This window comes from Panthera pardus, unplaced genomic scaffold (assembly GCF_024362965.1).
Source record: "Panthera pardus isolate Hobbes unplaced genomic scaffold, ASM2436296v1 HiC_scaffold_17, whole genome shotgun sequence".
Lineage (NCBI taxonomy): Eukaryota > Metazoa > Chordata > Mammalia > Carnivora > Felidae > Panthera > Panthera pardus.
Window position 1 is genome coordinate 55,697,937 of NW_026526732.1, and position 288,358 is coordinate 55,986,294.

General features: G+C 39.6%; 2 protein-coding genes across 7 annotated transcripts; one reads left to right on the top strand and one right to left on the bottom strand.

The window, feature by feature from the left end:
- Positions 1–488: 488 nt before the first annotated feature.
- On the top strand, positions 489–128,675 carry ATG5 (autophagy related 5). Of its 3 annotated transcripts, XM_019442994.2 has the most exons (8): positions 507–751; positions 9,294–9,459; positions 21,223–21,350; positions 30,307–30,385; positions 51,804–51,966; positions 75,011–75,105; positions 109,417–109,534; positions 127,899–128,675. In XM_019442994.2, the coding sequence occupies exons 2-8, from the start codon at positions 9,352–9,354 to the stop codon at positions 128,033–128,035; spliced, it is 828 nt and encodes a 275-aa protein (XP_019298539.1). In that variant the 5' UTR covers positions 507–751; positions 9,294–9,351; the 3' UTR covers positions 128,036–128,675. The 3 variants fall into 3 exon arrangements, with proteins under 3 accessions (XP_053760587.1, XP_019298539.1, XP_019298541.1); XM_053904612.1 differs by lacking the exon at positions 127,899–128,675 and having other exon boundaries at positions 489–751; positions 75,015–75,105; positions 109,417–109,489; XM_019442996.2 differs by lacking the exons at positions 507–751; positions 21,223–21,350 and having other exon boundaries at positions 9,345–9,459.
- A 69,544-nt stretch (positions 128,676–198,219) lies between these two features.
- Positions 198,220–221,813, bottom strand: PRDM1 (PR/SET domain 1). 4 transcript variants are annotated; one of them, XM_019442990.2, is made up of 7 exons: positions 221,498–221,813; positions 219,612–219,851; positions 212,778–212,897; positions 208,695–208,947; positions 202,185–203,284; positions 201,588–201,716; positions 198,220–201,212 (listed from the first exon to the last, which is right to left on the bottom strand). In XM_019442990.2, the coding sequence occupies exons 1-7, from the start codon at positions 221,537–221,539 to the stop codon at positions 200,640–200,642; spliced, it is 2,457 nt and encodes an 818-aa protein (XP_019298535.2). In that variant the 5' UTR covers positions 221,540–221,813; the 3' UTR covers positions 198,220–200,639. The 4 variants fall into 4 exon arrangements, with proteins under 4 accessions (XP_019298535.2, XP_019298536.2, XP_019298537.2 ...); XM_019442991.2 differs by lacking the exon at positions 221,498–221,813 and adding an exon at positions 220,137–220,391; XM_019442992.2 differs by lacking the exons at positions 212,778–212,897; positions 219,612–219,851; positions 221,498–221,813 and adding an exon at positions 210,057–210,184.
- Positions 221,814–288,358: the final 66,545 nt, after the last annotated feature.

Sequence of the window (288,358 nt, forward strand, 5' to 3'; positions counted from 1 at the left end):
ACAAACAGAAAAAGTATAGATTTGGATAGAGGACTTCAGTACTCATGCGTTTTAGTCTTCCTCTGTTAACTACGGCTATTAATCCCTGTTGTGATTCCGCCGAAATTGAGAAGATCAAGAAGATCAAGTGAGAAAATAGATAAGAAAACACGTTGATAACCAACATTTTATTACTATTATTCTGCGAAGCCAGGAAAGGGGAATGCTGCGGTCAACCTCTATGAGGCAGGGTCTCAGTATTTTTGAAACTCTCTGTTTTTACAGTACTGTTACATTAGCCTCTCGAAATACCTAACCATGTAAAAGGCGTGAGCCTCCCCAAAAAGGGAGTTAGCTGTAAAGTTGCCAGAGGTTCGACCCCCAAGCCACACGCCCCGCTCCGTCTGCGCATGCTCTAGTGCAGCTCCCGCCTCCTCCCGGGGTTGGGCGTAACGCGGAAGGTGGGGCACAGGCCACGTGGGTTCGGTGACGTCATCTCTGGGCGCCGAGGGTGACTGGACTTGCTGTGGGCTTCCAAGGCCCCGCGGCGCTGCGGGTTGTATTGGCAGGATACCGGTGGGCGGAAGTGCAGCAGAGATCGGCACCGACCTCCACGCCGCTGCCTTCTGCGGCTGCGCGGGCTCTTGGGACTCCAGGCTCCCGCGCCTCTGCGGGACAGTGTATCAAGCAGCCAGCGCCGCCGCCCTGCCAGAGCCCAGGATCCGAGCGTCTTCATCGGTGCAGGAAGCGGGAGAAGGAGCTGGCATTTCTGGTGAGTGTGAGTGTGCGTGTGCGTGTGTGTGTCTGTCTGTCTCCGTCTCCCTAGGGTGGGGAAATGCCCGGAGGAGAAGAGTTGGGGAGGTGCCAGGTAGGTGTGGTAAGAAGGAGGGGCGAGTGGTAGGCGAGAGGAGCGCTCCCCCGGGCGGCGGTGGCTGGTGAAGGTGGTTCCTCCGGGGTAGGTGGGGTTGGCCAGATGCCGCCCCCCGGGGACCTTGGGCAGGCCGGAGGGTGTAGCCTGTGTGATCTCTCTCCGGGAATCTGTCAGTTTCTTACTAAAGTAGGAAGCCTAGGGTCTTGTCGCAGGCTCTAGAGTTTATTTAGTTCAAGACGTGCATTTTTCGTGGAATAGTTTTTTAAATCATAATTATTTCACAGGCACTTTGATTCTGTCCTAATTTGGTGGGTATTTTCTCCAGTTTATCTTCTCGATGGCATTCGTTAAATCTCATTTTAATAATAATATTTAGTGCTAACGAAGTCGTTTTCTGTTGGCAAAGAACTTTCACATCCTTTATACTTTGGATTATTTTGAAATCCTACCTGAAACTTGAGGAACGTAGGGAAACTGGATTGGTTCTAGTTTTTTCTGGTGAGACACAGCATGTCTTAAGCGACAGTCAGAACTCAAAGACTGTCAGACATCACTGAACTTCCAAGGCCTTCCAGAATCCACTTGATAAATCTCAAAGAGTCTTTTGGACTGGGTCCTTGGATTTGAACTTAATTGTTTGTGATTTGCATAGATGGATTTGTTGGCTGAATTTAGAATTTGAAAATAAAGATAGTGGGCTGAAGGTAGTAATTGAGGGGAATTTTATTTTATTTTTAGAGTTTTATGCTAGATTTGAGCATGTGCCATGATCTTCAAAGGTATGCTGGTTAAAATTGGGGGAAAATGAGCAGAATGCTACTATCTGGCTCCGACTGTTTAGAATAATGTCCATACCTCAAGTGTAGGTTTGTTTTATTAATTTAACAACTACTGAGTGCCTCTTATGTGCCAGGCACTGAACAAAAACTAAATAAAACAATAAACAGTGAATAAAATAATAAAACTCTTGCCATCATGAAGTTCACTTTGAGCATGTGAGGGGAAAGACATTAATATAAAAATTAATTTAAAAATATGTCAGGTGGTGAAAGTGCTAGAGAGAAAAAATAAAGTCATGAAGGAGAACAAGGACTGTTGATGGCCTGTGTAGGAAATTGCAGTGGTGGCTTTAGAAAACATGATATTTGAACAGAGACCTAAAAGTGATAAGGGTTTCATGTGGATGTAGTGAAATGAGGCATCAGACCTACTGCAAAGTCCCAAACGAACATACCAGCTAGTCTGGCTGGAACTGAGTGAGCAAAAAGGGAGAGGAGTAGATAATCAGGTCAGAATGGGTCCAGGTCATATACCACCTTGTAGGCCTTTGTAAGAACTTTAGTTTTTACTTTGGATGAGATGGTAGGGTTTGAGTAAAGGAGTAAATTGATCTGACTCATGTTTCGAGGGATCTTTCTGATTGCTATGTTGTCTGCAGCAAGGGCAAAAGTAGGCCATTTATCCAGGTGAAAGGTTAAGGTACCATGAATCAGTGTGGTAATAGTGCAGATGGTGAGAAATGGCCAGATTCTGGATTTGTGTCCCAGCTAGGGCAGTCAGGTATGAAGAAGGGTCAAGGATGACTCCAAGATTTATGGCCTTAGCAACTAAAGAATAGTTACCACTTAGTGATTTGGGGAAGACCACAGAGTAACAAGGGAGCTGAGGAAGGAAGGTCTGAAATCATTTTCTGTTTGGACATGCTAAATTTTCAAATGAAATGTCAATATTGTGTGGTATATATAAAACTAGAGTTCAGAAGAGAAGTCTGGGTTGAAGACATAAATGGGGGAGTTGTTATTGTAGAAATGATATTTAAAGCCATGGGAGATCTCCAAATATGTAGTTCAAGGACTGAGTCCAGGTGCACTTCAACATTTGGAAGAAGTTGGAGAGATTTAGGAACTATTCCCCCATGGAATTGGGCCATTCATTCAAACCCTTGATAACCACTGATCCTTAGTAACAGGATAGAAGGAAATAGAAAGCCAGTTCATTAGTTGCAAGAGAGTGAGGAAGGAGATATGAAAATTAGAGGAGAGAGGGGATATGAAATGGTGCTCTAGGATGTGGGAGAATAAATGGACTAGAGAAATGTAGGAACACTGGCCAGTACTCAGGGCCTACTTTTGAGGTTAGTGTTCATGAATTTAAAAGGAGACCAGCCAGCATAGATTATTTTTAGATGTTTTCAAATTTACTACTAATAGTTATTTGATATTTTAAGTAATTTCTAGGTAGTTGGGGATTTTTTCAGCAGAATAGCTCCAGGTAATAGGTTAGCCTTTCTTGGTTTGTGGTGTGAAAGAGACTAATAATTGTACATTATACCTGTATCATATTGTGCTGTTTGCTAAATGTTGTTGGCTGGGCACCTGCTTTGTTCCAGGCTTTGAATTAGTTGCAGAGAATGCAGCAGTCAGGAAGTAGCCCCTGTCCTCCAGAGCTTGCTTCTAGTAGACTGTGTGATGGGTTGTGATTTGTGTGCTTCCAAAACATTGCCTTCCAGTTGGATGCATGGTTGATGATAGTGTAGTGTATGTTTGAGAGGGGAAAATATTCTTGTAAAATAAGGAAGTTTGCTGAATTTAAAGTTTATTTATTTTGAGAGAGAGACACACACAGAATGGGCACGCATGCGGTGTGCGAGCGGGGAAGGGGCAGAAAGAGAGCAAGAGGGAGAGAATCCTAAGCAGGTTCCGCGCTGATGCAGGGCTCAGTCCCATGAACCTCGAGATCATGACCTAAGCAGAAATCCAGAGTCAGACGCCCAACCAACCGAGCCACCCAGGCACCCCTGCAATTTTCCAAATTTAAAGTGTGATTATACTGATTTGGAGAAGAGTTTAGCTGGAAAAGTTTCTTAAGTAGCTAGTATAACTTTCCAGTTTATGAATTTTCTATATTTTCCAATCGTTTAATAAAATTTCCAGATTCTGCTATGTGCTAGTTATGCCAGTATTGAGGATTCAAAGTAAATATGACTCCATTTCTGCTGTTGGTGAACTCACAGTTCAATGTGGGGAGGGGCAAGAGGTGGATAAGATAAACATAACTGCAATGCATGGTTGTAACATGCTATTATAGAAGTAATTAGATGGGAGATTGCTTAGTGGAAAGCTTCTCGAAAAGCTGATGTTAAGCTGACTCTTAAAAGAGGATTGAGGGGGCACCTGGGTGGCTCAGCTGGTTAAGCGTCGGACTTCGTCATGATCTCACAGTTAGTGAGTTCGAGCCCCGAATCGGGCTCTGTGCTGACAGCTCGGAGCTTGGACCCTGCTTTGGATTCTGTGTCTCCCTCTCTCTCTACACTTTGCCCACTCAAACTCTGTCTTTCTCTCTCTCTCTCTCAAAAATAAACATTAAAAAAAATTAAAAAAAAAAGAGGGTTGAGAATTGACCAAAGAGGAGCAAAGGAGTTTAAACTGTCTGGACAAGGACGCATGAAGAAACCATGTATTAAATGCATATGCCATTTATTGAGTGGTTACCAGGTACTAAACACCCAACAGCCCTGTGAAATTAAAATTATCTTCAATTTACAAATAGGTTCAAAGATGTCAGGTTTGTTATGCTAGGACACACAGCTTATAGCTGGAAGTCTGGGTGTAAACCCATGTCAGTCTGATTTCAAACCCCTTAACTATTTATCTGTATCGCTTGCTGTCAGCATTTAAATCTTCCCTGTCTTTGTTCTTTATCCCTCAGCCAGTTTTTCATCACCTTCTATTCATTCTTCCTTGGAAAGACTTCTTATCTGTCTCTTATCCGTCTACTACTACGAGTCTAGGCCAGGCACTCATTATTATATGCCTTAGTGCTGAAATTCCTTTCTGCCTACCCTCTCTCGGAGGTGGGATCTCCTTTTGTGTACTACTAGGTAATTGTTTTTATTTCACTATTATCAAACCTTACAGGCTTTGTGGGTTGGATGAAATTGAGAACCCACAGTCTTCTGTTTGGTATGCTTCATGATCTAGTCTTATTTTACATTTACAGATTTGACATTAAAGGTATAATAATTGCTTTTATTTCCCAGCACTTACTATGTGTCCAGTACCATGTCAAACACTTTGTAGATGTTTTCCCCCCTAGAACAACCTGGTGAATTTTATAGATAAGGAAATGTGACTTGCCTAGGATCACAGGTGATACTAAAACATGTCTCAGTGTCAGCTCTTTCATTATCTACTACTCAAAGTTTCCTAAAAAATTGGTACACATATCGCTTTTGCACATTTTCTGCCTCTGTTGATGTTCTTTTGCCCTACTTGTAATATTTGTCTTTATTCTGTATTCTGTCTATGGAATATTCTACCCGTTCTGTATATATTCATTCTTCTATATTCTGTCCATTCTTCAAGTTCCATATCTTTTCAGTTCTCTGAACACTATAAGATATATTAATATTTTTCTTCTCCCTTTCTACCTTCCTCCATTATGAAAGCTTTCATAAAATAGCACTTAATTATAACTATGGGCATTTGGAATTGGAAGGCATGTTGGCAACTGGTATGACATAAATGAAAGAATATGAGATTGGAAATCAGAGATAAAAAATTTTTTTAATGTTTTAATTATTTTTGAGAGAGCAAAAGTGGTGGGGGGGGGGGCAGAGAGAGGGGGACAGAAGATCCAGATAAGGCTCTGTGCTTTTTCCCTATGTGAGGCTTGCACCCGTGAACCACAAGATCGTGACCTGAGCTGAAGTTGGATGCTCAGCCAACTGAGCCACCCGGGCGCCCCAAAAATCTTTACTCTAAGCCTGTAAGTATTGTAGTAGAGGAAAAGTAAGAGTGCAGTGAGGAAAGAGAGGTTTTACCTGAGTTATTCATAAAGGGTTATTTTGAGTTGGGTCCTAAAGGATATTTAAGTCAGAAGATAAGGTAGGGAAGGCTACTTTAGGGTCAGGAACCACCAGCGTGAGGAAAGCCATGGAAAAGATATGAAAGTGCATGGTATGTTTAGTAAATTAGGAGACAGTATCTTCTGGACAATGCCTGAGGTTTTAAAAAGTTGTTGTAATTGTTATTATCACTACCATCATCATCTTATATGCTCTCAGCACCTGCCACAGAGCTGGGCATATCAAATGATCAAATATTTATTGAGTCTGTACTGAGTGTTAATAGCAGTGTTCAATTCTGAGACATGCTCTTGTTCTGTAAATTATGATAGACACTTCATAGTACTATATTAGAGGCATTATTCTAAGTGCTTTACGTGTATCAATTTAATTATCATATGTGTTTTATGGGGTAAGTGCTGTTATTCACATTTTACGGATGAGAAGATGGAGACACAGAGAAGTTGGACTAACTTGAGGTCACAGAGTAAGTGATAAAGTGAATCCAGGCAATCTGACTCCATATTCTACATTTTGAATGTACTACTACCACATTGTAGTGCCTCTCAAGAGTTAAATTTTGATTTTTCTGCCTCTATTTTAAAAAGGATGATTGAGGGAAACCTAGGTGGCTCAGTTGGTTAAGATTCCGACTTCAGCTCAAATCATGAACTTGTGGTTCATGAGTTCGAGTCCCGCATTGGGCTCTGTGCTGACAGCTTAGAGCCTGGAGCCTGCTTCGGATTCTGTGTCTCCCTCTCTCTCTCTGACCCTCCCCAAGTCTCTCTCTCACTCTCTCTCTCCAAAAGTAAATAAACGTTAAAAAAATTTTGTTTGAATAAAAAGATGATTGAATATTCGCATCCTTTAGTTTTATCCATGTTATCAGCTAGTTTTTTGGCACATTTTTTAGTTAAGTGTATTTGCATGCTTATATAATTCATCATAGATGAATGTTTATTAATATTGAAAGACTAACATTTTATGATTCTATAAATTTAGACCTATTCTGAGGCTGTTAGTTGCCTTATTTGAAGTTTTCAGTAAATCTGTTTAGAAGTTTCTATGGTTTGGAAAATTTGTATTGACTACCACATTATACTTCAGCTGCTTTGGCTCAGTTAGTTCTTCCCTTGAGGTCCTGCAAGGAATATATACATAAGAAACAATGGTATATGGGAAATAAGATGCTGATTGATCTTTGACCAGTTTTGTACCTAAAATCTTACCTCAGAACTTTGGTAAAGTCTTCTGTTTCAGCCCAGTTTACCAAAATTCTGCAGTTGAATTTTAGGTACAGAACCAGTAAAAGATAAGCCCATGCTTCTATCACTGTTGCGCAGAGTCTCCCAGAAACAAAGAGAAAAGAGAGACATTTGCCATTTCTTTCTGTTGTTCCTGACACATGAAGAAGCAGAAGAACATGACATGGGAAGAAATAGCAGCATGGTCAATGGCAGAGTAGAGGGGAGAGGAGGAAGCCATACCTAAATGCATGATATTTGTGCTTATGGTGACCCCTGCCTGTTAATAAACAAGGTTCAAATGGTGTCTTGGAATCTGACAAATCAGATTATTACTCGTTCTTGAGAGGACAGTGGCTGGAGAGAAGGGAAGTACTTGTAGAAATAGCCTTTCCTTAGGTGGCTGTACCCATTTTAATTTTTCATTTTCTTTTGAATTATACTGTCCACCTGTTTTTTCTGAGGCAGAAAAATTATCCAGTGTGACAATATTGGTAGTGACTTTCAACTTTGACATTGTATTTAAATGGTTTTAAAATCTTTTAGGAAAGTAGCTCTTTGCCTCATTTTTTTTGTAGGCAAGAGAGGAATTGAAGTTGTAGCTAATGGTTAATTGGGTGTATCATGGTTACAGAAACCACTGCTTATCACCTTGTATTAGATTCAACTTTAGATTTACTTATTTGCCATCACTTAGATCTCGTTATTTCCTGTCACCAGTAAATTTATTCACAAAGAATGAAGTATTAATATAGTCAGGCGGTAGTGAGATGTTTTCTGTTTTCAGTGAGCTAATTGTATGTGATTTGTAAACTTGGGAATTTTCTGCAGAGAAACTCAGTGTATTGTTTGAATTTGAAGCCTATCAGGGTAGAATTATATGAAGTGTGAATGCTTGTATCATTTGCTTAAAATGGTGACTTTTATGGATATATGTCAGTAAAAATTAAAACATTGTTATATGTTGGAAAGAGCACTAGACTCGTTCAATAACTGTGACCAGAGTTGTTCTCCTGGTTTCACTGTTACTTAGTGGTCTTGTAATGTTTATGCTGGTTTGACTGTTATTTAGTGCTCTTGTAAGGTTGGACAGAGTTTTTCACCTCTTTCAGTTTATTTACCTGTAGGTAACATTGCATCCATTTGACCTCCAAGGCACATCTAAGTATAGTGATACAAGATTCAGAACTCTACTTGAGGTTTTCTGTCTTTGACTAATAAATTATGGCAGTCTTGATGTACTTGGTGTTGGTCAGTGGATGAGAAAAGAGAGAAAAAGCTCCTTGAATAACAGTTCAGTGTTAGTAATTGGTATTTGGCTAAATTAATATGGTTATTTTAAATGTCTCCAAAGGATATGCCAACCTACGAAAGATAGGATATATATAAATAAATATATGAATACAAGGATATTGAGTCTCATTACTCAGGTACCAACAGGATCGATTCTGCATTTACTCATATGGCATATTGTATTGTTACCTAGTTGTGGAATATTAGTGCTGGAAGACACTTGGATATTACATAGGTCAAAAGCCATGTTCCTCTGTCATACCCAGACTATTTCAGTGTGTGGTTTTAGTGCTATATGTGTGGTATAGGGAATATTTTAAGTTCAGAGTAGAAGCATTTACTACTGATTGGGGCAGAGGATTGTGAGCTGGGTTTGCAGAGTGGGTAGGATTTGAACAGGTGAGAGATGAACATATTTGTCAGGGGGAATAGTAGAGAACAAGGTATTTAAGTTGCCAGTCTTGCTAGAGGGTTTGTAAAAAGAAATGTAATGAGTAAGACTGGAAATATTGGTGGAATCAAACCATGGACACGATGAAATTTAGAATAGAAATAGGTCTGTACAAACTTTTTTTTTTTTTTTTTTTTTCCAGGGTGAGAGAGACTTTTTTTTCCCCAGGAAGAGTGAACTATCTGGACAGAGTAGGAGAAGTTGAATATATTAGGTGGGGCAAGGATAATTGTGGGGGTAATAGTTTAGAGTTGGACTATAAGAGACCATAAGATAGGGGAAGACTTCACTTTAGATGAGCAATAGACTCTCCTGGGACTTGAGAGAATGATACAAGTATAGCTTCACTTTGGCTGTGGTTCATTAGTTGCATAAGTTAGCATACATAATTGTGAACTGCTCACTTCTCTGATCCTTTTAAATAAATAATAGCTCTGCATTTAGAATTCGGTGTACTGATTTTGCATTCATTCTTAAGAATGCTGATCGCACAAGTTTTTTGAAATGAAAAATCTTTATGGCATTCAGTTTTTTCCTAGAATCTTTGTTTTAGAGCAGGTTCATTTATCTTTGCAAGGATCTGACTAATGCTCTTCATTTTATTTTCAGTGTGGCTTTGGGTGAAAAAAGAATTTAGCCTATATGCACTGCTTTACCCACTGGAAGAATGACAGATGACAAAGATGTGCTTCGAGATGTATGGTTTGGGCGAATTCCAACTTGCTTCACCCTGTATCAGGATGAGATAACTGAACGGGAGGCAGAACCATATTATGTAAGTATGTTGATGGTAGAAAATGGGATATCTAACTTTGTCCATTTTTGTAAATAAACTCTAAGAACCTAACGGCTGTTATCCAACATTTTATATACAATTAGTACTTATTATGGAAAAAAATGAGAAAACACAGATCAACAAAGGGAAGGAAATAAAAAATTACCTCTAATCCTACTATCCAGAGGGAGGAAAAATCACTGTTGATGTGTTGCTCTGGGACCTTCCTGACATTCTTTTTTCATGAATATATATGTATATAATTTGTGCTAATGGAATCGTAAGTTATGTGCTATAGGAGTTATTTTGAAAATAATAGGTTCAGATTTGATTCTTCTGTATTTAAGTGGCTCCAAGCAACTATCAAATTCTTTTTTATAGCTCAGTGAATATATAATGTGTGTTTTTATCTGTTGATAAGCTAATATGTATTATATAAAACATATTATTTAATAACAGATTACTGTATGTAGACTTGTAGGTTTGAATTAGTGTCATTATCTGTTCTAAAAAAACAGTATCAAGTGTCTTCTGATTTTGGCCTGCTTTTTTTCCTTCTCTAAGCGCATGTATAATCCAAACATATGTATCTGTCAGTCAGAGATAATAATACTTTGCCTTTTTACAGAGTATTCAGGCCCTAAACAGCAAAGACGTTCTCAGTTGTCATTATTTTCGTTTTGTCGCAGATAGACAGAATATTGTGTACCTAGGGGGATCTGGAAAAGTGGAAATGTATTTGTGGTGTTGGACTTTCTTGTTTCACATGAGTAAAGCTTGCCCTTTGCTTTGTTTCTTGTCTGTGTGAGAGGTAGCACTGCTCCATAGCCTGCTCTAGCCATGGGAAGTCAGGCTGGTGGAGGAAGCCACTTAAGGAGCCAGCTCATTCACTATTTGGATACAGGAGCGGTGTCATTTGCCTTTGTGTCTCCTCAGCATCTGGCATAGGTCATGCAAGTAGTGGTCACTCAGTGCGTGAAAACCTCATGCATTTATGTTGGGATTTTGTTTTATATTTCTCTGTGGGTTTTCTCACTGAATATAATTTCAGAGAAATCAGGCAGCTTTTTGTTACTAGTACTCAGCTTATCATAACTGAATATATGCATTTAAGTCATTTTAACTTTGGAAATCTTAACAGTTTTCCTTTCTGCCTTTAGAAGAACTTCCATAGTAAAAAAACAAAATGTGGTCACAGTTTATTTTTGGAAGAATTTCACTTGTTAGATGTATTTTTTTTTTTTTTTGCTTCTTCTGTGATATGGGTTAGGATATCACTTATGTTTTATTTCCAAATTAGTTTCTGTTATTTTAATTCAAGCTCTTCACCTTAGGCAGCTTTCTAATAGTATCTAAACAAAGGAGTGTGTGTCTCATTGGTCAAAGTGGCAAAAATGAGAAATGTAATTTCAGTCTGTTTACTTTGAAATCAGAATATGATGGTTGACAGCATTCTGCAGTTAAAAAAATCTAAAGACTACAGTATTTCTCCTTCTTTGTATATGAATCTGTTAAAGATGAAAAGATTGTTGTGAGAGTAGAGTGTAAGTTGTTTTCCAACAGTTTCTAATTGAATTGAAAATGGCAGCAAGTATTGGGGATATCTGTAGGAGGAAGAAAATTGTTTTGTCTAATTGATAATTGTTCTTTTTTAATGTATTTTGCCCTAATTTTTCACCCAAAAGAAACTCATGTAGTAATTATGATTATGTTTTTGAAAAGTGTTGGTTGACAGGCATATATACATTTTAAACAAAAACTACAGTTGAAAATCATGTAGCATAATCTAGATTTTGCTCTTTAAATACATACATACTTAAGCATAAGTTAATACATATGGGAAGAAAATATACAAAAACATGGTTAGTCTTAGAATTATAGGTGAGAATGGCAGTGACAGTATGGTTTTAGTTCACGTGTTGTGGTTGTAAATTAAGCTTGAATATTTTTAATTGCTTTGGTTTATAATAATGATAACATTTTAAAGATCCTGGATAAAATGAGGTAAAAATACATAGCCTGAGGGCCAGTATACCTCTTTCCTAGACATTCTCAAAACTCAGGTGAGTGATATAACAGGATTGTTAGCATGGCCTGAAAAGTCCACTCATGTTGAAGTGGATGTGTGATAAGGATAGGTGAATGGGAATATACTTTGTTTTGTTTTGTTTTGTTTTATTATTTTTTTAAAGATTTTATTTTTAAGTAATCCCTATACCCAGTGTAGGTCTTGAACTACAACCCTGAGATCAAGAGTCGCATGCTCCATGGACTGAGCCAGCCAGGCATCCCTACACTTTTCTTTTTATAACATTCATTCCTTATTTCTTAGAAACTAGATTTTAAATTATCTATTTCTACCACATTTATAAACTAAATTATTATTCAAAGAGTCTTTGCCATTGGAAAAGAATATTAATGTTAAATATATTCCTGTTTATTTCTGCATTTTGATTTATTACCTCTGCATAAATCTCCTTTCAGCCTACATCCCATATCTATGTCAGAGAATTATATATTTTGCAGGGAATATAAGGAAGGAAATTTGTTGGAAACTAGGCAGTCTTTCATTCTGTTGTTGCTGTTGTATTCATTTAAACTGTTGCTTTTCGTTTAGATTAATATGAAAACATAATACTAATTTGCATTCATATTTCGTGACTTGTTACAAAAATCATGCAATTAGGCATATGGTCATAAATCTGAGTGGACTGTAAACATTACAGAGCAGTCCTTATATGTTTCCTTAGTAAGCTTTCTCTATTCTTCTCCTCTATTTCTCTGAGGCCTGACCTTATTTTTCACTCTTAAGAGGTGACCTCACTTCTTGATTTCTTAACCTTCTGTCACCAAATCTCCTAAACATATCTGCATTCACACATACTGACTTCTCCTTCTTGTTTTAATGGAAGAGGTGTTCTTCCTCCTAGGCAAGCCCTAGCCTTCTATCTGCTCTGGATCCCATCTGTAGTCTTCTCAGGAAGCTGGTGGTTTCTGATATTCTCCTACCTCTACCCCTGCCTTCTCTCTTTATTTTACTTTCAACTTCTACCTACTAGCTCCTTTTTTTGCAGCATTTATATTATGTTAAATCCTTCCTATCCTGAAACCACCTTCTGTTGACCCCATCTCTCTTTCAACCTTTTGCTTTCCCTTCACAGCCAGACTTAGGAAAAAGGTGGTCTGTACTCATTGTCTCCTTCCCACCTTCCACTTATCTTACTGTAATCACATTTTCGCACTACTACAACAGAATTGTTCTTGATAAAGTCACTGATGCCATCTTTTTTGTCAAACCTAGAGTCTGTTTTTGAATTTTCATTTGCTTGATCTCTCAGTGGTGTTTGCTATTGATTTGGATGTTTTCTCCACTTTGTGACATTGTTCTCTCTTGCTGTGCAGTGCCTCATAATCCTGGTTTTGCTTCTACTATTCTGGTTTGTTTTTGTTTTTTTTTTTTTGGTCTCCTTTGCCAGATCTTTCTCCTTTGCTTCTTCCTTAATGTTGGCATACCTTGGAACTTTTCTTTTTTTTTCCCCCTCCACTTCACTCTTTCCCCCCTGGAGCCACCATTTTAATCTCTTGTTGAGTATTTTCATCTTGACAACTCCCAAGATTTTTCTCCTCTGAGTTCTGTCCCTATATGTCTGTCTGCTGTATATCCTCACTGAGATGTCTTGAAGACACTCAAACTTTGAGTGTTTGAAACTGGACTCATCATCATTTCTTCCAGATAGCCTGGTCATCTGCCGTACTCCCTTCCTATTTGTGCAAGTAGATCTGTCACCCAGCTAATTAATTATTCTCACCAGTAATTAAGAAAGGACTCATCCTTTGTTGCTTCATTCTCTCATATCCCTGACATTCAGTTAGTAACTTAATCCTCTGATTTTACATCTCAAATATCTCTGAAATTTAGCCAGTTTCTTCCATACCCATTGCTACAGCCTAGTTGGGACTACAATTTATTTTTTTTTTCTTTTTTAAGTTTATTTAAATTCCAGTTAGTTAACATATAGTATAATATTAGCTTCAGTAGTAGAATTTTGTGATGCATCACTTAACATACTACACCCAGTACTCATCACAAGTGCCCTGCTTAATCCCCATCACCCAGTTAACCCATCCCCCCTGTCCACTCTCCCTCCAGCAACCCTCAGTTTGTTCTCTACAGTTAAGAGTCTGTTTTATGATTTGCCTCTCTCTTTTTTCCCCTCATGTTCATCTGTTTCATTTCTTAAATTCCACGTAATGAGTGAAATCATATGCTATTTGTCTTTTTCTGATGGACTTATTTCACTTAGCATAATACATTCAAGCTCAATTCACGTTGTTGCAGACAGCTAGTTTCATTCTTTTTTGTGGCCGAGTAATAGTCCATTGTGTATGTATACCACATCTTTTTTATCTAGTCATCAGTTGATAGACATTTGGATTCTTTACATACTTTGCTATTGTTGATAGCGCTGCTGTAGATATCAGGGTGCATGTGTCCCTTCGAATCAGTATTTTTGTAACTTTTGGGTAAATACCTGGTAGTGCAATTGCTGGGTTGCAGGGTAGTTCTATTTTTAACTTTTTGAGGACCCTCCATACTGTTTTCCAGAGTGGCTGTACCAGTTTGCATTTCCACCAACAGTGTAAGTGTATTCTCCTTTTTCTGCATTCTTGCCAACACTTGTTGTTTCCTGTGTTGTTAATTTTACCTATTCTGACAGATGTGAGGTGATCTCTTATTGTAGTTTTGATTTGTATTTCCCTGATGATGTGATGTTGAGCATCTTTTCGTGTGTCTGTTGGCCATCTGGATGTCTTCTTTGAAAAAATGTCTATTCATTTCTTCTGTACATTTTTTAAGTAGGTTATTTGTATTTTGGGTATTGAGTTTGATGAGTTCGTTATAGATTTTGGATACTAACCCTTTATCAGTTACGTCATTTGCAAATATCTTTTCGCATTCCAAAGGTTGCCTCTTAGTCTTGTTGTTTCCTTCACTGTACAGAAGCTTTTTATTTTGATGAATGAAGTTCCAAAAGTTTATTTTTGCTTTTGTTTCCCTTACCTCAGGAGACGTATCTAGTAAGAATTTGCTATGGCTGACATCAGAGAGGTTGCTGCCTGTGTTCTCTAGGATTTTGATGGTTTCTTGTCTCACGTTTAGGTCTTTCATTCATTTTGATAATGAGTTTTTAAAAAATGGTTATTTATTTATTTTTGAGAGAGAGAGTGCACAAGCAGGGGAGGGGCAGAGAGAGAGGGAGACACAGAATCCGAAGCAAGGCTCCAGGCTCTGAGCTGTCAGTGCAGAGCCCAACGCGGGGCTCGAACTCAAGAACCATGAATTCATGAGTCAAGCTGAAGTTGGACGCTTAACCTTAGACTGAGCCACCCAGGTGCCCCTTTCATTCATTTTGAATTTATTTTCATGTGTGGTGTAAGAAAGTGGTCCAGTTTCATCCTTCTGCATGTCACTACCCAGTTTTCTCTGCACCATTTGGTGAAGAGACAGTCTTTTTTTCCCATTGTATATTCTTTCCTGCTTCTAAAAGATTAGTTGACCCTATAGTTGTGGGTCCGTTTCTGGGTTTTCTATTCTGTTCCACTGATCTGTGAGTCTGTTTTGGTGCCAATGCTGTATCGTCTTGATCACTATTGCTTTGTAATATAAGTTGAAGTCTGGAATCATGATGCCTCTGGCTTTTATTTTCTTTTTCAAGATTGCTTTGGCTATTCTGGGTCTTTTGTGGTTCCATTTAAATTTTAGGATTGTTCTAGCTCTGTGAAAAATGTGGTGGTATTTTGATAGGGATTGCATTAAATGTGTAGATTGCTTTGGGTAGTATAGACATTTTAACAGTGTTCTTCCATTCCATGAGCTTGGGATGCTTTTCCATTTCTTTGTGTCTTCAATTTCTTTCACAAGTGTTCTATAGTTTTCACAGTACAGATCTTTTACCTCTGGTTAGATTTATTCCTAGGTGTCTTGTGGTTTTTGATGCAGTTGCAAATGGGATCGATTCCTTGATTTCTCTTTCTGCTGCTTCATTATTGGTGTATAGAAAAGCCACAGATTTCTGTACGTTGATTTTATATACTGCGACTTCACTGAATTCATGTATCAGTTCTAGCAATTTTTTGGTGGAGTCTTTCAGGTTTTTACATAGAGTGTCATGTTGTCTGCAAATAGTGAAAGTTTGATTTCTTCCTTAATGGTTTGGATGCCTTTTATTTCTTTTTGTTTTCTGATTGCTGAGGCTAAGACTTCAAGGACTGTGTTAAATAACAATTGTGAGAGTGGACATCCCTGTCTAGTTCCTGACCGTAGAGGAAAAGCTCTCAGTTTTTCTCCATTGAGGATGATATTAGCTGTGGGTTTTTCATATATGGCCTTTATGATGTTGAGATATGTTCCCTATATCTCTACTTTGTTGAGGATTTTTATTAAGAATGGTTGCTGTCCTTTGTCAGATGCTTTTTCTGCATCTAAGGAGAAGATCGTGTGGTTCTTACCCTTTCTTTTATTAATGTGGTGTATCACGATTGATTTGTGAATATCGAACCACCCTTGCAGCCCAGGAATAAATCCCATTCGATTATGGTGAGTGATTCTTTTAATGTACTGTTGGATTCGATTTGTTGAGAACAGACCACCATTTAAAAACTGATGGGATTTGATAATACTAATTTCCCTGTTTCATTCTTGCCCTCTTTCCATTTTTCAGTTTTTAGTTGGAATAAAACCTTTAGTAGCCTTTCCTCATCTTAAGATCCTTCCTGTAGTTTGTCTGGTCCCTTCCTTATTCAGTACTCTGCTGTCTCAACCCTCTCTATTCCTGTCATATTCAACTTCTTATGGTTCCTCCAGCGTGCCAATCTTTGTCTTCTCATATACACTTTATGGCTTCTTGTATTTCCTCTGTCTGGAATAAGCAGCAGTATCTCCTACTCCTACTCACAGCCAAACATTCACAGCACTCATGTTTGGTTCACTCCTGTTTACCTTCTGGCTGTTGCCTAAACATAGTTTCCTGTCATGGTTTCCCATAAGCCCCTAGATGAGGTTAAATTCCTTTGCTACTTTGTCTTGTAGCACTCTTTCCTTCCTCCTTGCATTCATCACATTAGTAATTTTGTTTTTGCTGACCATCTATCTAGCCTGTTAGTGCTGTGGGAGGAACTCTTGTCTCATTCAGTGCTCTCTCTTCATTGTCTGGTGTGATGCCTCATGCATTGAAATGGAACAGAATTCTAGTATATTTTAATTCTACTTTTGTTCTAGGTAAATAAGCCTCTAATTTTATAATTGAAAATTGTTGGACAAAATAGGATTTGGCACAAATAAATAATATTGCAACTACCTTTTTCAAAAACATAAGTAATCTGTACAGCTATTCCTGTACTCCTTGCAAGCTGTATAGAAAAAAAATGAATCACTTGTGTAATACTCACTGAGTACTTGATAGTGCTACTTGAGGAATAAGAGAATGGATTGATGCCATGTAGCTGACAGTTTCCCTAGAGAGGGATAATCCTTTTCATATTAAAAGAAGTGAACCTCAAAGACATTAATTAAAGTGAAATAAGCCAGACGTAAAAGGACAAATATTTTATGGTTCCACTTAGGCAAGGTACCTAGAATAGTCCAATTCAAAGAAACAAGTTAGAAAATTGATTCCCAAGGGCCCGGGGAAGAGAAGAATAGGGGAGTTACTGTTTCATTGGTACAGAATTTGAGTTTGGGCTGATGAAAAATTCTTAAGATGGAGAGTGGTGATGGTTGCACAACAGTGTGAATGTATTTAATGCCAATGAACTATACACTGAAAAATGGCTAAAATGGCAAATTTTATGCAAGATATATTTTACCACAATTAAAATAAAAGTAAACCAATGAAATACACCTAAGAAAATCCGTGAATAGTACAGTCTGGATATAGAAGACAGGATTATGTTATTTTACTGTGGTTTTTTTTTCTTCATTTTTTTAAATGTTTATTTTTGAAAAAGAGAGAGAGAGAGAGAGACACAGAGTACGAGTGCAGGAGGGGGAAAGAGAGAGGGAGACAGAGAACCTGAAGCAGGCTTCAGGTTTTGAGCTGTCAGCACAGAGCCCAACACGGGGCTCGAACCCGTGAACCGTGAGATCACGACCCGGGCCGAAGTTGGACGCTTAACCAACTAGTCACCCAGGCGCCCCTTTATTTTTACTTACTTAAATATTTACCAGATAAGTTGTATCTGTACTTACTCTAATATAGCCATTCTCAAATCTTAGTGTCATTTTTTAGTGCTGCTGTAGATATTTATACTAGTTACAGATTACTCCCACAGACCAATTTAGAAAAGAAGATTCCAAGTACATTTCGGTATAGATTCTGTCTTAAGAATGGGAATTCTTTATTAATTATCATTTTGGCTTTTTGTTACTTAACCTTTGGGATCTGTGTTTCATTCAGCAAATATATATAGTGTGCCTATTGTATAAAGCAGGCACTATTTTGGGCATTTGGAATGTAGCAGTGGACAGAACAAAAATCCCTGTATTATTGGAGCTTACATTCTAATACTCCTCATTCCTTATGTAAAGAAGTTTTCATTTCATGAAAATCATTTGTGAATTTTTCAGTAACTTTGAACCCTAGGCATGTGGTACGACACCCCAAAATCAGGAGATGATATCCGTGCTCATTAGTCCTGATGTGTTTTCTTTTCTTATAATATCCATAGGCTAATATTCTCTACAGAATAGATTATTATTTAATTACAACAGACATTTTAAATTAAAAGTTTCGGATTTACTAGTATAAAGCTTATTAGACTAATAGATTACAGTTGATTCTTACACAGGTTTGAACTGTGTGGGTCCACTTATATGCTGATCTGTTTTACAGTTCAGTGTTGTAAATGTATTTTCTTTTCCTTATGATTTTAATAACATTTTCTTAGCTTTCCTTATTTATTATAAGACTATATAATACATATAACATACAAAATATCTGTTATTGGTAAGGCTTCCAGTCAAGAGACCATTAGTAGTTTAAGTTTTTGAGGAGACAAAAGTTATACATGGATTTTGAACCATGTGGGGGTTGACACCCCTAACTCCCACGTTGTTCAAGGGTCAATTCTGTACTTATTTATTTAAAAAAATGGCTAATTTATTATGCTATTTTAATTTCTTAGAGATGCCCACATTACATTTGTATTTGATTCTGTGATTTCTGATTTTAATGAATCTTTTCTTTGCCATTTCTTTAATAGAATATGATTCTGCAAGTTGTTTAAACTGCATATAAAATAGACTTGATAATTTCCTGTAAAACAACTAGTGTTTTTTCTTACATACTGTATTCATTTCCTTTTTCTTTTCTTCCCTAATCCACATTCTAGTTGTTTCTTTATAAAAGAGGAACTTAACATTTTGTTGAATCCACATTGCTATCCAAAAGCTTAGTTCTAGTATCAACAAGTACCTTCCGTTCCGTCCTGGAGCATGCCAGCTACCTCCTACCCCCTGTACCCTGTTGTCCCTAGGACCACTGTCATATTCTCTTACCCAGTTGGGGCTTGTTATCTTGATTTTCTGTGATTAAATATTAGTTCCCTTAACCAGAGTATTTCTCTTTGTATGTATTCCCCAGCCCAGTAGTTCTACTTGATTTACTAACCAAAAGACAACTTTTTCACTTAATTAATTAATTAATTAATTAATTAATTTGTTTTCTTGAGAGAGAGTGTGTACATGTGCTCACAAGCAGGGGAGAGGCAGAGGAAGAGGAAGAGAGAGAATCTTAAGCAGGCTCCACATCTCCTGAGGTTGAGATCATGACCTTAGCCAAAATCGAGAGTCAGATGCTTAACTGACTGAGCCACCTGGGCACCCCCAAAAGACATAACTGAATAAACAGCATGAAAAATGCTGCAGAATTAGCCTGTCAAAAGCAGCTGAAAGAGAATAACAATACAATTTTACCAGCAAAAGACAGAAGCTTAGAAAGTAAGAAATGGGTAGAGTATCTACTACAAAGGAGGGAAAAACATAAATTTTTGCCACTTTACTCCTTTAGTAAATTTTTTTTTTTAACATTTATTCCTTTTTTGAGAGACAGAGTGTGAGTGGGGGAAGGACAGAGAGAGAGGGAGACACAAAATCCAAAGCAGGCTCCAGGCTCCAGGCTCCAAGCTGTCAGCATAGAGTAGGATGCAGGGCTCAAACTCACAAACCATGAGATCATGACCTGAGCTGAAGTTGGATGCTTAATGACTGAGCCACCCAGGCGCCCCAGCCACTTTCCTCCTTTTATCCACTTGTGTGTTCTTCTTTATAAAAATTCTAACCAATTTTCTTACATACTCTCATGTTTTCTTTCTGAGTATCTTTGGTGGGGGAAAAACAATCATGGCCATTATAACTATGCTGGTTGAAGGTTTACCTAGCCCAATATTCCCTCCCAGACTTTTCTTTCTCCAAAGTCCAAGTAGCCCCAGGCTCTGTGAAGACAGGATTGAAGGAGTTGATGGACAGTGGCAGGATCACCAGTCTACCGGCATTACATCTTAAGCTTGTGTCTTATTGCACTTCAAAGCTTTAGGGGTGCCTGGGTGGCTCAGTTGGTTAAGCATTGGACTTTGGCTCAGGTCATGATCCCATGGGTTCCTGGGTTCGTGCCCTGCATCGTGCTCTGTGCTGACAGCTCAGAACTTGGAGCCTGCTTCAGATTCTGTCTCCCCCTCTCTCTCTGCCCCTCCCCTGATTGCATGCTCTCTCTCTCTCTTTCTCTCTCTCTCTCTCTCTCTCTCTCTGTCTCTCAAAAATAAACATTAAAAAAAATTAAAGATTTAAATGTGTAGCTCAATAATCATCTTTAACTTATTTTTCTCCTTCAGTTTTTTGATTAGTAGTAACCAAAATCTGTCTGACTGATTTCCAGACCTTTCTCACTTTTCCATTCCTTCATGCCCATCTCCTCATGTGATGTTTCCTTAACAGATTTCCAGTCTATAATCTTACCTTCTTTAAGTCTTTTATGTACAAACTGCTAGAATATTCCTCAAATACTGTTTCTCATTGTGCCATCCTTTTATTCATGCTATCATAGTGGGCCCCTCTTGTTCATTAAATGACCTTCTATTTGACCTTTAAAGGCCTGTCTGTTGCTGCAACGAAGTATTTTTGTAAGTACTTCTTATGAATTTTTTTTTTTTTTGCCTTTATTTTAGCCTCATATAGAAGAGGACAGATTATATCTTTGTCTTGGTGTTCTTCATTGCGAGTAACCTAATACACAGTAGATTGTCAAAACATGATGGACAAATTGAGAAGTCCTGATTGATAAGTCAAGATATACATTAGGACTGAGTTGATTATCTTCTCAGAACAGTTTAATTAACTCAGGTGAATCATATTAATTTTTAAGTTAAATTTAATAGAAGTAAGAAGCATCCTAAATAGCATGACATCTGATTACATTGTATTTTTATTTGGAGAAAAGTATTACAGAAAGATTGTATGTAGATTGATTTGTGTTGTTTATTCTAGGTACTTATACTATAAGCTGTACTTTAAGTAATGACAAGAAATTTTAAAAGTTATTAACCGTTAGCCTATAAAGGGTTTGCTATAAAAAGCAGTTGACTTTGTGTGGAATATTCAAAATAATGCAAAGAACGTGGCTGTTTTTCCTTAAGATTCAAAAACCTATTTAGTATATACATTTTAAAAAAAATAGTAAATAAATACGGTTTTACAAATTTTCATTTCAGTTGCTTTTGCCAAGAGTAAGTTATTTGACGTTGGTAACTGACAAAGTGAAAAAGCACTTTCAGAAGGTTATGAGACAAGAAGACATTAGTGAGATATGGTTTGAATATGAAGGCACACCACTGAAATGGTGAGTGAATTTTTCTGCATTTTTAAGCATTGAGTATATGCTAGCTTTAAGAAGGTATAGTGCCCTCTAGCAATTTTAAAAAAGTTATATAAAGAAATAAATCACTAGCCTAGCTCATATAATACAGTGCATTTTATTCAAATATTTTACTGAAAATATTTCTTCCTTCTGTTGGATGCATGGGAGACTGGACACATTTGTATATATTTTCAATAGTAGATTTTTCTATAGCATAATAGTAGTGTATTTGGTTATGCGGTTGTTGGTTTTTTTTTTTTCCTTTCTTCAGATACATTTAAGACTCCCCTAAGAATGTCACTCTGTGACAGTATTCAATTTTGGTTCTATTTCCAAAGTTTTTATAATAGATCTTTATATGCACATGATTACCTAAAATGGCATCTTTCCAACCGATTGCCACATTTAGTTGATCACTGTGCCAATATGCACATTTTATCTAGCCTTGGTTTAGTATTTAAAATATATTGATTTTCTTTTTATGTGAAAAATAATTTTGATATTATATCATTCTGAAGAAACATATTGAAAATCCTAAATCTGGGCTTATCCATGTACAGATGATGTATTTTGTGCATCCTCTGTTACTGTAGGGAGTTTTGTAAATTGTGCTTCCAAAAATATTTAATGAAACTGGAGAAATTATAGAGAGAGGCATATAAAAAAAAAGGTTCAAGGTATGCTGGGATATAGGTGTTGAAATGCTGCCATATGAATGTAGTTGAATGAAAAGATAATAGACTGAGTCAAGACTCGAAGGAAATATGAAACGTATAAATAGGTTAAAAGTAGACTTGGATTCTGAATCTCAGAGTATTAAAATGAAGAGTTTAAAAAGAGTCTTATAAAAGAGGAAGCTAGTAGATGTTTAATAAGTGCAGTTGACTTAAATACAAGCATTACTTAGAAATAAGGAGTGAACTTTTGGAACTTACCTTGTGTTGATGAATTCCCACGAGTGAATAGATTTCTCATGATGGTTTAGAAACCTACAAGGTGACTTTGTATTGGGTTATGGGTCACGTCTCCAACTTTTTGAGGCAATTCTGGGAAAGGATGACACAGTTCTTTATAGCATTCATTTTTTAGTAAAAACCGTACTGATGAGCTTCATAGTCATATATCAGACTCATTATGACTCTTGACTAGTTCTAGATCTCAGACAGCACAGATAAGTCCATGTTTTCTGTTTCTTTTTATTTCTCAGAATTGGAGGTTTTGGAATGGGGAGGTGGCATAAAAGAAGTGTAAGAGGAGCAAGGATCAGGAGAGTAGAGGGAAAGGAAGGAGGGGGAAAGATTGTGGCTGAGTAGCAATAGGATATATCTATATTCTTGGCAGTTCTATCTGTATTATAGTTGGGTATTGAAGTTACATTGCTTTATGTGTATTAGTTGCATACACATTATTGTAAGAATCCATGTGACTGACACTAGGCTTTTCAATTTTATCATTGTAAAGTAGGGCTTCTCAACAACAGCCCTGTTGGCATTTTGACCCAGATAATTTTTTGTTGTGGAAGGGCTATCCTATACATTGTGGGATTTTTAGCAGCAGCCTTGACCTCTGCCTACCAGTGCTAGTAATATTCCCTCTAGTCATGATTATAAAAAATGTTGCCAAATGTCCCGGGGTGGAGGGGTACAAAACCACCCCTAAATGAGAAACTCTGAAAATGATGGGAAACCTCAATTTAACTTTTATAAGTAAATGAGTGCTTAGTCATCATCCTTCAGCTGCTTTTTAATCCATCCTGTATAGTGGTGGTTTTTGTATTTGATAGGATTTGTATTCTACACATTTGTATTCTGTATCAGTAAACAATGTTTGGACCCATTTCTCCCTGTTACTATGGAGTAATGATCTTGGCTTAAATATATCATGTCCTTACTTTGTCAGGATTTATCCCTTCTGAAAGTCTTTTATTAAAGAGTAAAATTAAAATTAGTTTTACTTTTAGAGAGCTTATATGAAAGTAACTGTGGTCACATATCTTCATTGTAGGTTTTGGGGTGATAACTTTTTATTATGCGTGATGTCACTCTCATAGATATATGTCTTGTTGTAAGCTCATTGTGTTTAATGGCTTTTGTTAAAACTCTGCCTTTAGTGAAGTAGTCCCCCTTTATCCTGCGGTTTTGCTTCCGTAGTTTCACTTACCCTCAGTCAGCCGTGGTCTGGAAGCAGGTGATCTCCTCTGACGTATTGTCGGAAGGTGGTCAGTAGTAGCCTTACGCTGTGCCATAATGCATATGTCATTCACCTCACTTCATCTCATCACGTAGGCATTTTATCATCTCACATCATCACAAGAAGAGTGGTGAGTACAGTACAGTAAGATATTTTGATGGACCACTTCATGTAACTTTTATTATAACTTATTGTAATTGTTCTATTATGTTATTGTTGTTAGTCCCTTACTGTGCCTAATTTATAAATGAAACTTTATCATAGGTACATATAGGAAAAAATGTAAAATGTGTTGAGTTTGGTACTATCTGTGGTTTCAGGCACCTGCTGGGGCAGTCTCGGAATATATCCCCTACAGATATTGGGGGACTAACTACCATATTGTTAGGTACTCCATGTATTTGAGGAAGCAATAGCTTCCAGAGGTGTGAATGTAACCTAGGACCTCTGGGCTAAGTCTTGACCTTTTTCTCTTTTTCCTCCTAACTATTGCAGTTTTCTTCCACATTAAAGGAGTTATCTTCCCTGTGTTAAAGGAGTCATAGGCTATCAATGTCTGGCATTTAAGCAGTGGGCTTCATATAGGATAATCATGTAGGGAAGCAGCTACCACTGAAGTTTTGTAGGACTTGGACTTTTGAGACCATGCAAGTGTCTTAAAGAGTAGAAGAACATGTATTTGAGTAGGATGATAACATCTTTCTTATACCTGATTCTTTGGAGTTTTAAATAAAGTCAAGTGAGAAAAAAATCAAACACAAGATAATTCATAAAAGAAGGAAGAAAGAGCATAAATTGATACTCTTTCTTACTCTAGAAGTCCTATTCATATTTATTGTTATGATTGTTTAAATATCTGCACGAGATACTTCATTATGGGCTTTGTACCTTAAGTAGCAGTACGTAAGAGGTGCTAAGTAAATGTTCACTGCATGAATGAATCTAAATTAAATTAGTCTCTTCTTTTTATTGAGAAAATGAGGCTCCAATCAATAAAATAACGTGCTCAAATGAGTGAGTGGAATCAGATTTTGAGTTCTCAGTTCAGGGCTCTTTCTACCACACCTGCTGATATTCTGTTTGCTAGTTTTGTTTTTTGTTTTTTTTTTTAATTCTGTATGTTCTCTCTGCATTGCTTATGTTAATTGTCCGTCTTAGAATAGAAAGATATTTAAGAGCAGTGGTATACACATAATGAATACTTAGGATATTGTTGATTTATAGAGAGAATCCGAGGGGTCTTTATTTGATTAGTGTTTTATCCTCTACAGTCCTTTGTTTTAAAAATTACATGGCAGGTGGAAAGTGCTGATCTAACTCAAATGTAAGGATCTTTTTTTTTTTTTTTTTAAGAGTGATTTGAGTTGATTAGTCAGCAGAGGGTGCTCTAACATTGCATTTTAAAAGGTGAAGTTTCTTTTTACCATAAATCAAGTGTCCAAAGTTTGTATTTGTTGCTTTTGTATTAGACTTATTTTAAGAGAACAGTTTCTGGTTCTTCAAAAGGATACTTTGTTTGTATACCCTAATATTGGTTAGATCTTAGGCCTTCAGTATAAGTTTTAGAAAAAGTTTTCCTTTCTTATTATCTTAGGTAAACTGACTTATTTTCGGGACTGATTGTTGAAAGTAAGAAGTTGAAACTACCTTTTGAATAAAAAAAAAAGCGGCACTGATTTTGATCTTAAACATAAACGGAATGACCCAGAATTTAATACTATATCTGTGTGGTTTCAGAAGTAAATTTTAACAAAATGACATCTTAATCATAAACACTGTGCAGGCTTTTCTCTCTTATGGATAGTCATTTTTCTAAGGTTTTGAACTTCTAAAATTTTATACATTATTTTGTAAACTTGAATTTTGAAATGTGGCTTACTTAGCATTTTAGACATTTAGTATCCCCTTGGTTATTTTTGTAATTTTTCATGCATAAGAATAGGTTTAGAAAGCTGTGAAACACAGTGCTAGTCTACAGTTGTTTGTTCCATAGATGAAGCAGGGCAAAATTTATTGTAATCATTAAATTACTTTGGTGTACATTTGAGTTGTGCCCTTTTTTATTCAATGAAATGTAATCCTGTTTCTAGTGAATCACTGTAACAGACTTATGAATAGGCTGCATTTATTTCAGTGACATGGAGTAGGATGACAGTTCTCTAGTATATGGGGAAGCTTTCTTTTGCTGCTGATGTTAGAAGACTGCTTTATTATCCCACTGCAGATGTTTAGACTACTGTGAGCACCCTTGGCTGACTTAGGAACATATCCGTTATTGCTATACATGTGGCCAGTATGTGTGTATGTATTTTAGCAGTAATGAAAGGGTGAAGAAGAAACAGCTTATGCAAAGAATAATGAAAATATTACTCATTTTGAGAAATTGAATTTAGAAAAGACTAGATCAGTTTAAGGAAGAGAAAGAAAATGAATAAAATGTGAAAAATAGACCTCACAGTAACTTCTGGCACAGTCAGTTGTTATGGGGCGGTAGATGGAACCTTTACTGTTGGCTCTCTTCTGGGATATATTCCAGGTTCATATCCTCACCGCTTCCTTTTCTGTTAAATTTAGGTTAGATTGGCAGGAGTAGCAACGTAACAGATAAATGGCTACATTATGATTTACTTATAGTTATGGCTTATGTGGTTTCTGTGTTGTGGGTTAGCAGCCTCCTGACAAAACTATGTAGAATATCTATTTAGAGGAGTTGTACAAATTAGTGCTTTTGAAACCCTTGATGTAAATCAGATTATAGTGTAAGAGAAATTCAGTACCTTTAATTTTTGCCAGTTCTGTTTTTGGTTATAGATTTTCTTGCATATTAGTAAACTCATCAGAAATAAGCAGTCTTGGAACCAGTTAATTCAGATAGTATATTTGTTTGGAGTTGGTATCCTTGCATCAAAATCATTCTGACATAAACACCTGCTTTGAGCCGTATATAAGCTGTAGATGTTGACCGGACAGTATAAGGAAGTAAATAGTTTTTTTGGTGCAGTTTTATTTTTAAGGAGTGTTACAGGGTAGTTATTAGCTATTACATTTAGAATGCTTTTATATTAATACTTTACATACATTTATATTTAAATATAAGTGTTAGGAACCATAATATTTAAATTTCATCCTAATATTTATCAGGATAAAGAGTCTTCATTTACCATCTGAGGAAGTGAACTTAGATACACAGACAGACATATGTTTAAGTCATTTTATAAATAACTTAGAGACGAATAAAGGAATAGTGAATGACAACTTTATTAGAGATTTTAAGAAGTATTTACAGCAAATTCAGATTTTCACTCTGTATTTTCCTGGTTTTGAAGGTACAGATACCTGAAATGGGCAGTGTCTTCTGAATGCAACTAACTACTCATTTGTTGTCATGTAAATAGACCTCTAAGAGGTTCTGGCTTATTGGTACTTTACAGCAATGCTTAAAGAAGTTTTTAAAACCTTTGACAGATCATGATTTTGTTGTAAAACTTGTGTTTACATTAGTAAATACCAATTCGAATGATCAATACTTTTTCATTTCTACGTCATATGATTCCTTCCTGTCATCTTTGGTACAAATCTGCCTTTAGCACTTACCTGCTTCCTATCAGGTAAATTGCAGTGCACAAATAGCATACAAGATGTAAAAATACTATCACACATCTTTTTAGCAAAATGATCCAGATTCTTGTCATAAAATATTGTATAATGGAATTATTGATGTTGAACGACTAAGTGGATAAGAATGCCATCTCTTTAGAAATATATTGTTCAAAAACAGTGAACATAGGGGAAGGGAAGGAAAAATAAAATAATATAAAAACAGAGAAGGAGGCAAACCAGAAGAGACTCTAAAATACAAAGAGCAAACTGAGGGTTGCTGGAGGGGAGGTAGGTGGAGGGATGGGCTAAATGAGTGATGGGTATTAAGGGGGCACTTGTTGGGATGAGTGTTATATGTAAGTCGCTGAATCACTAAATTCTCCTAAAACCAACACTACACCATATGTTAACTAACTTGAATTTTAAAAATATGTATCTATCTATATAAGTATATACATACATATATATATAACCAAAAAAAAATACATTGTTCATTAATTAGTTTTGAATTCTGTAAAATTCGCCTAGAATATCATCTAATGACTCATAATCTGAGATTTCACTTAAATGATCAGTTTTACGGTCTAAAGTCTAAAGTACTGCTGTCTTTTTGTAAAAATCATCTGATTTATCGGATAATTGCATAACATCTTCCCTTGTCAGTGTTTCCTCTCTTTCCCACTATGCATGGAAAACAAGACATTTTTTTGCTTTCAGCTGTGTTAATGATACCTAAAAGCAGATGGGGTCTGGATCCTTACTTTATGCTTTCTTGAAATATGATATTCTAGGTGAAACAGTGAGAAAATGGAAGGATGCATTATTGTATCATCCTTCTAGGCATGCCATTATTCTTCCAAATTGCTACTATTTTAGTCTTTTTTATCTTTAAAGCATAGATGGGAATAATTGATGAATAATGAAATAATTCCTAAAATGATGAAATAAGATTCCTAGAATAGAACTAACAGAGGTCTCTTTTGTAAAAATACAAGGCATTATATAGAGCTCATATAATTTAAGAAGTTCAGAGAGGGGGCGCCTGGGTGGCTCAGTCAGTTAAGCGGCCGACTTCAGCTCAGGTCACGATCTCGCGGTCCGTGAGTTCGAGCCCCGTGTCAGGCTCTGGGCTGATGGCTCAGAGCCTGGAGCCTGCTTCCGATTCTGTGTCTCCCTCTCTCTCTGCCCCTCCTCCGTTCATGCTCTGTCTCTCTCTGTCTCAAAAATAAATAAAAAAGTTAAAAAAAAATTAAAAAAAAAAAGTTCAGAGAGAAGGATGAGAATTGGATAGAATCTATAACTTTTCTATAAAGCAGCATTTTTATTTTGTTTTTTTAATTATTATTTTTATTTTAGTTTTTGGCAGGCTAGGGCTTTTTTTTTCCTTTTTTTCTTTTTTTCCCCTTCCATGGCTTCTGAAATGTTTCTGAAGGAAACGTTCTATTATTTAGGTAATCCAGAATTTCCTTCAATACTCATATTTGGTTATGAAAGATTTGTGTTAGATGCTAACTTTCAAATAGAGACGTTCGAGGGTGTTATTAAGAGATATAACACATATGTGACTAAAACTACCTACTGTTTTATTTTACTAGCAGGGCATTCTAAATTATTTCTAAATAAATACATGATCTCTAGTAATTGATGACTTTTTCACAATTATGTTGTGTAGATGTAAGCAAACATAACTAGTATTAGTTAATATTTGAATCTTGGTTAGGCAATGTATTGGGTCACCATTTTGAGAGGAATTAGATGTATTTCTAAATTTTTCAGCTTTTAAATCTAGGCATAACTCACTGACATTCAAAGGACAGAACCATATAGGATACCAGCTAGTCGTGTTTTTGCTTTTTTGGGGAGTATTGTTTAATTCTATTTCATTATTTAAGCCACTTTAGATTCTTTGAAAGGATGATTTTAAAAATAAGGTTTGTTGAAATCTGCAAGGTTTGTATTATTAACCTTGTATTTATTGCTAAATAATTTGCTTCACTGTGAATAAAGTTATATTAGGAAATGTTCTCTTATTTAGAAGTCCAGAATGTATTTTTTCTTATTAAAAAAATTTTTTTTAATGTTTATTTTTGAGAGAGAGAAAGAGACAGAACGTGAGCCGGGCAGAGTGAGAGGGAGACACAGAATCAGAAGCAGGCTCCAGGCTCTAAGCTGTCAGCACAGAGCCTGATGGCGGGGCTCAAACTCATGAGCCTTAGAGCTGAGAGATCATGACCTGAACTGAAGTCAGCCGCTTAACCGACTGAGACACCCAGGTGCCCCATAGAATTTATTTTAAAAAGGGGAACCTGGGTAGCTCAATCGGTTGAGCGTCTGACTTCGGCTGAGGTCATGATCTCACAGTTCGTGGGTTTGAGCCCTGCGTTGAGCTCTGTGCTGACAGCTCAGAGCCTGGAGCCTGTTTCAGATTCTCTCTCTCTGTCTCTCTCTCTCTCTCTCTCTCTCTCTGTGTGTGTGTGTGTGTGTGTCTCTGCCCCTCCCGTGCTCACGCTCTGTTTCTGTCTCAAAAATAAACAAACAAAAAAAACCCACTTTAGTTTGAGGGTGCAGAAAAATATTTAGTGACTTTGGAAAATGTTGACATGATGTTATATGAAAAAAGCAGGGTATAGTATTACATAAAGGATAAGCTTAATCTATATTTAGATATGTATGCATAAATAGAAGGCTGGAAATTTATATGCTGTAGTAATAACCAAAAATGGATGATTGTATGCTTTCTTAGGTGCTCTTCTTCTTAAAATTTTCTAAAATTTTAAGTTGTTTTAAAAATAAAAAAAATTTTAAAAAGCTTTAAAAAACTGGTTGTCCAATATGAACACTGGGATTGATAATCAGGTATTGCAGTACTGTGATATAATAGTGGTCATGACTGATAAACGATGTTTTAGCACAATCCCATTATGTATATTGAGGCTTCATTGGGGAATGAAATGGTTAGAAGAAGGACTAGTACCTGGCAACAATACCATATTAGCTTAGGCAAGTAACTGTGTAAAATGTTGTCTTCCTGTGATTTGTGGTTAAAGCCCCCTGATATTTGATGTTACAATATGTGCTGAAGTTTATTTTGTAGTTGTAGTTATAACTTTAAAATACTCTTTCTTAAAACGTACTCTTTTGTTTTTAGGCATTATCCGATTGGTTTGTTATTTGATCTTCTTGCATCAAGTTCAGCTCTTCCTTGGAACATCACAGTGCATTTTAAGGTATAGTTGAAGTAGCATTTCCCATTTATCCCACTTGTGGTATTTAGTAAGTAGACTTATGAGTAGAATTTTTGTTTTAAGCGAAGTTGTTTATTGCCTCTCCCATGATACTTTTTAATGCCTAAGCTGCCACTAGTGTTCATCCATATAGGTTTCGATTTATTCCTAACTCTTGGCAGATCCATTTAAACATTGTATGTATAAATGCCTATTTGTTGGAACTGAATGTACTACATTTAAAATCTGAAATATTTTGGAATATTTATATTCATTAAAAAAAATCTCAAATAGGAAGGACAAAGTCCTGAGTTTAGATGTAGGCATAGGAGTAGGGAGGGGTACAGCTTAACACTGTTGAGTAACTCTAAGGCTATTTTGATTGAATTGTGAGAAGGGTTAGGAGACAGAAGTCCAAAGACAAGATCTGAGTGTGTTTTGAGAAATTTTAATTCCTGTACTTTTTAAGACCAGTCCAGATTTATTTTAACTTAATTTCGTCCCAGTATTTTATAACATGGTCAGTCTTTCCCCTTAACCACCTTGATTTTTCAGCCCCTGCTCCCCAAGCAATTCACGAATACTATCGAAGGATTGAAAAACCTCTATTAGTTGATCACTAGGCAGTGATTCTCAGAGGGTTATGGATTGTGGGAGGGAGGTATGTTAAAAGATTGAAAAGTCGTTTTAAGTGTCTAATTTGCTTTCCTGTAAGCGGCATTCATTCAGAGTCACTGCCTAAAGGCTGCTCACCCATTCTTCCTAAGATGCTTTCCTTTCCATTTTACTAAAAGTGAGTGTGTGGGTCATTGGCGTTTATTTCCCTGTCATTTGCACTAATGTGCTTTGCACAGTACCATGTTACCACAGGTTTTATTACCACAGGACCATACAGAGTGAGGATATGGTTCTGATACATGTGACTTTCAGTTACTATGGTACCATGCAAATCTAAGTTTAGAATGGTCTGAAGATAAAACTACTCCAAGAATAATGAGGGTAAAGGTTCCATATTGCCTAACACGTTAGTCTTTCCCATTACGTTGAAAAATAATTCCCATAATTAGATTATTTGCATGGGTGAGAAGGATGCACTTTAAGACTTTGAAATCTAGGTTAAAATATATCACAGCTACACTTTTATTTATTTATTCAGCAAATACCAGAAACCTGCTGTGTGCCAGCCAAGCACTATTCTACAAACTTGAGGTACATGAGTGAATGACCCAGAGACGCTCAAAACACTCACACACTGTATGGTGCCCAGCTGGCACTACATACCAAGCCCTCTGTAATTACCCATTGAATGAATCAGTGGATTGTAATAATGATAGGAAAAGCTTCAAATTGTTATGATTGTTTTAGTGTAATGGTTCTCAAAGCAGTCTGTGGACCCATAGGGGTACCTGAAGCTCTTTGAAAAGATCCATGAGGGTAAATCTATTTCTGTAATAATAATAAGATGCTAGTTTCCCTTTCCTCTGTGTTTCCATTTGTACTCACCTGCAAAAGAGATGGTGGGTAAAACTGTTGGTGCCATAGCACAAAGCCGGGCAGTGCACGCACCACACTGTGCAAGTGGTTATTGTGTTCCTCACTGCCACAGTCGTTCACTTAAGACTATTCTGGATGAAGCAGTACAGGTTATTGATTATTATTAACTACATGCCTTTTCAATCTGCTTTGTGATGAAATGGAGAGTGTATATAAAGCACTTCTGCTGTATGTCAAAAATGATGGCTGTCTTAAGGAAAAGCACTTGTGCCCTTGTTTGAGGGCAGGCCAAACAAGTCACTTTGTTCGTGAAACACCATTTTTTTATTTGAAAGAGTGACTGACAGAGCGTGGTTATTCATATTTGGGCATTTGTAAGACAGTTTTTTAAAATAAATGAAGTGAATCTCTCATTGCAAGGACAGCAACTGACAATATTTGTTGCCAGTGATAACGTGAACTTTTAAGTGAAAATTGGAATTTTGGAAAACATATCTGCTACCATGAGCTCGACAGCTTTATTATTCTTAAAACAATTTTCTGATGAGATTGGTGGTCATTTTAACATCTGCTTTTTAAGAAATTTTATGTAAGAAATGTGTCAGCATTTGGAGATCTACATTAATTCAGTAAACAAATAATTCCCAAATGGTCAATGCATGATGTTACAAAATAATGATTGTGAAAAAGATCTGTTCAAAATACAAGGTCAGAATCAGGGATTTTAATGTCACAGATCAAAATGTTTATTGATATGTTTTCAGATTCCACATTAATGTTATAATAAACTGAAACTAATAAGATAATTTATCTGTTTTCTACTAAGCCACACATTAAAAATATTTGTAAAACCATAAAACAGTGCCAGTATTCTCCCTAAGTTTTTATTGTTGTTGTTCTGGAAAATAGTTATTTTTCACAAAAAAAATGATTTTTGTGTTACATCTAATGGTATATTCTTGGTATTTTTTTTATTATTTATTTATTTATTTATTTATTTTAACATTTATTTATTTTTGAGACAGAGAGAGACAGAGCATGAACGGGGGAGGGGCAGAGAGAGAGGGAGACACAGAATCTGGCCATCAGCCCAGAGCCCGACGCGGGGCTCGAACTCACGGACCGCGAGATCGTGACCTGAGCTGAAGTCGGACGCTTAACCGACTGAGCCACCCAGGCGCCCCTCTTGGTATTTTTAAATGAATTGCTTTTTGAGGTCTTTAGTAGGTCACACATTTTCTTCCCAGATGGGAAATTTATTAGAGAAATCCAAAAAAAAGCGGAATCTTAGAGCTAATAAGGAAATTATGGAGGATGTTTTAAATTTGCTCAAACTACCAGCGTGTTTCTCATAGCTGCCCTTTGTACACTTTCTGCCCCTGGCCTGTGTTGGAAGAAAATTATTGCCCAGATTTCTTTCTGTAAATTAAATTCCCTTTATTTAGGGTTATAAAACTTAGCTTTCCTCAAAAGTTGTCCCTGAGTGTTTAATTGATGTGGTCCATTTCTGTTGCATTACTTTATGGCTTTTGATTGATTACAATAAAATTGAGTAAGCATTACATTTGCAGGTAGCAAAGCAGTGCTTTTAGAATGAGGGAGCAGAGTTTTGTTTTGTTTTTAGTTTCTAGATAATAGTTTATCAACAGATTGAATTTATCAAATAATAACTTTGTCAGTTGATATGAATGTATTTTATCTCTTATGATACTGCATCGAGTATGCCAAATGGTGTCAGTATTTTAACCATACAGCTTACAATTTATTTCTTTTACAGTTGCTTTCAAAGATATTAATTGATTTTGATTAGGTTTTATGCAATAATAAGCTCTCCAAGAGACTCTGTCTGCATAAACACACACACACACACACACACACACACACACACACACACACACATTGGATCATTTTGTAGTTCAGACTGAATTCTTGGTGGGGGAAATCTTTTAAAAAGCTTTCAGGTATTTTCTTTTTAACTGACTTTGATGCTTGTCATTTGAATAGATATATAATGTTCATAGTAAATGAGTTTTAATGTCTAGAGCAGTGCTCTTCAAACTTGCGCATACAAATTACCTGTGTGTCTTGTTAAGGTGAGGATTTTGATTCTGATTCTGTAGGTTTGGGCTGAAGGCAGAGGTTCTGCTTTTTTATTTTTTAATTTATTTTTCTTTTTTTTCTGTTGGATTTTTAGACTTTATTGCATGAGTTCATCATAACTTCACAGTCAGCATAGATGTTGACACATGAACATATTTTATATCAGCTACCATAATGATTGCCATTCCTACAAGAAAACGTATTTAGTTGACAAACCACCCTCCATGGAGGAAATATTAAATGATCACCAGCTGTACAATGAGCCTTATGTTTTATTTTCTTATTTACAGTAGGAGGTCTAGCAGGACTTAACTCTAGCTAATTGATCCTTGGGCCCTGTTCTTCATGATACATATTATGTAGTAGCATAATTTCATTACATCTTATCAATAGAAGCATTATTTGTCATTATAGGAGGATTTGTTCACTGACTCCCATTATTTTCAGGCTATACATTTAACTCAACCTGAGCAAAAATTTGTTTCACAACTGTATTTGTAGGTGTTAACATAACTTTCTTCCCACTACACTTTCTTGACTTTTCAAGAATGCCACCAGCTCACTTTGATTATCCAGATGCATATACAATATGAAATACTACCTCATCCATAGGTTCATTCATTTCATTAACAGCAGTGATATTAATAATTTTCTTAATTTTAGAGGAATTTGCATATAAACAAATACCAATAGTAGAATTAATAGCTACTTATCTCAAATGACTACATGGATGCCCCCCTCCCCCATATCATACATTTGAAGAATCTTCTTACATAAATGTAAAATAAGAAAGGAAGGAATCAAACCTGCTCAAACTGGTGTCAAGTCAGTATCATAACTCCTATGTCTTTCTAAATGAGTGAGATATTAGTAAAAATTATATAACTTTGTCAAAGTGAAATTATAGGTTCAAACACTTTATATCTTGTTTTTATTTTAAGTTTATTTTGAGATAAAGTGTGCATGGGGGAGGGGCATAGAGAGAGGAAGAGAGAGAGGGACTCCCAAGCAGGCCCTATGCTATCAATGTGAGCCCTCTGTCAGCGTGAGCCCGATCTGGGGCTTGATCTCCGTGAGATCATGACCTGAGCCGCAATCAGGAGTCAGACACTTAATGGACTGAGCCACCCAGGTGCCCCTCAAACACCTCATATCTTGATGACATATCCATTCTGGCTTGGTTTCTAAGATGCAGCATCACCTATTGTACAACTTTTACACTTCATGATCATACATTATAATTGTTCTCCTGACTAGCTCCTTAGTGATTTACCTTATTTCATTGATGTTAACAGCTAACCTAACTCACATAAGTACAATAGACATGCAAGAAGTAGAAACAGCTTGAACTATTCTACCAGCCATTATCCTAATCTTAGTTGTCCTGCTATCACTATGAATAGATGAAGTTAATAATTCTTGCCTTACTGTAAAGACTGTGGGTCATCAATGATATTGAAGCTATGAATATATACATTTTTAATTATTTTTCTCATGATAAATGTACTCTTGAATCCCCATCCCCTATTTCCCCCATCCCCTTACCCACCTCCCCTCTGGTAACCATCAGTTTGTTCTCTATAGTTAAATCTGCTTTTTGGTTTCTCTCTCTCCCTCTCTCTCTTTTTACTTGTTTGTTTTGTTTCTTAAATTCCACATGTGAGTGAAATCAAATGATTTATCTCTTTCTCTGACTGACTTATTTCATTTAGCATTATACTCTAGCTCTATCCATGTTGTTGACAAGGGCGAGATAATCATTCTTTTTTACGGCTGAATAATAATCCCATTGTATATTTGTGTGTGTGTGTGTGTGTGTGTGTGTGCATGTGTATGCATGCATGCACCACTTCTTCTTTATCCTTTCATCTATTGATATGGACACTTGGGCTGCTTCCATAGTATGGCTGTTGAGGTTCTGTATTTTTAACAAATTCACAGGTAATGCAATACTGTTGGTCCAGCAGACCACATGTGGAATAACATGAGTTTGGAGAACAGTGCAGATCTAAAAGTTAATGATATTGTGTAAAGAACCAAAAGGTTATAAGGATGATTCAGAAAATTAAAATGTTTTTAGAAATTTTTACATTATTTTTGGAATTCTGAGAGAGAAATATTACATAATTGTAAAGCGTTAACTGCTTTAGAACGTAGATCTGGATATTTACTTTGTTTTCTTTCTCTGTTTATCAAGACAAGAATGAAAATGGTAACTTCTTCAGACTTTTATAATTAGCATCAAGGACATTTTTGATTCCTAAACTTCATTAGGTTATTGAGAAAATTATTTCTCTTCTTCACTTTTTTATTTAAAAAATTTAAATGTGTATTGGAAAAGTTGAGAGTTGTCAGGTGAACATCTACATATTTTTTTACCTGGATTTGCCAGTTGCTAACATTTTGCTACCTTTGCTTTATTTTTCTTTCTCTATGGTTTTTTTCATCTGAAATTTTCATTATTCCTATAGGCATACTGTTTGCAAGGCTGCATTATAATTAAAAAGTTGCTTACAGTGTGTGAAATTTTTAAAAAGAGAAATTTGTAGTGTGATTCAAAAATATAGTAACATCAGGCAAAGATAGTGGGCTCTTTAAAATGCCCAGTTCTATTGCATATCCTAAGTAAGAGTTTCATGAGTAAACAAAGTCAACAGTAACTTGGTGTTTTTCTTTCTGTCCTGATAACGTGGTACTAAATTGGTATAACTTGGTTCTGAGAAGAGCACAAATTTTAATTCTGAATTTTGACCGTGATTATTAGGCGTAATGGTTCAAATTTGCTAGGTAAAAGAGGGTCAGCATTAAGGTAAGTGCTTCTGTGCAAACACTACAGAATAATTGTGACTAGACAAAATTAGGTTTTTGGATCAAAGTATTCTCTATCTTTCCTACAATGCTTAAAAGGCACTACTATGGGTTTTGACTGTTCTTTAAATAATTTGTATGACTGCCCCACACCCTTTTTCTGACGAACAGATCCTTTCTTGCTAGGCCAAGAGCCCCTGTGTCTCCCTGGGGAAATTTACTATATCTCTGCTTCTTCACTATGTGTTGAAGACATAGGTCTGAGGTAGCTCTCCCTGTTCTTGAGTGCACATCACAGTCAGCTTCTGCTGCAGGTACTTGCCAGCTCTAAATATTGGTGGTTGTTTCGTAGTATCTGTCAGTACTGCATTATATTAGTTATTTGTTGCTGTGTAATAGATCACCACAAATGTAGCAGTTTAAAACAACACAAATTTATTATCTCACAGTTTCTGGGGATCTATCTTCTTCTTAGGGTCTCACTGTAACTGTGGTGTTGGCTGAGCTACATTCTTGCCTGGAGACTGAGAATCTTCTTCCAGGCTCATTCATGTTGCTGGCAGATTTCATTTATTTGTGTTTGTAGGACTGAGGGCTCTTTCTTACAGTAGAGGCTGCACTGAGTATCTAAAGGCTGCTTGAAGTTCCTTGCCATGTGGACTTTCCTGGTATGGCAGCTTATTTCACTGAGTCAACAAGAAGTCTCTAGAGCTAGAGACATTAAAATTTTTTTAATGTTTATTTATTTTTGAAAGAGAGAGAGAAACAGACATAGAGACAGAGCGTGTGGGGAAGGGGCAGAGAGAGAGGGAGACACAGAATCTGAAGCAGGCTCTAGGCTCTGAACTGTCAGCACAGAGCCTGATGCAGGGCTCAAACCCATGAACCATGAGATCATGACCTAAGCTGAAGTCGGACGCTCAACTGACTGAGCCATCCAGGCACCCTATGATTGGAGTTTTATATAGCATGACTTAATCGTAGGAGTAAGATCCCATAGCCTTTGCCATATTCTTTTGGTTAAATGCAAATAAAAGTCTTGTCTATAGTCTAGGGGAAGGGATTGCAGAATGGTGTGAAGGAGGTGGAGATCATGGAGGGTCATGTATACTTAAAACTTTATAAAATACGGTTTGTTTAGCCATTAATTTATTCATTGAATATTTATTGAGGTTAACATCTGCTTTTCAGCTATGACAGAGTAATTGGATTGGATTTTTCCTCCAGCCATAAACAGCTATAAAACTGGACAAAATATATGAAGTAGAGCTCTTTTCAGGCACTGGACATTAGAGAGAAAGAACAAACAAGGTGAGCACCATATTTAGCCCATCTCTGTGCTTCAGGGCAGTTTCCTGACTGTGTCATGGGGAATGAAACTCAAATAGAGCAGGCAAGTCCTGCTGAGTTAAGGATGCAGAAATTGGAGTTCTGAGCCACTGAAGCAGCTGGAATTTGCTAAGCAGGGTATCAAAGAAGAAAGTATCAGTGTGACTTTCCCAAGAGTCCTTTACTGAGAGTTGGGCTAAACATGCATAGGCAATATTCCTCAAGGCCAACTAGAGAATGCATGTTAGATTGGGATAGGTCCCATTATACCTGGAGAGGTTGGATTCCAGCTCATCTGGAGAGAGACCTAGTTAACATAACTAAACATTTATCTGAGACCAGAAAGACTATGCTATAGGAGTAAGAGTTATATCTCAGAGCAAGATTAGCAGATTATGATCTGTGCTAAATCTGGCCTACTGATTGTTTTGTGTGGTTTGTGATCTAAGGATGGTTTTTATATTTTTTAGTGGCTGAAAAAAATGATTACACAAGAATAGTATTTTGTGAAGCTTGAAAATTATGTGGAATATACATTCTAGTGACCGTAAATAAATTTGTTTTAAAATGCAGCCATCAATGCTAATTCATTTACATATTACTTTTGGGCTACATGGGCAAAGTTGAGCACTTGCTATAGACACTGTATGGCCCACGAGTCTAATACTTTTACTGTCTAGCCTTTTACAGAAAAAGGGTGGCCAACTCCCATTAAAGAGCAAGGATTGCTTTGGATCTGCTCTAATAAAGCCTAAAATTAGGCCTTCTTGGGATCATACAGAGAGGCACCAGGCAGAACAAAACTCACCAAGAAAGACAATACAATCTAGAAAACCCACACCATATTTACAGGGTTCAGCATACAACTAATTATTACTATACATGCAAATAAACAGGAAAATTTGAACCATATCAAGGGGAAAAATGCTATCGATAGAAACTGGTCCTGAGATAACCCACATTTGAAATTCGGAAAAATGAATTAAAGCAACTATTAACTTAATGACTTAAAATAAGATTACACAATTATAGAACTGAAAAGAATAATATCTGAAATGAAAAATTCACTGGATGGGCTTAACGGTGAATTGGAGATGACACAAGATGGGTTCTGTGAACTTATAGTCAGATCCATAGAAATTATCCAATATGAAGAATCAAAAGAAGAAAATCAGTGCTGGTGGTGGGGGAGACAGAGTCCCGATGACCTCTTGGATAATATCAAGCACTCTTACATATATGTACTTAGAGTCCTAGGAGGAGAGGAAAGAGGGAAGGATTCAGAAAAATGTTTTTAAGAAATAATGATTAGACTTCCATTTTTAGTTTTTTTTTTAATGTTTCCTTTATTTTTGAGAGAGAGAGAATGTGAACAGAGGAGGGGCAGAGAGAAAGGGAGACAGAACATCTGAATCGGGCGGTGTACTGATGGCAGAGAGCCCAGTGCAGGGCTTGAACTCATGAACTGTGAGATCATAACCTGAGGTGAAGTCTGATGCTTAACCAACTGAGACACCCAGGCTCCCCTGAACTGTTTTTTTAATGTTTATTTATTTTGAGAGAGAGAGCATGTGTACACGCGTTTGTGCAAGTGGGTGAAAGGCAGAGAGAGGGGGAGAGAGAGAATCCCAAAGCAGTCTCTGCACTGTGAGCACAGAGCCTGGCGTGTGGCTCGACTTCTCGAACCATGAGATCATGACCTGAGCCCAGATCCAGAGTCGGATGCTTGACTGACTTAGCTACCCAGGTGCCCCGATTAGACTCTCATTTCTTTATTTCAAAGCTACAGTAACCTAAACTCCATAGTAGTGGCCTAAGGACAGACATAAATCAGTGGAGTAGAAGTGAGAGTCAAGACTAAAACATAAATTTGTGGGCAGTTGATTTTCTATATGGGTGCCAAGGCAGTTCAGTGAGGGAAAGAATAGTTTTTCAACAGATTGTGCTGGCAAACTGGATACCCACATGTAAGAGAATGAAAGTGACTGTATATTAAAAAAAAAAATAATACGTTGGAATGGATCAGAGACCTAAATGTAAGAACTAAAATTATTAAACTTTTAGAAAAATAAATTTGTGACATTGGATTAGGCAGTGAATTATTGGGTATAACACTGAAACCAAAGCGGGGGGGGGGGGGCAGGTAAATTGGACTTGATCAAAATGAAAACCTTTGTGCTTCAAAGGATGTAAAAAGATAACCCATAAGAGAAAATATTTGCAAAATCATATTATCTAAGAAGGGTCTAGTGTCCAGAATATATAAAGAACTCCTAGAATTCAATACTAAAAAGGTAAAGAGCCCAATTAAAAATGAGCAAAGTAAAAATGAACAAACAAAAAAATGGGCAAAGTATTTGAGTAGACATTTCTCCAAAGAAGATATATAAATGGCCAACAAGCATGTGAAATGATGTTCAGAATAGTTCTTAAAGAAGGGCAAAGAAAGACACCATTGAGTTTTCTCTTCGACCCACTAAGATAACTATAATCAAATAGCTGGATAACAACAGGTGTTAGAGTGTGGATTAATTGGTACTCTCATATGTTACATGTTACTATTAGAAATGTAAAATGATGTGGCTGCTTTGGAGACCAGTCTGACAGTATCTCAAATGATTAAACATAGACTTGCCATATGACCCACCAATTCCAGTCATAGTTATTTACCCCAGGGAATTGAAAACATATGTCCACGTAAGAGCTTGCACATGGATGTTCATAGCAGCATTAGTCATAATAGCCAAATAATGGAAGCAACCCCAGTGCTTATCAACTGATGAATGAATAAACAAAATGCATAGCCATATAATAGAATAACATGGATCAACATGTTCAAATAACATGTTCAAATAACAATTTGAAACAACATGGATTTGAACTGCGTGGGTCCACTTACATACAGGTTTTTTTTTTTTTATATAAACATACTACAGTATTATAAATGTATTTTCTTTTCCTTTTTATTTTCTATTCTCTAGCTCACTTTATAGTAAAATACAGTATACAAAACATACATAAATAGGTGATTGACTGTTTATGTTATTGTAAGGCTTCCAATCAGGTTATTCATAATTAAATTTCTGGGCAGTCAAAAGTTACATGTAGATTTTCAACTGCATAGGGAGGGATGTGAGTTGGCACTTCTAACCACTTGTTCAAGGGTCAACTCTATAATTTAGTCATGGAAAGGAATGAAGTATTGATCCATGCTATGGCATAGATGAACTTTGAAATGTCATGCTAAGTGAAAGAAGGAAGACACAAAAGACTGCATATTGTATACACATTGGGATGCATTTATATGAAATGTCCAGAATGTGCAAAATCTAGAGACAGAAAGTAAATTAGTGTGACTGCTTATAAATATGGGGTTTTTCTGGAGTTACATAATTTGATAGTAGTGATTGTTGTACAACCTTGTGAATATACTTAAAACTACTGAAATGTACTTTTTTAAATGGTGAATTTTAAGCAAATATCATCTGAATTATATCTCAGTTTCTAAAAAAGAAATAATGGTTAATGATTTTTTGTATTTGGGGGAGAAAACAATCTGTGTATTGGAAGAAGCTCAGGAAATTCTAAGCAAGTAAATATGTAGCATACCTAGGCATATCATAATCAAAATTCTGAAACCCAGTAATATATAGAAAATCTTGAAAGCTGCTACAAAAAAAGAAACATGACCTAAAAGAGAACAGTAAATGATGGTGAATGATGGATGATGTCTTATGAGAAATCAAAATACAATACAGTGACATCTTAAGACACTCAAAGAAGCTATAGACAGGAGTGAAGAATACCAGAAATGGTTAATAAAATGGTAAATACAAAAGATTACCTCCTTTAACTGCTTTAAAAGGGATATGACTGTTTAAAATAAGAATGATAGAATTTTACAGAAGGGTTAATACTACCATTGAAATAAAATATATGACCACAGTTGTCTAAAGGATAGGGTCACTGAATCCTCAGTTAACTCTGGGTCAAAGAAGAAATCACAAGGGAAATTTAAAAATACTTCAAACTAAATGATAATGGAAACACAACATAATTAAAGTTTGTGAGCTTCATATAAAACCAAGCTTAGAGGAACTTACAAACTTTCTGTAGTAGAAAACATAATTTATACTGATATCAGGAATGAAAAATGGAATATTACTACAGATCCTATAGCTATTAAGAGGTTAGTGAGAAATAAAATGAACAACTTTATGCCAGCAAATTTGACAAATTGACATACTCAGTGAAAATACAATTTACTGAAACTGACACAATAAATAGCAGATACGAATAACCCCTAAATGTATATAGAAGTTGGATTTGTCATTAAAAAAACTTTCTTGTAAAGTGAAATTTGTAAAGTTTCATTGGTGAATTCTATCGAATATTTAAGGAATAAATAGTACCGATCTTTACAGACTTTTTTTTCAGAAAATAGAAAGGGAGGGAATATTTCCCAGTTTGCTCAACAGGCCAGAGTGATGCCAGAATGTGTAATGGGTATTAAAAGAAAACAAACAAACAAACAAAAAAACAACACAGACCAATATCCCTCATGAACATAAATGCAAAAACTCTCAAGAAAATACTAACAAACTGAATCTAGCAATATAGGAAAAGGACAATACACCACGACTGTGTTGAGGTTGTCCCAGAAATACAAGGGTGATTCAGCTTTCAAATATCAATGAATACATATAATTCAGCACATTTACAGACAAAGGTAGAAAAATCATACAGTCACATAGATCCTTGCTGAAAAAGGCTTTTGACAAAATTCAGTATCCATTTGTCCTCAAAACACTTAGCAAATTTAGGAATAGAAGGGAATTTCTTTGATTTGACACAGAGTAAGTATAAAAGCCTATAGCTAAAATCATGCTAAACGGTGGTTTACTGAATGTTTCACCCTAAGATCAGGAAAAAGGCAAGGATGTCTATTCCCACCACTTCTACGGGCAGTTTTACTCTACTGCAAAATATGTATTCCTAAAAAACAATATGCTGTTAAAAATCACAGGACTTGGGGGAAAATTCATTAAGGGCACAAAACTGAAAACTTTATTAGTGACAAAAAAATATAGGAACCTAATAAAAGCACAGTTTTACATATATTAAATCGTTAAGTACATAAATACTACAATAAATATGGCACTTTATATTGAAAAAGACTGGAAGTTTGGTTTGTAGAAATGAGCATTGGAAGAGTTTGCAGCCTGTCACTTATTGTGAAGTGGTGGAAGGAAAGTTGTCTCAAATCAGACAAAACCGTAACACCAGATGTGGATGAGTGTAGCTTGTAACGGGAATCGAGGAGGCAGGTGCATTGCCGAAGTGTGTGTGTTTTGTGTATTTTGTGGCTCAGTTTAGCTGGGTGCAGTTTCTTTATTCACCTAGTATTTCTGGTGGACAGTATTTACAAAAGTAAATATGAAGTTCACATTCCTCAAATTGTTCTCTAATACATCACTTGCTTTGGAACCAATCCAAAAAACTTGAATGGTGTATATACACAAATGTGTATATATGTACATATAAATTATTCATATGTATTCACATAATATGTGTATATATGAATAACCAATTAGCACATGAAAAGGCACTCAACACCTTTAGTCATCAGGGAAGTGCATATTAAAACCACAATGAATGCTTACTTTGGCAGTGTATAAATTGGAATTGGAATGAGAGGAGATAAGGATGACACACACAGTTGTGAAGCATTCCATATTTAAAACAAAAAAAAATGACTAAAATTAAAAAGACTGACCGCACCAAGTTTGAGGACATGGAATAACCAAGACTCTTATAAATTGGTGGTGGTTGTGTAAAATTGTGGTATCACCTTGGAAAACAATTTGGCAGTTTCTAAATAATGTTAACCATAAACTTATTCTGTGATCCATCATTTCTGTTTTAAGGTAAATACCCAAGAAAAATGAAAACATGTTCACAAAATATTTGTACACTAAAGTTCACAGCAGCTTTCTTAATAATAGCTACAATCTGGATACGATCTTAATGTAAGATTTTTGGATGAACAGACTGGTTTAACAATTCAGTGGTATACTACTCTGCAGCAAAAAGGAACTATTTATACGTGCAGTAACAGATGAATTTCAAAAGCATTGTGCTAAGTAAAAGATGCTGGATTATACAATACTACATTTTATGATTCTATTTGTATGTGATTGTATTCTAGGCAAAACTAATCTTGTGTTACAAATCAGACAAGCTGGGTCAAAATGAGGGGGAACTGATTGCAAAGGGCCCCAAAGAACTTTTTGGGTGTAGTGACGGTAATATTGTATATCTTATTTGGGCAGATTTAACTGTTTATCTGTATACTTAAAATTTTTGCGTTTCACTCTGTGTGAATCAGTAACACTGACTTGATTTAAAAAGTTTACTGAGAAAGGACAGGTGAGAACAGTCATGGTCTCTGCCTTGTGGAGGTTAAAAGTGGTGTGACATAAGAACGTAAGTGACATAGAGTTAAGCATATGAACTTTGTGAACTTAACCCAGACTTGGGATGTAAAAAATTTCCTGGAGGAGGTGATGTAAATCTGAACCTGAAGAAGGAGGAGGATATTTTTGTAGTTGTGTAAGTGGTCAAGTGATAGGCAAGGAGAAAGAGGGTTCTAGGCAGAGGAGATGTTTTGTGTAGAGGCACAGAAATGAGGGAGTAAGGCTGAGAGAATGAGTAGGTGATGGATAATCAAGATCATCGGAGCAGAGAGTATGTGTGTGGGAGAAGGGAAAGAGAATGGAGTATGTGAAGTGGGAGCAAGAGATTATGATGAAGAGGTTAGCAGAGATGTAAGTCTTTCAGAACCTCGAAGGCTTTGGGAGAAGTTTGATTTTTTTCCTGAAAGTAGAGCAGAGCAGCTGAGTGTGAGAAGATCTGATTTGTATTCTAGGAAAAGCACCGTGACTCCCAATGTGAAAATCGAATTAAAGGGCTTAGGACTTCGGGCATGAGACCCAGCTTCAAGGCTTCTCAGAAATATCAGATAGTTGACAGTTTGTACTAGGAAAGTGGCTCTGGGGATGTTGAAAGTGAATGGATTCAGATCTGTTTGGGATGTGGACTCAGTAGAACTTGACTGAATGTGGGAGGTGGGGAGGAGGAGTCAAGAGGACATTTCTTTTGGATTTGCTGAAGTCTCATATGCCTACTGATATATCTACTAGATTAATGAGCATATGCATCCTTGTCATGAGAAGGATCTTGGCTGGGACAGATATCAAGACTTATTAGTCCATAAATGATGTGGAAGTAGGAAAGCTTATGAGGGTGAGTATGGAATGAAAAAAGCAATGAGGTCCTAGGCTAGAAACTTGAAGAATACTGGCATTTAAGGAATGGCGCTGGAATAGGCTTTTTGCAAATGAGAATGAGAGAAGATCAGAGAAAAATGAGAAGTGTGGTATCACAGACTTGAGGATGACTGCTTCAAGGAGTATATTCAAAGATGCTAGATGTTTGGTGAGAGCTTAAAACAAGGGCTGAAAGGTACCATTGCTGACCTTCAAGAGAGCAGTTTGCAAGAGTGGTGAGGGTAGCAGACAGATTACATGGGTAATAAGAGCTGACTGCCAGCTTGGTCACCTTAAAGGTTGGCTCTGAAGGGAAGAAGAAAGAGGACTGTAACCAGAGGGAAGTTGGGTTTTTTTTTTTTTTTTTAAGTTTTATTTTATTATTTTAATTTTATTTTTTAATTTACATGTAAATAAGTTAGCATATAGTGTAACAATGATTTCAGGAGTAGATTCCTTAATGATTCCTACCCATTGAGCCCATCCCTCCTCCCACAACCCCTCCAGTAACCCTCTGTTTGTTCTCTATATTTAAGAGTCTGTTTTGTCCCCCTCCCTGTTTTTATACTATTTTTGCTTCCCTTCCCTTATGTTCATCTGTTTTCTTTTTTTTTTTTTTTTTAATTTTGCTTTGGGTGCATGTTTTATTTTTAGGAACAAATAATGGGAAACAGTGATTAGAGAGAAAATCGTTAAAAATGATTTATAGGAAGAGGGGAATAATTAATTGCATTGAGTTTCAAAGATTCAAAAAGATGGGATATAGCAAATACGATGGTAGATACTCCTTAGATTGTACCAGGAGGGAAGGAGATGATTGGTTGAAGGTAAGTTTGCAGATTGGATCTGGTAAAATTAGAAGCTTTAAGAAAATTGGGGTGCCTGGCTCTCTCATTTGGTAGAGTGTGCAACTCCTGATCTTGGGGTTGTGAGTTCAAGCCCCATGTTGGGTATAGAGATTACTTAAAAATAAGGTCTTTAAAAAGGTTTAAGAAAATCAAGAAAGTTTAACCAATTTTAGTGCTGATTTTAACATTGATTCCATTAACTTTCATGGCATATTCTTCTGTCATCCTGAAAATTATATTTTAAAAGATATATTTGAAAAATCCCCTCCCTTTCGATCCCCACACGCACACACACCAAAATGATCTTAGAAGGAAATTTGAAGATTTTATAAAAGGAAGTCTTTTAAACTCTGGCCTTATATTTTCCCTGTAAGAACGCGGAGCGTGCTATTAGAGGTGACTCAACAGTCAAATAAAACAACATTGCTATGTATGTTATTTTGCCATAACAAAATACCACAGACTGAATGGCTTAAAAAGAGAAATTTATTTTCTCACACACGGTTCAGGAGGCTGGAAAATCCAAGATCAAAGTCCAGCAGGATTCAGTTTCTGGTGAGGGCTGTTTTCCTGGTGTGCAGATGGTTGCTTTCTCTCTGTGTCTTTATATGGCCTTTCCTCCTTGTGTGTGGAGAGTGAGTGAGCTCTGTGCTGTCTTTCTTATAAGGACACTAGTCCTGTTGGATCAGGGTCCCACCCATATGATTTCATTTAACCTTAATTGATTCCTTAGGGGCCCGTCTCCAAATACAGCCACATTGAGGATTAGGGCTTCAGCATGAGAATATTAGGGGGACACAAACATTGAGTCTGTAACACTCTATTAGCAACTGCTGCATTTTTAAGGGGGTGTTTGATTCTTTTGGATCACATGGAGACTTTTTGTTTTCCTCTCTTGTCTTAATAGAGCTTACAGTATTTTTTAAAAATTGAGGTATAATTGACATATAGTATTATATTACTCTTGAGTGTGCAACATGATTCAGTATTTGTATAAGTTGCAAGAAGATCACTAGTTAACATCTGTCACCATACGTAGTTACAAATTTTTTCTTGTGATGAGAATTTTTAAAATTTACTCTCAGCAGCTTTCAAATATACAATACAGTATTTGTTTTGAGAAAGAGAGGGCGAGAGTGAGCAAGGGGCAGAGAGGGAGAGAGAGACAGAATCCCATGAGAGGCAGAGAAAGAGAATCCCATGAGGGGCGGAGAGAGAGAGGGAGAGAGCGTGAATCCCACGCAGGCTCCACACTGTCAGAGCAGAGCCCGAAGTGAGGCTTGAAGCGGGGCTTGAACTCACAAACTGTGAGATCATGACCTGAGCCAAAGTCAGGCGCTTAACCGACTGAGCCACACAGGCACCCCTACAATACACTATTAGTGACTGTAGTTATCGAGCTGTACATTACACCCCCATGTAATTATTACTTATTTCATAACTGGAAGTTTTTATCTTTTGATCCCCTTCACTCTTTTTGTGTAATCCTCAACCACTGCCTCTGGCAATTACTAGTTTATGCTCTGTATCTGTGAGCTTCACCGCCCCCCGCCCCTTTTAGATTCCACATATAAGTGAGATCATTATGGTATGTGTGTTTCTCTTTCTGACTTACTTCACTTAGATAATGCCTCAAGGTCCATCCATGTTACAGATGCAGAGACCTTGTTCTTTTTAATGGCTGAATGGTATTCTATTATGTGTGTATATGTATGTGTATATATACATATACACATACCACATCTTCTTTATCCATTCATCTGTCCAAGGACAGTTATGTTGTTTCTATGTCCTGGCTACCATAAATAATGCTGCAGTGAACATGGGAGTGCAGATATCTTTCTGAGATAGTGATTTCGTTTTTAAGTTTTGGAGAAACCTCCACATAGTATTTTCCATAGTGTCTGCACCAATTTATATTCCTGCTGTCAATACAAAAGGGTTCTTTTTCTCAACATCCTCATCAACATTTGTTATTTCTTGTCTTTTTGTTAATAGCCATTCTATTAGGAGTGCGGTGATATCACTGTGGTTTTGATTTGCATTTCTCTGATGATGAGTGATGTTGAGCATCTGTGTCTGTTTGTCGTATGTAGGTCTTCTTTGGAAAAATGTCTATTTTTTAATTGGATGTCTTTTTTTTGTTGATGAGTTGTATGATTTTTTAAAATATATTTTGGATATTATTCCTTTACTAGATATATGATTTGCAGTTATTTTCTCCTCTTCCCTAGATTGCCTTTTCATTTTGTTGATGGTTTTTGCTGTGCACAAGCTTTTTAGTTTGTTCTAGTCATACTTGTTTGTTTTTGCTTTTGTTGCCTTAGCTTTTGGTGTCAAGCTTGAAATATTAATAAGTTGAACCAATTTGACAATAAATTTCATATATTAAAAAAAAAGAAATATTAATAAGTTGAAAAGCCTTTTTTTTTTTCACTTGTGAGTAGTTTCAGTTTAGTGTTGTTTGGTTATCTAATGTTTATGTATCTATTTTAGACCATCTAAATTGGATTCATATTTTAATTAAAGGACACTGACGATAATATCTAAGTAAGTGGTATTTTCCAGATTAGACTGGGATGCCTGGGTGGCTCAGTTGGTTAAGCATCCGACTTCAGCTCAGGTCATAATCTCACGGTTTGTGGGTTCGAGTCCAGTGTTGGGCTCTGTGCTGACGGCTCGGAGCCTGGAGCCTGCTTCAGATTCTGTGTCTCCCTCTCTCTCTGTCCCTCCTCCACTTGCTCTCTGTCTCTGTCTGTCTGTCTTTGTCTCTTTCAAAAATAAATGAACATTAAAAAAAATTTTTTAAGTGAAATTAGATAAGTTTATCAGCCATTTTGACTTGAAAGATTAATGAAAGCAAGTAAACATGGTGTCAGACTCTACCTGTATTTGCAAGAATTTGTTTGGACTGAGAAGATAATGCACTTATACACAACTGCTAATGTATGTAAGAAGATATTAGAAATGTAATGAATCAAGAATCTGTCTGGAATTTTATTGTGAAGCTTTTAAAAAAAGATTTCCCACCCCACCACAACCTAATCATGGAAGGAAGAACATCTCATGAGCAGGAGCTGAGGGGGCTTTGACTGAAACATCTGTCACTTTATTCATTGCAATGATTGATTCAGTTGCTGTGACTGCCTGTGTAGATATTTCCTCTTTCTGTTACTGCTTTCATGTTTTCTTTGAGTTCATTTTATTAAATAGTTCACTTTCCTCCTAGAGATATAGAATATTCTCTCGAAGCGTACATATATAAAAACCTACAGTCTTGATAGACCCCTCATTTACAATAAAGACTAGTCATTTATGACTGTCAGCTATCAGTTATGGGTGTCTGCAAATTGGTTAAGTTTAGAAACATGCAGAACAATAGAAATCTGGGAAAAGCAAAGCTTCAGTATCTTTTCTGATTGCAGGAGCCGTTGAGGGGATTAGCCGCCTATGCTGAAGCAACACTAGAAAATGGGGGATTTTTCCCTTTGATTTCTCAAACCATTGTTTTTGAGAGATCCTAACTCCTTTTTTCATAATCAGATTGTACACAATTTTAAGAAATTCTAACAGTGTGTAAGCTTAAATAGGTCATAAATTCAAGCTACATGAAAGTAATATTTACTTTGGAGTATGAACTTTCTTATTTGGAGTATGAACTTTCTTATTTGCTGCCACTCATACATCACCAAAATGGACAGTTAGTGGCACAGAGAACTGTACAGTATCTGAAAAAGCCATTCTAAATTTAGAGACCAAATATAACAAAGTTAAAGTTTTCATAAATAGAAATAATTATTACAATGTTAATCCATTTGAATATCATAGCATTGATATGATGTACATTTATTGTTTATCCTGGTCAGGAAACCAGGACAACTCCCTTCAATCTAGCCTAAGCAGAACAAATACAGTGGATTGTAAAGCTGATTAAGGCAGGGACCCTCCCTCTGCCATCCATACCCTCTCCCATCTTGTAGTGTTGCCTTTCTCTCTCTCCTATTCTCCTTTTGCCTTTTCATTTTTACAGAATTTTATATTTTCTCATCATCTTTGCCTTTGTGTGCCTGTGTCTGAAAATCCCTGTCTTTGTTCTTCATGGATCTCTGGTTCAATAGCACCATGAATCTAAAAATCCCTTTGTACCTAGAGAGACAATTTGATTGTCTCAGCTGGTCTCTTCTCCAGGCAGCTGTGACCAGTGGGGAGTTAAATAATGCCTGACCTTTTTACTCAGCAGATCCGTGCAGTCCAATTCTTATTAGAACAGGAGGTATGACAGACTATTTGCATTAAAAAAAATATATTTTAGGAAATATCAGTGGGTAGTAAGGTGCCTTTTCTTTTGGTAGGAGGGCATGTATTGTAAATTTCCTTGTCATTCAGGAGCTTTCCATGATTGGGGTAGTTGAATGTTGCTGTTAATAGTATCCGAGTAGGCTATCGCTAAGTGCTTTTTTTCTGCCATTATTACTTGTCTCAGTTTTTACCAAAGGACTTATCAACGACTTTTGGTAAAATAATCTTTGAATATAATCATTACCTTAAGTATTCAGGTCTTATAGAGGAAGTGGTATTGCATAGTGGTTAAAAACTGGGACTCTTGAGTCAGACTACTCCTCGCTTGACCACTTGCAAGCTGTGCGACTCTCTCTACTCCCTGGTCTTTTTAATTAATTAGTTAATTAAAAATTTTTTAATCTGTAAAGTAGCAATAACAGTTTTTACTATAAGGGTGGTTATGAAGATTAAATTACATAGTCCATATGAAAAGTCTTGTACAATGTTTGTCACATAGTAAGTGTTCAATTAGTGTTGGCTCTTATTCTCTTTCTTTTTTCAGTGAAAAGAACTGTAGTCATCTAATTCACATAACTGCTTATCTGTCTAGTGATCTTTGCCTCACCTGCCTAAAAGATTCAGTGACATGTAGGATATAAATTTTGGTGTTGACCTTAAAAGCTGCATTTTAACCGCTTCATTAAGGTCTAATTGACATGCAGCAAACTGTACATATTAAAAATGTACACTTTGATAAGTTTATACTACAATTTATGTGTTCATTTACCTGTTGACATTTAGGATGTTTCCTGGATTTTGGCTGTTAGAAATGAGACAACTGTGAATATTCACATGCAAGTCTTTGTATGGAAAAATGTTTTTGTTTCTCTTAGGTAATTGCCTAGTTGTAGAATGACTGGATCAGATGGAAGGTGTATGTTTACCTTTTCTAAAAAATGACCAAACTGTTTTCCAAAGTCAGAGCCTTCTTTTATGTTGTTTTAAACATAATGTTACATAAGAATTATTAGAAAAAGTACAAAATACACCAGCTAGCTAAATATTTTTAACTTAATTTAAAGAGTATTTGGAATTGTACTGAAATCTCTTTATTGGGAAGTTAACAGATGGTTTGCTAAAAATATTGGATAATTGAGGGAGATACATTTCTTTACGAAGCTAATTTTGTAATATGTGTACCTGTTTTATATGTGTATTTTTTTCCTTCGATAGAGTTTTCCAGAAAAGGACCTTCTGCACTGTCCATCTAAGGATGCAATTGAAGCTCATTTTATGTCTTGTGTGAAAGAAGCTGATGCATTAAAGCATAAAAGTCAAGTAATCAATGAAATGCAGAAAAAAGATCATAAGCAGCTCTGGATGGGATTACAAAATGGTAAATATAACACCGTTTAATTTCAGAATACCACTTTTTAAAGTATGAAATAACTGTAACCCTGTGAGTAGCTGGTACGTTTTAGGATTGGTGGTACAAGTTTAAATTCCAGCCTCTACACACAAAATTTAGCTACAAAAGTAGCTGCCTTTACCCGTCCGTAACATCGTATTCTTCCAACATCCTTCTCTTCGTGGATTCGCTAGTATTGGGATGGTTGCTTTGCCCATAACACCAGCTCGTATTACAAACCTCTTGTGTTCAGCTTCTGGAGAAAGTGCCCTTGTTGCTAGTCATCTTCCTGGAATTGCAACTGGACACCCTGTGTGCATACCAAAGTGCCTCCCCCTGCTAGGGCACAAACTCCAGCCCTTGCTTTCTCAGAGCAGTATGACTCGCTTCGTGCTTGCATTCTCTCTCCCCTGGCTGGGATTTAGAAAATACACTCAAGGAAAAAGCTGAGAGGAATCTGCAGCTCACCTCTGTATTCTCCCATCTTCTTAATCTTGCCTGCATTGATTGCCCCCCAGTTGTCTTATTTACAGGCAGCCATTGTTTTGCATGGGTCCAGTAGTTCATATGCTTTAGTTAAATAGTACTAGGTCCTTAACAATCTGGTTCAAATTTCACTTACTTTCATAAAGTTACTGAAATTACATAAAGTACAAACTTTATTGCTAGCTCTTTAGTCCATGAATCATTTACTAGCATAGATGCATCATGATCAGAGACCAGTCACATCACTTCCTTCAGTGTCTGTCAGTGAATCATCGTTACTCACCTGTTACTTAGTTTACCCACAGACAGCAAAGCATGTAGTTGTGTTCCCTCCTTGTCTCCAGTGATAAGCCCATATAACATTTTGTAAAAGTGGATAATTGAAAGAGGGAATTGGCCAAGAAAGGTGAAAGTGCAGCAAATCCACAAAAAGTGGTAATGTTGGCCGTGGGATTTTACAGGAATAATGGAATCGTAAAAGAAACAGCGGGCTGTGAGCGTGTTGACACTACCATCTTTTGAGATGCTAGATATGCAGCCACAGGAACTTGGCGAAGGTGAACGTTTCTGCGTAAATGGGGAAAGTGATTGTGACAAAAAGGGTGAATTTATCCCTGTCAAAATGATGCTGGCAAAAAACTTAGCATTACAGGAACGCTTACGTTCCTGTAATGTTTCATGACATTGGAAGTGCAAATGATGAAATGCAAATGATGAAGTTGATCCGGACCCAGAAAGGCATGTGACAGTTTGCCAAGGTTTAGGAAAGATGCTCGCTTGTAAGCTCTATGTCAAGAAAGCAAGCACTATTCAAACTGTGCTTTAGTTTTTTACAGAATAATAAATAAGATGCTGGAATTCTCAGCGTTTCTCATGTTTTAAATTCCAGTATACTAAATAAATTAATTTTGTTTACTTCATTTTCTTACGCATTTATAACTAAGAAAGAGAGTTTTTAATGTTTTGACAATTTTTAAAGACCACACCATTGATTATTAAGATCACTTTGCACGGTTTCATGGTGACTTTTCCAGTCCTGCACTACTATGCAAAGCAAGGCTTGCCTGTATTTGTCCATATAGTTGTTTTTAGATAGGAAATTAGTCCAAAATAAGCTGGAATTTAATGGCAATAATGAGAATAAAATAGAAGACCCACTTTCTCCCCCAACTCCACCCTTGAAAACATAATTTTAGTAATTTTTAAAAACTGTGATCCATTTTTATCTTTGAGACTATACTATTACCATGGCAAAGAGGTGTTTGTTGTCATGTAGTATTTATTGAACTTTCATTATACAAACAGGGCATTATCTGAGACTTCAGTAGTGCAAAAGGTACATACTTGATGACAGTGTGTATTGTAAATTAAATTTTGTCATTTCTCTTAATTTCTTAGATTTGAGTTACAATGAGTTGCTCCTTAGTTTTATATTTGTATGTTTGGTATTTCTTAATTAGATTGTAAGTTTTGCAAAGGCAGCCTTTCCCCTCCTTTATCTTACTGAGTATACAAATTCCTATTAAATATTTAAGAGAGTTTACAATCCCTTAAGATATATTTCTTCCTTTTTCTTGCTGGCTATTTGAAGATGAAATTGTAGGAGACTTGTGAATAAGAAGATAACCTAAGTAGAAGAAGCCTGGAATCTTGTCAAGAGAGCAGGGATCTGAGAATAATTTGGCTTCAGAATTGAAGTAAATAATTTAAATGGGCATTCAAGTAGGTGTTCTTGAAATCTGTTGTGAAACTGGGTGAGCCTGCTGTAGAGAGAGCTCAAGGATTCAGCAGCGGATTCTAAAGATGATTAAAATGTTTCACTTGGGGCATTGGAGGCTTGAGTGTGAGGGGCTGGTTAGGAGTTGTTTAGTTTCAACTCTCCTAGCAGCTCCGTAGGGCAACTCATTCAATCCCTTTGAGCTTCAGTTTCTTTATATGTAAAACATGAGCATATCTGCTATGTTCTCTTATAGGTGTCTTTGGAGGGTTTAAAGAAACACTTACACAGTTTATGGGAAAGTGTGTGAAAGGAAGTAAAGCTGTCTTGAAAAGAATTACTGAGAAGTCACTTTGAGACCCTAGAACAGGGGGTTGGCAGACTATGGTCATGGGTCAGCCACCAGTTTTTATAAAAACAGTCTTTATAATAAAGACTTATTAGAACCCTGCCACACCCGTTATTTGTGTATTGTCTGTGACAGTTTTCATGCTACAATGGCTGAGTTAATAGTTGTGACAGAGACCATGTGGCCCACAGCCTAAAATATTTACTCGCTCTGCCCGCTTTAGAAAGCATTTGCCAGCTCACAGAAGGTTGACTAAACCAACAGCTCGTATTTATCATTGACCTAAAGCATGACTCAGAATGTCACATTCAGAGTTTGGTATAACTTAATGTATCAGACTTAGTCTAATAACTGCCTTCATTGCTATTTTTTGGCGTAAAATACCTCTTTTCCTATTTTTGTCTTAGCTCATATTCTTTCTTGGACATATGACTGTTTTAAAGTTAGCTTTATTAAGTTAAATTTTATTAAATTACTTTTCAAATTGAATTTCATTAAATCTGACTGGAAATGGTATGTGGTTAAAATGTACTTTCTTCCATTTTTATTTTTAGTTCTAAATTATTTTTTGTAGCAATTGTGTTTGGTCTGTCTTGCTTGTACTGGTAATGATTGAACTTACACTCAAAATCGTTCGTGTGGTATCCTGTGGGTACTGGAGACCTTGGTAGTTTATTTATTCTACTTTTTAAAATCTAAACTATTCATTTAGGAAATTTTTAGCTAAGTAAAGGCTGTTTGTAGGAAATCTATCTGGGGATAAAAGGCTGAATGTAAAGCCTTTTGAATGAATGCTACATTAAAGTAAATTGATGAAAGATGGGTTTAGTAGTTCCTTCTGCCTAGAATGCCCTTTCCTTCTCTTTTGTCTAATTCCTACTTGTGCTTTCGTGCTTATTTCTCTCATCACCTGCTATGTGAAGCCTTCTTTATTTTTTTAGCCAACAGATATTTAAAGAAGATCTAACATGTTCCTGACACTACTAGGAGTTAGTGACCATCCAGCAGTGATAAAACAAACATGGACCCTGTCTGCATGAAGCTTATAGCCACATGGAGGCAGAACTACCCATGTTTTCATGTTGTCAGGGCTTCTTGTCTGTCCATATGCATTTTTGCTCTCCTATTTTATCATGCTCTCATATAGTTATGATTTATGTAATTCTGCTAGAATATAAATTTCTCCTGGTTGGAGTGTATTATACATTTTGTAATCCCTGCCATCTAGTCCAGTCTTAGGCATGGAGCAGACAGAGTTAATATTGACTGAATGACTATTTATTCCTTTTTAATACTGTAAGGAAATAATATCAACAGCCTTTTATAAATAGTTTAATACTAGTGTAAAATGGAGGAAGTATTTTGTTTGAATTTATTTATGGAAATGGATTTTATGTTTAAGAACTTTTCCGTCCAAAAGAAGGTCCTATTAATTTGTGAAAACAAAGATATTTCACCTTTTGATTTGTATAATTGTAAATTGGTCAGAATTGAGACATAGCAGATGGTAAGTTTATTTCATTCAGAACTGCACCTGTAGATCCTAACAACTAAACAACGATTTAAACAGTTTTTGAATACTTTCAAATGCTAATTTTAATTTTTCAGATCTGTGTGAAAGAGAAATAAGAAAAACTTTTGAAACCAAGAAAACTCATTTAAGACATACTGTGCCTTTCAGTGTTTTTTATGGGTTTTCATTTTAGATATAAGAGTATTTAACCTCCCTGTGAAACCACGTTAATGACCACAAAAAAGAAAAGAAAGTAACATTTTTATTATATAGGAGGCTGTTGTCACTACATGTGCAGGCTATTTTCTATTAAATGTCAAGCTATTTTTCTTATAAGCTAGAGATTTGAAGAAATCTCCAAAATATATTTTTAACATATGACTTAGTTTTCAGCATTGGTTTTTTGAATACACTAAAAAAGAAAAGATAGCATTAGGTAAATTCCATAGTCCTTCAAATAAATCTAAGTTTTGACTGCTAAATCTGTTGAAAATATGCATTGTTTCTGAAGTGTGGTTAATCCTTTTGAGCTAAGTAATTTTTTAGAGTAATCCATTATTTGGTAGTGAGCCATTTTAACCTAAAACTGGTTTTTAAGAGGAAATAATGAATCCTGAAAGGTGATTTTTAAAACAAGTCATAACATTTTGGAAATACTTTTGTTTGGGGGCGCCTGGGTGGCTCAGTCAGTTAGGCGTCTGACTTCGCCTCAGGTCATGATCTCGTGGTCTGTGGGTTTGAGCCCTGCGTCGGGCTCTGTACTGATAGCTCAGAGCCTGAAGCCTGCTTCAGACTGTGTCTCCCTCTCTCTGCCCCTTCCTAGCTCATGCTCTGTCTGTCTCTCTCTCAAAAATAAATAAACATTAAAAAAATATTTAAAAAAAAGAAAATACTTTTGTTTGTTAGGTGATGTAAAAGATAAATGCAATGGTTTTAACTCTTTGGAGACTTGTATGATAGAGGCAGTTGGATTGTAATTGCATTGCTTTGTTTTTATCAGTTGCATGTAGTAGAATAAGTATTGGACTGAAGATCTGTTGGTCTGAGAAGGACCTGATCTTTATGTCTTATCAGCTGTGTGGTCTGGCAGATCACTTTCCTCTCTAAGCTGGAGTTCCTTATAAATGTGAATGCGGTAAGAGTTCACGAAACTCACATTCAAGGACTATAAAGTCGTAATCATATATACCTGAATTTTAATGATTAGATATTTTCAATTGATTCCAAAGGATTTCTTGGAAGAAGATTTACTATTGATGATCTCTCTCTCTTACCTCTCCCTCTTTCTTTCTTCCCCTTCCCTCCCCCTCTCTTTCTTCCCTTCCCCTCCCCCCCTCTTTCTTCCCTCCCCTCCCCCCCTCTTTCTTCCCTCCCCTCCCCCTCTCTTTCTTCCCCTCCCCTCCCCCTCTCTTTCTTCCCCTCTTTCCCTTTTCCCTTCTTCCCTCTCCCTCCCTGTCCCTTTGAAGCAAGACTTGAGTGGAAGGTAACTTTCCAGAAATAAGTGTGGTGTCATAGAAAGAGTACTAAAGCAGAGAGAGAAGAGATTTTAAGATTGAGCTCTGTATCTTGAAGCTTCAATTTCTATGTTGTTACAGTGTCAGATGCTGTTCTAGGTGTAGGTGGTATGGAAGGAGGTTCCTAATAGGAGGCATAAGTACTTCTCTTGCACCTTTTGTCTGAACGAGAGGTCGATATTTGGGTAAGCTTTCTGTTTGTCTTTAGCAAAATTCAGATTTTTACCACTTGTGAGAACACTGAGTTTACATTGTGTAAATAAGAGCAGAGTAAATAGTATAATGAGCCCCCACATACCTGTCACCCAGCCTCAGCAGTTATTAATATGTGGCCAATCTGTTTCCTCTATTACTTCTCGTCCCTCCCCCACGTTCAGTTTATAGGAATTTTTATCCTTTCATGCAGTGCCACAAATATTGTTTATAGATTTATATTCTTCATAGATTTTATACTCTGATATTTAATGAAGGCATGCAAACAACATTCATTATAGGAGAGTCATGCCCAGATCCTGGTAGTTTGGTTCAGCCAATTACAGGAACCTGTCATGTGCCTGGCACTGCACTAGGCATAGGGGCCCCTGGTGTGGATGTGACAGGCAGAGTCCTTTCTTCAGAGCTTACAGTCTGTTAGATGAGCCAGACATTAAGCAGATAGCCTTTAAATAATTATCACATTTATAACTTGAGTTGTGGAGGAAAGAGGAAGGGATAGAAAGCAGGGTGGTTTTGATGAAAGTGTTTCAGGCACAGGGAATGACCGGGTTGGGCAGAGAAGCAATAAAGAGCTTAATAAGTTCTGAGAGCTCAGGGAGGCCATTCTGATGAGAGCATGGTGATCAAGACCGAGAGTGGCTAGTAGGTAACAGTCCAAATTAGGCAGAGACCTGACAGTGCAAGTTAGCCGAGACCCTGTCTATTCAGGACCTTATAGGCTATTTTAATGATACGGAACTTAATCCCTAGAGAGTGAGGTGGGGTAGATAGGGGACCACTGAAAGATTTTAAGTAAGACTATAACAGATTTTCTTTTCAGAGGCATGTCTTTGAATGCAGTGTGGTTAACGAATTAATTCCTGCTATATAACTTGGTCCGTATTTTATGGGTATCATTTTCACGCTAATTCATTGAACAAGTAGTTAGTGAATCTATGTTGGTGATAAAACAGACTGAAATTCCTACCCTTATGCAGCCACAATTCTAGTGGGAGAGACCGACAAGAAGCATATATACATAAGTAAAATGCTTCATGTGTCATATGATGATAAGCGCTGTGGGAGAAAAATAAAACAGGGAAAGGTGAGAGAGAACTGTGTGGGGATAGGGCGTTGCTATTTTAAATAGAATGGTTGTGAAAGGTGTCACTGATTGGGTGACATTAAATAAAGATCCAAAGCAGCATTATGCTTTATCTTGGGGTTAATACCTCGCTAGGCAGAGGGAACATCGAGGGCAAAGGCCCTGAGGTGAGAGAATGCTGGGCAGTTTCAAAGAATATAATCCTGTTTGTAGCTTTTTGAAATTACAGATAATGTAAGGGTTTTTTTCTGGCATACCTCTTTTTCTCTAGCCTTCTTGTCTATTTTCCCTCTACCTTTATAGTCTCACTTTTGTTTTTTTCTGTGTAGCAAAAATGACCCTCTTTTGTATCTACTTGTTTTCATAAGTCTCTTGGGATACAAAACATCCTTTTGGCAGTTGATTTTACACTATTTGAAAGCAATAAACAAAGTGTAAGATTGGATACCGGGAGGGATTGGACCTATTTATATTAAGGTGGTTAGGGAAGACCACTTTTAGGAGATGATATTTAACCTGAAGTCTTAAGGATGAGGACAAATGAACTGCCACTTCAGGAATAGCGTGCTTCAAGGACAAGAGGCAACAAAGAGTTTGGTATGTTTTAAGGAACTGGAGGAAGGCCACTGTGTCGTGGATAATAGTGACCATGAGGGAAGGGTGACATGAGGTGGGGTTGGAGAGATGGGAAAGAGCTAGATGATGCAGGGCCTTGTATAGGCCAAGGAAAATAATTTAGATGTTACCTGCGATGGGAAGTCACTGGAGAATTTTTAAGCGGGAGAGTGATGAGATACAAAGAGGATGTAAGAACATTCTGGCTGCTGAATGGAGGATGGAAAAGAAGGAGCCAAGATTGGAAGTGGAGAGGCTGTAGTAGTAGGTCCAGGTATAAGATGAAATGGAGAAAAGCCGGTAAATTTGGCGTTTATCCTGGAGGTAGAATGGACAGAATCTGTTAGATTGGCTGTAATGTTGGGGTGAAAAAAAGGGAGAGAATCATTTCTGGATTCTGACTGGGACAGCTAGATGGATAGTGCTGCTTTATACTGTGATATGAAATAACTAGACGGGGAACAGGTTTGGGGCGGGGAACCAACCCTAACTGAGGAGGTCAGCTTTGAGGCTGAAAATCTGAGATGTCTCTGAGACATTCATGTGGAGCTGTGTTGCGTTAGCTATTGCTAGAGTTAGTTATTGCTACTGTGCGTGTGTGGCAGTGGATGGAGACGGCTTAATAAGTTTGCATTGAATGCCGCAGGTTGTCATTTCCTACTCGTTTACTTTTACAGGTGCCATCTTTATTATTTGTCCTTTAAGTCAGTGTCCCCAGTGATACATGGCCGCGAACTATGGAGCAATTGCATGTATTCCTGATGTTTGGCAGTTCTTTATACCCACTAACCATTGTGTGCTTTCCTTTTGGCATACAGCTGTCTTTGTCATTTCCAGTATTTTGTCCGCCATACAGTAAGGTGGGTAAGTTCAGCCTAAAGCTGTGTGTGTGGCATTCCAGAATCTACAACTTTGTGAGAAAGTTGCTTAAAGCAAATTTGTAACCTGCTTGAGCGTTCAATTAAGTCAGGCATTTTTTACTCTATTATGTTACATCTTTTAAATCAGTCTCTCAGTGTTCTACTTTCTGCAATTAAAAATAATGATGGAAATCTAAGAAGGTTTTGTATTTGCGTTTTAATATAAAGCTATACAGATACTTTGTTAGGCTTTTGGAGAAAGATTACTCAAGGAATTGCATGATTCCAATGAATAAATACATTTGGTAATAATTTGGATCATAGCCTCTTACAGTTCTTTGGGTAGTGTTGGCAGTGAACATCATGAATAATAAAACTTGGTGAAAACATTTAGACAGTTACTTCATAATATCCTACAGATAATCCTAACAAAAGTTTTTGGCAACAGTCCATTAATAACAGTGAATGGTCATCTGTCCCAGTGTTCGTTGGTGGTAGAGAATACATGAGATTCAGTTGATATATGATAAATCAATATGACTAGGTTAATTATCTAAACTCTGAATAATAATTGAAAATGTTTTAGTGAATTCCTAGCATTATAGGAACACAAAAATTTAGTTTTTAATGCGCTTTTAAGTATAATTTCAAATCATCTACAATGAAATGATTGCTCTATCATCTCTTTTGTTTATATTTCGTCCAGTTAAAAAACTTTCTAAAAATTTATACCTGCTAACACACTATCATTTTTTTCCTATAATGTAAGTGTGGAAAGGTTTAAGAAGCTTTTCCTCCACCATGTAGAGGAAATGCAAACAAACATCTGTCTCATAAATGATTTTCACTGTTGGAGCCATGACCTGTCATTACTATTTGAATTTACAGCATGGTTTCTCTTGGAAAAAATTTATACACACACAATATGTGCATATATAGTTCAACTTATTTTGTTTTTAAGTGAATGTTTTATTTTGAAACTTAAGATATTTCATGACTTAAGAGAACAGAAAACCCAGAGGTACTTACTTTCCTAACATTTTTTTGTTTTGTCCTTATCACTTTTCTTAAGAGTACTGTTTCTCAAAGTGTAGACACTTGGGTCCGAAGCATCAGCATTACCTAGGAACTAATTAGAAACGTACCCTAGACCAACTGAATCAGAAACTCTAAGTTCCAACAAAAGGTCCCAGCAGTCTATGGATCCACAAGCCCTCTAGGTGATGGTGATGCACTGAAGTTTGAGAACCACTGCACTGGAGTGGGACTCCTCAGCCTTAGCACTATAGATATTTTGGAGTGGATAATTCTTGGTGTTGGGGCAGCGGCAGGGAGGGAGCTGTCTTATGCATTTGTGAGCATTTGGCAGCATTCCTGGTCTTTCACCCCACTCGCTAGATGCCAGTAACACAGTACTCCCCACTCTCTATCATGACATTAAAAAATACCTCCAGACATTGCAAAATATTCCCTTGGGGGCAAAGTTGACCCATTTGAGAACTACTGCTCTAGAGAGAAGTGATGGATACCACTGCTTTTCCTTCAGAGTAGCAGTGACCACTTATGGAATACCCAGTTTCTGTGCTGGGTACTTTACATGAATTATCATTGTCATCAGAGCAGCCTTGCAGGATATGTTTGAAGGTTCATAGCCTGGGCCAACCCGTTGATGAAGTTTCTCATCTGTTTCACCAGCCCAACCCTTGAGAACTATTATGCTCAGTTGTTACAGGGACTCATTTAGGGTATATTTGGAACAAAAGGAATTTGGCATATAAGTGAATTAAAGATATTTTAACCAGTTAACTCTTCTTATCTATAAATTTAACCATGTGAACTTCTTATTGTAAGCTTAGCCCTACGTGTTTTTGGATGGCTCTCATTGTATTTTTGCTGTAGTGACTGTTAAGTGACAAATGAATCAATAGTATGCTGTCATTTCAGTAAGACTGAAGTGCTGACTTTTTTTAAATAACGTGTCTTCTATATTTTTCTTTTTCCCTCTTTTGCCTCCTTTCATCCCCCTCTCCACTGTGTAGCACTTGATCTAGTTCTGCATATCTTAGCCCTTTTTTCCTCTCTCTTCCCTCTCATTTAAATCGACCTAGTCTCTGATCCATTCCTTCATTATCTTTGTAGGGTCTGGATGGCCAGATTTACATTTTAGTTTAACAACTTGTAATTGCTACTGGCCAGTGTGTTACCTGTTTCCAGATACCTCTTTCATGCACTTTAAAAAAAAAAAAATTTTATGTTTATTCATTTTTGAAAGATAGAGACAGAGTATAAGCAGGGTTGGGGCGGAGAGAGAGGGGGACACAGAATCTGAAGCACACTCCAGTCTCTGAGCTGTCAGCTCAGACTCGACATGGGGCTCGAACTCACGAACCGCGAGATCATGACTAGAGCCGAAGTCGGACACTCAACTGACTGAGCCACCCAGGCGCCCCAAACTTTTTAACAAAGACCTAGACATTAACTTTATTGAAAATTTCAGAATTTCAAGCCCCTTCTCCCCCACTCTTCCACTCCCCACTCCCCTGACCTTCTGTTTACTCTGTGTCTGCCAATGCAGACCAGTTTTGGTTAGTGACTGTGGTAATGACTTCTGGATGTCAGAATTCTGTATATTAGAGATGTTCTTGTCTGAACCAGAGAAGTGACTATAGCTGTACAGCAGTGCTAATTTCTTATTATTCATGTCTCTTCTCTTTGATTGCTGTAGAAACTGTCAAAGATTCAGAAATTCTTTTATGTGAAAATCACATTTACAATTATTAAACCATGCCAGTATTTTAATTCGTATGCAGAGAGTTGCAAGATTTTAACCCCAAAACTAGAATAGAAATAGTTAATTTAAAAAGTGAGTGCAAAATAAACAAATTTTTTCATCTAAGATACAGTGTGTTCCCTCAAGTCCTGATTATTATCTTCAGAGTATCTTTCTGTATAATAAGCATTTCTTGCCACAGGGTCCCTTTAGAATTAAGGCTATCCTTGATACCTGGGCTTTTTTGACATATAGTTTATTTCTTTCCCACTAGACGGATATCAATAAAATACCCCAAACCGTATTTTTAATTGGAGTTGATTTCATAAAATATTTAACCAAAAATACTTCATTTTGAATAGCTTTAAGCCATAGTGAAAGCTAAACAAGAAAAAGAGCCACAAAAACATGGCTCTTTTTCTTAAACTAGCTTCTTGGTTTTGTTAATATACACCTCAGATTTTTCCCTACAGTATTGTGCTGTCAGCCAGCATTTTTTTTTCATTTATTTTAAGGTGAAAAATTTTTTTTAATGTTCATTTATTTTTGTGAAAGAGCAAGCAGAGGAGGGGCAAAGAGAGAGAGAGAATGAGAAAGAGAATCCCAAGCAGGCTCCACACTGTCAGCGCCAAGCCTGATGTGGGGCTTGAACTCACGAACCATGAAATCATGACTTGAGCTGAAATCAAGAGTTGGACCCTTAACCGACTGGGCCACCCAAGCACCCCAAGGTGAAATTATTTGTATGTAGGATTTAAAAACTCTGAGAAAACATCTTTTACATATTTTTTTACAAGATAAAAAGTATTGATATTTGTCCACTCAAAATGTAAGGAGAGGTTGGATGAGAGAGCAGTCAGTGCTCTCTAATCTCTAGGAAGTAGGAGGAGAAAGAAGACAATTCCATAACCTTATTGAGTTAAGGGGAAAAACTTTAAACTTAGAAGTTTTCTCACCCATATTTTTATAATTTATTTTCAGGTGTTACTACACTCAACAGAATACCATATGGCATTTAAATATTTGATTTATAGGGGCGCCTGGGTGGCTCAGTCGGTTAAGCGTCCGACTTCGGCTCAGGTCATGATCTCGTGGTCCGTGGGTTCAATCCCCACGTTGGGCTCTGTGCTGACAGCTCAGAGCCTGGAGCCTGTTTCAGATTCTGTGTCTCCCTCTTTCTCTGACCCTCCCCTGTTCATGCTCTTTCTCTGTCTCAAAAATAAATAAATGTTAAAAAAAAATTTTTTTTTTAAATATTTGATTTATAAATCAGTAAGTTTAGAAACACTGCTAGAATAATTTCACATTTAGTAACTATTCTCATTTTTACCCTTAGGATTCTTAGAAATCCTGATTAATTTGTTTGCCTTGTAGGGTACATTATATATATGACTTGTCACTAAAAGCTACTGAATACATTTAAAATAATAGTATTTAGTCCAAACTAAACTCATTATAGGACATAATAAAATGTATAAAATACTAGGTGCACCCTACTTTGTAAGGTATGTATATAATGTTAGGAATCAACTTTGTTTTGGCAATGAATGAGTTATAATTAATTTTGTATTAAATGCCACCTGAATAATCCTAGTAGCTAATAATTGAACTATGATTGAATTTTCCAGTTTCAGACATCATTGTCCTTGTCTTCTTTTAGGAGGTGGTTCCTAATTGAGTGACATTTTCCATTGGTTATCACAGTGCATATCTCCTTATTCTTTGAAAAAATTGTGCCTTCATGAACATGTTGAAGCAAATAGTATTTATTTCTGCACTGGCTGCTGCTAAGTGTTCAGTATTGTCATCTGTAACTGTGAAAGGAGACAAGATTTGTTAAACTATTATACCTGACACTTCTATGAGTTTTGAAGTCTTTCAAAACTCTGAAACTTTGAAGTCTATCAAAAACTCTGGAGTTTTTGATAACATAAACATTTCATTTGTTAATAATTTCCTGGATTCCTGTTAATTATAGGTCATTGAATATACTCAACTTGGAGTACCGAGCAAGCAGTGTTCTTATTTATAGAAATGTAACTCAAAGTTTTCTGTGATATGGTATTGTATCCCTGAGAGTCTACTGGCTGGATGATGTCAGGTAAATAATTTACTTGCTTTGAACCTCAGTTTCCTCCTGTGTAAAATGAGGTTAACTATTCAGTAAGTTGCTATGAACACCAGACAACATGAAACCCATATAGGGTTTTAATATTTTCTTAATGTTTTTAAAACCCTAGCTAAATTCTGTGCAAGTATGTTTTTACTAATAAAACCCATCTCTGAGGTCTTACTATAATTAGAACCCACAACTTTTCACTCTAGCTTTACTTCAGTGTGTTGTGTTGTTTAATACCGCTTCTTTTTTTTTTTTTTTTTTTAATTTTTTTTAACGTTTATTTATTTTTGAGACAGAGAGAGACAGAGCATGAACAGGGGAGGAGCAGAGAGAGAGGGAGACACAGAATCGGAAGCAGGCTCCAGGCTCTGGGCCATCAGCCCAGAGCCCGACGCGGGGCTCGAACTCACGGACCGTGAGATCATGACCTGAGCTGAAGTCGGACACTCAACCGACTGAGCCACCCAGGCGCCCCTAATACTGCTTCTTTACCAGCCTGCCTTTAGCATGCTTTTTACTTACGTGTCTGTCACGTGGTCATCTGCCTTTTAAAGACATGGGGTTGGGGTGGAGAGGACTTGGGCCCTTAAGCACTGCCAGTGCAAGATAAAGGACACATCAGACCTGTTAGAAGTTGTGATAATTTTACATGTGTCAGTTTGGCTTCTCCAACTACATATTAAGTGAAGGACAGAACCTATTGTGTACTTATTTTATTTTTTTTAAATTCTTTACAGCTTTCAGTACTTAATGAAGTACATAGATAGGAGCAGATAGTTTGATAGATTTAACTCTGTGCAGATGCTACAGAGTAAAAACTTGTTTGAGCACTGTGTCACCTTTTCTTTTCTCTTCCATGCCTAGAATTAAACTGGAGACTCGTAGAATGAACCATTTGCAAGTTAGGAACTTCTTGTAAAGGGATATTTTTCACGTTGAGAGGTTAGATGGCTTTCAAATAGAACAGAATTTACCTGGAATTATATTACATTTACCAAACTCTTGTGATGTCCTAGGTCTGGATACTTTTACATGTAGTATCTCAGTAATTCTTCACACGAATTAGGTAAACATTATCAACTTTGAAAAGAAGGAAATGAGCTCACGGAACTAGTAAGAGATGGGACAAGGATTTGAACCTAGACCTCTGATTCTAAAATGATTGTATTTTCCATTACATCTGGGGGTTATTAACTCTGGCTTCATATTAGAATCATCTGAAAGCTTCCAAAAATTAAAGTTGCCAGGGCATCTGAAATAAGTGGTCTGGAGTGAGTCCCTGACATTTGTAGTTTTGTAAACCCAGGTGATCGAAGTGAGCAGCTGAAGCTGAGGAATGTTGCATTGAACATGGTGTCCCCCACTACCCCCCCCCCCACCCTTTTTAAAGCTTTCGTTGTCAGTGAGTATTAATGGAATTTTTCTCATCAAAAGCACAAAGCATTTGCATTAGAATAAAGACAGAATATCCTGTGTAGTAAACATTGCACAGATATGGTGAACATAATGGATGTATGTTTTTCTCTGCCAGTCTTTCAAAAATTAAAATAGATTTTTGATTTTGTCTTAGGATTTTAGTGTGTTCTCTGAAGTGAAAATGAGCTTGCTGTATTTGTTTCTGGCCTTCTGACTTTAGGAAAGTGCTAAGTTTTAATTTAGCCTAAGAGGAAGAACATTTTCTCAATTTACAGTAGCTTTGAAAGCTAATAAATCAGATTATTGGTTATAAATCTACAGGTGATTTACACAGGGATACATTTAGTTAATTACTCTTGGCTTACCACTGTGCTACAGCTCTGTAAATCTCTGGCAAACAAGCTACTTTAAAGATTGTCTTTTAGATTAAATGAAGACTTAATTATAATTGAAGATCATTCTTTTTTTTATATTTAACATGAGCACATAGAATAAGTTTTTTTTAGCATCATGAAATTTTTGAGTTTTCAGTCCCTTTTATGTAATCATTGGCCCAATTTCAAAATAAATATGAAATAAACTTTCTTAATTGGCCAGAATACAGTTATTGAATTCTGTCTACTTAAGAATAAAGTCAATTACTGGGATTAACTGTTGGAATACATTAGAGATGTTATAACCTGCAGTTATAGTTTATTGTGATGTTGAAATTAAAATTTACAGTCTGCTTTTTCCAGTTCCTAGTAAGATTAGTTTTCTTTAATTTCCAGCATTATATTTTAAGCCATTTTTAAAGTAACTAGTTTTTTCTGTCTCTGTTTATAGACCTGTGCTGTAAAGTATAACAAATCTGAGCCTCTCATCCTCCCAGATTAACGAGAAACCTCATTTTCCCCCCACCATGCTTATCCCCTCTCTCATAATATTTTAAGACATGTTAGGAGAAGGAGGGATGAGGAGGAATTGTTATTAGATCTTACAGATAGTAGAGGTAGAACTCTGACTGACCTGCTAAGACTTGAGGACTTAGATGTTTACCTAGATGTTCTTGGACCACTGTTCCTGTCCCCACCACCATTTTATGATATGGCTGGAGATTAATGCACTTGAAATTGATGGAAGGTGAATGATGACTAAATTGTTCCGTAGAGTGAGAAGATAGGTCTTACATGGTAGCAGAAATGGTTGGAGGAAGCAAAAGGGGTCATGAGGAGAATTTGGTATTATAAAGTGTTACAGCTGGATTGTATTATGGCTTTTAATCCCCCACCCGGGTAGCAAAGGCCACTCAGTTGCGTAACTCCAGGAGGCAGCACTCACACAGAGTTGGATGTGAGTGGTGTGAACTTCCTGGTCCTGAGACAGACTGAGTGCTCCGGCAGTCTTGTGATGATGGGGTTTTGGCAGAACCATTTTCCCATACTGGGTTTGACACTTCACACACCTTGCTGCTGAATCTGGAAGCTCAGTGTCTTCTCTTGTTGACTCTGAAGCAGCCTAAGAGATCACTTAAATGTAGTACTTACTTTGTGCAGGATACTGTTGTATTTTGCATGTATTAACTAATTTATGTCTTGGAATGACTTTATGAATATGTACGGTTAATGCCTTCATTTTACAGGCAGTTCCATTCATAGGAAATGAGAAAACAAAGTTTGAACGTATCTTGCTCAAACTTCTGCAGCTATTAAATGACCAAGCTAGGGGGCAAACCCATGCAGTGTGGCTCAAGTGTCTGCTTTTCCCACCATGCTATGTTACATTAGAGATTCCTTCTTTTTATTGTTCCCCATTCCCCTAAATCAGTCAGTCAGATAGTTATTTAGTCACTTAAACATTGAGCATTTACTTTGTGCCAGGAACTTTCTGGAGCTGAAGACAAAAGGCCTTGCCCTCATGGAACCTATATTTTATTTGGGGGAGAGAGACAAGAAGTAATAGACATGTGAATTGGGTGGTTTTAAATAGTGAAAAGTGTTTAGATAGAAAATAGAACATTGCTTTAGTTCTAATTGAGGGGATCTTAGGCAGTGGTACTTCTGTTGTGACTTGAATGATGAGAAAGCAGCAGCTCATATGTGAAGGTTAGAAAGGTAAGGATTCCAGGCTATGAGATGGTACATGCTTGGTGTTTTCTAGGGACAGAAAAGAAAAATCTCATGACTTGGAGCTGAGTAAGTAAACAGATTGGTGGGCAGTGAGATCTCAGAAGACTTCAGGAGTAGCTGTGTTGCCAGGGGGTGAGAGGGAAAGATGTTACTGTTGCTCGCATGCAATTTGGGCAGGGAGCAGTCTGCCCCTGTTGCAGGCAATAAGGAGGTTCAGTGGAGTTTTAAGTAATGATTCTAGTACTTCACAAACCGTATTGTTAAAGTATGTCATAAAGCATTGTTCCTTGTGGCCCTTTAGAAACATGGTTGGAAAATTATTCGTGTGATTTGCTTTATGTTTTAAAAAACCACTGTGAATGCTATGTAGCAGGGATACAAGTGGAAGGACAGAGTCCAATTAGGCAGTCACAGTGGTTCAGTGAGAGATGACAGTGCTTATGAAAAGTTGTGGCAGTGAATACAGAGAAAAGAAATCATGCTGTCAATATATATGTATTGATTACCCTCCTTGTTGTCAGTTGCCTAGACAGTAGCACTTCTGTTGTAGAGCAGAGAACATGTCTCCTCACAGTTTATTCTAAGACAGTTGATAGTCCTGGTTGAAATTTTCCTGAGATCCAGGTTTTATTACTCTTTTGATTCACTCAAACAACAAATTCCCTAGGATACAGTCTTCCTGCCAAGATGGGTGTTTCAGTGTGGGATTAGGGATTAGCCTTCTCCAGGACCAGCACTCCTCTCAGCCTTAATGCAGCGCCAGCCATCTGGTCCTGTTGTCTGTCTTCATGATGGATTCTCAGGGACCGTGAAGGCCTTCCAAGGCTTCTTTGCTTTGGTTAGGGCCTCCTCACCAGATCTAGCTCAGGATCTTTAAACCTCAAGGAGAAAGGTTCACAGAAATTGTGTTGAGCAGCATCCAAGCACCAGTGGATGTGTTACTGTGGAGAGATGCTCCCTGCCATGGCTCAGCCAAACACCTGTTAACCCAGGATTCTTTTAATTTGACTTGACTTGGAAGACAAATGAGTTTCAAGATACTGGTCACCTATTTAATGCACATGTATTTGGCAACCTACCAAGTAATTATTAATTTTTTCCACTCTTGTTTTGCTTTACAAATGTGTTTCCATATTCCATATGAAGAAATTAATTCAAATAGGTTTATACTTGGATATACTGTCTGTTACATATTTTGAAAGCCTCTGGTCAAAACACTACATGTATTACAAGGCCATTTGTAGTACTGATTTGAATTATACTGTCGATAAGTGCATAATTTTGTGAAGCTGTGATTTTCCACTGTTTGATTTTCTCTTCAAGGAAAAGCTTAAAGTCTGTGTTTTATGTGCTGTGATGATCTGACACTTATTTGGGATGCTGTAAGTCTGTCCTTTTTGACATCACAGATGTTAAAAGACTAGGAAGTGGATAGTGTATGCAGGTGGAGGCCATTTCACTCGTTGCCGATAGTGTGAGGGTCCCAGCCAGCCATACCATATTGCTGAATCGAGGCTGAATAGCAATCCCTTAGATGCCCTCCACGTCTCTGGGGGGGCTTTAAGACACACACATTATTTGTGACATTAGAATGTTAAAACTTATTTTGCCTTGAGTTCTTAACTCTCATAAAGCTCAAGTGGAAGAACAGATACAACCTTTAAAACTGCCACTTTTTCTTATAGTTTTTCCCATGTGAGGAACAAAGAATACGAAACTTTATTTTTTAAGGTTCTCAGGGAGATACTTGATTTAAAAAATGTTTTTTTTCTTGGACACGTAGGTTGCCCAGTCGGTTAAGCCTGAGTTCGGCTCAGGTCATGATCTCATGGTTTGTGGGTTTGAGCCCCGTGTCAGGCTCTGTGCTGACAGCTCAGAGCCTGGAGCTTGTTTCGGATTCTGTGTCTCCCTCTCTCTCTGCCCCTTCCCCATTTGCGGTCTGTTTCTCAAAAATAAGTAAACATTAAAAAAATAATAAAATAAAAAATGTTTTTCCTGAACTTTTAAAAATTCCTAAGACCAGTGTAGAAGCTTAATTCAGTAAAAAGAAAGAAAAGTTGGTGGCCACCAGGATCTTGAGGAATTCTATTTTTAATGTCTTTATTTAGAAAATAGATTCACTTTCTGTAAGACAGTCCTTCAGTTATGTGATTCTTAATTTTGTAGCCCTCCTAAATGAGTAAGCTAAGTTTAAAAAAACAGAAACTGACTTACCATATTGCTAATAGCTCTGGCAAGAAGGATGTTATCTTCCCTTCTCCCATTCTTCGAATAGGCTAAGTGACTGCTAGTTTTAATTTTCAACTATGCAGTTGTTGGTTTTCTTTTACAATTAGAACTGAGTTAATTTGAAAGTTCTTGAAATTGATGCATGTTTACCTATAAGGGCCGTTTAAAAAACAAATAAAGACCATTATGCTTCTTTAACTTGTAGGTACTGTTTTCATGACTGATAAATAACTTTTATGACTTAATTATAATAACTAATGGCATAGTTATATTCAAAGTGTTGCTTGGTAACAGGTCAGTATGTTCTTGATTCATTATTATGTAGAAAGTTAGCAATGCATCCTAACTCCAGCTTTACTGTAGTTATTGACTAGGGGTTGGAAGAGATACTGATATTACAAAATTCAGTGTGAATGATGATTGGTTATATACTCAGTGTCAGGACTGATTTTCTTTTAATTCCTTCTATTTGTATCTTTCTTGTTAATAACTTTGGCTTATAAAAGATTATTCTCGGTTGGAATATTTTTAGTATTGTTGAGGAAATACCTGTTTTACATAAGAACATAACAGTTTTATAAGAAGATTAAAAGCTACTATTAATACAGATCTTTCATTATGTCTTTATTCCTTTTAAACATAGTTGTATCAGACTGAGTCCAGTCAGGAGATAGAAACCACACAGAGGGTTAAGCAGGGTAAGTTTCATATGAAGAATTATTAAACTCTGATAAAAGAGTGACTGTAAGATATAAGAAAACTGCATATGGTACTCTAGGGCTAAGGGAGGAAAGTCACACTTACATAGAGCCTCTTCCCCAAGGCTGGATTTAGAACTTGTTGGAAAGGGTGTAGATCAGTCCACTGGACTAGTAGAGAAGTTCACTCTTTTGCCCAGACTGGAGCTAGTCTGCAGTCACTGGGCAGTCAGGACAACCTGGAGCACAGTCCACTAGCAGCAAGTGGACTGGGCATGCAGACAGAGTGGCAGCTCTATGGGAAGCTGCAAGTAGGCCACCCATGTGGGCCTCCAGAGGAAACCAGGGGCTCACAGGGTCTGGAGGTCTTCAGTGTGCCTATGCAAACAGGAACCTCTTTCTCTGGCAGTGACCTTTTAGGACTCTACTGAGAAAGCTTAATGTAGCTGTCAGAGTGGAAATACTTCAATTGTGTCCATTATGGCAGGACATCCACGAAAGGGTGAGTTTGAAGCAGAGAGTCATTAAGTTGATAATGGGCACAATGATGTTCATTTTTTCCAGTTTCTTTTTTTTGCCATATAGGTATGTAAAAACTTTTTTACTAAATTACCTGTCTCTACTTTTTACTGTTTGTGTTTGCTTTCCTTCCTTTAGCCCTATTGACATTTTGGGTCAGATAATTCTCGGTTGGGGGGTGCTGTCCTGTGCATTGTGGTGTGTTTAGCGGCATCCCTGGCCTCTACTCAGTAAATGCTAGTATCACACGTAAACAGTTGTGACGACCAGAAATTTCTCCAGCAAAAATCTCTCCTGGTTAAGAACCACTGCTTTAAAAAACACTGTTAGAAACAGTCCAGTTCTGTCTCATAAAGTTTTGCTTGTGATTTTTAGCAAATTCTGTTTCAATAAAAGAAGGCATCTCAAATAATTATAAAATTTTGTTTTTGGAAGAGGTATCAGAAACTAAGTGAACCTCTTTATTTCATCTATAAATGAATTAGTCAATTTTCAATTGATTGTCTCTACTCGCCTAGCTATTTGGTTGTATACCTGGGATTGGAACCCAAAATGTTTTCAATAAAAGGCTATGCGTATAGTATTCTCTTGTTCATTCTTTGACCCAAGAGCATATGTTATGCCTGCACTTTCCCAGGTGCTAGAGACTTGATGATGAGGTTGTGCATAAAATTTCAGGTTTGCGTGAAGAATCATTTCATTTAACTATCACATTCTTTCTGGATACTTGATGATAGAAAGGTGTTTTTAAAAAAGCATTGAAAGAATAATTCATTTATATATGAAAGGACTGTGGTTAAAGGAGCTACTCCTAGCATTAATGCAGTTTTGTGGTTGCAACTGTTGAAATGGTTGTGGGCTTTGAATCAGAAGACTGAGCATCTGGTCTTGGTTCTTCATGAAACTCATAACCTGGGCTTCCGTTGTCATCTGTGAAATTATGCTGGACTAACTGGATTCCGAGTTACCTATCATACCTGTTCTGATAAGGTGTGAACTCCCAGGTCGGAGTTGAGGATGAGAGTAGAGAAGGCCTAGAGACTGTCACAGTCCTCTAGGACAGGGATACGAGAAGCATCTAAGCTTTATTCTCTTACGGAAGTCTGATGGCCTAAACAGTATTGACAGATTGGCAGTAAATTGGATTGAGATGAGTCTAGTAGTAGAGAATGTGCTTTAATACCAAGCTGATCCCAAATTCTTGTACTGTTCATGTGCTTTACAGAGATCTGATTCTGAGATAAATTTCTGAGTATAAAAAATAATTTTAAGGTAGGATTCTGGGTAAGTCAATAGGAGTTACTTAAAAAACAACACATAGAATGGGGAAAAAATATTTGTGTAGATTTATCAGCAAGGGACTTGTATCCAGAACACATTAAAAAAAAAAAAATTACAACTCAACAATAAAAAGACAACCCACTTAGGGGACAAAGGATTTGATAGACATTTCTCCACAATAAATATGTAAATGGCCAGTAAACAAAAGATGCTCAACATAGTCATTAGAGAATACAAGTCAAAACTATACGGGGATACCACTTCAGACCCACCAGTGTGACTCTAATAAAAAAGCCAGGCAATAACAGGTGTAGACATGGATATGGACAAATTGGAACCCTCATATATTGCTGGTGAGAATGTAAAATGCATCGTCTTTGGAAAACAGTTTGGCAGTTTCTGAAAATATTGTTATCATACAGCAGTTAAACACTTATCATAGAACTCAGCATGTCATAGAACTCAGTTTTCCAAGCAAATTGAAGATCCGCATCCAACACAAAAGCTTGTATGTGAATGTTCATAGCATAGTAGCATTATTCATAGTAACCAAAAAAAGGGAAACAACTCAAATGTCCATGAACTGATGAATGGGTAAACAAAACAAAACAAAAAATAGATCTCCATACAATGAAGTACTATTTGGCCATAAAAATGAATGAAATTTCATTTATGCTATAGCATAACTGAACCTCGGAAACAAGCTAAGAAAAAAAAAACAGATACAAAAGTCAACATATTGGATGATTCCATTTATATGAAATGTCTGGAATAAAGATTAATGATATCTAGGCGATAGGAAGAGAGGGAAAGGGGGTAACTATTAATGGGTATGGGTTTTTTTTTGGTAGGATGAAAATGTTCTGAAATTAGATACTGACAGTGGTTGTTCAACTCTGAATATACTAAAAGCCACTGAGTTGTACACTTTAAAATGGTGAATTTTATGGTATGTGAATTATATCTCAGTAAAGTGGTTTTTTTTTTAATTGAGCCTGAAAATTTTAAAAAGGAATTATTTAATCACTCTGAGATTAAGCTACAGTTGACAGTTATTTCTTAACTACCGGTTCCACATTTCTTTCAAACCCTTTCCTGTATTTTTGTCTTTTTGCTGTTTAATGTTTATTGTGTTTGGTGTTTTGGCTTTGTTTCTTTAAATAAGTTCTGGTTAAAATTTAGATCACTTGAAGTTGTCCTTTAACAGTTTAGACAGTAGGAATAGGACCAAGGGAATCTAGACATTCATCCCTATGTGATGTTATTTTGCCTTGATAACACAAGTAGTCATAACCTGTTCAGGGTTTCTTTTATGAGATAAAATGTCTATGCAAAAATCTAGGAGGAGGAAGCAATAATGTAGACAAAATTAATTTTATATTTTGCCTTATGTTTAGTTATGGAAAGATAAGTTTAAGAAATAATATGTAAATGAAACTTTTTCAGAAACGTCTAAGGATTTTTAATAACTCATTTCTTTATGTGAGGCTTTAAAGTTATAATGTTCATTTTTAATAATAAATAATTTATCATTACAGACAGATTTGATCAATTTTGGGCCATCAACCGGAAACTCATGGAATATCCTGCAGAAGAAAATGGATTTCGTTATATCCCTTTTAGAATATATCAGGTAGGAAGTAGTGTTTTTAATGATACCAGCTTGTGAATGCCTCAGACATCTTACTTCTTGAAGTGGTGTAATCCAAAACTCTTTAAATTGGCATAGTAACTGAAGAGTATTGATTAGTCGATCTTCCCAGATCTTTATCTTTTGGTGACAATCACAGCAGAAACCACGCTGATATTTGGTTCATATACAGTTGATCCTCATTATTTGCAATATTTGCTTGCTTTCTAAAATTTATCTGTGACCAGAGTCAGTACTCAGCAGTGCGCTCATAGACATGTGTGGAACTTCAAAAAATTTGGTTTGCCCAGCATGCACATTTTCAGCAATGCCATACCTTCTTATTTCTGTTCTTTTCCCAGTTTATGTTTTTCATACTTTTGTGCTTTTTTTGGTGATTTGTTTAAAATTGCTCCCAAGAGCAGTGCTAAAGTGTCATCTTTAAACAGAAACACACATAAAACAAGGTTATGTGTTGATCAGTTGAAGAACGTGTTGTGACCAGAGGCTCACAGTATCCCAACCCTGTATTTCCCCCAGGGACAGTGGTTCAAATATTTGCTGATTTAGCGTTTGCAGTGATTTTTATAAAATGTAGCTACCACAAATAAAGAGAATCGACCTATTTGTTTTAACAGTGAGGCTTTAGTGTTGTACAACAAAATAGATAGTAGGCTTTCCTTGTAGCACAATTTCTTAGGTAAAGAAACTCTTTTTCTGTAGAGTACTTTAAAACTTGTAAGTGCTTTACATATAGCAAATACTTTGTGAATATTTGTTGAGTGAATGGTATTCCAGAAAGTGAGTTACCTACTATCACAAAGAAGTCGTTGGGGATAGGAATTGGAACATAATATCATAGACATGGACTCTAATCTAGCAAGATTTCCATTCAAACTCAGAGAGATTATGTCATAACTTCCCCTTGGTAGCCATTTTCAGTATCCCACAGTCTTTACTCGTAGTTACTTCTGTAGTATTTTTTAAATATTTAAAGAGCCATCAATCACATAACCGTATTAAAGAGGAAAACAAATTATCTAATTGAAAGCAAGTAAAAGCCCACTACACTCAAAGAATGAAATAATTTAAATAAGGTTTCTTTTCATTGATTTCATTAACATAATGGCAGATAGGCTATTTTTAGATCATGGATTCGTAATATGTACAATAGAAATAAAATGGGAAAAATTCCTGTTGGAATAAGACCAGATGATCTAGTTAGCCACACATCTCTGCTTTCTTTTTTTAAATTCCACAAGTCTTTGTCAAGCACAGATATTATACAGTGGGTTTGGAAATACCATAGTTTATTTATTTATGCATAATCCAGAATTGTGAAGAATCTGAAGCAATTTATACAAATATATAATCAAAACAAAAAAGAATTTGAAGTCAGAGCCATGCATCATAAAAAAAAAAATCTGAGGGAATGTACAAGAATTTATAATCACAAAATAGAAAAGAATTTAAAATCAAAATCACTGAAAATAAAAAATAGAAACTCAGTGTGAGATTATATAAGCTTTGACTGAGTGAGATACTCAAGTTTATTAAAATTGACCTGCAGATTTGACTCTGAGTGTCCTTGTATCCAAAACAAGGGGAAAGAAATGTGATAACATTTTTTCCCCCATCATACATAAAATGAAAACTTACTAGGTCATTAGGGAAAGCTAAACTTTCTTGGGCATTATATAGGAAAAATTTCTCATGTGGCTTCATTTATAAGGAGTAGGGCAATGTTTTTTTTATAACTTCCCCACAGTAAAAATATAGTAGTTTTCATAAAGCTGCTTCCTAAAGTGTTATTCAGCAGTAGCTAAAGACAATGAATTATAAGTCACAGATCATCCACAGTATAATAAAGACTTGGATAAAGTAATGGGAAGGCTAGGACTGAAAAGATTTTTAGGTCTTTAGGCTGAAGAATGTTTTTATCAAATAAGAAGGAAAGTAAGTGTGGAACAAAGCATTTGGGGATTGGTATTCACAGTAAAGGTTAACCTGGCAGAGGAGAGGTTTACAGAGAACTGCAAAGGAAAAGAACGAGAAAAATTATTGCTGCTCACATGGGAAAGCCTCAGTCTTTTCTGTGTTGCAAGGAATAAAGCCTTGCAAATAAAGCCTGCTGAAAAGAGGGCTGGTAGCAGTTTTGGACACTGTTCTGTTTGACAGTGGGCAAGTAGAAGAGGTCCTATAGTTGCATAAAATGATGTGAGAAAGAAAGATGGCAGGAAGCCTAGCTATGTTGAGAGAAGAAATGTCTCACGTTAGATGACTCTGTACTGACCACCTAGGCATTCTATAAGAGAAACTTCTGCAGAGCTAGATTTAGGAGTGATATGCTTTAGCTCTTCCATAGAGAAAAGCCAAAATGGAGCCAGATTTTATGGACTCTAAGTATAATACTTTTAGTGAGTAGGATTCATGTAGTCCATAATCTCATAGAGGGAGTCTGCTTTACTTCTTCATGGATATTGGTGGTTAAAGTACATTTTAAAAACAGTAACAGAGTAATCCTTAAGTTTTCTGAGTGGATTTCAAAACTTAAAAAAAAAAGTTTAAGTAAGCCCTACACCCAATGTGGAGTTTGAACTCACGACCTTGAGATCAGGAGTCATATGCTCTGCTGACTGAGACAGCCAGGCCCCCCTCAAAAGTGGTTTTTAAGCAGCAGCCCACGTTAGGGCCAAGCTTGGGAGGGGACAAATGGGACTGGGTGAGGTGGCTTGACTCCTTTCCTCCTGGGACTTGACAGTCTGAAACTTGCCTTTCTATCTATGCCAAGACAGATTCAGGTGCTTTGCCCAAGTTAGATAGTTCTTGATCTAGCTAGCATTCTGGATACACTACTACCCTCAAAATGTTAGTGTTATCTTTGAAGGCAAGATTGGATAAAAAAAATCTGTGTAGTAGGATTTAGCACAGTCTCTCAGATACTGTGAGTGCTTCATAATTGCTTAATTTAAGGTGTTAAATTAATAGGGTGTTAAAAAGCACCAAAGATCATAGAATTTTAAAGCTGAAAAATAGACTTTTTAAAAAGTTAAATAATCCCAAACTGAAATAGCTAGCTGTTTTCTTTGGATTTAAATGTATAACAGTGGAAAAGAGCTAGAAGCTTTGGAAGGGTTAAAACAGCTGTGTACGATAGATCAAGATCACAGTTTTGCTTTATTCACTTAGTAGAGAATTATTTTGGCCTCTTTCTGCTTCGGTTTCATAGTCTGACAATTTGACTTACATGTAAACCTCACTGAGCTCAGAAGGTTCGAAAAGATTTGAGACATAAAGGCTAAACTAAGTACTTTTCTTTAAAAAATAAAGTTGTGTTTCCAGAAAGAGCACTGAACTAGAAGGCAGGGCCTCCAGGATTCTGGGAGGTCTGACACTGACCTTGGTGGGCCTTTGTTTCCTCATCCATAAAATGAAAGGGGCATGACTGAATGCATTTATATATCTGGTTAAAGTTTTTCTCCAAAGAAGCCATATTACAGGTTTATATAATTCTGTCAGTGACACTCTTATTTTTTAAAACATTTTAAACTCCTCACTTCAGAGCAAATTTATCATTTTTACAGCAAACATAGTCCTTTCCTTTATGGGATTGCTTTGACTGAAGTCCTTTATGGTACTGTATGACTTTTAATCACTTCTAAAAATGAAATTTATACTCTCTAAGTGGTTTATCTTTTTCATGAAGGCAGGGCAGTTGTTTTGTTCATGCTGTGTGCCCAGGGTCTTAGAAAAGTGCCTGGCATGTAGTAGGCATTTGTGAATATTTGTTCATTCATTAAATCATTCCATCTGTCGTTAGTAGTTGATTTCGGGCTATTCTGTTGTACCACGAGCTCCATAGTAACGTACCATAATGCATTCCCAGACCCTAGCAAATTATCTTACTTGTGGCATTTAGTTAAATAAAATATACCACAAACTCTAAAGGCATTCTCAAAAGAGGAGTTTCAAAACTATTTTGAGATTTATACCTTTTAGCAGTTACTTGGATAGGTAGGTTCTGGCTTGTATACTTTACTGTAGTTTCTATGCTGTGAGTAGTTGACGCTCTGATAGGGAAAGTATGTTATATAATCATTTATTGTGGGGTTATTACTGTTAGAATAATGGTGCAGATGTACAGAGCGGGAGGTGTGCCTTTCTGTGTGTATGTTATGTTCTGGGAAAAATTGTCAGATGTATTCATACCTTTTGTTGTGGTGTCACAACACAGAAGGATTTAGAGAAGGATTTAGAGAGAATGCGAGGAGGAGGGAAGAGAAAGAGAGAATGTGTGTGTGAAAGAGAAAATGGTTTTATAAAGTTCTATAATTAGATTGAAAGTGGGAAGCTCGAGAATTCTTGAAATTTGCTTGACGAAACGTGGTTGCCAGGTGGGGACTTTGTTAGGAAAGAGCTTGCTGCCTGATCTTTCCTGTGCCAACAAGTTGGCAGTTTCTCCTCAGATAGGAGGAGCTGACTTTCCTGTTGGTCTTACCCCTTTCCAGCTGGGTTCTTATTTGAATTTGAGTAAAATTTTAGGAGTAAGGTATGTAAGTGAATATAAAAATTTAAGAGTCTTAGTTTTTGCCCATTCTTAGTTTTGCAATTCCTCACTTTTCCCATTTCTTTATATGTTTGAATCCTCATTCATGCCTTGACCAAAGGAAGATGGGTTCTGCTTCCTGTTTTCCTAATTGAACAGTCTCAAGGGGAATACAGGTATCTGTTGCGGACTCCTTTACAGCTGATATTAGTTCATATGGGTAGGATATTCCATTAAGTGTAGCTTTTACTTATGCAGTGTTTTGATTAGTCTGAGTTTTTCATTTCTTTCATAGTAGATATAAATCTCTGTACTGAGAACTTAAATTAGTAATAAGTTTAAGCAGTATCTGAAACTCTAGGTTTATTAAGATAAATGAAAGACATCATTTTTACTAAAATATTTTCCTTTGCAGAAAATAATAAAATTCCTCTGTAGCAAGGGGTGTGAAAAGGAAGGGGCACTGAGCATGCTTAAATCATACTCACTTCATCTTTTGAAGCCTCAGAACCACCATATGATGTAGGTATCATCATCTGATTTTACATGAGGAAGCTGAAGCCCAGGGGTTTTCAGTCGCTTGCTCAGGGGTACACAAATGAAACACGGAAGAGCCAAAATCAGACCTAGGTGAGACTTAAAAAGTATAATTTTACGTATAAAATGAGGTTTACAGAATTTTCAGGATAGAATTATCACATAAAGTCCACCTCAACTAAATAAATTGATAGAAACCTAGAAGTCTTCTAACTGGTGATACTCTGTAAAGGCTGGCTTTTGTCCAGACTGTTAGGAAAACTCCGTTGTTTTTCATCTGTAGTTTGATTGTCATGGGCTCAAAATGACTACAATCTAGCGACAGACTTTTAGCGGTACAAGTAAAATAGGTACAAAAGTAGTCTAGAGAGCCATTATAGACCAACATGTGTCATTTCTGTCATTTACATAACAGTTTAGTTTGGTGTGTGAGTTTCAGGTCTGTGTTCCTGAAATCCAGGTGCTTTGTATTAGCTGGTATTCTAGAGATGAGGTTGAAGGCAGAAAGTGTTTCAGAAATGTAACCTAAATGTCATTTAGAATAGCACACGTAAACAGATGGTGATTAATGGGGATATCTGTTAAAAAGACTTGTAAAGTGACGGTGAAGTCCTTAGGCGTTGGTATTTAGGTTGTAGAGTGAAATTAGACATGTTTTGTTGTGTTTTTCAAGAAGCAATGGATTCATAAATGTTATCCTGCCAAAATACTTTGCATAAGAAAAGTTTATTTTATTCAGTTATTCGTTCATTCATTCAAGTTCATGGACTCACAGATATTTGCATGTCATGCCCTGTGCTACTCATGGGGGATACAAATGTTGGTTAATATCCTGCATCACCCTTCACAGAGCTTGTAGTTTAAAGGTGGAAGGTAATCAGGTAAGTATACAAACAAATGTAAAATCACCACTATCATTGGTGCTGGGAAGCAGAGGTAGGTATACAGCAAAAGCCTCAATCCTCTATGGAGAGTTTGATCTAGTTTGGGAGGGCAGAGAAGGCTTTGTTGATGCAGTGTTGTAGCTCTTGGAGAATCAACAGGTGGGTGGAATTAAGGAAGGCAAAGAGTGATGATAAGAGCTTTGTAGGCAGAGAGGACCTTTTAGGTGTTGAACACAGAGTTGGAAAATAAGGCTGCAAATTTAAGGGTTAGACTATATTATGGAATTTTCTTTTTATTTTCTGAAGAATTTTAGTAATATCCATATTATCTGAATATCCAAATTTATTCAATAAAGCTTACCTAATCACCTACTTTGTTCTTTATAGAAGTTATAAATAAACTTATTTATAGAAGTTATAAATAAATTCAGAGAATCCTCTTAGGAGCAACATAACTGTTATTTTTAGTTTTAAACAAAAACATGAAGCTGATAAACGATGCTTATTTTCTAATGAGGTTAATTAATGATTCTTAGTTGTTTTTTGGCAGTTGTTCATCAGTTAAATGATGTCAGAGTTTAACTTGGCAATTCCTGGACTGAAGAAGGAGTCAAAATTTTACATTCTATTTGCTTTCGGAAATGCTGATTTATGAATTTTGAAAAGTCAGAACAGCAGAAATGTGTGGCAAATTATGGTGGTGTTTATTAAGATTCCTTCTCTGGGGTTATGGCAGTTTGAGTGAGAAATTGCAATTCTGTTCTTTTGTTGTTTCCCATTTTAGTTGATACCTTGCAATAACATGCAGCAGAAAAGGCCAGAGAAAAAGAACAGGGACTTGCTATGTGGTAAAGTGAATAGTAATTTTGTTTTTCATTTCAAAAAGAAACACTGAGTAATTTGTAATACATTTTGAACTGTGTAAAGATATTTAATATCTTTAACAGGATAGAATGTATTCTCTGTTCTGCAGTTGAACATATGTTACTTAGTTTTTTTTTGAGAGTTATTTTCAGTACCTTTCCTTAAAATTAAAAACAAACAAACAAACAAACCTTTTGATTGTAGCAAAATACATGCAAAATTTACTGTCTTAACTATTTTTAAGTATATACTTCAGTAGTGTTAAATATGGTCTCTAAAACACTTTCATGTTGCAAAACTGAAACTCCATACCCATTAAACACCAACTATGAATTTGATTACTCTAGGTACCTCATATAAGTGAAGTCATAAAGTATTTTGTGTGTGTGTGACTTGCTTATATTACTTAGCATATTGTCCTCAATGTTCGTTCATGCTGTAGCCTGCATGTATACACCATGTTTTATGTATCCATTCATGGACACTAGAGTTGCCTCCACCTTTTGGCTGTTGTGAATAATACTGCTATGAATACGGGTATGTTAGGGTTTCCCAGAGAAACAGAACCAACTGGATGGGGGGAGAGAGAAAGAAATTTATTTTAAAGAATTGCTTCACATGACTGGCGAGGTTGGTGAACCCAAAATTTGATGGAATAGGGTGGCAAGGCAAGCTCGAGACTTAGGGAAAAGTACAGTTTGAGTCCAGTGGCAATCTTCTGGCAGAATTCCTTCTTGCTCAAAGGAGGTCAGTCTTTGTTTTATTAAGGCCTTCAACTGATTGGGTGACACTGACCCACATTTTGGGGGATACTCTGTTTTACTCAGAGTCCACCAATTTAAATGTTAATCTCCTCTAAAAAACACCTCCACAGAAATATCCAGAATAATATTTGACCAAATATCTGGGCATCACAGCCCAACCAAGTTGACACAGAAAATTTACCATCACAGTAGGTGTACGGATATCTTTTTGAGACTCTACTTTCTTTTCTTTTGGGTATATACCCAGAAGTAGAATTGCTGAATCATATTGTTAATTCTATTTTTAAATTTTTAAGGAGCTGCCATACTGTTTTCCGTAGTAGCTGCACCATTTTACATTCCTACCAGTAGTGCACAAAGGTTCCAATTTCTCTACATCTTCACCAGCACTTACTACTTTGTTTTTTGGTTTTTGTTTGTGTTTGATATTATGTTTAGATGAAATATAGCCAGAATATGTGTGTGTGTGTGTATACACACACACACACACACGTATGTATACATATATACACACATATACATACATATATGTATGTATACATATATGTACACACATATATGTGTGTATGTGTGTACATATATATGTATGTATGTATACACCTGCAGGTTATACATTGTTTTCTGACCTAGCTTTTCTTATAAGATAGATTTAGAGAAGTACAGCTTTCCCACCACCCTACTTCTAGCTGCTGACTTATTGATAAGATCATTTATTAAATAATGTTTGGTAAACTTCTTTCTTGAAGCCAGATAGTAAATATTTTTGGCTTTGCAGGCCAGATGGTCTCTGTTGCACCTGTATAACTCTGTAGCTAGAAAGTAGCCACAATTTACAGATGATGGACATGACTGTGTTCCAGTAAAACTTTATTTACAGAAACAGGTGAAGGGCACAATTTGACTTACAGGCAATAGTGATATAAACTATCCTTTTCTACTGGATAAAAATGCCACCTCTGCTTTATATTAAAGTATTTTGACTACTGGGATCTATTTTTGGGTTCCCTGTTTTGTTCCATTGGTATATTTGTCTATTCTTAAGCTGGTATTATTTTTATTTGATTTTATTTAGTTTTCTGATACCTACTGGGGAAATTCATCCCTTACCTTTTTTTTTTTTTTTTAAATACTTTCCATGTTTATTCTCTGTCATTACCTCTTTTTTTTTTTTTTTTAAGTTTATTTATTTATTTGAGACAGAGATAGCACAAGTCGGGGAGGGGCAGAGAGAGAGGGAGAGAAAAAGAATCCCAAGCAGGCCCTGTGCTGCCAGCCTGCATCCATTAAAGCCGTGAGATCCACCCACAAAGCCATGAGATCATGACCTGAGCTGAAACCAAGAGTCGGATGCTTAACCCACTGAGCCACTTAGGCGCCCTGTCATTAAGTTGTTTACATGCCTTTTATAATAATTTTATCAACTTCCCATAGCATCTTGTATGGTTGAAAGTGGAAATACATTAAATTTGTATTTTTAATTTTGGTAGGATTCACCTCTTCATGTTATTAGGTCTTCCCAGATAGGAACATAATACATCTCTCTTATTATTCAGATTTTATGTTCTCTGTAGATTTTAAAATTTTCTTCAAATAAGCCCTCCCTGTACCTTTCTTCTTCTTTTATTTTAGGTGTTTTATAGGTGTTATTTTTATTCCATTTCCATTTCTACATATTTTTACAGGTGTTTTGTAGGTATTGTTTTTCTTTATTTCATTTCCATTTCTACATATTTTTTACACTGGCTAAAAAAAAACAAAAACACCTTCCCACCAATTTTTTTATTGACCATTTCTTTTTCTTGCTTTATTGCATTGCTATTATTACATTGCCAAGATACTATTGAACAGTAATGATCCTAGCAGACATTTCTGTTTGGTTTCTGGTATTCATTGGTATGGTTTTAATATTTCATCATTTAGAATGATACATAGCCTTTATCAAATTAAACTAATTTCCTGCTGGATTTTAAAATTAGAAATGGATGCTAAATTATTGACTAATTAAGTTACTGCTTTTTTCCCTTTTTGTCCTTTTTAATTTGGTACTTCTGTTAATGTTGACCTTCTCTTTCCTGAAGATCATAATCATATTATTATAAGATCCTACCCATTTTCCTCACTGTGACACTCTCACTGCTTTTCCTTTCCATAAGATGAAACCTTTAGAATTTCTCTTCCCTGTATTCCTCCAGTCTTCTACTATACAGAGACCTTTATACCACTTTAACTTCTGGGTTTCTTAATGCCTGGCTTTTGCCAGAAGAGTTTAGTATCTTCACTTTTAGGCTGTTACTAGATTTTCCATTGCAGGTTCTGCCTGCCTTTTCAAGGATACTGTTTAACATTTATATTTCATATCCCAGATATTCTGTCAATATTCAAGGTATCAGTTTCTGATAGAGCTTTTGGTAGAAATCTCTGCCTGGTCATCTCTTTCTTTCCCTGCCTCAAGAGTAAAAAGGATCCAACCTTTTAATCAGCTTTTCCTTAGCTTTTGGAGTCTTTATGCTTACTGCTCCATAGTCTCTTGTCCACCCAGAGAGAACACTGCAGAGGTTTATAGTTCCCTCCATGTAGTCCCTGCCTGGCTACTCACCCCAGTAGCTGCTTTAGCCCAGGAGAGCTGTGGTATTGGGTGGGAGTCAGAGCTGGGAGTAGAGGCGAAAAGGGGAAGTACACTAAGCTTCCTCACTCCCAGAATACCCTTCATGTATAGTTGCTAATATGTTATTTTTCATATAAAGAATTATATAACAGTATTCCTTGGGGAAAGTGTCTAATACTTAATTCATATCCTAGCTGTGGCAGTAGCATGCTAAGATATATGTTGAAATATCTGTGCTTAAAAAATAGGATCTGTATGTTGTAGGTAAAGAAAGACAAAGTACAGAATGGATGCTCAGTTCTTAAAAGTAACTTTTGGGAGCACCTGAGTGGCTCAGTCTGTTGACTCTTGATTTTGGCTCAGGTCATGATCTCCCAGGGTTATGAGATCAAGCCCAGCATTGGGTTCCATGCTCACAGCATGGGGCCTACATGGTATTCTCTTCTCTCTCTCTCTCTCTCTCTCTCTCTCTCTCTCTCTCTCTCTCTGTGTGTGTGTGTGTCTTCCCCTCTCTCTCTTGCCCCTCCCCTGCTTGTGATCACTCCCTCACTCTCAAAATAAACATTAAAATAACTTCTGATCCAAGTGAAGATAACAGTTATAAAATAATAAATAACTTGGAAGTTGAAGACCTATCATTCATTTTCACAACCATCACCACTGTCTGTTTTCAGAATATTTTCATCACCTCAAAAAGAAACCCTATACCCATTAGCAATGCTATTATGGACATATAAGTAGAATCACTTAATGTGTTCTTTTTTCACAGGCTTAATACTTTCAGGGTCCAACCATCTTATAGTATGTACCTTATTCTTTTTTATGACTGAATAACATTTCACTGTAGTGGTATACCATATTTTGTTTATCCATTCAATCAGGTGATGAACATTTGGGTAGTTCCTACTTTTGGACTATTATGAATAATGTTCCCATGAACATTTGTGCATAGGTTTTTGGGTGGACATATTTGCAGTTAGTTCCTGAGTATATACTTAGGAGAGGAATAAGTGGTAACTCTGTTTAACCCTTTAAGGATTGCCAAACTGTTTTCCAAATTGGCTGTACCATTTTACATTTCTGTCAACATTGTGTGAGGTTTTCAACTTCTTCATGTCACTGCACCTCTTGTTATTGTTCATCTCTTTGATCACAGTCATCCCAAGTAGATATGAAGGGCTATTTCCTTACGATTTTTATTTGCGTTTCCCTAACGAGTAGTGTCTTATTGAGCATCTTTTCTTGTGCTTACTGGCCGTTTGTATATCTTCTTCAGAGAAATGTTTCTTTAAATCCTTGCCTCATTTTTAAATTAGATTGTCTTTTCATTGTTGATTTATAAGAGTCCTTTTTATATTCTCGATACTAGACCTTAACTAGATGCATGCTTTATAGATTTTTTCTTTTATTCTGTGGATGTCTTTTTACTTTCTTGGCAGTATCCCTGAAACACAGAAAGTTTTCGTTTTGATGAAGTCCAGTTCATTTTTTCTTTGGTTACTTATGCTTTTATGTTGTCGTATCTAAGAAACCATTGCCTAAATATAGGGTGATGAAGATTTCTTTCTCTGTTTTCTTCTAAACTGTTACAGTTTTGGTTCCTTCAGCTAGGTCTTTGATACATTTTGAATTAATTTGGGTGCGTAGTACAGGGTGGGAGGCTTACCTGCATTCTTTTGTACGTGGATGTTCCAGGTCTTCAGTGTGATTTGTTGAAAAGAATTATCTTCCTCTCACTGGATTGTCTTGGCACTCTTGTTGGAAATGAATTGTCCACAAATGTATGGTTTTTATATCTAGATTCTGTTCTGTTGCCCTGGTTATATGTCCAACCTCTACCACTACCACACTGTCTTGAACTCTGTAGTTTTGTAGTAAGTTTTGAAATTGAGAAATAGGAGTCCTCTATCTTTGTTCATTTTTTCAAGATTATTTTGGCTATACTGGATCTTTTACATTTCCATATGTATTCTAGGATCAGCTCATCATTTTCTGCAAAAAAAAAGGCATCTAGGATTTTGATAGGAATTGTATTGGATATGTAGATCAAATTGTGTAGTATTGCTATCTTAACAAACAATCTTAAGTCTTTCAGTCCTTAAACACAGGATCTCCTTCCGTTTATTTAGGTCTTCAGCTTGTCTCAACAAGGTTTGTAGTTGACGGTATACAAGTCTCCTACTTCTTTTGTTCAATTTGTTTATTCCTGTGTATTTTTTTGATTCAGTTGTTTTTATCATTTTTAGATTATTCATTGTTAATATATATAAAGAATATTGATTTTTGTTTATTGACTTTATTTTCTGCAGCCTCATTGAACTTGTTTATTACCTGTATTAGTTTTTTTCTGGTTCCTTAGAATTTTCTTCATAGAAAATCATGTCACTACAAAAAAAAGATAGTTTTACTTCTTCCTTTCCTATTTGAATGCTTTTATTTATTTTTCTTGCCTAATTTCCCTGGCTAGAATTCCCAATACAGTGTCAAAATAGAAATGACAAAAATGAAGGATTGGTGTTAAATCTTTAAATAATTGGTGAAATTCTCCTGTGAAGCCATATGGTCCTGGGTGTTCTTTGTGGGCATATTTTAAAATTACTAATTCCTTCTCTTATTTGTTATAGATCTGTTCTATAGATTTTTTTTTTTTACAGATTTTGCCAGTGTTCTTATTACTTTTATGGAGAAAACAGTATTTGAAATTCTTATTCCACCATTGAGGACATCACCATTTCATAATGATTCTTAACCTTCAAATTTAGATAGGTGGATTTTGTAGAAATTTGGAGAAAGAAAAGGCTGAAGAGTTTTCTGAGGTGTTTTTTTTTTGTTTTTTTTGTTTTTTGTTTTTTTTTTTAAGGAGATCTGTTCTTTGTAATTATTTCTAAATACAAAGATTTTTTTTTTTAATTTTTTAATGTTTGTTTATTTTTGAGACAGGGAGAGACAGCATGAATGGGGGAGGGTCAGAGAGAGAGGGAGACACAGAATCTGAAACAGGCTCCAGGTTCTGAGCTGTCAGCACAGAGCCTGACGCGGGGCTCGAACTCACAGACCGTGAGATCATGACCTGAGCCGAAGTCGGATGCCTAACTGACTGAGCCACCCAGGTGCCCCTCTAAATACAAAGATTTTAACCCAGTATATGGTTTGAGAGCATGAATATTGCTGTAAATTATTATGGAAGATTACTTTTTGTAAAGTTGTACATTCTTGATTTTTTTGGAAAGTTTTTCCCACATAGTTCTCTGATACATAACTTTGAAAAATTTGAAAGAATCAAATCTGTAGCATTCATTGATATAGCAAGTGGTTAAGATGGAAAAGTTTTCATTTAGGCAACTTTACTAAGTTTGTATGTGTGTGTGATTTGGGGCATTCATCTCACATCTCTGGACCTCAATTTTATCATCTGTAAAATAAGGATAATAATCTCTTATAAGCCGATGTGAATATTAAATGTAATATTTTAAATACAGTATTGTGCTTGATACATAATAAATAATTTACAGATTATTTGCTGTTATTAGTAGTAGATGTTATTGATATAGGTCATTAGTTCTGTTCTGAGTTATTTTATCAGCAACAGTGATGGTTTGCTATGCCTCCTATGTTCTCTTATTTTTATGATTGGTAGGACATATTGGACAAATAGCTCATTCCATTTATTAATGTATTTCTGGTCTTAGCATAGTCTTCTCTGTGAGGCTTTATCTGGCTCCCAAAATCTATTTCTCATCACTACCAAACACTCATATACCCTCTTTTTTTGTTTCAGTTCCCTATTTCTTTACCACTTTCATTCAAGTTCCTAGACCAATACCTTGGAATCACTTTTGATCCATTTCTTAGAACTGTACATTGTAATGTACTAGAAGCATTTGCGTTTATCCCCTTCTGACCATTTTCACTAACTTCTAGTTCGTGTTACTTTGATTTTCGTAAAACACAGCTAGACTCTAATCAAATAGTATCACATGTTCCTCAAAACATGCTTGATGTTTTATTTTCTTACACTGTTCACTTGTCCTGGGAATAGCCCTTACTCCCAGAATGCTTCTAAACTCAATTCAAATGTCATCTCCCCCAAGAAATCTTTCTTTATTTCTCCATATAGGCTTCAACCCTTCGTACCATATAAAAATTATTTCTTCTTTCTCTGAGTTTTATTTTAAAACATTTCCTTCTAAAAATGTTTTCCTTCTACCTCTTATTATGACAGATACAATTATAGAATATTAGAGCTGAAGGGAGCCTTAATTAAAACCTCTAATTTTAGAAACAACTTGCACAAAACTCTTCCCCAAAGTTCAACTGGATATTTGATGGCAGAGACAGGAGTAGAACTTGAGTATTTGATTTCCAACCTAGTTCTTTTTCTATACACAGCATTGTGATATAGCATAGATACTTCTTTTTTTTTTTTTAATTTTTTTAACGTTTATTTATTATTGAGAGACAGGGACAGAGCATGAGCATGGGAGGGGCAGAGAGAGGAGGACACACAGAATTCGAAGCACATTCCAGACTCTGAACTGTTAGCACAGCGCCCGACGCGGGGCTCGAAGTCACAAACCGCGAATCATGACCTGAGCCGAAGTCGGATGCTTAACCAACTGAGCCACCCAGGCGCCCCTAGCATAGATACTTCTTAAGCCATTTTGTAGTATTTCACTGTGGTTCTGTTGAAGTCTGTGTAGTTTAACTGCAAGCAGTAACCTACGAATTCTTGAAGGACAAGGAATTGTTTGGTTTTTCACCGTATCTTTATAGATGTTTCTCAGAGACTATTTCCTGCTAGAATGAATGAATGAGGACATAATACTTTGGTTAGTATTAATATTCTTTCTTTTATGTTTGTTTATTGGGGGGGTTGGGGAAAGAAAGAGACACACACACACACACACACACACACACACAGAATCTGAAACAGGATCCAGGCTCTGAGCTGTCAGCACAGAGCCCAACATGGGGCTCGAACCCACGAACCACGAGATCACTACCTGAGCCCCAACGACACTTAACCGACTGAGCCACCCAGGCGCCCCTGGTATTAATATTCTTAATGTTAAAACTCAGATGATATTCTTTACTTACACACCTTTTAAAAGAAATTGATGAATTGAGGCCTGTAGGGGGCATCCCAACACAGCAAGTTTTGATTGCCTTTGCTAAATCAGCTAGCTACTACTCTGAGATCGTTTTAGACTTAAATTGCTTCATCTGTGGATTTTTGAAAAATGAAAGCAACTATAAATTATAAGCTTATGTGGTAGGTGTATTTTAAAACAATTGTCATTTATAGGAATAGTAACTGATGCAGGTGATTTGCTGTTTTATTTTTAAAGCATTGGATGAGAGAGCAAATGATATTTATTAGAGTTTTTTAAAATTTTGCTTTATTAATTTCTAACAGATAATCTGATGGCAAATATGTCTTATTTTTTCATAGAGAAACTAAAATATGCGAAGTTGTTGTTATCCCAAACTCCTAAAGTTATTTTTAAATTAATAATTAAATTAAAGTCAACATTTTCTCAATATTATTTTGTTGCACTAAGCTAGGTCATTGTTTCATTTAATATTTTCAAGATTAAAAATACTGCTGGTAATTAAACTGTAGACAATATAACAATTAATAGCTGACATTTATTAAGTACTGTATACCAGATACTATTTTAAATATTTTACATTTTTAAATTTACTTAATTCTCTCTACAGTCCTCTAGGATATATGCACTGTCCTCGTTGTGTAGATGAGGTAACTGAGATAAAGATGGATCATTGAAACTTGCCTAACGTCAGTCACCTTAGTGAATGGAAGAGCTGGTAGCCCGGCTCCAGAGCCTGTACCTTTAATCACTGTTCCTTTTGATATATGTTAAGTTTATTTCTTTTATTTCCTTACTCTGTTCTAGTGTAACTTTCCATTTGAGACTGTTTTCCAGTTTTTACACATATCAGGCTTCTTATTACCCCACCCTTTTGGTTGTTTCCTGCCTACAGTCCTTTTTTTCTTCTACTAGAGAAAATGCATGGACAGAAAGTAAAAACATGACATCCTTTAGTGTGAAGAGATTGAAACAGCTAAAATTGTATGGTCTTCTTTCTCTTTTATTTATAGAATGTTCTTTTTCTAATTATCAATTAGGCAATTTTTAGTGATTACATTAAAACCTGCACTCTCAAATTTAGGAATAGAATGAACTTCACTCCCCATGCTTAAGCATGAGTAGTATGGGATAATTTTAAAAGCCAACGTATTCAATACCTCATTTTAAAAGAGAAATGGATTGTGTAAGGTGGTCTTAATTATTTCCCCAAAAATGATTTTTTAGCTTCCTCCACAAAGAAATTCTTGATTGTCATAAGATACATAGTGTTTTTATTGTAATATTCTAACATATGTAAAAATTAACCTTATTATCATCTAATTGGTATATAACCCATTCTCTGCTTTTGATCATTTCATCTCTCTTTAATACCTCTTTGAGAATGTGAATAGATACAGTAAAAATAAGTTTGTGTGGTGAGTTTGAAATTTGGCAAAAGCTTAGGTTAAATGTGAGATGGCTTAAAAAGTTATAACTATTGGCTAAGATGAAAATAGAGCTGTTTCATACCTAAGTTCAGTAGTGTTTATATCATAAAATATGGTCTTTGTATATAACTCTTTTAAGAAAATATTTTTATGTCAGCTTTACTCCTTGATTATTAGTATGCATTTATTAAGGCACCTCAGATGATAGTTAATGTTTGAGTTTCTTGAAGGAATTGTCAATCCTGGTAATAGATACCAGAAACAACCTATACTTTATGATGGTCAGCCAGAGTCTTCCTGCTGCTTTAGGGACTCACTTGTCTTCCCATCTTTCCCCAGTTTACTGCTGGCCTAAGAGTGTTGGCAGTTGCAAGCCTAAGCTTAGTCCCGAATAATGTTCCTTTAACCTATTATTTGAAAAGATCTCTGAGACCCAAATTAGTTTCTTTGTGTGACTACCACATTTTTCATTCTGTCCCTTTTCTTTCCATCTCAGAGAGTGCCAACATCCAGAAATGATGCCCTGTATGGTGGCCATTTAATCTGTTGATAATTTCACAGTGTAAGAAAATTTGCTTAATCATGTATCTATTCCAATAGTGAAAAATACCTTCTGATTTTTTTTTTTCTGTTCTTCTCATAAATGATTTTCATATAACATGCCAGAACACACAACACCTGTCTGTTAAGAACAGAATTACTAGGCTTTGATTCTTAGTAGTGGTTCCTTCTTTTGGGTAAATATGATAGTTGCTTTTGGTTTACTCATACTTTTAAAATAACGACTAATAATTTCAAGTAGGTAACAAATAGGATGATTATTTAGGAATACTAGAAGAAAAAACCAGGGGGAAAAAGTGCAAGACTAATATCCTGTTCTTTTTGTCTGCCCTGGGCCTGGCAAATTTTGTTTGACATTTCATTTCCTTGTATCATAGTCTAATGAGGTGTATATCTTAGTTGTTGGGTCATACTTATTTTTGTTTTTAATTTTCAAGGCTTTGTGGGAGATTATATAGTCTTTGTAATCCATGCAGATTGTTTATAGTAATAAGTTCTAGGGAGATAATATAAATTTAGAAAAACCTGTGTAGATATACTGATGTGTATATGATTAGATAGATAGAGATATTGATGTATACGTATTTGAAACTCCTCAGATCTTTAGGCAAGTTACTCCTTTAACAGAATTCATTGTGATGAATTAGAATGTTAATTCTCAGTTAAGAAATATGATCTAGTGTAAACATTCAGTTGTATGTATTATCTCAATTTGATGCTTTAAGAGCATTTTACACAATATATCTTGTCTTAAACAGGATGTATCATTCAAAAGTCTGCTTCTAAAAAGGCTAAAAATTTAAAGGGAAGTCAATGCTGGTTCAATGTGCCACTGTTTGTGTATTGCTTGAGACGGGTAGGTGGGAGGCGGGGGTCTCTATCAGTGGAACAATGTATCTGATCATGAGTTCAACAGAATTGGGGTACATTTGGAAACCGTATTTGAATAGACCATAGATGTACCTTGGATGTGATCTTTTCATTTAAAGTCATCTGTCCACATACATACATTGTGACACAATTTTATACCTAATGTAAATTTATAAAAATTGTACTAGCTGTGAAATGATAATGAATTAGTACTCTGAGGATTTCACTTGATTATTGAATTCACTAATGAGTGATTTGTGTATGAGATACGTGGCTAAGTTAATATGAATAAAACGTTGAAGAGTCAAACTGATGTGTGTTACTTACTAATGAGTTTAATTTAACCATGTTTTACACCATATTAAACTTGTCTTTAAAACATCGTTGTAAATGGAAATTACATTTGCACTGTAGACAATTAATGTATTTTAAGAAATAGCATGCTTTCAAAACTGGACTCAGCAATCCAGTGTAGTAAGATTCTTAACATTTTATTTGTCTAGATTTTTCAAAGCATAGGTAAGAGGAACATGAGTTATTTCATGTATATAAAAGGAAAGAATTTCTCCTGCTAGTTTCAAGTGAGAAATAATATATTTCATATAATATAATATAATATAATATAATATAATATAATATAATATAATATAATTAATATAATATAATATAACATAACATAACATATATAGGTCTTTCTGTCCTTTCACTCTTCCTGTCTCTTTTCTTTTCCTCCTTTTTCTTTTACTTCATCTCTATGTCCTGTCCTTACTTTTCCTCCTTTCAGAGTCCTTCCTTTCTCTGCCTCACTAAACTGAGAAGTGTTTTTACTATGTAGTAAAGCATTTCCTATTTTAATTAAAGTTTTGAAGTTTATTTTTAAAAGCAGAGCTTTGCTATAGGAAAAATACCTCTATTAGCTTACATTGAAAATCCTTTTCATCATGATGAGGGTAATTATCTGTTACTTCTTAGAAGTAAGCCATAGCTAATTTCTGACTCTGTATACATGTTTAAAGCAACTTAGAATCAGCTTGGGACATTTCTGACGTCTGCTTATGTAATGCAGCATCCATACTCTTCACTAGGTGTTCATTTTAGCTACAGATGCTTCATATAAAACAGGGTAGAGTAGCTTTCAAAAGGATATTCACATCAAAGTGTAACTTGAACTTGGTTTTTACGTTGCTTGAGGAATCCTTAATGAAGTAGAACTAACAAATTTGCCTTTCCCCCTAACACGTTATCATTATAAAATTTAAATAAATTTAGACTTCTGTGACTTCTTAAGCCGTATTATACATAAGTGAATAGTTTTATTATTTTGGAGTATTTTAACAATGCCCACATTAAATATTATTGAAATCCTATACTGTGCAATAAGGAAGGTTTCCTTTAATTAGAATTAATTCTGGGGACCAATGATGCTGCTTTTGGAAGAGTAAAAATATTACTTAAATTAAGCACTGTATTTTAAGTTGGGATCCACACTCTGACTCATTTTGTAGTTTGGCTGATACCTATTCATGAGGCCAACCAAGTTTATCATTTTTTAAGGCCTGGTTCCTAAGAGGGCTTCAGAGTAAGTACAGTGATTGTTGCTGTTAGCCACAGTGCATCCTGATGCTTTTGCTAGTGAATTCTTTGAAGCTGACTGCTTCTTGCCTCTCCTTACCTCCATTTCTCAGTTAGATAAACTCACCTGAATTATGCAGGAATTAATCTTTGATGTATATGATCCTCTTAGTCCCCTATTTAAAAATCACCATTTCAGTGTACTCAATAACAAAATGTTTATTCTGTTTTAAAACTTCCATTGTGGAAAAAAACCCCTGTAATTTGACTTGCTGAATTGGTGGTATTGGATTATTGCTAGCTTGAAATAAAATACTGTTGGGATACATACAGCCTTCTTTGGATTCTATAGACCATTCTCTATTCAGGTATTGTATTCCCCAAATTTCATATTTTTGGGAAGATAGGGGCTTGTATTATAAATAATAAAATTCTTAGGAAAGGCCGTGTAAATCATGAGACTGAACTAAGACACCAGTACTCTAGACCCTAACTTGTGTTTATGGTGGTGTTCCTTTACCATTCTGGATTCAAAGCCAAGAATCTGCAACAGGAAGAATCCCTCCTTGCTACGGAGTCCCTCCTCCCCAGTCAGGTGACAGTAATGTGGGTGGGAACCAGAGGTTCCAAGCTAGTAAGGGAGTAGGAAGGTGAGCAGCTCCTTTGCTACCCTGACTGGTAGAGAGGTTTGTGAGAAAGCTCAGAAACGGTAGACATAATGAGTCCACAGTCTCGGTAGCCGCTTATCAATAATGACATTTTTTATGATCTAGACACTGTATTTGGTGACAACTTCTATTTTATATAACCCCTTATTATTAAATTCTTTGTCTATTTTAGTAAGCCTACCCCTTTTAACAGCATTTTTAAATTTCAGAACCGTTTGGCTTTAAGTATCAGAGCATGAATTTGAAATGAGTTTTGGTGAACATTTAAGGTAAAGTTATTGAATTTTCTACAGACAGCTTTAAAATTGCCATTATGCTATACAACTTTCTAAAGAAAAACCTGTAATTTTTTAAAGTTTATTTATTGAGGGGGGTTGTGGAGAATGAGCAGGGGAGGGGCAGAGAGAGAGAGAGAGGGAGAGAGAGAATCCTAACAGTGCGGAGCCCAGTGTGGTACTTGAACCCACGAACCTGTGAGATCATGACCTAAGCCAAAATCAAGAGTTGGATGCTTAACTGACTGAGCCACCCAGGAGCCCCAGTGATTTTTTTTTTTTTTTTTTAATTAGAGCAGGAATCTAATACTTACTCTTTGGGGGCTTTTGACCTCCTTTAAAAAAAGTTTAGGGGTGTCTGGGTGGCTCAGTTGGTTGAGTCAATTTCAGCTCAGGTCATGCTCTCACATTTGTGGGTTCGAGCCCTGCATCAGGCTCTGTGCTGACAGCTCAGAGCCTGGAGCCTACTTTGGATTCTGTGTCTCCCTCTCTCTTTGCCCCTCCCCTGTTCATGCTCTGTCTCTCTCTGTCTCAAAAATAAATAAACGTTAAAAAAAATTTTTTTTTTAAATAAAAATGGCAGTATCTATTGGGTCATCCAAGTTTGCTGGTACAAAGATCTTTATAGTTTATGTAACTTTGTTCTTCTAATGGCCATCAACAGAAATTGAATGGCTGTTAGTATAAAAAATCCTTTTGAGAGTGCCTGGGTGGCTCAGTCGGTTAAGCATCCAACTTCAGCTCAAGTCATGATCTCAGGTTCATGAGTTCAAGCCCCACATCGGGCTCTGTGCTGACAGCTCAGAGCCTGGAGCCTGCTTCAGATTCTGTGTCTCCCTCTCTCTCTGCCCCTCCCCTGCTCATGCTCTGTTTCTCTGTCTCTCAAAAATAAATTTAAAAAGTTAAAAAATTTTAAAAATTTTTATTAGAATATTCTAAAAAATAAAAAAAAATATTTTTAGACTATTCAGAGAGTTGGTGCAACTGTCACTTCTATATAATTCCAGATCATTTTCACTCCAAAAAGCATCACTCCTCATTTTCCCTTTTCTCCAGCCCATGGTAACCACTAATCTACTTTCTGTCTGTTCTGAACATTTTCAGAATAGAATCTTATAACATGGCTTTTTGTGTCAGGCTTCTTTTACTTGCATTATGTTTCCATGTTTCATCAGTGTTGTAGAATACTTCAGTTCATTTGTTTATGGCCAACTAATGTTCCATTCCATGGAAATACTATATTTTGTTTATTCACCAATTGATGGACATTGATTGTTTCTACCTTTTAGCTATTATGAATAACTGCTGCTATGCACATTAACATACAAATTTTAGCGTGGACATATATTTTCATTTTTCTTGGGTAGATGCTTAGGAATAGAATTGCTGGGTTATGTGGTAATTCTGTGTTTAATCTTTTGAGGAACTGCTGGACTGCTTTCCAACGCATCTGTACCATTTTACATTCTCATCAGCAACGTTTGACGGTTCCCATTTGGCCACATCCTTGCCAATATTTGTTATTTTCTAACATTTTAATTATAGCTGCCTTAATGGGTATAAAGGGGGTATATATTTTTGGTTTTGATTCACACTTCCGTAATTACTAATGATGTTAAACATCTTTTCATGTGCTTAGTGGCCATGTGTATAGCATTTTAGGAGAAACATCTTCAATTTCTTTGCTCATTTTTAAATTTGGTTGTCTTTTTGTTGTTGATTATAAGAGTTCCTTTATATATTCTGGTTATGAATCCTTTATCAGATACATGATTTGCAAATATTTTCTACCGCACTGTGGGTTTTCTTTTCATTTTCTTGATGGTATCTTTGAAGTACAGCGGTTTTGAATTTTGATGAAGTCCAGCTTATTTTTTCTTTGGTTGTTTGTGCTATCGGGTTGTACATCTGAGAAGCCATTACCTAATTCAAGGCCATAAAGATTTCCTCCTGTGTTTTCTTCTACGAGTTTTATAGTTTTACTACATTGCCTTTTTTTTTTTTTCATTTATTCTTCAGAGTACTCAAGTGGTGGGTTTTTTAAATTTCTTAATCACCAGATTACTTCAGCAGTGAGATCAGTGAAATATTTGTCACTTGTTTTCATTTGCTGCTTCCAAAAAGAAAAATCACCAGAATTATGGAATCTGCTTTTTCTTTCTTTTTTTTTTTTAATTTTTTTTAACGTTTATTTATTTTTGAGACAGGAGAGACAGAGCATGAACGGGGGAGGATCAGAGAGAGAGGGAGACACAGAATCTGAAGTAGACTGCAGGCTCTGAGCTATCAGCACAGAGCCTGACGCGGGGCTCAAACTCACAGACCGCGAGATCATGACCTGAGCTGAAGTCAGACGCTTAAGCGACTGAGCCACCCAGGCGCCCCTCTTTTTTTTTTTTTTACAGAAAACCAGCATGGAGCTCAAACTCACAGCCCCCTCCCCCCCCCCCCCCATCAGGAGTCACATGCTTTACAGACTAAGCCAGCCAGGCACCCCTACGAAATCTACTTTTGATGATACTTCAGTGAGATGAATTTTTTAAATTGTGTCAGAAACCTAACATTACCCACATTCCTACATTATCCACTTTATTTAGCAGTCACTGTAAACCCACAGACCATGCTCACAGGGCTGAGGGTCTTTGTAGAGCTTCACTAGCTCCCGGCCCAGAGTGAGAAGCACTTTTCTAGTGGATGAGACACTTGACTGAGCATCAAGAGAACAGAATTTCAGTTCTGTGGTCAGTACAACCTCTTTGACTCAGATTTTTTTCTTGCTACTTTGATTTCTTTATACAAATTAAAAGCTGCACTTAATTATTTTACTGAAGTATCTCATAAAGAAGAAATAGTCTGCATACAAAAGTGCTCTTTTTTTCTTCAGTAGAAAAGTCTATTAATTGTGTCACTCTTGTACGCACCTTTTTAGTGTGGCTTTGGGTAAAATTCACAAAGATATTTTAAAACTCTTATAGATAATGAAATTTAAACCATGATTCCCTTGGTATGGTTTTGAAATCTTTTGGAAGAAATCTTAGAAGAAGTAAGATAATTATTACTAAAAACATCAATCCTAGCACTTTTGTAGGCAGCTTCTCATTAGGTCACTCTACTGATAATTTCATATAAAAAAATTAAAAGCCATAACTTGTTTTATAGATAGGCTCATAAGTAGCATTAAATTGATCTCAGTCTTGAGTAAGGGAGGTAGTGCTTCCCTTTAACACATTTTATTCAGTGAACGCATACGAGGAAGACACAAACTGTTGCTTGTATTTGAAGAAATTTCGCCTTAACCATTTATGTGACAAAGTATATTTGGCATTGTGTAGACAGAATTATAATAAATATAACAATTTAAATAACACAAAACACAGACTTCAAACCAGATGTGTGGATGTACTTCTGATGAGTGCTTTCATTTAATCATAGTCTCAATTAAGATACTACTGCTTTGAGGATGAAGTGTCCCTGACTATAATAATGACAGCTTTTCAAATGCTAATTATTATTTTTTAGTGTTGTTGGGAATATTAAAAGTGGACTTCAGACTCTGGTAGCATAACTACAGAAAGTGCTTATTTTCAAGTCTTCTATTTCCCCACATAAAGGATAAAAGTAGTCTGATTCAGTGGCACAGACTCCCTTCCTCCCCAACCCCCAGTAGCCGCCCTCCCTGTTCCCACCACCAAAAGGACTGTTTACTGTAAAGGTCCGAAAGCATTCATTTGAAAATAGTCCGTTCTTTCACTTAATGAGGTATTATAAATGTGTATATTCTTAAGCTAATTTTAATATGAGGCTTCTTTTGTAAAGCTTGTGATACAAAATTTGACATGCATGAATATATCTTGGGCCAAATATGCATGTCACAGTTTGAAGCACATATCATAATGTGTCATTGTTGGTAATATCTGGCAGCATATCCTGTGCAAACCCCTGTTTGCTTTTTCTTTCTGCCACATATTTATTCTAATAAGACTTCAAAGGGAACTGATGCTTGAATACCAATTATTTTTCATTCTCTCTCTTATTGATTCTGTGAAGACTAATGTTACCCTTTTTTTTTTTTTTTTGGTTCCACAGTTAACAGTGGTTTAAAAGAGAGGAATGAAAACCAACCCTTGTTAAGCACCTGCTGCAGTAGATGTTTTATGTATCTCATCTTATTTCATTATCACAGCAGTAATTCAAAGCTATATATTTGTTACCATTTTTCAAATTCAGAAACAGGCTCCTGAAGATTGATGTAATTTGCTCTAGGCACACAGTCAGTCATGTTGTGAGCTGGGATTCCACCAAGCCTTTGTTAATTTCACTACATTTGACATTTCCAGGCTCTGTATGCTAAGCTCTTACCCCACTTTTGTCTCCCCCCATTCACTCATTTCTCACAGGTATCATCATGCTGCAGCTGCACTCTGCACCCGTTAGTGAGCAGGGGACATAGGAAAGAAAAGATTGGTCCTGGACTCTGCCTGAAATGGCTTTATCTCTTTCTCTATTTAAAAAGCTACGTATTTCAAGTTGGAAGCTTCAAGATCTTCTCTATTCCCTCTGTTGTTTTCATCCTCTTTTGAAACTCTCCTGTTTTCATATATTACATTCTACCACATTTAGCATATTTTACTTTGTACCTACTGATGTATCTTCCAATCTTAGGAGATGAAATCATGTAACCACTTACAGCTTTTTTGGTTTTATTTTTGTTTTTGCTCTAGCTGCCCAAAAAGTGCAGAGTTAAATTTTGTGTTCATGCTTTTAAATTTTCTCTCCACAACACTTTGTACATATTTCTGTTATCGCTTACTTAACACCATGTTACTATTATTTATGTGTACTTTAAACATTTTGTTTCTACCAACAGCGATGCTGTAGTAAATGCTCAGTAAATGTTTAATGAGCCAAGATTTCTGGGGTAAATTACCCTGACCCTCTGGTTGTTAGTCAGAGGTCCTATATGTGGGTACTGCTATTGGAATAATTCTGTTCAAGCTGCACATTTATTAAGTAGTTTTTGTTGTCACCATACACATGCTTTTGTTATAAGCATTCTTCATTTTTTTTTTTTTTTTTTTTTTTTTTTAACATAAGCACGGAGTGCCTAGTTGGTTGGGCGTCCAACTTCAGCTCAGGTCATGATCCCACGGTTTGTGAGTTTGAGCCTGGAGCCTCCTTCAGTTCTATGTCTCCCTTTCTCTCTGTCCCTCCCCCACTCATGTTCTGTCTGTCTGTCTCTGTCTCTCAAAAGTAAATAAACATTAAGAAAACTAAAAGAAAAATAAACTTGGCAAGAATTAAGTACAGTATTCTTTGTTGCAATGTATTCATCTTTGTATCTTTGTAATGCCTGTCACTGCTGTTAATGGAGTATCAGTGACTACATGATTCTATAAAATTAATTATATTGTGGATTTGTTTTGTTTTGCTTTTTTACCTAAGGATCTGTAAAAAAAAAAAGTTGTATTGGTCTTCATCATTGTCACCATTTTGGTACAATGAAACTTTTGCTACTTGTTATGTAAAGCTCTTCAAAATATTAAATTTAGTTCATATTTTAAAATTGTCAAATGAAAGTTCACTGATTTTGTTGGTGAGGTTTTTGATATTGGAGGCACTTTGTGCATGCATGGCATATTTACAGTTAATTTGTGTTATATTAGAGTTGTAAATAGTAAAATCTAGTTTTTGTAATGCTTTTCAGTATAATTTATGCTGGTTAGTACATATATACAAATGAAAGTATATTACATAAGTAATTTTTGTATATAAATGAGAGCAATCTTTTTTACTTCTTGGTATTTGTTTAATTCATCCCTTTTCTAGATTCAGTTCTTCTAAAAGACAGTGCTACTTATACAGTTAATGAAACAAATCAAATTACATTCTTTATTAATCAACAAATTGCTAATTTCAGTTATAGTTCAGTATAGCCGATTTAAAAAAAATACCTACAAATCTAACAAAAGAAATCCTTTGCTATACTTATAGAACTCTTGTAAATCAAATAAATTGTACTTATACATGTAGTGAGTCATCCTATTTCAGATGATTTATAAGCAAAGTATACACACAAAGTTGATGATGATAATAGAAATTGTTGCTACACCTAGGAATATGCAACATATATATAGTATCAAGAAAATATTTGTTTCTTTAACCCAACCAGCCAAGGGGAATAGAATGCCCATCTAAGACTCAATATAGCAAATGATCAGTTGACAGTGATTCAAGTCAGTGGTTGGAGACCCTGAACATGGATACTACTACTTGGATGATTCTGTCCAAGCTTTTTTAACAACCAGGGCCCTTATCCTCATCAAGTTCTTCTGCTGGCTGTTTCAGTAGGAGACCCCCAATCCTACACTCCTCCCCTCCTTTCTGCCTTTTAATTAAGGCCATTTGTAAGGTTCACAACCTAGTGAATCATGCATCTGCTGGGCATTGTTGAGGTTGTATCCTTGCTGAATTTTTGTTTTTCTCTTTCATGATTTTTAATCTCACTTTGAGTGAATAGAATCTCCTTTTACTATATGATGGGATTTTCCCTCCTCTTTATGGTCATTGGTTGGCTCCATGGTTTGACTTGCCCTTCTAGCTGTAAATTGCCATTTTTGACAAAACCAACGCTTCTAATTCATATTATATGTTGATACAATATATATGACCAAAACAATAAAATCATCACTAATGCTATGTAGTGACAGGGTAACTATAAGATTAGTGTATCTTGTTATAATCCTGCATGTTTTGTATTATGACTCAATACAAAATACATATTCGTATTCAACAAATTTCTATGGAGTGTCAAGTCACATTTAATGAGAACATTAATGGCACTTACTGACCATTTACTATGTGTTAGGCATTGTTCTAAATGCTTTACATCAATTTCACATGTATAATTTTCATGTGCAGGTTTAAGAAATAATACTGAAAGATCTTTATACCCCTCACTCAGTTTCCTCCATTCTTGACATCTTGTATAACCATGGTATGATATCATATCCAGGAAATGGACATCAATACAACCCCCAGGCCTTACTCACATTTCTTAGTTTTGTTCCAACATAAGCATTTCTTGGGTTACCTACCCTCTTATAGCCACAGCCACCTACCTCGCTTCTTCTTCTCCCTAACCTCTGACAACCACTGATCTGTTCTCCATTTCTACAATTTTATCATTTTATTAATGTTATGTAAATGGAATCATACAGTATATATGATTGAGATTGGCTTTTTCTGTGTAACATAACTCCCTTGAGTTCCATACGAGTCGTTGCATATATTAATAGGGATGATGATGATGATGATGATGATGATTGCTGAGTAGAATTCTATGGTATAGATATACCACAGATAGTTTAACCATTCACCTGTTGAATGACACTGTGATTGTTTCTAGTTTGGGTATTACAAGTAAAGCTGCTGTGAAGATTTATGTACAAGCTTTTGGAGAATGTAAGTTTGCATTTCTCTGGGGATATTCAGGTGTAGAGCTGCTGGGTCATATGGTAGATACATGTTTAGTTTTGTAAGAAACTACCGTACTGTTGTTCAGAAGGGCCTTTGCCATTTTACATTTTCACCAACAGTGTATGAGTGATCTAGTTTCTTCACATGCTTGCCAACATTTTATTTTAGACATTCTGGTAGGTGTGTGGTAATACTGCATTGCGGATTGCAATTTGCATTTCCTTAATGGCTAATGACGTGTCAGACATTTCCATTTGTGGCGTGCTTGGGTGGCTCAAGTCAGTTAAGCGTCTGACTCTTGGTTTCAGCTCAGGTTATGATCTCGCAGTTTGTGAGTTCAAGCCCACATTGGGCTCTGTGCTGACAGTGCCGAGCCTGCTTGGGATTCTCTCTCTATCCCTTTCTCTCTGCTTCTCCTACTCTCTCTCAGAATGAATAAACATTTAAAAAAAAAAAGTAAGAAAAACTTAAAAAAGTTTTTCCGTGTGTGAGTGGTTTTTTTTTGTTGTTGTTTGTTTGTTTTTTTGTTTTTTTCCATCTGTATATCCTCCTTGGTTAAATGTCCTTTTAAAATATTTTAGCGTTCTCGGGGCACCTGTGTGGCTCAGTCGGTTGAGCCTCTGACTTTGGATCAGGTCATGATCTCACAACAGTTCAGAGCCTGCATGGGATTCTATGTCTCCCTCTCTCTCTGCCCCTCCCCCACTCGTGCTCTGTCTCTCTCTCTCTCTCAAAAAACAAATAAACATTTTAAAAATTTTAAATAAAATATTTTAGAGTTCTTCATATACCTAGATTAAGACCTTTATTGGATATGTGGTTACAGATAATCTCTCCCAGTCTGTGGTTTGTCAACATTTTCATATTCTTCATACTATCTTTTACTGAGCAAAAATTTTTTATGAGATCTCCTGTATCAATATTTCCTTTAAACTGAATTTCATGATTATGAATTTCATGACTTAGCATCCAGACAGGTGAATTTAAGAGAATATAAGATTGAATAAACTTTAAGTCTGCTAAATTGGGATTAAGCTTCAAGTGTTGATCATGGTGGCAGTGTATGTTTTAGGATGCGTGTTTAGGTGGTCCTATGTACTGTGACTGTGCTGTGCTTATATTTATTATTTCAAAAACTCTTCAGTGTAGATATTATCTCTGTTTATATGTGTGTGTGTGTGTGTGTGTGTGTGTGTGTGTGTGTGTGTGTGTGTGTAATTATTCCTGTTTTACAGTTGAGGAAACTGAGGGTCAAGAAAGTCAGGTAACCGTGCCCATGGACCTATAATAAATGACAGAACCTGGACTTAGAGCCAGTTCTTTCTGGCTGCAAAGCCTGTGCTCTTCAACAACTGCCTTGCATGTTTGCTGCAGTATGTACTTTATGTAAGCCATAACACTCAAAGTAACTTGGTCTTAGCGATATTATCTGTTGTGCCTCTTACTCCTAAGTCTATACATTGTCTGGTCATTCAGCCTCACATAATAAGTCACCATTTCTTGTTTTATCAACTTTAACGTTAACCTGTCTGGTTAACCTGTTTGGCTGTGTTGGAAATAAAGCTTTTCTCTATATCTTATTTCTTGGATGTAAATTTGATTCCTGTGCTTCTCTTCAGTATATCTCCACGGTAAATCAGCCGCATAACTTTTCCTGTACAGGAAAAGTTATTATTTCATTTATGAGTAGGGGAAAGATGGGGAGCAGCCAGCCAGTAGCAGCCCAATTTTATATTCTCTTTGGTGTATTTAAGAAATGAGTAACATACACATTTTTTGAAGGAATAAGGGAAGTTTCAAAGGTGACTTTATAAAGTCATATTATTTCTTACAAGAGAACAAACAATACTGCTTCTTGGAAGTCACTGAAGTAGTTTGCATATTTATAAATAAATGGCTAGATTAAGTAAGCATTGTATTATATTCCTGTTGTAGTGGCTTTCTTGTGAGGCTAAGATTCAGGTAATGTGGATATTGTTAGCATCATCCAGTTTTATGTATACTAAATCAAAGTTTGCAGAATTCATGTTTGTGGAGTTTTTTGTATTTTTAAAATTCTGTCTGTATTCAGAAGGAAGATAGCTTTTAAATACTCTAGCATAATTTAGTCTTCTCTGCTGAACTTCAACTTAGGTTTAATGAGATCTGCTAAGAAATTTGCATGAATCTGCCCTGCATGCTGATTGTCCTTCAGAACCTTTGTATTGTACTTGAATGCATGAGCTTTCTGTGAGGAGCTTTTGTTTTAAGGGACAGTAACTCCTGAAATCAAGTCGTTTTCATGATCTTTGTTGTAGTTTACTCACTTAACTGTTCTTTTTTAGAATACTAGATTTTAAAGAATAACAATATAAAGGCAGTCTAATGAATATTAAACAGAAGATATTTATTAGATTTTTTGATTGAGGTATTTTGGGGAATTGTTCTTTTAAAGTAAGGTTTTTGTTACGTGAGAAATATCACTTTACTTTGATGAGAGTTTTCTTAGTTGCTGTTCTACAGAATTTACTTAGAGTATGGTAATAGTACAAGGCCTTCCCCATCCCCCACCCCTCCACCAAGCAAAAAACACCATTATAAAGGTTGTTGAAGTCATACCTTTATTATAACTGCTCAGATTTGGGAGAGTAGGAAGAGGAGAGGTAAGAGAAAAGGTAAGAGAAGCCCATTTCCCTAGGAATAGGAGTAGAGAACACTTCCTGTTTTTTAATATCTCGCTAAGCCCCCTTGGGGCCTTTTAAAAAGTACATTGTTTTCAGGTTGTTATAATATGTATTATTATAGCTAACCACTTCACAATTAGGTCACCAAGTAGGGGGTGAATGAATCCTGAAAATGTTTTTTGACTTTGCTGAAAATCTTAGTATTTTCAGATCAGACTGTGGATGATACATTTTAACTTTATTTTTATTAATTGAGGGTATCGTCCTGACCCAGCCCCAGTTGTCATCACATAGGCTCGCGTTATTCAGACAGCCTCTCACCCCTCTTCCAAGTCACCGTACACAGTGCTGCTTTCCATTAGTCTTGAGAAAAAGCCTCTTTCGTCACGTCACTTCCTTTGCTAAAAAGTCTTAAAAGCCTCTCCATCGCCTGGAAGATAGAAAGCCCTAAGTGGGTAGTGGCTATTTTAAATTATTACTACAGCCCTCTATTCATCTATTTATTCTTTGAACTCCCCTAACCCTTATTATTTTCACATAGTTAATCCTTGATTTTACATGATATTGTTCTCAGTTTCATCTTGTGTGAAATGTATATGCTTCCTAAATTGAAGGATACCAGTCATACTTTTAGAAAAATCCAGAAAGAGTTCAATTAGTGAAGTGAATTGCATTATAGTCAGTGCATATTAATTATCAAGATTCTTACCAATTATCGAGGTTTTTTTTCATTGCCACAGATACTTAACTGTTATTGGAATATAATTTTTAACATTTATTATGTATCCACTAAATACACAGTATAAAGCTGGGAAAGGTAGCTCACATGCTATATACCATGTCTGTTTTTTCATACATTTTCATTTAATATCCACACTTAAAAACAGATGTTTTTTTAACCAAATTTATAATAGTTATGTTGAAGAAATTGAGATATACCTCTGTGATTAAAAAACAAGCAGGGGCACCTGGGTGGCTCAGTTGGTTAAGCGTCTGACTTCAGCTCAGGTCATGATCTCGCAGTCCGTGAGTTCGAGCCCCGCGTCGGGCTCTGGGCTGATGGCTCAGAGCCTGGAGCCTGCTTCCGATTCTGTGTCTCCCTCTCTCTCTGCCCCTCCCCCGTTCATGCTCTGTCTCTCTCTGTCTCAAAAATAAATAAACGTTAAAAAAATAAAATAAAATAAAATAAAAAAGCAAACTTGGTTTTTAATGGTTTAATGTCTTTAATGGTTAGGTATTTGAAGTAATTTTTTTAGAAAGCACTGTATGTAAATATGAGTATATTTACTTACAAAGTTATTCTCTTGTATGTTTTTATGATTTTTCACCCCTGGAAACTTAAAGTAAAAACTTACCATCTTAAAATGAAATAACAGTTAAGGGGAGAGGTATTTATTCTCTTTAACATTCATTCATTCATTCATTCATTCATTCATTCATTCTGTGTGTGTCTCAGTCTCTCTGTGTGCTTAGCTAATTCTTAACTCATTTCTATAACAAACTTAAGAGATATCAAATGTCTCAATGTTCCAAAGAAACCCAGGGGCAGAATCACTTAGCACATAAATGATAGTGCTATTCAGATGGGGTGATTCCAGGGCCTCTGCACTCTGTGTCATGATGAGGCTTTCCTCATCGTTGTTGTGCTCCTTATAGAGGCAGTGTAGAAAAATGAAACCACCCAGGCACCTTGGTGGCCCAGTTGGTTAAGCATCTGACTTCGCTCAGGTCATGATCTCGCATTTGTGGGTTCAAACCCCGCGTCGGGCTCTGTGCTGACAGCTCAAAGCCTAGAGCCTACTTCAGATGCTGTCTTCCCTCTCTCTTTCTGCCCCTCCCCCGCTCGCACAGGCTGTCTCTCAGAAATAAATAAAACATTAAAAAAAAAAAAAAGAGAAATGAAACTTAGTTTTAAAAGTGGGCAATACATTGAAATTATTAGCAGTAAATTATAACATAGTGGTAATAACAGTTGTCAGAGGATATTCTTTATCTGCTATTTTGAAATTTTTGGGGGTTCTGATTTATTAATTTTTTTTTTTTTTTTTACTAAGTGATTTTATTTTATTTTTGAGAGAGAGCGTAAGTGGAGGAGGGGCAGAGAGAGGGGGGACAGAGCCAAGCGGGCTCTGTGCTGACAGCAGAGAGCCTGATGCAGGGCTCAGACCCACAAACCATGAGATCATAACTGGAGCTGAAGTCAGACGCTCAACCGACTAAGCCACACTAGCACCCCTGTTTTTAATTTTTTTAATAGAAGTATATATAGTTGATACACAGTGTTACATTAATTTCAGGCATACAGCATAGCGATTAGACAAGTCTATACTTTATGCTGTGCTCACCACAGCCATAGCTACTGTCTGTCACTACACAATGCTGTTTCAGTTCCACTGACTATATTCCCTATGCCGTACCTTTCATCCCGGTGACTTATTCATTCCATAACTGGAAGCCTGTGTCTCCTGCTCCCCTTCACCCATTTTCCCCCCCATCCCTCTGGCTACCATCAGTTCTCTCTTTATGAGTGTGTTTCTTGAGAATTTTCAAACATACATAAAAATTAAAATACTATAACAACTAAGCCCATATACCCTCCACCTAGATTCACCAGTAGTTAACATTTTCCTACATTTGTGCATGCGCGCTCTCTCTCTCTCTCTCTCTCTCTCTCTCTCTCTCTCTCTCGTTCTCTCTCAACCAGTTGAATATATGTTTCAGACGGCTTGGCACCTTATCCCTGAATATGTGAGCATGAATTTCTTAAAGGATATTGTCCTTATAACCATGATCACATCTAAGAATTTGACATTAATTCAGTAATATTATCTGATGTTCATTCTGTATTTCCCCAGTTATTCCAAAAATGTCTTTTATAGCTGATTTTTCCCCTCCGATACAGTATTCACTCAAGATTTATTTTTTGTACTTAGTTTTATATCTTGCCAATCCTTTTTAATCTTTTCGTATTGATGTGTTTTGCCTTTGACTTATTTGAAGAGTTGAAGCCAGTTGTCCTTTTTTTAAAATTTTTTTTTAAACGTTTATTTATTATTGAGAGACAGAGAGAGACAGAGCATGAGCATGGGAGGGGCAGAGAGAGGAGGAAACACAGAATCTGAAGCAGGCTCCAGGCTCTGAGCTGTCAGCATGGAGCCCTACATGGGTCTGGAACTCACAAACCGCGAGATCATGACCTGAGCTGAAGTTGAACGCTCAGCAGACTGAGCCACCCAGGCGCCCCTTTGGCCCAGTATCTTTAGAATGTCAAACATTTTGGATTTGTCCGATTGCTTCCTCACGGTTAGATTTACTTGAGGTTGTGTTAAACATTTCTGGTGATATTACCACATTGGTGATGTCATATGCTTCTGATTACACTATATCAGAAGGCATCTGATGGCAGCTTGCAATTTCTGATCTATAAATTTGTAATTCACAGCAACAAAGATGTAAATGTTTGAATTCTGTTTTCATTTTTCAAATAGACAACGACTGAACGACCTTTCATTCAGAAGCTTTTTCGTCCTGTGGCTGCAGATGGACAATTGCACACACTAGGTGATCTCCTCAAAGACGTTTGTCCTTCTGCAGTGGCTCCTGAAGGTAACACAGTCAGCAGCACCAACACATTTCTTTCATGTCTCTTTATGACTGAGGTGTAACATAAGCATTCTGCATTTATAAACCACGTTTCCTGGTTCCTTCAGGAAAATGTTTTCATTATCTTGTAAGGGAACAGTCTTTTGAAACAGAATCACTTAATGTTTAATTTATTACTTTATGTATTTTTGACACTAACAAAGTAAGGAATTGACTATCTCTGCTTTTAAATTACTCTCTGACATCACACACTCTCTTACCGCATCTCTGGTGCCCTGGGTCTTTCATTTCTAGCTTCAGTTCTGGCAAATACTGTTTTAAATTTTACATTGTGTTTCTTCATTCTCTAGGAACAAGAGATGGTAAAAAAAATGTTCTTACCTTTGGTTGAGAATTTTAAAGTTCAAAATACTGAATAATGGATAAACATTTTATTTGAATTTTCTGCCACTTCCTAAAGTTTCACTCAGCATTGTTCTCTTTGACGTTGACATTTCACATGTGCGATTGAGAACTTGTCCTATTTCATAGTCCTCATTTTGTAACTTAGGTTAAAATTATTTTCCTGTAGGCAAAGGAAAAATAGCAAAATTGCTGAATTCTGTTTTCTTAATTGCAGTATAAGGAATGCAAAGAAAGTGCAGAAGTAAAAAAAATAATAAATGCTATCATCCCCCTACCCCTGGAGACCACAGTTGACACACACATGTGTATGGACACTAGAGTATTTGAGAGGGGTGTGCGTGTGTGTGCGTAAAATTGTATGTCCTGCTGTATCTTTCGCCTAACAGAACATGAGCATAGTTTCAGTCATTAAAAATTCTCTAAAGCTATTTTTTTAATGGCACTGTGGTCCTTCATATCAGTGTACCATAATTTGATCATCACCCTGTTAATGAATAATGACTTGCAACCAAGCAATTGGTTACCAAGCTAAAGGGGAAATTTCAGTGGACTATTATTACATTTGTTAATATGTTACACAGACTTATATTTATCATGTAAAAAAAATTTAAAGTTTGCTACTTTGTATCTCTTATGGAAAGAGGTAAGGCCTTTATAAGTATATTACTATTATTATAACAGTATAACTTCAGTGGATAATGGTATGTTTCTTATTAACATATTTATTCAAAGTTGGGATGATTATAGTATTACTTACATGACTAATAACTCTTACCACACAGTTCAAGAAGCAGGTAGTGTCTAAGGAAATAGTTTGCCTAACAACTAGAATTGGAAACAGAGTGGGACTAGGGAAATGTTGATATTTCAACCGAAATGACTAAACAACGAATATGGAACTCAGAATAAGTCATTTGGTGTGTGAATGCAACTATTTTCCTTAACCGAATGTGTTTGCCATCCCTGGCGTTCCTGTGTGTTATCAGTTCTTCTAAAATGCACGAATGCTGGAGCACCTGGGTGGCTCAATCAACGTTGGACTCTTATTTCAGCTCAGATCATGATCTCACACTTGGTGGGATTGAGCCCCACCTCAGGCTCCCTGCTGGGAGCCAAAGTCTGCTTGGGGTTCTCTCTCCCTCTTTTTCTGCCCCTCCCCCATGCACACGCTCTGTCTCTCAAAATAAATAAACTTAAAAATTAAAATGCACGAGTGGTCAACAGCAAGGGGGAAGAGGGGCATCTAAAATATCATCAGAACCAGTACCAGAAGGGATTGATGAGAAAGGTCATTGACTGGTACTCAAAATTGTCGAAGTTAAAAAAGTTTCATTGGTGTAAGAGGTTATAAATATTATTGTATAAGGTCATACTATATCATCCGTCATCACTGTGCTCTACTAGACTATGCAGTCCAGAACGTTTGATGGTGTCTTACACATCCTCGTATCTCTAGTGCCAAGGTAACAAAGTTTACTCGGTATTTCATGTACTGAATTGTTTCTTTGTGTCGTTACCTGAAACACTATTTAGGATCATTTAAATCATGGCATAATTAACATTAAGTTTATTATAATGCTGTTGCAGAATCATAACTATCTTTATTGGTGTATAATTTTAGTCTTCACTAAGAGTTTCAGTTAAATAGTTTTTTGGCGCTTCAATTTTTAGTTTTAATAAATTTGTAAGTTGAACAGCCGTCACCATAATCTAGTTTTAAAATATTTCTATCACTTCCAAAAATTCCTTTATGCTTCTTTGCAGCTGATCTCTTTTCCCACTGCCAGTTCTAGACAACTCCTGGTCTGTTTTCTGTCTCTGTAATTTACCTCTTCTGGATATTTGCATAAATGCAATCATACAAAATTGCAACTGGTTTTTTTCATTTAGTGTAGTGTTTTGGGGTTTCATCCATATTGTAGCATATATCAGTAGTTTTTCCTTTTTATATTGCTGAATAATATTTGATTGGGTATATATATATTTTGTTTATTCATTCACTGATTGATGGGCATCTGGATTGTTTCCAGCTTTTCACTCTTCTGAATAACGCTGCTGTGAACATTTGCATACGTGTCTTTGTGTGGACATACGTCTTTATTTTTCTTGGGTTGGATTCCTAGGAGTGGAATTGCTAGGTCATGCGGTAGGTCTGTGTTTAATTTTTTAAGAAACTGCTAAACATTGGCAAAGTGGCTGCATTATTTTACAGTATTACCTGCTTCACATCCTCGCCAGCATATATTTTTTTGTCTTATAGCCATCCTAGTGGTTGTGTAGAGGTATCTCTTGGTTTTATTTTTTATTTCCCTAATGACTACTGATGTTGAGTGTGTTTTCATGTGCTTATTATTATTTGTGGATGTATTTGGTGAAATGTTTATTCAGATTCCTTTCTCATTTTTTTCCTGGATTTTTCATCTTATTACTGAGTTTTGAGAGTTATTTATATATTTTGGATACAAAGCTTTATTTTTTTTTTAATTTTTTAAGTTTATTTATTTATTTTGAGAGAGAGAGAGCCCCTGGATACAAATCTTTATCACACATATGATTTGCAATTATTTTCTCCTAGTCTGTGACATGGCTTAATTTTCTTTTGAAAAATAAAAGTAGGGGCACCTAAGTGGCTCAGTCAATTAAGTGTCCAACTCTTGATTTCAGCTCAGGTCATATTCTCATGGTTGGTGAGTTCAAGCCCTGCATGGGGCTCTGCACTAGCAGTGTGGAACCTGCTTGGGATTCGTTCTCTGTCTCCCTGTGTCTCTGCCCCTTTCCTACTCATGCACTCTCTCTCAAAAGGAAGGAAGGAAGGAAGGAAGGAAGGAAAGAAGGAAGACATTTTAAAAGAGTATACTTACCTAAAAAAAAAAAAAAAGTAAAAGAAAAGGATTTAATTTTGATGGATCCCTATTAAAGTTTTTATGTATTACCTTCCGTTAAATAATTTTGTTTATTAAACTTATTCTTTTGAACTCAGGTTACAGAAATTTTCACTGAGAAATTCCCAGTAACTTTTATTGATTCAGGAATAACCTTACCATTCTGTTTCATTTTCTCCATGCTATAAGGATTGTTTTTTGTTTTTTGTTTTTTTTTAATCTGTTTACTGTCTGTTTTTCCACATTCTTGAAGATTTGGGAATATAGATTAGTTTTTCTATTTGATGTACAATTAAAATACTAATCATTTTTATTGCTGACAGAAATGGAATTCATATACCTCATACCTGCCCCCACTGCAAACATTGGCTTTCAGTTATTCATTTCTCTGTACTGTATTTTTCATTCTTTTTTAGTACTTTGTAGTGTTTTAAAGAACAGTGAAAAATGCTTGTATCAACTAAGAGCAATTGAAATTACTTTATATGGTGGCAGATGGTACCTAGACTTACGTAGTGATCATTTCATGATGTATGTAAATGTTGAATCACTGTGTTGTACACCTGAAACCCATATAATATTGTATGTCAACTCTTCTTCAGTTTTAAAAAAAAGAGCAGTTGAAATTTAAAATTTAATATTGAAATGTCTACCTTGCTGTTCTTTTCTTAGATACTTTTTGGCAGTCCACTTTGAAAAACATTATGTCATTTAGAATTTACTTCTTTATAAGATCCTTGACTTCTGAGTGAGAACATCACAAAGAAACTCAAAACCTTGGTAGAAGGCTGTTCTACTGCAGTATGTGCCCTAGCCAGCAGCACAATTAACAGAGACACAGAGTGATGAAAGCTTTTTCTAGAGAAAAGCAGGAAGAAGATTGGTTGGGTGTTAATTTTGTATTTGACATCTTTAAAGAATCTTCAATTATCAAACCTTAAAGTTAATGTAGTTCAGGCTCTTGACTTCTTTTCTTTTTTTAATGATTATTTATTTTGAGAGAGAGCTTGCGAGCCAGGGAGGGACAGACAGAGGGAGAGGGAGAATCCCAAGCAGGCTCCACACTCAGCGCTGAGCCCAATGTGGGGTTAAATCTCAAGAACTGTGAGACCATGACCTGTGCCAAAATCGAGAGCTGGACATTTAACCGACTGAGCCACCCAGGTGCCCCCAGGCTCTTGATTTCTTAGATGAGTAGCTGAGGGTCTCTTGGCTACTTAGTGGCAGAACTAGGTTTAGAACTCGAAGTCTCCTTCTCCTGGTTTACTAGTTTTTCTGCTTTACTCTGCTTCCATTTGTTTTCATTTTCACTTTTCCAACCTTTTAACTTTTTTATTTAGTTTAAAATAGCATTCTGAAATGTTTGCTTTTTCCCTCTTTATCCTATGATTTATGTTTTAATATCTCATCTTGCTTGCTTACAGCATATTTACTGGTAGGATCTTAGGAACCTGAGCTTCTGTTGTTATTTTGTCCAAGTTGTTATTTTAGTGCTCCTGTGTATAATTCCAGCCACTTTTCCTCTTAAACTTCTTAAAATGGTGGCCCTGACATTCAGGCAAGAAAATGAACAGCAGTCACGTGCTTTGAGCTGGTACACTCTGTCGAAATGCACCTCCGTGCTCTTTTGCCATTCCTACATCTGGATCACAACAACACGTACAAGATTAGCATGACCCAGCACAAATTTGTGAGGTTGTTTTATTCTTTTAAAGGCTCTTCATTCTCTCCTAAATTTGTGCCTGCCCAACCTGCACATCCATCCCTAGAGAGTACATGGTGTGATTCCCCTTACATTTTTTGAAGGGGCCAGTGAGGTAGCCACACTCACAACTCTAATCCACAGACTGCCTCTTAGGCAATTTCAGATGTTACAGGTGGATATCTTTGTGACAGGTTTCTTCCCAGCTGTCACGTGCTTACACCGATTGGAGTGCACACACACACACTATACACACACTTCATTGAAATGATATAAACAGCATCTGTACTTTTGAGGTACTTTTGATAGTACCTTTCACACCAGGGGAGGCCACGTTTCTAACACCAGTATCTTAGCTTTGGAAAAACTTTTATTTGCCTCTTCCTTTGGTAAGCTCATATTGGAAAATAACTGTCATTTCAGGATCTGTGGGGAGTATCCAAAACACCAAGTCACTGTTTCAGTAAAGAACTGTTTACTGTCTGGTTCAGTCCACCTGTGGTGTTGTCTGTCAAATGGGAAGCATTTTGAAACACCTGCCCTCGACTTAAGTTGAAAGCGAAAGACTCTAAGACTGGGTGTGTGTGGATAAGAACTGGCTGTCATCACATGACGAAAAGAGAAAGTGCTTCATAAATGTTATGTGGCACCATTGTCTACTGCTCCTTACAGCAAGTGATTCATGCATGAAGGAATTTTGCCTTATTTCATCATATGAAAGTAGAGTGTACTAATATTTGTGAGGATGTGCTTTAGGTCATTGTTCTCGTGGAGTAACTAATGATGAGCTGCTTTGTGTGTTTCTTTTTTTGTTTTGTTTTGTACGTGGCTACAAGAGTTAGCCAAATTAGAGGTAACAGGAAATAACCAAAGGTGAGCTCAGGTAAAAAATTTTTTGTGGTGTCAGCGGTAGTCAAAATGACTCAGGGCTAAGCTATGGTACCAGACCTGAAGTGAAATATTTCTTTCTTCATTCATTAAAGACAACTTACAAAAAAATAACAAAAATTTAAAAATATAGCTTTTATTCTTTTACTTTGGGGAATACAAAACACCTATAAGCTTTGTCCAATCATAGTTTATTTCCCAGTTTTCTAAGGTGAAATATAAGAACCTAGTCAGTTAGGCTTATGAGAATGAAAATGTCTATTTTCACTTTTATAAATTTAGTTCAGGGTTCCAGTTGATCAGTACTCTGTCACACTTGGGCTGGTTTAATCCTGAATTCATATGTGGTATTGTACAAGTGGAATGTATGTGTAGGTAAAGGCTTATTTACATTCTGTGGCAAATCAGTAGTTTCCCCACATCTCTCTTACCAACAAGGACGATCCCGTAGCCACTTACCTTTTTCCATTTCCATTTCTGCTGTTTCCCGGGTTTTTTTTTTAACTCTTTGAGACCCTTCCCAACTACCATTTAACTTTTGGTTTCCATTTGATGTTATGTATTTCATTCGTTATCAATCAGTTCCTTTGCATCATACTGTCTGCTGGCACTGGATATAGTAAGACGTATGAGACATAGTTCGTGCTTTCAGGAGACTTGACTACAGTTGGAGTGGGCAGAAAGATGCCCAGATGTGGTGTGTGCAGGAATGGAGACATGCAAAGAATATTAGGAAGCGCCTGGAATTGCTCTTCCGTATTCTGAGCTGAGTCTTAAAAGATGAGTAGAAATTAGATGGAAAGGAGTGACCAGGTCATACATACCACGTGGCCACCAAAGAAGTAGACTCCTTCACCAGCTACCCAGGGGCTGGTTACTAAGTGTAATATTTGGTCTAAAACACTCTTCTAAAATTTCCGTACTCTGTTTGCTGAGGGACTAGCCAATTTTTTTCTACTTCTCTCTCACAAATGTGCAGAAGATTTTCAGTGATGACAGAAATGTGGGAAAAGCATTGAGGAGCTAAGTGGTCTATTTGTTTCATTAGCATGTTGGAAGATAACAACTGAGACTAGAGGTAATTATAGACCCCATTTAGGTGGTCTAAGTTAAAGTTACAGTGCCCTAGGGGTGCCTGGGTGGCTCAGTCAGTTGATTTTGGTTCAGGTCATGATCTCAGGTTGTGGAATCAAGCCCAGGTTGGGCTTTGTGCTGAGCTTGGACCCTGCTTAAGATTCTCTCTCTCCCTCTCCACCTCTCGCACATGCTCGCTCACTCAAAAAAATTATATTGCTATTGATATATGCTTTACAAAAAACAATGGTTTTTACAAAAAGTAAAAAGAGATGGTGCATTCACCTTTTTTCTCCTTTGCTCTGTAAACGTTAGATTGTGTTTATATGGTGAATTAACTGTTGGATGTTATAATAATTTTTTTAGACATAAAGCAATTAGAGAAAAGAAACATTTAAATTTCATGTTATTCATATGAGTCAGATCCTTTGAGTGCTAGAATTGAAGCTGGTTGATTGATGTCTTGTGATTTGAGGTTTGAACCAACAACAGTCACTTTTGTCAGCATGATGACACCGACACATATTCATGCCACAGAAACATAAAACCTACAAACCCCCAGACTTCATCAGAACAAAGGTTTAGGAGTAAGAATAATGGGTTTTACAATTTTGGTAGCTTCTTTTCATTCATTTAGAATTCATTTTCATTGTAGTATCCCTTTGTACCTTCACACTGGGTTGGAAGATCATTTGGTTGGTTGTTTTCTTCTTTCTTTATTTTCTTTCTCTCTTTCTTTCTTTCTTTCTTTTCTTTCTTCTTTCTTTTCTTTCTCTTTTTCTTTCTTTTTCTTTTAATGCATCCAGGTTTCTTACTCTGAAATAAGGATGACTCCTGCTATCAGCCTCATAGAATGATTGTAGGGTTTAAGGAAACAAAGTATTTGTTTAAAAGTGACATTTCATGAGGTGCCTGAATGGCTCAGTCAGGTGTCCAACTCTTGCTTTCATCTCACAGTCAGGGAATGGAGCCTCTTGTCAGGCTCTGCACCAAGCCTGGAGCCTGCTTAAGATTCTCTCTCCCTCTCCCTCTGCGCCCCCCTTCCCCCATCGCATGTATGCACATCTGCACGTGCTCGCTCTCAAAAAAAAAAAAAAAAAAAAACCTCGGGCGTACCTACCTGGGTGACTAGGTCAGTTAAGTGTCTGACTCTTGGTTTCAGCTCAGGTCATGATCTCACAGTTCGTCAGTTTAAGCCCCATGTCAGGCTCTGTGCTCACAGGGCAGAGCCTGCTTGTGATCTTCTCTCTCTGTCTCTTCCTCTCTCTCCCTTCCTCCCTCCCTCCCACTCTGCCCCTCCCGTGCACGCTAAAGTAAACATAACTGCCAATAAATATTTGAAAAAAAGTGTTTAAGAAGGAACACTAAGAATTTGTAAAGACATGGGAAGATGTCCACAGAATATTAAATTTAAAAAATAAATAAAAGTGATGGGGCGCCTGGGTGGCTCAGTCGGTTAAGCATCCAACTTTGGCTCGGGTCATGAACTCATGGTTCATGAGTTCAAGCCCCACATCAGGCTCTGTGCTGAGAGCTTAGAGCCTGGAGCCTGCTTCGGATTATGTCTCCCTCTCTCTCTATCCCTCTCCTGCTTGCACTCTCTCTCTTTCTCAAGAATAAATTAACATTAAAAACATTTTTTTAAATAATAAATAAAGGTGAGATTTTATAATCGTGTTTTTCCAGGGTTTTGCAATTAACATTTTTTTCCTGCAGTTTTGTTAATTTTTTTTTTTTTACAAATTACTGTGTTTATAAGAAATTTACAAAATAGAGTTAAAAGGAAGCAGTTTTTTTCTTGTTGTTTGTTGATAATCCCACTCTGCAGAGACAGGTACTTGTTGATATTCGACATATGTACAGAAAGTATAAATTTATGATGAACTTTAAATGTAAATCAAAGGGCACCTGGGTGGCTCAGTCGGTTAAGCGTCTGACCAGCTCAGATCGTGTTCACGCAGTTCATGAGTTTGAGTACCGCATCAGGCTTTGTGCTGAGAGCACGGGGCCCGGAGCCTGCTTTGAGTTGTGTCTCCCTCTCTTTGCCCTTCCCCTCCCGCCCTCCCTCCCTCCCTCTCTCTGTCTCTGTCTCTGTCTCTCTCTGTCTCTCTCTGTCTCTCTGTCTCTCTCTCTCTCTCATATAATAAATGTAAACCAATATTGTAACTTTTTTTTTTAATGCTTATTTACTTTTGAGAGAGAGACAGAGTATGTGCTGGGGAGGTGCAGAGAGAGAGGGAAATACAGAATCTGAAGCGGGCTCCAGGCCCTGAGCTGTCAGCACAGAGTCCAAAGTGGGGCTCAAACAGAGGAGCTGTGAGATCATGACTTGAGCCAAAGTAGGAGACTTAACTGACTGAGCTACTCAGGTGCCCCTGTAACTTCTTATATATCAGATTATGGCAAGAGTTCTATGCCACTGATTTTTTCCTTTTTTAAAAAAAATTTTTTTAATGTTTATTTATTTTTGAGAGACAGAGACAGAGTATGAGCAGGCAAGGGGCAGAGAGACAGGGAGACACAGAATCTGAAGCAGGCTCTAGGCTCTGAGCTGTCCTTTTTTTTGGTAAGAAATTAACTTCTGGACATGATTAGAATATACCAGAACTCTGGCTCTGGCAAGAAAGAAATAAGCTTACTTCACTAGGGCATCTATTTAATCATTGCGGCCAGCTCAATTATCATACACTTGTTAAAATATATTTAATGTAAAAATCTTGAGGCAAGGGATCTGACAGTGTTGCTGTTAGTGAAAGCTTTTCACTGAAGACTCTAAGCAGTGGTTCACACATTTATTTGAAGTTTCAGCTATTCACAAGTAACCGTGGAAGGCCCATTCATAACTTTGCTGAGATACTGTGGGTCTGACATGTGGGACTGGGTCACTGGTCACTTGGCCTTTCAGCCTCATCCTGACACTCCCTGGTCTTCGTTGTTCTCTCTCCCTCACTGGATGCATGTGCATATTTTATATTAAAAGATGATGTAGTGTCATTCACAATGGGAATTCAAAAAGTTATTTAAATATAGTCCTCATGAGCAAAGATCTTCACTCCAGTTTGGACACAAGCAATTTGTTAGGCTCAGTTTAAACTTGGTAATTATAATAGAGTTTCTTTTCTTAAATTTATCATTTTGCCATCCAATTCTAAGTGAAAATGAGTGAAATTCTTTGCCTTGATTGTTTCATTTTCCCTCCATCTTTGTGCTTTGTCCCAGCACATGGACAGTATGGACTAATCTTGGTCATACAGAATCTGTTCATGACTTAATCCACTGGCATATGCCTTTCCTAAGGTCACTGAAATAATAAAGTGATAATTTTCCTCATTCTCCATGAGTGAGGATGATGACATTACTGTGCCTGTCAGAAGATGCTTCTGATTTCCTCTCAATTCTTGTTCTTTACCTAAATCTCAAGAAGTTAAATGAATTAACCAGACTCCTTAAAAAGTGGGTATAGACCCATCATCTTTAACACTAGAAAAAAAAATTCCCTTAACAAAATAACACATGCAGGTGATTAAAAGCTAGTCATCTCTTCATTAAAAACTCCTGTGAGACCTCACTCTGGCCATATATAAACAAGTGTAATTATTGCTTACATTTTAAATAAAACAGTGAACTATCCTGTAATTCATACTTGACAAATATTAATGTTCCCTATTACACCCAACTAGAATTACTGGGTCATTTTATGAAAGCAGATCAAAAACATTTGAACCTATATTTCCAAAGTTTTATTTTGTTTTTGGGTTTTTTTTTTTTTTAAATGAACAAGTTCTAATGTCTAACTTTTATCACATTTTAATCTAATTACCAGGAAGCTTTTAATCAGTTTATTAAAATGGTCTTTCAGTCTCTTAATTTAATATAATATCTTTTTATAGCTAATTGTGGGGTTTTTTTTGGTTTAAACTTTGGTTTATGTTCTCATTAAGAAATATAAAGATTATAAGCGAAAGTCAATGAAAGAATTAACATGGACATGTTTTGAAAATCTTGTTTAAAATGTTAAGGGTCTAGGCTCTGGGAATATTTGGGACAGATACAATCTTTAAAATACATAAAATATAAAAATTATGCATGGAAAGAGATATGTAGTATGTATTAATTGTGATATTATATGTTCATTAAGACCTGTACTACTAAGTGAGTATATATCAGGAAGAAGTTAATGTAAGTATTTTTAAATGGGTTTGTATTTCTCTGATAAACAGCACTCTCCTTCTGTTTGTGATCACAGGATAAAAGCTCTGTAAGCTTGTATATGTTCATTTTTACTGCTACATCATGTAGTGTGCTCTTAAGATTGAGATCTCATTCCCCAGGAAGCATTTCTGTCTAAGATTAATTGCCCTTTTAAAATCAGCGTTTGATGTATTCCTTTGGCTATATCCTGGCTTGGTTTAACCCTCTTTGACCTGACCTCACTGACTATTACCGCTGAGGCTGAGTCAAAATCCTTCAGCATGATGTATGCACTTCAGATTTCTGCCTGTGGTTTTTCATGTTGATGGATTCAATTAGTTGGCGTTTTACTAATGAACATATCAGAGGTTAAAGAATTTATCAGACAGAACCAAATTGTTCAGACTAGTGGTAATCCAAAAGCTCATCTCTTTTATTTGTTTAAAACTTTTTCAGAAGTATTAAGTATTTTTCAGAAGTTTTACTTTCAGCATCACGCATTCCAAGATAACAAATCAAGTCATTTTCTGCTGAATTATAAAATATAAATGTGAAACCACAAAGCTAAACACAATGGTTACAGCATTTGGTCTTAGATTTCTGCTATTCCATGTTCACAAGTATGAACTAAAAATAAAAGTTAAACTGAAATTTTCGGATTAAAGCATTTTCCTTTGAAGGAATACCATTCATTTCTCTAGCTTCCTTTAAATTCAAGGAGATTCACATATTTAGTATGCTTACTAATGGTAAAGATGAAATTCATGCATCTCTAGAATCTCAGCTAGCCTATTTTTAAAAACATTTAGGTCATATTCCTTATTGAAAATTGGCTAAAAAGTAAGGACTAAATGCAGATTGAGATGGGGAAGATTTGAGCCATTGCTAATAGAAATCTCTAAAAGGCAGATCTGTCACATACTGTCAGTTCTCAAATAATGACCTATTTTTAAATGTATAACAGAGATACTGGAAGGCTTTTTTCTCTACCTGAATGTTCTCATCTTTAAAAAAAAAACAAAAAAAATATTACCTAAAGTCTACTAAATAACATAACAATAGTACAGTCTAGTTCATTGTACTTGTCAGTGATATGCTTTACTAAGTATATTTGTTGAGAGTACAACTAACTTAATTCAGAGGGTTTATAGTCCGGAAGGAATTGTTTAAACTGTCATTCCTCTTGTTTGCATAATAATCAAGTCTTTGGGTTTTCGTTGTTGTCATCTTTCTTTCTTTCTTCTTTTCTTTTTTTTTTTTTTTTTAGCACGTACATGAAATTTGTGTGCCACACTGACACCGCATAATAATGAGACCGAGTAATTCAGAGTCTGTATTAACATTAAGCCAAATTCTCACAGCCCTTTGCATGCTAATTACATAGTCAAATCCATGGTTTTTATATATCTTTTGATATATCTGGTACTGAAAGAATTACCGCATTCCCGTAACTTTGTGTACAGGAAGTACAGGAAGAGAACTACAATGAGTGTTTACTTTTTGTTACTATACTATGATCTTTTAAAAACTAGTCTTCTGTCTTCACCTACTCTGTAATATTTTCAGCATTCTTGTGTTTTTAGGGAGTGAGCAGGAGAGAGGAGTGGGGAAGAGAGTCACTAATTTTACTGAGTACCTACTGGGTCTAAGCCCTGTGTAGGACTGTGTGCTGAGTGCTCTGCTTGGATATGCCACTTACTCTCCATGCAACCCGGGAAATTAGAATTCTTTATCCACACTATGAGAGGAGGAAATTGAGACTCGGAAGATTAAGTGAATTCCCTAATAATTTAAAACTAGCGAATTATGCTAATTTGAACTCTGAAAGAAATATTTTGCTGTTTAAGCATAAACAACTCATACTAAAATTGGAAGATATGTTAGGGATCCTCTGTTCTAGAACGTGGTTTACAGACTGACCCATGGAGTCCTATCAGGAATTCCCATGGGTCGTAAGTCAGCAAAGCAGCAGGACTTGGCAGATGCTCAGTCCCAAATCAACCAGAGCTGCCCCTCCTTCACCTGTATAATTCTATACCCTTATTGTCGTAAGATTTATTCAAGGGAACATTGAAAAACAGACTTTATCCCAGAGATTGATTTAGAAGGTCTGGAGAAGAGGCCAGTTTATACATATTTTTAAATCTCCCAATGATTCTAATCACCAGCCAGATTTGCAAACCATGGATCTACACAGACACCTTCATTTTATTTATAAGGAAACACCCTGAAAGAGATCTGAGGCCTGCTGAGTCCTTCATTACCAGAATTGGAATTCAACTTGCCTGCCTCCCAATTCATCTTTCAGTAGCACCTTGTTAACCAACGATTAACCATACTTGTTCCTTCATGTCTTGTTTATATTATTATGTCTATCATTATATTCATGGTGTGTATTTTATATATACACACATATATAATACATATATTACTACATACATAATTTATATATATGTACACACCGTTATATAGGCATTTTTATATATACACAAGAAGTTAATATTGAAAATTTATAGTTTTCATTAATGACTTGTGTGGCTAATGCAAATTTTTTTTGCTTCCATATCTAATTCTTACCATTTTAATCATACAACCAACATCTGTCTGAATGTGTTTTTCTTTTCTTTTTAATTTTTTTTTAATGTTTATTTATTTTTGAGAGAGACAGAGATAGAATGTGAGTGGGTGGGGCAGAGAGAGAAGGAGGCACAGAATCCAAAGCAGGCCCCAGGCTCTGAGCTGTCAGCACAGAGCCTGATGTGGGGCTCGAACTCACGAGCTGTGAGATCATGACCTGAGCCAAAGTTGGATGCTCAACTGACTGAGCCACCCAGGCACCCCTGTATTTTTCTTAAAATGTCACACAGCTCTAAAAATGCTCACTTTAAAGTAGATGCTAGTTAAGAATTGAGTTTATTTTTATTAGCCTATTGGTGATAATACAAAATTATATGATACATTTACATTTTTATCTTTTATAGTATTTATAAGTAAGATAAATATAAGAAATGAAATTTTATTGTGATATTCTTTGTGTGGATATAAGATCTCTTCGGATTTACTATCTGACTCTTAAAGTGAATTGAATTCCACCTTTATCTAATGAGTATACATATCTATGACATAACTTTCTGTCTTTTTCCTTAATTTACAAACCCAAAGTATTTATGAATGACTGTCCTTATACTTACAAGATGGATTAAAATAATTAGGTTTAAAATTGCTATGCAGACATTTTACAAAATAATGATGCACACTGTTCAAAATTGTCAAGGTTAAGAAATTGAAAGAAAGGCAAAAACTAAACAAATTAAAGAAGAGTATAGAACAGGAAAATTCAATACAATGTGTGATTCCTGGACTAGATTCTAGACAGGGGAAAGCAGTAATTGGGATAGTTGATAAAGTTTGAAATGATTACAGAATAGTATTATATCAGTGTTAATTTTTCAATTTTGATAGCTGTATTATGGTTATGTAAAAGAATATCTTTCTTAGCAAGTATACACTAACATTTAGGGGGAAGGGCATAGTATTTCTAATTTACTATCTAATTATTCAGAAAATAATTGTATACACACAGAATGATAAAGCAAATGGGGCAAGATGTAAGCAGTTGATGAATCTCGGTGAAGGGGAATCCTTGTACTACTCTAGAAACTTTTCCAGAAGTTTGAAATTCCATCAAAATCAAGGGGCGCCTGGGTGGCTCTGTCATTTAAGCTTTCGACTCTTGATTTTGGCTCGGGTCATGATCCCAAGGTTTGTGAGATTGAGCCCTGCATCAGACTCCTCACAGATAGCATGGAGCCTGCTTGGGATTCTCTCTCTCACTCTTTCTCTGCCCCTCCCACACTTGCACTTTCTTTCTTTCTTTCTTTCTTTCTCTCTCAAAATAAATAAACATTTAAAAATATCAAAGTTGCCCCCCCACCAAAGAGCCCTTTTCATATAGAACTAGTCCACTTGATTACTGTCTCAAATGTTTGCCTACTTTAAAGCATCGAACCACCTTAAAAAACATCTGAGTGGGTGAAGTATGGTATAACATTTTTCTCCTGAGTCATTTGCTTTGTAGTGATATATTTCTTATTTCCAAGTATTAAATTCTAGATTCCCATTTTGAAACACAAAGACATATTTACCAAAAACATTTACTTTAACAATATTATCAAGTGTTTCCTTTCTACTGTTAGGAAAACAAGAAACATCTGCTGAGTTTTCCCTGCTCCATTTTGTTCTGATATTACCAAAATGCCCAGTCATGCTCTGTAGTTATTTGTGGTGGCATGAGTTCAGGTGATAGCATATGTGCTGCTTGGCTTATCTGGAAACATTTAGACTTTTTAGTGTTTTAATAACCAAAACAGTTTTTATAGCTGGAGCTCTTCTCTCTTCTGCATAGTAGTGCCAGCCATCAGAAATTATTCTCTCAACTTTAATTTTGGCGGTGTCTTCTGGTGGTGTTTTCTACCAGCAACAAAATTATCCAAGTTCTGAAAACATTTATTGACCAATTACTAAGTGTCAGGCACCAAACTGGCACTGGGGATACAGTGATGAATAAGAGAAACTTTAATAATTCTGAGGGAACTGCTATTCCATTCTAAGAATTCCTCTGGTGGCAGTTGTGTCATTGGGGTAAGTCAGAAAACAAGAAAGATAAAAAATGTAGGTAGGGACAAAATATATATTTAAAAGCTTAAACTGTTGTGTTGGGGAATATGACAATTCCAGATGCATTTTTACAGTTGTCTTAGTTAGTGACACTTTTATGATACATATTAAAAGTGGCCCCAATTTAGGGCTGGGTGGCTCAGTTGGTTAAGTGTCTGACTTCCGCTCAGATCGTGATCTTGTGGTTCACAAGTTTGAGCCCTGCATCAGGCTCTGTGCTGACAGCTCAGAGCCTGGCACCTGCTTCAGATTCTGTGTCTCCCTCTCTTTCTGCCGTCCCCCACTCACACTCTGTCTCTCTCTCGCTCTCTCAAAAATAAATACACATTAAAAAAATTTTTTTTAATAAATAAAAGTGGCCCCAATTTAAACCAGAGAACCGGTCCTGCCTGTTCAGATCTTCCATAATGTGATTTATTAGGTTTGTTATACAAAGTATTTGAATAGTGCTTATGTTCTCCACCTTATATTGTACAACTCAGACTCCCTCCATCCTTTTTGTGTAACAGGGTTGGTCTTTAGCCTTTCAGACACACTTATGCATATAAGTGTGCCATATTGTATTTGTTCTCACATTTAAATACCGCTTTAGGTACAATGTTTTGGATTATTGAGCTGAGACTTGTTTCTTATATTCTGTTTCAGTGTATCCAAAGGTAGCTCCGGCTTAAGGAAAAACTTTACAGATAAGGAACTCTTACACCACTGTTCTTTCATTTTTTGACTCAGTGCTAAGTAGGAGGAAGATTCTGAGAATATTAAAGTATTTCAAAGAAATATACATAAGAATATGAAAAGAATGATACCGGAAATGTTTTCAAATATTCTAAGAAAGATTTAATGCAGTAAAAATTTGGCAATCTAGAACTTACAAAGAATGAATCATTCCAGATACCTGAGGGTTTGTCCATTTGAATACCAAGAGTTTAAAATCTTAGTACTAATACGATACTTTCTATGGTATTCTGTACATTGTTTAATCCTTTATTTATAGATGATTCCCATCATTTTGAAAATTAGTCATTGTATTAACAGTAGAGATCACAACTGTGTAAAAACACAATGCAACAAAGATTGTCAGAAAAATCAAAACAAAGCATTTTTTTAGGTGAGAAGTACTATGAGGGGATACCTTTTTCCAAAATTATTTTAAAGTATGGCAGTGATTCAAGGGTGTGTTTTGGAACTTCTACATGGTTATATTTGGGATTGATAGTGCATTTGTTAGTTTTTTCTCTTTGGCATCATTTTATCAATTCTGTGTAGTGTGTTTGTGTCTGCTCCTATTGTCAGTCTGTTGGCTGTCACCTCCCAGGACTCGTGCTGCCTCTAACAGGAAGTTTAAATACTACTTTAAAAAGGTCTCTTGTTTGAGGTGCCAGCCAAGCCATTATCACCATACATCATCAGCCCGTTTTGCCTGGACATTAGAGAACTAGGGATGAACAGAGCACAGAAGGAAAAGGAGGGAGGGTATTTCCCTCTCATATAGTTCCCTGAGTTCCCTGTTTTCCTTGTTGTCTTCTGTGTCGAGGAAGCTGAGAGCTTTAGACATTGTATTTTGGAGAGATTAAAAGAGACAAACCAAGAATTGTGCTGAAGGAGTGGCACAAAGTTTCTTGACGGTGGTTTTGTTTCACTCTCAAAAAAGGAATCTCAAAAAAAATCTCAAAAAAGGGTTTTGCTTTCTTTGTCTTCCTATTACTACCAAGGAAATGGTTCTGAGGGAATCATAAACTAACTAACAGTTTCAAGGAAACTGCTGTTTTCTTTACAGGTTGTCAATACAGCATATCAGAAGCATAAAAGATATAAAATTAACCCTAAATTTGTAATAAAATTTGAATTTGAAAGAAAAGTGTGAATTGCAGCTCTCTTTCAATTAGCCAATGGGTGTTAACAGAAATCAATCAGTTTTCATGACTCTAAAACAGGACTCCTGAGTCAGACTCTTCGTTCCTTGTCTTGAAAACTGTAACTCCGCGTCTCTAAAACTTTCTGATACATATTTGAAAAACTTGATTGAAAATGAACCTACAGCTCCCATCTGTTTCATTAAACATCTTCCCAAACACCAATCTTATTCTTGATGATTTCTAGTCATATTTCTGTCTTACATGTTTCAGATATATATATTGACCTATTTCATATATCTGTCATATTTAATAACCATTTAGTACAGTTTTTAATGTGTAACTAAAATAAATTTTGGTCAGTGGGTACATTGGGCTGTTTTCTCCACAATGGTTTCATTAACGTCAATCTTAGGTAAGCACAGTAATTAAGAAAGAATGAATACTTTCACATATAGCAACAGAATTTTTATCAGAATTCATTGCAACCCTCAGGTTTCTGTTTTGGGTGATACATATTGCAACATTTCAACTTTCTCCATGTCCACATTTCCTGCTCAGGAGACAGACCAGGTTTAACTGTTCAAGCTGTAAAATCCATTTAACTCACCCAGGACTTTCAAAAGGCAGCAGAATATTTTTTTTCTTCTGTTTTGGCCCTTCCTGATTACTGTTGGATTTCTTTCTTGGAATAGATGGGGAAAAAAAGAATCAAGTGATGATTCATGGAATTGAGCCAATGTTGGAAACACCTCTGCAGTGGCTGAGTGAACACCTGAGCTACCCAGATAATTTTCTTCATATTAGTATCATCCCGCAACCAACTGATTGAAGGATCAAGTCTATGCCTGAATGGAATTGCCCTTAAACAGGATTTACCAGAGCATGCCACCCTTCTGCTTCAGTCAGGTTTAGTGGAGGCAACCTGACCAGAAACACTGCTGCAAGCCAAACAGGAAGATGATTCCATGTCAGATAAGGGCACTCGGGCTGGTCTTACTTTGCATCACCACTGCTTTCCTCCACTGCCGTCATTAAACCTCAGCTGCGGCATGAAAGACTTCACAGGACCACTGCGAGTCTTCTGTTTTCTTGTAAAATATAATGAAGCCGAAACCTTTGGCCTAAGAAGAAAATGGAAATATGTGCCACTCGATTTGTATTTCTGATTAACAAATAAACAGGGGTATTTCCTAAGGTGACCATGATTGAACTTTAGCTCGAGGGAGTGGAAACATTGGTTTAATTTTCTAGAGAATTCGACTTAAGAAAGTAAAAGAGAAATTCTGTTATCAATAACTTGCAGTAATTTTTTGTAAAAGATCCAATTACAGTAAACCCATCTTTCCTTAATGAAAATTTCCTATGTTTACAGTGTCTATTGGTATGCAAACAATCTTGTAACTTTGATAATGAACAGTGAGAGATTTTTAAATAAAGCCTCTAAATATGTTTTGTCATTTAATAACATACGATTTTGTTGCTTTTCCAGTACTTTCTGACTCACACACAGTAGATCACTGTTTTTACTCTGTGTTACCATTCAGGCGGGTCGTCATTGGCAAGGAGTGGATGGAGGGCATAGGATAGATAACTTGTCTCAGGAGCTGTTATAGAATTTCTTGCTGCCGATTTTTAAATCTATGTGCTTTACATGCTAAAGGTATAAATGTTACCAGTTATCTTTGCTGTTTTATCACTGTAAACACTGTCAAATCATAGTATGCTAAGTATCTGTATAAGATAATTTTTCATTATTTGGAAAAAACCCAGTCCTTTCCAAGCAAGGGTTTTTCACTGGCTTCAAGTCTGATATTTCACTGTGGCCCCTGGCAGCCAGTCTTTGAAGTCTAAAGATTACCAATCTCTTGACTTAACTTTACCAAAAATATTCAGAGGTTCCTGGGGTTCTTTTTCAGCATAAGGAAGGTTTTGCTGCACTTTATTACCATGCTGCTGGGATTCTACCAGCTGAACGTACTTGTGCATTACAGTGTTTCTTGTGAGCTAGCTTGCTACCCATATTGAATGTCGACCCATTTGAATATGCTAAGAGACATAGTATCATACAATAATGATTTTAGATTCCATAATAAAAATGAATGTTCTTCTTATAAAAAATTGTGCGAATGTCAAAGTGAGATCCTGCTAGTGCTCACTGTTTCCTTTTTCCTTTTGTGATTTTCACTGATTAATAATAGCATATTTATTCACAGAGATGAAGTTAGTCAAAGAGCAGATATTCTGGAATGAAATGTATAAGGTTCAATCAAAAAGAAAAACATAGGGTACCAACGTGAGAAAATTTGACATAATTATCAATAAAATGAAAAGTGCCATTTTAGTAAAGGCAGAAAAAAATAATATTTGAGTTACTTAAGGACAAAAAACCCACTGACTTGTATTTTTTCAAAAGAGGTTGATCTGAATATGATTGTTCACATTAAAAGTGTTTATTCATCTATTCAGTTTGGGGGTTTTCCCCCTTGATGTTTTGACAGACTGAAGTGAGCTTCAGTGAACAAAAGGATCAAAATGCCAGGGAGTGCTAAGCTATGAAGAAGAAAGTGTGGTAAGAACGGTAAGCTGTAGTAGTTTTCCACAGACAAGACCAGTTTGAGGTTTCTGCAGTGGGCTCAAGTGAGCTACTGATCTTGACTTCCAGATTTGAAAGTAAATGTTATCAAGCCATTGCCCGTTGTTACTTGTTCATTAGTACACCAGCATCATAACATATTACTCTACTCTAGTCCCAGGTAAGTCAAGCCCCGGTCCCCAGAAGAAGAATACAAACAGAAATTAGTGCTGGCTTAAATATCTATTTTTGTTTCTTTTTATTTGAATATTTAAATTTTATGGTTTATTAAAAAATTAAATACAATTTTGTGTCTGTCATTATTTCCAGAAGTTGGAAATGAAATTTCTATAAAGCAAGTTACCTATTGGGGAAATTATTAAAATTTCCTTAGTCTTATGCTTGCCTGAAAGTCTCTCAAAGCAGTAAAAAATATGAGGAATAAAGGAGAACGTACGAAAGGGCCATAGATCTCTACGTGCTTGTTTCACTTACTCTTGGTAGTGACCCACCACCAAGAAAATGACAACATGTTTTTAAATTATTGGCATTATTAACTAGGAAGGTATAAATTCAGCCTAAATAAAGTAAATCATTGCTTGTCCGTCATAATGTTGTTTTTCATTTGGATGACCTAAGTTCTGACCACGGATAGAGTTGAATTGACAAGCACCTTCTATATCTAGAAACCCAAAGTAGCCTGCTCATAATTAAACAGAGTTGACCTCCCAGTCTAGAGCGTGGTGATGTATAGACCATATTCCATTCAGTTGAAGGTGAACCCATAAATGCATTAAGTCCTGTTATATTGACCCCCCCCCCATTCAACTGGAAACCAGGTAGGAATTGATCATTTTGCTAAGAAAACAATATACAAGATTTGATATTGAGTGATAGTAACTTAAAAAAAATTTTTTTTTAATGTTTATTTTATTGGAGACAGAGCATGAGCAGGGGCAGGGCAGAGAGAGAGGGAGACAGAATCTGAAGCAGGCTCCAGGCTCTGAGCTGTCAGCACAAAGCTGACGCGGGGCTCGAACCCATGAACCATGAGATGATGACCTGAGCCGAAGTTGGACGCTTAACCAACTGAGCCACCCAGGTGCCCCATTGAGTGATAGTAACTTTTAACTTTTAATGGTTATCTTCCCCAGAGTGTGTTTATTTTTGATAGGCTATATGAGATAACTTTTTCTTTCAATTTTCAAAAACTTGGTTTATGTGGGTCATGCCAAAGAATGACAGTCTCACTTTTTATTTATCATACTATTGATATTTAGGTCTGAGGTGAGTCGGGTTTCCTGTTAGATTATTGAAATAGAAGTGTAGAACCTTGAGGTATGATAGGAAAAAATCAAGTGTGATGATATTTGTAGTCAATCCCATTCATAGTCATTGAGATGGAATCAGTCAAAATACTTCTCTGTCTCCTTTGAGTTATATCCTCCCAAGTGTTTTCTAAATATATCCCTTTCCTGGTCTGAAAGTATTAAAAATTACCCATGGGGGTCTTGGAGAGGAGAGAAGCATGGCTCTTTTTTCAGATCATTGAGGTTAAATGATAGTTTGTAATGATAAAAGTTCATTTACCATATAGCTTTATTTGATACAAGAAGCCTTTAAAGTCTCTCTTGTGAATTACAAGTTTGATTCTTTATTAGCAAAAGTAATACTACTATGGAATCTAGGAAGCACAATATAGTATAACCATGGAGTGAAAAGGGGCTCAATTTTAGATCCTTTAAGTGTGTTCATTAAGTGTTTAGGTTTTTTAATATGTGACTATTTTTGTTAACTGAGAGTATGTTAGAATGATCCACAGTGAGATACAGACAAATCTGAAGATACAGGAGTATCAGTATGCTTTGACATACCAGTTGATTGTTTTGAAAATGTTAAGTTTGGCTTTCCCTCTGTAGCATCCTCCCCCCCCTCCCCACCCCCTCCCCACCCCCTCACTTCACAGAGATAAATAAAACACAACCAGGCTATTTCCTCTTTGTTTTCCTTGGTTCTTAGCAGTGTCTAGCACATAGTTGGTGTTTTGCAGATGTGTATGAAAAGAAGAACAAAATGAACTCAGGATTATTTAATGACACTTTAAAATCAGTGTTGTATTTTTCTGTTAAAAATACCCACTATAAAAATAGGAAGAACCGAGTCGTTTAGAAATCAACAAAGTACAGTTAGTTCGGGTTTGCATTACTGTGAAGACTTGCTTACTCAAATCAGCTACTTTCAGTAGGAACCACTGTGGATCAGATCCTTGCGTCAGTCCACATTCATTTTAGCTGCAGAGTAGACCGCAGTACATAGCTTCTGTTTCAACATCACTGTAATGGAAGCAGCCCCTAAAGCTGGAGCTATTCTCATCAAGCATCTGGGGGTATTTATTAATTTTGACCTTTTCATAAATGAGTGGTTTGCGTCTTGCTTTTGCCTCCAGTCTTTACTTCTGAAAATGTAATACATTTTTAGCAAGGAGAATGTGTTAGACCTGTGAGCAAGGTAAACAGAACACTGTTCATGAAAAGCTTTAAGAGAAATATATGAGTTTCAATCTTTTATACTGAGTGAAAGAAGATGTCTACCTACTTTATAGAGTGTTACTTAAAAAATGGTGATGTCTTTATATATATATATATATATATATAATATTTGCTGTGGTTTTTGATAAATACTTGTGTGGAATCTGTTTCTCACACTAAGCATATAAACTCCACAAGAGCAGAGATCCAGTCTGTTTGGTTCAGTATTGTATTCCCAAGACCCAGCACCGTACCTGAAACAATGGACTGCACTAAATACTTGTTGAATAAAAGGAAAAAGCTGTATGACATATCTCCCTTTTAGAGTCCAAAGCACATTGACATATTAAAGGCACTGAGAAGTTGTAAGGTCATGAGAGCTATTTGATCCCAGCATCTCCCAAACTATTTTCAGTATAGGATTTTTTTCCCCAGTACCACATCATATTGAAAAGTAGCTTGAAAATGCTATGTTGAATCATTAGGTCATAATGACCCAGAGTTTATAGCAGAACCCTTATTCCTGCTCTTCTGACAACTCTATTTGAAAGAAGTTCTCAAGCTTCTGACTCCAAACAAAATATCGCCATCCTGTTCATTCCTTGCTCCAGATATGCCCCACTTTGTCAGTCTTGCTCTTAAGACCTCAGCAAGTGTATAGTGAGCATCTAAAACATGCTAAGGGATGTGCAGAGGATGCAGTAGTTTAGAATTCGTAATGCCAGTCTCGAGTGGGTAGTGCACATGCTCATCAGTGCTGTAGTTTAACAGGGCACACAAAGCTAGATTCAGTAAAAGGGCTGGGAACCACAAGTCCTTTATACAAAATGTTTAAATATTGAAACTGAGGCAAATGATTAATGGAGTGGAGAAGGCTCACTTCTCAGTTCTTAGGTATGAGATAAAGAGGAATCAGATGTGAATAATTGCTCTCAGGGCACCACAATAAAGCTAGCCAAAAGAGCCATGGAGCTGAAATGTGGCATTCTAGGAAAATAATCACCAACGGCCCCAGTGGGGGTGCCGAAGGCCACACAGAGAAGGCCCGCTTCACGGGTAGGTGATACTGGTGAGTGTGTGTGGCAGGCACTTCTGATTTCTATGGGGGGTACTGTGCTTGTTTGGGATGGGATAGCCATCTTTTTGGGCTGTCTAGTGGACATTTCCCAGATAACAAGTTATGTTGCTGAAAGTTTACATCCATTAACTTAGACATTGATATTTTTGTTACTCAGAACTGTTGGTTTTTAGCTTTCTTTTCCAGAGAAAGCAACTCAGTGACCTATTAACTCTATCTGATCCACTTTGTGCCGGCCTAGGGAAAAATTTCATCCCCTGACTGCTGGCCTTTTTCTGGGTATGCCAACTCAACCACACCTCCCTTAAGAATTTGGTCATTCCTAGTGCCTATATTTCTGTAGCTCCTTCTGTCATGGTTTTGAAATGAATTACCATGTAATATAAAATACCAATTTATCCTGATACCCGATCTCCTGTGATGATGCTAGTATTCACATGTGACAGGGAAAGTTAATGGTGACTTCTGAGGGTATCAACTGGAGCCAACTTTAGATGAGGGATAACCATGTTGGGGGTGTGTGTGTGTGTGTGTGTGTGTGTGTGCGCACGCACATGGACACACATGTGCCGTGCACATGAATGTACATGTACATGCATAAAGATCATGGGCGAGTAAATCAGATAAAGGCTAAGTTACTTTTGAACTGCACCATGCTTGAAACAATAGAGTAAAACAATGGAAATGCCAGATAAATTGTGATTAGCAGTAGTCCAACTCAGATGTATGGTAGTCCTACTTCTTTCTAGGGAGAACAGAGCCCATACATTATTAAATGTTTAAGAAGAACGTTTAGGACATCTCGGTACAACCAGCTCTTAATTGCTAATTCTGTATTAAGTGTTGTAGTCTCCCAGATTTTATAGAACTCCGCATGATTCATTCATCTATTCAAACATTTTTCGAGCAGTTAGAGCTGTGGATATTCTGGGAGGAACAAGACACGGTCTCTGACCCTAAGGAAGCTCTGTGAGACGAGAGAAGAGAAAGATCATTACAGAGCATAATAGTTGGAAACTGCAGGAAGAAAAGTACAAGCACTGAGAAAATAGGGCTGAGAAAACGATTTACTTTGAGCTAACTAGATGGTATCTCACATGACCTCTCAGAAACATTTGGCAGTTATTGATCACACCTTCATTCTTGAAACCCTTTCTTCATTGGACACCACACCCTCCTGGTTTTCCTCCTTCCTCAGTCCCTTTCTCGGTTTTCTTTGATGATTCTTCTTGACCCCTAAATATTGAAATATCTTGGGCTTTGGTCCTCTTCTGTAGCCACATTCAATACATGAGCTCATCCCATGGCTTTTGACACCATCTAGATGTTATCTGCAATATTAACTTCTCCCATGAGCTCCATACCCATAACACCAAACCACCTGCTTGACACCCATCTTGCATGTCTAATATACAATTCAAATCTTATTCGGTCAAAGCAGAACTTCTGACTTTCCCCTCAAACCTGCACCTCTCCCACTCTTTCCCATCTCAATAAACACAACCCAAAAGCCTATATTTTTACTTCCTCCCTGCTCCTCACACACAGCTAGCTATCAGCAAGTCCTGATGCATCTACCTTAAAATATATACTGAATATTACTTCTTATCGCTTCCATCATTACCAGCTAAGTCTAAGTAAGCATTTTTTTCACTTGGACTACTGCAGTAGCCTTCCGTGTGGTCTCTCTGCTTCCGTTCTTGCTCTCTTCAAAATACAGTGACCTTCCGAAAACATGAGTGACATCATGGCTATTCCTTGATCAGAATGTTTCAGTGTCTTTCTGTGCCGCACAAAATAGATGTAAAATCCTTACCAAATTCTGCTTGACCTGGTCCCTGCTTCTGACCTCATCACTCTGCCTTTGCTACTTTATTATGTCCACACCGGCCTCCGTGCCCATCTTGTCCTTTGAATATGCCAAGATCATTCCTCTAGGCAGTCCACACTATACATGGCTATGTAGTTAACAGTTTTTGAATGTTTACAATGTCTCAGGGACTGTTTTTCAAGCATTAGCTCATTTAATTTCAAAGCTATATGAGATACTTACTGATAGTATCCCCATGGGGAAACTGAGGCATGGGACAGTTAAGTAACTTCACTAACATTATGAGGTGAGTGACAGAGCCAGGATTTAAACCCAGCAGAATGGGCTCAGGGTCCACTTCCTGCAGAAGCTTTGGCTTACTTTTGGTCTCACAACAGAATGTTGATCTTCGTAACTCTTAACAGTGCCTGACATCACAGGATCTTATTAAATATGAGTTGAATGCCTAAGTTTCTGTAGTAACCATCTGAGTGGTTTATGAAAAGCTTCATTGAAGAAGACTTTTTAGCTGGAGCTTGAATAAATTAAGGGGCACCTGGGTGGCTCGGTTAAGTGTCCAACTCGATTTTGGCTCAGGTCATGAATCTCCCGGATGGTGTTTGAGCCCCAAGCCAGGCTCCGTGCTGACAGGATGGAGCCTGCTTGGGAGTCTCTCTCTCCCCCATTCTCTCTGCCCCTCCCCCACTTGTGCTGTCTCTCTCTCTCTCTCTCTCTCTCTCTCTCTCTCTCTCTCTCTCTCTCACACACACACACACACACACACACACACACACACACACACACACAAGAAATATATAAAAATTGGGAAGAGAGGGAAGGAAAATGAGTGACAGTGAGCCAGGTGGAATAAAAGCTCAGAGAAAATGGCTAATTGGGCAGGAACCTGTCACTTGCAGGAAAAAGGGAAAGATAAAACAGGAAAGATATGTTCTGCTCTGACAAAATTAATTTCTTTACCGTTTATTTATTTTTGAGACAGAGCATGAACAGGGGAGGGTCAGAGAGAGAGGGAGACACAGAATCTGAAACAGGCTCCAAGCTGTCAGCATAGAGCCCAACGCAGGGCTCAAATTCACAGACCGCAAGATCATGACCTGAGCCAAAGTCAGGTGCTTAACTGACTGAGCCACCCAGGCGCCCCCCTGCTGTGACAAAATTAAAGAAAGCCTTGCATACCATGCAAAGGAGATGAGGCAGGGTCTTTTTGTTGCGTTTGTTTGTTTGTTTTGTTTTGGCGTGCAGTAAGAGCCACTGAATATTTTTAGGAGTTAGATCATACATTCAGAGCAACATTTTGAAGTTTTGGTGCTGGTGGAAGTGTGTAGGGATGTTTAGAACAGGCTGGGTCTGGGGACCAGTGAGAGAAAGCTGCTATGATCAAGTCACTAACATGTCTTGACTATCACAGTAGCCTCAGAAATGGAGTTCCTACATCTACTCTTGCCCCTTCAATTCCTTTCTTCATCTGGCAGCCAGAAAGATCATTCAAAACATTAGCTCTGGCCCTGTGATATTGTGATTTATAATAAGAAATATGTTTGGCCTTCCTCCTCATTCCTGGCACAGAGCTCCTAAAACCCTTGGAATTTCTCAAGTGATGAGAGCCATAAAGGTGTCTTTTGTTATATGAGGTGACCACACCTAAGGATGGGGGCTGGTTGCCAAGAGAACCAACCATGTGATTAGAGGATTGGAACTTTCAGCCCCACCTCCCTTAACTTCCAGGGTGGGAAGAGGGGCTGGAGATTCAATCAATTGCCAGTGGCTTAGTCAGTAATGGCTATGTAGTAAAGCCTCCATAAAAACCCAAAATGATGAGGTTCGGAGAGCTTCCACATTGGTAAATTAATGGAGATTGGGGGAGAGAGATGCCCCTTCCCACACACCTTGTCCCATGCATCTCTCATATTTGCCTATTCCTGAGTTATATTATTTCATAATAACTGGTAATGTAGTTAGTAAAATGTTTCCCTGAGTTCTGTGAGCTGCTTTAGCAAATTTATTGAACCCAATGAGGAGGGGGTCATGGGAACTTCCCATCTATAGCTGGTTGGTCAGAAAAACAGGTGACAACCTGGCCTTATGATTGGCATCTGAAGTCAGGGTATGGGGGCAGTCTTGTGGGAGTAAACCCTTAACCTGTGGAATATGATGCTATCTGACGCAGTGCGGATAGTCTCAGAATTAAGTTGACTTACAGGACATCCTGTTGGTGTCCAGAGAGTTGCTTCTTGGTGATGTGGATAAAAAACCCTCACCGAACACCACCACATTGGAATTGGTGCCAGAACCATTTCAGATTCATTTTCTCCTGTTTGAAATTCTTAAACGGTTTCCTATTGTCTTTAGGGTACTCCAAAAGCCTTACCATGAGGCAGGCTTTGCAAGATCTGACTTCTCCCCACTAGATTAATTCCCAATAATCTTCTTCTTCATGATCCAACCATACTATACCTCTTTCAGATCCTGAAAAGCATGAAACTCTTATTACACACTCTTGCCTCAACTATTTCCCCTTCCTCGAATGTCTCCCCTGTCCTATCACCATTTGCTTGCTAATTCCTACTCAACTTCTAAGGACTTTTCTTTCCAACTGACCAGAATTTTCCTAGTAGAGTTGCCAGACGTAGCAGATAAAAATACAAGATGCCTAGTTAAAATTGAATTTCAGATAAACAAATTATTTTTAGCATAAGTATATACCATGCAATATTTGGGGCATAGTTATAATAAAAAAAGAATTTGTTGTTTATCTGAAATTCAACTTTAACTCAATGTCCTGTATTTTATGTGGTAACCCTATTCTCTAAACTAGATATAGTTAGGGGCGCCTGGGTGGCTCAGTTGGTTTTGGGCATCCGACTCATGATCTCACGGTTCGTGAGTTCAAGCCCTGCATCAGGCTCTGTGCTGACAGCTCAGAGCCTGAAGCCTGCTTCGGATTCTATGTCTCCCTCTGCCCCTCCCCCACTAACCCTCTGTCTCTGTCTCTCAAAAACAAATAAATGTTTAAAAAATAAATAAACTAGATTTGATTATGTAGTATTCCCCCTTATCCATGGGGTATACGTTCCAAGAGCCCCAGTGGATGCCTGAAACTGTAGATAGTACCAAACCCTATATATACTGTTTTTCCTATACATACATACCTATGATAAAGCTTAATTTATAAAGTAGGCACAATAAGAGATTAGCAATAATTATAGTCAAATAGAACAATTTTAACAATATTCTGTAATAAAAAGTTATGTGAATATGGTCTTTCTCCATCTCTCAAAATATCTTAATATACTGTACCTACCCTTCTTGTGATGACAGGAAGATGATAAAATGTCTACATGGTGAGATGAAGTGAGGACAATGATACAGGCATTGTGATGTAGTGTTAGGCTACTATTGTCCTTCTGAAGATAGATCAAAAGGAGGATTGGGTGCCTGGGTGGCTCAGTCGTTAAGCATCTGACTTTGGCTCAGGTCATGATCTCATGGTTCATGGGTTCGAGTCCCATATAGAGTGAGCTTGAGTCATGCTTCAGGTGAACACAAGCCCTGCTTCAGGTGAACCCTGCTCCTTTCTCTCCCTTTCTCTCTCTCTCTCTCTCTCTCTCTCTCTCTCTCTCTCTCTCTCTCTCTCCTTGCCTCTTGCTCACTTGTGACCTCTCTCTCTCAACAACAACAACAACAAAATAAATAAATAAATAAGAGGGTTATCTGCTTCTGGACCACAGTTGACCACAGGTAACTGAAATCATGGAAAGGGAAACTGTGGATAAGGGATTGATTACTGTACCCTTTCCTGGCTCTTTGGTATTTCTCTCACTTGTATTACTTGCTCCATATCGATGTTACCTGGTGGACTGTAAGTGCCATGAGGTCAGGAATGTATCTGCTTTACTGCACAGTGCAATGGCATGTTATAGGCTCTCAATAAATGTTAAATGAATGAAAACAAGACTATTGGAGTGCTAAAGAGGTCAGTGCTGAAGACACTGTCTGGGAAGTTTGCTGCATGGAGATGAGCTTTGAAGCAGGAGGGAGTTGGGGGAAAGAACACACAGCAAAGGTATAGGGTTAGAAAGAGAAGAGATGCCCTTGGGCTAGGCTGAGAGAAATGCACCTGCTTGAGTGGCAAAAGGAGGATGGAGGACAGATGCTGGAGACAACGGTACTAAAGAAAGAATTCATACACTACAGAGGGATCCAGGGAGGTAACCAAGGCCAGGCCTATGGATTTGGCAGTTAAATATTCGGGGCCTTCGGGAGAACTGATTCAGGTCTGACTGCCCTCTGGTTGCAGACTGCTCTTGACAAATTTAGTGATGGGGAAGAAAAGATTGTAGCTGAGCTGTTAGCATGGTGAAAACGTGTGTGTATGTTTTATGCATAAGGGAGACCTCTGTGTCATCGGTGAAGGGGAAGGAAGCAATGGAAAAAGTGGTCATCCTGGCGGAAGGGGTAATAGATGGTCTAGGAAGACGTGAAGGACATGGATTCAGAAAAGAGGAAGGATGTTCTCACAAGTAGGAGGAAGGAGGGAACAATGACTATTACAGTCTTTTCTGATAAGTCTGACTCTCTGGTCTCAAAAGAGTAATTTGTCTTCACTGTTGAAGATTATATAGAGTGTTCACTACAGAATATAACCTGAATTTGGACATCATTAAGGTTTCTTCACCCAGAGCTTCTCAAACTTTAACAGGATCATGATCACCAGCTGGGACTCTTGTTTAAATGCAGATTGTAATGCATGTGAGACTCTGCATTTCCAGCAAACACCCAGGGGATGCTATTGCTGCTGTCCTCAGACCTTCCATCTTTGTTTCCTTGTTTCTGTGAAAGCTTTTTTTTTTTTTTAATGGTAGGTGAATGTAAGTGTTTTATATCTGGCTATTCCTGATATCTATCCCAGAGAAATTGAACATCCTTTCTCCTGAAGTTGGCTGAAATGTGATTGAAATACTTCTTCTCACGAATGTTTTCTCGTTTTAAATGATTTGCTGTGCTTATGTGTATCTCAAACATGAATTCCCTCAAAACTAAGAAAGGACTTATCTTTGGAATTTGAAACCATATTGCTTTGGAATGTGAGAAAACAGAAATTTGCTTAAAAGTACAAAGTGATGTTGGTGAAATACCTATCTATGGTAAATTATCGATCAATTATTTATTTGAGGGATCTATTATGTGTTGATTCAAAGGGAAGTGTTCTTCAGATGTTTTTAGGGTATTAGTTTGATCAGTGGTTGAGATGATTTAAATGCTTATGCTTAACAGAGTAATGCTTTTTAACAGAAAACCACAATATAATACAAGTGTGCTATTCACAAAGTAACTATAGGATTTTTTACTTTTATTTATTTTTTGAGAGAGAGTGTGTGAGCAGAGGTGGGGCAGAGAGAGAGAGAGAGAGAGAGAGAGAGAGAGAGAGAGAGAGAGAGAGAGAATTCCTCTGCCAGTGCAGAGCCCAATGAGGGGCTTGAATTCATGAACCATGAGATCATGCCCTGAGCCAAAACCGAGTCGGACACTTAACTGATTGAGCCACCCCGGCGCCCTGTAGGATTTATTTTTAAAATTAATTCCTAGTTTAAAATAAATTAACTATGAGGAACGCTGCCCTTTTTCAATCCATTCATGTACTACCACGTCATGTAAAGCTTCAGTGGAAGAGGATGTTAAAAGTGAGACCTTGTCAGGCAGAACAGCCTGCCTATCACCTGACATGTGATATGATAGATCCTGCAGAAAGCAAAAGGCTCAGAGATAATTCAAGCATATATCAGAAAAAGAGATTATTGTAACCTATAGCCAAAACTCAAAATTTCTTCCTCTGGAATCATTTTCTTTAAAGTTCTTTTTTAGTTTTGAATACATTGAACATGTACAAAATTCAGAAGGTTCCAAGAATGTCCAGTGAAAGTCTCTCCTCCCTCTTGTGTGTCCTTCACAGAACTCCCCTCTGTTCACCATTTTCTTGTGAGGCATTTATAACATCTGTGTGTGATACACATCTCCCACATACAGTAGAGTGACATACTACAGTCACTGTTCTGTAATTCCTTTTTTATGTATTTGGAGACTGTTTTATACAACTATACACAGTCTGCTCTATTATTAATAGGTGCATAATTGGGTATGCGTTTCCATAATGTTCCCCAAATTTGAGTCTTTTCATAAACAAGGTTATATGCAAGTTAATATATTGAGCATTTAGGACCACTAAGGAGGAGTGTCCAAAGATGCCTATGGGGACATCCAATATCCCTCTACACTATCTCCTCCCATTCCCCGAGTCCATATTGAAAGTTTGAAACCCCTGCTAACTCCAGCCATTCCCCACAGTGCTATGAGCCCCTGCCGGCTGCAACAAGATGCTAGACAGAGCAAGGAGAAGATGGCATTCACTCCTGCTTGTCCACAAACCTACCAGTTAATACCATCAAGACAGGCTTCAAGGAACTAAGCTTACACCCTAGCACTTAAATGTCTGTGGATGAACATTAGAACCATTCAAAACCAGTGCTAACATCCGCATGTTTGACAGAGGCCCTCTGCTGATGCAAACACAATCATCACCACGTACAAAAATGCAAATCTACTAGGCACCTGGGAGACCTCACTTGACAACAGTGGTTCTAGAGGGTTCACGTGGAGTTCTAGCAGGACCATCCTTGTCCATGTATCTAGTCACTCATCTATTCCCCACGACCCCAGGATCACGACATGAGCCAAAATCAAGAGTCAGACGCTCAACCGACTGAGCCACCCAGGCGTCCCGCTACAGGATTCTTTTTAACTGTTTAGACTGTATTTCTGTCTCTGTGCTTAGTCATATTGGCCAAAACTGGAAATAACAGAATTTTTCAAGAGAAACCAAGATTGAGTAGCATTGCAAAACCAGTTCCTATCACAGATTTTCAGACCCATGGGACTTTATAATCTTCGATGCCCAATCTCTGAACTTCTGTGAGAGTCAACCACTAGCAAATAAAGATCCTCAGAGGGGTGCCCAAATTCCTTGGGATTCATTCAGCATTTTGACATGGAGCTGGTGAGATGATCATGTATATAACTGTGTTCCAAAGAACCTTCCATTTGATTCTACATTCTATTAAAAATATGCTGTGGCAAAATCCAGTCTTGACACTACTTTTCTTTATGGTGCTCGTACCTAAGATCCGCAGCTGGCTGCCTACTCCCTTGCTGGTTTCCTCAGCAGAGCGCAGGCATCTCTTGTCACTTTGGAGGGTATTGGAAAGGATAGGCATAGATGGAGACAATATGGAGCAGGAAACTGAAAGAGCCACATCCTGGGAACATAAAAATGTGAGTCCCCTCTGGAGAGTGTGGCCCCAGAGCTGGGCATGCTCCAGAAATGCTGATTAATTTGAACCCATTTGGTTGAATGGGTTTTATGCTATTGACTGAGATGCCAAAGCAATAATCAGATGTTACTGGGAGTGATGCCAGTGGTATTTGCTTTGGTATAACAGGATAGCAAACTCACACTGGCTTAAGCAAACAAAGGATCGCATTGGCTCGTAGCGTGAAAACTCCAAAGTGCAATCTATGATTTACACCCTCCTCATGCTACCAGCTCCGTACTGTTTTGTTCATGGCAATGCCCCATCTGTGTGCTGGCTTCATCCCCAGGCCAGCACAAACAACTGAGGGAATTTGGGACTTTGTATTCTCTAATACGCCATCCAGGAAAAGAGGGTTTTTTTCCCTCTGGTTGTCCAATGGAAGACTGAGGAAGCTTTTCCCCAGAAGTGCTAGCAAACATTTCCTCAAAGCCCATTGGCCCAAATTTGGGCATATGTTCACCCCTGTGGCCAGGTGATGGGTGTACTGATTGGCTTAAGCACGTCAGGGTGCACACCTAGGAGCTGGATGTATGCACTTGTTGGGGAAAGGGGAGGAATTGAGGAAGGGGGGTTCCCTTAAGGCAAAATGTGGGTACTGTGTCAGAAGAAGGGGGAGATGGACACCGGGGAGGCAACCTATGTATTTTTACCACATCAACATCATTATTATTGTGATAAAGGCCAAATTGGAGACAATGCAGATATAGATAAGAAAACTTTTGTGCAGAACCCCAGTTTGCCTGCTTCTAGGTAAGTCACTTAACCTCTTCAAATCTCAATTTCTTTATCGGAAAAGATGTGGATGACAACACCTCAGGGAAGGTCAAATTCATATCTGAATATGACATATATATTCATATATATATATATATTTACACACACATATACATATATACATATACATATCAAAATATATAAGGTTACATATTTGAAAAAATAAAAATAAAATATGAGGTACTTTTCTTATTTCCTTAAAGTGCCAAATCTAGTCAGCCCTGTCAAGGCCAAGACTGAACTGACATTTTGCCTAGCAGAACAGCAGATGGAAGGGAGACTTCCCTGGCCACCATGAGTGCTGGGCAAGTCAGGGCCCATCTCATATCTTCAATGCAAGAAAGAAGTTTCACTGGTTCAGAACCAAACTCAAGCAGCAGGTGTTCAGGGCTGGGGTGTTGAAGTTTCAGCTTTGATTTTTCTATGAAATCGTTCAGGTTATTAAAATGTCGGCTGTATTCTCTTGTTTAAGAACTGGTTTCATTTCTAATGACACAGCACCATCATGCCATTCCTTGATTTAGTCACGAGAACCAAAACTAATGTGTGGCTAGTTTCATGTCGTTTTTATAGCAGTTAGTACAGAGAACAACAGGCTCCTGTGAAAACAGATGTATTTGCTATCTATTTCTCTATCTGCTACCTCTTAGACTCAAAACCCGATTTCTGAGTTGGCTTGGTCCCCTGGTTTGGCCTTTGTGGGAGAGGCTTCGGGGAGAACAAGAACCCGGCTATTCTTCTCAGTGGGGAAACTTTTTATAAGCATGCCATCCCCTAAACCTTATAAGAATTGTAAAGGGGTGTCAGAAAGAGACCTTTCTCCTCCTGACGGAAGATTCCCTTGGCATTATTGTCTGTTGTGAACACGGAGGTTCTTTATTTGATGAGCCTCTAAATTTCTTAAAGGCCTTGTGGTATTGCATGAGAAAGTGAGCATGTATTCATTATTGCTGGAAAAAGCATTGCCTTAATAATAATGCTAATACGCTCAAAATGCCAACACAGCCAGGCTCTTCACAAAGGCTTCATCATCTGCGGGGTGTCTGTGAACGGGTTAGATAACAAAGGTTTACAGATGAAGAAACAGAGACAGTGAATTTTCCATGCCTTCAGAGAGAGTGTTGTAGCATTTAATTGGAGTCCTGGGCTAACTTCCATTAGGTAATTGCTTGATCTCTCTGTGTCTGAGTTTCCTCACGTATAAAATGCAAATAACAATATAATAAATACCTCATGGGGTGGTAGTGAGGGTTGTGTAAACTAATGCATGTAAAGTGCTTAGAACAGCACCTGGCACACAGTCTGCACTCAATAAATGTTGTTGTAATTATCGTCACCTTCACTATCCATTTTTCTCAATTGCAAGTTGAATGCCCTTGCCTCTTTGAGTCACACGCATACAACCCACCTCCTCCCTACCTGGCCCCCCTCCAACCTCAGTTACTCATCTGATCTTTAATCTCAGGTTGTCTTCCAACATCTGTCTCAGACTAAGGCAAGTCTTACATCCATGCCAGCAGGCTGTCCCCCTGCAGGGTCCTGCTCAACAACGTTTCCCTGTTGCCTTTTAATGCCAAATATGACTCCTAGGGGTGCCAACTTAAAAAAAAAGAAAGAAGATGTTGAATATTGAATTGACCAGCATGTCTATGTAGATCCAGCTCACCTGGAAGATGGGACTTGACAATCAGGCTGCCTGTTCTCTGCTTGGATCTGGAGCCTGTGATAGGCTGTCCACGAGCCCGGGTAAGCTTCTTGGCCCAGTTTAACATTTTTCATGCAATTTAGTCAACATTGTTTAACTTAATTCCTGCTTTTTTTTTTTTTTTTTTTTTTAAATTTCCACAAGGGGACATTGTCAGGAAAGCCTTTCTGTATTTCATCTTATACGTTTGTTCTTTCTTTCAACCAGTATTCTCTTACTGTGTTCATCTGAGCAGTGCCAATAATATTGCTGCTATCTATTGCTTTGTGTATGTGCATCTTGTCCCTTCTCCTGGGCTGTGAATTTCTTGAGGCCAAAAGCCGGGCTTCTATTTCTTCTCATCACCCACAAGATGACAGGACGCGTGGGGATTAGCTCAGGGAAGGGCTGTGACTGCATATGCGGCTCTCCCTGACCTTTTTCCCTTGCTTACATCTTTCTTTTCTTCTAGGTGTCTCATGGGCCTTTTTTGCCTGAATGTAGTAATGCCTTGAACAAGCTGAGGCCCAGATTTCATTGTCAGGGGCTCATCTGTCCTGTATTTGAGGCTTTGAAGCTGTTGCACCCAGGAGTGTCCTTGGACCTGACCTCCCAGACACTCTATTGGTGCAGGTGTTGTCAGATTACCTGCCCTTTCTTCAGACAAATGAACATGTTCTCTCTTCGGGTCTCATTGTGCTTTCCTTGCTCTGATTTCTTTCCTCCCTGATTATCTTCCAGGCCCGTCCCGGACCTGGCCTCCGTTCATGCGTTGGCCGTTACTCGTGCTTGATCCTTCTCTGGCTCACTTTGGTTTCTGTTCCCCCTCTTCTTTTTCTTTCACTTTCCCCCACCCACCGGTCGTTTTTAACAGTGTCATCATGACTTTCAGTGTGGGAACATGGCACTCACCGTCTCCCACATCACACAACCGCCCTGGCCTTCATGTGACCAATGCTCCTTCCCTGAACCATCAGGCAGGATGGAAGCTTAGCCGCCGCCAGATGCCAGAGCGGAGCTCTCACAGCGGAGTCCTGCTTCCTGCCCAGCTCAGGAAGGAGGAGCAGGGCAGAAGAAGGAGGCCACAGAGAGGTCCCCCGGACCTCTTCTCACCTTCCGTTGGGCAGCGTGAGCTGGGTGTCACCCAAGACACCACTTAGAACAGCTTCACCCTGTGAAAGCGTGAAACAGGAGGGTTCTCTTAAAGGAATGGTATGGGCTGCGGGGAAGAGGTGGGGTAGCGCAAATGACTGAGACCTGGGAGGTTTCTAGTGCTGACATGACTTGGCCTCCTAATCCACAAAACTCAGCTGAAACACCCAAGCCAATGAATAACAGGGTCCCAGTCATAAGCAGAAAACACTCTTCCCTTTTTCTTCCCTTAACCTCACACATGCAGGCTTGTGCAATCTGTTCTTATGCAAAGGTTTGCAAAATTGTCCAAGCGGAGGACAGGTCTGGGGCTTCTTGGCCCCACGGTCCCTCCTGGAGGGTCAGCGGCCAGCCGTGACAGCTGGAATAGCCAGCACTGCCAGAGCTGGGGAGGGGGATGGAGGGGGGAAGGGTGTCAAGGCTGCTGGGAATGGGGCCTTCTAGGACTCTGTTTCAGAGATCGAGAAATGGTCTTATTTCAAACATGCAAACCGGATTTGGTCAAAATACTCTCCCTGTGAAGCAGCTGCCCTTTGAAGCTGTGGACCAGGGTGGAAGTAAAGCTCCTGTCTGAGAAAGGATAGGTTTCTTTCTTACCCTTCCTGCCGACCATTCTATTTCCTGCTGGTTTGCTGCACTGACCCTCTGCCGGCAGCACTGGGGGAGCCTGAGCCGCCAGAGCAAGCAGCAGCAGCAGCAGGGTGAAAGTGATTAACACCCTGAGCTCTGCAGGCGCACTTCTCCAGCACAGCACGACTCCCCCCAGCCAGCTTGCTGCTGCTGCTCTGTGAGCCAGGCGGAACAGGCTGGTGGGGGAAAGGAGTAAGCCAGGTCTCCTGGCAACCTTCTCGAGTCCCAGAAGGGAAATGCAGACGCAATCCCGGTGCTCTCTTTCTTTTTCTTCAGGTGCAAGTGGTTAAAGCCCACCCACGGGTGCAGCTCAGCCGTAACACAGGTGGGGAAGCAAATACCCTAAACTGAAGAAGGTCATTTGTATGTAGTCAGAGATCCGCCTACATTACCTAGCATGGTGCAGAGAATGCGTTCAATGCAACATTTAAGTATGGCCTGACCAAGGTAAAGGGAAAAGATAAAGGGAAACTTACCAAACAGGATCAAGGAATTCCATTTTTAGGAACTCTATTTTTTAAATTATTTATTTATTTTGAGAGAGAGAGAGGGAGAGGGAGAAGAGAGCAGGGGAGGGGCAGAGAGAGAGGGACAGGGAGAGAGCATCCCAAGCAGGCTCCACACCGTCAGCACAGAGCCTGACATGGGGCTTGAACCCATGAATCACGAGATCATGACGTGAGCCGAAACCAAGAGGCAGACTTTTAACCGACTGAGCCACCCAGGTGCCCCAGGAACTCTGTTTTTAAAGAACTATCCCTATAGAACAATGGCTTTAGTTGGTCTCAGCCAAAGTGTGGTCAGGCCCTATTTCTGACCGTCTTGTTTTAGAACTAAATGTAAAATGTTACCCATACCAAGTATCTTGGATATCTTTTTCGACTGATTTTGATAGTTCACAGAGTTGGACCCCTGAAGCCCTTTGCCCTGGGCCTGCAGTATACATGGAAAATCCAATGAGGTGCAAGAAGAAAATATTTTAATTTCTATTTATATCTGTGCTTTAAGGTAAAAGCAAAGAAAGAAATTAAGCTTTACCGTTAGTAATAAATATGACTAATATTTATTATACTTATCCACAAGTATATATGTATATAAAATTTGCAAATAAATATAAATATTGGGATGCAGTTTCTATTTTTTTTAACTGGATTGGGTTATCAAAAATGTTGGGTGGGACTTCTCCTTCTGACCCATATGGAATACTAGAGACCAAATTTACTCTCTGGTCTGGAAAAAAAAAAGCAGAAAAAAACACAGAATATAGGAAACAACAGTTTCTAAGATGCTGTGTGTCAGGCAATGGAGAGATCCCCAAGATTCAGAGAACTAATGAGGTGAGCCCTCCAGTTGTCTCGGCCTACAACACTGAGTTCACATTTTTAATAAATAGTTGTACATGTTAAAAAAATAAAGTTTGGTGACTTTTTTACTAGACTATAAACTCCTTGAGGACAGGGCACATATCTTGTTCACTGGACGTAGCACAGAAATTGTCACATAATGATTGCTGAATGAACATGTGTTGAATAACTGAAGGTCTCCAGGGAAACCCCAGAATGGTTAGATCATAGATGATGGGATGTTAGGGCCCAAATGCATCTTAGAGCTGATCTAGTCTGGTTTTTTCACTATCTTGATGAGGAAACTGAGGTCCAAAGCAATTCAGTGACTTTTCCAAAGTCATGCAGCCCCTTAGTAGTGGAGTTAATACAAATATCCTTTCCTATAAACAAACCCTTGAATTAAGCTTGAAAACCAGAGCCTCAAGCTGCAGAAGGGCCTTTTGTTAAAAGATGAATTCCTGCTACACACAGAGCTGGGGCTTAATAGAGTTCTAGATGTCAAAGGCAATGTGTTCAGAAACAAAAACAGGCACCAAGAATTATTGCAGGCAAAACCACTTGGAATGGAAGATATGGCCAGACACTGCTCAATTCTAGAACAATACTGAAAGAAACTCCAAGGTTGGGCAGAGAGGCCATAGGGGGATCATTTCTGACATATGCTCTGGCTGTCATCAGAGATTCCTTGAGAACCCACGGGAGGCCTTGGGCAACATTGGATCAGGACAGGCCTGTCTACCTGGAAACCACAGGAGATTCTGGACAGGATCCAAACCAATCAGTACTTCCTCAAATGGTCCTGTAGGCCGTGGGTCTATTCTGGGAGTGGGGGGAAGGTGGGCCCACAAAGAGCAGTCGCATGCTGGGACCCCAGTACCTCATTACTTGGCCTGACTGTGCTCTGGGACCTCACATGGAGAAGACCAGACCTGAGGAGATACTTGTCAGTCAGTGGGGCACCTTCAGGACACAAGATGTGTACTGTCACAGAAGGATCTTTCTGCTTAGGACTGAAGGAGCCCCTGACAGATGTAGCCTTCAGGTAGGAGCAGAATCCCATGGGTTGGTTTTGACTGCTCTCTGAGGTTCGGTGCAGTGTCAGGCAATCTCAGCTACATCCCTTCTCTGCCAGGGCTTGCCCTGGGTTCTTCTGGAAAGTGGCAGCTCTCACTGCACCCTTTCACTTTGGGTTTCTCCTCAGTTCCAATCACTGTCTGCTCTTCAAAGTCCTTGAAAAGGCAGCCCAGCTCTTTCTAAGCACTTAGTTGGGGGCCAGAAAATGCTAGGATGTGGCAATAACTTTTTGATATTGTCTTGAGAGTTTTAGGATTTGATCTGGGCCTCATGTAAAAATGGGCTTCTGACTGCCTATCAATTCCTACCAATACTGTACTGATGTCCAGAGTACGTCTATGGGACATACAGGATGGAAGCTGGTGCTTGGCTCTCATGTCAAAGACTCTACAGTAGCCTCACAGTTTGACACCGTTTTCAACAGTGACCTTTGGGCTTCACTTGACAAAATGAACGGCAGGGTTTGAAAGAGAATAGTGATGTAAATGTGACTTATGGAGACTTCTTCACCCTGGAAACCCCAGAAGAGTTCCTCTAGAAAGGAGTCTAACAGGAGATTATTATATGGCATAAAGGGAGGATCCTGAACAAGAATTACTATCTGATTTACACCAGATTTGGATGTGACTCTCCTTGGGCCCAGGGCCCCTTTTGTGAGGTCTCTGACCCATAGGTGGGCCATAGCAGGCTAAGCTGCACCTATGCTGTGTCCCTCCTCAGCCTTAAATCATTAACTCCCTGGCAGAAGCCACAGTGCAGAGTCCTGGGATGGGAAAAGGCATGTTCCCAACAGCCAGGGATGGCGAGGTGTTTCCTATGCACTAATTACACTGAGCAGCCAGCAGGGTTGTTTTTCATTTTCATTTTATAGATCAGGAAACAAAAGCATTGAAAAAATCCAGTAAGGCGCCCACTGTCACAGAGTGAGTCAGCCGTAAACTGGGCCCAAGGATGTAAACTTTGTGCCTCCTGGGCCAACATTCGGCTCTGCCTTAGACTCTGTGGTCTCAGAAAATAATTCCTGCTTTATCCATAGCAAGAGTCCTTTGTGACACTAGTTTTGTCAATCTTACCTTAATACTACCTGTTCTATGCAGGTTTGCTCAACAGCGAAAGGTCTTGCCTTCTTCAGTGCCCCTTCACACCACCCCTTGGCCATCTCATGGGCTGTGCGGCTCCAACTGACCTCTTGTAGACTCATCCCATTTGGACTCCCCACGTACTCCAGCATGTCCACCAAAGTAGTCCCCTTTGCCCTTAACCTCGGCCATGCCAGTAACTTCCCCAAACACAATAGCTCAGAATTACAGCTCTGACTGGGGCTCCAGGCAGGTTTCCTTCCTTATTGCTTCTGCTGTCTTCACTGGTCTCTCTGGTTCGGCAGCTACGTCGTTCACTCCTGCCCCCTTTCTCACGTCCTTTCTGTCTGGAAAGCCCTCTGCTTCTCAGACAACCAAAGCTCTTCAGGAATTCTAGGCCTCCCCCAACTTTTCCAGAATTCCTGTTTTCCCGTCTCTGTAATGTTTTTGTATACTCATTAAAGAAACGTGGTGGTCTCTCCAGCCACCATCTGCCCACAAAGTTGCTTTGGCCTCAACTCTTACCAAGGCCTCAAATTGATATTTAAGGTGATATGGTAGGCAGAATTCTAAAGTGGACCCTAGTTTTCCTGGGTCCACTTGTGTGGACATCCACTGAATATGAAGGATTTTACTCCCATGATTAGATTATGTTTTATGGCACAGTTGACCTTAAGAAAGGGAGATTTAGGGGCTCCTGGGTGGCTCAGTCGGTTTAGCATCCGACTTTGGCTCAGGTCATGATCTTACAGTTCGCGAGTTCGAGCCCTGCATCGGGCTCTGTGCTAACAGCTGGGAGACTGGAGCTTGCTTTGAATTCTGTGTCTCCCTCTCCCTCTGCCCTTCCCCCGCTCATGCTCTGCGTCTCTTTCTCTTTCTCTCAAAAAATAAAATAAAACATTTTAATAAAAAATTTAAAAAATGAAAAAAGAAAGGGAAATCTATCACAGTGGCCCTAACCTCATCATAGCAGAAACCTCAGTCCTATGACCGCAGGAAACTAGATTCTACCGACAAATAAGAAACCGTTAAAAATGGACTATTTTCCCATAGGCTCCAGGCAAGAACTCAGTAGGGCTAACAACACCTGGATTTCAACACTGTGTTATCCTGAGCAGAGAACCCAGGCATGCTGTGCCAGACTTCTGATTTATAGAATTGTGAACTAATAAATATGCATTGTTTTAAGTCAATAAGTTGTTGGTAATTTGTTATGCAACAGTAGAAAACTAATGTAGGTGAATATTCATTCAGTTGTGTCAGAGTTGTGGATTTTCCGTGTTCATCCGGACACCAGAGTCTTAGCTGAGGGGCTGCAGCCACACTTGTGTTGACTGTCAGCCATAGATTATAGGCTGCCAGTGGGAAGAGAGCCTGGCCACTTGGTTTCCTTCTGAATATAATTCAGCTGCAAGTGGGATTGCTTGGTTCCCAGCACTCTGTTGGCAACTGTGAGGCAAAGATGAACTTGTCCTTCCTGCCTGCAGGGGCTTCTAATCTAGTAATGAAATAAGTACATAGTCTAATACAAAGGGAGAAGACGGGGAGCAGAATAAAGATCAAGAGAATGGAAATCGTATCCAACAGGTGAAATAGAAAACTTCATGAAGGAAGTGGCATTTGTCCTGAGCCTTGAAGGTTGAGTGGAGTTTTACCTTAGGGATGGAACTAGGAAATCAAAAATGAATTTTTATAGAAACCGTGTTGGACATTTGACTCATCGGGGTGGGGGGTAGTTTGTTAGGATGGAAATAGTATTCTGGGTCCACAATGTGAAGGCTCTTGAATCATTGGGAGTAGTGTGTGGGAGTTATTTGATGATAAATGAGGGTCATGGAAAGCTTGGAGGCTAGAGTAGGATAGAGATAGAAACAAGGTAGACTGAGTGTGTAAGCTGGATGAAAGTAGAGGCAGGTAAGAGATGGGGATTATTTGTAGACCATGAGAGTAGAACAGGCCAAAATTAACCAAGAGCCTGCCTCACGGCTCTGGCAGCAGGGACAGAAGGAAGGAAGAGCTAACAGTCACTGGGAAAGGTAGAACTTCCACTGGCCAAGCCACAGAATGAATACAGCACCCAACACAGGTCCATCCACCCCTTCTTCCTGCCTCTATCCATTCCAATATTTAAGATGTGTCATATGTCTACGCTGGCCAAAAGTCTGTATGAGGTGCTGGCAAAAAGGCAAAACATCAGTACATCTGAGGAGATAAGAATGACTGCAGTACCAGGGATAAAGGGTAAGTCCTATAAGAGAAGTATGGCTGATGAACCACAGGCTCAGGAGGGAGAGAGATGGCACCCAGTTGCAGCCATGGCCACAGTCTTCAGGAAAGAATGACATGGAGTCATTATTTTGCTTGTAGGTGGAAAATTCAAAAGGAGAAGGGTCTGTGCATTTCTCCTCTAAACTACCAACAGAACCTCATCTCATCCCAATACACACACACACACACACACACACACACACTCAGAGGGAGCCTGCTGACTCATGCCTGTATGACTTTCACAATGACAAACAGAGCAACAGTTATTCCTGCAGATGCTTAGTTGAGTTGTTCTAGAAGACAAATTGGTAGCCATAAAATAGTCCTTTGAGCCGTTCCTTAGACACTGGTTTCCTTCGTCTCCCTCCCTGACTGCCCAAGCTATGGTTGTTATCGTGATTTTACAGGGTAAGAGACATACAACATGGTTTTTGTTCAACCACCACCAGACCAGTCAAGGGCAGACTAGGCCAACAGGGCTCTTCCTCCTTCCCCCTCGGTTCTGGGTAAGCACACATCTTCCACCCTTACTTTAAAGGCAGACAATTTGTTTTTATCATTTGCCAACACAGCTGAGGATGATTATTAATTAATCAAAAACACTGACTTTTAACTTCCCACGCTCTCTCCAGAGATGCTCCAGTGACAGCTTGCATCTGGACTTCAGAGCTGTTTAGATAGAAGTGGGCACCATGCAGCAAAGACTTGTTTTTTCTGGTTTATTCTTTTTAAAACACAACTCTAGCTTAATCCCATTTAGCCAGTAAACTTGATTTTAAGGTGGTCTCATTTTGTGGGGTTTCTGTTGGTCTTTTTACACGGCTCCCTTTGAAACCAGAAATGCTGTGTCAGGATTTCACCAAGAGGAAAAGAAGTTGGGAGCACATTTTCTGTTCATCCAAAGCTTAGACTGAAGCACACCAGCAGCATGTTTCCATGAATAATGAAACACCATTGTCTTCCTCTGCTTGCGATCTTATGTTCTGGCATCGCCCGCCAAATTCAAGGTCTCAGCAATGAGTACCTAACTGCTTCTCAGAGCAAGTTTGAAACATCACATTTGAAATATCACAACAAAGGATTATCTGATGCAGTTGGCTGAGGTTTTCCCTCGTTCTAAGATGGCGCTGCTGGGCAGCCATCCTCCCCTTTGTACCTCAGCTTTGTGGCTATACCGTGGTTTTCAGTGAAAAAAGAAAGGGGGGGCAGGAGATCGCTTGCCTCAAATTACACATCAAAGCCGAATGGCTACCTCTAAAGTGAGATGGGGGTACGGCGCTGGCTTTACCTCATGGTAGAGGCTAGAATAAAAACTCCAGTGCCTTTAGGGGCTGCACAGACTGATACAAGATTCCAGGCAGAACCAAATTTAGGAGGAAAGCGAGCTTCTCTTCCATTTAGTGAGAGCCTCACCTGAAGAATCTCAAATACCTGGAAGGAGTGTGTTGTCTTGTAAGTGCAGTGTTCCAAACTTGGGGAAAGTATTTTGTGAAACGTGGAGCAAGGCTCCCAAGGCAAGATCATACTCTGGGTTCCTGTCACTTCTCTTCCCCACCTTCAGTGATGGATGTTCCCAAAGCCCCCCCAGCTTCTTTAAGACAAGTCCTGAGAGCTGTCCGGCTAGTGCTCAAACCATCCGAGCTTTTGTTTCTTCTCTTTGCCCTCCTGCCACCTGTCTTGTTTTCCTTGTCATTGTTCATTAGCATCTCCACTGGAGGCGTGTGAGGGAAATAAAAGGAGATAAAAACTCAGCTTGTCACAGTCCATTTGCTTCTTGTCCACAGCTCTGGTAAAAGGCTGAAGAGGAAGCTATTGGTCAAGATAAGAGTTTAGATAAGACTTGGGGATTATCTGTAAAATTCATTTATTCCTGGTTACCTTCCAATCACCTGAGGATAATGGGGAGGGGAGGAATCTTTATCATCCATTTTTGGGGAACGTAAGAGCAAAATCCTTCAGTCGTTTCTAAGAGCTGGTCAAAATAACCAGATGAGGTAAAACTAGTATAGCAACTTTATACCTCGATGACATAAAACTAGCAGCTAAATATCCAGTTCATTTGTTTAACTCTCTGAAGGCAGCTGCCCATGGAAGTGGAGAATTTCCTATCCCTAGTTAGGCAGGGAAAGAATTTAACCCATTCTTTGGTTAATAGGGGCCCCTGGACAGCTCTGCAGTTCTTTTTTATGGCTGGGAAGAAGCAAATTGAATAGATAAGTTAGGGTTTTTGATTACAAGGAATAGAAAACAACTAAAACTAAGTTAAACCAGAAAGGTCAATTTATTATAGAACTTCAGCAGGGGCATCTCGTGGGACCCAATGGCCAGACCTCCTCAAAGGGCTGGGGCTAAGGCCTGGCTTAGCTTAGACAGGCTTTGGGACTCTTGGTCCACCACTCCACCTTAAAAAAAAATCCTATCCATCCTTTTCAGTCCTGTCATTGATACTCTAGCCCTTACTCCTGTCCTCCTCTTCCCCTCCATACACAGGGTAAGACTTCCAAATTTCAACTTTCACTGTGCCAACCACAAAGAAACAGAAATCACTCTCTTTTAATACTAGTTTAAAATTCTCTAGAGAGAGCATCTGATTGGCCTGGCTTCAGCTAAGTGTCCTCATCTGGCCCAATCAGCTTTGATGGGAGGCTGGGGTCATGAGTATAAATATGACTGCTGGGCCAGAGAGAGCTAGTGTTCAGAAAAATTATGTGGCTGATATAGTAGGACCACTCAGTATTTATTACTCCAGCCAAAGAAAGGAACTTGGTACCTGGCCTCCTCATGCTCACAATCTGGAGACAAAACCTGCACATGTAGAAGACAGACAATTAAAATCATTTAGTGCTCATTACTGTGAGGATAAAAAGCCTGATTAGAATTGAATGGCCCATCTTCAGTAGAATAAATACATTAAGAATGTGCATAGAATGGGACCCACAACACAGCAGTGAAAATTAACGAGCTACAGCTACATATTTCCGTATGGATGAATCGCAAAAGTATAATGGTGCGTGAAAAAAGCAAGTCACAGAAAAATACATACCAGATGATTTTACTTATGTGAGGTTCAAAAACATGCAAAATTGGACAATATATTCTGTAGAGTTGCAGATGTATATGGTGCACTCTAAAGAAAAGCAAGAGAGTGAGAGACTGAGCACAGTGGTTACCTGTGAGCTGGAGAATGAGAATGTTGCTCAGGAAGAGGGCAACAGAGAGCTTCAGACGGGTTGGTAACATTTGATTTCTTATGCCCGGGGGGAGGATTTGATGGCATTAATTTTATTATTATTCAATCTATGCTTATTTCCCTTTTTTATTTCTATGATATATTTTGGAATTGACTAAAATATAAGCAAACGCCATTTCTAAGGAAGACATTTCCCTGTCTTGGGTGATGGCCAACAGTATTGTGCTTGCGTGATCAGGGAAGGATAGTGAGTAATTCTGTTTGTCAAATGATTTTCTGGTTTCTGTCCATGTGACAACCACCCTGGCAAGGGAAGTGCCTGGGGTGGCCTGTCAGCACTGCAGGCTGAGAATGCTTGAGGTACAGCCATGCTTTTCGCAGGTCCTTTGGCCTGATGTCAAGCTGCAGCGATTATTCATGTCTCCTCCCAGCCCAGACCTCCTAACTGTCTCTGTCCAAGAGAGCTACCCAACTGCTGAGCATTGCCATCAAAACACAATACAAACTGATGGTTTCTCAAAAGGCTAGACGTAAGCTAGCGTATGGCCCAGCAATTCTACTCCTGGTATGTATCCAGAACTAAAGCAGGGACTTGAACAGATAATTGCACACCAATGCTCATAGCAGTATTATTCACAATAGTCGAAAGTGGAAACAACCCAAGTGTCCCTCAAAACATGGATGAATAAGCAAAAAATGGTATATCCACATAAAGGAATATTATTCTGCCATAAAAAGGAATGATGTTCCCGCCCATGCTACACATGGATGAACCCTTAAGACATTACACTTAGTGAAAAAAGCCAGACACAGAAGGGTAAATACTGTACGATCCCACTTATAGAAAATACCTAGAATAGGCAAGTTCATAAAGATAGAAAATAGAACGGTTGTTTCCAAAGGCTGGGAGAAGGGGGAAGAGGAAGTTATTGTTTAACAGGTACAGAGTTTTTGTTGGGGATGATGAAGAAGCTTTGGGTATAGATAACATGTGGTTACACGACTGTAAATACTGCAAATGTATTTAATACCATTGAGTTGTATACTTACAAATGGTTAAAATTATAAATATTATGTTATTAAATATTATATAAATACAGTATGTATTATATATTAAATATTATGTTATGTTATTACATTTGCCTATCTTACCACAATTAGAAAGAAACACAATTACAGAGCACTAGGGAGGACATACACCTCGAGGAAAATTATAGTGGGGAAAGGTAGAAAAGTGCATGGCATCCTGCTTCCTTTTTGAGGTTTCTTTCTAAATTATCTTTGCTAATTCCCTGCAGAGCATCTAATCGTCAGTTTATTTCCAATTTGGTCCTGTAGTCTGGGACCATCATTTCCAGCAATGTTTTCAATGCAACAAAATAAGAACATATGTGTGCCTTATGGAGCATGGTATCATGGGGTCTTGTCTGTGGTGGAAACAAGCCCATGGGGACAGAGCTAAGCAAGCCCCCAACCTTCCACCTGCCTGGGTGTTGGAGGTAGGCCGGGGAGGTGAGGTGAGAGTCCCAGAAGGTGTTAGGACAGTAGAGCCCACTTCGGAAGTATGGCAAGCACCTGTGGTCCCATATTCCCACCTACTGAATGTTGCATTTGGTGGCTGGTTGATGTTCAGTGTTTCAGAGGATGAGAAGAAGGAAAAATGTGTGTGGTCAAGTCCATCTTATATTTTCTTTTAGTTTGCTGAGAACGAGTGGTTGCCTCTGACATGGAGAATGTCCTGCTTTTTCAAAAAAAAGGCCAAGATCAAATAAACATTAAAAAATGTTTTTTAAAAAACAGGGCATGGCGCCTGGGTGGCTCAGTTGGTTAAGCATCTGACTTCAGCTCAGGTCATGATCTCAGAGCTTGTGGGTTTGAGCCTCCTGTCAGGCTCTGTGCTGACAGCTCAGAGCCTGGACCCTGCTTCAGATACTATGTCTCTTTCTCTCTTTGCCCCTCCCCTGCTCATGCTCTGTCTCTCTCTCTCAAAAATAAATAAACACTAAAAAAAAAAAAAAAAAAAATGCCAAGATCATCTCCAGATCCACAGAAGGATGATAGGTAGTTTAGGAGTTGGGTTATAAGTAACAGTGCACAGCTGCGGCCAGGCCTCAGGCAGAAAGGGATCCCCGAAGAGAGCCAGGGCGTGGATGCAGCTGGGCCTTACCACAGGCCAGGGCCACGTTATGACCTTTGAGGGCCTTGGGCACTGTTGCCTTTGTGGTCCCCTCCCACCATAATAATATGTATATAAAAATTATTTTTAATATAACTTTAAATACTGCAACATTTCTATCTCTTTTAGACAAAATTTAATTAATTTTTTTGTGTGTGTGTCCACCCAGATGTCCAATCTTGTGACCCAGTCCTATTCTATCCCCACACTGCCCGGACCGGGCACCAATGGATGCCTGGATGCTGAGTCACATGGCATGCACATGCTGGGTTCACTTCCTCTCCCCACGACTCCTGCCCCCAGCATCCAGGACCTCCAGGCCTATGTGAACGAATGCCCCAGCCCAGCAGGCCATCTTTCTGGAGACAGTGGTGTTCTGCTCTGCACTCCTAATGTGAAGCTGGGAATTTCATTTGAAGTAGATCAGTTACCAAAATTTTATGGATTTTTGTGAGTCCTAAAATTTTCTTTTTTTTCTGATATGAGAACAAAATTAAAACAGTTTCATAGGCCTCTACAAGTATGCGCTGGGCCTATTGTGCATAACCTGAGATGGACTGGGACACACCGTCTTATATTTCTTCCTCTGCGGCTCATTCTCCTGGAGTAGGAAGGGATTTTCTGGCCATTTTGTGCCACCTCCCATGCAGGTAGGAATCCCACTAAGGCAGCCTTGAGGTGGGATCACGAAGTCTCTGCCTCTAGGCATGGGATCCAAGCAGCCCCTCTATGAACACACAAGTTCTTGATACTGAACTCGAGCAAAAACCTGCATCCTTGCAACTTTTTCACCAACTGCTCCAATTTCTGCCCAACGGGACCAACACAGAAAAAGTTTTAAGTCCAATTTTTAAAAAATGTTTATTTATATGTTTTGAGAGTGTGTGTTCGTGCACACATGCGAGCAGGGGAGGGGCAGAGAGAGAGAGAGGGAGAGAGAGAGAATCCCAAGAAGGCTCCGTGCTATCAGCACAGAGGTCCGAGTTGGGGTTTGATCTCATGACTGTGAGATCATGACCTGAGCCAAAATCAGACACTTAACCGACTGAGTCACCCAGGCACTCCAAGTCTAATTTTAAATATTCGAAGACAGGGGCGCCTGGGTGGCTCAGTCAGTTAGGCGTCCGACTTCGGCTCGGGTTATGATCTCACGGTCCGTGAGTTCGAGCCCCACGTCGGGCTCTGTGCTGACAGCTCAGAGCCTGGAGCCTGTTTCAGATTCTGTGTCTCCCTCTCTCTCTGCCCCTCCCCTGTTCATGCTCTGTCTCTCTCTGTCTCAAAAATAAATAAACATTAAAAAAAATTTTTTTTTTAAATAAATATTCAAAGACAACTCCTATGCGTCACTGCCTCACCTCAGCTCAAGTTCTCTGCCCCAGATTAAGCACCCACGATCTTGTGTGATAGGATTTATACTTCCCCTGTTTACTAAATGCCCTCCTCTGGACAAGGGCCAATGGCCAGTGGATGGGGTCTGATCTGACTACACTTACTCCCTCTGCTGCAACAACATCGTCCTACCAAGATCACTTATTAGGAGATAGATCCCACAGCTGGCATGCACTAATCTTGATCAGTTAAACCCAACAGTTCTTTGTTCCCCTGCCAAAATGAAGTTAAGCCCGTCTCTCCCAATCTCTACCTGAGCCACTGATGATCTTGTCAGCATGGAGACATAGTGTGTCCTCTCTGGCTTAGTTCATGATGATTAGGTCAAGATTTTTATTCTGTCATTCAGGACAGAGGTTGTCCTTTCCATGCTTGGCTATCTACAGATTTGGCAGGCACACTTTTTTTGTCTTCACCTTGATGTGACGGGGACCAAAAATTCTATTTTCAAATTTCCCAGTGGTCTTCCCCATTACTGAAAGTTGAGTCTGGCCTCAGACATGGTTGAAACCAAAAAATTTCCATTTTGGATTTGTGAGTGATTTTTACATTCTAGGGGAGAAGGGAATTAGTCCTCGCACTTAATTTGTCCTTTTGTCTGGAAGGAACTCTCTCTCTCTCTTTTTTTAAAGTTTATTTATTTAGAGAGAGCAAGTGTGGGGGGAAGCAGAGGAGGGGGAGGGGTACAGAGAGAGAGGGAGAGAGAGAGAGAGAGAGAGAGAGAGAGAGAGAGAGAATCCCAAGCAGGCTCTGCACTGTCAGCCCACCACAGGACTTAAGCTCATAAACTGGGAGATCGTGACCTGAGCCGAAATCAAGAGTCAGACCCTTAACCGACTGAGCCATCCAGGCGCCCCTGGAAAGGACTCTCTTAAAGGGTTTTCTTTCTAAAAACAAGTCTTCAGATATACAGCCACCTGTTACTGGACAACCATCTTTCCTGGCCACTTGGTGGTGGACCAGTGCTTCAGTGAGAAGTAGCTAAGAAAAGACGGTGGCAATGAGGAAGACCAGTGGCTCAGGGCAGCGATGGACTTTCAGACAGGTTACTCGGGAAAGGTGCCCTGCAAAGGCTGGAAAAACATGGGACACCCAGGATACACGAGACATCCCTGACAGTGAGCAGGTGGGGGCTGAGGAGCTTGCCACAAGAGGACAGCTTTCAGATGCTATCAAGGTAACATCTAACGTTTAACAGGAGCATTTGAGTAACATGCTTTGGGTGTGGATTCGCACCTGCGTTTTTCAGCCCAGCGTTCCTCTAGCTACATCGTTATCATCCTACTCCACGACACCTTTATTTTCTGTGGATTTTTTTGGTTTCTTTTGAATTGCAGAAATACTCCGTGCTCCTCATGAAACCCTAAATGATGCAGATGTATATTGGAAAACACTTTGCCAAATGTTATGTTAAAATCAAGATGCACCTAGCCTGTGGCATTTGCCAGATCTCTTAGACACTGAGACACTTTTTGGCTTTACATGCTGTGTGCCCTCTTCTTGTCTGCCCTCTTGTCTGCCTCTCCAAGCTTTAGAGTGTGGTCCTGAGGTCCATGACCATGAGCATCCAGAGTAGCTGGGGATACATTTGCTTTTAAGTTCCTCAAGACAGTTGTCACTTAGCAATAGTATTTGAGGGCCAAGCTAGTATTTCATGAGGGAGATGGAAATACCATTTAGAAGAATATGTTATTAGTATACATGGTAAAATGTTGGCTTTGAAATTTCTACATGTAAGGCAGTAGAGATCTGTTTCTTTCACCTGCCTTACTTCCTTTTCCTCTTCTTCTGTAAGCAGTGCCCCAGTTTTCTTTTGGGGAACCACTCCCCCATACTTGACCCCAATGTTTTATGAGGGGCTACCCCCATGTCCTGGCTCCGTGAGCAATCATGTGGCCTGTCTAGGCCTAGATAACCAGAGTGACATATCCACCTGTCACAGTGACCTCAGAGAGGGCCTGGAGTCCAGTGGGCCAGCCGTGGTCAATCGCAGGACTTTCTGCCTGTGCTATCAGTAAAGAAGGCTCTCTGTCGATAGGAATACCCCACTGGAGGAAGTCAGCCCAACGCAAGTGGCTGCCTTTGCCTCCAAGCAGGACAATCGATGTCAGGCCGAGAGAGGGAGAGATGTAGTTTTCTTATAAGAAATACCTGAAGCTGTCCCTGGAATTCTTTAAGCCATTTTGAATGGTGTTCCTGTCACCGACAACTAAGAGGCCAGAATAAGGTTATCCTTTTAACAAGTGCACTAAAAATTATCTTCCTTGGAAAACATAACTGGTTGGTATCTTTATTTTATGTATTCTGTGTCGACTTGATCAATTAGTAGATGTATGAACATGTGAGTGACATAGTTCAAAGGAGTCTTTTCTGAATTATTGTACAAGCAGTATTTGAGGTTTTTAAGTTGAAGCAAGGTTTGTAATGCTCAAGCAACAATTGGGCAAAGTAAGCACAAGGAAAGGTGATTTCCATGTGGTGTCTAGATCATCAGGAAAACATCTCCAGTTGCTTAGTGTATAGTAAGTAAAGGCAACTAACAGCTCTATCAACTCCTTAGACCAACTACACAATGAAGGAGGCAAAGAAGGCAAGTATAACATACTGGTGATATTTACATGAAATTGCAGTTGTCAGGAGCACCTGGGTGGCTCAGTCAGTTGAGCATCCAACTTCAGCTCAGGTCATGATCTCACGGTTTCTGGGGTTCCAGCCCCATTTCGGGCTCTGGGCTGACAGCTCAGAGCCTGGAGCCTGCTTCGGATTCTGTGTCTCCCTCTCTCTCTGTCCCTCCCCTGCTTGCACTCTGTCTCTCTCTCTCTCTCTTTTTAATGTTTATTTATTTTTGAGAGAGACAAAGAGACAGAGTGTGAGCTGGGGAGGGGCAGAGAGAGAGGGAGACACAGAATCTGAAGCAGGCTCCAGGCTCCGAGCTGTCAGCACAGAGCCTGATGCAGGGCTCAAACCCACGAACGGTGAGATCATGACCTGAGCCAAAGTCGGATGCTTAACCAACTGAGCCACCCAGGCACCCCTCTCTCTCTCTTAAAAATAAATAAACATTTAAAAAAATCGCAGTTGTCAGGAATACAGCCTTTCCTTACAGGGTGGACATAGTGCTGCCAGTTTTTGTCTCTGGTTTAGAGGCTGTCCACTAACGGCAGGTGATTGGCTTGATCTAGACTAGAAGGCCAGTGCTACACTCACCTATCATTTATTCCCCCTAAACTCCCCTCCAGGAGCCTTTCTAGTAGTGTAAGTTTGATGTTGTTCTCAAGTCTTTGTTGACACAGAGGTGTGATCCAAGCCTCAGAGCAGGAGACAACAGAGCCCAAATTTTAATTTCAGGTATGATACTGAGTCTCTGTGTGGCCTTGAAAAAGCCACTTAACCTCCTGGCCTCAGTTTCCCTGTCTGCAAAATAAGGCTCATAATCCAAACTTAGATGTCTCGCTGGACTGCTGTGTGCATTAATTATTGTTTATGGTGCAAGTGGAAATTGAGCTGTGTTAATTATTATTATCATTTCTGGGTCCTCCAGCCCAGTTGAAGCCAAGCCCTTGCCTTCCTTTTAGTTTCTGAGATCTGACAAGGTACAGCCCAAGGCCCCGAGGAGGGCCATAAATCAAGGCTAATCAGTAGATTAGGCCTATCTCACTGCAAGGGACTGGCCACAGAAGGCTCTGTCAGCCACAGGCCTTTGGTCCTGGGGTTCTGGGGCAACCCGGAGATCCACGGGCTTTAAGAACCTCCTTTAACAGAGCAAGAGCGTGAAGCTGCTGCCACACTCCTGTCCCTTACCTCTTTGTGTACCTGCCATTTAATTTACTAAGAAGTCTGAAGATCAATAAGGGGAGCTCACCCTGTCATTAGACAAGGCCCCAAATTGCAAGTTACAGGTGGAGAAGCTTCGGGAGTATTGCGATCACTCATGAAGAAAGATGACTAACTGCTTTCTTCTGGTCACTCGTTTGGCTTATGGCTTTGGTTTCTACTCTCTAAGTATAATAGTTATCAGATTTCCATGTAAGCAGGTGGCTGACAATTGGCCCTCCAGCTCTACTGAATACACTTGTGGCTTCTGCCACTTCCCTCCCATCCACGGTTCTGCATTTTCGCCCCAGCTTCATTTGAAGCCCGGGAGACAGATGACGGGGAGAAAGCTTACCTTCATCTCTATGTATCCAGGGCAAGTTGGATGAACAGTTCCAGCGGGTTTGGATCTCGGCTGCACACAGAACCCCGGACCTGAGAACGACAGCTCCCCAATTCACTAACGTTCTGAGGAGCGAGGGAATCTGTGTTCTGTGGAAGGATTGACACTGACTGTCCAGGGCCCGGGTGCCACCTATTTCCTGTACCGGCTCACTCGACAGGGGCAGGAGCGATCTGCTTTTAGGGAGATCCTCAGCCCCCTGTGAGGCCCCATCCGTACCCACCCAGGACCGAAGCCAGTTGTTCAAGGGCAGATCCTGTCCCTGCCTTTGTGCCTGGCATACTTATCAAGGAGTATACCCACATCTACTTGCACTGATGCTTCCCATCTCCTTCCAGATTTAGTCTTTGATGTTCATACCCCTCCACCCCCACTCTTCACCTCGCATGCCCCGGCCCTCACTTTCCCCAGCTCTGCCGTCCCCTGGTAAACTGGCAGGTCCTGCCAGCCTCTTTTGTCTGCTCAGCACAGCGGCAGACAGTGGAGTGGTAGTGAGTGCTAGTTAACTAATTAATGATTGTAAAGCACTTTGAAAACATAAAGAACTAGATAAATGCCAAGTATTATTGTTATTAATGATGAGGAGGCTGTTTAGTCATCCTTTGCCGTGAACTCAGCTCACTGCCCCCACTGTGGCCGCAGGCTGATCTGTGAACTAGGATGAGAAGTCTCCTCCTCCCTGCAGGCGCTGTTTCACACTGAGTCAGTGACCAAGGTGAAGGGCAGGGGCCAGGAAACCTCTCCTCATCTCCCACCTGCTCTCGAAGCACTGCCTGCTTTGCGGCTGTAATGCTAGCATTTACCGAAAGCCAGGGTCTGAAACTGCCTCTCTATTTCCCATTCACCTGTTTAGTAAGTTCGCTGATGTTTGAGTTCTTGATTGTGGTGATTAGGCTGTCCCTATCTGAGCACAGGATGGAACCCAGAGTGGAGCCCCACTTTCCATTTAGCGGACGGACTCACTCACACACCTGATCGTATCTCTTTCACATGTTTTTAGGGCTGTATTTTTTTTTTTCTCCTAAATGCTTTTGTGCACAACTGCTGATTTGGTAGAGTAACTCTCTTGGCTAGGGAAGGAAGACGTTATCATCCCCATTTTACAGATGAGAAATCTGAGGCTCAGGGATGTTAAAGGCCTTGCATAAAGGCCCCCGGGCATCTGGAATCTGGGGACAGGGCCAAAGTTCACCCCAGCTCCCCAGAGCCCCAGGCTGAGTGATGCCCTCCGACACATGAGGTGATTGTGCCAGACTTCAGACACCTGACAGGATGTGCAAGGAAATGTTAACGAGGCCACTATGTTCAAGTGAAGCAAACACTCTCAGAAGCACCTGGTTTCTGCACAGTTGTCTGACCTAAAGGCCCAGCCACTGGCTAACATGGAGGAGTTCTCCATTCCCTACCTGAGGTCTGCAATCCTAGAATCTGACATCTTGTAAAATGTGAAGACCAGAAAGACCTCAGCATCCCTCCCTCCCTTCACACATGATGCAACTATGGTCCAAAGAAGTCCAATTACTCGTCCAAGGTGGCGTAGCCAGTTCAGGAGAGAGGACTGAGGTATACTTTCCCACATACCACAATCATCCAGCACTCATCCTCTAAGGCTGGGCGGTGAAGCTTCAGGTGGCTTCATGCTCTTTGTACTTTTCCAAAATTTCATTTTGAAACAAATGATAAAAGTAATCAGAAAACAAAAGATGTGTCATACGTGTACAAATGTGAGTATGGATGCAAGCGTGGAGTACTGCATTCTTCTTCCCCAAACACGTACTTCTTCCTTGTATTGACAGATATTCTCTCCACAGAGGCTCATGTGAGAGTCCCTACGTTGCTGGTTGTCTTAACAGTTCCAGCAGCTGTAACAAAACAGCCTGGTGTGGGTGGCTTCTAACCAACAGAAATAACGCAGTGCTGGGGTCTGGAAGTCCAAGGGCAGGGTGCCAGCATGGTCAAGGGCGGGCCCTCTTGCAATCTGCAGACTTGTCATTTCCTATTGTGGCAAGGGAGGGGCAAGGGAGACCTGTGGGGTCCCTTTTATAAGAGCATTAATCCCATCCAAGTAGGGCTCCGCTCGTGACCTAAGCATCTCCCAGGACCATCCTAACGGGAACATGTTGGGCATTAGGATTTCCACAAATGAATATCTGGGCACACAGGCATTCAAACCATCACACTGGTTATCTTCTCTCATTTTAGTTCCTCAAAAGCAGGCATTTCAACAGATGTCCAGCTTGGCTCTAGCTCTAAGCCATCAAAGACACGGCTGTGGGGTCTGGGGGTGGCAGGGGTGGCTAATGTGAGCTACAACCTGGGCGAGCAGCCTCTCCTGGCAGGAACCCTTCTGCTGTGATCACAGCTGCCTCAGAAATCATTTCAAAGGCTCCTCCATGACCATGGGATCCAGCTAACCCCGTACGCGGTACAGGCTTCCGACCAAGACCTGTGGCCTAGCGCTGTGGCCGAAGGTGCTGTGGGATTTCTTTTTTTAAGTACTGAGCTTAGTATGTAGCTAAGTTTTAAAAAACTGCAGCTTCAAAACACACCAAAGTTCAAATGTGCATCAAGAGCGCAGCACTGGCCTGGATTGGAGCTCGAAAGCAGAGCAGCCCTGTGCCAAGCCGCCCTTGCCCCCTCCTCAGTTTACAGCTGCTGCCACTGGGGCCACGGCCTTGTTCACAGGGATGGGTGAGTGACGTGGGTGCTGCCAGCAGAGTTGATTCTCTTCACTGGCTTTTGAGCAGGTCCTTTACCCTGAAGAGTTCTGAAGTGTCTGTCTGAAAGGGGAGAAACACCACTGACCAGCGAGGCTGACCCAGTCCGTACGAGGCAGCAGACGCACTGGTCACGTGGAAGTAAGGCAAGCGTGTCCCAGACAAACCAACACCCCCTTTGGCATTTTCTGGCATAAGCCTAGCACAACTCACATGGCAAGTGTTAAAAAAGGAAATTAGCTTGGGCGCCTGGGGGGGTTCAGTCGGTTAAGCAGCCGACTTCTGCTCAGGTCACGATCTCGTGGTTTGTGAGTTCAAGCCTCTCATCGGGCTCTGTGCTGACAGCTCAGGGCCTGGTTTGGATCGGATCCTGTCTCCTTTTCTCTCTGCCCCTCCCCCACTCACATGCACAAGTGCGTGCTCTCTCTCTCAAAAATAAACATTAAAAAAAAAAGAAGAAAATTAGCTTCTCAAAGCTAGAATCATAGCCATTCCACCCTTTCTTTCTCTGCAGGGCTAACAGGGATTGAGCACTTACAACGGGCCAGGCACCATTACGCAGAGTGTCTCATAACCCTTGTAGCTCAGTTTCACAGAGGGGGAAGAGTAAGGCACAGAGGTCAGGGGCTTGTCCAGGGACACAAGCCAGTGTGGAAAGCTGTGCTTTCGAGTTGCGTCCTCCTATCTCCAAAGCCCACACTCTTCATCTTTTTGGTATTTAGACACCGTAATCCCGTCAGAAGCTCTGTAATTACAGAAGCCCTCTCAGTCTAAGGGTTGATTGAATGCGAAAATATTCCAAGATCTCTCATAATCCTGCAAGAATGGCCCCAGAGAGGTTAGCAAACAGGCTGGTTGTTGGGTCACCTGATAGGGGCTTTCTTGCCAGGGACCGTGCTCTTGGTGAAAGAAGGAAGTACATCCAGGGACTCTGCTGCTAGAAGAGCAGGATCCAGGTGGGTGTCTGTGTATCTGTGTGGAACCCCCACATGTGGGACAGAGAAAGCCAGGCTTTTCCAGCAAGTCGAAAGACTAGTTGAGAACAGCTTCAGCTGCCCGTGATTTGAAAACCTCGGTATGATTTCCATTCCCATCAAAATCCACTTATGGACACAGCTTTAATCAGCCTAACTGTACAAGAAGAAAGGCATATAAAGATCCTGGGAAAAAGGGATTTCTGCAACGATACCCCCACATTTGAAAGGCTTTATGCAGGCTGTGGTGCTCCTGTTTGACTTTACCTGGCTGTGCCTCCACCAGCTGACTCCCACCCAACGACTCAGTTACCATGCACATTCTATCAGTGGAAAAGGCTGCACAAGTGCATTAAGAATTTTGGACCCTGCCCTGAATATTGGTCTTATTTCACATCTACCTCATCAACGCGATAACACCTCCTTTCCCCTGGAGAGTGACTTTGGTGGATGTCACTAGCTGGGAAGCTGAGAGCCGAAAAGAAGAACCATGCTCATTACAAGGCTTACCTTCTGAGGCCTTTCATCTGACCATCTCAAAGCCCTCATGGGCAGTAATTACTCCTCACAACACCTGCACTCGGAGGGTAAGTGTGATTATCTCGTTTTTATAGATTGGGGTGTGGAGGCACACGGTGCTGATAAATGACTTTTTTTTTCGGGGGGCACCTCCCCGAAGAGCCGGGACTAGATCATGGGGCAGTTCTGCCTCTGAAGTGGGGTGGTAACAGAGTAATGCCAGGCCCAGTGAGTGGCAGTCAGGCCCTTGTCACCTGGCTACCTTTCCCTCCTGGTTGGTTACACATGTTCCCCTGTGCATACTAAATGTGGCTACTAGCTGGGAGGGGGGGTTTTAAGAAGAGTCTCAAAGACTCAAGAAACCAAAGGAGGTGTGTGTGTGGCGAGGAGCAGAAGAGAAAGAGAATGACAAGCAATAAATAGCACAGAAGGAGGTTAGAGGTTCTCTCTGACTTCCTGTAAGTACGATCCTACCGGCCACATGTGAGGGAAACCAAATGTCATGTAAAGCAGTGAAATTGTCACCCTCAGGAGGTGGGCCTTGTAGGCAAAAGGTCAGAATAATCCCTTCTCTAGCAAAGCAGAAGTCCCAATGCTATTTTTAGAAACTCCTAGAATTTGCCACCTATTTTTAGAAGCTCCTAGAATTTGCCACCTCAACAAGATATGAGGACATGAGAAGCACCAAAGAATTATAGTTCATCACCCCGGAGTGCACTGTCACACTTCTCTCCACCTGGGCTGATGGGCTTCTGAGAAGTGTATGTAGAACAGATGTTAGTAAAGGGAATCGCACCTTGAACACACTGGAACTTGTAACGGTTAAGGACTTGCATAGAAAATCAAGGCAAACAGCCATCACCCCACCTATGAAGCTCACACTTGGCCTAGTGGTCAGGAGTGTACGCTTTGAAGTCCTGCAGGGCCGAGCTCCAGTCTGGCCCCACTTCTCACCTGTGTCACCTGGGCTTGACCTCCTTGAGCCTCAGTATCCTCATTTGTTAATTAGAGCTAGTTGCTCCCTTCCTTCTTTCTGGGGTGTCTGGCTGGCTCGGTCAGTAGAGCATGTGACTCTTGATCACAGGGTTGTGAGTTCAAGCCCCATGTTGGGTGTAGAGATTACTTAAAAATAAAATCTTTTGGTTTTTAATGTTTATTTATTTTTGAGAGACAGAGAGACAGAGCACAAGCGGGAGGGGGCAGAGAGAGAGAGACCCAGAATCCAAAGCAGGCTCCAAGCTCTGAGCTGTCAGCACAGAGCCCAGTGCGGGCCTTGAACCCATGAACTGTGAGATCATGACCTGAGCCAAAGTTGGTGCTCAACCAGCTGAGTCCCACAGGCACCCCTAAAAATAAAATCTTTAAAAACAAGTAAGAGTTATGTGTGATAACACTAGTTCCTAATAAGCATTCAATGAACAGCATCTATTATCATGTGGCTAAATCTTGCATATTGGTTTTTCCTTACTAAAAGGATACTCTTCTGAATGAATGGAGTGATGACTGGAACAATGTGTTTCTTTCCTTAGAGTTCTAAAACACACCATTCCTGCAATCTGGTTTAGCATGCCCTCCAAGTTTATTACACATGACTGATTTGGCTTGGTCTAGAAGGTCCCCTCCCCCCTCCCTTTTTAAAATTTTTTCGTAGGATAAGCACAGATTGAGATGCCAGCCAGTGTGGTCTTAGGGCTGAGCCATCTAGTCTCTGATTCTATCCCTTGGATTTTCAAGAGGATCAGCATTATTTGTCTTTTAATAGAGGGTCTGAAGCAAGACTGGCCCTTTTTCACTGCTCCCTTAAGAATTTGATAAGTCATAGTTCCCTCCCTATCACATGTACACAAAGTTTATACAGTCAATTCTCATTTTTTTGGTGGTGGTTATGTTTTATAAAGTTGCCAAGGGCACTGAATGTGAGAATAGTGAGCCATTGCGCCTACAGAAAATACAGAGTTATGTTCCTGCAAGCCTCTGGTTACAACATTTTCATCATCTGGTCAATATGCAACGGTTTTATGTGTGTTTCTATTTAGAGACACCTTATTTAATATATATTGTTAATTCATTAACATGGAACTCACAGCCAAAAGCAACTCTAATTCATGCCTGATGGAAGCTTATCTAACACACATATTTTCTCTCTAAGGCATCACAGCCTTCTCAGGAATACTAGACAGTAAGCACTTCAGCACTACTCTTGGCTCCATTTTAAACAAAGAAATCACAAACAAAAAACACAAAGAGGCAAATAACATGGCATTAAGCAGATTGTGGAAAGTCGGTTGTTTATAGTATGAGGGCTGGACCAAGAACGCAGAGCGTTGCTTCATTCAACCTCAGCTGGGAATGCACATATCAGGTGACTCAAAGTTTTCGTTGTTCTGCAAGAGTCCATGCCCGCAAATGACTGCAAAAGTGCCGTGAATATTGACTTGGGGGTTACAAATACATTTTAGCAAGTAGACAAATTTGTAAATACAGAATCTGCAAAAAGTGAGGATTGACTGTATATAGTTTCTGGGCATTTAAAGCCCATGGAACCCAATCCAATGGGAATTGGGGCAGAATGGAGTGTTTTATCTTTTGCAACCCACAGGAACTTGTCTACAATAGGAACAAGTAAAATATCTTTCTATAATGTATGGGTATCCTTTACCCAGGTACTTCCATTCTTATCTTCCTTGATATTGTATACCACTGGACTTTGTTCAAGGCCCAGCAATTTAAAACCTAGGCATTTGGGGAAAATGAGCATATTATTGTAAAAACTAAGAATATATATTTGATGTTTTCTTACATCCATTGTTATTGGCCTTAGCAGTAAAATGTTTATCTTTCTCAAACAAGTCTGATTATAACTATGTGAAAAAATATGCATAGGCAGGAAGATTGGAAAGAAACATGAAAAAATGAAAACAGTTGTTGGGGTGGCAGAGTATAAAAACATTTTTTCCTTCATAATGTGCTCTTCAATGTTGATGTTATGTGGTCTCAGACATAAATAAACTTAAGAAAAACCTTCAATTAAGACAATATGTCTGTGAGTAGAAAATGACCAATGAAAATATATTTAAACACAAGGGACTTAATAATCTTTCATCATTTCTCTCTTGGAAGTTTGCCCACATTAGCAAGAAAAGACTCCATCTTACCCATCATTTCTGTTCTTCAGGATTCTCTGAGGGCTATGCTATTCCTCTACAAGATGGATTGTAACATTCTAAGCCCTTTATATGCTTTCATTCCTGCAGACGCATAGTGTTAAGACAGAGAGTGGAAAACCCTATAACCCTAACAGAGAGTAGTAAACAGCACAAGTAACCAGCTCATCATCAGTGTCTCCGGGAAACAGGAAACTCAGCAATGTGTGATTTGGTGAAAACTCTCAAGGAGAAGGCCAACAGGGGCACAAAGTGGCCTATAATGAGGCAGATTGGCTGGAGGTGACCCCAAAGCCTTTGAGCACCAAATCTGATGCATTCCATGCGCCCAAATGCCTTAGTACGATTCCTCTTGAAGGTCATAGCAATCAGCCAATCCAGGTTTTAATGAGCCCACTTTATATGCCAGGCTGGACTATATGTGGCGGGTACCTGAAAAATCAGACCCCATCCTTGGCCTGGTGCCCAAGTCCCCTTGGGAAGATAGGATTCAGTCATCAGAGAAGCCTTGTTCTCAATGGGTGCACAACGCTGAGCCCCTTCTGGTGCCAGACCATAGTCTAGGCTCTGGAGACACACTGGTGAATAAGAGACAGTCCCCCTGTCTTCAGGTGATCATCTTCTTGGGGGAGAGATGCCAACAAACATGAAAACAAATACATAAATGGGACCACTCTAGACAGAGATGAAGTGCTATGAAGAAAACAGACAGCAATGTGATGAAGAGTGTGTGGTCTCTTTGGGGACCTAGCACTTGAGCACTGGATGATGGCAGGTAAGCCAGCTGCAGCATATTTAGGGGCAAACCATCTATGGTATGTGTGGCAGATCAGGAGACCAGTCCAGAGGAAGAGAAAGACACCTGTGAGGAGGGAGACCTATGGAGGTAGGAGGCATGAAGTAATGCTGGACTTTATTCTGTAGGTCAGAGATGCTGCTACTCTACTTCTGCTCCCATAACAGACATTGCTAATCGAACCCAGCACTCCTCTACCAGGCCCAGGGGCAACCTCTCAAACCGATACTGATCAGTTGGAGTTGATATGCCATTCATACTATTTGCCACTCATACAATAAAAAATGAGAAGCCGTTTTAAGGTTTTGAGCAAGAAACGATTAAGATAAGTGTTTTAAGAAAGATTAACCTAATCTATTAATTGTGGACATTTATTGAGCACCTACTATGTTCTAGTACTTTACAACCTTATACATTTTCATCAACATCAAAGGTATTATATTATTACATAATATTATATATTATTATATATATTATATGTTATATTATCTCCTTTAAGCAAATAAAGAAACTGAGGTGCAAAGAAGGGAAGTCATTGGCCCAAGTGAAGAAACCAAGATTTGAACCTAAGTGATTCAGATACAAAGCCCTTGCTCATTTCACTATGTAACGCTGATATTCTAAGTGTAAGACAATAGAAATTTGGGTGGAAAGATGGACAGATGTGAGAAACATAAAGGAAAAATTAGTCAGAGTTCATGACTTATAGATATTAGAAGGAAGGCAAAGTTAGGGTCAAAGATAACCACAACAAAAGAAACTAGGTCTTGGTTGCACAGAGAAAAGTCTAGAATGATACTAAACTATTAACAGTGTTACTTCTGAGGGGTGGGATGGAGAATTGGGGAAGGCACATTTTTACTTATTACTTTACAAGCTTCTGTACATTTCTTTTTTATAATGAGCAAATAATTTTTTAATTAAAAATTTTAAATTATTTTAAAATAATTCTAAGTGTTTTTCTCCTTTCTCCTGACAAAATTCAGTAGTAGATGCTGTTTTGGTTCAGAAGCAAAAATCCATTCAATTTGGGCAGGCTGAGTGAGGCGCTCCAGGAGAGCCATACCACAGAGGCCTATAGTGTTTTAGTTGCAACTGAGTTCCAACCACATTCGTGGTTCTGGGCTCTGCCTCTTCATTTTGGGAGGGAGCCCATCCAGGCCATCTTGTGTGCCACTAGATGGTCCCCACCAGGCAGGTCCCTCAAACCAAGAGCACGGGAGACTGAGTGCATGGGCCCAGGGCTGCAGCTGGAACGAGGGCACCCACACAGCTCTGGGCATACTGTGCTGCTTCGTTTGCTCATGTTCCCAAGACTGGTCCCAGCAAGGTGGGTATGGGGAAGAGGAGAATGCCTGTGGCATCGGTGGCCCCTGGCGAAATCATCGTGCTCTAGTCTAGATGAGCTCTTGCCAGGAGAGAACTTTCTGGGGTGCTTGACCTCTCTGTGCCCTGCTTGGGCATCACCCCGTATCTGTTTACCTCAAAGCGATGGGGTTGTGAGCAATAGCTAATAAAAAGCACTATTTGACAACTAGCAGTTTATATAATCACAACCATAACAAGAACAATAATAATAATATGTCCAGGAAAAACAATAGTGCACTGAAAATTTGAGAGTAGATTCCTGAGGCGGGAATAAGGTGCCCCCATAATCATCTTACTCAAGATGCCTTTTAATAGAAGGTAATAACCAGAAATGAAACCATCAACATAATGCATGCCGTGTCATAAAAAATAATTGTCGGGTCAGCCAGGCTCCATGGAGCAAACCTTCTTCTGCCCTGCTTCTTGGTTGCCAGCTCCCTTAGGAGTGACCGGCCCTCAGCGCGCAGGCGTTCAGATTCAGAGCAGAGAGAGCCCATTAAGCTGATACATATTGTCCCAGCTTCCGAGCAGTCTGGTAGCTTTGAACTCCAGGAGTGGGCCATTTCCTCTGTGGGAGAGGAACGAGGGGCAGAGCCAGGATGAACACATTTCCCTCCTGTTTGTTTCCCATATGTGTGGCTTCCGAGAAATCTGGCCTGGAATGGATGCATCGCTAACACGGCCCGGGTGGGCCTCTGTGTGAGACCCCCAGCACTGCGAGACGGGAGAGTCTCCTTTGGGCTCTCAGGAAGTCGGTCACGTGGACATTTGCCAACCCCCAGGGCCCAGAAATGTGACATCTCTTCAGAAAATGACCTGAAAACAGCTACGTGAATGTCCCTCCCGTCCGAAAGTACCGGTGCCCCCGCTGGCACTGGGGGAGCCAAATGAGTCACGTCCTCCCTGCCAGGCCCGCACCATGTGTCCGCTCCCCAGTTTATGGGCTAACATTTGACCTGAAGTCTCTCTGTCCCCATGGTCAAAGCTTTGTGACCCTGGAACTCTACTTTCATTTTAACAGGCACACTTCTAAAGCACTGCTCCACATTTGTGGCCTTTGACAGGGAAGTTCCACCCAAGCAGCAGAAGGCAAATCTTGTGGTTGCAGGGCACGGTGTGGCTCTCTTACCTGTGCGGAGGTCCTCGGGGTGAGCCCGTGAAATTTGGGAAGGATCCCTGTTCACTGAGGGAAACGGCGGCCCACGTGTGGGGGCCCTGCCCTGCGTTACTCAGAGTCTCAGAGCTGATTCACTCCGGTGACACAGAGAATGGGAGAATCAGGCAGCCACTCTCTGTTACACACCTCTTTGTCACATTTAATCACTTACAATCATCTGACATTATTTGGATTGTTTTACAATGCATTATTTTCAAATGTTATTTATGAAAGCTGCAGGGGAGACCAGACCTGACGCCACGGCCTCGACCTGACAGGGCACTGGGAGCTTTGGCCACTGGTCAGCTGGCTTCACCTGCTCCCCCGAGTCAGCCCTTTCCCTCGGGTTGTTCAGTGGCATTCTGGCATTCTTCTCAGCCCTCAGATGAGTGTCTCTCCGGTGCAGTTGGTGGCTTCTTCCTTCCTTGTCATGCTTTGTGAGCCCCAGGGGGCAGGCTCATCTCTAAGGACGCCCTGAAGTCAGTAATGCCTCCCTACCGCTTTCGGGTGTAGCAAATCCCCTGTCGCCTGCCTCATTTCCTCTTCCTCTCTTGGTTCTGCCTGGGCCTGTCATCCTCCTCCCTGACTGCCCAGAGTCCTAACAGCATGACTTAGATTTGCAAAATCTCAGGATCTCTGAACCGGTAAAGGGCGCTCACTCCTTTTCTGTCCTCTCTCTGCCCCAACACTTCTTCCATTGGTGACCCTTCTGTACTGGAAGAGCATTCATTCTGCTCAGCTGGCACCAGCACGGACAAGCACTGGACCTTTTTTCCCTACTTTGCTTCCCAGTACTAAACTCCTGTGGTTGGTACCGGAAAGGGGCCTCCTCAAGTAGCTGGTCCACGATGTTCCCGGCTGAGTGACACAGCAGCATCTTCCTGGAGGGGCTCGGACGGCACCGTCCACTCCAGCAGCTGTAGCCACACTTGCAAAGTGGCCGGTTCAAGGAGAAAGGTGCTATAAGTATAAAATATGTAGCAGATTTCCATGACTTAGAACCACCACAGCCGAAGAATCCCAAATGTCTCATCGATCAATTTTATGTTGCTTATATGTTGAGATGATATTTTGGACATATCAGGTTAAATAAAATATTAGGATCACTTCACCTGTTTCTTTTTACTTATTTAAATGTGGCTACTAGAAAATTGACAATTACATGTGTGGTTTGTATTATATTTCTTTTGGACAGTACTGATCTAGGGTGAGACTTCGCAGGGCTCCTGGGACCACAATGCCACACCCTAGCCCTTTTGAAATAGTTCCAGAACAGGGCCTTAAGGTTAAGTCTTCAAGTGGTGATTTCCACCCACACAGTGAAGATTGGATTAAGGGGGAAAGTTTTTTTAAAAAAAAATCCTTCCTAACTGCCTGATTAGCTTATGTTATGGGTCCCTGGGGACTATGTTTTCTTAAGCTTTAATTCTATCAGTGTGGTGGCCCCCAAGAAACATGTTAATTACCGTGGATATTATTAGACCCAATATTAATAATAGTGATAATAATCATCTGTTGATCCGGAGTGAGTAAAATATTCCATGAGAGTGAGATGTGCACCCATTAACTCAGGGCACTGGAGTGTGTGTGTGGAACATTAGGGCTTCTAGGAACCAAATGATACCTTGAAGTTGGAAAGAGTCCATGTGGAAGGAGTGTACCGCCAGCAATGTTATCCTTAACTCCAGGTGGATGTGCATAGGCACACATGCGTGGATGTTAAAATTGCTATAAATGTGTCTACGCAACCCATTTATTTGTTGTATCAAAAGTAGCTCCAGTACGGGCACCTGGGTGGCTCAGTCGGTTGAGCATCCGACTTCGGCTCAGGTCATGATCTCATGGTTCGTGAGTTCGAGCCCCACGTGGGGCTCTACCCTGACACCTCAGAGCCTGGAGCCTGCTTTGGATTCTGTCTCCCTCTCTCTCTGCCCTTCCCTGACTTGTGCTCACTCACCATCTCTCTCTCAAAAAATAAACATTAAAAAAAATTTTTTTTTTTAAGTAGCTCCAGTAGTAACATCCCTTCTAATGCAGAAGTGGCTGAAAACCTGCCTCTGTGGCTCACAACTCTACCACAGGTCCTGGGGAGGTTGGGCAGGAGTTCCTCTTGAGGCTTTCCTCCTGGAGTAGCCCCCCCACCCCACACACACACACACCCACTGTTGCAAGTCTGCAGACCCTCCTTTCTTCCATCTCTCAGCCTCATTGCACGTTCACCTTCCTGAACAGCAGAAGGCCCCGCGTGGCTCCCTTGCTAAGAAACTTTCAATGAGTTTTTGCTGTCCAAAGGATAAATCCCAAACTCCATAGGACTCAAGGACCTCATGACTCTGATCCCCAGATCCTTCTCTCACTTTTTTTTTTTTTCCAACCGCTCCACACACAGTCGAACCCAGTTGGAGGGGTCATTCATTCAATTCCACAGACATGGCTTGAAGGCTGAGGAGGTGTCTTGCACCTTACCAGACTTTGGAGACACAAACAGATCCCATTCCTACCCACTGGAGTCTACTGTCTAGTGAGGACATAATTATACAAATAATTGTTTTCTTGGAAGCTGCTGTGAGGAAGAAGAACAGGGGCTAGAGAAGCATAACTTTGCTCTCCTTAAACCCTTGTCCTCCACCTCGGGTGGACACTCCTTGATGAGAGTCACGTCTTTACCTCCCCAAGAGGACCTATCACGTTGCTCAGCATGTGGTAGGTGCTCGGTGAATTGCAGGCAGAGATTATTGGTGACTAAACATCGGAAGCGGGTGGGCTCTTCCAAGTCACCTAGTCACTGGTTTTGCATGTCTATACTCAGTAGTTCAGGACTCAGAAGTGACCCTCAGAGCAGCAGCACAGAGTCAGGGTGCGGGATGTGGCACACCCAGGCAGGCTTTGTGCAAGGCATTCCATGGCAGTAGCTTTCCTAAGAATTCCACCCAGTACTGGAGAGACGAGTATACTCAGTAGAGTTCTTTGAGAGCAACATATTTAAAAACATGTTTTTTTGTGTGTGTGTGTTTATTTATTATTTGAGAGAGAGAGAGAGAGAGAGAGAGAGAACACGTGGGGGGCGGGGGAGGGGCAGAGAGAGACAGAGACATAGAATCCCAAGCAGTCTCCAGGCTTCCTTCTGTCAGGGCAGAGCCTGATGCGGGTCTCGAACTGACAAACTGTGAGATCATGACCTGAGCTGAAGTCGGATGCTTAGCCCACTGGGTCACCGAAGCGCCCCTACAAACCTGTGTTAGATCTTCTAGCAAGACCCTCCTTCCAGAGGGAGGGCCCTGAAAGGGAAATGATGGCTCCTCTCCTTTGAGGGACTCAGACACCACCCAGAAGGTGTCCTGACGGTGAGCATATCACCAGGGGAGTATGGCGGGTGATACCTGTCAAAGTCACGGTGTCCCGCCCTGGGTTGTCAACCCCGGAGCATGTGGAGCAGGAACCAACGTGACACCATCGCCCGTCGAGACACAGCATTACGTCATGCAAATCCACGAGGAGTTTCTGTGTAACCAGAAGAAGGGGTGAGTTTCCTGCTAGCTGCTGTGAGGCGTTTCATGGGTTAAAGTGAACACGAGCTTATGAAATCATAACTTGCGTTTTCTTCTTCCTACTGTACTCACCGGGCTGTGCAGCAGGTTTTAAAGAGAGGCCCTCAGGCTACTTTCAGGCCAGAATCATCTGGGGATTCCTGTGCCTCACCCCAAATCTTCCAAACTAGGTCTGGGGTGAAACCCAAAACCTGCACGCTGCCTACGCGCCCCAGGGCACTCACGCAAACTCAGCCAGGGTTCAGAACCGCTGCTGAGCATGCGCAGCCCCGACTTGCCTGGGATTCCTCCCTCTCCTTCCGGGGCTGTCAGCCCTGCCTCCTGATCTGCCCTGGAGATGGGGTTTTGCTTTGCTTGTTAGCCAGAGCTTATGGTCTGCTAACAAAACTGCCCACCCTGTTGTCACCCGGAACTTTCAAGAGTCGTTAGAGTTGCTTGTTGGTGGGGAGTGCCCACTCTAGTGGGGGCTGGGCTCTGCTATGGCCTTGGAGAGGGAGGGTACAGGTGCCATGATGGGAGAGGTGGGTTCCACTGTAATAGAATGCTTCGGTTAAAAACACAAAAATCCTGTTGTCCTTGTATTTCCTGAATAGAAAACAATGCATTTGTATTGTAGAAAAGGTGAATTTAAAAGGCCCAAAAAAGAATAAGGAAGAAAACAAAAACCTCCCACAAGCTCACGCTATAGATGTAATAATTAACATATGGAGAAACACCCAGAATCTTTTTTTTTCTTTTTCATGTATTTGTGACCGTTATGTTCTGTCTTACCAGTTCAAACTACAAAATAATCACAGCTCTTTTAACATTAAAATTAACCAGATTTGGGCCCCATCCTGCCTACACGTCTGTTGCTTCCTATGATCATTTTAAGAACCAAGACACTTAGTGCTATTGTTCTGGTCTTTTTCCTTGATGCCAAGCTGTTGGGAGGTATTGTTGCTGCCTGCAGTCCCCTTGGTTTAAAAAAAAATTTTTTTAATGTTTATTTATTTTTTTTATTTTTTTATTTTTTAACATTTATTTATTTTTGAGACAGAGAGAGACAGAGCATGAACGGGGGAGGGGCAGAGAGAGAGGGAGACACAGAATTGGAAGCAGGCTCCAGGCTCTGAGCCATCAGCCCAGAGCCTGATGCGGGGCTCGAACTCACGGACTGTGAGATCGTGACCTGAGCCGAAGTCGGACACTCAACCGACTGAGCCACCCAGGCGCCCCTAATGTTTATTTATTTTTGAGAGAGAGACAGAGCACCAGCGTGGGAGGAGCAGAGAGAGAAGGAGACACAGAATCTGAAGCAGGCTCCAGGCTCTGAGCTGTCAGCGCAGAGCCCCACGCGGGGCTTGAACTCGCAAACCATGAGATCATGACCTGAGCCGAAGCCAGACGCTCGACCGACTGAGCCACCCAGGCACCCCGTGTCCCCTCGGTTTTAAAAGGTGGCCTCTATTTCCCTGCTGGAACTGGAGCTGAGACATGCACTCTGAGGCTGGAGGATTCTGTAACACCCCTAGGAAACCAGTCAGACCTACATTAGTCCATCAGAGATGTTCTTACAATATTGGACCTGAAAGAATAACATCCAATAACTGAATCTCTTTCTTCTTTGGCAGTTCTGATGATGCTTCCACTCCCTGCTACAGGAATGTCCTAAAACGTATGGAGAGGGGCCCCCTCCATTCAAATGCCCTACTAACCCCTTCTTATGGAACATAAGTGAGTGGAAAGGACCCTTGAAATGATTCTTCCTAAGGTGACCGACCCGTTGACAGCTGGTCAAGATAGAGGGCTGGACACTTTTGAATGTCATATTACCTTGGAATGTATTTAAAATGATGTGGATTTATGGGGCGCCTGGGTGGCTCAGTCGGTTAAGCGGCCGCCTTCGGCTCAGGTCACGATCTCGCGGTCCGTGAGTTCGAGCCCCGCGTCGGGCTCTGTGCTGACAGCTCAGAGCCTGGAGCCTGTTTCAGATTCTGTGTCTCCCTCTCTCTCTGCCCCTCCCCTGTTCATGCTCTGTCTCTCTCTGTCTCAAAAATAAATAAACGTTAAAAAAAAAAAATTAAAATGATGTGGATTTAAACATTTTTTTTAGTGATAAAAGGACTTTCAACTTTATCCTTTTTACCATTCCCAAATACTGATTGTTGATAATAAAGAAGTTTGCGTTATAATTTTTCTTTTTCCAAGGCAGCCTCTTAAAGGAAATACTACCAGGGCTAATCTGTAAATCTGGTTGTCTTACCTGACATTATTTTATTTCCCTTCTCTGTTTTAGGGCCTGTCTATCCCCTAGACTATAGGGATGGTAGACTGTCTCTGCCAAGTCTTCTGTTCTAGAAAATACAATTTCATAAAAACCAGCTTACTCTAACAAAACCAACCACTAAAAGATTTTGGGACTTTCCCGGCAGAAGGGCATTTTTAAAGAGAATGAGAGGGAGAGACAGAGACAGAGACCAAGACAGAGGGTTGGAGAGAGACAGAGAGACAGAGAGAGTATAATGGTTAGCATCAAGAATGAATCACTAATGATGGCATTCATCATCTGTGGGGTGAAGAGCCTTTGACATCCTTTCAATCACACTTTGTGGTTGTTTGGACGCCTGGTTGCTCTGCTTTGCTGGAGGCTAAGCCCCAGATATTTCTGCCTACTGGAAAATTGAAACAGAGGGAGTTGTATGTAGGCACGCTGATGCAGACTGTTCAAGACTGACAAAGTATTGATAACAGTCGAAGCTGGATGATGAGTACATGGAGGTTCATTACACTGTTGTCTCTACTTTTGTGGATGCTTGAAAATTTCCATAATAGAAAGTTTTTAAAATGTTCTTTAACCCAAAACTAGCTTGGTGGTTATGTTGGGCTTTTGACTGTGTGCAGTTTGGAAGAGTGAACAGAAAGATTTGAAAAAAGAGTGAAATATATCATTTCATTTAGTTAGTTCATAACTGACAAACTCACTTTGAACCTGAGGAATTAAGTTAAATCATTGCACACAGGTATGCCACCAATCCAGTTCCTGTCTCTTTAGTAAAATAATATGTATACAGTCCAGGAAGTAAAGTACCATTATGCAAAGAGGGAGGGATCTATACACGCAGTACAGGCCCTCCAAAAAAATTACCAGACTTTTCACGTATGAAAAATCACCACAGTTCCAGGCTGACTCCAACTCTTGTCACAGTCATTTATGAAACCTGGACTAGCAGAAATGCAGGATCTTCTGAAATAATCATTTATCCTTTAGAGACTCATGAAGTTAAGGCTAATTATTGTTTCATAATCTGAGAACTTGTCACTGGATGATATAAAATTATGGTCATCAGAAACTAGTTTAATAGTGACAGTGCGGCTTATCTCTGGGATAACTTGCATTATAGATATACAAAGTAAAACTTGATTATCCTGAAATCTTGGGGAATGAGTCATTTTTGCTATTTTGGTGAGGCTGATATCCTTCCGGTAAAGAGAAAAGTTTAACCATTATGTATAGGAATTCCTTGGGAAAGTTGTGAACCTCTTCATCATGTTATGGTTGATCATGGTCTGTCCTTGTGCTGGTAACTTAGGGATGTGGTAATGAACACTGTTACTGCATTTCTCAATGTCAAGGAGGCTGTGGATGGGCTATCGTGTCCTACCTGCACTAAATGATCTTACATTTACGCCTTTGTAGAGCTCTTCTGTCTGTTCAGGTATCAGCTCCCTCTTCTACCCATTCTAGGATCTTTCTCTCTGGGCTCTGCCTTTTCATTTGTTGTTTCTGGCCTTCTATGGACCAGAAAGAAGATCCCCAGCCCTTTTAGAATGTCAACTTACTGAAGGGAATTAATAACCATGGATCCAAATCACATCAAATAAATTATTTTTTAAATTTAAGGGTGTGTGTGTGTGTGTGTGTGTTTTAATTGCCCAAGAGGTGATGAGGCAGCGCCTAGGTAGTTGGGTGCCATGTGAGTTGGTATTTGTAAAGCATTTGGTGAACATTAACTCTTTTTTTCAGGCAGGGAACAGAATGAACCAAGACTGAAGACTGATTCTAGATCAGAACAAGAGTAAATTTGCCCCCTTCATCCTGCTACAGGGAAGGAGAAAAGAGAGAAAAGAGAAAAAAAGAGGATAGTGAAAATGGAGACGAAGGTAAGAAACCATGGAGGCACTTTGTGACTCTTCGTGTCTGTGAAGTGACCGTTGCCTGAACAGAAATATAATGGAAATGCTGACTCACTGGTCCACCAATATCTGGCAAATAACCTGTAGAAATGACAAAGGTAGAGTGAGAAGACCGTGAAAATAGAGCAACAGAAGCAAGGGGGCAAATACCCCACAGGACCCGTGTAGCAGTGAGAGCTCCCGACTTCTTCTGGGATCCTTTCCTAGTGTCTGGAGGGAAGTCAGAGAGAAAAGGAGTCAGACATGAAAGTAATCAGGGTCAGGCCAGGGACAGGGGCTGGGGAGCCGTGAGCTTGGCAGACTTTTTCTTTAATTTTATGATCTCACGAAATGCAAACTCATCTGCAAGGAAGTGCCGTCTTGAGTTGTTAATTAAACACCGATTCAGTTTCCTTTAGAAAAGCACAAAGCCTAAAGATGTGGCATAATTAATTTAGTGGTGCACTTTTCCCCCCATCTGGTAGTTGAGTCATTTCCAAAGATAGACAGCAAAACCCTTGAGCTGTGGCTGGAAATGAAGAATGATTAGCTTAGGTACGGATGCTTTTTTATTCAGCAAAACCTGGGACACTAGACATAGGGTAGAACTTTCAAAGCTTTCAATGAAATAAAATAATAATAGTCAAGGAAAGTCAAGAAATAAGAAGACCGCTGCCTTCTAGACACAAATGGAGGCCCTCTCCCTGCTTCTCAGTTTCCAGGCTGTCATAACATGCAAAAACAAGATGGTTGGTGTTTTTCATTGTAAACATTCAGTTCCAAACAAACACCTCAGTTCGTTAAGCAGTCAGATGAGGAGGATGACCCATTTTGACTCATGCTGCCTTGGTGGCAGAAGTCCCACGGCAAACAGCAGAGGAATTAGACGAGACTAAACTAACTCAGGTGTCTGTGGAAATGGGTGGGAAAGGGCAGTGACTCATGGCCAGGATGAAGATAAGCTGCTTCTTTTCCTTATAAACTCCAAGTCCAGAGTCCATTTTCTGAAGTCATTATAAAAGAGGATATTTATTTTAGCCAATAGAAAGTAAAAGGCGTCAGAGCCCCATGGGTGAGACTGTCAGTAGGGTTTGAGGTGATGAGCCCCGGCGTGATATGCATTCACACCCCACCCAGTGAACTCTGATGCCCGGATTCCCGATCCCACAAATTATGGGCACAGGAATAGCAAACAGAGAAATGGTATCAAACTGAGGAGGACATTTGGCCCTTATTACATTGTTTAAAGTTAGTTCAATTATTGAGGTTTTATTTCTTTCTTTATTTTTCTGCAGAAAAAGGGAACACAAGTTGTCTATTTTCCTTAGAGCTTTGGTCCTGCAGTATATGATTTCCAGGTCTGAGACTGTAGGAGATTTTATATAACCCATCACTGATAAAAATCAAAATAGTATCCATTTTGGGGTGGAGATTTTTGATGCTGGAAACTTCTAGGTTGGACTTGATTCACTGTGGGAGGATTTGGGTATCCCGAAGCGTACATGTCCTGGCTGTGTGCTGGGAGGTCTGTGTGATTACTCGCCTTCTCTCTGGCAAGAAGAGGGAACCTCCTGGTCTCCCCACTCCTACCCCCAAAAGTTGTCTCAGCAGCCTGGACTTAGGGAATCCCTGAGCCTGACTTATTGAGTTTGCCTTCAGTTTTTGATCAGTTTGGGCGGAATAGCTGTCATGGCCTTAGCATTGCCCCAGCTGAAAACCCAAGAGGACTGAGACCATATGAAGGCTCATAAAAAGAGCACTGGACTCAGAGTGAGAAGACCGAGGGTATCGTTCCAGCTTTGCACCCGATGCCTGATGTGTGCATGGGTGGGTCACTCTTCTTCATGGACTGACTGTAAGATGAGGGAGTTGGGGATAATTTCCACAGTCCTTCCCCTCTCTCAGGTGCTCCTAGTCTATGCGGTGCCATCATCGATGGTGGCAAGGGTCTGACAAGCTGCCGTACCCTCTGGGAATGTGCTAGGAAGAGCTTAGAACCAAAAAAAAAAAAAAAAAAAAAATGAACCCCGCCCCCCACACAACAGGAGCTAGGGCTGCCAGTCCCTTTTGTGAGCACATGTGTCCAGGTGACGGAGGACACCCACGAGTGTGACAGAGCCAGCAGAAGTTTTCAGGGAAGGAACTGCTCACAGCACTTGCAGCTTGCTCTCCTGTGTTCCCCAAATCTCCTCCCTTCCACGTCTTTCTGAATAATCATGTTGAAACGATGACCTATAACTCCAAGTTTCATGTACTGTTAGGATGTACAAACCCTATTCTTCTGTTCTATTCCATGTGTCAGAAACAACAGATTGGAACTGATTTGAAAGGGATGGCGCTGTAGAACTTCCAGTAGAACTCTTTCAATACTCCTTGCAGAGAATTTACTTCATTTTCAGACCTCTATGAAAAAAGATCTCTATTTGTCCCTCATTTAATGTTTACCAGCCCTCACTGTAGAGATAAAGGCACATTTAAAAAAAAAATTTTTAATGTTTATTCCTTTTTGAGAGAGACAGAGAGACAGAGTATGAGTGGGGGATGGGCAGAGAGAGAGGGAGACACAGAATCCGAAGCAGGCTCCAGGCTCTGAGCTGTCAGCACAAAGTCCGACACTGAGCTCAAACCCATGAACCCTGAGATCATGACCTGACCTGAAGTCGGATGCTTAACCGACGGAGCCACCCCGGTGCCCCAGTAAAGGCACATCTTAAATATTATTATTTTTTATTTAAAAATTTGGTAATACGTGTATCTGGTGCAAAATTCAAAAGAGACAAGAAGATATTCCACCAAGTCTTCCTCCTACCCCATTCCTTGGCCTTCCATATCTTCTCTAGAGGCAATTACTTTTTCCAGATTCTTATGTATATGCTCAAAGGTATTCAACACATGTGTTGGACTTTGCAGACATATTCCTGTGTTTTCTTTTCACTAAGGATACAGAACACATTCACACACTTTCTTTTTTCCCTTAAAGCTATAGTTTAGAGCTCTTCCATTTCAGTACCTGTAGAGCCACCTCATTCTTTTTTAGTAGCTGCATAATATTCCATTGTATGGATGATCATAATTTGTTTAACTAGTTTTCTATTCCTGGATATTTAGACATTTTCCAAAATATTGTTATAACAAACAATGATGTGGTGAATATTCTTGTACACACACGGTCTCGTTGGGCATTATCACATATTGCCTTGTGCTGTTACTTTTCTTTTCACGTGTAAATGTGAGCACATTTCGATTAGATGGTAAGTTCCTACAGAAGAGGAGCAGGCATTGGGCTATCCTGCAACTCCAAAAACACCAAGTGCAGCATCATTGCACATAGTTTGGTTTCATAAATATTGGATGAATGAATTAAAGCTCCTCAGTTGTGCCAATGATACTTCAGGAAAGAAGTAAATGGTAATAATTCAGAGCTTAAATGACTTGCCTAAAATCACAGAGACCATCAGAGGAAACACCAGTAAAATAAAATAAAATAAAATAAAATAAAATAAAATAAAACAAAATAAAATAGATGGAAATAATATTTTAGATATTTAGAATATATTCCAAAATTTAATATTGTTCTAAATTTAGATGCACACCTGGAAGAGATAACTCCATTGGCTACCTCTGCAAGGTGAATAAATAACTCCTCTGGAAAACCTGGTCATCTTGAGAGGCAGGCATCTCCAACTAGTAGAATTCTGCTTGGTAAATGTTGACTCCAGTTCATCAAATGGTGTCCCAGTGACCTGGAAAAGTTCAGCATCACCCAAAGTGCCTGACTGGTCAGTAGGGAGACATTTCCTTACATGAGGAAATCTAGCTCAGCCCGGAGGAAGATTTAAAAAAAAAAAAAAAAAAAAAGGAGAAGGAAGAAAAGAAGGGGAAAAAAAAATCAGGGGGAGGAAAATTGTTCTCTGACCATATGACAGCTCTGGAAAAAAATCAGGAAAAAGGAGAGAATGAGTAGATGACTTTAATTGTGCAGCACCAGCTGTCATCAGTGATACATGAAGAGAATGCCCCTTTGTTAGCAAACAAGGAGGGCGTGTTTATCATGATGTTTAATGAACACTCATTATAAGCTGGTAGTACAAAATGTGTGGTCTGATTGGTTATCTCAAAACAATTATGTCGACATCTCATAACTTAAAGATTATACAGCTTTGTAGTTTCACAACTTATTACCCCCTAAAAACAAAAAGTTTTCCATGCAGGTGAGCGTTATATTACTCTTTATGAAACTTTCCCAGGATTTCTAAGACCCCCAACTACCTAGAGCAACTCTAGTGTTGACATCAGTGCTTTGAGGTAGGAAGTTTTCTTTGCCATCAAAATGGGAAGAGTGCTGGAGTGCTTATTTTCTTTGCCCTTTCTCTCTTTCTATCTTTAGTGACCTGAAAGAACAAACTCGTTGGGTCTAGGAAGAATATCCAAATTCGCCCTCATTCCCACCCCCAACCGATAAAAGCCTTGTCATCGGGTTTATGGGTTGGATGACAACAAGCAAACTACACAACACCAGGGGATAAGAAGGATGGATGTCACATGGCACTGAGATGCCAGAATCATTTGAGGAGCATCAATTATCCAAGGTGGCACTTTGGTGAAGGCATGGAAGTTGACACTCCTAAGCTTGAGTAAAGTGTCCTGGAATCTGAGTGGTTATGAATGGTCTACATTTCAAGTTCCTGCCTCACCCCAAAGTGCTGGCAGCTCGCTCATAACAAGGCCCACTTGGGCACCTGGAGCCCTGACCCACAGGCAGACAGCCACGTGCCGAGTCATCAATAAATATTTCCCAAAGCTCTGGGCCAAGAGCTGCAGGGCAACACCACCCTGTTTTCCTTGGCCACCCTGACCAAAACACTGTGCTGGGCAGAGTGGCTAGAAGGTTTCAAGAAAACCCTTAATGTTAATACAGCTTTATTAAAATAAGCAACACACTTTTATATTCGTTGATTTGTAGAAATGGATTTAGAGGGCATCTGGCTTAACCACTGTGTTTTACAGATGTGGAAACAGACCTAGAGAGGTTGCACCTCTTGCTAAAGTCACCCAGCTGGCCAAACCAGGAATAAACCCAGGTCTCTCAATGACCTGTCCCCTGTCTACCTGCTTCTGGTAGAGTACTCTTGCCATTTCATGACACCAACAACCCTCCCCACCCCCATATTGTTATTGTTCTAGGAGTAAATTCTTCTGAAATAATGTTCTGATATGATTTTGTGAATCCTTTTAAGATGCTTGGGTGGTTGAAGAAAATACCCAGGGCATGTCAGCATAGAGTGCTTTATATAATTTCTTTTTTAACCCATGACTTAGAGTTCTTCTTGTTTATGATTTTATCCAGAAACTCACATTTCTGAAGACCCATATTGAAATGATACTGTAGTCTTATTTCAAGGATCTGACCACCAAGTAATAAATTATTACCAATTTACAATAAAAATTTAGGGGCACCTGGCTGGCTCAGTTGGTTGAGCATCTGACTCTTGATTTCGGTTCAGGTCATGATCTCACAGTTTGTGAAATCGAGCCCCACATTGGACACTGTGCTGACAGCTTGGAGACTGCTTAGAATTCTCTCTCTCCCTCTCTCTCTCTTGCTGCCCCTCCCTGCTTAAGCTCGCTCTCCCCAAATAAATAAACTTAAAAAAAAAAATTATTATTATTTTTTAAATTTCCTTGCAGGCATAGCCAAACTTAGCAATGCGTTTTGTTGATATTGCATTTTATCATTGCCCCCTGGGGGGCAATTCCATGGAATTGGCAATTCCAATTTTAGAATTTTCTATTGGACATCTAAACCCAAAGATAGTCAGAATTGTACACTGTTCTTACTTAAAATAATCTTTTTGAGCCAAAGGTGCATTAAATGCAGAAGATACCTAAAATACCTATAAAATTAAATGCTACAAAATGAAAACTAGGAATGATTGTTTCTAATTCAATTTGATCCCTCTTAGTAGATAATAATAGAAGTAATTTATTTAAAAGAGGTCAGTAACAGCAATCAAATTGTACATGGCTCTCGCTCTCTCTCTGGAGGCAAGTAACTTTTTAACACAGCTTCTTGGTCTTATTTATACCTGAACATCACCCTCAGCTTGGCCCAATATTTGAGATACAGAAGGTAGGCAATACATGTTCTAAGAATGAATAAATGAGTGAATGCATGAGTAAAAAGGCTGGATTTATCTCTTATTGTTAGGATAAAAACCCCACAATTTGAGACAAGCTCAGGATTTGTCTATGGGATCACCTGATGAATGGATTTAAAAACAAGAGGAACAGTAGGGAGGATTTTCTAAGCATTGTTTCTTGGAGGAAAATGGGTCGCAAATACACGAGACTGTATGAATTACATCTAGTGAGTCTTTGGCAAGCCCCTAATTCTGTAGCTAGTAGATGACAAAGTGCAGTTTCCAGATCATGTTGAAAACTGTATCTCTTGTATCTTGTGGACTAAGGCTACTTATGCTGAGGTGCAGAGAGAAGTTATCAGCAGTGGTTTAAGAAGGTTCAGGTCATAGTTACTAGTTGAGTGACGTTAAGCAAGTTAGTTACGAATAGTAGCTATTTGGGAAGACTTTCTGTGTGCAGTGGGTGAAAGTATTTTCCTGCAGCATCTAGTTTATTTGATCTCCCTGGGTCTCTTCTTCCTTGTATGTAAAACAGAGATAGTGGACCTACCTCAAAGGGTATTTGTGAGGACAAAATGAGTAAATGACCCCAGCAGAGCATCATAACCTATACAGTATAGATCAAATGCAAGTCATTATTTTCATAATTATGGTTGTGTTACAGAAGCACCTAAGTTAGTATTTAGGGTGTATTTTTACTTTCTGTTTCTTCTGCTGGAACAATGCCATTAAAATGAGTACTGTAGAAAAAAATAGACATGACTCATGAATCATATGTTCTTTGGAACCTTAATCTGTTGCTTTCTTCATTTATCTCATGAAGGAAATGAACCAAAGAAGGAAAAAGTCAAGGTAAGAGTGAGAGGAGACAAAAAGATACTCTAAGAAGTGACCAGCTAATTTCTAGAAAGCTTCTTATCAGCAAATGGCGTGGTCAAATTGTTCAGTGCGTTTTAAAGCATCTGCGTATCAGGGTATGATTTGTAATCCTCCCCTGTATTGTCTTCCCCTGAATTTCTATGCTCTCAGGAGTCTCAGAGTAAGAAGTACATCGTAAAAGCCTGGAAGCTTTGTTCTGGGCGGGAGAAAATGGTCTATTGAAAAACAAGCCAACCTCATTCTGGGCCTTGAAGCTTGACAGTGTCATTTATGGAGTGACACAGTCACGCTGTAAATGACCAGAGACATTCCAGAGTTCATGACTGTTGTGTAACACAACACTTCAAGGGTGGCTGCAGGCAAAGAGGCACAGCAAGCAGGGCCCTCCCAGTGCAGTGAATGCAGAGGAACCACTCCCCCTGGAATGTGGCCTTGCTCCCCATCCCCACCACCAGGCTCTGGGGGCAGGAACTGGACAGACTGGAGGGACAACTCTATTTTCAGGGAATGACAAATCGATTGTGCCGATTGGGTGAGAGTTCTTACCAGCCTCCTGCTCCAGCTCCAAGGACAGCTCATAGGGAGGATTTGTTTAGAAGTAACTTGTATGAGGAAGTGTCTCAGCAATGAGAACCCAAACACCCTGCTACCAAAGATGACTGCAACCCAGGCTCCATTAGAAGATGGGAGGTGAGAGGCCTTCTCCTCATGTTCCTACAGCCATCACGTTGCTAGAGAGGACATTCCATTCCACTGAGAGAGAGAGAGAAGGAGACAAGATGGCGGCTCTAAATTACATGTGCAATAGCCCAGGAGGCTTGTAAACATTTAAGGAGTTGATTGTTATTTTCATTCCCGACTGGTTTGGTGATGCAAATAACAGCTCCATAAACTGCTGAAGCCCCGCAGGAGTGCTGAGGACATGCATTTGTGAATGTGATCCATGGCCAGTGATGAATATTCATGGCAGAGTGAATCTGAACTGCTCCCCAAACAAGTTGGCTGGTGTGTGGACTCGAGACAGGTCTTGGTATGGAAATCAAGGTTACAGATTTAACCAAAGAAAAGCACTCATGATTGTAACACGATCAAGAAATGTCACTACTCAGGGGCTGAGGGGGAACACGAAAAGGGGAGTTGTTCAGCGGGTATCGTTTCAATTTTGTAAGATGAAAAAGCTCTAGGTATTGGCTGTACAACAAAGTGCATATAGTTAATACTACTGAACTGCACACTTAAAAATGGCTAAGATGATAAATTTTATGTTATTTTTTTTACCACAATTAAAAAGGAAAAGAAATGTCACCACAGAGACTGCCCTAAAACAGCTCAAACCAAATATAGAGCTCACCTCTCACCTCACCTCTCCCCTTACCCTTCCAGTCCATCGGGACAAGTACTAAGGAGACAGGTACAAGCTAGTCTCAGACTACACAGAGGTCACTGTGGCCACTCTTCGGGCATCCTAAACCACGGAGCTCTTAAAGTGAATACTCTTTCCTGAGTCTAATGATCTCTTCCCTCATCACCCAAGATGATCAGTGGCATTAAAGACATGCTTTGCTGCTCTGAGGATTGGAGAGCCCAGCCAGGGTGGGTACCCTGTCTAGGCCAGAAAGGAAACATTAATGATCTCTCCTCTTCTCCCCTCTCCCCACCAACCCCCCCCCCCCCCCCCGCCTGGCCCCCAACACCTTCTACCCCCACATGCACCAATGAAAGGGACTTTCCCTCTCTAACCACCAGGGTCTCCAGTGGTGAGCAAAGAAGATGACAAAAGACGTGATGTGGTTTCTACTCAGTTAGAAGCACAGGAAAAACTTTCAAACACCCCTCTAAAGGGAGAAAAACCCAAGTACGGAAGGAAGTCTGTGCACCTTCAACACAGGCTTTACCCTTCTTCCCCTCCTCCTTCCTCTTCTCCTTCCTCTTCTTCTTCTTCTCCTTCTTCTCCCTCTCCCTCCCTCTCCTCTTCCCTCTTCCTCTCCTCCTCCTCCTTCTTCTTCTTCCTCTCCTTTTTCTTCCCCTCCCTATCCTCCTCCTCCTCCTTCTTCTCCTCCTCCTTCTCCTTCTCCTTCTTTTTTCTTCTTCTTCCTCTTCTTCTGTCGTTCAGAAATATATGCCTCTCTTTTGGAGCAGCCTACCACATGCCCAATGACCCTCAGCAGGACTCCCAGAGAGCTAGGGCTGGAGGTCTCTCCCAGAAAATGCCCATCTCCACTCTCTCCACTTCAAACCCTCATTTCTCTGATGTGAAAAAGATTTGGACCTGGACTCGAGAGATGCTTCTCTCATTTGTAAGTTATATAGCTAGTTTTAAAAGATTCCTTCCTTCCTTTTCTCTCTTATTTTTTTTTCTCAGCCAATCCTCTTAAGAGCATATAATTCTTCAGGCTATAGATGAACCATAATATATTATGTTCTTACACTGAAGTTGGAGGGAGGGTTGAAACAGCTGTAATCTATCTAAAATGGGCTGAATGGTTTGCTTCAGATAATGCAGTTTTCAGTCTGGAATCCACGTGTAGGTCAAAACGAGAGAAGACAAAAACTACCAATTTGGAGCAGTGTGACTATAAATCTTGTAGGGTTTCTGTTGGTTGCAAAAGCTGTCCAACAGGTGGGCATACTGTAACTCTTCAGAGAGTTCCTAGAGGAATCGGGCCTTTGGGGATTACATTGCCTGGGAACAGAGAGGTGGTGCAGGCTGCTCTCTCTCAACTTTCATCTCCGCCTTCAGGAACGTTGGTTAACAATGTACTGGTGATATTTAAAACAGAGAACATACCTCTGTAAACTCAGAAGCAACACACTTCTCATGTGCACTTGAAGCAGAAAATATGTTCATTTGTAGGTTTCCTTTCTTGTAGAAAACACATTCTCTGTATTTTGAAGTGGGATGAACTTAAAGCCACTTTATCCCAAACAACATCTGAATTTTTGCAACTGCCCAATACCTTCTATCTGAGGATCACTGTGCCCTTCAGCTGCAGTTGCCAGGTCTCTCTGAGGCATGCTGTGATGAGTGGGATCAGCTCTGTGCCTCAGTTTCCTCTTTGGAACACTGTTAGCCTGAGGCTGACACAGAACTGCTGAAGTCTGACACCCACCGTTTTGATAACACACAAGGAAATGTCAACTCAATCTGGCCCTATGCAGGGAAAATGGCCACCCCCAGAGTGATGGGAACCATTCAGTGAGGGGGCATCTAGAAGAAGCTTGCCTTCGGAGACTGAATGGTCTTGTGGAGTTTGAAGTGGGATGGGTGCAGAATAACATCGGGCCATTTGTAGGCATGGTTCTCCCAAACTCCCTATCCCCTCCTTTCTTTCCTGAAATGTCTGCAGAACTCGTTAAGAGTCAAGCTCCTGACAAGGCAGAAGACAGTAATTTAATGCTATAAAGCTCTGTTGTTTTGGCAGGCCTGCCCTAAGTTTAAGCGACATCAGTGACTCCTGTGGGCCCTGCCCAACTCGGCAGTAGCAGCACTGACTAATCTGCTAACGTAGGAAGCAGAGTCAGGAAGCTGGGATTTGGTTTCCAGAGCCAGCAGGAACTTGTCAGGCAGCTTGGGTGTCGACCTCCCATGCTTTGATATTCTCATTTCTAGGATGGAGATACTCAAAGGCCAACCCTACCTACCTCCTTCATGAACACACTCAAAGAGGAAAGAAGGTTGCCTTAAACTTTCCACTGGCACAAGACCAGGTCCCTTTTGCAGTAACAGCAAGAGTGAATACCAAGATCTGTGTGGGGCTTTGAGGAAAACCTCAGTCCCATTGGCCAGATGTACAGAACTACAGTCTTACCCTGGTTATTAAGAATGAAACAGATTCATTAAAATTGGACCTCATTCTTTGATTGTGCAGGCGGCTGTGCGCATGGGCTAACTGCTCCATGGGTCTCTTGGGTCAAATGTCCTTCTGGACCGCCTTACCTCAGCCCCCCGAACACTGCCAGGCGACCTGCCTCCCCGGAGTCTGCCAGAGATGAGGGTGTGCTCAGACGGGGTGAGTGTCGCCCGATGTAGCAAGGCCACACAGATTTTCTTGGAATTTGTGACCCCCCCCCCATTTTCCACTTCCTTTCTGATGGAACAGATAATCAAAAGTTGGCTGCGTGCAGGTGGCTCTGATATAGAAACGTGTTCTACACTTGGAATGAGCAGGAGGGGCGGCCCTGCAGCTTTGGAAATGGCTCGTTCCATTTATACCAGCTGTTCCTCATGATGCCTGATCTACCTTCTGGTGGTGCCCCATCACTTCCCTTCTTCCCCTCTTCCTGGAGGATCTGAGGACACGGTCACACTGGGAGAACTGGTTCACTTCCTGAGGCTCCTGGCGCTTCCTCAGGGGTCCAGGGGGAGGGGGCAGTCCTGTCATGATTGGCATTTCATATGTTAGCCTTGAGCCCAGATGTGCTCCTGAGAAGGGTATTCTGTTGGCTCTTGCCCCAGAAGACATTTGTGGGAGGACCACCGTGTCCCTGTGGGAACATACCACCAGGAATGGCAAGGAGCACAGAGTAGGAAATCACGTTCTGATTGTCAGCAAAGGGCAGAGGCAGGCGGAAGCTGCAGGCCTCCAGGAACATCCTGGCTTCTCCTTCCCTCAGATTTGCTCACCTTCCACAGGCCCCCCTCCATGGCTTGCCTGTGTCCTATATGTCCTCTGGAGGATATCACCTGCCTCGTAGCATCAGCAGGTTGGAGAGATGACCAAGTTGAGTTTTCTGTGTTCAGGGCGGTAAAATGGCCCACATGTGTCTATGCGGGAGGGTAATCACAACGAAACTGACACTCAAGTAGAAAACGGTGTCCGCCCACAGGAACTGCCCTGCACCAACTGCTGTGTGTAGGCTAGCCTCCCAGTCACTGCTCAGGTCAGCCTCTGGCTTCCACGAGCTCGTGATTCAGTAATAACTGGAAGCACAATTGCTTTTTCACTCACTATTTTTTAACGGTTTATTCATAAAGCAATTTTTCACTTTTCACTTATTTTCAGCCCCTTTCACATCTATCTACTCACAGTTTCTGTCTTGGTTTAACCTTTCCCTCTCTCCTCCTCCTTCTTTCTGCTTCATTTTGCTTTATTCCCTTTTTTAAACCTTGAACCGTTAAAACAGTATTGAGGCCTCGATCGCCCTGCTAACCAAAATGTTTCCTTTTCAACGTCTTCCTGGGTTCTCTTTATTAGGTTCTCATCTTCTTTTTTAGCTACCAGTATTTTTGTCCTTCTTTCCTTCTAGCGGCAATGAACTTAAATCTTTCCCAGTCTTCTTACACGTATGCCTTTGGTTTAAAAAAAAAAAAAAAAAAAAAAAGGATGAAAACAAACAAAAACCCACGAAACTAAACATCCTAGAATTCCTGGTACTTTAGCAGAGGTTTGATTTAAGCACAGACCATTATTTCCATTAAAAGAATCTTGATTCCTTTCAGATGAGCATATTAATTCCTGGGGAAAGTTCATGGTTCTCACAAATTAGCAGGACCTTTGCGAGCCCAATCTTTTTGCCAAAAGAAGCCACAACAGTTGTTTCCATACAAGCCTTCACCTCATTTCCATTTTCTCTGACATCTGCTCTCTAAATTACAAATATCTGCCTATAGCAACAATCAGAGTTCCAAGGAAAACAAACCAAAAGGAAATAGGAGAAAACGATGGAGTTTTAGCATACAAAGAGATACAATATTTCTGAAAGAGGGCAGAGACAACCTAGGACTCACCCCTTCATTGTGTGGGTCAGGAAACTGAGGCCCAGAGAAGCTCCAGGACTCTGTTGAGAGCACATGGTTAATTAGGGGCTGAACCTGGGCTAAAATACAGCGTCTCTGGGCCCTGGTTCACTGCTCTGTCCACCAGAGTAGGCACTCATAATCTCAGTTTGGGTATATTTTTAAATTCTGGCCTAGGGAACCACGGAAGGAGGAGTCAAATCACCCCATTAATCATCCTTGGTTGGTCTCACAGCAAGTCACTACCAGGTTACTTGTACTAACTTGGGGGTCAAGAAAGAGTTAAATGGAAGGGTGTGCCCCACCTCCTTTGCCGCACCTGGGTGAAAAATGGTAATCAAGGGAAGCCAACTGACCAGAGGAGTGGGGAAGGAATAACTGCACTGCAGTTGCTTTGCAGAGTGCCAGGTGAGAGTGGCACTATGTTTTGTCTTCCCTCCCCTTTCAGAATCCCTGAGAAGAACTCAAGGGTGGAATGTATTTTCAAGTAGTTACAAAATATTCAGAAGACTTCGTTTCATGGTATCATGGATTCTTCCTCAGAATTGGGCAAGCTCTCCAGATCTGCCTTCCATTTATATATATAGAAACTTAAGTTCTCTACTAAAGCCTTCTATCTATCTTGTCCCCAGCCCTTCGATCGTTCTGAAGGTCAATAGAAATCTTTGAATTATAGACGTAGGAAGGGTTTGCCAGAGTATCTCATACATCTTGCACTTTCAAACAAGTTGATTTCTAAGTCCTCCCAGGAAGGAGATCTTACTCCCTCTTCCCCCCATTGGAAAGGAACCTTTGTGATACCAGCCCTAAAGATAAGTGTTAGTCCCTGTGATTTAAACCCAAGTCCTCCTCTGCTATGGTTTAATTTCATCGCCTTTGCTCTGCTCCTCGCTTGCAGTGGAGAAGAGCTGATTGCTTTCATGTACAGGTGAGTTCTTCAGATCCCTAAAGATGGGGAGTTTTGCCACAATTCCATGCAAACAACCACCTTTTGTTAATACACTGAAGAATTTCTTATCAAAATTACCCATTGGCACTTACCTGTCGCTTCCTGTTTCCTAATGGAGGCAGAAGATGATCAGGTGACTATGTTTATACTAAATAAAAGCTTTTATCTTAAATCCAGAGAGAGGGAAATCTACATGTGGCCAACTGGTTCACTACTTGTCAAACCTGGAAAGAGGAGCAAACTAGGAGAGGGTTTGTTAGTTTACAGTATTTTGTGAAACTGGGCATGGAGAGTATTTGCATAAATCAGGTTAAAAATAACTTTTTGGAATCTTGCTGTGTTTTTTTTCTTTTTCTGCCTAAATGCCTAAATTACATAATTAAGGCTGTATTGAGATTAAAATCACTTCTCATTTAAGCAGCAGCTGTCAGCAGCGTTTTGAGCAAATGGACTGGGGGGTTCTGAGGACTTGAAGTTTGGAAAAGAAAGTGATGGGAGAATTATCTGTGAGTCCTGAAACATTTCTTGCAGCTGCCGTACACCCAGAAGTGGACTCCAGAGAGGTAGCCAGTGCTCAGAACGATCTGATTTCTTCTGGCCAGAAGTTGACAATGAAATGGACATGTTATGGACAAAGTCCTCATGATCTCCTAAAGGAAATGAAGTGTCTTCCGGTTTGGTGCAAGGATCACATTCTATGTAACCTCTCTCCTATTCATTAATTTTGTAAGCTACTGCTCTCTGTGGTACACCCTTCCTTTCTAGACCAGATTATCGTTGAGGCCTGGTTTTACATTAGAAGTCTTCCACCATGTGCCTCTGATTACTTTCATTTCTCTACTCTGGGCTTTTCTCATTATCTCCTTTGAAAGAAGACTTCACACACAAACACACACACACACACGGAGGAATGAGCTCACTTGTACAAGTTTATGGGTCCTAAATAGATTGCCTGTCCCTCGAGGGAAAAAATAATCTAGAAATGTGCCCATAAACTCCCATGGAACCATACATTCTGTATATTCCCTCATGGTGGGGAATTGAATCTATCATTTCTGAACAGAGCTTTTATTTTAAGGAAAGACTCAGAAAAAGATGACTTCTTCACTCTTGCCCTGAAAACAGCTGCATGAAGCCTTGATCCAACTGTGTGGATGTCAGCTGGGTGGACTTGAGCTCCTAGTGAATATTATCTTTTCATGTAATGTTTCATTAAACAGCTAAGTCCACAAGAGTTCCCAAGACATATAACTCTCAAGAAAAAAAAAAAAAAAAGGTATGCTTTGCCAAGTAAAGAACTATGATTTATGGCAGTAACTGTTACACTCTGAATCTTATTGGGCTTTGTTTTGAAAAATTATTAACACAATGGTTCTGTAGAATTTAGTAGTGCAACCAGCACCATTTGGCACGTTTATGACAATAGGGTTCTGGTTTTCTTAACTCCACAGTTACATGTTGGCAGCATTTCAAATTCTTGGCACAGATGTTTAAGTGAATATAAAGAAGAAACATAAAAAAGAACATTGGGCAGTTTTGAGTATCCAAATGTAAGGAGCATTATACCTAACATGCGGTTAGCATGGACATGGGACCATGAACTTGGTAATAGATGACATGGCAAGCATGAGCACTATTTGCAAAAGACTTTTAGGTTTTTTTCACTGAGGACACTAACAGTTGTCTCAAAGCACCTCCTATTCATATCTGCCAAATAAAACTCAAATTTATTTGTGCCTGGAGACAAGTTAGTTTTTAGAACATCGATGGACAAGCAAATAGACCCATTCCCACCACATGACCACTGGGACTGCATGGCCAAATCACCATGTCCCTGGGTTTCATCCGAACAATGGCCAGATTCTGGTAAAACAGCTTTCTTGAAATTTGTTTTCAATGAACAAGTGGCAGATCTACTTTCTGGGCTAAATGTGAAAGGACAAAAAAATACCACGGGATGTAGGGCAGGAAGACTATGCAGAAGCACAAAAGAACTTATTCCCTGTGGCATGCTCAGTGCTCGCTACTGAAGCAAAAACGTGACTGGGCAAAGTGTTATTCCTCAACCTGGTTTCCAGGGCTTCCCTAAGGGCCCCTTACCCGTGAGTGGGTTGGGTTCACACACACACACGCGCACACACACACACACACACACACATTGGCATGAGGCTAGGAAGGCATTTCCGGAATTGATCTAAGCCTTCCTTACCTCCCCACCACCCCATCCCCATCAAGAAAGTAAAACAGACAAAACCCAACAAAAGCAAATAAATCTTCCCCCATTTACTGGCTAATGTTTGAAATGCTTTCCTTGGAGAACACTTTCATAGCTCATAATTGAAAAATCTTACACTTATGAGAGAAGACAGATCAACACTGCAATCACTCACAAGTGTGGTCTCAGATGGAGGTGGGAGATGAAGGAATCATTTGCTGGCAGGGAGGGTGGACAGGGCAGGAGAGAGGCAAACCGTGTCATGTTCAAATGTGTTCCCTTACAGTACGGTCAAGATGTCGCTTCACTGGCCCTTCACTGAAGACACTACACAAGTATCAGTAAAACATGAACATTTATATTTAATTTACATTTTGACAATTTGCACATAAATAACAATGTAAACCAGTACGTAAACATAAGATAGTTGGTTGTTCTAGCAAAGTAAAAAGCCAATAACTTTGGTCAGTTTTAACTTTGATTAGAGGAAAAAAAATAAAACCACTGTTGATTGTGGGCTCAACATTCACATGTAAGAGGCCTACGAGGGGAAGTCAAATGGTAAAGAGAATCAAGAAGTCGCAAGCCACACAGGTCTTGGTAAAAATTCCCACAAATAAGAAAGCACAAAAGGGAAAAGAACAAAGGAGCAGAATAGGAAGTATTTGGTGTCAATGTCAGAGTGTGATGCTTTGGTTTACCTACAGTTAAGGACTGTGTTTGTCAAACCCTGATCCATAAAGAAATTGTCAGTTTTGCTACTTACAGGAACAGATCAGTAAGGCTCTTAGGTTTCCCTGGATTATCCTAAATTTGTTGTTCTTTTCTGCAGGTTGTCATTAGTTGCCATCAATAAAAGGCTGAATATATAAACCAGGTTGATTAGTGATGCATCAGTTATTTAGGAAGGAAGGAAATGAAGAGAGAAAAGTTAACAGTGGTAAAGGGAGTAATGGGACTATTTCTGTGACTTGGGTGTGACCGGACTCATAACGTGGCCAAACAAAAATAAAGCCATCTTAGATTGTCCTTATTGGTGAAAAATGAGGACTCTCTCTCCTTGGTTGTTATGCAGTCCCCCGCCTTTGCACCAAGGTTTTCAGGTCTCTTCCAATGGCGAGGGGGTGCCCAAGCTCACCAATGTGATTGTGAGGTCATGTGTGAAGCAAAATCTTAGAAAGGATTGTTTTGTGTTTTTTTTTTTTCTTTTTTGCCCTTAGGAAGCGTAGGTTCTTTTACATGGTTTGGCTCACAATTTAAGTGGTTATAAATATATTATATATACACATGGTATAGTGGTATAAATAGATTTATAAATATACATCATTCTTTGCTACACCTTGAATGCTGACATGTAATCTTTGGGCTTAGCAGAGTAAAAGACAGAATGGCACACATTCTATCTTTCTGGAGCACACTTAGTTTCTCCTCTAGAGTAGCAAATCATTAGATAAGACATCCTTTCCTGCACTACTGGACACACTCAATGAGGTAATTGTTGTGAACAACTTTGCAATGCCCTTTCATCTTAAATTAACCATAAAATGTAAAAAGACAAATACTGAGGAAAATCTGAGTTTTACAGAAAAAAAAATACAATTGATGTGTTAGGACTAGGAACATGCATTGCCTGCTTTTACCCTAAGACAACAAGAATACCCGTTTTTCGGTTTTTGTTTTTTAAGTGTGGCCTGAGCCTATCTACCTCAAATCCTTCCTGGTAGAGCACCATGTTTGTGCAATTTTGACATAACAACAACAACAAAAAACCCAGTAACAACACCCAGACTCAAGCCCCCAAACCTCAAACATACGAAACCACCTGTGCTTTGGGAACATTTTGCAGTGGTTTGAAACATGGCATTTTGTCTTCTTCACATTTTCAGATAATACACTGGGATGCAGAAGTCATGTGACCACTCTGAATGGTCACATGACTTTGGGGTGGGGTGTCCCTGCATTTTGGAGAGGGAGACGGGTCGGCAAAGCCTTGTCTCCTTTCTGGTAAATCCCTGGCTAGGGAAGAAAAAAAAAATCTGAACTACCTACGGAAGCACACAAGATTCCCTTTCTTGTTTCTTCTAAGTTATTGTTGGGTAATTCTGCACACGTTCCCCCCAAGGTATACAATGCTGTTCAAATGACAGATCTTATGAATTAACACATCAACTGTCTAACTTTGGCAATACCAAACCTCGTTTTCAAACTGTTATCACAAAGGGAGGTCAACTGAAATAATGTATTTCTTTACCAAATCTTAAGTACTTAGACGGATGTGCAGAAATTATCTACAAAGAATGGCCACAAGACAAAACTCTAACATTTATAACTCAAATTACAAGGAATTTTTCCAGTCATTGTAAACTTTTTTAATTATTGCTTTTTGAACGATAAACTGTATAATAAATTATGAAGGATTATCATTGAAAAAATAATTATGGCTAGGCAATAGTCTTAGCAATGGGAAGGCTATGCAAACATATCCACACAAATAGTCAAAATACACAGGTTCAAATATATAGATGGGGTGTAAATAAGTATATATAATATGTATATATATATTGTCTTTGCCTCATTTATGCCCTGAGATTTCCATAACTTTGGAGTTCCTTCTTTTATTCCAGAGAGGTGAGGGGAAACCATCTGCTGTCAGGAGAGCTTTGCAGCACTGGAATTATGTACAAGCATCTGCTACAGGCACCCTGACTTGCCAAGTCATAAGTTACGAAACAAAACAAAACACTTGTTGTTTTCTGAAAATCTTAAGGATCCATTGGTTCTACTGTTTCCTGTTTGACCTTTACAGGCCCCAGAGGTAGTGGGTTGCTGTGAGCCAACTTCATGAGGGACGGGTCTGATGACTCATAAAGGCTACACCCTGAGAGGAGTCCACTCCCCATGTTTCTTTGCAAAGACACTTTCAGGCCAGTCTCTTCTTTCTCTTTCCTGACCATGGCCAGAATTTCTTTCTCCACCACAGAGGTCACATCGATGTTGTCCTCCACGTCCTCGAGCCGGTCGGCGTTGTCACTGATGTCAAACTTCTCGATTTCTTCGTTGATCCGGGTCAGGTCCTCCAAAGGAATCCCCGTGGCCGGGGCCACAGGACAGTTCCCCTTCAGGTGGACCTTGAGGCTGCAGAGATGGATGTAGCTCTTGTGGCAGTGGGCACACTTGTGGGGCCGCTCCCGGGTGTGTAGGCGCTTGTGGAGTTTCAGGTGCACAAACTGGGTGAACTTGGCAGGGCACACCTTGCACTGGTACGGCTTCTCTCCAGAGTGGAGTCGCAGGTGGGTCTTGAGATTGCTGGTGCTGCTAAATCGCTTGTGGCAAACCTACAGTGTGGGGAAGAGGGCAGAGACGGGAAGACCAGAAGATTAAGAGCTGCCAATGGGAAGGGCAAGCTCACATACCAACGCCCAGCAACCTGTGAGGCGAGAAGCCTCCCTGTGGCACCTACGGTGTGGCATTAAGCAAACAGGGAGATGTGGGCACACTGCACACCAGGAGGCGTTGACTCCCCTGCCATTTTCCACCCACTGGAAGCTGGCTGTGTCACCATCTCGGCTCATCAGCAGATGCAAGGCTGTAGGCCGGTGGCAAGGCAGAATTCTCGTGTTGCTTTAAACTGCAGGCTATATGACAAAGGGTGGGCACGCCTCAGACACCTCCTACAGAGCTTAATGCTTCTACCAAGAGACACTGCCCACCTGGCATTCGTGTGGCTTCTCTCCCGTGTGTACCAGGTAGTGTTTCTGCAGGTGGGCCAGCTGAGTAAAGCCCTTGTTGCAAGTCTGGCATTTGAAAGGCCGTTCTCCGCTGTGCACTCTGAGGTGGACCTGGAAAGAAGCCACGTGGGTTAGCCGTGCTCTGCGTTGGCCAGAAGACCTCACATGTCTGCTCAAGGACTCGGGCATTTATAATGCAAACATCTTAAGAAAACCATCAGGATAAAGCTTAAGCCCAACAAGCAGAGCCCCGAGGTTTTCTGAACGCTCTGTTTTGTTTGAACGAAAGGAACAAAAGTCACGGGCCAGCAGGACTCTATAAACTGATCTTCCAGCCCAAACCCCACGGTCTCATTATTCTGAGGAAAGTCAGCCGAAGAGATGTAACCAGGTCAAAGCCACACAGCCAGCGATGGCAAAAGCAAACTAAACCACCCCCCGCCCCACGGGCTATTCCCGGCCCGGGTCTCCAACTGTTGAAAACGCAAAGCGAGCAAAGCACAGGGGCGCGGGGGCGCAGGCGGGCGCACCTGGACGGCGCAGGCGCACTAGCGGGCAGCCCGACGCCGCAAGGCCTACCTTCAGGTTGGAGAGCTGGCCGAACGTCTTGGCGCAAACGTTGCATTCATATTTAATCTTGCCGTTCTGCTTTTTAAGGGGGTAGGGCAGCGTCTTGTAGCCCGTCATATTTCTTTTGTTTTTAATGAGATTCATGGCTTCGTCACTGCCGGGGGCCGCCAGCGCCGCTGAGGTAGCTTTGGGCTGCACCACGTGCTCCGCCGAGGCGGCCGTGCCCGCCGTGGGCGACCCGCTGGTGGGGCTGCTCGCCCTGTCCTTCATGCTGGCGGCCGCCCCGGGGAGGGAGAAGGCACTGTGCGGCGCCGGGACGAGCACCTCGCGCGCGTGGTCGGGCTGCAGCGGCCTGCGGGCTCCGTCCGAGGGCAGCGAGCTGGGCAGGGAGGCCGGGCTGAGCAGGGGGTGCGGCAGGCTGCCGCCGCCCAGGAGGCTGCTGTAGACGGGGTAGAGCCGGGGGAAGAGGCCCAGGTTGCCCACGCCGCCCATGTTGCCCATGGCGCCCAGGCCGTTGCAATTCACGCCGTAGGGGGGCAGAAGGTACTTGGAGTAGTGGGCGTTGTAGGAGGGGATGAAGGCCGGGGGCAGGTGCGGGGCCGGCGCGTACCCCGGGTAGGAGCCCAAGCCTTCCGGGCCGTAGGGGGCGTTCAAGTAGGCGTACGAGTCCCGGTGTTCCGGAGGGCAGGGCGCCAGGGGCGACACCGTGTTCCCCGGGCTGCTGTGCGGGCTGCAGCTTTTGAGGCTTTGGTCGGGGCTGCTTCTCGCCGAGGGGCTCGGGGTCGTGGAGGACGGGATGGGGGAGTGAGTGATGTAGGTCGGCCTCTCCATCCCATAGGCTTTCAAAAAGTTCTCCGGCAGAGGGGCCCGGAGCGGGTAAACGACCCGAGGGTAGAAGGGCATTTCGGGGCTCCCGTTTTTTCGGAAGTCGTCCGCGTCCTTTTCTGGGGCGAGGGGGGAAATGTTGGAGCGGTAGCAGTCCTTTCCTTTGGAGGGGTTCGAGTCCAGTTTCAGGATCTCCTTCACGCTGTACTCTCTCTTTGGGACATTCTTGGGGCACAGTTCATTTTTCTCGGTGCTCGGCTGCTTTGGATGGCTCTGTGTTTGTGCTGAAATAAAGAACCGACGGTTACTCAGAAGGTTAGAACTGAAGTGAATTTCCAAAGCTGCGCTCTCCCTGGAGAAAACCTGAGTGCCAGCTGGCCACAAGCGAGAGACACCTGGCTTCTCAACGCCCTTTCATTCTAGAGGGCCCGGGGCCACTTGCTTACACACACCACTCGGTTTCCTTCTCGGCAGAGTGGGGACAGTGGCAGCATCTCAAATGAAGAGCACCGTCTGGATTTTTCTGTTTCTACTAGTAAAAACCGTATGATGGCAAAGTGCTGTTCAAGCTAGAATAGGAGAGCTTCCATTAAAATGGGGGTGGAAAAATCCTGGGGTGGGGGTGTCAGAGGCTAATAAAAGTCATTCTGATGTTCACAGTATACGGAAAGGAAATCAGCACACCCTGCGAACTAGATGTGAAAGATTAAGACTCATTTCAAGTAACAAGCAGTCATCAGTTTTCGCCTCGATTCTTGTTTAATACGAATTTGATAAAACCCTGTTCAAACTGCCTGTGCCAAATAGATTAGCAATGTGGATGCCACCCTTTCCCCTCCGATTTGCTGACCGCACAGGAACTGCACCAAGGTTCTGTCTGGTCTAACCAGGCTCCCAGCAGTGCTGTCCCCTGGAATCACAAGGCGTGACCTACTCTTCTCTGCCAAACCACAACAGGCACTTCCCGAGCCAGTTCAATTACTTAGAGCACCAAAGAAAACAGGCAGCTAAGATGAAAGCATTTATTCTATATTATTACTCGGTAAATACACTACTTAGGAACAGCAGCAATGAGGACAGTTCCAGACTCTTCGGGCCATCGCCAGCCCTGCCCCTCCGAATACACTGAACAAACGATGCCTTTGGGAAAACACCAGTGAGAGCAGGGAACACCAAAAACAACCCGTTCAGCCTTCCCTGGAAATCAAAAGTAAAACTTAACGCTCCTTCGCTGGAACTCTGGTTATCAGAGGGGCGATCATTCCAACCGAATAGCTGCCCCATGAGTAGGAGTAGGTTGAAGGCATGAACCCTCCCATGTGTGAGGATGCTCTGGGAGGCAGGAGAGCTCTTGGCCTCTGCATCCTAAGAGGACAGGTTTGGGGGACCATGCGGAAGCCTCTGTAAAAGTATCATTCGTCGTCGCCTTAAAAAAAAAAAAAGTTTCCGTTTGATTTCACTGAGAAAGCACTCCAGGCCTGATATCTGATAGGTCTAGAAATGAACTCTGTGGAAGTCCAGACTCTGAACTTTTCAAATCCATTCTCTGGGCTGACAGACTTGAGGGATTCGATTCCAGTGTGAGAGGCCCTCGGAGAATGTTATCTCCTGCTAGCTGTTATCAGTTACTCCAGGGTGAGCCAGCAGCCCCAGAATAAACACAGCCAGGACACTATCAGGGAAGATGCTGATGGGGGCAGTGATGGAGAGCTTGTTGAGGGAGAGGGATTTCTGAAGCCACTAAACCAAAATAAATAACCCCTTATCGGGCCAATATCAGTCTTTCAGTGAGGCCCAGCAGGCAGGAAGTTCAAATTGTCACTTTTGTTTTTTAAAGCTGAAATGGTAAAGGAAGAGAGACAACGAAGTTGGAAAACTGATAGGCGAGGCATCTCACAGCCACAGGAAGGAATTTTATGGAGGTGAAAAAGAACAATTTGAAGGCACCCACGTAGGACCACATTTAAAAAAAGATGTCACCCTACTAAAATGAACATACAGAAACGTCACCGTCCTGTTTCTGCCATTTTTATGTGGCACATTACACCTGAGTCTCATAATGTTTCCGGTGGCTTCAATACTCTCTTGGTTCTAAAATTCAACAAATTAAAACCATAAGCAAGAAGCGGGAGTCCATCAGTAGCACTGTCCTCATATATTTAGTCAGGTGTTCTCACTAGCCACCCCGATAATTCAGTTATTAAACTGAAAACAGAGGGGCGCCTGGGTGGCTCAGTCGGTTGAGCGTCCGACTTCAGCTCGGGTCATTATCTCACAGTCCGTGAGTTCGAGCCCCGTGTCGGGCTCTGTGCTGACAGCTCAGAGCCTGGCGCCTGTTTCAGATTCTGTGTCTCCCTCTCTCTCTGACCCTCCCCTGTTCATGCTCTGTCTCTCTCTGTCTCAAAAATAAATAAACATTAAAAAAATTTTTTTTTAATAAATAAATAAATAAATAAACTGAAAACAGAGCTAATGATTAGGCCGAATGATAGGAAAATCAGAATTTATCATTTTCTATGCAAAATACTTATTAGCACAGGGCCTGGCCTAGAGTAAAATCACAGTAGATGTCTGCCTTTATAGAAATCAATTTGTATCTTCTTCCAAAACAATATCCAGAGGGAAATGTTAGTCCCCTAAGATGTTCTAAGGTGGAAGTCATGGAGCATATCTCTGTGAAGGTACATTTTAAAAAATCATCCTTCAGCAGCTGAGTAATCAGTAGAGCTGGTGTCATTTCTGACTCTCCCACTCAGCAGCAGCTTGAGTTAACATGAAGAAGAAAATCAAGATCTGTTTTTGTTCTTAAATCTTAAATGGCTGTAGGCGGACGGAGTCATTTCAAGAGTGAACTGCTTCTGAAGGCTCTGAATGGCTTAATTATGCCGACTCACATTTTCGATCTATAATAAGAACCCCCAAGACTACAAGAAAGAACCTAGAAGTTCTGCAGTAGGCAAAACAAAGTCTGTTTTCAACTGAAACTGAGAAAGCAGATTAACATTTAGAAGTCTATAATTTGGTCAACTGTTTTCTAGATGGGTTGGTTAGATACATAGGAAAAAAATACCAAAAAACTTGGGAGGGGTTAAGAGTTAAATTTAATAGTTTCTACTCTTTTAGTTTTAAAAAACGCCAATTTGTGATTTCTGGCTACTTATTATTTTTTTTTACCTCCGTTTAATTAGAATCTCTTCTCAAAATTCTCCCATTGGAACCATCACTGCCATTTAAAGTCCTCACGGAGATTGTGGCACAGACCTCTTATTGTGCTTGAAGCATGGAAACCCAACACAACTCACTTGAAGACACAATCTACCTATTAGGCCTGATGAAATAGTGGAAATTTTCCTGATCAGAGGCTCAATCATCAGCTACACCACACCTAGGACAACTGGTTTCACAATCTGCAGCAGGAGTCTTGGCTTAATGTGACTGGTTATTGTTCACTCTCATTCTTGACTAAGAATCCTGGACAAGGAAAGGGTATCTGAAAATGTTAAACCTCCATTTAGAAAAATTTCTGCACAGACGAAAAGGGACATTTGTGGGAATGAAAGTGTCATTTCGCGGTATACACACAAGTTGCTCTGTACACAAAGAGTTAAGCACTTGAATTTTAGATACTGTGAAAAGCCTTTCATCAGGGAATAAAAATGCAGGGCCTTTGCAACCACACAGGGTGAAGGATGTATGTGAGAAAGCTTCTTCATGGTTGGGGCAAAGTCACTGGGGTGGGTCACTTCAAACAGAGTTACTGTTTAAGAAAAAGAAGAAGAAGAAGAAAAAAAAAAAACCACCAAGGTCTTTCTCTGAATCCATGAATGATTAAGATCAAGGAGTATAAGGAGACCATCAAGAAGTGACTTGCCATGCTGAGAAAGTCAAGAGTAAGCAGCACACCTTCCTCACATCTTCTCTAGTGAGAGAAGCTGCTAGAATAGAAGTTGTCTTTTACCACCAGGCCGTGGGGAGTGGCCCAAACAGCTGAATGGCTCCTGGGGTGCTCAGCACATGTGACAGACTCTTGGGAGCTCTGAAGAGACATGAGGGAAAAGAACGGACACCTTTCATCAGGACCTGATTCCCCCCTCATGCTCAGGTTGGAAGCCGTCTTGTTTCCAATGAGTCCAAGACCTTTTCCTGAAGCTCAAGGGTGCAATGATTGTGTGTGTGTGTGTGTATGGGGGAGGGGGGGGGCGGTTTGGGACCACGAATGCAAACCTAAAAGGTGATCCTATGAGGGAGGTTGGTAAGTTTTTACAGCCCCACCTTTTCAGAAAGCGACAAACACAGTATTGAGATCCTAGGGAGATCAAGTAAACTAGACAGTGTGGGATGAGCACCAAATAGCTATAGAATTGGCTTGCACCTGACTAGGATAGGTAATTGGTTTGTTAACAGGTCCCAAAATTAAAGTCAAAATTCAAAATTCTAATTTATGTTAAAATTAACATTCATTCCAAATGTTTCAAAGGTGAAAACGTGAACTAAAGTAATTCAGCCTTCAGATAAAGCAACTGAGACCTCATTATCAATAGTTGGTCTATCTGGGGAATGCTTTGTACTATTCTTGTAACTCTCCTGTAAGTTTGAAATAATATCAAATCAAATAGTTACAAAAATTTCAGAATTTAGATGCCAAAACTTTAATCCAGAAGGATTTAATGTTAAAAACTTCCTTAAAACTTAGCAGTCTGACTGAGAACATACAACCATAATTACAACAGATTGGAGTTTTATGGCAATTCTTAAATTGTTCCTAGAGATCACTTGAGAATGACTAAAATGAGGTAGCCCTTTCCAGAGAGGTTAGGACATTAACTATAGTCAAATAAAAAAGTAAAAGCTTATAAACCTAAGGAACTGAGAATTTGTTAAAATAAAGTGATAGGGGTGCCTGGGTGGCATAGTCAGCTGAATGTCCGGCTCAGGTCATGATCTCATAATTTGTGGGTTTGAGCCCCGAGTCAGGCTCTGTACTGACAGTGTGGAGCCTGCTTGGGGTTCTCTCCCTGCCCCTCCCCTATTTGTGCCTTTTCTCTCTCTTTCAAAGTAAATAAGTAAACTTTAAAATAAATTTAAAAGGTTTTAAAAAAATTAAAAATAAAGTGATAGGTGGCTACTGTAATACGGATCAGGAGATTAGATAATTAGGATTAGGTTTCTGCCATAAGGAAGGAAGGTATGATATAAAATATTTAGAGTTATCCATTTAGAAGAATATTTTTAAAATTGTTTTTCCAGAGACAATCCTGGATGTTCTACATCAGACCGTGAGTTGATAACCAAATGTACATCTCTATAATATTTCAACACACATTTTAGGCACCAACAAATCACCACAAACAAGGGCTATCCCTTAAAGACTAGGCATGTCAGGACCAATCCCTTTTATACTACTACCTGCCCCCTTTTGGAAGGATTAGAATTGGATATATATTTCTTCCTCCAATTTTCTGAATTAAACACTCAAAATAGCTTTTAATAGTTTACATGGTCAAGTTTCATAATGGAGAATAGGGACTCAAAAAAAATTGTTTTCCCTTTTCCTAGTCCCTTGTTTAAGCCACCTACTTGGCCCAACAAATGAAGCCATATAATTAAACAACATGTTATTAGCTCATAGGGGCAGAACTGACATTACCGGCATTTTTTATTTTACTTTATTTTTTTGTTCTATAATCCACTTACTGAGATTCATCATTGTCAGCTCTCCGGGATAAGGGTAGTGAAGCCTTTCTGCAAAGTCCCGACAATACCACACAAGAAGCTCCTGGTTGGCAGGGATGGGCTTAATGGTGTAGAAATAGATGTTCATCCCGTTCTGACACGCAGCCAGATTTTGCTCCCGGGCAGAGTGCGCCGGATTCACATAGCGCATCCAGTTGCTTTTCTCCTCATTGAAGCCATCGATGAAGTGGTGAAGCTCCCCTCTGGAATAGATCTGTCCAAATGAAAAGACAGACGTGTGAAAGAAAGTCAGCCCCAAAGCAATGGAAAGCTTCCCCGGCACCCTGAAGAACAAACACAGCAAGTACGGAGTGTGCTTTCTCGTTCCCTGTGGCCCAGTTAGAAAAAAGAATGAAATCGGTTTAGCCAGAGTAGTCTTGAATCAGCATAAGTAAGGGCAGAAACCGGTAAGGCACACTTTGTCAGTTACCTTTTCCATTTCAGTTTTATCGTCTTTTCATGTTTGGGGAAAAACAACAGAAGAATGAAACACAACATTTCATTTAAGGAGCCGCCTCAGGCGGACCAAACCGCCAGAGAGTATTACTTTTGCTACAGCCGTGAATGGCAAATGGGCGATGCTACTAACTTTAGTTCCGATTATGCTGACTTTTAATGCTTTGAGTCACTGGGTAGAAGACCAAGTCAACTGAATACGTCAAACTGAGTCTCTCAGCTTTTTCTATGGCCTCTGTACTTGCCGTTTCCTACACCCCCGCCCAAGGCTTAAACTATGCAAACATCCTCCACCCCCAAGCCTCCAAGTCCAGAAGTAACACTTGTTCATATGAATACTTGGAACCTTGCCTTTTTGTGGAAACACTGGGTGGGGCAAAGGTGAACTTCACCTGCCATAACAAAGTGAGCACCGGGACAGAAGCCAGAATTTGACAGTCTACTGAGAAGTCACTTTTCCTCTTGATAAACATGTTCGGCCTTGCGCTTGTCTCTCAAGCCAAAGGAGAGGAGAGGGAACCCTCTTATCTGAAGGGTGGTTGGCTAAAACACCACCCACAGGGCCACAGGCACGCGTTTTTCAAAAAAGAACAGGAATAAGCTATGTTGTTCTTGAAAGGCAACGCATAACGAAGAATTCAAAGTTTGCCCCATAGTACCACTCCTTTCTGGTTAACACACGCACTCAGGCTCCTCAGTGAAAAGGCAGAGGTAAGAAGAGGAAAAATTAAAACCTACAGTCTTGCTGAAACTACTTTATAAACAAACTCCTTCCCCTTCCACAGAAAGCTTTTCTCTCCCTCTTTTCAAGATGGACCATTTTTTCTTCAGTCTTAAGAAATTTCCTTATACATCTATAATCAATACCTGGTTATCTGCAACTTGTAGTCCTCGCGTAGTAGGGCACTGTTCATAGCAGAAATTTTGCTCTAACCGGACAGCAGGTTATTGCTTTGTTCCTAGTCACATACTGACTATGATAGTCTATAAATCGTTTCTGTATTTCACTCAAACGTTATCAGAAACAAAAAGGAACTCTGTCCCTTTAACACAGGCAGTAAACACCAGAATCACTTTCTTTTAAGAGTAACTTCCTGTAAATTGTGAAGGGGGAAATACATGTGGCTTCATCAAAGCAGCTTGTGAGAGCTTTTGCGGTGTGTTTTGTTAAGAGAAAATGGAACAAGGCTGGGTGAATTCTGCTATCAAGAGGGGTTTTCAAGTTTGTTTACTCTGATGTGCAAACTTCCAGGAACATGGGGTTCCATCGCTCTGCACTCTTCGCTGGGCGGAGACTGCTTTCTAAAGCTACGGGTATGAGATTCCAGTCAGCCATCCATGGACTACAATTTACTGTTATCCTCATTTAAAAGACAGAAATGTCAATGCCATGAAGTCATGCACACACACACTCGAAAATAAAATAATGCATACGTCAAATGAACACTGCTCTCTCTTACCTCACTACATTGCCATATATTATCAGGAAGATTAAAAATGTGCTGACTCATAGTACAGTTACAAGAAATGTCACTCACTGGTTTCTCAACTTGAACATCCCTACTCTTCTTTGCCTGTGTAATCTGGATGGAAGTTTTTCTTTCCTTACAACAGATGTTCATATTCCTGCCAGCAAAATCAGGATGCTTTTAACAACATGTGGGGAGTTTTCTCCTACAATATCCTTTGTATGTGAAAGACTGATTCAAATAAATCCTCCCAAGGAAAGCATTTCAGTTACTTATAGTGAGCCTTTAATGAACCAGAGAATTGGGACAGAGACAGGAGGTTCTTAGGTATTTCTTGCCTTTTTAAAAAAATGACCACACATCATTAAGTCTTATGCTGGCATGTGTTAATTCAGACCTTTGACTCCAAGAATTACACACTTCTGTGGCTCATTTCTGAGAAAATTTTATCGGCAAGAAAGGCAAAAATGCACTCACTGACATTTTGCCCATTAGAAGTCACGAAGTAAATATATTTGAAGCATGTGTAATTATTTTTTTAAAGATTTTTTTTAAGTTTATTTGAGAGACAGACAGACAGACAGACACAATGAGAGCTCACGCTTGTGAATGAGTGGGGGAGGGGCAGAAAGAGAAGGAGAGCGAGAATCCCAAGCAGGCTCTGCACTGTCAGTGCAGAGCCCGATGTGGGGTTCAATCTCTCGAACTGTGAGATCGTGACCTAAGCTGAAATCAAAAGTCAGTCCCTCTAATGACTGAGCCACCCAGGTGCCCCAAGCATGTGTAAATATTAAATAAAAATTGTGAGCACACAATTCTTTTTTTTTTTTTTAAATCCATACGTGACTAACTTTATTTTTATTTATTTTTTTAATACATGAAATTTACTGTCAAATTGGTTTCCATACAACACCCAGTGCTCATCCCAAAAGGTGCCCTCCTCAATACCCATCACCCAGCCTGCCCTCCCTCCCACCCCCATCAACCCTCAGTTTGTTCTGTTTTTAACAGTCTCTTATGTGAGCACACAATTCTTAGCATTTTCTCACGTTTGGAAAATAGCAAAATAAATTTCTAAAAACACAAAACTTCCCGAATTAAAAAAAAAAAAAAAAATCCTGTTTCTATGGAACAGCTTCTGACTGATCCCCAAATGGAAGCCTTTTATAAAGACACTTGTCCAAAAGATATAGGCATCCTCGGTAAATACTGGCCAAAATAAGTATAATCCAGTTTTTGTTGTTATCATGCAGCTGTTTCATAAAAGAATTCAAACCATGGTTCCCCAGTAGTCAGGATCATTTTATGCAAGTATGTATAAAAAAAATTACTTTTAAATTTAATAAGCATATTCTCATTTTCTAATTGAGAAAACTGAATATCCTAGAAATCTACGGGAGGATGGAAAGCAGTCCAATTTTTTTCTCTGTTCCCTTCTAATTCAGAGCCTTTTACTCAAAAATCCATCTAATTAGTTTATCTTTGAAGTCCTTTCTAATCTTGATATTCCAAAGGAAATTGTATGGGCCAGACCTTTATGCTCTCCCATGATTGTAAGCATTTCCCTTATGTTATGGGAGCAATGTGCATACAGTCACATCCAACAGTTTTACGTGTAGATGCATGACTAGTCCTAGTCATCTCCATTCCCCTAGTGGCATCTTCCACGCATCCTTCCTTCCTTAACTGCGTGTATTTTCAAGCTAATTCATTTACGATTACTCTTCCATTCAATTAAAGTTAACTCAGCAAGAAATCAAGAAGGGGTGAAATCTAAGGCTTGGTGACTCATTACTACTTCCTTGCAGAGAAATGCAAATGAACCTACCCTTGAAGCAAGCAGCAAACTGTTTCCTTTCATCACAAAGCTCTAATGAATTGCAAAAATTAAGATTCACATACAGTCCATATCTCCATCCCTAATCACCTACAGGCTGCTTTTCTAGAGCCACATATTTAACCAGTTTCAATCACATTTGCTTACAATGCCCTGCGTCCACAGGGGCCCCAATGTTGTGGTGAGCCCTAGTATAGGCTGAAAAAGGAAGTGACCCAGCAATTCTAGCTCCATTTTTTTCCCTTAATTCTTAAAGAGTCTGAAACAATTTTCTCTACTTACCCGCCAAAAATATTTCCTGTTGGCGTTCTTAGGAACAGTATCATTGGTGTAGATTTCGCCTATTAGAGGTCCAAAACGTGTTCCCTTTGGTATGTATTCTTTACTCACTACTCCAATAACCTATAGGGGGTAAAATATGAGATAATTACTTCAACTGTAAAATATTAACTAACTTTTTCATTGAATTGTCAAGTGGTAGTACAATGAACAATGACAAAATTATGATATGGAGAGCAGATATTAATGGTGCCTACATAATTTTAATAACAAGCTTCATCTTAGGGGGAGGCCATCCTTCAAACTCCCAGATCGTAAGCAAATACCCAACGAAGTGTGAAAATCATGTAAAGGATTATTCTCTGGTGACTGAAGGTCCTTTATTTTTATTATTACTTTTCATGCTAGAAAAACAGAGAAGATAACCATTGTTTTACCTGATTTTAGAATCAGATATTGCAGAATTAGACTGTCAAGAGTAAACTACTTCAGCCTGCTCCTAGTTTCTTATTTCTCCTTCTCCCTCAAACTATAAACATAGCATGCTTGAGGGGAATAAAATAGTTTTAACCTCAGAAACCAAAATAATGCCCTTTGGTTGTTCCACAAAGACCTAAGGAACCAGAAGCAAAACACATTATATGTTTTTTCATTCCAGATGAGGTTTTTCTTTTTTTTCATAGCTTGTAAGTTCTCCTTAATAGAAGAAAGATCGTCCAGTAACTTTGTTCTCCTCTAGCATCTTCTACTCAACAGTGGTCAAAAGTCATCCTTTGAAATGGAATTTATACCGAGGAAAGCTGTGGGTTCTAAGATCCGAGGAAATGACCTTCTCAGACTGGATGTATCACACCAGAGCCTTGCTAAAGAAACATGTTAACTATGCCAGTTCCTCCTTGATCGTAAATTTCTTTAAGGGAGTGAAAAAAAATCACCAACCACGAATCAGGAAGCAATTCATCACTATTCAAAAGAATTCTGTAAGTGGTCCTCTGCAACATTTTGCAGTTACAGTTTTGTTTTGGTTTTTATTCAGTCACTTTCCCATTTTTATTTTTTTCTTGTCCAAAACTGAATACTTTTTACTTACTGAATACCTTACTGACATGGACCAAGAGGGGAGGTAAAAGAGAATATTTATTTCCAGGTTTTATGAAGCCCGGTGGCTCCTGTGTAATTGTGTACCCGCAATGGTAGGTCCCAATATATATGTATCAGTGAATGTTCACAGGGGATTCTCAGATTTTGGTTGTGATGTACGTGGATACCTCAATAAATCTCCATCAAGAATTTAAATCTGTTTAAATGGATATGGAATAAGCACATCTACATGGTTGTAAAGTCCAATCTTTCTCATGTACATTTCTCATCAGTCAATGATTTTTTTTTTTTTTAACAATTTGGTATTCAATATACAAGCCTCAATGGAGCGTACCCAGACTGAAAAGACAGGAAAAAGAAAGATAGAAAGAAAATTTCCTACACCTAACACAAGTTGAAACAAGGTTGTGAGCTAAAGTGTTATTTTTGGTACTTTATGAATTTCTGGCAGAGAGCTGAAAAAAGCAGATGTTCATTTCATCCTCCTCCTCTGCCTTCATTTACATCTATGTGCCCTTTCAATACAGTTCATCGTTATTGGTATTTGTTGGCAGTAAAATGACTGGGGACAGGAGTGCCTCAGAACAGTCTTGAGATAAAAATTTGTACTAAAGCTGAAGAAGACTTACTTATTCAGAGGCTCATTATTTACATTATTGCACCTAATTAATTTGAAAAATTCATGGAATTGACTTCTATGACACGCAAATCATTTGGCATTCACATTTGAGTGATTATTCCATAATATTAAAATGACAAACAGGAAAAACAAATAATGTCATTTGTTGGTGAGCCAATAATTAGTAGTTGATATTTTCAACATATCCACTTTAAAGCAGTAATTTAAAGAAAGGTACTCAACTGGTTCATCAACTTTGTTTTAAATTATAGTCTCTTGAAGACAGTGTCTTGGGAGTCAGAGCTTGATTACCAACAAGTAGCATTATATTGAGGTCAGGTTTTTTCTTCTGAATTGCTCTTTTTTTAACCAATGAGGTCTCTTGCTTCTCATCTATCAATCTTATACTAAGAAAACACACACAGTTTTCTTATTGCCAAAAAACTCGACAGAATCATGTTCCCACAAAACAATTTTCAGAAGACATAGCCACCCAGCACTTACTTGAGTACAAGTATAAGAAAGTCAAGAGGAGGGGCGCCTGGGTGGCTCAGTCGGTTAAGTGTCCGACTTCGGCTCAGGTCATGATCTCATGGTTTGTGAGTTCGAGCCCCGCGTCAGGCTCTGTGCTGACAGCTCGGAGCCTGGAGCCTGCTTCAGATTCTGTGTCTCCCTCTCTCTCTGACCCTCCCCCGTTCATGCTCTGTCTCTCTCTGTCTCAAAAATAAATAAACATTTAAAAAAAAAAAAATTAAAAAAAATAAATAAATAAAAAAAAAAAAAAAAAAAAAAAAAAGAAAGTCAAGAGGACACTATAAGACAGTATTTGCCATTTATAACTTTACAAATGCAATTAAGCAGGAGAGGAGAGAGGAGAACAATTAAAAAGAGGAGGGTCTGTGGAAGAAGAGAGGTCTATGAAAGTTTTCTGATTTAAAAAAGAGCCAAAGAGCCTTCAATATTGGATTATCTTTACAAGTGAGACAGAACCGTATTATTTTAAGTTCCTATTATACAAGAGCTATAGGAAATATATAAACACAAAAGTGGATAAACAGAGACACAAAATCATAGAATTTCAAAGGTTGGAAAGAATTGTATGGCTTATATGCCATCTATATCCATTCCCAGTCCAGCATTTTCATACGGGATAAATATCTTCATCTGAAATCTGTGTCTGAGACATTATTCAAAGAGGACATACAAGCTGCAATTTTAAGATTACAGTACTCGGCTAGGTAACTGTGGAGGGGCAACAGAAACCAAGGTCATTTTTAATGGGAAGTGGAAGACCTAGTCATATTCTCCCTCTGGCCCTAGAAAGATCCAGCTGTGAACCTGAGCCAACAACATTCTATCCTTGGAGCAAGCACGTGATACAGAGGAACCTGGTGTGTGCCTTGGATTTCACAGTGCTAAAAAGACTAATTAAGAATGTGTTCACCTATCTCAAGAAGGAAACTTCACAGGAACTGACCAGGGTCCTAAAGAATTACTACTAGGGGCAGGCTGCTGTGTGCCTCCCATTAACCTATCAGGGACAAGACCCTGGCCTCTACATGTCCTTGCCCCTCTCTTGCCTCCAGCCAAGCTCTTCCATACCATGCATTATGTTGGGGTCCAATCCTTCCACCATTTGGGCAGATCTGTCTCTGTCAGTGGCCTCGGTTACAGGACACACCCTGATGTCTGAGGCTTCCAGACCAAAAAAAAAAAAGGGCTTGTTTTTCATCATACAAAATGAAGATTTCACAACTTAAGATGGGGGTTGCTAAATCAAAGTCTGATATCAAGGAGAATATAAACTTGGTGTTTTTTTTGTTTTTTTAAGCAATTCCTCCTTTAAGGAATATACAGATACACACTCATAGCAGCGGGCTTTAAGCAGAAACCTTATTCAAGTTTAAATGTGGTATGAGCATCATCACCCCAAATTACATTAAGATTATTTAAATTACTAGCTATCTCTCCCCCTCCCCAGATTTGCCCCTATAAAAATGATTTCTTTGATTACAATTCTATTTTGAAGACAAGGATATTCGCATTGAGATAACTAGAACTCTGTAGTGGACTAGGACTTCAGCTTGCAATTCACTTCATTTTTTTAAAAAGGGGGTGGAATGGATGGGAGATGTTTTTGGAAGGTTTCCTCCATAATTATCTTTGTATTAAAGGAAACATGGTACATTGTCTCACAAATAAAAGGCACTATGAAGAAGAGGGAATTGCATGTTATGGAGAGATACTTTTTACAGATGGCTTGAGTTAATAATGGACTTCAATCAAAACAGACATTCAGCGAGTCCCCATCATGGCCTGATGTTTATCACCACATGACTCTGGGAGGTCAGACTCAGAGCCACTGTGCCTCTTGAATACAAGCAAACTCAACACAGGCTACCGCTTCTAAAATATAAATGCTTAAATTGATCTTGCTGTATTCAAGTATTCACAAAAGATTATTTCAGGAGGACAAGGGGAAAATCCCCCTAAAAGAATAACCCATCAGTTAAAAAAAGTTCTAAAAGTTTTGAATAGTAGGTCTATATTTGGCTTCAGTTCTGGAAATAGGAAGTAAGAACAGCCTCATTAAAGGTGCAGAATGATTCTAAACCAAATCTAAAAATGAGGGTCAAGATCAGAAATATGGTTTGTATGTTTTGTTTTTAAACCCAAAGAAAAAAAAAGGTGCTGACACATAGCACAAATTCATAATGAAAAATGGTCTTGTTAAAAAAAAATCCCCCAGTATGTCAGCACAACAGTACATAATGTAACATCTTCTGCTATTTAAATGAAAACATGTAAAGAAGGGCAAGATAAATCAGTGAGATAAAAACCCCACGTAGAAAGCTTTTTTTTTTTTTCCTCTTTCCATGGCTGGTGGGACTGAAAGAACTAACTGAATAATGATAATGTAAACATTTCATCAATCCTGAAGGTTTCTGTTCTAGAACTGTCTGCAGGTATCACACCCTCAATGGCTCAATTCCCCAGGCTTCTTTCACCACCTTAAGGAAACTGTCCTCTCCCAAAAGGGCAAAAAGGAAGAAAGAAACAGAAAAACAGGTACAAATTCCAGAGTGAGTGTAAGACAGTATTACATTTAAGTTGGCTTCCTGGTTGCTTTTATGATTAGGAACGGATGTGGGAAAATAGAATAGAAGGCCCTGATCTCTCATTAGGTTAGTTTTGAAAAGACCCTCTTTAGGGATACAGATACTGCATGAACATACTGAAATAGGAAGTTATACGTTCAGACCAAAAAAAAAAAAAAAAAAAGAACACCAAAGAAGCTTAATAAAGGATTGGGCTGAAAGATGTAAAGGCGATAAATAAAACCACAGTGACACCAAGAGGGGCCAGTGTAGCATAATCAAGAAGCAGTGGCTGGGGAAGTCAAGAGAACTTTGCTCCTAGTCCTGGCTCACGCTTCTCACAATACATCTTAGGTAAGTGACTATCGTTCTGAACCTTGGACTAATAATCTGAGGGCATTCCTTTATTGAGCTATGATTTTAAGCAGAATGATGGAAATTGAAAAACAAGCTAAGAGCTGAACTGACGATAAGAACATTATAGAATTAAAAGCCAAAGATGAACCACAGAATAGAGGTCTTTATTTCAAAACAATGGGCAGGACAGGGCAACACAGCACAAAAATGAGCCCTGAGAACGGACCAATATTTGGTCAAATGTGATATGGGAAAAAACACACTACACCTTTTAAAACCACAGTCAAACCTTAGGTAGCCAAACAAATCCTACATTGATTCCACGGGCCACATCTTATGAGACTTTCAATGAGAAGAGGGTTGCTTTCAGAAAGAGGTATAATTAAGGCTGACCTCTGGGGGTTAAATTTTTGGTAACATTCATGTACAACTACAATTTAAATTTTGCTTTAAAAAAAAATCTGCCTCCATTCTTCCAGCAGGGGGAAAAAAAAAAGGTTAAGCTTTAATGAAACTCAAAGCAGAGTTGCTCTATTTAATTTTAGACAGCTGTGTCTCCCCCTCACCGAAAACACTGAACTCAGACACAAACAGGAAAGAGACAAAGTATTTCCCAAACAGGCTCCCCGACTCCTTCAAATACTGTTCCTTGGGGAAGGAGGAAAGTGATCTGACATGGCTCTAATGAATTGTCCCAGTATCAAATTATGGATTCCTACAGCAAGGAATCACTTCTTTCTGAAGACAGTGACGGAAGTGACAGTAACCTATGGGAGTAGTGGTGGTGGGAAGTCTGTTGGGGGGCTGATTCCCTCAAGCCAGCTCAGCTTATGGACTAGTAAGAACAACTAACTGCAGTAGCTGAATTCTCAAAACCAGAGGTGGTTCTGCAAGTTATTTCACAGCTAAACATCACGCCTCACTATAATCGTTATATAAAAGGGTAAACACAAATCCTTTGCTCATTCCAAGTTTGGGTTTCCAGCCCCTTTGAAACAACAAAGGGTGTACCCACTTCAGAGGCCAGTAAGGAATCGGCCTGCCAGCCCAGCCAGAGCAAAGGAGTTGCCGCAGATAAACACAGTGGTTAGCTCTGAAGTCATCCGGACAGAGGACACTTTTACACGAACCTCTTCTTGGTCTACACCATCACTTCAGTTCATAAACACGTCAAGGTTTTGAGAATAATTTTAGAAACCCAGCTAATAAAGCTGGCTCATTAAAAAGAATAAAGCCATCTCATGACCAAAAGGAGACAAAAGAAACATGAAAAACTTTTTTTTTTCCCCCCTAAGAAAAAGTTTTCTCCCTCAGAAGCTACCGTACAATTGGAGGACCAGGGGTCAGGGAGTCCGGGGGTGGACAGTGGCTTTCTCCAAGGTCACTGTCAATTTCGCCCACCTCCTTCTGCAATGCAGCTTTCCCAAGATGTGTCAACTCACCAAAAGACTGAACTGTTTACTAATTAGTAGGGAGCAGCTGAGAGCTGCAGGAAATGAGGAGGACAGACTTGGGGAAAGAGAAAGCAATGAAAGAAGGGAATTAAGGGATCGATTAAGTATTGATACTTACAGATTCTCACGGATATACGAGGCCACAAGGGCAAGTAGGGAGATTTGGCGTCAGGTGCCAATCTTCTCCAGCAACAAACCAGAGGCTTACCTCTTTGCTGTTCGTGGCATATTTGAAAAGCAGATTCCTTGGTAGAGACGCCTCTGCCTGAACTGAGGTCCCTCCGTCGGCCCCACAGTCCCAGGGGTGGTCGTTCACAATGTATGTACACTTCTCTTCAAAGTCAGCCTCTGTCCACAGAGTCATGTCTGCGTCCTCCATGTCCATTTTCATGGTCCCGGCGGTCACCCCTCGAAACCTCACAGCACTGGAGCTACACTTCGGGGCAGCCTGGAAGAGAAGGGAAAGGCCTTTAATCCCCATTGTCCTGTGGCTCCCTGTGAGAGGCTATGACTAATACAGTAGTCTGAAGACTTTAAAAGCAGATGCAAGAGTGCTTGGTACAGTTGAGTAAGAGCCAAAAAGCCGTATAAAGAAGACTGCCTTGAAGAAGCGAGGTTTTAAAATGCCACTCTTACTTAGTTTTTTAAAAAAAGAAAGACAGACTGTGGCAACCTCATTGGGGAGGGGGGTGGAAAAAAGAAAAGAAACACCTCCAAACAATCCCTGCTTTACCTCTCACAGCAGAAAAATGCTGTGGGCGCTGGGTCCTATGTCCCAGAACGCCTGGGGTCATGGCCGCCAGACCCTCCGCGCTGTGGAAAAGCTGCCTCAGAAAAGTGTCACAAACAAGGAGAGGAAGAGGAAGGAGCTCTGTCTGCCTCTGAATGAAGCTAAAAATGGAAAGCGCGTGTGGGGCAGGAGCGGAACCCAGCCGGCCTTTTCCAAATGGGGAAGACTGAACTTTCCCACCAGCTCCCAACGCAAAACAACTTTCAAAACAACTCGCCGCCCCCCCTCCTCTGCTGCAGCGCTCCCTTTCATCCTCTCACACGGGAGACTGGAAGGGTTGCATCCTGCCAGCATCCCTGAGCTGCAGCTTTTCAGAAATGATTTGGAGCACAGGAAAAAGAGGAGGAGAAATGGGCGAAAGGGGAAAACTCCTGGCAGTTTCCTCTGACTGGTGGGCATCTCACGCCAAATTTTGAAAAAGCAAAACAACAAAGCATAAAAACTCTTCAATAGCATTCCCTGGAGAGAATTCCTTCAGGAGCCCTCAGCTACAAATAGCACTTTCCATTTAAATCTGAAAGTGTACGAATTCCCAGAAGTCACTGATGTGCTTCAGTTTACTGTAACTAAAGTTATAACAAATATAGAAGGCTCCGAGGACAGGCACTGCTTCCATTTGTAAACTGATAAGGATATTCCCGCAAATCCCCCCTTGCACTCAGGAAAAGTGCTTTCCAGAGAGAGAGAGAGGAAAAAAGGTAAACAACTTCTGGAATGTTTTCCCATATAGACAAGGCTTGATTAAAAAAAAAAAAAAAAGTAGGAAAGCGGGTATCATTTCCATGTAAGAACGTGTCCTCCTTAGAATGTAAACACAGCGCTCGGCGGAAGTCCTTCAAGGTGGCTTTCTTTTACATTCTTCTATTTCTTCCCTAAACATGATGCTCTTTTAAAAAGAAGTCAGATGCAAAGTTGTCTTTCCCCTGTTACGACTTAAGCAAACTTGCTTGTTTTCATTTAGTTCCCACATGGACAGTCATGATGGTAAATAAATGTTAAAATCTAGCGAAGTTTAAAAATAAAGCCAACCCGAAGGAGTTATTTGACGGGGGTGGGCAGGAGCCACTACCGAAGTTTCAATGAATTGACAATTATGCCTAGAACTGAAGGGGTTAATGATTCATAAGGAAAAAGTCTTATAAATGTTTGACAGTTCTAAGCGCCCTAAAGCAGAAGCAGTTCTGGTTTCTACTGCGACTACGCCAACAGCAACAGCAACAGCAGCAACAACAACAACAACAACAACAACAACAACAACAATTTCTGATCAATTTCAGGATGAAAAACAAGATCAAGTTCCTTACCAAGGTCGTACCCACACGTTTTTCCAAGCAAATATCCAACATCGGAGATAAGTGTCGCTCATCTCTACACAGTCCACATTTCCTCCGCGTCCCCTGGCGGGCTGAGGACTGACGCGCACCTCGGCGATCCCTCCTTTTGTACGGCCGCCCCGGCGCCCGCGTCCCGGCTCTCTCGGCCGCGGACAGGTGCCGCGCGCTGCTCTGCCTCTCCGCAGCACTGGAGGGCTGAGTGTCACTGCAGCACTTTCAGTCTGTGTTAACCAGACCGGAGGCTCCTTTCCCCTCCCTGCAGCAGATTTCCCATTCGTCTGATTCACTCCCACCAGCTGCTGAAGGGGGGCGTGGCCATACCTGAACTCGCCGGAGCCGCGCAGAGCTCGGCCCAGGGCTTTCCCCCCGGATCGCCAGCCGCCCCGAGCTTCCTCTCTTCGCATGTGAATTTCAACATTTACTTGGAATCTTCTCACTTCCCTTTGAAAGCACTTAACCTCAACGTTCGCTCGGGCTGTATTGTATTCTAAATACTCAGCCCGCCCTCCTTCCTGCCGAGACTTTCTAAGGGGGCGCACATTCCTTAAATTAGGGAAACCTAAAAATTACCTAAAAATTTTGTAGTTCCTCGGCTCGAATCCACACTTTAACGAACGTACACCATTTACCTGAAAAGAGCATGCGAAATTATTTTTCCATGTGATGTAATAAAATGAAGCTGACTAGTCCTCCGGCTCTGGCCCGTGAAATGCACATTTCCCCTCCAAAACTCGTCAGCTTCCATTTCTCCTGCTAACTGAAATACATCCACATTCGGCAGAACTAACTTCCCTCTTTCAACTCTTTAGTAAATAGGGAAATAGGGAAAATTTATAATCCTACAGATGAAAATTTCTTTGCCTTTGCACTCCTCCCCAAACCCACAACCAAACTCTGAGGGGCGCGTGTAAGCAAAGTGTAGAGCATTAATCTTTTCACAGTTCAAGAGAATGTTGAACTGATCACTGCAAGTGGAGGGCAGACGGAGGCAGTAATTAGTGGGGCTCGTTCTACTCCCTGTCCGGCTTTTCCTCCAGCCCCAGTCAGTCCTCTGTTGAAGGAAGGACATCCTGTGATGATGGCATACAATGTCCTGTTTGTTTATTATTAAGAGCGTGGACCTTGCATTCCTGCTTCTCATTACAAAACAAACCAGATGCTTTACTTCCTTCAATGGTCTTGTGCCTTCAGCAAGGAATCCTCTAATTCAGAGAAACAATGATGCAAAGGGTCCATTTATAGCAAGCACCCCATTACAATTACTGTTTAGATCACTGAAACACAAGTCTCCCACTTTTCCTGCTTGCCTCATATAGGTGGTTGTTTCTGAAATCATCTCTCCTTCAACCTTAGGCTGCAATGTCTTTTCTAACATTTTAAATACACGTGTGCATACACACCCACGTCCCAACACACACACACCCACATATACACACCCAGTCCCAACTTAATGATACCAACTTAGTCACACAATGAAGTGGACATTTGAGTATTTGTTTACGGGAAGAAACAAAGCAAAACAAAAGCCCAACTCAATCATCAAAATATGTCTTTATCTTTAACATTTCTTTTCTCTCTTTCAGGAAACTTTTCTAGAATTTCTTTTGGGGGGGGGTGGTGGGTAGGTGGGTAGGTGGGAGGTAAAGATTATTTGCCAGGAAATGCTTTTTGTGTCTAAAGTCCTTGTACAATCTCTGTAGTACAGAACAATTACATTCCCACTAGGGGACATAAGTAACACACACTCCCTGCTTGACTGCCCGGGGACTGTTATTGCATGTTACGCCAGAGGGGACGCTAGCACCAAGAGGAAACAGGGCTTTTAATCGGCAGATGTGCTAAGGGTATAAAACTGAATGAACAATTCCTAAGAGTTCTCAGAAAGCTCTAAGATGATAATTAAACAAGAGAAATCCAGCCTTCTCGAGAGGGTTTATTAACTGATGCTGAGTCAGCGCCACAATGGACAGAAAAACAATGTAGTCATACTGAAGGCTGGCCTGCTGTTCAAGCAGTCTCGCCTGCAGATGTTAAAGAGTATTTCACTTCCCTTTTAGAGTCCAACTCTGTTCTTGGGCCACATACACCATGCAAGTGCTGGTGAGTCAACCACGGTGGAGTAAGGGAACAGGCAAAAAGTTGGATGTTTGAGGTGGGAAGAGGCGATTTGAAGCCAAATATTTACTTTAATGACTGGAAGATGCCAGTGAATCAACTCACTGTTAATTAATATCAGCCTGCACTCACCTTCAGAGGTGGTGAAATGGGCTTGAGTCTAGGGGAGGACTCAAACTTCAAATACCAGTGTGCTGCTTAGCCAGGCAACCCTAAAATTGGTTCCAGGTGCTCCAGCCGGACTGGAGAAGACCACGAGTGGAACTTGAAGGAAAGTACATTTTGAAACACAGTGTTGGGCTAGAAAATCCTTCAACTGTTTGTGTCTGGTCTCAAATAGTACCCCACCCTCCACCCCCATCAAACCATTTTTATTGCGATGATAGCCGTCAGGGAGAGGCAAAAATATAATTTAAAATCAAAGATGCAAAAAAGAAAGAAGGAATAAAGGAAGCATGCCCCATAAGAACAAGCATTTCATATAGTCATATTTAGGTATGGTCCAGCACAAAGATGTTACAGTGGGGGGTGGGGAGGAAGAGGGGTGAATTTCTGAGCTCCACTCACCCCTTGTAGAAGGCCCAAGTATCACATTTGGAATACTGACTAAAACAGGGAGATGGTAGAGAGCTGAGCACAGACAGCTATATCTAAGGCTGCCACTGTCTAGAATTTTAAGTCTCGAATGTTTGTTTCTAAATAGCAACTTGATGCATTTTTAGTCACTGTATTATTTCTCTCTCTGTTAGAACGCCAAAAACAAAAACAAACAAACCTCAGTTACCTTTATTTGTCAGCATTTGCCAGGCAGAATTCCCTCGTTAAGAGTGCTCACAATGGCGGCCAATTATAAATGATCCAGATAGCTCTGCTCTCGGAAACCCCCCTCTATTCCCTTTGATGGTCTCATCACAACCGCTCAACAAGCCCGCGTCTTCCAGTCTGAGCTACTGGGCCAGGCCTAGTCCCTGAGGAGTTAGGAATTGCAATGTAGGTGGCCAGATGACTGTCTGGGGAGGAAGGTGTGATAGAATGAAGGGAAACTGAGTACCAAATCTGGAGACCTGACTCCACTTGGGGGAAAAAAAAAAGATTTTTTTCCTAAAGAAAGTAAAAAACGGGATGAAATGTGCCCAAGATGAAACATGTTTTCATTTTCTAATTCAACTCCTGCTATACCCAAACAAGGTCAATGACAGACTAACCACATCAAGAGAACACCCCCCACCCTCTTCTCCCCACTCCCTACCCACCCACCCACCCTCACCCCCCACACCCATTTCCCGCTTCCTGTAAGTTAGGCATCTTCATGCTGGTAAACATTTGGGGACCAACTGCAAGCCTGAGCTCTAAAAGAGGGGCGCCACGGCTTTGAAGCCCTCCCACATGTCTCGAAGCCAGGCTAAGAACTAGAGGGACACTTGGCTTTTAAACTTTAACAGCCTTTTCAAACTCAACTCACTGGGCTCAGCTTTCTGGCTGCCTTCCTTTTTTAAAGCCGGACAAGAAGAGCAAGTATGTGTATGAGTGAGAGAGAATGTATGTATGACACATGCTATGTTACAATGCGGCCTGTGTGTCATTGGTATGATATGTGTATGATATGTTTCAATGATGTGTTGCATCAGTTTAAAAATAGCACAAGCCTTCCTTCTTATGACACGGCTCACCGCCCCAGCACTTTGGACAAACATACTCAGGGCCTAAACCTTGGGATGGTGATCCTAGGAGGCCGTGGATGTTTTGAAATGAGGTCAGTGTTTTGACTTCCTAAATAAAGGAAACAAAAATTAAGTAAACTGAAAAACCAGAGTCGAGCTCCCTGCCCTCACTAGGAATAAAAATCTGGTAAGCGCTACCCAGAGGACCTTATAAAACCCGCACGGTGTCTGAGGTCTCAGTATTCACAAAACCACCTATGGATCATTCCACCTAAGCGTCTCTTCAGCACTCCTTTCAGGCAGACAGTTGTGTTCTTATCGAAACATTCATCTATTTTTAAGTTACCCATTGAGTTTGACATCCACCAACTTAATAAATAAGCAGTTATCTTTTCCATATGATGCATGGAATCCAATGTAGCTTTCCAATATTAGTTTTTATTCCTAATTATGTTTTTATTTTAGTGAATATTCAGACAAGAAAGGGACTTAAATTTCTGAAAAGGCTAGGAGGAAGGAAACTGAAAAGATCCTCTCTGAACCCAGAAAACGTTTCGGAATCTTGCATTTTGGTGGGGAAAAGGAATAGAATGAAACTAACAGAAGGCAAAATATAACTGTAAAATTAGGGAGAGAACAACAGGGAAGGTGTACAGTCTGAAACTCGGGTTTTTCTGACCCTTCTCTTCACTTAGGTTAAAGGAAGAGTAGTTTTCACACAAGAGAAGGAAGACCACAGGCAAAAGTTTGCTTCTCTGCCCTCATAGTGGCTGGAAAAGGGAGGGCCCCTGGTGAAAATAAAAGGAAAGGTTGTAGATAGGAATGGTTTTCTAGAGGAAGAGGGAGGAGGAGGGAGTGAGGTGAAGGAACCGCAATGCCAGCCAGGCAGGGCAGTCCCCACGGAACAGGAAAAGTGCCCCCATGGCTGGGTCTGCCACTGTGTGCTTCTCCAAAGCCACGCAAAGTTAAGCAAAGGGTCGAGGAAGAAGGACTTCTTATTAAAAATGGGACTGACAATTTCTTCTCATCCTTTCTAAGGAAAGATTCAAGACTGGAGAGGCTTGATTTTTATGTTCCAGGGTGAGTTATAAGAGAAGAGAGAAACTTATAAAGGTTAGTAGTGAAATCATTTGAACTCCCAACCAAAGAGAAAAAAGAATAAAGAAAAAGAAAGGTAGGACCTTTGTAATTTGTTTAAAGATAGAAAGATGCGGGGCGCCTGGGTGGCTCAGTCAGTTGAGCGGCTGGCTTCGGCTCAGGTCATGATCTCGCGGTCTGTGAGTTCGAGTCCCGCGTCGGGCTCTGTGCTGGCAGCTCAGAGCCTGGAGCCTGTTTCGGATTCTGTGTCTCCCTCTCTCTGTCCCTCCCCCATTCATGCTCTGTCTCTCTCTGTCTCAAAAATAAATAAACGTTAAAAAAAAAAAAATTAAAAAAAAAAAAAGATAGAAAGATGCCCCCCACGCTCTAGTTCAGCTCCAAAGGGAATTCAGTAGGTGGCTGGACTTGAGGACCACAGATCCAGCCAACACCTCATTTCCTGCTGAGGAAACTGAGGGCCAGAGGTCAGGAAGCAGAAAGGTCACCTCTCCTAGCCCTCCTTTTGCTACTTGGATTTTACGTTCAACTGGGAACCTGGTAGATGCCAGCCCATAGACACGCTCTGCTCAGGCAGAGGGCAAAACCAGACTTGGCTCTCGGGGCTTCCAGCCAGGAGGCCAGAGGTCTATCGTGACTCCTCAAATATTAGTAAGGACCTACTGGGCGTAAAGGTACAGTCGGCCAAGAAAGTGGGGGTGGGCGTGGGAGGAAGGGATGCACCTGTTGTAGAATCTTTTAAATGCTAAACTGGTGGGGCGTTAATAAAATTAAACCAACCTAACTCAGTGCATGGGTTCGGAGGATGGTGACTCAGTCTCATAAATGCTCTTTTTCTCCATCTGAGGAGCTGAGAGGCAATGGAAGAAAGAGAAGGCACCGGTAATACAATGACAGACCTCATTTAATAGGCACTTTATCTTTTCAAAACCTCTCTAATGTTGACTTGGAAGAAGCCAGGAAACGTCTTATAACCAGAAGATAGTCTGGAGATTCTGAAGCCACCAGCCCTGGCTTATCTGGGCTCCATCTACGGCCTATTGTTTCCTGCAGGCCCACAGGAAGCTGGAGTAGAAAGGTTTAATGTTCAATAGGTATCTTTCCCCTGAAGGTGTGCCCCTGGGGACAGAAGGGCAACACTGCATTACCCTAGAATAGGACCAATCACAGAGAAAGCACCGGCTCAGGGGTTGTTCGGGCTGGCTTTCCTACAGTTCCTTTTAAAAGAACAGGCACTGTCTTTAGGAGAGATAATCCTACAATGGAGATCCATTAAAAGTATTAGGATGTAGACTGCCACCATGATCCTCTGGGGAGAGCTCTGTCCTGACAATAGACAATTAAAGCTGATAAATGCAAGCTACTTGTTGCTGTTCTAATTCCTCCTAATTGTATGCTACTTGTCCCTGGCTCCTGCATTCAGGGATGAAGCACGCTACTCTAATCTCCAAAATACCTGACCTACTTCCTACAGGATCTTTTCAGCACTCTTTTCTTCCCATCTGGACCCCCTTTCCTCTTCTACTTTTCCCTTCTTCCTTACAGCACGAGGGGAGGAGCAGGAAGTGTGTTGGTGTGGAGGGGGAGGTGGGTTTGGAACAGAAGGCTGCATCTGAGGTATTAACTCTGGGGCCTCAGACAGTTTACTAATTGGGAACAGCTAATCGTGCTCACGGGCACGCCCGTGACTCACCTGCACCTTGCATTAGGCTCCACAAGTGGCAAGGGGCACACGTGGATCCAACTGTCATATCAGTGCTAGCTGCCAAATCTGCATGTGCTTATGCGCGCGCGGAGTATATGCCTCAGTGATTCTATTTGAAGCTGTCTCACTAATTATGCTGCCACCACCAGCTACTCAGAGCAAAGCATTCATTCTCCCAAAGCATATAATTCTATCTAAACAACAGAGCTCTAAATGACAGTTTGGTGCCTGCCTGCATGTGTGTGCTCTCCTTGCAGAATCTCTTTCCAGAATCTACAAAAGGAGCAAAATTATCTTTGCAAGTCAATTTTTGCCTCTAGAGAATACTTAAAAAAAAATTTTTTTTTTAGTGTTTATTTATTTTTGAGAGAAAGAGAGAGAGAGAGCGTGCGAACAGGGTAGGGGCAGAGAGAGGGAGACACAGAATCCGAAGCAGGCTCCAGGGTCTGAGCTGTCAGCACAGAGCCCAACGCGGGGCTCGAACTCAAGAACCATGAAATCATGACCTCAGCCGAAGTCTGAAGCTTAACAGACTGAGCCACCCAGGCGCCCCTAGGGTATACTTTTTAATGTTGAAAAATCTTTATAAAGCCACCTCTCCAAACCCTTCCCCACTCAGTAGCCTAAAGGGTATATAGTAAACTATCCTTAAAAGCAGTACAGCTTTGGAATTAACGGTAATTTCAACAATCAACAATAATGTGTTGTTGGTAGCTTTTAAAAGAAATCCCTACATTTCAAATATACATACTGAAATATTTACGGGTGAAATTATACACTTTCTGGGATTTACTTCAAAATCATGCGGAGGGAAGTTGGGGTAGAGATGAAAACCCAGTTCTTTAGTTGATAATTGTTGAAGTGGGTCATAAAGGTGCATTATACCATTGCCCTTAGTATTAAAAACATTTTCTAATAAAAAGGTTAAAAAATACAACATTAAGTTCTGCCTGACCCACTCAAGCTTCTCATGCTGCGAAACTCAAACTTACCACTTTTCATTAGTGTGAATAAATGTTAAATTGAGAAGCATTGGTATATAATGAAGATGGCACCTGCCTCCGGTCCTGCCTCGTCAAAAGAAGCAATCTCTGGGATCACACTCATTTTAGGGGACATGTTTTTTCAGTAGCATAAGTGGCATGACAATGGGCACCAAATAGGTTTAATTTTGCCAGTTTCATAAAATTGAAAATTGTGTCTCATTTGATAAAATTTTACAGTGACTATACCAGGAAATGACTAGGAGTCCGTCTTGGGTGGAAAACATATGTGTTGCAGGAGGTAAAACTCCTTACAGACATCTGAACTGGTCCCTGAGCAAAACATCCTCCTCTAGATGGAGGGAGTATGATCAAAATATTGCAGATAACTCCCTTTTCCTCTGCAGTAGTCCAAGCAAGCAGCTGGCGGCACCCAGCAGGGCTGCTTAACTGATAAACTGTGTCAAACTCCAACCATTTGTCAGCTCCAAAGAGAGGAGAACAAGCTGAAAGCTGGACTCAGGAAGGAGATTGATCTGGTACAACACATTAACCGGTATAAATACCAGTGGAAAAAAGTAAACACATTTACCCAGCAAGAAAGGACTAATCACAGGTACCTCACTGCTTAACTCGATGTTCAAAACCCAATGCTCTTCACTCATCAGACAAGTGACATCAATTCATCTTGATGCTCTACCCAGAATATATTTAAACAAATCAAAGTTTTATTTCCCTACAGACTTCTATTTCATTAACAACTAGTTTACATTAACATGAAAAGATTCTGTGCGATTGAAGGAAAGTTTTTCTCAAAAGATACTGTTCTTCTATTTCTTAAGAGAGAATGTTTTCCAAAATCCTATTGTGAACGAAACCACAGTGTGAGAAATTATGCCTTAGAGGGTCATACATATTAAGTGTACACATTCATTCACACGATTTGGAGCCTTCTTTGAGACATTCTTAATTTCAGAAGTCCGACCAGCAAAGACCAGCATGATGGTCAATATACAACATCGGGTTATTGAAGTACATGCTTTGCTAGATGCTGGAAGACGGTCACTGTGGTAGGCATGGCCACAGACACCTGGCTTGCAGTCCGGGATGGATCTCTGGGCTCTATTTGCTGGTTTGTATCCCTTTTTCCTCAAGCTCTGCTAATGAACCCATGCACCCAATGAGGACCTGTCTCTGTGGTCTGCTAGTGGCCTGTGAACAATTCCAGGCAACTTTGAAAACCCAGCACTCAGTGCAGTGCCTGGCTTGCATTGGATGGTTGATTAATGTGCGGTGAATGAACAGATTAGAAATGGTTCTTAGGTCCCACCTGTGAATGAGGCATCACATAGGCTCTGGAGATAACTTTCTTTTTTTCTAGAGAAAGTGTATACTGCTGCTCAACACTTGCTCAAGGAATTAAAAAAAAAAAACAACAACAACAGAAAACTGTTCCCAGGTAGAAGTCACAGTCATAAAAATGTACATATTTTTGTGGGAAAGGAGGAACCTACCTCTGACAGTAGCACTTGAAAAGAAGTGCGCCCACTGAAAAGAAACATAACAGTTTTCCAAGCATAAGTGATTGACATTGTTCTTGTGGGGTCCGCCTGTGCCCACTCTCATACATATGCACGTCCCAGTACTGGACGTCTTCCTAAAATTTTCCCTGCCCATCTTTGGGCCAATCTTTGGGCCTTCCTCCCCTACACAGACACTCCACCCCATAGTAATTAAATTTAACAAGAGCAATTAACAAAACAAACGCCATGCTGCTTCGTGGGCTGATAATTCTGATTGCAAAATTGTTTTAGGATGTGCAAAGCAGTTGAAAACAAAGATAAATACGTTATGCAACCATTTGCATATAATCCATTTGTGTCTGGGAAACACAGTTTCATGTCTTAAATAATGCAGTCTAAAATTACCATTACATTTCAGCTACATTTCGCTAAGCATAATACCTTCTTCATATACTATTTTTTTAAAAAAGTTATTTATTTTGAGAGTGAGAGAGAGAACAGGGGTGGGGGGGGGAGAGAGAGAGAGAGAGAGAGAGAGAGAGAGAGAGAGAGAGAGAGAGAATCCCAAGCAGGCTCTGCACTGTCAGTGTGGAGGCGGACACAAGGCTCGATCTCATGAACCATGAGATCATGACCTGAGCTGAAATCAAGAGTCAGATGCTTAACTGACTGGGCCACTCAGCACCCTTCATATACTATTAATTTAGATCTAATGAATCAAATTTGGATTGTTTTTCCAGTGTTAAGACTTTTAAATGATTCAGAGAGAAGTGCTTCATTTTTCTACTAATAAGTAAATATCTCTTCAGTGTTTTTTAAATGGAAGATTGTTGTAAAACATAATCAATACCACCTGATTTCCTGAATGCCTTCTAGAAAAATATTGTGATTTCAAGTCTAATTTGTACATAGTCACTATCACTGTAAATTATATTTTCTGTACACCCCAAAAATGTAGCACAATTCCAATGTTTTGCTAATTATTTAAAACTACTGCCACATAAAATTTCTAGCATATATTTGGCTTTTTATATACTTTGGTTTACCTGTAGTGATTTTTATGATGGTCTTATACCAACTCCCTTGACTTGTGGAATAAGAACATGGTAATGAAGGAAAAACAAGTTTCCTCCAACTACACCTGAAAAGGGAAAGCCTACATTCAATCTAAAATGTACGATCTCCTTTCCACTTCTATAAATTCTAATCTGCATCTGACAGTAATAAGATTCTCAGTGTTCTTAAAACTGGGATAATCCACAGGAAAACAAACACAATAGTTCCTGAGGGTCAGAGAAAAGGCTCATCAGATCCAGGGACAGGTAATGGTTAATAGAATAAGGCTGTATTAAGCTTGTCACTGTTGCTTAGTATTATGTCTTTATTCTCAATGACAGAGTTCACTGGAAATAAAAATCCAATTGTCTCAAAATATAGAAAGCTGGTGAAAAACCAGAGTGAAAACCATGGCTAGAGTATTACTTTAATTTCTAGAAATCTAATCTAGTATAGGAAATGAGTGGTATTGAAAATTGTTTGCTTTAAAAATGAAGCCACTGAAGGATTCCTTTAAATAACAAACTGTCTTTGCTTTAAAAATTTTTTTTAAATAGCTCAATTTATAAAAATTTGGTTTTGGAGAAAATTTCTATGTTGATACATTAAGAAATTTTAATGATACAAACCAAGTTCTGTTATGATCAAAATTAGCTTGTTAAGGTCAAAATTACCCCCCCCCCCCATTTGGTCAATAATCAATACAGATGGTGCTTTCTTATTCAATGCAATTGAAACCAAATTTTTAAAATTATACAAACAGAGGGCACCTGGGTGGCTCAGTCAGTTGAGCGTCCCAACTCTTGATTTCAGTTCAGGTCATGATCCAGGATCAAGCCCCTGGTTGGGCTCTACACTGGAGCATGGAGACTGCTTGAGAGTCTCTTTCTCTCTCTCTCCTTCTGCCCCTTTCCCCTGCTTGCTCACTCTCCAAAATAAAAATAAATAAATAAAAAATAAAAATTATACGGTTAAATAAGACTCATGAAAATGGTAAATACTAATCTTAAACATTGTATTTGAAATTAACAATATATCAGTGCATGTCCATTTCTCTGTCTTTAATGCAGGGCCAGGGGCTCTGAGAATGAACCTCTTCCTTCTTCAATCTCCAGTGTCTTTTCTGCATAATCCTTCCCATAATGTATTGCCTTTCAGTCCAAGTAACCTGGGTGCAAAATTCTCCTAGATTTATATCTCACCCCTCTGAAATTTTATCATTGTTTCACCCACATTTATTTCAATTATAGAATTCTTCAAATAGTATTTTTAATGGAGTCAACTCTTAATACTTATATTTCATTGGTTTATACAATATCTAATTAGATTACATAATTACAACTAAGCATCATCAAGTTTGGGAACAAATACAAACAACTCTTGCTAAGTATACAAGTCAGAAAATACAAAGCATAAATATTCAGAAATATTAGAGAGATGCCAGCTAAAGAAACATGGGGTTAAAAAGTCCGTGGTTATACAGAGGGCAGGGAGCATGTAAAAACATACAGCAAGTTGGCTTAGTGAGGTTAGCTAAGAGCATTTCTAGGTGATCAGCCAATAACTGAATTCTTCTTAATCACCCCACTTGGGTTAGTAAATTGCTTTGAAGAAGTTGATAATGTAAGAACCAAAAAGGAGCTGTGATTTTAAAATATTACTCAGTTTGCCTTTTTATCCACAGTTCTTCTGAACTATGAAAAATGATTTTTAATAACTAGTAAACTTGAAAGATAGAATCCATAAAATAAACATTCTGACCTAAAAGGTGAAAGGATATAAAATAAAACTATAAAATCTATATTAAGAGGGCATCATACAAAAATATGTATTTTCATATGTAGAGTTATCTGAGACGTGTTTCTTAAGTTTAACAACAAATAGTTACTAGAAGAGCTCAAATCAGAAGCAAGATGTCTCTTAAGGTTCTACCTAGAAATGAATCAATAGTGATGCCAATAAAGGAAATATTCAGCTAGCAGTTAGCTCTAAAAAACCCACATTTAAAAATAAATTAGTGTTTTATTTTAATTCATGAGCAATCAGTGTTCATGGTAAAATTTCCATAAATAAAGAAGAAATGAATATTTCTTTTTTAAAGTTTATTTATTTATTTATTTGGAGAGAGCTGGGGAGGGGCAGAGAGAGAGAGAGTGAGGGAGAGAGAGAGAGAGAGAGAGAGAGGGAAAATCCCAAGCAGTCTCCACACTATCAGTGCAGAGCCCAATGTGGGGCTCAAACTCACAAACTGTTGAGATCATGACCTGAGCCGAAGCTAAGAGTCGGGCACTTAACCAAGGAGCCACCCAGGTGCCCCAAGAAATGAATATTTCATAAAATACCACAGCAACTTTATTGCATTTGCTTTTAGATCCCCATGGGATTATCTGATATGCCTTGTTCGTAAATATTCAACAGAAGGCTTTCTACCTGAGACGGTTTAAGTTACTCCTTCCTACCAAGTGAACCCCAAGAAAACAATCATTGTTAACCTTTTAGGGTAGATTCCTAAGTATCATTTTCTAGATGGAATCATATTATAAAGTATCTTATAACCCACTGTTTTTACTTACTACTGCAAACATCTTCCTATGTCGGCATCGTTTTTAATTGCTATAGAGTATTCCAAAGTGCATACATCATAACCATGTTTTATTTAATCAATGATCAAATACACCCTATTACTGTATTTTAAAACTATCATACAGAATGTTGTGAGTAACCGGCAATTCGAGTCTGAAATTCAGGGGCATCAGTCTGTGGAAGGTAACAATCCCTAGAAATCTTATCCAACATATATATATAAAGTTTATTTATTTATTTATTTATTTTTATTTTATTTTTTTTTTTTTAATGTTTTATTTATTTTTGAGACAGGGAGAGACAGAGCATGAACAGGGGAGGGTCAGAGAGAGGGAGACAGAATCCGAAACAGGCTCCAGGCTCTGAGCTGTCAGCACAGAGCCCGACGCGGGGCTTGAACTCACGGACTGAGAGATCATGACCTGAGCTGAAGTTGGCCACTTAACCGACTGAGCCACCCAGGCGCCCCTAAAGTTTATTTATTTTTGACAGAGAGAGAGAGAGAGAGAGAGAGAGACAGAGCATGAGTGGGGGAGGGGCAGAGAGAGAGGGAGACACAGAATCCAAAGCAGGCTCCAGGTTCTGAGCTGTCAGCACAGAGCCCAACATGGGGCTCGAACTCACAGACCATGAGATCATGACCTGAGCCGAAGTCGGATGCTCAACTGACTGAGCCACCCAGGTGCCCCCTTATCGAACTTCTTAATCTCATAAGGGAAGAAACTGACTCCCAGACAGAAAAAGTATTTTTCTTTTGGTCACCTAGTTACTAGTACAGGCCCATGATATCTTATTTGTAATCTCCAAATCCAAAAAGCTCTGGAAAGTAAAAGTTGCTTCACTTTTTATTCCCAGTACGATGCATTCACTCTTATCACTAAGATACTACAATGGTGTTCTAATTACTTTCTCCAATTCCAGTTTCACTCCTTTGCAATTTTCATCAACACCCCTGCCACCAGAATTATAACTCTAGGTCACTCCTGAGGGTTGATGGGGGGTGGGAGGGAGGGAAGGGTGGGTGATGGGTATTGAGGAGGGCACCTTTTGGGATGAGCACTGGGTGTTGTATGGAAACCAATCTGACAATAAATTTCATATATTGAAAAAAAAAATAAATAACTCTAGGTCACGGCCTTCCCACAGTCCTTCCTTCCCCAAAAACCTTGCATGGCTCTCATCGCTGCCCACCAGAGACTGTCTGTCGTCCTTGCCTCAATTAGTTTGACTCTGTGTTGTTTTCTGGGGCAGAAGCAGTAACGTTTCACTAAGAACACCTCGCTGAGTGTATTTGCATCAATATTACTTCTTTAAAATCTGAAAATTTCTGAATTCCTAATCACATCACATCGGGCCCCGAAGGATGTAGACAAGCAAGTGGGATGTGCATTGGGGACAATTCTAGAGCAAGGTCCCCTTCATCAGATGGTCACTGGGCCTGCAATGCCATGTCCATGACTGATTGTGGCCCAAACAAACATATCCATTGAAGTCAGTTACTAAGTTTTAATATTTTCTCTTCTTACATAAATTTGACAATAACAAGTTTTAAACAATAATAAGATACTAAGCCACCTGTTATCTCGGCAAAACAACAAGTGAAAATCATAGTTCCTTAACACTGTTCAGCTGACCAAAAGACAAGGACAGTAAAACAGCTCAATCACTGTTTAAATCGAAGAAATATCATGATATGCTATTATATCATATGGCCCTTAACGTACGCAGTCAAAAGAAAATGGAGAGACACAGTGGGTTGAGAACGATACACATACACACAGGCACACACATTCATTTGTCACTGAGAGTCTAGATGTCTGCTCCTCCTGGTTGCTGCTTGGTGAGGAGGAGAGCCCGCAGACAGTTCTCATCCTCTCTACCACGCCCTTTAGCATTGCACTTCCCCCTCCCCGGCCCACCAGTCAAATCTACACACGAAAAAAACAGGGCACGTCTTCCGGGGAAGCTCAAAGGCCTGCTGGCATAAGGTTCCCTTCAAAGCATCCCCTGGAAGTCTGTGTGGGTTGAGGAGTATTGAAACCATCCCTTTTCCAGGGAAGAGCTAAACCCACCCCACCGTGTTTCTGTTCTCATTTACCCAGGGCTCACGAAATAAATGGTTAGAAGGTTGTCCTGCAGCTCCCCCACACAGACAGCACCACAGACACAGGAGAAGCCACACACACACACATCTGGACAAAGGCTCCCAAATGGAACACCCTGAAATCTCGTTATCTGGTCTTGACTTTTAGGAGAGTGGGGTTACAGAGAAAAGAGTAGCTGCGTGACTAGTTGAGGGAAAGAAGAGGACATTGATTTCTCTCTTCCTCTCCTCTCTCTTTCTCTCTTTTTCTTTTCCTCTTCCCTTCCTCCCTGCACTGAACCAATACTCAAATTCTATACAAAGGAGAGAAGAGTTGTATTTGGGGAATGTGAAATACCTTAATTGCAGGTTAGACACACCCAATTGTGTGTTGTGCTTTAGTGCAGAGAGGACCAAGAAGTTCTATCTCATTTATAATCTGAAATCCCATATATTACTCCCCAAATATTCCTGCAGAATAATTTCCAGGTTAAATTAGGTGTAGCTACCTTTTAGAATGTGAATTTACTCCTCCCTTGTCTCCTCTCTTCCTGCCCCCAAAGAAATAGCTAGAAATAGGAAGGAGAGCCTCCCCTCACAGGAGGTAAAGATCAATGTCTAGGCCTTGGTGTGCACATAAATGTAAAAGCCCAGGCAAGGGCAGTGGCAAATGGAACACACTGATAGTACGTCATTAAGACAATATGCTCCACAAAAGCCTTCAGTGGTCCCCAAACATTTCTGTATACTAGAATGGCTGGGGGAACTTTAAAATATTTTGATGCCCAAGGGTGCTTGGGTGGCTCAGTCGGTTAAGCGTGTGACTCTTGGTTTTGCCTCAGGATCTCAGGTCATGATCTCATGATTCACGAGATCAGACCCTTGTCAGGCTCTGTGCTGACAGCATGGAGCTGCTTGGGATTCTCACTCTGCTTCTGCCACTCATCCACTTGCGTTGTCTCTGTCTCTTTCAAAATAAATAAATAAACATTTTACAATGAAGTGGAATAAAATAAAATAAAATAAAATAAAATAAAATAAAATAAAATAAAATATTTTGATGCCCAGGTAGGACCTAACCCCAATTAAAGCAGAATGCTGGTGTGGGAGCTGGAAGTGTTAATTTAAAAAAAAATTTTTTTTAACGTTTATTTATTACTGAGAGACAGAGCATGAACATGGGAGGTGCAGAGAGAGGAGGAGACACAGAATCCAAAGCAGGCTCCAGGCTCTGAGTTGTCAGCACAGAGCCCAATGTGGGGCTCGAACTCACAAACACCGACATCATGACCTGAGCTCAAGTCAGATGCTCAGCTGACTGAGCCACCCAGGCGCCCATGGCAGTGCTAATTTTTAAAGATCCTTGGGTGATTCCAATTGTGCTGCCAAGTTTGGAACCAATTGCTTTACCTAATCAGATGCCCATATTTTAGATTATATATACACTTATAATACCACCTTCCCCAATCCTTCCCTGGCAAAGAAAATGTACTGTGGTCATGGAACATTCACAGGAACATCACCTGAATGTATGACTTTGGTTGATCACTGGGTAACAGACAATCTTCCTCTGAAATTAGCAAAGAACTGGGGCAATGAGGCCAAGGACATGAGTTCTGTACTCACAGGGGTAACTTAGGCTAGCTTGGGTCTATGGCTACAAATTATGTCCCTAATTCCAGTTATGGATGAATATCGTGGCCAGGAAAAGAAACTACCACCAAGAGTGTAGATGGGTAAACAACAAAGTAATACTCGATACTAGAGAATCAATGCACAATTCTACATTCTACTGAAAGTGGGTCAGTACGGTCATCTACGTGTATTAGTTTTTTGTCAGCCTTTATATTATTGCTCTTATCAGACTGGATTCTGATCATTCTCTGAATTACAACATGCATGGATGGTCATATCAAGATGCAGATCAAATGTAGACAGATCTTAATGTAGACAGATCAAACCTACCAGTATAAATCGTGATTCTTTAAAGAAATGGTCTGCAAGATTGTTTGAGGAATAAATATTTGAAAATAGCAAAAGCTACTCTTTGGGGTATCGCATGGTGCTTAGCACATAAGCCAGGGCCCAAATATATTCATGAAATGAACAAATGATAGAAGCACTATGCCTTGAGGCAATTTTTCAAATATTAGTGATGCCACCAATATTTACATAGGGAAAAATATTAAAATATGTAAGGTCTGAAATTGTAAGTTAAATCAAAATGGCCAGTATTTAAAAACTATACTGCATTGGCATAACTTTTCTGCAAAGAAATTTAGCAATATATACCAAGAGACTTAAAGATTCATAACCTTTGATCGGATTATTATACTTATGGGACTATACTGACAAGAAAATAATTTGAGCAATGTTACATACACATATGAATTGCAATATTATGTACAATCATGGCAAAATAAAAGCAGTCTGAATATTCATATTGACAGAAGTTGCTAAACAGATTATTATACGGCCACATGATATATGATATGAGTATTACGGGGCCATTATAAGTTTTTAAATAAGTGTGATATGAGAGAATGCCTGTGATAAAGCACTGGATGAAAATGGCAGGATGCAAAACGGTACTATGACATGATTCCATTTGTGTTCTTTTTACAACTACTAAAAATGTCCTGTCTTTTATGTGAGAGAAAAACTCCAAACAACTAGAAGGGAATATCTGAATGTTGATTCCCAATTCTATTCCTCTAATTAGTCTTAATGAAGTCAACAGTGTTGTCATAAATTACAATTAACTATAATCCTCATCTGACACACACCCGCTGGTCCATATGTTGGGCCTCTTTAGTCAACCAAATGTGACAGCCTTTGAAAACTGATTTAGCTAAAAAACATGCAACAGACACAAAATGACAGCCACCTAGGAAATCTGAAAAGATAATCATGAAAAACAAATTGAGGGGGGAGGAGGGGGGAGAGGAGACGGAAGAATTGCATTAAATCTGTTTTCCCATTTTTCTCCTTCCTTCAAGCAGAAGTTAATCCAATCACAGCTCATAAATAGCTTAGAGAAAAGTTTAAGGTGAAAAAACACACACGGGGCTCTGGAAGCCAATTCCTGATTCCCCATTCTCCTCACTGAGGCAAGCCCTTCCACTGAAGTCAGGCAACCAGTTAAGAGGGCAGCGCACAAGAGTGCATTTTTTTTTATCCAGCAGAAATATTTAGCTTGGCTGTCTGCCAGGGAATGCTGGAAGAACGGACTGAATTAGGGGATTTACCTTCCTCATGTTTGGCACGCGTCATTTGGAGTATCTGAGAAGCTCGTCTCTCTTTCTCCAGGGTACCCGAGCAGTGGAGAGGGCTGCCCGACTGAGGGAGAGTAATGTCACTGTGTCCGTGGTTAAGATAGACAGGAACTGCATTTACAAATTGGGCATTTTACTCAGGTTCCAGTTTGCTTTCTTTTCATGACCGATACAGTTATAAAAGGACATTCTAGCTATCTATCACTATCAGAAGAAAAACCCTATGAAATCTTCCCTACATGCTAAAGATACTTCCAGTTTTCCCCCTCTCCACACCACTCTGGAGTTGCTTAAGTCTATAAACAATCTTGGATAACCTTGACTGAAAAACAAAGCTCTGCGTCATAAGGCAGTGTCAGCCTCTTCATTTATGCCCTACAAGGAGCCGTTATTTTATTTTAAACAAACACTATTGAAAGTTCTATTTATAACCAAGTCCCTGAATTTGTTTATGTTTTAAGTGTTTTCATGGGTTGGACCTACGCTAAGCCACTAAACTCCTAGTAGACTACAGGTGCTGGAGGAGACCCCACAGATCATCTTCTCCTTCATTTTCTGAGAGAGGCTGAGTAACACACCAAAAGTGGCAGCTGGTAGAGGCAGAACTGGTGCCAGATTTGAAGTCTTTACCCCGTGTGCCCGTGTGATCTCTGCAGCCCCAGCTGCCAACCCATCAGGCACAAAGAACAGCGAGTGACCGGAAGTCACTTGCTGTTGAGGAAGACCCCGTCTATGCCGACATAACAATGGCCGAAGGTGGGGACATACCACAGCCTCCAAATAGAGAAAGTTCACCAAGAACAAATACCTAAAGAAACTGCCTATTTTCATTAGAAAACAAACTAGAGAGGACAATGCGAATTTCTTCATGCAGGAAAAGAAAATGCCTGTCTGTCTTCTCTTCGCAGGAGGTGACATGAGGCTATCGTCCTATCTAGAGTTGGAAAGGTTACCCCAAGACTGCACTGTGTTTCCAGGCCAGGATACCCATCTCTTGGCCCCAACCCCCCAGCTAAGTACAGCCTGTTAGATAACAGCATTGAATTCTATGACCATGAATGGGAGAGAAAACATTCAGTCGTGGTTTAAAGAAGCACATGATGGGGTGCCGAGGTGGCTCATTCGGTTGAGTGGCCGTCCGACTTCGGCTCAGGTCATGATCTTGCGGTCTGTGAGTTCGAGCCCCGCGTCGAGCCACGCGTCGGGCTCTGTGCTGACAGCTTGGAGCCTGGAGCCTGCTTCAGGTTCTGTCTCCCTCTCTCTCTGCCCCTCCCCCGCTCATGCTCTGTGTCTTTCTCTCGCTGTCAAAAATAAATAAACATTAAAAAGAAAGAAAGAAGTGCATGAGTTGAAGTGGGAGAGGTTTTTATAAATTTAAATGAACTTGTATCTAAACTTAAATGAATTACAAGACTTATGTGAAAAGGAAGGTGAATATACACATCGCACACATATGTACATATGGAAAGCCATCCAGCTACAGCTGAAAACAGGTGTCACCTCAGAAAAAGAACTGGGTCCTGGGGGTGTGTGTTGGGTTTTCATGGTACACCTTTTGGCAACTTTCAGATTTTGAGCAATGTGAATATATTTACCTGTGCAAAAGCAATTAGTTACAACTTAGATGAACTATACATAAATTCCTTTAAATTTTAAAAAATAATGTTGCTAAAGATGTGCTAAACCATTTATTTATTTATTTATATTTATATTTATATTTATATTTATATTTATATTTATATTTATATTTTAGAGAGAGAACATGGGAGTTGGGGAAAGGGGCAGAGGGAGAGAGAGAATCTTCAGCAAGGCTCTGCGGCACAGAGCCCCACAAGGGTTTCGATCCAACAACCCTGGGATCATGACCCTAGCTGAAATCAAGAGTCAGACACTCAACCAACTGAGCCATCCACGTGCCCCAAGATACGCTAACTGTTGATTCAGGGCAACCTGACAAACTTATCACGCTTTTGTGTTGTGCTAAAATATATAGAACATAAAATTTACCATTTTATTTTTACCTTTTCAAGTTTTTATTTAAATTACAGTTAGTTAACATACAGTGTAATATGAGTTTCAGGTGTAGAAGTGACTCAACACTTCCATACAACACCTGGTGCTTGTCACAACTATACTCCTTAATCCTCATCACCTATTCAACCCATCCCCTGCCCACCTCCCCTCTGAGAACCATCAGTTTTCTGTCTGTAGCTAAAAGAAATCTGCCATTTTAATCATTTTTAAATATACAGTTCAGTGGCATTGATTGCATTCACACAGTTGTAAAGCCATCACCAGTATCTATTTCCAAAACATTTTCATCACTTGAAACAGAAATTCTGTACCTTTTAAACAATAACTTCCCATTGCCCTTCACCTCCCTACCCCAGCTTCTAATAGCCTCTATTCTAAATTCTGCCTTCCCATTCTAGGTTCCTAAAAGAATGGATAATACAGAATTTGTCCTTCTGTGTCTGGCTTATTTCACTTACTGTAATGTTTTCAGGGCTCATTCACATGCAGCATGTGTCAGAACTTCATTCTTTCCATGGCTAATATTCCATTGTACAGACAGACCACATTTGGTTTATCTGTCTGCCATATCCATCTATCCATATACCATTTGTATATACCAATTTGTTTGTTCATCTGTTGATGGACACTTGAGTTGGCTGTTGTGAATAATGCTTTGAACACTGGCATACAAGGATCCTTTTGAGTCCCTGTTTGCAATTCTTGTGAGTATCTATCCAGGAGTAGAATTGCTGGGTTACATGGTAATTCTCCGTCAGGCTTTTTGAGGAAGAAAACTCACATACACTATAACAGAAATTACACTTGTAGGAATTTAGTCTAGGGAAGTAATTGTGGATGCCCCCAGGGAACTATTTACTAGGTTATTGATTATAAGCACTGCTTCAAATATTGAAAAATTAGAAACAAACCAAATGATTAATGATATAGAATAGATTAAATGTATTATTTATACAAACAAATTGGACGAGGTTGTTTGAGTTAGTGGTTAAGAGACTTGGCTCCAAGGTCATCCTGTCTCTACTATTTATGTGGTGTCTGACTTTAGGCAAGTTAATTACCTTCTCTACTTCTTAAAGTCCTCACCAGCAAAATGGAGATAATAATTGCAGTAAATTCATTGGGAGATTATCAGACTAAATCAGTTAATACATCCAAAAAACAAAGGGCCTGGCATATAGAATGCATGTCTGCACACAGGGTTAGAATACTTTACAGTAAGCATGTCCTCATTTTATACTAAGGAACAGTGTTGCAGAAGATATGTGAAAACAGAGAAAATACTTGTATTTACAGCTGACATTATTATAATGATTTTTGGTAAAAATGTGTGTATGTGTATATGTATGTATATATGTGTGTTTATATACATATATATGTATATACATATATGTATATCCAGAAAAACATTAGAAATATATGTACAAAATATTAATAATCAATTATAACGAGGCTGTAGAAATACTATTCATTTTTTTCTTTTCTGCATTTTTTCAAATATTTAAGAATGAGCATTACTTTTATAATCAGAAAAGAAGTTAAAAATTAGGAGAGGAAGGGTGCCTGGGTGGCTCAGTCAGTTAAGCATCCGACTTCAGCTCAGGTCATGATTTCGTAGTTTGTGAGTTTGAGCCCCGCGTCGGGCTCTGTGCTGACAGCTCAGAGCCTGGAGCCTGCTTCAGATTCTGTGTCTCCCTTCTCTCTACTCCCCCCCCCCGCTCATGCTCTCTCTCTCTCTTTTTCAAAAATAAATAAATGTTAAATTTTTTAAAAAATTAGGAGAGGAGCAGAAGAATGCTATTTTTTAAAACACCTATCACATTTTAATTTGGATTCCTAAAATTAGAGAGGTTTTGTTATTCTATCATCAGAAATGCTAGATTCTAAAATGTAACATGCTTTGAGGGAGAATCATGTAGCAGGAAATTCTCCTTTACAAAACTGTCTACTTGATTAAAGTTTTACTTAAAAATCTTTATTAGTTGCACCTAGGTAGCTCAGTCGGTTAAGCATCTGACTCTTGATTTCAGCTCAGATCATGATCTTACAGTTTGTGGAAAGGAATCCCAAGTTGAGCTCTGTGCTGACAGCATGGAGCCTGATTGGGATTCTCCTTCTCCCTCTCTCTCTATCCCTCCCCCCACTCACTCTCTCTCTCTCAAAACACAGATAAACATTTTAAAAAAAGATTTGCTTCTTAAAAAAATCTTTATTAAAATCCGGTAATCATCTCTGATGGTAAAGTTCTAAGACTGACTTAACTAAGCCCTCCTCCTGGCTCCCTCCCGCCTTTGACTTGATCAGCTAGCTCCTGTCCAGCAGTGTGATGAATTAAATGTATGACAGATATGACAGGTGAGGAGTGCATGGAGGGGCTTAACCAGCAGGGATAAGATAAAGCCCCCATTTAAGAACAAAGCCCCCTCCAAAGCTTGCCCATTAATGACCATGAACAGAATCTCTTCACTTGTCCCATTTGGAAGTAGCAAGTGGAAACTACAGACAATGTGTGGTTACGTGGGACGGCTGTTTCTCCAAGGGCCTCTCAACTAACTAATTGAAAATCCTTGATTTTCTGCTAAACACATCTGAAAGACAGGCTCAGCTTTCCACGGCCGTGAGTGAGGCTGCTTTTCAATGTTATAGTAATACAATAGACTTAAATTTACCGCGGGACTAAGTGGAATTACTGTATATAAACCATAATATCTATCTGCAGGGATCCAGCTAAGCCCTACAGAGACAAGTCCAGCAGGGCAAATCCAAGGAATTTTGGAAGTCAATCCATTAGGATTACCAAGCAGCCCCTGATTTTGGAAGTCATAGGCTCGATCTATGGAAGCAATGAAGTCTCAATCTTCTTTTATCCTAACCTCTTATCTGCAGGCCTATTGACCCAGTTTTTATTGAAAATAAACTGATAAACTGCAGATGACACTGTAATTATATTCTGCAATGTTGACATGTCATTACTGGGAAGGCAGCCTAGGCACATATGAACTTTTGTGCAGTCATCAAAAACATACTTTGGATAGCGATTTGCATACAAAAGTGTAGCCCTCTTAATACATGTTCACAGTAACCTGAACACTGCTGATGATACATGATGCTAACAATGCACAGAAGGAAAACTGAATTGCTGGTTATGATCTCCTCCCTCAAGACTTTCAGTCACGTTTCATTGCAGCTCAACAACACGAGGCTTTGTACAAGGGGCATGATTACAGGATGCTCTCGGAAAATGTACCGTCATCTAGGGTCTAGTTCTTATAGACTGATTTGTGTGGGAGCACAAATTATTTTTGAATAAATAAGTTCAACTAGGAGCACCTGGGTGGCTCAGTTGGTTAAGTGTCCGACTTCGGCTCAGGTCATGATCTCACAGTTCATGGGTTCCAGCCCTGCATCGGTCTCTGTGCTGACAGATCGGAGCCTGGAGATCGGAGCCTGGAGCCTGCTTCGGATTCTGTCCCCCTCTCTCTCTGCCCCTCCCCCCCCCCCCCTCTCTCTCTCTCTCTCTCTCTCTCCCTCAAGAATAAATAAACATTAAAAGAAATAAAAAATAAATAAGTTCAACCAAAAGACTTCAAAGCTGTAGACATCCTGCCAATTCTCTGGAGATAAGATTACATTTGATGGGAGTTCTTGATCATTCCTGTGGTCTGTGCAAGGTTAGTCACATTAACAGCAGCTCTGGCTGGCAGAGGTCCTGCTGAAGACAAGCTAAAAACATAGCAGGGAGCATCATCTCTCTTCTACAGGTGAGGATACAGCAACTCAAGTAAGCAATTGCTCCAAGCTCAAAGAACAATTCAGTGATTGGGGTGAGAACCTACCCAGACCTGTGCGACACCAAAAGCCTTTCCCCCTGCTGTTCCTCTCACCCCACCCCAGTGGAAATATCCTGATCCACACAAGCTTGTATTTCTGCATCTGTGAGAACTCTGGCTAAGTGAGCATTCTTTCCTTCTCACAAAGGAGAACCAGCTATGGGAACGTCTGGAACAGCAGGACCCAACTTATGCCTGCACTGCCAGGAAAACTGGACAGAGGGTTTTCCTGCACAGAGGCCAGCATACCCCCGGCACCGCCTGCCCGTGCTCAGACAACGCGCACTCGTTCTCGCACTTTCTTCCTCCAGTCTCACACAGGAGTACGATTACTCAGATATTCCCCAAGACATCAGATGCAAGCCGTGTGGCAAGTACTCTTCAAGTCTCTGTACCTGGACCCATTGCAAAACCTTCCACCTGCATTTCAACAGCTCAAGCCCTTCCCTACTAGTGGAGTGTTTCACTGACAACCTGTGAGAGTGATCGCCATTGCAGCCCTGCAAACAGGCCTGGATTTTGTCTGTCTCCAGCTCAACACCCAGAGAGGACACAGTGTACTACAGCCACATAGACATTCAGGCAAACCTCCCTCGGGCCTTATCTGCGTGACAAGACTTAACTTTCACCACCGGGGCTGGCCTCTCAAAAGGAATAGTCACAACTGAATTACCGTCTCTTTCTCCTAGACAACTACTGTTTAATCCTGCCTCCAGCTGATATTCATTGGTGGAAACACAATGCTATTTTTAGACAGGACCGTGATTTCTCCCTTTCATCTATGAGAGATGTACTTCCTCTTCGTCAGGTCCATCCCAGATGCTGGCATTGGGGTAAGATTTTAGTAGAAGGGCATTACTGCTCTTTGTAAAGTGAGTTCCCTGAGAGAGTTTCAAATTCAAAGCTCGCTCTGTTAAAATGTAGAAGTAAACGGAGTATAGGCTAAATCCCCACCAGCCATACTCTTGCCACAATGACAGAAGATAATTCGCTTTAAATTGGACTAGCGCACAAGAGGGAAATTAACGAAAATGACGAAAAAGCTTTTTGACGCATTTCTGCTTCCTGCTCTCCATTTCTCAGTTTATCCTCACTCCATTCTTTTGAATCTCAGACCAACAAATGCTTTGATCAAGAACTTGATTCAGCATGTAGAAAACTTAAAATGGAATTTCTAGAATTGACCAATAAATATTTTTTGGTTGATCATAATGCCTATCTTTTGTATTTTTCTAATTTTTAGAAATTATTTTTCAAGGAACCAGGAATTGCTACATTGATTCGTTATCTTTATACAGGAAATCGTGCCTTAGAGGAAAAAAAAATGTATCACCCAGAGCTGGCAATCGCACCTGATTCTTAAATACCTGGAAATGTGGAGAAAACTCATGCCTGATGTATTAGTAATTCGTGTCCTTGTTTTTAAATGTGTCTGTTCATTTATTGAGTGTGGAGTGGGAGACAGTTAGAGGCAGAGTACAGATTAAGATCAGAAAAACTCTACCAACTTTAGATATAGTAGTTGGTGCCAAGACTGCCTGTTCTGTAGCCAAGATGTGAAAATATTGGGGGTGCAAATACTTGTACAAGGCAGCTTTTGATAATCCAAGCGCATTATTTCCCCTGGCAATTTTTTTTTTGCCATTTGAAGAATGATCTGGAAAGGAGGTGTTGAGTTAGTTTACATTGACCTCAGCCTGACCTGGAGGTAGAGGTTTTAAGAGCCGAGCGGTGACCACAGTCAGAAAGCCCCGGGAAAACATCACGAGGAAAGGACTGCATTTACGGGGACCCAAGAGTCACCCCGCCATTCTTTTTGCAGATGGAGGGCATCCTTTTTACCCTTTAGGGGGAAGGGAATCCATTCATCTTCATTAGGCTGTTTTTGGGGTGGGGGCTAAGGGTGGAAGGAAAGGGGACTGCCATTTCCTCTGGCTCTTAAAAACAGAAGCCAGCAGTGATTATTCATTTCAACCACAGTGCCCCCAACCAAATCCTCCCAGGGCAACCAACGGAGAATCAACCTGGCCTAACACATTAGCAGCTCTCCTATTAACCAGCTGTTGCAAGGTGAACGGCAGCAAGCCACAACTTAGTCAAAAGCTGCAATTTAAAAAAGTGTATGTGTTGGGGGAGGGCAAAGGAAATGTAAAAGGGTCTAAATTGATTCATAACCTTTTCTATACAGGAATATCTCCCATCCGAACAATTCCATTTCAAGGCTGTTTCCCTCTTGGAAAATGGCCAGGAGCAGCCAATATTTTTTGTATACATTGCACCTCAATTACTCTGGTGAGATTTTGCTTTCCCACACCCCCATCAGCAACTCCACTGGCAGTGGTGTCTGGAGCACTAAGGAAATGCATCTCAAATTGTTTTGTAGTAGAAGTCAGTGGAAAGGTCAATTTCAAGACAGGAGTTTGCAAGTTATGGCGTAATCTCATGGAAGAAGGGGTTACACATTTTCCTTCTCTATGAGAAGGAAAATAAATAGATTTAGAATGAACTCTATAGAACAAAGACATAGAAAATTACCCCTTGGTAATTAGATCTCAAAGAATAAAAAGAAATACTAACTACACTTAACAATGATGTGTTCCAACATATGTAGCAAAAATGTATTTTCAAGATTCTACAGCTAGTTTCAAATTTGAGATAATCAAAAACTTCTTTACCAATATCCCGAGAGAGTTATAAAAAGCGAGATATGTAGAGAATTGGGGCTAAGAGTTTTTCTGTTTTGATAGATACGTCCTACTGATCAGTGTATTATTTACAACTTCATCAACAGCCGTTTTCCCCCCATTCTTGCCTATACTGACATCTTTCAGCTATTACTTTTGACAGTCCAACAAGCAAAATGGTATGGGGTGGTTGGTTTCATATCAGGATAGATCCTCTCCTGAATATATCTTGCAAGTGTGCTTTAGGACCTCTCTACTTCATTTCCAGTCTTCTTGGACAGGTTTATGCTCTAAGTCCCTTCTCTAAAGTAGAAACTGATTGGGACACCTGCCTGGCTCAGTCAGTAGAGCACATAACTCTTAATCTCAGGGTTGTGAGTTCAAGATCCATTCTGGGTGTGGAGCCTACTTAAAATGAAATGAAATAAAATAAAATAAAATAAAATGAAATGAAATGAAATAAAATAAAATAATAAGGTAGAAACTGATTGTGGATAGGCCAGGGCTGAATTTGCCTGTTGGATATTATTACCATCTCCTATTGCCTCTGAAATGCATGAAGACCTCTGCCTCTAATTAGGTGAAAGCTTTGAGCACATCACTCAATGTCTCTGAGCCTCAATTTCCTTATTAAGACCCTCAAACTTAACAAGAAGTAGAGTGCCCTTATACTGCAATAGTTGTTGCTAGAGATAGCTGAAATGAAGTGGAGGAACTTAGAATCTAATTGCAAACTAGATAACATACTTGAAATAACACTGGGGTTATGAGACATAACTATCATGCCCAACACAGAAAAATCAGTCAGAAGGAAAGCCAGGGACATTCTGGGTGGGGTGGCAACTCTTGAGCCAGATGTTTAAGGACAGGGAGGATACGAATTGCTGGAAGATGTTCAGTCCAGGGTACTGGAACTAGTTTAACTGTTTGGGCTGAACATTGGGCTGACATTGGCTAAACCCCCCAAAAAGGGACAGGGAGTATGGCATTAGGGGTTGGAGTTGGGGTTCTTGCTTCTTGTGCTGCTTCTAGATCATCTCTTTCCCCCTCCAATCCTTCTTCTGAGGAACAAGACATCATGCATCTGCTAAACCTCAGCTCATCTCCATCGTCCACAGAACTCCTGGTCTATCCCCCTTATTGACTGAAGACTTTTGCATCTGGCTCCCTGTTACTTCTTATTACCTCTGATATCACTTGATCTCTTCTTCCTATTCACCTCCCACCCCTCCCACCCACTCCCATTCCACTTAATGGAATCACACGAGAAGCATACTTCCTCCAAGCCTCTCTCTAATCTCCTCCTCTCCAATCTTCCCACATTGTCTTTACTATCCTGACTCCAAAAATTCCTCAGGTCACATCAAATCTTCCAATTCAATGACAAGTTGCCCTACTTTGTCACTTTCTGATATTTACGTCTTATCCTGACTCCCCTCACCAACCAACTTCTAGTCAATGATCTATCTTCTCTTGCATATAATTTTCAGTTGCATGGTCCCTCTTCTGTCATACTTACCCCAATCCCCCGTACTCAGAGTTGTCTCTATCTACAGAGTCTACTTCTTTTTCATTCCAAACTCTCCCCAGTCCACTGCAGTCAAGCTTTCATTCCCACAATTGCACGGAAATCACATCTCCCGTTCACAAATGATGTCCATCTTGGCGAATGAATGGGCAATTTTCTGTTCTCATCTTGTTTGTCTCTGAGCAGTACGTGATACAATCATGCTCTCCTTGAGAAAATCCTTCATTTGACTTCTGAGCACTACACCCTCCCGTTTTCCTACTACCTCACTGGCCACTGCTTCCAGTCTCCTTTGTTGGATCCTCATCTTCCTCCTTAAAAAGGTAAGGTGACCTAAGGCTTAGCTGAGCATCTAGTGCTTGGATTTAAATAACCTTCTAAATGCTGTCAATTCCCAATTTTAGATTTCTAGCTGGAAAAAACTCCCCTGAGTCTCCCAGAACATCTATAACCAGATCCCCCACTTGACATCTTTATTTGGACATTTTGTGGACATCTCCATCCTAACAGTCCAAAATAGAATTGATTCTGTCCTCTCCAAATTACTCTTCTCCCTGTCTTCCAATCTCAGTGAATGGTATCTCCATCTAACAAGAGCAAACTTAGCAGTCATCAATTCTTTATGATTTCCCATTTCTCTCTATCCCCTCCTCCTATAGCCAATCCTTTCAGCAAGTCTTACTGGCTCTTCCTTCCAAATATATCCCAAATCACCAAACCATATCTCACCATCTCTACCAGTACTATCCTAGCCCAAGACACTATCATCTCTTGCCCGGACTGTTGAGTCCACTAGCAGGTGCTCTCTCCATCTTGTCCTTTACTATCTACTCTTGACCCAGCATCCAGAGATCCTGTTACAGCATAAATCAGACCACATTACTCCAATGAGAAAAACGGCCAAGGGCTTTCCATCACCCTCAGAATGAAATTAAGTTACTTACTTGCCCATGGTATAGGAGACCTTTCATTTTTATCTCATCTTCTTTGTTATCATAATGGCTCTTCAGACTCTAGTCACACTGGTCATTTTGCTATTCCTCTACCAAACCAGCTTATTCTCACCTTCGTATCTGTACCATTCCCTCACTAGACCTTTACATGGATCATGTCATTAAGGTCTATACTTAAATGCCACCTCCTCAGGGATACCTTTCTTGTTGACCTTTATGTAAAATAGCACCCTATCTCATCATTTGCTACATACACTTACCCTGTTTTAATTCCACTACCATGATCACTATCTCTTATCAAATATTTGAATTTGTGAGGTGCCTGGGTGGCTCAGTCAGTTAAATGACCGACTACTGATTTCAGCTCAGGTCATGATCTCACGGTTCATGAGTTGAACCCCAACCCACCCTCCCCCACCATGGGCTCTATGCTGATGGCACAGGGCCTGCTTGGGATTCTCTCTCTCCCTCTCTCTCTCTGCCCCTGCCCCATTCAGGTGTGCAGGCCTCCACATGCACGTGCATGCTCCCCCACCTCTGAAAATAAACATTTTAAAATATTTGAATTTGTATTAAATAATTTGTTTGTTTATTGATTTATCTGTCTCTCCCAGTAGAAAGAATGTAATCCCCACTGGGCTTATGTTACAGAATATCATTTCTTTTTGGGTGTGTCTTTTTAACACCATATCCTTAGCACTTAAAAAACTGGTTGGTACTTGTAGGTACTCAAGACACATTTGTTGGATGAAGGAATTATTAAATGAATGAATGGATGGAGAATGTGAATGCTACAAATTTAAGTTTCGTTTGCTGAGTGATTATTGAGCACAGTGATTTCTTGAACAGAAACACTGACATGAAGTAGGAGCTAAAGAAATAGACCAGCAACTTGTGTGAGAGAGCCAAAATGGAAGCAATTGGAGGCCAGAATCACTTGTTCTGAGGCTATCCAAGAAGCGTCTGAGAGTTAAAAAGAACTCTTGCCAAATTTTGGTGCAGGGTGGTATGTAATGCGGGAAGAAGCCAAGGAGAGAAAGAGTCACAAAATCTGTCAAGAACGTAAATCTGTACAACCAAGAGGTGCCCCTTGCGCAAGTGGGAAAGTCAGGAGGAACTGGCATGGGGCAAGGGAAAAAGACTATAAATTAATTTGCATCATGTACTACCTACTTTTAAGAGCAACAGTTAAACCATGAATTTCAGAATACACCTCTCCTTATTTTCTGAGTTATCTATATTTAAATATTAAAAAGAACATAAATGATCTGAGACCCATTTTCTTAGAGTTAGAACAGTACAGAAATGTAAGCTGAGTTTACATAGAGTAAGGACTAGGGACCAAATGATTATTACATCAGTATTGTTTTATTTTTTTAATGTTTTATTTATTTATCTTTGAGAGAGTGTGTGTAAATGTGCATGAGTGAGGAGAGGGACAGGGGGAAAGAGAGAGAGAGAATCCCAAGCAGGCTCTGAATGCTGCCAGTGTAGAGCCTGATGCAGGGTTTGACCCCACGAACCATGAGATCAGGGCCTGAGCAGAAATCAAGAGTTGGACGCTTAACTGACTGAGCCACCCAGGCACCCCACATCCAGTATCATTTTAAAAGAGGATTTATGGTTCTGGTAGGAATCCTGTCACTCGAAATAATTTTAAATGGCTCTTTGACATGCTTCCCTTTGAAATACAGTGAATTTAGCATAAAGATATGTAAAATTGATTTACTGGAAAAAAAATTCAGTATTAGGCAATACACCAGTAAAGTATCCTACAAACTCAGGAGAACACACACACACACACACACACACACACACACACACACACATACTCCTTTCAACTTATACACTATACAGTATGAATCCCAAATCAACAGTTGAAAAATTGCCTCCCCTCAAGGTCTACAAGAAAAAGCTGCATTTATGTAAATATATATGGCAGGTGTATGAGGTAAAAAAGCTTCTTTTGACCTTGCTGTACAAATACAACATTAACAAGAGAGCTTGAACATGCTTTTCCCTAAACCACTCATAAAAATTCTTGAGGTTCTTAACCTTACTGGAAAAGAAAACCTCAGATGACTATAAAGTAAATACACAGCATATTCTCAATATCATGGCCATCTTCAAGCAATTTCTCACACTTATAATGCATTTATTTTTATATAAAGCAGATGCGTGTCTTTGGGGCAAACCATGCCTTTTATTCTTATGTTGTGAAAGTCCCTTCTAATTAAAACAGGAAATACAAATTTCCTTGTCTAGTTCTAAGGATAAGTCGTACTTAGCACAAGCAGCTGCCTGCAATTTCTGACGAACCCTCTCTGGCTGTTCTGAACATGCGCTGCTGAAGTCTTATTTTGTGGGCGCTTTTGAATCCCCCTTCCAAAAAACAAAAGGCACACCCAGGGTCCTTGCATTTCCATCCTCCAGGGTCTTGCCTGCTTTGGGCACCTTCACAAGCTCAATTACACACCAGCAGGGTTGCGGCTTCAAAACCTTATTCAGAACTGAGAAAACGGAGTACGTTCTGAAGGAGGAGTTCAGTCAAAAGTGAAAAATGAGACGTCATTTCAAAGAAAAAGCTAGGGATTGAATGGATAGAATGTGAGTGAATTTCTTAAAAAAAAAAATCATTCTTCTTTAAATGCTTCACGTTATAGCTCAAATTGCAATTAAGACGACTCTGGTCCCACCCTTCTAATTAAAAAGCACAAGTAGTTCCTTTACTGACCACAACAAAGGGCAAATAGACTCAAACCCACTTCCTCTGCAGCAGCTTCTCTCGCTGCTTCTGAGGGGTTCGTGTGTGGCTGATAAAACGGGCTGTTGGGTCTGAGGGATTAAAAGTCCAAGCCAGTTTATACACCTCGGAGGGGATTAGGTATGCTGTTTGGTGAGCGAGACGGTTTTTCCACTCTTGGCAGGCCTAGATTAATATTTCTACTAATTGCATTTTAGGAATGGCCAATTAGTTGAAGTCGGATCACCTGCACAGGAGAGGGGGCAGGAAGGTGGAGAGACCAGAAACTCCCCTTACCCCCTGAGGGGGGGGGAGGTGTCCCAGCCCAAACTCCCCTGTGCTTCCTCCAAACCTGGAGGACTCACTCACTGGACATCAGTTAGGAAGGCCGATACCCCAGATCCTGTTGGACTGCACCCACAAAGGGTTGGGGATGGAAGTTTGCGCTTAACTAATGAAATAAAACTGCTTTGTAGCTTCATCTGTTAAGAATTATGATATAGAAGTTCTTGACTTCAAAGGGTTTTCTTTTAATCTTGAATACCTCAATTTTTACCTTTCTCAGAAACAATGTGTTTCTTCCTGGAGCGAAAAATATGATGTTTGTTCTCAAGACTGAACCCCTCTCCCAATTCCTTTCCCATACATACAGCTTTAATTTTATTTGACTCTCAGTCAAAAGAGTCTTATTACTTCTAAATTTGCAAATTCAGCAAAGAGATGGCTGGGTCTTGAAGTAACCACAGGCACACTGGCAACTAACATGTCAATAATGACTGTGAACCCTTTAAAAAATCTAGTTAGGAGCCAGGAACTGCACCCATGATTCTCCATAAACATGGCAAGAAAGTTAGTTAATAAACACCAACTAACTTTTTTCAACTGCAGCAATAAATCGTTCAATTGGTGGAATGTCCACAAGTTCTGCTCAAAACACCGTATGGATTGTTTAATTAGCAAACTCTTGCAACACTCAACAAATAGATATTGGCAAGTTAGGGAGACACAAGGTCCCTGAAGTATTAACTGCGCCGATAATCTAATCTGCAGGCGTTTCAAAGGGACACATATTCCATTCTTCTTCTTCTTCTTCTTCTTCTTTTTTTTTTTTTTAAGATTTCAGATCTTCAAATGGCAAACATTTGCCATTTTAAATGTTCTAACAAGTAAATAAAACATAAGAAGCACACAGACAACTAGTTGTAATAGTGAACCAGGACGCGAATCACACACTGGGCTCCAACCAGATTAATAAAATGTCTCATATACATAATAATGCAGGACATGTATGCATCCTCTCAGAGTAAGAACAGCATTTTTTCATACATTTAAAACTACATCGGGGCACCTGGGCGGCTCAGTTGGTTAAGCATCAGACTTTGGCTCAGGTCATGATCTCATGGTTAGTGAGTTCAAGCCCTGTGTCAGGCTCTGTGCTGACAGCTCAGAGCCTGCTTCGGATTCTGTGTCTCCCTCTCTCTCTCTGCCCCTCCCCCATTCACACTCTGTCTCTCTCTCAAAAATAAATAAAATATTTAAAAAAAATTTTTTAACTAAATCAATGAAAACAATATTCCTCCAAAAGTCAAGTCTTTCTGTTTCACCAAACTGCAAAGTAGGGTCTTAGCAGATAAACATTTCAGATCCCCACCCAGTCTCCTACCAGTCAGAGTATACAAAGGTTCACTTGGCAGTGATTTTTAGTTGTTGAATGATCTTGGGGCATAACTCTGTGACATGTTTTGAACGAAGAAGTGTTGAGTGGGAAGGGTCATCCTTTGCAACAACTCCTCTGTAAAGTCACCAACACTCAGAGAAGGTAAACAGTTCGGATGTGGTGAAATGAGTCCTAAGCCATTAATGTGGGGAAATTCATGGAGGAGCCAAGCTCAGAGGGAATGGTTTCCTTCCCTGGCTCAGAGAATCCAGGACCGACCACACTAAGAAGTGCTGGTTAGTTGATGAAACCCAGGTCATAAATCCATTAGCAGTATAGATCATTTCAATTCATTTGTTCCAAAGGTACAAACCAAGTGCCAGTATTCACGATAGCGATGTCTTCAACAAAATGGTGTATATGAAAATGTCAAAACCATATCCTTTATGATAAGTTCAAAATATATGTTCCCTTTGTCAAAGGGTCAGTAAGTAAGGCATTTTTGCTTATAAAAGAATACATATACAGTATTCTCATAAAGATAAAAGAAATGTATATTTTTTCTTGGCATAGAAAAGTTTGAAAAGCATTAAATCAAGCTTCCTTCTCCTTTGTCCTTAAAAAGTACAGCTACAATTCATTACCATTCACCATAAAGTAATTGATTAAGCTGCATGTAGCTATTCTTAATTCTACCTGAAGAAATTAAAATACACATGGTCCTTATCTTAAAGCTTATACATTAATCTGACACTGATCCTCTTAGGCTGAAATGTTTAAGTCTTCCATAGATTAATTTGTAAAGCACAAAAGAAAACACGTAACATTTACTGTTTTAGTTGAAGAGCTATGCTTATTATCCATGAAAAGGTCTTTTAAATACTTGACACATTTTTTGAAAGAAAATCTTGACAGAAAACCAAATACCACCAAGGACCTGCTCTCCCACCATCCTCAAAACACACACAATTCAGAATTAGTTTTAGGTGACAGAAACAGACAGATGGGAACAAGTAGCAATTTGATTTGCAATTTAGAGCAGAAGTACAACCAGGCGTACACACAAAAGATTTACAAATCCTTGTAAGAAGAAAGAAGTGAATCATTTACCTGAGGTCAAAAGGCACTGAAAAACCCTTCTGTAAAATATCAGAGTTTATACCTTCCTTCGGTTTTCTTTATACCGTAACTATGTGAAACCTTTTAGATGATCTTGTTCTCTATTTGTCTGCTACAATCAACTAATGACAGCTACCTTGGGGCGCCGTCAGTTTTGGGGCCAGCCGTTTCATCCAGCAGTAGGCAGACTGATGCTGCAAGCAAATGACCTATGATCCAAGAATTTCATTCCATGAAAAAAAGAGACCAACCCAATGATCAAGCTCTGCAGTGAAACCCCAGAGGGGCTTTTATTCTGGAAGTTGTTACAAGTAGTTCATAACCTTTGTACTCTAGACACTCATTCAAACTACCTCACCACTCTGTAAACCAGGGCTAAGGATGCTCGAAGGCATGAACTTTCTACCCAGAGTATTGTAAACATTTGGGGGAGGCACAGAGCTACTGCTAAAATAAACCATAAAAAAGGACATTAGCCACGACACTTTTATTCAAGGAGCCTCTCTCAGTTCAAGGAACTCAATTTCGACTTCAACCCGTTTACTCAAGAGCTAGGTCCCAACAAGGACAAGCAAGCCACTTTAGAACTCTGGCATTTCAAAGTTTCGCCAGCATCCTTAGGTGCTAATAAAAAGTATAGTTAAGAGTTAAAAGAATCAGGATGCAATAGAGTAGTATATTTATGTACTTATAGCCTGGGTCTCAATGGTGTTTTCTCTCCCTTTTTTTTTTTATCGTAAATGAAACATATAAAAACATGTAAAGGGGAGAATGTTACTCAAAAGAGATAACTTATTATTTATTATTTTTGCTTCATCCTAATTTGAATGTTTCAATTTTTTTGATGCTTATTTCTGAGAGAGAAAGAGAGAGAGAGAGAGAGAGAGAGAGAAAGAGAGAGAGAGAGAGAGAGAATGAGTAGGGTAGGGGCAGAGAGAGAGGGGGACACAGAATCCAAAGAAAGCTTCAGGCTCTGAGCTGTCAGCACAGAACCTGACTCAGGGCCTGACCCCGTGAACTAAGAGATCATGACCTGAGCCGAAGTCAGACGCCCAACTGACTGAGCCGCCCAGGCACCCCTGAATGTTTTCATTTTAATTTTTGATTGAGCTTTAGCTTTCATTAAGAGAGTATATAACTTTAAAAACCCATGGAGAGATCTTCATTAAGATCTTATTAAGAGATCTTCTGTCAGGTTCAAAGATATTTTGATTACAAATTCAAATTAAATTTTTTGATCCTACACTGCAAAAAGCTTTTTCTTTTTTGGGGAGAGAGGGAGAGTAGAGAAGAAGGGGGTGGCCAATGTCAACTCACTGACTATCCTCCAAAAACTGGTATAAATAAAATCATCAGGGGAAGCAGGAAGTGAAATTGAGTTAAGTGAATAAAATAAAAGACTAACTATATTCTAAAACTCATATTTAATTAAAAGAAAATTTTATGCTAAAAACTACTTTAAATTAAAAAGTAAAGTTGTAGAAAATAATAATATATTATAATTTTCAGGTTTTAACTACCTCAAAGGATGACCATGGGTTTTTAAAGTTATATAATGTAGACACACATAGTTAAGAAGTATTTAGGTGTATGGGCACCTGGATGGCTCAGTTGGTTAAGCGTCGGACTCTCGACTTGGGCTCAGGTCATGATCTCACGGTTTGTGAGTTCAAGCCCTGCATTGTTGAGCTCTGCGCTGACAGTATGGAGCCTGCTTGGGATTCTCTCTCTCTCTCTCTCTCTCTCTCTCTCTTTCTCTCTGTCTCTCTCCATCTCTCTCTGCCCCTCCCCTGCTCATGCTCTCTCTCTCTCAATATAAATAAATAAAGTTAAAAAAAAGAGAAGTACTTGGGTGTCAATCTGCCATCCCACTAAATGCATCATCAATTGCTAACAAGAAGACAGTTGCTCTTCCAACAAAGGATCCAAAATAATTGTTGAATTTAATATGTTGGATATTTTACTATGTTACAGTCTGATGAGGTAAAATATATGTTATTTAAATAAAGTTGATAATTATTTTTGGAATTGTTAGTTAAATGTAAAGCATATACAGTGTAACAGATACAAAAGGCATCTGTCACCTAGAAATTCAAGAAGACCTCTAACACAGATGATGTAAAAAACTTTCCCATAGAGTAAAAAATATTGCCAAAATACTCAGTTCACTTCAACGAACAAAAAAGTATGTCTTAATCACAATAACCTCCAATGCACTGGACCCAATTTTTACAAGTTTCCTTCGGTATATCTTATAATAAAAATGTCTTTGAACAATATTTATAATGGCTGATTTTTTTAGTATGGTAAAATATACAGAACAGAAAGTTTACCATTTTAATCATTTTTAAGTGTACGTACAGTTCAGTGGCATGAAGTACATTCACATTGTTTTGAGACCATCACACTGTCTACCTTCCAGAACATTTTCATCATCCTTAAACTCGTTAAACAGCTCCCCACTCCTTCCTATCCCTAGTCTTTGGTAACTTCTATTCTACTTAATGTCTCTTTAAGTTGGACTATTTTAGGTACCACATATGAGTGGGATCATATAGTATTTACCCTTTTGTGTCTGGCTTATTTCACTGAGCAACTTTACTTCTTTAAAGAAATATAAATTTTACTTCTCCAATTTACATATGAAAAAAGAAAACAAACTTGTTAAGCCCAGAAAGTAAAAAGGCAACACCATTCTGAAAATACAGCATAACCATCATCAGCCACCCACTCACCTTTCCAAAAATAATTTTTGCCTTCTCTAAAGAAAATTCAAGATTCAGCATCAATTCGCCTTGAAGGGCTCAGACTTCAGAATCTTCCTGGACAAGCCATGTTGTGATCTACTTCTTGCCTGGAAAAGAAAGTTATGCCAGCTATCCTAAGCAACTCTTTGCTGCACCACACACCTGTTCAGACAACGGGTCAGTTAAACAAGCAAAATAACAGCTGAGAAAGCCAGGTCAGCTACCCTATGATCTGAAAGACATTTACAGAACCAGTCCCCCTTCCCTGCCTTCTTTATGTGAAAATAGCAGTTGAAGTAACATGATTCCTTCTCTTCCTGTTTGAAGAGACAGTGAAAGCCCTCCTGCTGTGAGTCCACTCTCTAAGTCTGGGGAAGAGGCCTCCTCAATCCTCCAGCTTAGTCCATAAGCCTGGGTCTACAGGGAAAAGAAGACCCATTCCACTGTGGTTATGTTTGTTTAAGGAGCCAGGTCCACTCAAAGAGTTAACGATTAACAAGGGCCATATTACATGTCACATTTTCTTGTTGCCATGCTTTTCACTCCTAGGTATAATTAAGGAGATGTTTTTGCTTTCTGAGCTTTCTTAAGCTTCTCTTCAGCTGGGCTCACAGAATCTGAATGCAAAAAATACGCAAACTGAATGGTTAAGAGTGTGGACTTATGACAGGTGAAATCTGATTTTTCTAGAAAGAATTTTGTTTTTGAAACTGATACAATCCAAAGGTATAGCAGCAAAACCAACCAATCAGGTGTAAAGATTTTATGAACGAACTTCTTCCAAATATGTTTGTATAACATTTTCTCCAGGTACAACTTGTTATTAGATTATAAGTACAAAAAGTACACAATTCTTTTTTTGATGACATGACTTTTAAAAATGTTCTCCTTTACTTGTAACTTCTGAGTAGTGTTTCTTTCAGTCCCTCGGATATGAGTATATTGGTTTGCTTTCTTTTACCTCAAGGAAGAAAAAAGAAAGGATGAATGGCCAAAATCTACTGGCTCAGACAAAATATGTTTTTGAAGGTATAACCTAAGACATCTAGTGCACAAAACTAGCATGTCTAATGAGAACATTTAATCGAGAAGGAAATTTTGTCTTGGTAAGTAAAATGGATGGAAGGAGAAAACCTAGCACACCCAGAAACCTGACAGTTCAAGAATATACATTATTATGAAATGATCTCATCTGTTTTTGCAATCAATCAATCAATCAAACTTAAAAAGAATCTCAACACTTCAAATCCTAACGTACTACACAAAACTCTGGATAAAAACAAAATCCCTTTGTGCAATATTTCTTTTTTAGGCTTTCATTTTAACTTTAGTAAAGCTCTTCTGGTGCTCTTTCAAGATGACACAATTTTAGAATGTTCTATGGAAACTTAGAGATAATGCAGTATAGTATAACAGTATCCAAACATCTAGTGGAACCACCACCAATCATCTTTTCTTTTTTTTCCCCTTATATTAAATCTACTGAAATCTTAAGTAATCTGAACAAATAAAATAGATAAAAGCAGAAATCTGGTTGGGACGCAACATGGCGATCCCAGGGCCCAAGTTTGAGAACCACTGTGTGTCAGTCCAATCCCCTTATTTTACAGAAGTGGAAACAGAGGCCCAGTAAGGTTGGGTGACTTCTCCAAATTCACATTGGACCAGCATCAGAGTTGAGACTAGTCTGCTAGCTTCTTACTCAGTGCCTACATTACTCTCCACCAAGTCTTAATGTTTAGGAATTTCAAATAATTTATTACTTTGCACTTGTAGGAGAACTAAAGCAGCACAAAGATGGGGGGCAGGCGGCGAGTGTGTGTTTGAAATTCCTGATCACCTGAATTTGGGTTCTTAGGCCAAAGAGATGAGAAATAAAGAAAAATGGAGAAATAGGGAAAGGAAGAGCCAAACTGAAATAAAGGGTAAAGGCAGCCACTCATCATTCTTTCCTATATTCATTCACCCAGTGAAGTTATTACAGACATGGTGCCAAGTACTGAGAAAGATGCCAAGACAAATTATGACACTGTTTCTGGGCACAAGGTTCCAATTTGGCACAGTACATGCATGCGCATACAGTCCTAGGCAGGATGTGACAGATGCCACACAAGCGACACAAGAGAGGCAGAGAGGAAAGAGCAATCAGGGCAGGGTGCCAGAGGTGTCATCTGAGCCAAGCCTCCAAGAATATGGTGAGTGATGGAGGCACCAAGCATGGATCCCAGCGGCCGCAGCTGGACGAGCAAGGTAGAAAGAATGCAGGCCTCTCTCCCATCCACACTGGCCAAAACGAAGGACTCTTACACGATTGTGGGAAGCATGTCTGGAAAAGTCACTTTGGGCAGAACTTTGAAGCTGAGCCTACTCTGTGGTGTGGTGAAGAGAAAGGGGTTGGGAGTAGGAAGAAGAGAGGTCACCAGGAGACAAAGTAAAGACCAAGGCTTCCGACTGGGGGCAAAGGACTGGGCGAAGGTGAGGGAAGAGAAATGTTTATTTACTCGAGGGATGAATGGAAAACACATCCTTATAGAAATAAGGTGTTTAAAATCGGGTCAGCTACCTAAGGGTTCTTGGTAAAAGGAAGCTATACATGTCAACATTTGTTGACAAGCTCTACTCTGTAAAAACTATAGAGGCAGCAGAGGTAGCTTTTGGGGCTACAACTAGTTTGCTTTCTAGGGTCACTTTCTTTACAACTTCACTCCCCTTTCTCCAAACTTGGCTGCCTCTAAAAGTGCTAACATAAACTTGGAAAGCCTTTCCCTGCTAGTCAGAGAAGAGAGCTTGAAAACACTAAGGAATGGAAGAAGTTAATTCTGAAACAAGACCAAAGTAACACCGAGGAAAAGAAAGAAATGTCTTCCCCTACCTTCCTGGCCTTCAATATTCCATAAAACACATTTCTCTCCTGATAAGACCCTGTGCTGACCAGGCAACCTTTATTGCAGGTTCACTAACTGAACTAAGCTGTCTTTTTCAAGGATATCAGGCAACCAGAAGAGCCATAAAATTGTGAAATTTTGAGAAAAGGGGGCTAAGTCAAATATAGGCTTGGCTTAGCCTGATCTGTCCAGGTGTGGACACAGCTGAACTGCTGACAAGGCGATAATGCAGTGTGGTCTGAGCACCCACGTCCTGCCCGTCCCCACTCACGCACTGCTCCTTCCAGAGGTACTGTTGTTGACACATGCAGGGCCCGTGCCATCAGAAGTCTGGAAAAGAGAGAGGAATTTATCCAAATTCTAGTCATTCATACCAAATAAAATATAAACAAAGGTCTAACACTCATTTGCTAATGCCACTATGTTTTAGAATTTCTGGCATAAGCTGTTGTTTTTTTTTTTCTAAAGAAAGTAGAAATGTGCCAACTTATTTTTTTTTTTTTAATGTTTGTTTATTTTTGAGAAAGAGAGAGACAGAGCATGAGCAGGGCAGGGAGAGAGGGAGACACAGAATCTGAAGCAGGCTCCAGGCTCTGAGCTGTCAGCACACAGCCTGACGCAGGGCTCGAACTCACGAACTACGAGATCATGACCCGAGCCGAAGTCAGACACTTAACTGAGCCACTAGGCGCCCCTGGCATAAACTGTTTAAGAGGTACCAAATCTGAAGTCGTACAGGAAACCAAGGATCAGCGAGGTACAGGGTGTGCTCTCACTTGCCTAATCAACAGCAAAAACTGACAACTATCCAGGGTTCTCAACTTCTGGCTCTTAATTTCCCAGTTACCATGGTGATTTTCTTATTAGTCTTTAAAATTTTAGTGAAAGTCGATGTAATTCTTATTCCTTTGGTGCAACCATTAAAGATATTGCAGCAAAATGTACCTCTAAAGATACGGCCGACAGGAGAATTGCAGTGGTGATCCTAATACACATTCCCCCCCTGGAAAGTCCCAGTCAACTTCCTTTATCGAAGGTTTACCTCTTTAGATCTTACTCTTGTGTGATTAGCTAATCCACACACAATGAACAGAAAATATGCAATTCTCAACGTGTCTTTTGACCAGCTGTTCATGTGTCTGTCTGTCTCCCTATGAGCATTTCCTCCAAAAACCTATCTCACTGGTAAAGACCATTTTTCAACTGTACAATGCCAATAAAACCCAACTTAACAACTTCTCTTACTGCCCTCAAGACCTAACAAACTTGCATAGACTTCAGTTGCTGAGCAGACTAAAAATGAGGGGTGGGTTCCATGTAGTACCTACAATCAAGGAAACAAAAGATTTCAAGTTCTTCCCTCACCTCCATCAGTTACTCTTTTTCCTTTCCTAATATTTCTGATAGAGCTGTTGGCAGAGAAGTCAAAATGGATCCGATGTGCCTGAAGAATTAGGAAGACCTGGGACACTTGGTCCTATGTATTTATTAGTTTGTTAAAAAAACCAGGAGAGATCATATAAATCACTTCATATAGTGATCATCAACCTCTTAAGGGAGTCTTGTTTTTCTAACTTGAAAAATACCTATGGCAATCTTATCTGAAACTTCAGAATAACTGTTATTAGGAAGAACATCATTTTTCCTCCAAAAGAAAGAATATCTTTCCAGGGTACAATTAGAAGCTCAGACAATTTCTTAACCTTGAATTTATTTGTCTTTCATTCCTTTTTAACTTGGCTCAAATAAGGCTCTCTCCCACTGTTGATGTAATACTCACTTTTCCACTCAAGCAGCCTGGAATTCTTCCCTGGGCTCTGGAAGGGCTCCCTGGAGCAAAGCTCTCCCGGCTCCCCCAGGGCAGAGTGCGGCTGGGAAGAAGCCACTTGCCGCTCTCCTACCCTAGAATGCGGATCTGCAGAAGAGGCCTGTGTCAACAGCCCTATCAGGACAATCACATGACATGGCCTTTGTCTCCTTCCTGCTGGTGTGTCAGTGGTCATGGCCAAAGACTGCGACAGGGGATGGCCAGGGGATGGAAAATGCTTCATCCATATTCTAGCTATCAAGGGAAGACAAGCAGCTTCTCCCGCGCCTTCCATCACAGCCCAGAAAGGACCTGCTTCTCCCACCTGAAGGGCTCAGGACATGCCAGGAACTAGAGATGCAGGAAACTAGATCTGCGGCTGAGAACCCACTGTCCTTATTCCAGAGAAATGAAAGACAAGTTGCTTTGATCACCTTGAAGACCAACCACCTCCTTCTACTGAAAGCTAACCCCAACTTGACTGCCTCCCCTCCCCAGGAGCCCCACTCCCTCTACTCTGGCTTGAGCATCAGGCTACTCAGTTTGATCTGACAGATTTTTAATTACATTAATTAGGGCTTTTCTGAATAGGCCTGATTAGCATCCTACCAAGGGTGTGTGCCTGTGCGTGTGTGTGTTTCTTCTCTAAGGGAGATCTGCTACCATCAGGACTAATACTTTCCCTTCCTCTAACAACGGTAAGTTTTTGTTTTTGTTTAGCATTCTTGTGTCACTCAAGGTGAAAAATGTGAGACAACTGATGGAACCGGGTGTGAGAGTGTATTTTATAATAAAATCACCTGTGAGGGTCTGAAGTGGGCTCTGCTTCTGTCTTGTGAGCTCAGCTGGGCGAGAAGAGATGCTTATTTAGAGCATTTGCCTGCAACACAAACATTGGTTTTGTTTGGCCTTTGCCAAGGAAACACTACATTCATTTTGAGTTTTAAAAATCCAAAGTCTTGGGGTGCCTGGGTAGCTCAGTCGGCTAAGTGTCCGACTTCAGCTCAGGTCATGATCTTGTGGTTGGAGAGTTCAAAGGCCACATTGGGCTCATGCTGACAGTGCAGAGCCAGCTTGAGATTCTCTCTCTCCCTTTCTCTCTACCCCTCTCCCACTTGAGCACATGCTCTCTCAAAATAAATAAACTTTAAAAAATTAAAATTAAAAAAAATCCAAATTCTTCTAAAAATCCAAATTCTTCTAAATCTTTCCCTGTACCCTCATCAGACTGAAACACAAGGAAATAGATTCTTACCGCTCTGTATTGTACCCACTACATTTTAGAGACAACCAAGGATGGCCACACAAAAGCCAATGGAGACTTAGCCTTTGTCCCTCCATTGTTCCTGTGACTAAAAGTGCTTTGAATGTCAACAAGCCTTTTACCAAGAATATTTACTTTCAACCGCTAAAAAAAAGAGAAGAACATTATTTTCTCAGAACATTGGACAAAGATTAGCATGGCACGTATATTTAGCCTTGTTGATCACCTATTCTGTAATTATTGTTTTAAAATACTCTGTTTTGAATAAGCCACAATAAATGAGGGCATAGTTCCGGACACCAGGAAGAAAACCTACCATGCTAAATAAAGTTTGTTTGATTTTTTAAACAGTCTAACATGAAACTAATTTCTTTTAACCACATATTGTAGGGAAAGCAGTAAAAGCGTGGACTTACGACCCTTAATCCAAGTTTTGAAGCCTACGGACACCCTATCTCCCTGCTGAAGCTTGTGCAATACCCACTTCTCTGGGGGCTGATGCCGGTATTCTTGCTCACCTGAGTGATGTCATAATTATGATGGTGTTTTAATGGGATAGTTCCTGACTCGGCTGAAATCTTGATAAGGCAGCCGAGAATCACATTTTTTTCTTATTTTTTAACGTTTTTATTTATTATTGAGAGACAGAGAGACAGAGCATGAGCAGGGGAGGGGCAGAGAGAGGGAGACACAGAATCCGAAGCAGGCTCCAGGCTCCAGGCTCCGAGCTGTCAGCGCAGAGCCCGACGGGTGGGCTCGAAGTCACAGACCGCGAGATCATGACCTGAGCCTAAGTCAGACGCTCAACCGACTGAGCCACCCAGGCGCCCCCCAAAAATAACATTTTCTAACCACAGAGACTGACCAGGAAGATAAAAGTAAAAAACTTTTTAATCACTTAAAAATATATTCTAAGGCCACTTTTTCCATTTATAATATATCTATCCAATTATCTTATCTTCAAGGGTTAACTTGGATTTAACATTTCTGGCCATGTGGCTTTCTAGTTGCTTTAAAGGGAAAGTGGGGTCTCTGATGTGTGTGTATATATTCACCTTTTTTTTTTTTTTTCCATTTTCAGGGCAAAAAAGCCCTTAGTAAAATTGATAGTTACTGCCTTTTTGTTATCGCCTGGTTCTCACTAGAAATCAGTGTCCTTTCCTCCTTTCTGCGATCTTACTAGGTAACTAGTATGTGCTTCAAGAAGGAACCTGACTTAACTTTGTCTTTGGGGACTTCCAAGCTTATACCTGGGCTCACCAATCATGAAAGAATAGGAATGATTCATTCACCTGCATGGGAAGGAGCAGGAATCCAAAACTTTTAGCACTAGGTCTTTGATCCACTTTGGATCAGACAATAAAGAATCTCTCGGAAGCATTAATAAAAAATTGAAGAAATTGAAGGATAGAAACAGGTTATATCATTTGATGTCAGATACTGAACAGTACAGGCATACCTCAGAGACATTGCAGGCTCACTACCACACCATCGCAATAAAGCAAATATTGCAATAAAGCAAGTCAAATAAATTTTTTGGTTTTCCAGTGCATATAAAAGTTAGTCTACACTACACTGTAGTCTTTTAAGTGTGCAACAGCACTTTATTTAAAGACACAATGTGCAAGGGTATTTGGGTGGCTCTGTCGGTTAAGCGTCCAACTCTTCAGCTCAGGTCATGGTTTCATGGTTCGTGTTATTGAGCCCCACGACAGCGTGCAGCCTGCCTGGAATTCTCTCTCTCTCTCTCTCTCTCTGCTCATCCGCTGCTCACTTTCTCTCTCAAAATAAATAAATAAACTTTAAAAAATAAAAATAAAATAAAAACACAATGTGCACACTTTAAATAAAAAAAAAAAACTTTATTGTTAAAAAATGCCAACCACCATCTGAGCTTTCAGGGAATCATAATCACTGATCATACAGATCACCATAACAAACATGATAACCATGAAAAAGTTTGAAATATTGTGAGAATTACCAAAATGTGATACAGAGATGTGAAGTCAGCAAATGTTGTTGGGAAAATAGTACCAGAAAAAAAAAATTCAACATCTATGAAGTTCAACAGAGTGAAGTACAATGAAACAAAGGGTGTCTGTACTGTTCCATCTACACCCAAATGTTTGCCCTGGAGAGGATCTATTTTATGCTTTGCAGTGATGGTTTTGGCTTTGGCTTCTCTTGGCAAAAAATACTAAGTGATTTATTAAACAAACACACAACAACAACAACAACAACAACAACAACAACAAAATAAGCGAACCCACATGCGATAACTTAGTGCCAAATTTTACCTAGTATTGAATTTAATTACTTAATTACAACTTTAAAATCTTCTATACAGTTGAAGGAAGAGAAATGAGGTTAGAGTCTTGTCAGCCGAACTTTATAGAATGTTAGCAACAGAATTTGGTGGAGAGTACAGAATAGAAAAAAAAAGGGTAACAACAAAAAAGGCAAGAACAGGGGCACCTGGGCGGCTCAGTCTGTTAAGCCTCCAACTCTTTATCTCAGCTCAGGTTTTGATCTATCTTGAGGTTGTGAGTTTCAGGCCCCATGCTGGGCTCCACCCCGGGCATGGAGCCTACTTTTAAAAAAAAGGAGGGGCACCTGGGTGGCTCAGTTGGTTAAATGGCCAACTCTTGACTTAGGCTCAGGTAATGATCTCGTGTTTGTGAGTGTGAGCCCCACATCAGGCTCTGGGCTGGTGGTGCAGAGCCTGCTTGGGATTCTCTCTCTCTCCCCCTCTCTCTCTCTCTGCCCTTCCCCACTCTTGTGCTTGCTCTCTCTCTCTCTCAAAATAAATAACCTTTAAAAATTAAAAATAAAAATTTTATTAAAAAAATTTTTTGAATGTATATTTATTTTTGAGAGAGAGGCAGAGTGTGAACAAGGGAGGGGCAGAGAGAGAGGGAGACACAGAATCCGAAGCAGGCTCCAGGCTCTGAGCTGTCAGCACAGACCCTGACATGGGGCTCAAACCCACAGACTGTGAGATCATGACCTGAGCTGAAGTCAGATGAATAACCGACTGAGCCACTCAGGAGTCCCCAAAACAGTAAAAATTTAATAAAGGAGAGGGGAGCCTGGGTGGCTTAGTTGGTTAAGTATTGATCATAATCTCACAATTGTGAGATCAAGCCCTGCATCAGGGTCCATGCCGATAGGGAGAAGCCTGCTTTGGATTCTTTCTCTCCTTCTCTCTACCTCTCCCCCACTGGTGCTAGCATGCTCTCTCTCAAAAAAAAAAAAAAAAAAAATTTTTTTTTAAAGGAAAGAACAAAAAAACAGGGGAAAGTAATGGGAGAAAAAAGACTTTAAAACTTTCCTTTTCCAAAGAAATTGAGAACTGTAAAACCAGCAGTAACTTAAAAAACATAGATATTGACATACATAGGCCAACAAATGTATGTGAGTGCATGCATGCATGCATGTGTGTGTATGTGTGTGTGATTGTGTATGTGGAGAGAGAGGGAGAAAGAGAGAGACAATAGGAGTGGGGAGTTGGGCACAAAACCAACACAGAAATGTACTGAAAGTAAGAAAAAGCCTTTCTTTAGATTTTAAAATACTTCAGTGTAGAATAAGAGAGTCTCAACCCCTTTTATTAAATTAAATACAATGATAGTCACTAATCTCAATGCAACTTACAGTTAATTTGATTAAAAATATTAAAATCTGAATGTAATTTCTCCAAACATATTTTTGTAATCACTAAGTCAATGTCTTAATAGAGCTAGGTAGCAGGCACTGAGCTAAGCAGAAGGTATACAGTATTCAGCAAAACTGACATGGTCTTTACCCTCAAAAGAGCTTAGCATTAAGTGTCAGAATCTGACATTAAACAAGTAAATGTAAAAATATAATTACTGAGATGGGGGGGAAGGGAGGGGGGACTTTCAAGCTGAAGCTTAAAGCTATCAGTCTTGTGGAATGAGAGGGAGGGAAAGGACAGAGGTGGAGGCAAGACTGGATGGAAAGAGGAGTAGCACTCTAGCACTCCAAACTTAGGCCACCTTCAGGGAGTTCTGGGAACTGAAGGGCCACAGGTGTGGCTGGGTGACTGCCCTGAGTTTGGGCTGCAGGACTTCATAGCCCACATAAGAAAAGTATTTTTAGGGGTGCCTGGAAAGCTCAGTCAGTTAAGTGTCTGACTTTAGCTCAGGTCATGATCTCATGGTTTGTGAGTTCGAGCCCCACATCAGGATCTGTGCTGACAGCTCAGAGCCTGGAGCCTGCTTCAGATTCTGTGTCTTCCTCTCTCTCTGCTCCTCTTCTACTCATGCTCTGTTCTCTCTGTATCTCAAAAATAAATAAACGTTAAAAAAATTATTAAAAAAAAAAAAAAGAAAAGCATTTTTATTCTGAAGCCTGAATTTTCTTCTGAGGACAATTCTAGTATGAATAAAAGTTTTCTTAAATTAGTAACTTCTGTAGCACATTCAATTTTTGAAGTTACAGTGAGGAAATATACTACCATTAGAACAGTTAAATAAATTATGATGGGATATTACCCAACCATATAGAAATGGTTTAAAAGAATATTTAATGATACAAAAAAATGTTCAAGAAAAATCAGTATATCCATAAACATATAATAGCAATTTTGTAAAAGAGTACTGCATCAGTAGTTATATTTATAGAAATATTAGAGGAAATACACCAAAATGTTCAAAATCATTAAACTAGGGGAGGAATTATAGGGGGTTTCATTTTGTATTTAACTTTTTTTTCAATTATCATTCAGTAAAGTAAACTTTTTTGGGGGAAGATGTATAGTTCTGTGGATTATAGCACAAGTATAGATTCCTGTAACCCCTCTCCCCCCCAGTGACAGTCATACAGCATGGTTCCATTGTGCCAAAGAACTTCCCTCATGCTATTCCTCTATAGCCACATCTAATAGCTTATTTTAATGTTTATACTTTTCTATAACTTCTAAACTCACTGCCATTAGCACGTATTGTTTAAATTTTTAGGAAACAAAAATAATTTGAAATAATAGACATAAAAGAACAATATATAATAAACAGTAATTTCCTAATGCAATGACTTTTTTCTTAGTCATTATTTGAGATAAACATGCTTCAGATATTTTTAGATTTTAGAATCTTCTTCAACTAACTCATTCGGTTCCTCCCAGAAATACTAAGCTTTGAGCAATGTGAAAAAAATACGACCAGTGGGGGTAAGGCTTGGGGGAGACTTTATGTTGTCTAGAAGAAGATTCTCTCAAATACACAATGAAAATGAAAAGTAACAGAAAGACATACAGTAACATTAACAATAATGCCAGCTAGAAAGACCTGATGGGGAGAAGAGACAGAATTCCACATAAGAAATCTTCCTGCTCTTTTTCCTGTTTAATTTAGTACCTATTCATATGATACCAGTACATACACAAGCAATCCTAGGCCTTGCATAGCATTACAAAAACTAACAAGCTATCAAGATAAATTCTGGTTCAATTATCCAGCACTGAAAGTAGATTCAAGACATGTTCCACTTTTAATCTATTAAGCAGAAAAATATATTTCTGCGATGCCAAGTCTAGAAAGATAGTTATCTTCTGGACAGGATTTCAAGAATATGTACTACAGCATTTTGCCCTCCTCCCTTCTCAACCCAAATCTAAGTAGGGAGCAACTGCTTGGGTGAGACAGGCCTTGATGGTGGGAGGGAGGTTTGGGGCTCTGCCTGTCTGAAGGTAAGACGTGGATGAAGAGACCTGGGGAAATACGGATGGAATCCCCATCAGGCCCCAAATGCACACAACTTAAAGTCCTGAGGCTTCATACAGGATCTTTTGATAAGCCCCGTCCAGTCCTGCCAAGGACACAGCCCGAAGGTCTACCTTGACTCCTCCTTCCAACTAAATAGCTAAACAGACGAGTGGAATTATTTTGCCCTAAGGTGAGGCAAGTGGTGAGCCCTGCTGTGGAAGAAACAGGGAGAGGTAAAATACCGTTTTGCAAAGAAGCAAGATGAGGCAGACAGTTGGTTGCATAACTTGCCAGAGATCAAAAACTTGTGAAGTAGATTTAGAAGATTTGAATCCAAGCATTTCAACTTCAGAATCCATGTTACTATTACCTCTTTTAGAATGCTGTGCTCTTTTTCGTGGGAAAAACACCAAGTGAAATGAATGCCTGTCGACAGGGAATGGTTGAATACACTGTAGTACAGCCATGCCAGTGAATATCAGGCATAAATTAAACAGAAGCAGGATCTGTAATAGTGGCTTTAGAAGGAGTTACCTCACCATTTATTGAGAAAAGCGAGATATATAATATTACCCAATTTTTCAAGAACAATGACAGAAAATGTTCTATATATCTTTACGCTTCTCTGTAATCATATGATCGTGAAAGAAGGTAATGAGGGACACACACCATATTGCTAAGACTGAAAATGGAGTTTTTATTCTTAATTTGTAAAATGAAAGTTAATAGAATTCTTTTAACTATTAAACATGAGGAATAGACAACCTTCTGATCTAGTATAATCAAGTATGTTTTCAAACAACACCTAAGCCCATGATATACAGGTGTGAACTGGAAAGTCTGCTTTACACAGAGAAGCTGCAGGCTGTTGCTGAAAGGAGTCTTAATTACTGAGAAAGTAGAACATAAACTAGACGTCTATCTCTTTTTTTTTAATTTTTAAAAATGTTTATTTATTTTTGAGAAAGAGAGAGAGAGAGAGACACGGAGCGTGAGCAGGGGAGGGGCAGAGAGACGGAGACACAGAATCGGAAGCAGGTTCCAGGCTCTGAGCTGTCAGCACAGATCCTGATGTGGGGTTCGAACTCACAAACCGCGAGATCATGACCTAAGCCAAAGTCGGACGCTTAACTGACTGAGCCACCCAGGCACCCCTAGAGGTATGTCTCTTAAGCAGACTATCTGCAAGCCCCTTCAATCCTTTTATTAGAGGCTAAATACACCCTGGTTTGAGTGTGGATGGAGGTGGTGTGCTTGTATTTGTGTGTGCAAGCACACATGCTCATGTGTATTTATTCTAACAACACTGCATCCTCCATTGCTCTGGTCTAGCTAGAAGTGTCCTGGAAAACAGAGGATGAATAAGTCAATTCAGCAGGTCACTCTCAGCCACCTTAGGAAACTAGCTGAGTGCTCTGATTTCTTCATTAATGTCAAGAAACGGAGAACAATAGGTCCCAGCCATTAAGCCCTTCACAGTTCAAGATAAGAAAGAGTTAAACAGATGATAATCCATGCATTTAGCTGGGCTTCAAACATCTGGCTGCTTAATCATTTCTTCCTCACTGTGCACTGTACAAACACACAGGGAATGTTTGAAAAGCATTGGTCTTAGGGATGGAGGGTTTCTAGAAAGGTGTGGGGAGGGCAGGGGAAAGGTGGAGACAGAAGTCAAGGGGTAGACAAGCCAGGGAGATTTCACAGCGAAACCTTTACTAAGTAAGACATGAGACCGTTTCCCAACTGCCATTTGGGAAATAGGCTAAACACAATGTCACTAAGCTGCTACAGACTAGCTAAAAGATTAAGGCAGTGATGCCAGTAAGAAATACTTATTTCTAATAGTGTATGACAATAGATCTGTGACTAACTCATTTAGTACTATTGTTTTGCAAACTAACTTATTTTAACTTGTTAAGTAACGTTTTAATCACATTTCACTGAACACATCAGGGCTAAAAATTATATACCTGAATGTAATGATAAGGAGAGACAGAAAGAAGCAAGTTCCAGGTGGCCTATGTTTCAATCTTTACAAAATAAAAACAATAAATAAAAGAAACAAGTAGTTCTAGCTGTTTCCTGAAATGAGTGGAGTTAGGAATGTAGGCTTGTCTGATAAATTGGCACCATGTTTCAGAACATTTGTGAGTAGCCAAAATAGTGGCTAAAAGAAAAATTCATCTTCCTGTAATCAATGTGCTGGATAATACAGAAACTTACGACACTATAACAAGACTGATTCACTTCTCTCTTAGGTGAGAGAAAAACTTAAGGCAGACTTCTAGGAACACACAGAATAATATAATTGTAAGTTCTTGGGATATAATAAAATCTGTATCCTCAAAAGAGACATAACTGTCTAAGAAATGTTTTTATTCTTTGAGGAAACTTCTTAGTCTCTCCCCACCCCTTTAATACAAACTGATAAGGTAGAGATGACCCCAAGAAACCAAAGGGAATGCCTCTACCATAGCTACTTCTTCACTTCCTAAGTGTATAGTTTCCTTGTGAAGAGTGTGAGCGAGAAATTCTTCATTTATTTTGTAAATATTTTGTAAACATACATATCATCTCATTTGGTCTTTTCTAGCAATGGATCATTAGGATTGATAAGTTCTATGCAAATCTGAATCAGATTCCTGAAGACACATGTAGAGGATAAAATATGTGTGCTCAAAATGGCAACTGGAGGACAGGATTCTGGGAAGATGGTGGAGTAGGAAGCACCAGGAATTTGTCTTCCCACCTAAACAACAATAGGATTGGAAAAAATCTGTCTAATGTAATTCTTTTAAAATTCAAGTAGACCGACATGCATTATTGGAGTTCCAGGAGGAGAAGAGAGAGAAAAAGAAGAGAGAATATATGAAGTAATGGCTAAAACTTTATCAAACTTGACAAAAGATGTGACCATAAACAACCAAGGAGCCCAACAAATGCCAGGTAAGACGAACTCAAAGAGATGCACACTGAAACACATTATTATCAAACTTTCAAAAGACAAAGAGAAAACGGGCAAATTAGACTTCATGAAAATGAAACTCTGTATCACAGGGCACTATTAACAGAGTGAAAGGCTACATATGGAATGGGGAAATATTGGCAAACTGTATGTCTGATAAGAGATTAATATCCAGAACATATATAAAGAACTCCTAAAATTCAACAACAAAAACCCACAGCCTGATTCAACAATGGGCAAAGGAATTGACATTTCTCCAAAGAAGATACATGAATGGCCAATAAGCACAGGAGAAGATTCTCAACATTACTAATCATTAGAGAAATGTAAATCAAAACCATGAGGAAATAACAACTCACACTCAGTAGGGTGGCTACTATAAAAAACAAACAAACAAACAAACAAACACAAAACAAGCAAAAAACAGAAAATAAAAAGTGTTGGAGCGTTTGTAGATAAATTGGGATCCTTGTGTACTGTTAGCGGGACTGTAAATTGGTACAGACACTGCACAACAGGATGGCCATTCCTTAGAAAATTAAAAACGAAATTATCGTATGACCCAGAAAGTCCACTTCTGGGAATCTACCTAAGAGGATTGAAAGTGGAGTATCAAAAAGATATTTGTACACCCATGTTCATAGCACCATTATTCACAATAGCTAGTGCTCAGAAATAATCCAAGTGTACACTGACCGATGAATGGATAAGCAAAATGTATACACATACCTTATACACATATACATATAATGGAATTTTAAAAGCCTTAAATAGGAAGGAAATATGGACATATGCTATAACGTGGGTGAATCTTGAGGACATTATGCTAAGTTTCAGTTTTACAAGATGAAAAGAGTTCTGGAGATGGACGATGGGGAAGTTTGTACAATAATATGAATGTGCTTAATGCCACTTAACTCTACACTAAAAATGGTTACAATGGTAGATTTCATGTTATGTATATGTTGCCCAATAAAATAATAGTCACAAAATACATTCAAACTGGAAGAAAAAAACCAAAAAACTTCTGGGAATCGTTCTAGCCAAGTAACTGGTAAGGCTTGGCTAAGAGTTAAATAGGAAATTCTCTAGAAGTTTCTGGTCAAAAATCAAGCCTTGGTACTCCATTGGTTGGTTCCAAAAGTGTGGATGAAAACTAGGGCAAGGGCTTTCCCAGCTGTTTGCCTATTCTGTGTGTTGTATTTGAGTTTTCCTTTTTGTGACCTTCAGCTAAACCTCTGGAAGATGATAAAATGTATTACGGAAACACCAAAAATCAAGGTTGTGTGTTTCTTTTTTCCTCTTGATTCTGAAGCAGATTGTTGTTGGGCACAGAATCTGTCAGGGATCATTGGGGAATGCCTATGAAAGAAAAACAGAAAAGTCTAGGCTGGATTCTTTCTATCTCATTAAGCAGATACTATGTATTTCCCAAATCAAGCTTCCTCCGCCTATGGGACCAGCATGGGCTTCATCTGGTAAAAGAGTGTTTGAAAATATTTTAATTGGTCTGTATTAGCTTTGGTTCACTCTAGTCAATGAATAAAGCTCCTAGTGAAAAATGAGCAGTGATTTCAAAGAAATATAAGTCATAAAATTTCTCCCTACCACAGAAATATGAAATATGCTACTAATGCTTCCTTGTTTTGCGCTCCCACTTACCACTGTTAATGTGATATATTTGCTCTAAGAAATAAGACAATAACAACACTACTAAGAGTCACCCCCTTCCCTTTTGGGAAAATCATAAAGAGTTTTAAAAATAAATATTCTCACTGAACGTTATAGATAACAACCACAAATTATTACACATGAACTTATATCTCCAGTCATGAGTGCTACTAAACCAATTCTCCAACTATAGTCAGTAGAACACTGGGCAAACATAGGATACAAGTGTTTTCAGACACAGAAAGGACAACACAGAACTAGAATCGCTGAGAGATGGAAATCTAACAAGATGGACCTTACTACCACCCAGCTCTCTGCCTGAGGACACCCATCAGATACCAGCCAAGGAAGGGAACCCAAGAAGACTACTGCAACCTCATTAACCCAAGGTACCAGATATCAAAGAACAAGAAGGCAGCGGCTGTTGGAATTTGTACAGCAAAGAACCAAACAGAAGGGAGCTATGCAGAGAAAGAGCTTTGAGAATCTGTCTAAGGTCCCTTAGTCTCTGACTGAATGTGTTAAGTATCCTTAAAGTGAGATTTCATAAGTCTATGAAACAAAGAAAAACTACCAGGGAGCTATAAAAAGCTATAAGCAGAGCAATGACCAACAAGAGATAAATACACAATGGACTACTACTTAACAACAGAAAGGAATGAACTCTTGATACATGCACAAAATGGGTGAATCTCCAAATCATGCTGAGTGAACGAAGCCAAAAAACTTGCACATATTGCATGATTCCATTTATACAAAATTCTGGAAGATGCAATCTAATTTATGGTGAGAGGAAGCAGATCAGTGTTTGTCTGCAGATGGAGGTGGAAGGAAGGAGGAAAGCATTCATGGATTTCAGAGTCACAAGGAAACTTTTTTTGGAGGGGAAGCTGATCCAATGTTTATCATCTTGATGACGGTAATGGTTTCACAGGTATCCACAGATAACAAAACTTAGTGAGTTGTACACTTCAGATATATGTAGTTTGGTTTACTTCAATTACACCTCAATAAAGTGAAAAAACAAAATCAAACATAGGATTATACTTACCTATTATTTTTAACTTAATATGCAAACAGATTTCTATACAAATGCCTGCATTTCTGTGCAGTGTTTTAGTATTCTATTACATGAACGCATTCTGATTTCACCAAACCCGTTATTGGATATGGAAGTTGCTTTCAGCTGTGCACAACCCACAGACAGCAGTTGTTTTCAGTGAGAGGCCATGCATAATTTTCAGCTGCATTGTTTCAGTTAGTCAGAATACTCCACTCAGGAAGCAAAGGTCCAACATTAAAATTCTGTTCCATAGTCATGAACTTGGGCTTACCCTTCGTCTCCCACCGTTGTGCTGAGAATACATGCAATTAGACCAACAGGCACTGGAGCAGCTCCAGGTGAGGAAAACCCAACAGAAATGCAGCCCCACCAGAGGAGAAAGAAACACATGCTGCAATGGAGGACCCTCCACATTATCTCTGAATCAAAGAATACATTTTATCAGCCTCAAAAGAAGAATAAAAAAAAAAATATTGCAGGTGTTCAATATGTATTCTGGGGTAGAAGAGGAATGCGGAAGAGCTCCCCAAGGAAGACGCTACTATCTCCATTCTGTGGGTGCTGAAAGCTGGCCTTGCACGGAGAAGGTGAATGAAACAGGTATATTCATTACTTTGCAAACCCACTCCAGGTGGTCATGTGTAATAAGCAACTACCACGTGTCAGAATGGCCCGAAACCCAGCAGCAAGAGTTGGCGAATGGTCAACAAGGCAGCAAAAGGGCATTTCACATCAGTAAAACAAAAAAAAAGAGTATATGCAATACTTGTCTCTCTCCCCCAAAGAGAGGTTTTATTTCATGTGGAAGATATTCCCCAAATGATGAAACCAAAACCACCGTTTCAGGATAGATGAACAACACACTGTTTAGTGCGTATCTGGTACTCCTCAGAAAAAGCAGGAGGGCTCCACCATCCCCTCCCCGCCCCCGCTCCCCACTCCCCCACCGCCCATTTTCTACGCAGCCTGTACTTTACAACTCTCTCTCCCTGCAGTGCTGGAGCAGACCTCTCCTTCATGCCAAAACTGCTCTTTGAAGTCGGCCCTCCCATTAGAGCTTTGGTGTAGGTATTCAGACTGATCACACGAGCCCCGCAGAATTCCCGGACCGTCCACGTTCTGTCGTATACAGTTGTTTCATGTAGCCTGTGATTTACAGTCTTAATTAATGCTCAAAAGAAGAAGAGCACATCTTTGGTGGGGTTTTTCCCCCCTTCTTTCTGCAAAACAGGACTCTTGGGGTTTCTGCGGACATTGTGCAGGATGGTTTTGCCAAATGGAATGAAGCACACTTAATACTTTTCCTTTATAACCTTTGCCATAAATCAGCTGGCACTCCGTTTGCACCAAGTGCGGCGATTAATGTCCTGCCCCTCCCCCAGCACTTCCCGAATTTTAAACAAAGTAGGAATAAACTGAGGGTGAACAGAGCCAGCGGGCCCAGTAAATCAGTTTAATGAGATCTGAATAGATCACATAGGACATATTGCGGTAAAGTAAGGTGGGTGGTGGGGATCTGAATTTCAACAGTGTAGGAGGAGGGGGGGTCGAGGGAGAGAAGGTGGAAGTTTCCGGTAGACGATGCTCAAACTCTGACACATGTCTTTGGTAAAAACAGCACATCTTACATTCTCTTTCCCATTTGCTGAAACTTACTGCTGTGACTCGTTTGGATTTAGCACCGTTTCCTGTCTGTGGTTTTGCTGGTCCATGTTTTCCCACAGACGGGGAGTTTTCTGTTTGCCTCTTATCCATGACTATCTTGACCTGCATTCGTTCTTAGTCCACAGCCTCCCTTCCACCAACGTACGTCTCTATGTGCACAAATGCCTCTCTAGGATAGGACAAATAGAGACCTCCTATCTGAGGGCTGAACTAAGTACGATGTGAGAAGCTAATTATTAGGTTATATCCATCCGGGGCCGGACACCTAGACACTGCTCAGAACACGCTTGCTTTACTGTCCCTAACTAGCAGGAAATTCACGCTCCTCCCTCCCCTCTGCTGCATCAGAGGAAAACATACTGTTCAATTTTCTGCTCTTTAGTGCAATTACGCAAATAAGATTCCTCCTGTATGGAAAACTATATTAAGACAAAAACGAAAACAACTTCTACCAAAGTAGCTGCCTAATTACGTAAGTCCTTAATGTCGCTCACAAAGTGAAGTATAACCATCATAGATGCCTCTATTAACAGAGCTCCCATGAGTTATAGAATTTTCAGGAAGATTGTTGAAGGAAATAAATAAAGGAGAAAGAAATGAGAGAAAATAAAAAAATGCTTTTGTAATGTTTCATTTACTTTACGAAATGCATGAGGTCTGTTTCAAAACTCCTGAGTCCCCTGTATATAAGATTACCAGCTTTTAGTCATGTTTACTGTTCGTATTACTCTCCATGACTAAACACTAGAAAGACCTTAATTTAGTGTGTTATAAGGCCAGCTGACTTTGTGAGAAAACTGCACAGGCAACTTATTAACTCCAAAAAGAGTATCTATTTGATGGTAAGAAGAGGTAAAATAATGCCATATTATTACACTTCTAAGACTTTAGTTACAGGAGGATACAGATTGCTCTTTTTTCATTTCATAGGAGAGAATGAAAATTACATTACATATACCTCTCCTCTCAATTCAACCTGAACAAACGAGGCAGCCTCTTAGCCTCATACTAAAATGTTGCTTGTAGGACAGATTTGAATACTCCAAATCTGCGTTTCAACTGGTAAAGAAATTCAAAAAAGAAACGCAGCTCTTAACTTCCATCATCATGGGTCATAACTATTGAATTTATTGCTTTCAAGCTTAAATTAAATGTTTTTCAGCTTAAAAATCACCAGCATCCTAAATCTGAGAATGTCAGTGAGCTGAAAGTGATATATCATCTATGGCAAATTCAGTCCTCTTGTGCTTCTGGACTGTCTTGTGCTGTGGATTATGTCACACATGTGGCATAAAAGTTAATGCATTCAACAACACAAAGGAAGACAGCTGCGGAAGAGCCTAAATGACACAATGGCAATTTTGCATTTTAACACTGAAGGTCTCTAGTACTTTTCAAACTTAACATAAGGTCTTCATATTCAACACTTCTCCCCTTCTTTTCTCCTTTTAAATGTGAAAGAAGTTGATTGATAACATATTTTCAACCTTACCAGATAGCTCAGACTTGGTGCGCTTGTCTAAAAAAAAAATCACAACTACATGCAGCACAAATTATTGTTAAATCATTTCTGTTACGTATTCTTTGTCTTTCTTGGAGAGCTCAAAGATGCTCCACCTTGCAGAGGTAAGAAATAGAACATGAGGCAGACTGGAGACGAGATTCGCTACCAGGTACTAGATCTCAAACATCTTCCTCTCCACAGAACCATTTTTATTTCCCTTTCTTTTTATGAGTGTGAATATATTAGTTTATGAGTGTGAATATATTCTAACTACAAAGCTGATGGTGAAGAAGAAAGAGGGATTTTACTACCTGGAGCATGGCGAATAACCCTGGAAGGATGAGCTAAACACTATGTCTGATACAGTTGTATATAAAAATCAGCATTAGTGAGGGGCGCCTGGGTGGCTCAGTCGGTTCAGCGTCCGACTTCGGCTCAGGTCATGATCTCATAGTTTGTGGGTTTGAGCCCCGCGTCGGTCTCTGTGCTGACAGCTCAGAGCCCGGAGCCTGCTTCGGATTCTGTGTCTCCCTCTCTCTGCCCCTCCCCTGCTTGTGCTCTCTCTCTGTCTCTCAAAAATAAATAGATGTTAAAAAAAATTAAAAAAATTTTTTTAAATCGGCATTAGTGCTCTTTCTTCCCCCATGGAAAGCCAATGCCTTCATTCGTGCTCTACTGGATAGAAAAATATAGACTTAGAGTCAGTGAAATGCTAACAGCCCCACACCTCCTAAATGTGATGTCTTCCCCTCGACAGATGATTAGGAATGCGGAAAATAATAGTTTGAATTTACAGTATAATGACGTTTTCAAATGTGACATGTCTGGCTTATGAGAAAGTCATCCACTTCCTTTCATAGACAAGCAGTCTGAGACAAACTTAAAATTTCAAGTGCCATCTGTCATCGTTGTCATAGCATGAAAATAAAACGAGGTGTCTGAAGTATTGCCATCCTCTGAATGGGACACGGTACTAATTTGGTGGAGGAAAAGTGTCACCTGGGGTGTAAATACAATAATATGTTAATATATACCAATTGTTTAAGGGCTGAAGATCCCTGAAGCTTTGAAAAAGCCTCTGGTGATAATTATAGGCATAACAGATTCCGGCATCTAACTTCAGGGGTTTGTGAGACAGACACAGGAACGTGTGTGCTCAGGGAGAGATGGCCTGCCGGACACAAAAAGGAATCAAACAGGCTTCAGGAACACTTATACAGACATGCAGTCACTTGGCTTGATTTTTCTGGATCTTTTGTCAGAGGAAAAAGTTAAGGATTCAGGTCACAGTTGAGATGTGACTCCAACAACTTGGAGTCAGACACCAGCAGATTCGATCAGTACCAGTCCTGGCTCTGTCTGCCACAACCATGCGGCCGGTGCCACTTAAACCAGCCCCGGTTTCCTTACTTGTAACATTGAGACACAAGTGTGCAAACAGTACCCAGCCTTTTTCAGGCAAGAGGTGTGGTTTCGACTCTAAGAAAGAGGTAAGGATCCAGCTTACTTCACAGAGATGACAAGACAAGGATTTAAGCAAAGTTCCTGTCAACGAAGAAGAAGTAATGACCTCCCTCGCCTACTTAAGGAAAGCTTCTTAGAGGAGCTGAGGGCGGATCAGAACTTACTTGAAATCACTAAAATCTAAACCACTGTTAAACACTAATGCAGTCTTAGCAAAGTGCTAGAATCATACAAACATTATATAAAATACACTATAGCAGAGGAAAAGAAAGAAAATCAAGAAAAATGTTCATGGTATTTAACAGACCAAATAACCAATAGAGAGGCAACAAAGGTTGTGTCCACAAATCATGGCAATTCCCCACTGCCGGTCATTGACTTTTATATCAAAGACAATGCTAATGAATTAATTACCACATTTCCAAGCACCAGAGCAGAAAATCAGAAAAGGCAATCAGAAAGGATGAAGGAAACCACATTAATAACACAAGAGGGGCAGCTGACAATCTTTCAGGGAGAAAAAAAAATGGAAAAGCAGAATAATTAAGAACTCCCCTCCCCCCCCCCCAAAAAAAATCACAGCAGCTTGAAGTTACTTAGAATCCTGAACAATTCTTTTGGCTGGGGAGGCCGGGGGGGGCGGGGAGGGGGGGGGGGGTCTGTGAATATCTGCTTTTATTTATTAATATTTCTTGTACTAAGGTAAACATTTGTTTGTTCTCACAAGTAACAAATAGTGGATAGATATTCCCCTAACAGAATGCGGTGCCTCTCCCCTTGTCTGGATAACCACGGAGTAGCCTACAGAATAACTTCCCCCATTCTAAATTTGACACCAGGGACCCTGAAAATTCTGTAACCAATATTTATGGTGATGACCTTAAATTTTTAAGAAAAAGTAAAATGATGTTCGATATCCTATTTATTGCTTAAGAGGGCACATGCTTCGCTATCTAGAAGCTCTACCTGGAATTTTATATTTCCAATTCTGTCATAATAGCTTGCTCTTTCAATGGAAATCCATTATGCTGCTGGGATATCTTAAACTTATGCTCTCTCTCATTTTATTTTATCTTTGTATCAGTCTTTTGGATAAGGAGGCAGGTACTGGAACTCCCTTTATATTTAATTTTTTTTTAATTTTTAATATTTATTTATTTTTGAGAGAGAGAGAGAGAGAGAGTGCACAAGTCAGGGAGGGGCAGAGAGAGAGGGAGACACAGAATCCAAAGTAGGCTCCAGGATCTGAGATGTCAGCACAGTACCCGAACTCACGAACCGTGAGATCATGACCCAAGCCGAAGTCAGACACTCCAATGACTGAGCCACCCAGGGGCACCTGGCATCTGAGAGTCTGCTGTCAGTAAGGCTGAAGTCTGTTCAATTTATGCTTGACAACAGATTACATACTCTTACCAGCTTGATTTAGTATGCACACTTGTGTTTTTCTTCAATTATCAAAAACCAAATAAAACTATCTTTAATAAGTTACTGCTATGAATGGCCTACTTTTAAAACTCTACTTAAATGTGAAGCTAAAAAAGAATGGGAGAGGTTTGACTCAAGAAAATACAGATGTGATTTCTGGGAAGGCTAAGGTGACTGTTCAACTTCTCTCTTTACCCATTTGGAAACTGAGATTCAAGTGTAAAGGGATTTGCCCATGCAACTAATGGCCAACAATCAGTTTATAAATTATACAAGTCATAGAAAAGTGTTTTTGTGTAATGCCAAGAACATTGCTTAGAACGTTCGCTGAATCAGGGTCAATTCTCTGTCTCCCTCTATCAAATTCACCAACGAAGGATAGGAACAAAAGGTTGGGGATGGAAATACACAGTAGACCTTAAAGAGCACTCAAGGCCTTTGCAGACTCGGAATGGATCCAGATTAGTCTTATAAACTTTCAGTAAACTGCTTAAACTCTCCAAGTATCAGCTTCCTCACCTGTGAAATGGAAAACATACACTACATCATTCCCCCATCAGCTCTGGAGTTTCTGTCTGCTAACATAAATGTAAACTGTCTGGCATACAAGAAGTAAATGTTGGTTCTCTTTCTCAACATTAAGTAAAACTTCAAAAATAAAATGGACACTCAGAGAAAAAGAAATTAAGCCACAATGGATGTAATAAATCATTTATTTTGTAGGGGCTGAATAAGCAATATCTGAAATACTCAACATTTATTCCTCCAAGCACTCCACTCCATTTTTAGCTAGATTACTCCTGCCTAAAATGAATGAAAATGTGAGTTAATCAAGTTTTCAATGATATTTTTTTAAGTGCAGAGGGGAAAAATAATCAAAATCTATCAACTAACTCAGTATTTGTGACTTACCTATATTTCAATTATTCCTGTCATTTTGAGACACCATCTGAATAAATTTACATGAGTAAATAACATATGTAAAATTAAACTTTTCTTAGAATATAAAACACAACTACACTAAATAATTTATGTAGATATTCTGCTCTCAGAGATGGAACGTAACTCCCTACTCTTAAGTTTTATCTGTACATAATGACTTCCTTCCAAAAAGTAGAGTATGGAAAGGTGGCAGGGGTGGGGGTAGGGGGAAGAGTACTGTGGAGAAACCTGACAAATACTACCTCAGCCAGTGATCAAGGTCAACATCAACAGGGATAAGTCATGTTGGTAATATGTACCTTGACATAATGTGATGAAATGGTACTTTTACCTCAGTGGCTGTCATCCCCCAAACCCAGAACTCCAGTCTAATCATGAAAAGAATCTAGGCAAATCCCAATTGAGGGACATTCCACAAAATACGTGACCAAATACTCCTCAAAACTGACAAGGCCATTAAAAACAAAGGAAATCTGAGAAACTATAACCCAGACCAGAGGAGTCTAAGACGACATGAATATTAAACATAATGTGATATCCTGGATAGGATCCTGGAATAGAAAAAGGATATTAGGTAAAACTAAGAAAATTTGAAAACAAAAATATGGGCTTTAGTTAATAGAACATATCAATATGGGTTCATTAATTGTAACAAGTGAGCCATACTAAATATGTGAATAACAGAAGAAACTCCCTATACTATCTTATCAATTTTCTGTAAATCTAATTCTGTTCTAACCACCCCCCCCCCCCCCCACAAAACTATAGGGGTGCCTGTATGGCTCAGTCAGTTAAGTGTCTGACTCTTGATTTCAGCTCAGGTCATGATCCCAGGGTCGTGGGATCCATCCCAGTGCGTGGGATCCTCCGCACTGAGTGTGGAGCCTGCTTGAGATTCTCTCTCTCCCTCTCTCTCTCTCTCTCTCTCTCTCAATCCCTCCCTTTGCCTCTCCCCCACTCATGCTCTAAATAAATAAACACAACTACAAATCATTACATTAACAAAACTATTTTAATAACTATATATTCCATTACTAGAAAACTTACTTTTCTAGAGCCAAATGTGTATTCATTCCAGCTTTGTAAAAAAAAAAAAAAAAAAATGGTGTTCTCTTGAGGAATAGCCATCATTAGATCAAATTGTTTCATAAAGGCTGAGTAGCAGTTCAGATGAAAATGCATCTCCCAAACCGTCCTGAGTAATAAGGTCACAGAAGACCCCCTTCCTTAAGCAACCTCATCTGTTAATTTCCTCACCAATAAATCCAAGAAGCTGGGCTACATCCTCAGTACGGTTCTGTACAGCTTTACAATTCCAACATGTTTAATATCATTTCTCCAAAAGCCAAACACACACGTTCAAAACAACAGAGAACCTTCCCACTCCCACCCCTCCCCTCTTCCTCAGCTCACCGCAGGCTTTATTTCTCATTCCAAAAGTGGGGGTGGCCTTTCTTCTGCCCCAGCTTCCACATCATCACCATGACTGACAGAGTCAGCTATGAGGGATGGTCACTAAATCAACAGCCCTTCAGGGTCCCTTTGCAAAAAAAAAAAAAAAAAAAAAGCCAACTAACCAAACAAACAAACAAATAAAAACAAACTCTAGCAGCTGGCCTTGGCACCAGGATTGTTCAGCTTGGTTAAAGCTGCCGCCTCATCCATCACTGAGAGATGAGGGGACATCTGCCCAGGGTCAGACTAGCCAAGCAACTGTGTGAACTTACCCCAAACCCCATTGCTGCTTCACTTTGCCTGTTTCTAAACTTAGTTGCTTTCTTCTTCTACATGGTACCCTCCAGCAGGGCTAGGGTATTTGTGCATGGGTCATCCTCCATGGTCAGTTCACAGGGGAGTCACATACCCACCTCACACACACAAAGTGCAGGAGTGTTTTCTATTCACCCATGTTTGTTAATATTGTCTTCTGGCTGCCATGTTGTGTTTGGAAAATGGCTACATTTCTGCAGCTACTTCCCATCATCTAAAATTGCTTTAACTTAGAACTAACTCCAAATAAGTACATTGCTTCACAGCTGATGGAGCTAAACAAAAACCATTTAGATTCTCCCTTGTCCTTTATGAAGTAAACTCAAAACTCATTTTCAACCCACCGTTTAGTCATTCAGCAGGCAGACATTTAGTAAGTGCTAACTAAACTGTTGCTTGTTGTGGCTCAGTCGGTTGGGCGACTGACTTCGGCTCAGGTCATGATCTCATGGTTTGTGGGTTTGAGCCCCACGTCGGGCTCTGTGCTGACAGCTCAGAGCCTGGAGCCTGCTTCCGATTCTGTGTCTCCCTCTCTCTGCACCTCCCCTGCTCATGCTCAGTCTCTCTCTGACTCTCAAAAAATAAATAAATGTTAATATAAATAAACAAACAAACAAACAAACAAACTGTTGCTTGTTATTCTAGTGGTGCTGGAGATACAGAGATGAATGAGATATTTCAGACAATGCTCTTACTTTCAAAGTTCCTAGTCTTGAAGGGGAAGAGGTTAAAAACGTAAAGAATTACTTGCCATTTAAGTAATAAATACTTGCCATGGTGTTAAGAAAGCAGTCAAAAATCAGTTATAACAGCCAAAAGGTAGGAACAACCCAAATGTCCACCAACAGATGAATGGGTCAACCAAATGTGGTAGAAACATATGGTGGAATATCATTCAGCCATAAGAAGGAAGGAATGAAATTCTATACATACTACAACACACATGAGCCTTGAAGGCATTACACTAAGTGATAGAAACCAAACATAAAAGAACACATATTGTTGATTACACTTAAATGAGGTAACTAGAATAGCCAAATTCAGAGAGACAGAAAATAGAATAGAATAGAATAGAATAGAATAGAAAGTAGAATAGAATTTTAACAGCCAGAGAGTTGAATGTGTACTGAGCTTCTGTTTGGAATAATGAAAAAGTTCTGGAAATGGATATTGGTGGTGGTTGCACAACATTGTGAATGTACTTAATTTCACTGATTTGCACTCTTAAAATGGTTAAAATGGTAAATTTTATATTATGTGTATTTTACCACATTTTTAAAAAATCACAACTCCCTCAAAAAAAAAAGGGAGAAAAAAAGAAAACCCTAGAAGAGTAAATGCAAAGATCAAAATAAGATGCAAGTTAGGAATTTGGGAAATATTTTTATTTATTTTCATTTTATATTTTTGGATAGAAAATATCCAAAAACTACATGATTCAAAATTCAGGATGACATTTAAAAATATTCAGGGAGAATCTCACTTCAGGTCCTATCTCCAACATCACTTCCCACCTGTCCACCACAAACCATCATGACTGCTTTGTTCTTTATCCTTCCAGTCCTTCTGTAGCAAACAGAAGCAAATGCAAATAGATATTCTCTTCTTTCCCTCTTTCTTACACAAAATTCATCATTGAGCACCATGCCTTTCATTGAAACCTTGAGCAGTTTGAAATGTTTTAATGTAAACTGATGATTTTACACATTTGTAGGGGAAAAGGACACAGACCTTTTTTTTTTTCCTTTTTACCCAAGCAGCACTTTTTCACAAGTGCAGAGAAGTTCACTTTCTTCTTTGCTAACAAAAGTTAAAAAGAAAGAGAGAGAGGGAGAAGAAATTTTAATTTCAAGAAGCATTAAGGATGGCTGACTTGCCCTGGGGGAAAAGTTTACAATGTGCAAAGCTCCTCTTTCAAAGCAGCCTTATTTCCATAGGCAGCTAAGACATTACCACCTTGTAAAAGAAAGGAAGAAATGAAACCTCCCCACCTTTGAGTTATCCGTCCCAGAAAAGGGAATGCTTGGGGTCGGGGTGGGAGGCTGGGGGGGGGGGGTGATGGCCTCTAGATGACCACTACTCAGACTCCAAGGGCAAGGCTCTGTTCTTTTACATGTAAGGAAATTCGCTCATGGCCCAGGAGCCTGTGTCCTGAACTCTATGAACCTATTTATCCCTAGGCTTCCTTCTCTTCCCAATCCCGTTTCACAAAAAGACAGACAAAAGAAGGAAAACCCAGTCTATCATCTTCCCAAACTATCTTGGTCTCAATTGAAAACTTAAGCTATTACAAGAGAAAAACACCTGTCACCAGAAAACTGACTGTTGCCTTTTAAGTTTCTATTTTTAAAAAAAGCAACACTTTCTATCTTGTCAGGATAAATCCAAACTTTAGAAATGTGCTAATAGTAGTCATTATATATATATCAAAGGTAGATGACATACGTTAGAATAATCTGGTTTCAGACTTTAAAAAAATCTTACGTCAGCATCTGCATTCTTTCCAGTCATTCATTTATCCAATATTTTTTATTCAAGTATTTTATTGAGCATCTTTTATGGCCTAGAAATGATTCTAGACACCGGGGACACAACAGTGAACAAGGCAGGCAAATCAATCCTGTGTCCTCATGGAGTTATTAGCATTCTGGCTGGAGACACTGACAATAAAGACATAAATAAATAGATATTTACATTTAAACAGTGACATGAGCTACGCGATAACAAAATAAAGCAGGAAAACAGGATGGAGAAGAAGAAAGCTCTCTTAGACCAGTGGGAAATGCCCCTGTGAGGAGGTGACCAAACCCAGTGAAGGGAGAGGACCAGTCCCCTGGAGATTAGGGATAGAGGAAAAGAGCCTATGCACAGGACAGTGAGGCTGGCCTCAGGTGAAGACAAGACGTCAGGTGAGAGAAGGTCAGAGAAGGAAAAGGGGCTGGACAGGTGTGGCTGCCAAACTATGGCCCAAAGGCCAAATCTGGCCTGTTGCTTGTTTTTGTATGGCCCATGAGTTAAAAGTCATTTTTATATCTTTGAATGGTTAGAAAAAAATCAAAAGAATACTAATTGGTGACAAGTTTTCACAAGAAAGTTCATGAAATTCAAATTTCAGCATATTTACTCATTTCTTTCTGCTTGCTTTCATGCTACAATGGCAGAGTTGAGTAGCTGTGATAGAGAGCAGATGCCCTACTGCTGTGGTCTGAATTGTGTCTCTCCCACCCCAAATTCATATGTTGAAGCCCTAACCCCAATGTAATGATATTTGGAGATGGGGCCTTTGGGAGATAATTAGGTTTA

What these genes read in the sequence shown, in the direction of transcription:
- PRDM1 (XM_019442990.2), bottom strand. Translation starts at nt 221,539, where the DNA reads ATGTTGGATATTTGCTTGGAAAAACGTGTGGGTACGACCTTG. An exon ending in ACAGGAAATATTTTTGGCGG is followed by an intron (nt 208,948 to 212,777) that starts GTAAGTAGAGAA and finishes TCATTTGGACAG; the next exon opens with ATCTATTCCAGAGGGGAGCT. An exon ending in GCCAGCTCTCCAACCTGAAG is followed by an intron (nt 201,717 to 202,184) that starts GTAGGCCTTGCG and finishes GCTTCTTTCCAG; the next exon opens with GTCCACCTCAGAGTGCACAG.
- ATG5 (XM_019442994.2), top strand. Translation starts at nt 9,352, where the DNA reads ATGACAGATGACAAAGATGTGCTTCGAGATGTATGGTTTGGGCGAATT. An exon ending in GAAGGCACACCACTGAAATG is followed by an intron (nt 21,351 to 30,306) that starts GTGAGTGAATTT and finishes TTTTGTTTTTAG; the next exon opens with GCATTATCCGATTGGTTTGT. An exon ending in TCCCTTTTAGAATATATCAG is followed by an intron (nt 75,106 to 109,416) that starts GTAGGAAGTAGT and finishes TTTTTCAAATAG; the next exon opens with ACAACGACTGAACGACCTTT.